Source organism: Lampetra planeri, chromosome 28, assembly GCF_965212315.1.
Source record: "Lampetra planeri chromosome 28, kcLamPlan1.2.h2, whole genome shotgun sequence".
NCBI classification, from domain to species: Eukaryota; Metazoa; Chordata; class Hyperoartia; order Petromyzontiformes; family Petromyzontidae; genus Lampetra; species Lampetra planeri.
Window position 1 is genome coordinate 6,823,163 of NC_136134.1, and position 225,596 is coordinate 7,048,758.

At 46.5% G+C, this 225,596-nt stretch overlaps 2 protein-coding genes across 5 annotated transcripts; one reads left to right on the plus strand and one right to left on the minus strand.

Annotated features, from left to right (window-relative positions):
- Positions 1 to 50,094: 50,094 nt before the first annotated feature.
- CLSTN1 (calsyntenin 1) lies at positions 50,095 to 191,123 on the plus strand. Its single transcript, XM_078607761.1, has 17 exons — positions 50,095 to 50,470; positions 94,709 to 94,831; positions 133,589 to 133,823; positions 147,360 to 147,571; positions 147,875 to 148,024; positions 149,114 to 149,299; positions 151,913 to 152,188; positions 157,617 to 157,738; positions 164,082 to 164,244; positions 177,139 to 177,305; positions 178,892 to 179,046; positions 179,826 to 180,025; positions 182,085 to 182,255; positions 183,414 to 183,559; positions 186,151 to 186,280; positions 186,825 to 187,009; positions 190,176 to 191,123. Exons 1-17 carry the CDS (start codon positions 50,398 to 50,400, stop codon positions 190,446 to 190,448), a joined length of 2,967 nt encoding a protein of 988 aa, XP_078463887.1. The 5' UTR covers positions 50,095 to 50,397; the 3' UTR covers positions 190,449 to 191,123.
- An 8,630-nt stretch (positions 191,124 to 199,753) lies between these two features.
- On the minus strand, positions 199,754 to 216,018 carry LOC144728374 (ceramide-1-phosphate transfer protein-like). 4 transcript variants are annotated; one of them, XM_078607763.1, is made up of 6 exons: positions 215,825 to 216,018; positions 214,773 to 214,888; positions 213,402 to 213,446; positions 212,501 to 212,694; positions 206,191 to 206,498; positions 199,754 to 203,821 (listed from the first exon to the last, which is right to left on the minus strand). In XM_078607763.1, the coding sequence occupies exons 2-6, from the start codon at positions 214,864 to 214,866 to the stop codon at positions 203,302 to 203,304; spliced, it is 1,161 nt and encodes a 386-aa protein (XP_078463889.1). In that variant the 5' UTR covers positions 214,867 to 214,888; positions 215,825 to 216,018; the 3' UTR covers positions 199,754 to 203,301. The 4 variants fall into 4 exon arrangements, with proteins under 4 accessions (XP_078463889.1, XP_078463890.1, XP_078463888.1 ...); XM_078607764.1 differs by lacking the exon at positions 215,825 to 216,018 and adding an exon at positions 215,084 to 215,584; XM_078607762.1 differs by lacking the exon at positions 215,825 to 216,018 and having other exon boundaries at positions 214,773 to 215,584.
- Between the last annotated feature and the right edge of the window lie 9,578 nt (positions 216,019 to 225,596).

Sequence of the window (225,596 nt, forward strand, 5' to 3'; positions counted from 1 at the left end):
TTATAACATTATTAAGGGCCTCTCCCCGATGCATGCTCGCGTGATTATGATGTCCTCGGTTGACCTGTTACGAATAAAGGATTACACAGCACGGTCTCAGTGATCACTTTGCAGTTGAGATCCAAAACAATGTAAGGGAAACCTTCTGGGAGTTTGTTAATTTATTTAGAAGCCACATCTAGGTGGGTGGTTTTTTGTGAAAATAGACGGGTTTTTTTTTTACTTTAACCCGCTATGCCCTTTTTTAAAACCAGAACCTTCGTAAACCCAGCCATGAACAACACCAATGTTTATCTGTAACAATAGTAGCTTACCCAGGAAATCATCACGGATTCTCAATATGCTTTTTTTATGCTTTAAATATTTCATGGATTGCTTATGCGGCGTATTTATTGCATGTGCAATGGAATCTGGGTGGTCAAGGAAAAAAACTACATATGCAGGGAATAACAAAGCTAAACACACATACATCAACAACCTATACTTTCTCTTACAGGCATCTCATTGTCCTGCAGAATGATTTCCTGCACAGTTTCTATATGATCCACTAACTCTGCCTCCAAAGAGGGCTGGCTGAATTACAAGTTTATTCTGCCATGCCCAGCAAAAATCCACAGCACCACAGAGTGTGGAAAACCTCAGCGAATCTCAAGAATCTGTTTTACAAAAGGGTCCTGCATTGGGATGTTTGGCCAATGACAGGAATGAGCTGAGGATGTGGGAGAAAACCAGGATACCAGGAGATAACCCACGCATTCAAGAGGATATCATTCAAAGCTTCGCAGTTGGATTTGTGTACATGCTTACGACACACATCTCACGGCCCGCAAAACCTTAGAAGCTACTACTTTTCCCAGACAATAAATCTCCCATCCAAATGCTAAGCAGCCTCAGCCGTTGCTTGAGCTGTGGCATCTGACGCGATCGGCGTGTTTCTGCTCGTAGCGAACACGTTGCTCGCCAGTCATCTTATTCGTATTTGAGTAAACATCCCCGAACGACTTTCATTCAAGGGCTATCACGTGCTGTCACTCATTGGGTGGGTACGTGAGTGAGTGGGTGTCTTTGTGTGCAAGTAAGTGGGTGTGCGAGTGAGTTGGTTCGAGGGCGAGTTGGGTGAGTAGGCGAGCGAGTGAGTGAGTAGGTAAGCGAGTGGGTGAGTAGGTGAGCGCGTGGGTGAGTAGGTGAGCATGTGGGTGAGTAGGTGTGCGAGTGGGTGAGCGCGTGGGTCAGTAGGTGAGCGAGTGGGTGAGTAGGTGAGCGCCTGGGTGAGTAGGTGAGCGCGTGGGTGAGTAGGTGAGCGAGTGGGTGAGTTGGTGAGCGAGTGGGTGAGTAGGTGAGCGAGTGGGTGAGAGGTGAGCGCGTGGGTGAGTAGGTGAGCGAGTGGGTGAGAGGTGAGCGCGTGGGTGAGTAGGTGAGCGAGTGGGTGAGTAGATGAGCGAGTGGGTGAGTAGGTGAGCGAGTGGGTGAGAGGTGAGCGCGTGGGTGAGTAGGTGAGCGAGTGGGTGAGAGGTGAGCGCGTGGGTGAGTAGGTGAGCGAGTGGGTGAGTTGGTGAGCGCGTGGGTTAGTAGGTGAGCGCGTGGGTGAGTTGGTGAGCGAGTGGGTGAGCAGGTGAGCGCGTGGGTGAGCAGGTGAGCGAGTGGGTGAGTAGGTGAGCGTGTGGATGAGTAGGTGTGCGAGTGGGTGAGCGCGTGGGTCAGTAGGTGAGCGAGTGGGTGAGTAGGTGAGCGCGTGGGTGAGTCGGTGAGCGAGTGTGTGAGTCGGTGAGCGAGCGGGTGAGCGCATGGGTGAGTAGGTGAGCGAGTGTGTGAGTAGGTGAGCGAATGGGTGAGTGGGTAAGCCTTGCTAATTACACGATGGCGGCATGTAAACGCAGGCTCGAACACGCGTTATTATTTCCTCATTTCCCACAATCTGTCTTGACACCCTTCCCAATTAGGTAATTAGCGTATGATTCATCGATTTCCCCCCACTCATTCTTTATTTATTTAAGCATTCCTACATACATACATCCATTAACTATATAATTAACGTGATGTATTTGGCAAAACGTAATTATTTCCAGCTATTGATTAATTCATTTATTCGCTCTCCACTATTAAATATGCATACATATGTGTCCATTTGTACTTTGCAGTGATTACATTAAGTATTCCTTTACCCTAGTCCAAAAAGAAAATATGAATGTTTAATATGTAATCCTATATGCACACGAAATAAGTATTGATATTAATAATGACATTTTTGGATACGTATAATAATGTCAGCAATCCAGGCTCAATTGGTGGATTAACACGACTCCAAACCATGAAACATGAGTTCAGTACCCAGCTCAATCCCTGATCGGAAATTCAGCAACTGTTGTCATCGGGATGGACTGAGCTCTGCCATAGGAACGTGGAATGTCTACCACTGGCTCAGGTCCACCAACAGAAAAAAAGAACAATGCCACGCGCTTATTTGAGCGGGGAGACTGAGTTTATTTTATTTTATTTTCATGCTCAATAAAGTGTTGGAACGTATGGGACATCACATTTCTTTATTTTAATTATAAAAAAAAATGGCGCAACCGCATCGTGGCAGCGTGGTGAAAGTAGTGAAACTAGTCCTGGAAATGTCACCAAATGTAAATATTTAAATAATCGTATGTTAACTCTGCCTTCAACAGAAGACACTTTTTTAATGAAATACAGCCAGCACTAAAACGTGTGACAAATCCACTACAGTACCTTAAATTAATCGCTGCAAATGAGAAATGTTGGTCTGATGTCCACGCACATGTACGGCTCATTTATCTATCCACTGCTGGATTGGTGCCCTTCCATGCCGTGTTTGCCGTGGGTGTCATTGAATCATACTTCACTACGTTGGTCACTTGTGGATTGTGTTTAAGGCACGGGGAGGGGCGGTGTAGACACGTGAGCAATGGGGTACGGCACAACAGTGGAATGTGCTGTACTGCCCTCTGCTGCCTACAATGCAGTAACCCCGAACAACCGATACCACCTGCTTCATGTGCACGAGGTTTTGTTCATAACGGAGGCGCCGTCCAGCTTCAACCCTGCCCATCATCAGATCGGGCGCGTCCCAGTCGTTCGTGCCGTCGACTCGTGCCGAAATATCCGCTCGGAGTCCACGTTTTGAACTCTCGAAAGCAGCGTGCACAAATTATCTAAAGTACGAAAGCAAGCGGTGCGAGATTGTGATGTCGGGGGTGCCAAGTGGCCGCGAGACTGGTGGCGCTATTGTCTAAGTTGGCTCCTTCCCCCCCCCCCGTCCTCCTCGTCGGGGTCACGCGACGATTGGACGTTGCGGCCGGCAGCTGCTCCCCGACAATACACCGCGACGAGACAAAGCCTCGCGTCGCGGGGAACAGAGGGGCCGTTTCAGTCGCCGTGGGGCTGCTCTCGATTTGCTGGAATGCGCGATTTTATTTGGGCGCGAGCGAAAGGGAAATGTGTGCTTGCGAATGCCGGCATAATGATGACACCCCAAGCGGTAATGTCCCCTGAACCCTGAACCAGGTCACGCGACGCGCACGCGCGGGCCTCTGCGTTCGTGTCGAGCCGATCGCCGGCCCCTGGAGACGCACGGTGAGATTGTTCATCGATAAAGGTGCGGCCCTGCGCTTGCTTGCTCACGACGGTTACTGGTGGAAGGGCCTCTCCGCTGTTACGTGTCCGTCGCTGGTGGCACTGACCAAACCCCCTCCAAAACCACCTGAACAATCGTGTGGCAAAGGTCACCCTTGATGTGTCCTTCTGTAGTAGCCCAGTGAGCTCTGACCCCCCACTCCGAGCGAGATATCTAGGGGTTATCATGATTAGAAGGCTGACCTTCAAGCCCCACGAAAAATAGATCTGTAAAAAAGACAAAATCAAGAATTTGTCCATGGTACAGACAATTGCAGGAACGACCCCCGGGTCGCCTCAGCTGATGTGCTGCGCTCTGCCACTGATCTCCTCAGGGGCAGAGTCGCTGTGCTCCAGCCTCATACTAAAACTAAACTAAAACTAAACTTTTTAAAAAATATATATTTTACCAGAAGCGCCCTCCCCGCAACTGGCAGCTCAACGTTAGTGGCTTATCCCGTGGGAATTGATAACAAACTACTCGAATCGCATGTTGATTTTCAATGTAGATATACACAACCGCTAGATCCGCAGTTAAATAACGCAATGCGCATCATAACCGGATCATTGAACCAGACACCAATCCCCTCGCTCCCTGTTCTAGTGAACAGTCTGCCTCCCAAGACACGCGATCCGCGAGGGAGTTTATACATGTCCGTGTCAGCGACAACCGACACATCAACCACGAGCCAAACAATGAACCTCGCCACCGACTCTCAAGTCCCGATCCATCCTGCTGGGATCGTCCCATCACCGTCGTAGAATCTCACTCAGATCCGGGGGCACGCTGGTGGACAGAAGTGGGGACAGCGTGGACGTCCAGGACGAACACCTCATCCGAAGTCCAAACATCGCAACCTCCTGCTTTGACATTTCCTCAAAAGGCACCGGTGGCGTTACCATCAACCGCATCAGGACTTCAACAGGCCACTGCGCACATCGCATTCGTGAATGGCCACGCAACTCAAACTATGGACCACATAAACTCTCTCCTGAAGATTCGTGACTGCAAGGATTCATACTCTTAGGTTTTTTCGGTAAAGTCACGTAGGTAAAAAAAAATTTAATTAATAAAAGTAAAATAAAACTAATTAAAACAGTCACGGCGTTTCGGAAGCAACACAAGCCTCCGTCTCTCGTGTCTGGCGACACCTCGGCGTTAACATTTAGCCCCCGGACATATTGCCGTATTGCCAGAATAGAAGAATCAGCCGTTCTTCTGTTCCGCGTATGCAGCGTGTAACTTGTCATCTGTTCAGAAGTGTAAGGCATGCTTGGCTGCTGATGAAACACTGTATGTTCAAAGCGGTCCAGAGTTTGCTTGTCTGAAATCAATGTTGCTGAAATTATGCACTTCCAGAAGGGCGTGAGTGCTGACGGGTTGTGTAAGAAGTGATTTTATTTTCACGCGCAGAGACGTGTATGCTGGAGACATATTGGTGCAAGGATTGCCACTTCCGAGGTACAAAAACCAGGGAAATATGCGAAGAAGATGAAGAATGTCTCACGACACCGGTGGCAAGAGGATATAATTACACGCAAGAGCCTTGGACAGTGTCTTTTCATTAGTAGTATGCAACTGACAATTACCGGGGCTTTTAATGATCCGGCAAGACGTAGATTTCCCGGGGCAGCAGCTACTTCAGCGAGATGACAATCCTGAGACAACCAGGACAGGTGGCGACCCCAGCTGACGCAGCCACGATGACTGCAGTTTGACCTGCCAGCGAGACACATACACACTGGCGGTGCCTCATGGCTCATGCACTCCATTCGACTGCGTGTTGAAAATCGAGCGACCGAATGGACAATGCAGAGGCGATACGGGCCGGTGGTGGCGCACGCCTAGGTGCAGTGCTGTGGAGGCGAGGGTTGGTGAATCACACAAACGACATGAAACGTCCTTCCAGTGGGCGTCAGGGTGCCACACCCTGGCTTGCCAGTAAAATGCGACAGAGTAGAGCAAATGCAGACTCCATCTGTTCTATGTGTATAGGATACAGTGGTTGGTTTTTCTCCAGGGTTTTCTCCTGGGTTTCCTTCCACATGTAAACGCTCATTAGTCGTCTGAAAACATCTTAATATGAAGAGGACCGTAGAGCTTGGGCAATTGTTGACGCTGCTTGATCGGTTGTCTGTGGTTCCTCCTCGCCCCTCTCTTTGAGAGCGATGAGTGAATACTCAGCGGCGCGTCACGAGTTGAAATTATTGTTAAAATATTAAATTGCGAGTAGAGTAAATGGCAGACATATCCCGCAGTGTAGCATTTTGTCTCCATAAATATATACGAATGCATCCTCTATGCGTGTCGTGCTTTATGCTGTACAGCATATATGAAATCATACGTCATGTAATTGAATTTTGGAGGCAAGCCAGCGTGATCTTTATAGAGCGCCATTAAAAAAATATATATATGCGAGTTGCTGAGTGGTTTTGGTGGTTTGTGAGCCTTGGTATCACGCAAGGCATCTCTTATCGTGTCTCCCTCACTTGGGACTTGCACAAGTCAAGCTGCACGCTGCCCTCCGTCAATAAAGTGGCTGTGGAGCCGGGTATTAACGCAGCCAATGCTTTGTAAACAAACCACTAAAAATACTCGCTAACGCAATTGTCCGTAACGCCGTGGCCTTAAAACGGGAAACTGTACAGCAGGTGACGTTTCGAGCAATGAGGCTTCTTCACAGAACATAGAGAGGTCAGAGAGGGAGAGTGGAAAAGAGTTGGAGACGATGGGGCCTGTCAATAAATATATAAAAATGTGATTGTACATCAAATGTCACGTGTGATATATATATATTTTAAAGTCGCAGTGTTGTTAACGATTGTGGTAAACAAACAAAAATGTTTGATTATTATTTGTGCTTTGTGTACCAATGCCAACGCAGTATCACCATATTTTGAGTATCTGTGTAATAAGTAAATCAGGGCATATATTTCGATTTAAAGCTTTCGTGACTGCAGGGATTCATCTTCTTGGTTCTTTCGGTAAAGTCAGGTAGAAGAGAAGTAATAAAATAATAAAAATGAGAACGGCTGATTGCGTTGTGGCCGAAGCGTCGTGAAAATTATTTTATTTTGTTTTATTTTTATTATTTTATTACTTCCCTTCTACGTGACTTTACCGAAAGAACCAAGAAGACGGCATATATTATCAAGTGAATGTCGGGTTTGCCTTGCATTGTTAAGTCTGTGCCGATAGATGGCAGCAGTGCCTAGTCGTGTCGTGCACCATTAAACATGATTACCCAATTGGACATCCCGTTTTAAAATGTTCGCTCGCCATAATTGGCTGCACAAGGTGAGATCGAACTCGTGCCAAGATTTTTAAAGATTTGTTTTCATTTTTTTTTACCAAAATGCAGGATAATCTTGGAGCAAAATTCTACGTGGTGAATTATTTTGCGTGGTAATTCTTTTTTTTAGTTTGTGGTTACAATAAAACAAATTATAGTATATCATGACCACTAGCCATGGTCATTCCACAGTTGGATGAAGGCCAGCCCATTTGCAATATTATATCACTCTGTATTGAGCGCATCTTAAAACAATATACACTGAAATGTGTTCTATGCAGTACAATATTGTATTGAGTGCAATTTACATCAAGTACATGAAAACTCCTCTTATCCGCTATGATACGTGTAACCAATATTGCGGATCCTATAACCTGTGGCGTTATCCACGATGGCTTTCCTCTTATCTGCGGGGTAAAAAGGTGAGATTATCCGCGGGTATTAGGCGTGTTTTGCCACGCAACTCCTCTTATCTGTGAAAAATCACAATTATTAGGAAATCGAGTTCAGTATGCACTCTGGGTAAAATTTCGGGTATTCGGAATGTATCGGGCTGCGGATAAGAGGAGTTCGTCTACATCGTGTCACACGCACACGGTGGCGAATTATTTAGTTCACTGATGATTGGGGTCGTCATTTATTCCTTTAGTATATTTCCAATATTATCGGTGGCATTTTATGAGACAAAACATGCGTGGGTCGACTAACCTGCGGCTCAGGAACCGCGTGCGACTCTTTAAGGACCGCTTCGTGACGTCATTTATTTAGGACCACCATCTCGTATTCACAACGTGCATTGCGGCTCTTCTGGTTATGTTGGTTTCCGACCCCTGTCCTAAGGGGCCGTCCATAAATGACGTCACGCGATTTTGGTCGATTTTTGACCCCCCCCCTCCCCCCCCCGTCGTCGGCACACGGCGTCACAAAATGTCAGACCCCCCCCCCCTCAAATATGACGTCACAAAGCTCTGCTCCCCCCCCCCCCCAAAAAAAAACATGCTTCAAATCGCTTTAAACTATTGTCATTGTAGTGCGTATTTAATGTGCCGATGCACTCTGATTTTGTAGGAAAAACATTTATTAAAAAGTTGAATTAAGTAGAACGTGTTGTCTATATTCATTTAAAGTAGCGCATTTTGATGTGACGTCACATTTCTCAAACCCCCCCCCTCGTCACACATCATCACAGATGTCTGACGCCCCCCCCCCCCTAGGTGCGTGACGTCATTTATGGACGGCCCCTTAGGTGACCTCTTGCCCTCACAGTATGGAGCATCACTATCCCACCCGCCCTTCCACCGAGAGTTCGTGTTCATCGCACGACGGCCCAACCGACAATCTTCCATTCTCAGAGCTGAGTGCGGAATCACATTTTTTGGGGGAAAATGCCATTTTCTTGCAGAACCGTCCTAAAAGAGTATTGAGGGTTTCTAATTTCTAATAACGAGAGATCTCTGTGCCACGTAGGCACAGCCTGGACACCAATTCCCACTGTCCATGGAGGAACGATTGCGTCTCATTCCGCCCTTCCCGTACTGAAGCGACGCAGGGTGGATGTGCCCATTTGCCCGTATACATCGGTGAGCATGCCTTAGAGCCGTTGCCCGAAGCGAGCTCACACTCAGTATCGGGGCCCTCCATTCCGAATGGCGTATTGGGCGTAGTGCCGGATTAAGCTAGTGTGGAGCCTGTAGCATATGTTATAAAGGGGCCCTAAATAAAAAAAAGCACACAAATATTAAAACACATACATTTTTGACTTGCATAGTAAAGTAATTGTATTTTTTAATTGCTACACAGCCAGATAATACGACAAATTGCTAACCTTAAACACCCAGTCGTTCATAAAAGTTGAAGGCAGTATAGTACTCTAGTAATAAAGCTAGTGCAGAATCACTGAGCCAGAATTGATAGCTTGAAAGCATTAAAGCGTGGGGCCCTTGAAATATGCGGGGCCCGTAGCATGTGTAGCTACTTTTGCTACTCGGATAATCCGGCACTGATTGGGCGTCGCGAACGGGAGACTGAGTGCAAATGAGTTGCTGGGTAGTTTTAGGGGGGGGGGGGTGGGGGATGGGGGGGGCAGCGAGAGGTCTTTGCAGAAAGCTGTGCATTGTCTTTTCGCACTTTGTTGTGTGGGGTAAAAAATATTTCGTTTGAATTAAACTTTGCTTTGCACTATAGTTTCTGATTTGTATTCTGTCTTGTCCACACAGTACAATGTTTTTTTACCCCATTAGCCCGAATGCATCGTTCGCATACCGTATGCCTCGTCATTTGCGTCTATACTCTATACGAATGCATACATTCTTGCAGGCAAATCGCCGCATGTATCGTGAGCTTTTACAAATCTAAACTAATCGATGGTTCCATGAGACACTTTTTACACATCTACTTGCCACCAATCCCCAAAGCCACACATTCAGCGAACAAGCCAATATTTCCTCCATTATGCCACTGCCAATTTCCACTTGGGATTTAAATGGAAGTTAACATGTGAAGCACGCGCAGCATGTGCATTGCAAATTTGTATGGGAAGTTCTATCAGTCTGATTGATGGAGTCAAGTCAACCACAGTCTAGAGGGTGGGGAACGTCCGGCCCGCGGGCCGTATAAGGCCCGCGAAATCATTTGGTCTGGCCCTGCCAAGGCAACCGCAGGCGGGACTCGAAATTCAATAAATCTCGGAGCAAACCTGGAAAAGCAGTTGCGAGTAGCAACATCATCAATACCAGCTAACATCACACGCCTCGCTAAAGAGAAGCAGTTCCAGCCCATCACATTAGGAGTGAGTTAATTAAATGTTTGACCAAATATAACGGGCACATTTTTAAGCTGATCATTTTGTATGGCCCGCGAATGATGTTATACATATCCAAATGGCCCTTGGCACTAAAAAGGTTCCCTACCCCCGGGCTCTAGACGATGGAAAGTTGCGTGGCTGGATGTACCGAGGCTGCCACCTACTGCCCGTATGTAGGGTTGTCACCTTGTCTGTGTGAGTGGGCTTCTACAATTCACTGTGGGGAGCGGTGGCGTAGCGGTTAGCGCGCTGCGCTTTGAACCTGGAGATCTGAGTTCGATTATCGCTCACGGCTAACACCAGTGACGATTATCTGAACCGATTATGTCCCAAGGTCGAATGAGTACCCGGTGCGGTGTGTAAACATCACCATTGGGGAGACAAAGGCGGCCGGGCGTGGTGCTGGCCACCCACCCCCTCGTGTGTCATGCCGACCTTCATTGCTGTTCGCTAACATCACTTGCCCCAACAATCTCTTAAGTCTATACGGGGGATCTTTGTCTTTGTACAATTAACCCCACAGAATTGAAATGAATCGTCACGGTTTTTTTGGTTTTAATTTAATCAAATAATATTTCCCCTCGTTTGTAAGCATTGCTATTGGTATCGTTTGCATTTTTGTATCTAACTGATGTGTTGGTTGCTATGTTAGCCTAAACCTATCATTACTATGTATATCTAACTTCCATACAGCAGATTCTCTAATGTACCATTTGATGCAAATATAAATTTAATAAAGTAATCGATGCATAGTTCCTAGGAATGAAACGATTAATGTCTCCGCCACTAGCACACAAACACGTGATGATGGGAGATCGACAAAATGTCAGCAATGCCCAAATTAAGCCATCGTGAGATGGTTTTACTTCCAGAACGTGATGCATTTTAAATTCAAAATGGCTAATTTGGGAATTACGTTTCTTATCTGTTAGCGGCAGGCTTTTGTGCACGTGTGAAATGAAGCTATTTCTAGAGATCTGCTAGGATATTTGTTTTTGTATCAGCTAATACAGTACCGTTTTTAGGTTCAACATTGCACATGCAGTAAGTATAATGGTGTCTAAACAAGATATTAAATGAAGCTAACGGAGCTTGGACACCCTGAGTTACCACTGGGTTATATATATCAAAGTCCATTAGGGGGTCCTGCTCATCTGCTGCCTACAGTCCTGAGCCACTATTGAAGATTTCACGTTGATATGCTGGGAGCAAGTCCTTCCATAGGGCAATAACTGTCAACTTCCCAACAAAGGGTTACGCGTTGTATTAAAACCGTAAACACATCTGTAGTGTGAGCTCGTTTGGAACGGTGAATACACAACATGACGTGGGGCCTGACACACTCAACGACTTGAGCCTTCAGCACGGGAGCTCAGCCACCTCCAGCCCCCCCCACCACCACTGATGCTGCTGGGATTTGAACCTCCGCCCTAAATTGGTGTTGCCACTTTCCAAACCAAGACATCATTCTCAGCCATCCTCAGTGCGTGATTATCCCAGTAGCAAAAGTAGCTACACATGTAGCTACGTGCCCCGCACTTGCTCCGTTACTATAGTACTATGCCGCCTTCAACTTTTATGAACGACTGGGTGTTTAATGTTAGCGATTTGTCATTATCTGGCTGTATAGCAAATGAAAAAATACAATAACTTTCCTATGCTAGTAAAACATTTATGTGTTTTTTTTTCACCTGAGGACGGCTGCTTGCGTTGTGGCCGAAACGTCGTGAGAATTATTTTATTATGTTTTATTTTTATTATTTTATTACTTCCCTTCTACGTGACTTTACCGAAAGAACCAAGAAGATGAATCCCTGCAGTCACGAAAGATTTAAATCGAAATGTTTTTTTTTATTTAGGGCCCCTTTATAACATATGCTCCAGGCCCGCACTAGCTTAATCCGGCACTGACCAGGCTAGATATATCAAAAGTGTGCAGCAACAACTCCTGCAATATATTTCAGCACAATACTCCATACCAGACCTCAATACATATCAGTACCTGACACCCGAACACAGATGGCAATCCCCCGACTATCAGGAGAGGTGGTGACCCTAATCACGGAGTGGTCCATGTGACTTGTGACCCGCATTTAATTCTCAAAAACTTAACATAATTTGTTTAAAGGAATTTTTATTTTTAAACAATATGCAAAGGAACATAAATGTTAATTTTGGGTCACAACACATCTGGACCTACCCTGTACAACTGGAAACCTTGTGCTCTGCCCGTGCATCACCCAGCCTGCGTAATCCATTGTTACGTCCCCAATACAGCTGTAGGCACCAGTGTTTCACGATGACAATGTATTACATTGTACTTATCTCCGCCAGTGTTCCTCCTTCTTCGTGTGTTGTTGTACACAATTGCCCAGCAATGCCGAATCACGTGTCTTTGTCGTGGAGAATAATGAACGCTACCGACCGAGCTGTTAGCGAGCAAGGGGCCGTCCATAAATGACGTCACGCACCTAGGGGGGGGGGGCGGTTAGACATTTGTGACGATGTGTGACGAGAGGGGGGGGGAGTGAGAAATGTGACGTCACATCAAAAGCGCAACTTGAAATAAATATAGAAAACACGTTCTACTTAATTAAATAGACTTTTTTCTATAAATGTTTTCTCCTACAACATCAGAGTGCAGCGCCACATTAAATGCGCACTACAATGACAATAGTTTAAAGCGATCTGAAGCATGTTTAAAAAAAAAAATTGGCGGGGGCAGAGCTTTGTGACGTCATATTTGAGGGGGGGTCTGACTTTTTGTGACGCCGTGTGACGAGGGGGGGGGTCCAAAATCGTCCTAAATCGCGTGACGTCATTTATGGACGGCCCCATACCCACTCACGTAGACACTTAACTGTTGAAGAACATGCTGTTAGTGAACGCCTGTTTGCTTTGTGGGAACGTATAGCACACGAGGCTATATGGTATGGTCAGCACCACACCCAATCACCTTTGTCTCCCAGTGCTGATGTTTGCACACCGTATCAGCTGCTTATCTAAGGGTGAGTCGACCTTGGGTATGTGTGTTGAACTTTTTTCGCACCGTACGTAGCCAACCGTGCTAATCGGGTAGGCGCAGGAGTGGTTCAGATAATCGCTGCCGATCTAAAGCCATGGTTGAGAATTGAACTTAGGGGTAGCCAAAGATAAGGGTTCAGGTATCACTCGCCACTGGTACGCGATTCATCGCCTGCAACTCAACCTAGGCCATCGTGATCGCTGTGCAGTGTGCTAACCAGTGGCGGCTCCTGCAAAATCTCTCAGGAGGGGCAAATGTCTGGATGATTGATAAGGATAAGGTCCACCCATGCAATGAATAAATTAACAGCTTAAGCATGTAAAGGCAACTTCACTTCTTTAATATTAATGAAAAATAAAGTGACTCTTACAATACATCTTGTTTGTTTATATACTTACTATTAAAACAAACCACTCAAGTTTATTTTATTAAAGATTCCACTAGGTGGCGATAAATTATATTGTTGGATGAAACGTGCTTACGTATAATGACGTAAGCACGTTAGGGCGAGCCCTCCCGGAAGCCATAGAGAATGCATTGCAGCGCCCCCGTTCGAAAAAAAACATCTTTGAATGTAAGTCTATGGGGCCACTCGGGGCGATTCTCAGCCGTAGTGAAATCGCCCAAAAAGAGGCGGTACTCCACAGAACGTGACATGACGCTGATTGGACTATATCCAGAGGCTGACAGTGACGGCTAGCGTGACTCTGTGGTTGAATGACATTGGTGGTGCGTCGCCCAATCGCCCTAATGAAGAAACCGCCCCTGGTGCTAACCACTGCACCACCGCGCCCTCTATTTTCCGCGAAATCCACAGCATCACACGATTTCAGCTCCCGCTGGCGACGTTAACGATCCCACGTGGGGAAGTGCACCTCTGAGTATTTGCTTACTTAAACCATGAGGTGTCACTTGTGCTACATGCAAACTTTCTCCCTAATACACAGTGCCACCACTGCTCTTGGCTGGCTATTAGATTACACACGCCACGGAGTTGGGAGAGCCAACATATGTAAAGCTCGATTTAAAGCTTTCGTGACTGCAGGGATTCATCTTCTTGGTTCTTTCGGTAAAGTCACGTAGAAGAGAAATAATAAAATAATATTTATTTTGTCAAGGCGCTCTTCCCCCACCAACCCAGCTTAAATATACGCTCCAAGCCTGGTGGTGTTTCATTCAGACACTGTCTTCCCGACAGACCTGTTCTTCACCTGAGGACGGCTGCTTGCGTTGTGGCCGAAACGTCGTGAGAATTATTTTATTATGTTTAATTTTTTATTATTTTATTATTTCCCTTCTACGTGACTTTACCGAAAGAACCAAGAAGATATGTAAAGCTTTTTTATTATTACGAATTTGCTTTTGTTTTACACCATTTAAGGTTAGTGAATTGCATTCATATGTTATTTAGTGTCTTCCCTACGTGGGAAGCGGTAGTGTGGTGGATAGCGTGCTTTGCCATGAGCCTGGCGACCCAAGTTCAATTCCAGAATTATCTGAAACAGTCCCGAGCCTACCTCGACAAAGCCTTAAACGACTCAGCATCAAATGAGTACCTGGCGCGGTGTGTAAACATCGCCACTAGGGAGACAAAGGCGGCCGGGCGTGGTCCTGGCCACCCACCCCCTCGTGTGCCGTGGCAGCCTTCGTATGTGCTCGCGAACAGCACTTGCCCCAACAGTCTGCTAAAGCCATATGGGGGATCTTTGTCCAATGGAAAGACTGTTCCTCCAGCACAAGAATGTGGAATTGTCGCTCCTGACTCAGGGGACACCAACAGAGTTTAACACGAGCCCATTGCTCGTTTGAAAACGCACGTGCCCTTGTGATCAGCCATATTCTCTCTACTGCTGGATGAAGGCATACGTTTGATGGTGACACTGCCTGCCAGCCTACACACGTTTTTTATATACAGTGTGGCCCAAAAATCAGGACTCGTGGTTATTTGATTTATTTTAACATTTGTATTAAAACATTGTCATTGTTAATTATTTAGTTAATATTTTATCTATTATTATTAATATATTTTCTTATTATTCTTCTTCTTTCTGTGGGTTGACCTCAAATCCGTTGTTTACAAAAATCGACCAAGAATGTTAAGATTACACCTCGAACATTTGTGTTTATGTCTTCAATACAATTAAAATGAGCATTCGTGTGAATGGAAGTGAGTTTAAACATTCGTTAAACGAATGTATCGGACCCGCACATTGCCTCAACAATATTTGTATACAAAATTCACATTCGTTGAAAGAAATTCAATAAACCTATTGATTTATTAAAATAATATCTCAATGTGCCCTGGCTTTTGGGCCACCCGGCACTGTATATCTCAATGCATTGCTTTAATATTTATTTTCATTAGAATCTAACAAATGAAGAAAAAACAATAAAAATACTAATCTAAATAAAATTATGATAGTATAGGATACAGCTTACTTATGACACGAATGTGGAGGTCGATAGCACAACTGTGAGTTTCCCTACGAAACTGGGTCAATTCACATCCGTGTGATATAATTAATGGCTGCTAAATTATAGAGTGCAAAATTAGTGAGGAGGTGATACATTCCACTTGAATTGAATGACATTCATTTGATGTTAACACACGAGGTTTGACTATTTAAAACGTTTCCAGTTAAAAGCAGCTTGCTGTATAGTGTTACATTTTGAATTAGAGTTATATTAATATTGGGGGTAATGACATGATTGGTAATGGTTATAGCACACTGGCCTTGCAATTGAGAGGTAGATGGTCTCCTTCTAACTGGTTGTTGTTGTTTGACTTGCATCCCACTGGGATTTTTGCACACAGTGTTGGTGTACGGTGCTTTTTCTGCAATATTTTGCTGCCTTTTCTTGGATTTTCTGTTTGCACATAGTCACTTTAAGATGTTTTCTTGTTCATGTTTTTGTTTTTTGTTTGTTGCGGTTGCACCCGATTCAAGAGCCGAATGGCTCACAGGGCAATACCTAATAAATTAACTTGAACTTGAACTCCTGGCTCGGCAGCCGCAACAAAGGACAATGTTCATAAATGCCCCCACCTATTACCACCCAGCTGTGTAAATAAATCGGTTACACCATAGTTGGTCGATCGACAGTTCGCGTGCGGCGAGGTGAACTGTCGGTACCTCCATTGCTTCCAAGACGTTTGGCCAGTGTGGGATGAGTGGGTGTGCCACAGTGGCGAGATGTTAACTACCTCGCCTGGTATGCAGGACATCGTGGGTTTTGATCCGAACCCTGACGCCTGCTGTATATTTGGAGTTTGCATGTTCTCCCCGCAGTCGCGTGGATTTTTATCCAGATCCTCCGGTTTTCCCTCCGCATTTATAACAAGCAAGCGTTTAGGAGTATTTGGCTGCTATAAATGTCCACGTGATAAGCCACTTCGTTGAGTCATCATTTGTGGGCAGGCCAGTTCTGAACAGAGCTGTATAGTTCAGTGGGCCTTGCCTGGTAAAATAAAACATGTTTTCGTAGTAAATAAAGTAGACTAAATGCCATCTAGAAGGGCAATCTAGAGCTCCCTGCAGTGGAGGCCCCTTCTTCCAGTAGGGGCGTGAGCAGGCCATTTCAGGGCTGAACCTTTACCGTTCAGATTAACGTCAGACATGTCTATAATATAATACGGTATGTTCCGGAGCAATATAATTTCCATATTATATATACACACACACACAAACAAAATACAACGGCATTAATGAGTATCATTAACTTAGCTGTCAATTATTTTGATGCATTAGAGTATTTTGGGCAAAAATAAGTGACAATTTGATACATTCACATAAACACTGAATTTTTTAGTACCTACTACATCTTCTTTGAAGCGTCCATGCCCACTTACATCATTGTATTGCTTTGTGTTGTAACCCCAAATACCAAAAAGCTCATAAAAAAATAGAGCATGTGTGTTTGTAGGTGTTGCTCAGATGTGTCAGGCTCTGAAGTCTTTCGAGACTTCTGTAGAATATCATTGTTGTCGTTGGATGAAAGCATTTCCTTGTAAAAATAGCTCAAATGTCAGCACCATGTTATAGATATGCCACCTGCAAAGGGTAGAATGTTTTCACAATTTTACCTTTGTAACGTCTTCATACGCAACTGAGTCATCATACGATAGGTTCACCTGACAGTGCTTCATCAGTCCTCCAGTCCTTGCGACCCAAACACAGGATGTCTATAAAGGTTCATCACCACCATCCACCGCTGGATGAAGGCCTCTGCAAGCCATTGTCATGTCTCACGATCGAGAAATCTCTCTGGCTGCAGTGCATGCGCTGAATTCATCGCTCCATCTCCATCAACAATTAAAGTTCTCTCCGATGCGTTGCCTTCTTCGGCTGTCACTGTCCAGGACGCTTCTGAGAGAAGGAGCTGATCGCTCAGTGGGCTTTACCTGGTGAGATAAAAAAAAAAGTTTACTTTTGTTTGAAGTGTTTTTTTTTAAGTGATTTGTTTAACCTTTCCTACACTTGTCGCTCCTATCGTGTTTTTATGTATTGTTTATTGTTGTAACGTTCCGACCCACCCCTACTGGACATCTGTGAAAAAGAGCTTTATAGCTCATCGGATTCCTCCAGTATTAATGAATGTTCTAATTATGTGTCCTAACCAAGCCGACTTTTCCGAACACTTTCACACTGTGTTGCAAAAATCGAAATTATTCCGGCAAATAAATGAGTGGCAACTTAAACTGTCGTTGGACGCAAGAAGACATTTGTGCGTTTCATGACATGTTTTATACGCAGATATACAATGATATTACACTTTCAAAGCGTTTTAGAAGCGAAAAGGTGAATTTAGCGATATGTGAGTTTGTTACTTAAGGCTGGTGAATCATTCTAATGCGACATCGATCAGACATGCTTGATTAAAAAAAAGCATTGTTTAACATCCTTGAGCAGTGCCACTGACCTTGGAAACTTAATGGCCGTATATTGTAATATATCTACTGCCACTCTTAGTAGCAGTGATGGGGCTGGCCCATTGGTAGCCCATGTTTTGGGGCCCACGTTTACATTTCTAGCATCCGAGTGAGGTGGCAAAAGAGATAGCATAGGTCGCAAGAGATAGCAGATGTAGCAATATTCAAAAATGTACGCAAAAATAGAGATGTAGTGAGGTTAAAGAAGAGAGATGCGAAAACATAGATAGATGAGATTCATTGGCTCAAGTGAAATATTTTATTTTGTCTACGAAGATTTGAAATTGAGCTGATATTTGATGCTCGCTTAGATATATTTAGATTATTTGGCTTCTGTACATTTCCAAATGATAAACCACATCGTTGAGCTATCATTTCTGGCCAGATCGCTTCTGAAAAAGAAACGATTGATTTGTGGACGGGCGTTCACATGTGCAGCCCCCATTGTCTGGAACACTCTCCCGCTACACATCCGACAAATCAAATCAATTAACGTATTCAAAGCTGAAACTAAGGGCCTATTTATTTATCCAGACATATGCTGGAAAATAGACATTTATGTTACGGTCCAACTGGCTGATAACTTTTTTGGCCACTCCACCACCACTCATGTGAAGGCTCTTCAAAATCCGGTGAAATGTTGGGATTGTGGCCTGGGGTATGGAGACTGAACTGTTTATTTATTTATTTGAATTGATTTCCTCTGTGATTTTTTTCTTGTTATGTGTATTTTTTGGTCGTTATTTATGCATCCGTTTATTTATTTATTTGCTAAGTAATTGCGACGTTTTTGGTATTTTCTGTGTACAGTACTCGATAATTGATGTGCAGCGTTGTGGGATGCAATTGCATGGATGACGCTATAAAAAATGAAATCATGAAAATAGCTCAGTGAGCTTTACCTAGTAAAATAAAATAGTTTAGTTTCATTTGTACATATATATTTTTGTTAGTGATTGTCTTACCTCTCATATACGTTGCACTCATATCCTGTTTTTCAATTGTTTGTTGTTGTACCGTTCCGACCCGCCCCTACAGGACATCTGTGAAAAAAATAGCTTCATAGCTCATCGGATTCCTCCAGTATAAAATACACATTCTGATTCTGATATTGAATTAATCTGGGGCCCCTTGAGCTGCATGGGCCCCTAAGCTTTTGCGTGGGTCACTTGTGCCTATCACCACCATTGCTTACTCGAACCGCGTAGGACAAGCGGTTCACTGAAGCTAAGAGCATGGCTTCAATGTCAATGGAAGTGTCATTTAATCCTCGCCGCGTTGCCCTGTTGCCCAAGAGAAATGTCTGACTCGGGCTGATGAATGTGGAAGGCGTTACCGCACAAATCGTGTTGTCAGTTGTTTTTTTTGATGGAGAACAATTTTTTTTAATAAAATATCGTCGAGCCAAGCAAGAGCCCCCTGCTATTCCGTTTCTTGACGCGCGTGCACGTTGTATGTCACGTCAGACGAGGCGGTGCCAATACAACCAGATACGTATCGAGCTTAGCCACAACAGCTCCGTGTCGAGACAATCTCTGCATGATCTAAAGCGGTTATACATTTCATTGAAGGGCAGGCCTTTGACTTGACTGAGCAAGTTATCTCTCTCGTATAAACATGTCTTAGAGTCTTCTGCTGTCGAATTAAAAAAAAAACACCTTTGTGCTGGCAGTAAAAGCGTCCGGGGTGAAATTGTCTGTGCAGGAATTACAACGCCAGGTGGCGATAAACGCTCAACTTTCAGGTACAGTGCTCCCAGGGAGAGGCTGCACTCAACTTGCGAAAAGGGCCCGTCCATAAATGACGTCACGCGATTTTGGACGATTTTTGACCCCCCCCACCCTTCGTCACACGGCGTCACAAAAAGTCCGACCTCCCCCTCTCAAATATGACGTTACAAAGATCTGCCACCCCAAAAAAAATATACAGTATATATAAAACATGCTTCAAATCGCTTTAAACTATTGTCATTGTAGTGCGTATTTAATGTGGCGCTGCACTGATGTTGCAGGAAAAAAAAACATGTATTAAAGAGTGTATTTAGTTAAGTAGAACGTGTTGTCTATATTTATTTAAAGTTGCGCATTTTGATATGACGTCACATTTCTCAAACCCCTCCCCCCCCTCGTCACACATCGTCACAAATGTCTGACTCCCCCCCCCCCCCCTGTGCGTGACGTCATTTATGGATGACCTATTAACAGATACGTTATAACTCCTCTTATCCGCAACCATATTTTACTCCCAACTTATATTATCTGTGAGACCTACAGTATTCGCGAAAACTGTTACCCGGGGGCCTATGTTTTTTATTGCCCCGTAGCTTTTTCGCGTAAATTTGCAGGCGCCATCGCGGATAATAGGATGCGCGATGTTTTTGTCCCACATCACCGCAGATAAGAGGATTTTGTTGCCCTTTCCCACACCTCTGATTAGCACGGTTGGTCTATGTACGGTGCGAACTACCTCCAACAAATACACACTTGGACTACATTAACGTATTTCGACGATGAAAAACTGGGGAGTGAAAATTTCGTTGGAATGTCAAAATCCCAAAAACTAAATTCCAAGATCATGAAAATAGCTCAGTGAGCTTTAATTGCGAGCGATGCTCACGGCTTTCAGTGGGAACGTGTCAGATTATTCTACGAATAAAAAATAATACAAATAAACAATACAATACAATTCTCACGACGTTTCGGCCACAACGCAAGCAGCCGTCCTCAGATGAAGAACAGGTCTGTTTTATTTATTATTATTTTATTATTTCCCGTCTACGTGACTTTACCGAAAGAACCAAGACGATCATTTAATTTAGTTAATCAACTCATCATCGCATTTCTACTTACGATGCAGACATAAAAAAGTCGATATTGTCTGAGTCGTAAGGACACAAGGTTGCAGAGCCCTCTGTCTTTTTGCAGCACCCATGGACGATATGGCACGCATCATCATTAAAACGCAACTTAATAATCCACCCAGCACCTGCATACAAACTTATTTCATCGCTCCATCTCCTCAGCAGTGGTCATCCTCGTGAAAGCTGTTGATTCCTTGGGGAGAGGAATACACTCTATATTAGAAAGCATATTACAGTAAGCCGCGTTACGTTCAAGGTCTACCCACTGTGTTGTGTGGTAGCCAAAAGTACCATTGTTGTTATAGCAGCAGACAGCGTTCACTGTGGTAATGCATGTTATATTGGCTGCAGTGCAGTGTGTCGAAGTAGGCTTTGCATACTAAGTAATGGTGGCACAAATTCGAAATTTGTATCGAAATAGAGCTTAAATGAGGCATTTCTCAGGAAGCAGCAAAAGGTTAAAAAATCCCAGTGGTAATTTAATCGCTATGTAAACTCACGGTTAGGTTTGCAATGCTTTGGTGCTTCCACTTTCGCTCTCCGAACAAAAGCAACACTTTTAAGCCCCAAAAAAACTATTAACTGACTTCTCTACTTTCAGGAGCCATGTAAAAAACGGAATCATAAAAAAGACGTTGTTTTATAACGTTTGTATACATAGGGGTGGTTTTTGAAAGCGCAAATATCATCACATTCAATGTGCATCAAAATGTTTTTTTGGAGTTTGTGAATGTTAATTTATAGCGCAAACAAATACGGGGAATGAAAATTGGATTCGGTAGAATTGAAGGCACTATCAAAACGAGTCAAATTGCCTGAACGGGGCGGGGGGGTGGGCGTGTGTGTAATTGGACACAGAAATTAACATTTCATCGGCACGCCATTATGTGCCGAAAACCGCGCGTGTAAGCCTGCCCGTAAAATGTGTTTCACATGCCACTGTAGAAAACGCTGTCACGTTCGACGAAGCCATTTTGCCCTGGAGCATACAGCTCACGCGTATATTTAAAAAAAATATAATCGTGTCTGAGATGTGAGAGCGGCAGGCACGGGAACCGTGCTCTCCACAGTTAATCAGAGACCAATGTGGCCCCACACCAAGAGGGGCTCTCTTCTTTTTTTCGTGTTCAACGCAGATGGGTCATTCGTCGTGAAACGCCTTTTCCCACGTGCGTTTCATTTCTGTGCCCACGACGGGCAGATGGAGCCCGCAGAAATGCCCTCTTTTTTTCTTTCTCAGGCCCGTGGGGCAGATTTAGCGCCCCTGAGGTTGCAGGTCGCTGCCACGGTAACACGTGACATCACGGGCATGTCCGTGCGTGCGTCTCTGTTTGTCCGTGCGTCAGTGCACCCGCGCGGTCAATTGATGGCTCGGTGTTCACGTTGAATGGATTCCCTCTGGTAGGTCAATGCATTTCTCAAAAAAAGATGTCCCAGAAATAATCTTGTGCACGGTTCCATATCCGTCATGATTTCCGTCGGTGCAAGTGGGAATCTTTCGATTGCGGTCCTTTTCTTTTCTTTTTCTGCTACATCATCTGCTCCGCATTGTCACGAAAAATAAATTTCCATCCAGGCATGAAAAGCATATTGGGTAAAGCCTGCGCACTGTCAGCCAGGCCCTCTGGGAGCAATGTGCAAGCTCCCCCAAGCATAACATTAATCGGGGTTCACTGTACGAACACGAATATATATCTACATCGTGTGTGTTTGCGAGTGTCAATGCGCTGTGTGCGCAGAAGGTGCGTTTATTTATTCATGCACACGCGTGCGTGCGTGTGTGTGCCATATGCTGTTGTACAATTATCAATATGGGTATTACAGTACAAATATAATATTCGGCCTCTCTACGAGGGCGCGTTGCCCCTTATTTGTACAGCGCCTTGAGATGCGTTCATATTTAGATGTCCAGTTGGATTTTCGTGAATGTGTCATTTGTGCTGTTGCAAACATTGGCAATATTGGAAAATGTAATAATGAAAGCAAAAATGTACTTTGAGGACAATCTAGTATCAATATCATGTATTGCATAATCAACGTTACTACTGTTATTCATAAGAGTGAATTGCCCCCAAAACAGGTCCTAACGAGTAACGGAGCTCTGTTATTTACATGCTTATTTATTTATGGAAAACTTGATACACTTCCCAATTACAGAGCATCACCGTCGACTCCTGTGGACGTCGATTGTACCCCAAGGGCAGATCAGTGATGAAACGACGTGATACCGAGCCTGAATACTAAGTCTGGGATGTTGCTGCTCCCTGACCATCAATCATTCTCTCTTTTAAAGCACTCAACCCGAAAGGACACGGCCACAGCTGTAGGCAGTGCCACTGCCCATCCAGTGGGAAGCGACGAGATGCAGGGAATTCATTATATTTCTGCAATCAGCCTTGTGGCTGCTTAAGTGAGCGTGACATTTACTCTGGTGTTTGAGTTTGAAAATCCACCACACAGATTAAAGTGCGCCGTCTTCCTGTGTATTGTGATACGTATGTGTGTGCGAGTGTGATTAATTTAATCGGATTAGTCCATCTCAATGTCTGTGCTCGTAATGATGCTGAACCCTAACCCTTATAACAAGATGGGTATCGATGGCATCTCGATGTACGTGTTTGTGAACACCAGTTCTAGATTTGAAGCTTTCGTGACTGCAAGGATTCATATTCTTAGGTTCTTTCGGTAAAGTCACGTAAGTAAAACATTAAAATTAATGAAAGTAAAATAAAATTAAAATAAAAATCACGACGTTTCGGAGGCAACACAAGCTTCCGTCCTCAGGTGGAACACCAGGTTTCCACTCGCTTTATGCGGGTTCGACTTGGGCGATTTCGTATATATATGTGGCCAACCTACTTCTACCCAAACTTCGCTCTACGCGGTTTGAATTCAATCATGGGCAGCTATGCGGTCGTACGTGGGACAACATTGTGTAGGGTGTACTGTGTTGTCCGCTACTCGGCAGGCAAGCTGTCTCGTGCGGTGCGTTGTAGGTTGGGTAACCGTGCGGTCCGTGCGATTCGATTTCGCTTCGTCGCCCATTTTTTTGAGAACGCATCTACCGCACGAAGCGAGGGAAGCATGTTTACTTTGTCTTCTTGGTTCTTTCGGTAAAGTCACAGCGTCAAGACGCTGTCTTTCCGACATACCTGGTCTTCACCTGAGGACGGCTGCTTGCGTTGTGGCCGAAACGTCGTGAGAATTGTATTTTATTATGTTTTATTTTTATTTTTTTATTATTTCCCTTCTACGTGACTTTACCGAAAGAACCAAGAAGATGAATCCTTGCAGTCACGAAAGCTTTAAATCGACAATTTTTACTTTGCTCAGCAATCGAGTTGAAGGTTTAGATGTTAGATTACAAGGGTAACTACTAATCATAATGATGGCAAATTCCTCTCCTTCAAATTATTTTGATGTGTATGTTACCCCCCCCCCCCACCCATTTTACCAGCACCTTGAGATGCGGTTGTATTCAAGATGCCATGCAAAACCGAATTGTATTGTAAATGTCATTGTGCAGTGTTTGTTCAACCGCCATTTTTCTTGTCTGTCATTGTCAATTGCACGTGGCTTTACTGATTTAGATATAAAAAAACACGTGTACCACACCTGCACGTTGTTAATGTGTAGATAATTATAACGGCTCATAAATGCCCACAATTGAAGCACTTCCCTAGACCTGCGATAATTGTATAATTAAGGCGATTAATCAAACACAATTAGGCTTCTACAAATAAGCTGTTGTCCCTTTGATAAAAAAATATAACATCGATTAATACAGAAACTTTTCTCGAGTTTTTTTTTAAAATAGCCACCGTGTGTGTCTGTTTGTACTGGAGAGCGGTGGCGCAGCAGTTAGCACACTGCGCTATAAACCCGGAGTCCCGAGTTAAATTCCTACTCACGGCCGACACCAGTGATGATTATCTGAACCAGGGCCTTTCCTAAGTGAACTCAGCCTCAGAATGAGTACCCGACGCCGCGTGTAAACATCGCCACTAGGGAGACAAAGGCGGCCGGGCGTGGTGCTGGCCACCCACGCCCTCGTGTGCCGTGCCGGCCTTCATAGGTGCTCGCTAACAGCACTTACCCTAAAAGTACGTTAAGGCTATACGGGGGATCTTTATCTTAGTTTTGTTTTTGTCTTCTCGACACGTAAATATTTTATGCGGCACTCAAATTGGCTTTCCTTTGCACAGACGAGAGCTGCTCAGTGCAAGGACCCCGAAGCCTGCTCATCTCAGACGAGCAAAAAGAAAAAGCGTTGCCTTCTGTTGATGATGCCTGACTCGGGAATATCAATCTCTTGGTGCCCAGATAATTGCAGCGAGCGCAGATCATCGTATTTGAGCCAGTGGCCGGTCAATAGGAGTGGCGAGCGCTATTGTCCTCCGCCCCACCTTGAAAAATCTGAAAATTGGTAATGTCATGGCCCTCCCGTTTGGGATGCGTCCAGATCTGCGTTCGATAGCAGCGCACCCAACGTACAAAGGAAAGCTCCACCTCGCTCACAGACTTGGAGCATCTGGGGATTTTCCACATAATCATCTACGGTATTTATCTCCGCTTAATTAAAGCATTTATTTGCTACTCGGAGGTGCGGGTGAGTCTCTCCTTCCAATCGTACATTTTTTTTTGTTTATCATCCGGGGATGCCTCCCTGAAAGGCGCAACGACGAATATCGAAACGACGGTAAATCGAAGCGGTAAATCGACAGCGTCGTGATGAGGTGAAGGCGGATAACGAGAGAGGACGGGTGAGGCCGTCAGCGACGCAAGTGCGGGGTTTAGGCGACGCAATTCGGGTAGCGGTTATTGACAATCAATCAAGTGACGACGTACCTGCGAAACGACGAAAACAGGGTAGGAGGAGAAGGGGGAGTGGGCAAGAGAAGTACAGCGCTACGCTATTTCAATTCCCTTTAATTTCCCACTTTTACCTTTTACCCCGCGTGATTTCAACGTTGTTGCGGGGGACATGGTGGGGGGGGGGGGTTGGCGATAGGCTGAGACTGAAACATCTCGGCACGCGGTGTGGGGGGACGCTCACGAGACCTCCTCTGGTGAGGCAGCCAAGGGCGGAGGGGGGGTGGAGGACGCGATGCCGACAGCTTGCGAGGACGACGGAGTTGATAATTCACGGTTGCTTTTTGCTCAGTGAGCCTCTCGCGAGCGGCAACAATGTCTCAGAGCCACGCATCTTAAAAAAATAAACAAACAACAACAAACACACGCGATGCGTGCATTCGCAAACACACATTTTCAAACTAAGCTTCACTTTCTTGGTTCTTTCGGTAAAGTCACGTAGAAGGGAAGTGATAAAATAATACAAATGAAACATAATAAAATAATTCTTTACGACGTTTCCATATTTTCGTCGTCACACCTTTCAGAAAGGCATCCCCCGGCGTAACAACGGGATGTTGCTGCACCCTCCCCCCTCCTGTTCCAGTACGACTCCCTCTTCATCTGCCGTCATCTGTGGAACGAACACCACCACAGAGATCCTGTTATCCGCAGGGTTGTCCGTGACTTTCTACCACCTATCCGCTGGGGGGGGGGGGGGGACATGTAAACAGTATATTCTTGGTTCTTTCGGTAAATTTCGATTTAAAGCTTTCGTGACTGCAGGGATTCATCTTCATGGTTCTTTCGGTAAAGTCACGTAAAAGGGAAGTAATAAAATAATAAAAATAAAACATAATAAAATAATTCTCACGACGTTTCGGCCACAACGCAAGCAGCCGTCCTCAGGTGAAGACCAGGTCTGTCGGGGAGACAGCGTCTGAATTCAGACGCTGTCTCCCCTGGCTGCTTGCGTTGTGGCTGAAACGTCGTGAGAATTATTTTATTATGTTTTCTTTCGGTAAAGTCACGTAGATAGAGAAAATTAAATACATTTTTAAAATAAATGTAAAATAAAAGCAAAAAACCACGACGTTTCGATCGCAACACAAGCGGCCTTCATCAGGCGGAGAGAACAGAGGGGGGCTGGGTGGTGTAAATAGCAAGCAATTGCCAAAAGCCATGGCTCGCGTTATTGTTGATGGACATGTAAACCCGTCCTGCACCCCCCCCCCCCGCGCCCAGCCCTTCACCAACCTAGAATGACCAGCGTGGTGCAGGTATTGTGGTCTATGCAAACATGACTCCTCGTAAAAAAGGTGTCAGTTTTGTTGCCAGATAAAAGGGTAAAAAACCAATTATCTTATTGTCAGTAATTTTTAATTATCCACGACTGACAAATGCCGCGGGAAGACTTTCTTCCAGCAGTGAATTGATAAAGGGCTGTGAATTATTATCTCAAACCCTTAGAGAGAGAGAGCGCAAGTGTTTGCTAGCATTGCGCAGTGGAGCACGGTGGCATGAAACACATAGCTGCCGAGGCTGTGAGAAGGACATTCATCTTAACAAATGGTTTGTTTGGCCGGCTACGGCTACAGTTTTAGTGTTGGCTCGTTAGGCCTTTTGACCATTCGTCAGAACTCCGTGGCACTCCGGAGTGGGTGCACGAGGTGCCGCTTGGAATTCCGCGCATCATAATGAGCTGACCTAGGTTGGATACCTGGTGAGGAATTTGTACACCCTCTAGCAGATCAATTTGACCGCCCCATTCCACCCCAATACCCTCTCCCTGACCCTGGGAGTCCCGCTAAGCCTATCCGCATCCTGACCTTAAAAGCTACCGTGAGCTCCGTAAACACACACACACTTGCAAATTGTATTGCATTTAGTTGGGGGTGGGGGGGGGGCGGGGGTTTAGCACCAGTGTGATTCTTCCAGCAGTGATGTAGCCCTGCGTCTGCCAGACATTCGCCACCTCGCTCGTGTTGGCCGAAGGACAAATGACAATTGGGATGGCGCAGCAAACGACCCATGGGATCAAAGTATCTACAGATATAAAATGTAAACAGAGTATACGCCAGCTTGAAAGCAAGGTTAGCGGGATCACCATGGTGATGATAATAATAACCATGGCCACCACTCTGCTCGCAATCCATTTTCTGCCTTGACTTCAGTGCCCATTATTTCCGCGAAGCTAAAGCAATGAATACAATTATTAGCTTGTTCGAGTCACGATAAGTAAGACAAATACGCCGAGATGCATGCATCCCATTTAAAAAGCTATCCGAGGCTGTGCAGGCGGTGCACAGTACAAATACTTCTATTAATATTCAATTACGGTGACGATTTCTGCTGGCCATGAGATCTGACTGATGTGAAAGGGCATTCAGGTTTGGACACTCGGCTTATCCCTGACTTTATCAGAGACTGATATGGGATAATTCATGTCTCTGCTTTCGACGGAACTTTTGTCAAACAAAGGTACTGTGGGTGCCGCTGTGGCGATAGGGGCCGTACATAAATGACGTCACGCACCTAGGGGGGGGGGTCAGACATTTGTGACGATGTGTGACGAGGGGGGGGGGGGGTTGAGAAATGTGACGTCACATCAAAATGCGTCACTTGAAATAAATATAGACAACACGTTATATTTAATTAAATAGGCTTTTTGATAAATATTTTCTCCTACAACATCAGAGTGCAGCGCCACATTAAATACGCACTTCAATGACAATAGTTTAAAGCGATTTGAAGCATGTTTTATTTTTTGGGGGGGGGAGGGGCAGAGCTTTGTGACGTCATATTTGAGGGGGGGTCTGACTTTTTGTGACGCCGTGTAACGAGGGGGGGGGGTCAAAAATCGTCCAAAATCGCGTGACGTCATTTATGGACGGCCCCATATGTTAAAAACCTCGCCTGGTATCCACGCGGTCGTGGGTTCGATCCCGACCCTGGCGCATGTTTATTTGGAGATTTCGTGTTCTCCCCGTGGTCGTGTGGATTTCTTTCCGATTTCTCCGGTTTTTCCTTCTACATTTGGAAAAACGCGTTTCGAGTATTTGGCTGCTATAAACGTTCACGTGCTAAACCACTTCCTAGAGCTGTCATTTGTGGTCAGGTCGCTTCTGAGAAAGAGCTATATAGCTCAGTTAGCCTGACCTTGTAAAATAAAAATAAAATCGTTTAGTTTTCACATCACCATCGAGATACGGTATACTGCCAGGATCATGGTATCGTATAGCATGCTGATGACAACTGAGCAGAAATCTGGACCATTAGGAAGGAGGAAACAAACATTCTAGAAAGAGGAGAAACGCTGGAGCAGAGGCAGACGTAGAAACTGGAGAAAATGGGGGTAACACTCAAAACTCCACACAGATAGACTCAATAAACAACGCTATAACAATGGTTACATTGTAGCCAAATCCTACAGTGTGTGGTGGCGCTCAGACGGTCTCCCAACCATCTCCGATGTGCACAGTATTTGTGTTGTGCCGCAAATGTTGATCGGCGCGTTGTCCGACGTTTCTCCCCAAGTGCTGGGAGCTTCTTCAGTCTTTGAGTTCAATTACTGAAAAAGCTCCCAGCACTTGAAGAGAAACGTCGGACACCGTGCCGAACGACACTCAGTGCAACCCCAAAACACATCGGAGAGACATGCGCGCAGCACATCGGCGAGAAACTGCGTGGCCGTGGTAGCAGGCTCCACCTTGCTCTGCTTCTACGATCTCTCTCTCTCTCTCACACGAGATGCGCACATTTCAGGGTGGATTTTGTCGGAGGCGACGTGGATAAGTCGCCCAGGCTTTTACATCGCCTTAGTCTATTCAAGCATTGTCCAGGCTTGGGCACGCACAGCAAAACTGATGGCTTTGGCTGCAGGCTGATATTTTTTTTCCTATTACATTTTATTTTTTGCTGTACAGTATTTCCATTTGCACCTCCCAGACGTATATCTTATCTGCGGGTGCTTTAACTATGCGGCCCTCGCCACGAGCACTTTGTTGAATTCGTTTCTGCATAAGGGCAAGTAAGGTGTAACCAATCCAATTAGGTGAATGGCCTATTGATTTGCACGCGATTTAAATTATATATGGGGTCTGCACAAATTATAAAACCCCAGGAACTGCTGGGATCTCCAACCATGTGGAGAGATGAGATATACGCGGGGCAGTATATTTACGGCGATGGTTTCTGATTTTTTATTTCGTAAACAATCTCAATGTCCCTGTTTGCTTTCTTGAACGTCATAAGAACGATGCATTTTTGCAGAAACAAAAACCAAACGGCAATTTATCTTCAACCCCCCTCCCCCTCTTATATTTAGGAAGGTGGGAGGGGGGGAATCCACAACATCACAGCTGCACACAACATCTTGTCCCTGCTATTTTGTGCGCGTCGCAAAGGCCGACGGCCGGAGCACGGTGAGCTTTCACATAATTGCTTCCATTTCCATATTCATTGCCTATACACCGAACGCCGCTGATTATCGCCGCAGCTGCCATTGCGAGAAGCGTACAGTGCTTCTGCAGGGTTTGGAGCGCATGCATTTTTAAACGTCTGCTGCTGTTAGGCATCCATTCCGGGTCGCTCAATGCTCGCGACATTAAAACAACACTCGTGCGTTTGTTTTTTTTGCATTTCAGAATTGATCTGCCAACGCTCGAGTGGGGGTAAAGCGCGTGCGTTTTTAAATCCTTTATTAAATCCTTTATATTAAGTTCACTTGCTTGCTTGCTTGCGCGCTTACGACCGTGCAAATCTTTCGGTCGTTTTTTAACCCACTTCCCGTGATCCAATCGAGCTGACATTTTGCACACAGACTCGTTGTGCGTGACAATTTATTTTCGTGAATTTTTTTTTCCAAAATTGTGCACTTTTTAGGAAAAAAAAATGTCATATTTAATTTAAAATACCAATGTGATAAAAATGAAACTCTTACTCAAGAAAAACAGAAATGAATAATAAAATCAAAGCGATGCCACGCATATAAAGGATTTATAGTGAAAAACGTAGTTTTTACGGGTAAATTTTTTTCCAGTGAAAACATTTTTTTGTCTCTCGTGGGGTTGCGCTAAATGCGGTCGGATAACTTTTTGAACGGACGGCACCACTTTAAATTGACGTCGTGATCGTCGACGTGCCGTTTTCCACCGCGCAAACGAAAAGAAAATGTACGAAATTATAATTTTTTATTGCTTCGCACGCTCATGAATATATAAACAATGAAATGTGTGGTGTTGGTGTGATTGTGATGTTGCGTTGTGAAATATGGACTCTGTAAAATAATCATTTATAATTTTTTTGATACGTTTTCAATGGGGATGTGATCTATATATTTTAGATTTCACTTCCCGAAATCTGCAATGTATTCCTGGTGGAATGTATTATTTTTGATCGCAGTCACTTGAGTGAACATGTGTCGTGGTGCTTTTTCATAAGATGGTGGCATTTGTCATTGAAACAATGGCAGCAATTTCTTCATGAAAACAGAAACGCGTGCTTTGTGCTCCTGACAAATGCATCCAGGATGCTCACAGCTAACGCGGGTTCCTATGGATCATGGCGATCAATAACGACATCCACGACCGCTATGGACAGTCGTTGAATATTGGTTACACATCATCATAATGAGAATTATCATGACACATCTCTGTATCGATTGTCCTTTCCTTTAGGATTTCTCTACCTCCCTTCCGCTAGCAAATTAACTACAAAGCTTCAACAACTGCTGGCGATCAATCATACTTGCCAAATAACTGCTCAGCCAGAAAAGGAACAAAAACTGCTTATTGAACACCGAAAAACACAATAAGTGCAACTAACTGCTGTGTGAGCATTATTGCACTACACGTATTAATTATATACTTCGGGTTTTTTTAAATTTAAATCATTATTTTCAATTTTGCATGCTGCTCTGGTGCAATGGTTAGCACGCTGGACTTGCAATTCTGATGTCCCCGGTTCGATAGCCAGCGCGACATTTGAAACACAACGTTGCAAGTTTCTTTAATTCCCCCACCTCTGTCGAAACGAGAGTACAAATTAATACAACGCAGTCGATCAGCAGGTCGGATGTGGTGGGGTAAAGTGTGGTGTACTCCCACCTCTACCAAGACCGTATGACCAGCCTGGAAGAGTAGGCCAAATACACCCTAGAGGGGGCTCTCTAGAGCTATCTCTAACGGAGATCTTCCACCAGTAGTGGCATGAGCGAGCCATTGCAGGGCTGCACCTTTACCTATATTACACGTTACATGGGTGCGCTCTTATCATTACGGAGTTCGAATATGCGCCTCATCGACTGCTTATTCAATCAGTTTTACTCACGTCCACCATTAGTGTGTATTCAAGATATACAAAATATTCTGCAGAAAACCAGAAAGGTTTCTAAGCAAGTGTGAATTTCCAGCTGTGACACGCAGATAAGAAATGCAGCCAACTGCCCAATAACGCGAAGCAGAAGCTGAAACCTGCAAAAAAAAGCATATGGGGGGAATCGCAAGTACCCAGGGAGACAGAAAGTAGAGCACATGTATCATGGATACAACTGTTGAGAAAAGCAATTAGGTCGCGGCAGGACACATCACTCACTGGAAGGGATGATGGCTGATGGACAAAACTGATGAAATGGTGACCAAAGGATAGAACGTGCCCCAAAGGGTGACCCCAGCAGTGATGGAGCATTGCGATCAGTTCAGGTGCTGGAGTGAGATGAATTCTAGCTCCGCAGGACGGTGAGGGGACGTACAGAGAGCGTGGGGGAAGCCTTCGACCAGCTGTGGATAGACAATGGCTTATTATGAAATAACTCGATAACAATTCGCCTTGTGAGAAAGTATTTCACGATAAACTTCTTCATACCTTCTTGCCTTTATCGAGTATATCAGACGCTATCTTTCCGACAGACCTGTTCTTCACCTGAGGACGGCTGCTTGCGTTGTGGCCGAAACGTGAGAATTATTTTATTATGCTTTATTTTTATTATTTTATGTTTTTCGCTTCTACGTGACTTTACCGAAAGAACCAAGAAGATATATGAGGCTTTCCTGACATGACTTTCTGAATCTCCCATATAGCTTGTTAGTTTCCATCCCATAAAAGTTATTAAACAATTACCTGTCATTTAATGGCGGGATGTGCTCCGTAAAATGTATGTTGGGGTGCAAGCCCCGCATTTTCCTGCTCATGCCACTGCTGATGGAAGGGCCACCATTCGAGGAAACTCTAGAGGGCATTTGGCCTACACTTCCAGACGTCTTGAAAGAAGTGGGTGTGCCCACACTTTAGTCCACCACACGTGACCTTCTCGGGGGACAGAGGCGTGGGGGATATAATAAACTTCTACCGTTGTTTCAACTCCTGTACCAGAAGATATTGCCGTGGTGTGATACATCTTTACGAGCATTTTCAATTTGGAAGACGTGGATCTGATATCAATGCAATGTTGGAACACAAACTACTACAACAAAACCAAACTTTCTATTTTTATTCTTTGGTTCTTTCGGTAAAGTCACGTAGATAGAAAAAATATTAAACAAAAAATTAAGTAAATAAAAATAATAAAACTAAAACTATTATACAATTCAAGTGTCCAATGTGGTGACATAGATGGGAATATAGCTAGAATCCAGTGCACACTCTGCTCGTGATCCACTTTATATCTGCCGAGACAGAGTAACATGACATTGTCACCTTATCTTTATTTTAGCAGGTATGGACCCACTGTGCTGTTTCGCTCTTTTTTTCAGAAGCGACCTGGGCACAAATCATAGCTCGACGAAGTGGCTTATCAGTGTGGAGCGAAAAACTGGAGGACCCGGAGAAAAATACACGCGACTTCGGGGGAGAGAGGGAACACGAAAACTCCAAAATATAGAGCAGGTGTCAGGGTTCGGATCGAAACCACTACCTCCCGCATACCAGGCGATGTAGTTAACATCCCGCCGAGAGAAGCTCAACTAAAAGGGAAAACACGATTTAAACTCTGTTATTGTCGCGTTGTCCGCGTGAATTGTTTGGAGAGGCTGAGCAGGGTGTGGACTGTGGTGAGTAAAGATGATTAGTGGCTGACAATCTCGATGGACAGAGGGGTGGGGGGGGGTGTCTCATCTCTCCCATGCCCTCCCACGAAATTGTGGCCAATTTTTAAGTGAACACCTACTGACCGTGCAGGCCAAACCTAGTGGAAAGTCTCTTGAGATGTATCATAAGTGTCGCACGGACCTGTGTTTTATGCATAATCACTGTGAGGTGGAATTTTCTCAACCTGACATCTTAAAGTGACATTGTCATGCCACTCTGTCTCGGCAGATATGAAGTGGATCACACGCAGAGTGTTCGCTCGATTCTAGCTATATTCTCATCTATGTCACCTTAATTGGACACTTGAATTATATCATAGTTTTACGGTCACGTCACAACTGTTCGAAAATGATGCTGATGCTGTGCAATGTTTTGTGGTAAACGTTTTTTTTCAATTGGGCCCCTGGCACCATGGCAAGCGAACAGTTGGCAAATTATAATTTGTTTTGACCACAGAACCTTGCCTCCATTTGTCAGAAAAATATTACTTCGGTCTACAGAACGTCCATATGTCAGTGTGTCTGCTCGTTATGCTCAAACAACAAACCCCATTAATTGAAACAAAGACTGCAAAATGTCGGTTCATTACTGTGGGAGATGTGCATCCGTATCGTTACGAAACAACTGGGCGAGAGAAATTCAAACTTGGCCAGAATATCTCACAGCCCACTCGAAGCACTAAGCGGAACGCGAGGAAGGGGCACGTGCATCACTGGTGCAGCGCCGTAAACATGTAAAGCAGATACACACATTAGCAACGTTTTAAAAGCATTTGAAGGAAGCTCTTGAGAAGGCAAGGCTCTTCTCGAACACATATGTGTGCTTATACTGTCCATACTCAAGCACATAACATGTATATCATTACGTGGGCGAATCTAAAAAAGCGATTATGAATAATGCCCAAGTACAGTCCTGAATATATATGAGTATAGCTCCCAGGGATGTGTGCAGAATGTTATGAAACGGATGTCAAAAAAATCTAATGACACAGAGGTGACCAGCTGGCAACACGGTCATGATGACTTTGACCTCTGTTGAGTGTTGATTGGGGGAGGCAGGAGGGGTGCTGTTGCGTAGCTATCGAGTGTGCAGAGGGGCGCAGGTGCCGGGCTATGCCGGGGGGAACGGGGGGGGGGGCAGAGAGCGGTGGTGAGATGTTAACTACTTCGCCCGGTATGCAGGAGGTCGTGGATTCGATCCCGACCCTGACGCCTGCTGTATATTTGGACTTTGTTTGTGTGTCTTCCCCCCCTCCCCCCCATTGGTTGCGTGGATTTTTCTCCGGGTCCATGGGTTTTTTTCCTTCCACATTATTTAGAAAAATGCGTTCCCACTATGTGGCTGCTATAAATGCCCACGTGATAAGCCACAGTGGGTCTTAGCTGGTAATATAAAAACAATTGTTTAGTTTTAGTTGAGAGGGAGGTGGGCAGGGGGGAGGAGGAGGGAAAGACCAGCAGGAGTTACCATTTCATTTCTTGCACCATGGCCCACGCTACGCTGCTGCTGCTACAGACGACACACTGATTGCCGACTTGTGCCAAAACCGTCCAGCCATTCCACACATGAAAGAAAATTAGACCGGCGTGAAGCTGCAAGCATGAACTCATGCGTGGACTATGGAAGAAAGATCTCCGCAGGAAAAAAGAAGGGGCCTTCTTCTTCTCCTTCTGGGTTTGCTAATGTAAAGTTTGTTGTGACCTGACTTGCTGTCATTCATCATTTAGCACGCTCTCTTGTTGCGTCTCCTAAAAACTCCGGGGCACCCATCCCTGAAGAATGGTCATTGTCATGGCCAGCTTATGCACTTACAATAGGTAGCAGTGTAGCCCCCCCCCGCCCATTCAAAAGCATGGTGCTGTGCTCTTACAATGAGTGCATTATCGAATTAAGCGCCCTGACATTCAAAGGGGCCATGAACAATGCGTTCGCATGGGAAGAGCGGGTAATAAGGCATTCGGTATTGTCCGTTTGCCTTACACGTATATAGCAATCATAATAATATTCAAATCATGTGCACTGTACAGCCCTTTGTTACTGCACTGTTGGATGAAGGCCTCCGCACGCTGTGTCGCTGGGGTTGCTTTAACCTTGCGAAATGTTATCCACCAGTGGAATATTAAACCTTGGTCCCAGAGTCTATAGTTAAAATGATAATTAGCAGTAATTTCATCTAATCAACTGCTGGATGATCTTCCCGCACAATGCCAGTCACGGGTGTGGTTTTGACCACACTTCACCTCCCTGGTTAGCGTGGGTCAGTTATGGGAGGAGATGTCCATCACGGATTCAGATATAATTTGCCACTGACGTTATACAGGAATTGAACGCAGGTACCCCTGCAAGGCTGGTAGTGCATGAGACATGTGTACGATACATTCGATCTTGTCTCACGTCAGTGACGAGTGATATTTGAAACAGCTCCTGGCCTCCCCCCCTTCACGAACCTGCGCTAACCAGAGAGGGCAAGTATGGTCAAACAACACCCCTGACTCACATGCTGTGGGGAGGCAATCATTCAATGGTGGATTGACACAGAGCTGAACAATATTGCAATTTCGAAAGTTACGTTCATTTTGTTAACTCAGGTAAAAAACTCAAGAGACCAAATAATCTACTTTTGATGAGTGACCTGGGGCATTAGTCTGCCAGGAGGGGGCAATGATTGCTATGTATAGTCCGAGTTTAGTAAATGTTGCGGATAATTTTCGAATTCAGCAAATTTGGACCCTGACGCCAGCACACAATGCCCACAACTCTTGCGAATTGATAACGGGGGGTCTTTAACTAGCGAAGCAGACGGAGCGTGGTTATAATGTCGGCGAGTTACACCCGAAGTGACAACCATCGACGGCCAATAGGATTTGAAGTCGTGAACCTCTGTAGCAAACGGCGGATACGCTACCGCTGGGCCAATTCTGTAACGGATTTCTTTTTTTTGCAAGTCCACTGTTTGCAATTGCTGTGGAAGCGAGTACGAGTACTGTCGAAATCCATTCATCAACTGCAGTTGATATAGATTACGACAAAAGTTTCAGCTCCAACTTTCTAAAAGCTCCAGCAATGCCACTGCAGGCTACAAGGATATCGATTGCTCTGCGGCCCTTTGTCGGGGTGTTAAACCGGCTGGGCTGGTTCTTGGAGACCGGAGGTAACAAAATGTGTTCGGGCGAGACGTGCCCTCGAACACAAAGCAGCGTGGGACATCGCACTCCACCCCCGCTGATTAAAATATAGAGCTTACGGTTGCGAGTTGTATATTGTACTCGTGAAAATGCACGTTGCACGTGTGCTTTGATACAAACTACGAATCATATTCTCGCGAGGCCTCCGTGCGGTTACGTAGACGTTGGCGTGAGCCAGGTCGCAGGCAATGAAATGGGACCCATCGCGCCAGTCCAATGTCCCTCTGCCCAGGCACCTGGTGTTGCCTCTTGAGGCACATGGGCCCGAGGGCAGTTGCACCACCTGCACGCTCATTAGCCGTGCCACTGATCTGGATGGCTCACTCGCTAATGCTGCTGAGCTCAACGCTTTGTCCAAATCAAGGCAGGGAGTGAACATTGCTGATGCGATGTTTTTTAGAATCCCGGGCTGCCACCTGCTCTAAAGGATCCCTTGAGTATTGGATTTGACGGTGTCAGGCTTGGTCATCAATAACTTCATACACACACAGAACAACTCCATTGTTAATATCGGCCAGGCCTAGCTGTTGGGGTTTATTCTAGGTGAGAAATGATGCGTCAATTCATGAATTAATGTCTACTCTGGAGCACATGATGCATGCGTTGAATTGCACGTGTAACCATCGGTTACATTTGATTCGTATGTATGTATGAATGGAGAAGGTGGCACAGCGGTTAACCCAGTGACCTGAGTTCGATTTCTGACCGTGGCTGATGTCAGTGGAGAATGATACCTGAACTGGTCTTGGATCTAGCCTTTCTCCACCAACCTATACTGACCAGTATTGTGATGTATGGTAAAAAAAAAACTCCATGACCAACAACACAACGTTGGGTGGCTTTCATCCAGCAGTAGATGGACAAAGAATGGTAAATGATTATTATTATTAAGTGGAAAATGTGTTAATCATTCACTAATAAGTTAAGAATTTACTCGTGAAAAGTGGCCCTCAATCGTGATCGTTCGCGAATTGCTGGGGGAGGGGGGGAGAGGGTGAGGGGCTGAATATTTCTACCACCCCCAGTCATCGTTGCCAACTTAGCCACAGCATTTTGTCAAAGCGACAAAATCTATAGACTTTCTGGGACCATGATATAATGCGATTACAAACTTATGTTTCAGAATACTGTATCAGGTAACTTTGTTTAAATGAGCCAAACGTGATTTCCTGCTCAAATGAGCACTGAGGCTGTTCTTAGCTCCTGTACACGGTGGTGGAAATTCCACATTCCAATGGCTGGTAGCGAGTCTCTCAACAGGACAACCGCTGTTGACTACACCCACAAAGTGGTATTCATTTTCATCGACCCCGCAGGGATGATGAGCTGAATCAATTCAACCCCCTCCCCAACTGAGATTTCAACTCGCAACCTTCCGATTGCGAGCCACTCGCTCGCCTGCTGGTATAATGTGCTCAATTTTCTGGTGACATTTTTTGAAACCTTCATGAGACCGCGGTGGCGAGATGTTAACTACCTCGCCTGGTATACAGGAGGACGTGGGTTCGATCCAGACCCCGACGCCTGTATATTTGTAGTCTTTGCATGTTCTCGCCGTGGATTTTTCTCGGGGTCCTCCGGTTTTTCCCTCCACGTTTACAAACCTGAGTTTAGAATATTTGGCTGCTATATATTTCCACACGACGATAAGCCATTTCGTTTAGCTATCATTTGTGGCCAGGTCGCTTCTGAAAAAGGACTATATAGCTCAATGGGCCTTACCTCGTGAAATAAAAAATAGTTAACAGTTTTTTTAATAGACCTGTCCAGCGATATTTTAAGGTCCATTTGGCGACCTTACAACGTTAACGATTTGGCAACACCAACCCAAGTTTATTTAATGGGCGTGCTCGAAGCGAACCCCTCCCTCCGTCCACACAGCTCAAGGGAGCTCTTTTGGAAGAAGAAGAAAAAACGATGATGTCACCGCTAAGTTCACAACTCAGAATGTGAGGATTTTCTTCATTTAAGGCATTCACAAGGAACACTTTGCTTGGTGCCCCAGACGCCGGCGGCACAATTGGGACTTGATTGGTAAAAATGCTAAATTGTGCCCCTTCTCCCTGCACAAGAAGCCAACATAATCACTAGCGCACCCGAGCTCGCACGATGCAGCATGAACTATTCAGTAAGTAACAGCCGGAATGTCATCTTGACTTTGATTTAAAAGACACGAGTTTCTCATTTTAAGATTGTGAAAAACAAAAAAGGGGCCAGCCTAGTATGATTGTTTATAAAGAGAAAGCAGCGATGATAAAACATATATGGAATAATTATTAAAAATGTAAACAACGATTTGTCATATTCTTGGTTCTTTCGGTAAAGTCACGTAGAAGGGAAATAATAAAATAATAAAAAATAAAACGTAAGAAAATTTAATTCTCACAACGTTTCGGCCACAACGCAAGCAGCCGTCCTCGGGTGAAGAACACAGCTGTCTGAAAGACAGCGTCCTAATGAACACTGCTAAGATTGGCAGCGTATTTTAAGCTGGGTGGGAGGAGGAGAGCGTCTTGCTTTAAATCGAAACGATTTGTCAATTTGTGTATTTTCCTCCCAAGTTTATTCTGAATGCGTTAATTGGCGTCACGATATGAAGCGTTCATTTAAAATTCTCTCGCAGCATGTGAGAGAACAGCCAGCTGAAGGAGATATCACAGAACTAGCTGAGAGATGCCCTAAAGTGACCCCTTATCAACACTATGATGCTGCATGTTCCCATACATTAGTCAAGGCCCATAGGGTGGAAGTTAGAACTCCACATATATGGTCCCCGGAGGCAGACTTTACAGCAGTCAACAGTGGTGACTGTACTGCACTGATGAGTCCTAATGAGGGCAACACCGGTAAACAATTGTCCATATCTGCATCACTGCTACAATTAATCAGTCAGCCACATTTGCTCAAATGTATTTTGATGGTCAACGCAGACCAGGGGACCACAATGCACTGCTTCAGGAACTGTTTATGGGTTTGTTTGCATTGCGCACAGAGGCTGAGTGCCTTTGACACGTGTGTGTGTGTGTTGTTTGAAACCTTACCAGGGACACTGCTGTAGAGATGTCCATACTGTGGCAATCAAAGCAAAGTATTTTTTTTAATTCACATTCGCAGAGAAGTACCGATGTTCTGCCTGCTCCGATCTAAGATCGACTGATAAAAAAATGTTTAAAATGTAAAAGTTTAAAGAGCCTGGTCCATCACAAATTCGTCGATGATACTGTCCAAGTGATGGCAGGTCATTTATTAGATGAGCAACCCTATACGTGCATTCACAAATTATTCGGTGATGCTGCGTTGACAATGGTGCATAAACAACATTGACAAACAGCGTGCGTTGAGTATTATGTTCTATAAACACACGGACAACTGCTTTGATTAAGAATTCATCTCCAAATAATGCACTTTCATGTGATCCCCCCCTCCCACCAACACGTCCAGCCTGCGTTGACCTGCGTCAACTGTGATCAAACAAACCACAATAATACTGGTGGAACCACCTGGTTCCACCAGCCCACAGGGGAGAAATGTGTCCGTCCGTCCGTCGTGCATCCAAAATTGGGAGGGGTGAGGCTGGGTGGAGAGGGGAGGGTGGGGAGGGGTGAGGAGGGTGGGGAGGGGCTGGGTGGGGCTTTGTGGGGAGGGGCTGGTCACCCCGTGGTGCCCTTATACAACTCAACGTATAACCTACTCACGCCGGCTTGTGCCCGCCCTCACAGTCGGGCATATTTGCGGAATACACCACGCCGCCGTTGACCCTGGCCATTGACCGAGCAACCCAACGTTCCTACCAGCTCCCTCCGCAGGAATGTGTTAATTCGCATGCCATGTGGAAGGCCGTCAGCCAGCGGTGGGTCGATGAAACCGGACGAAGATCACGATAGCTTGATGTATGTATGTTCAGCTTCTTTCGAACCATACGTAGCCTCTCGTGCTAAATCGGAGGAGCGGGGGAAGGACAACAAACTAAACACACACACACAAAAACAATTATTATAATGGTTGTTAATACACATTAAGGGATCATTATGCTCAGTTTATATTGCTTTAGATGGAAAAAAAATAACTGCTTATAATTGATTGGCCGCTGGATGGTCACAAGTCAGACCTGCTTATGTGCTATACATAGTAATGTGCATTGCTGTTAAGTTATTGATTGTATTGTTAGTTGGTACAGTACCATTCTTAAATGCACACTTGGAAGTAAAACTACGGATAAATTGTGGTTTTAAAATGCAAATAACTCACAGAGGTAAGATTTAAAAAATCACCCCCAATCAAATGGAATACAATTGCTGAATTGCGTACTCTAATAAAAACAATATGTATTTATATAATTAAATACAGGGTGGTCCACGTATAGATACCCCACTAAAATAATAGGAAGACACTACAGTCTAGAGAACACAGCATTTCATATCGAGGCCTCGACATGCCTCCCAAAAATCTCAATACACACTTGACATCTTTTAACAATATCCTGATAAAATGGTATCTTCATATAGCCGGTGTGATTTGCTTTGAGTATTAAATCATTAAGCTGCGGTGATAAGAATTATATCAGTGGTCAATGGGGTAGCTTTTCGTGGATCACCCTATATACATGTTCTTAATGTGCATGCATGTTAACATACTACCATGGTGTCGTGGTTAGTATATTGGACTTGCAATCCAGATGTCTCTGGTTCGATCTCCCGTCGTGGAAGTTGAAACCCCGGGGCGAGTTTCGTAAACGTCCCCTGTCGAACACCGCCTGTGTCCACCCCGCGGTCTTTAATTCGCGTCTGGTGGGGTGAAGTGTGGGTACCCCCCCCCCTCCACCATTTCAAAAACGTCTGAACTAGTGCGGAAGAGTAGGCCAAAATCACCTCCCCCCTCTCCATTCCGGGGAACTTCCCTTCAACGAAGGCACCCCCCCACCTCCGTCAGTAGTGGAGTGAAAAAGCGATCGCAGGGCTTTAATGAGAATTTTTTTTAAATATTTTCAATTTATGATTTTTATTTTATTTTATTTTCTATCTACGTGACTTTACCGAACGATACTCTTTGTTTTTTTCGGTTAAGTCACGTAGGTAAAACATATTTTTAAAAAATCGCAGCGCTGCGCCTTCATCCCTATTAATGAGCATTTTTTGGTATTCTTTTAAATTTCTTATTTTTTATTTTATCTACGTGGCTTTACCGAACGAACCAAGAATATTAACAGGGTGTGTGAGCGACGCAGGAAGAGCGTCGACTGAGCTGCTGCCACACTGAGGAGGACTCTGCGTTTGTGTATCAACAAGACCGCCACCGTATCAAGTGTCGGTGGTGGAGGGAGTGAAAGAGTCGAGCCGGGGTTGGTAATGAAGCACTTAGCCACGTACCACCCGCCAAAGTCACAGGTCACAAGAAGAGGGACGAGATATATTGACGTGGTTAAGAGGATCCAACTCGTGAGGAGTCCCTACCCCCTGCCCACACACGCCGCTCATGAGTGGCATTACGGGAGTCCAAGCCCAGGTCTCGCTGCGTATGTGTGTTGAGCTTCTTTCGCACCGTACGCTGTAAACCAACCATGATAATCGGAGGTGTTGTGAAGATTATGGGTGTAATAAAATAAAAGTATTGTTTCTCCGCATAACGAATTCCACGTGTGTTTTTTTTCTTTTTGACAGAACCCATCCTTCCCCAACGTCCTTCTGCGGGGAGTTCATCGTTTTCAGCGGCATTGGAGTCACCGCAAGCCAAAAATCTTTGGCCGGTCTCGCCGCACAGCGGTCTCATCGGCACAGTCGGTCTTGCTTGAATGAGCGCTGGCGAACTGCGAGCTAAATGATGTTCGCTGTATGGGCGAGGACCCTCTCTGATAGATGTGGACTCCTTCGAGGGCTCACTGTTCATTTTCACCTGTTGCAAGGGAAGGATGGAGGTGACGGGCGGGGGGGAGGGTTCCTTTGTCACTGCTCTGCGGGTGGTGTCGCGAGGTTTTCTCTCACATCGTCTTCGCTCTACTTAAGCAGCTGTTCGTACGTATGGCGACTGTTTGAGGACTTTGTCGTATGGGTGTGTGTGGGGTCGTTGGCGGTTTTAATTATAATGCATTTCCTCCACAGGTGTGCGCGTGTGTGTGCGCGAGAGAGAACGGGGGTTGTCTAATCTGCACGTGCGCTTTCTCTCGGCTCATCATCACCACCACAGCCAACCTCATTCTCCTCCTCCTCCCGTATCGTGTCTGTTCGTTTCCTTTCAAATTAGTTTAATCTGGGGTGAGTTTCACAACAAAGGAGAAGGGATCAATGCATTTAATTAGAGGCTTTTAAAAAAAAGGCGAGCAATAATTAATTACCTCTCTGCCTTAATGTACTTTAAAACGGGTCCACTGCCTCTAAAGGGCATGCACAGTAGATAATCGATTATTCAGGGGGGGGGGGGTCGCCGGATTTTCAAAAACGCCGGATAATTAATCAATAATCATGATTTAAAATAGTTTATTTTGCCACATTATTGTATTGCATAGTTTTTAGGTGTTACATTTTTTGAGTGGTTTAAAATTAGTTTACTACATTAAATTGGCATAAATAAACATTGGAATAGACAATAAATATCCTACTTTTAAAAAGTTACTCATATTTACTGCACCGTACTCACCACGCCCAGTCTCGAAGACTCTGCATGGGGTGATGTGTGTATATATATACGTACAGTATTTTCATTGTTGTATGTAGTGTATAATGTGCTGCATATAATATTTAACACTGAAATCAAGCGGAGCTACTTTTTTTGTAACACACGTGGTGCCAGCCTATCGCCGAACTGGAGCGGTTTCGTCGGATCGGCCCGGGACCACCGGATAACGTTAATAATCGCAAGCCGGATAATCGATTATGAACGGTATATATATAAGCAGAACACCGTTCTTTCTCCGCATTTTACCTATTAGCTTTATTTAGTTAAAGCAGACGAGAACTCAAGGGAACCGGATCGTCTCGTGTTCAAGATTGCCCTGGGGCATTCGTCTGGCAGTAGAGTGCAATGATTGATATTTCCATGAATCCCATTTTAATAATTTGCGGTAAATTTTCAAATGATCCAAATTTGGACCCCGACTGACCCTATTACGGTATTTTAGTCCATCAGCCGATTTCTTTGATTTCCAGTCCAATTTTATCAAGCAACATTTGTTCAAGCAAGCAAAACTAGACTGGCTTCGACCTTATGGGTTTCATCGGCAGAACCACACTTATTGAACTAATGCTTCTGGATTGCCGTATGTTCTTTGACAGGAGCACTAAGTATGAAAGATGGCACCCCGTTATTTCATTCTCGTTATGTATTCATGCAAAGCTGTGCGCGAACGCTAATTGAGTGTGCACGTGTAGATTGTCAATGCACTGCTGGATGAGAGCCTCCCCACGCTATTTGTCCGGAAGATTTTACCACTCTGGTCAGTGTGGTGAAGTTGAAGGCTGGGAGCATGGGTGTTGGAGAACAGTACAGGACAACTGGATTTTACTGCAATACCCTCAGCTGCCACGGGGTGCGTGATGCTTAGCAGTCTAATTATTCCATTCAGATGTCTCCGGTTCGATTTCCCAGCGCGGCAGTTAAACAATGGTGGGTGTTCCTTAATTATCCCCACCTCTGTCTGTCCCGCACTATAAATTGTACCACCAATTATTATAATTTTAATTTATAACACCAATTAATCGTTCAGATGAAGGTTGCGTATGCTGCGGTAAACCGTAGCTACTTCCACCACCTCCGACTAGCACGGTTGGTTACGTACGGTGCAATAGAAGTTAACCGATTTCAACTATTTTTTTTTATTTTACCAGGTAAATATCTCTTTTTCAGAAGCGACCCGTCCACAAATGATAGCGCAATGAAGTGGTTTATCACGTGGAAATGTATAGCAGCCAAATACTCCAAACACACGTTGTTGATTCGAAATGTGGAGGGGGACACCCTGGAGAGGAATCCACGCGACCGCGGGGGGAGAGACATACAAACTTCAAATATGCAAGCGTCAGGATCGGCATCGAACCCATGACCTCCTGTATACCAGGATAGGTAGTTAACATCTCGCCACAGTTCAACATAGCACATCCATCGTTCAATATGTTCTCTACAGGTCCCTCCACTGGAGGCCCTTGCGCTTTGAAGTGGCGTTAACGAGCACTTGCAGGGCTGCAACCTTTACCTTATTTATCCTCTGCTGGAAACGTAGCCCCCCCCCCTCCCCCACGCCCGCCGATTGCTGATTGATTGTCTGTGATGTCAATTAAACATTTATTTGTGAGCTCGAGCCAATCAGGCGTGCGACGTCATTCCCAATTCTGGCGAGTTGGCCGCTTGGTTTCCAGCACTTGTCGACAAATGGGGAGTGATGTGGACTGTGTAAGAGCATTGAGCAAGGTTTGCCCCGTGTCTGCCGAGTGAAAGGTAAGGCGCGCCGGTGTCGCAGCCGTATCAACTGTACTTCACAATTATTGGCAGTGGCTTAAGCCGCATTGAAGTGTCTCAGTTAATTAGCTGATCCATTACACAAAGTGAATGAAGCTGTGACCCCCCCCCCTCCGGTTGCGCAACTTGAATACAGAAGCGGTTGAGGTCACGTGGGTAAAATCCACGTGTGCACAGACTCGGATGTGCCGCGGGATGGATAGATGGGGGGGCCCTGGCTTATCTTATTTGTGTTCTTTTACTGCCGCTTCGTTCCACATTTGGCTTTCTACGAAACTGGTTTCTGCATAAAAATTTCCCAGCGTCGGAAATTTGGCTCGCTTCGTTGTTTTTTCCCCATTGTGAATGGCGTTTAGTGGGAATCAGAACACTTCATCAGAGGAACATACGTCGGTTAATGGCACCATTCAAAATTGTAAATACAAGTGTGGGATCTTGACAATACGTGGCTAGAAGGGATGACCCAGAATAATGACGGACTGACAGCCAAAAAATGTCACGCGTGTGTCAAGCACGTCAATGACCCGTTCTAATCTAAAATAGAAACAAAATATCAACATATCCACTTGCACTTGAAATTAATATCGTCTGCCAATGTCGGGTGTGTTAACTGGGAGCAACGCCACAGCGTTGACCAGAGGGGGGCATCGTCAGTGAAATGAATGGCCCAACATCATGCATCATGCAATAAGCAACGCAGGGCCTACATATAAGAGCAATATCTTGATTTGAGGCTTTCGTGACGGCAGTAATTCATACTCTGGTTCTTTCGGTGAATTCACGTAGATGGAAAATAAAAAATAAATAAAATTAAAATAATAGATCACGACGTTTCGATCGCAACAACAATTTTATTTATTTTTTTATTTTTCATCTACGTGACTTTACCGAAAGAACCAAAGAGTATAAAAGAGAACAATGCATGGAAAAAATATACAGTGCCGCAGTTCCACGTGGACCACGGCAGACACACGGGAGGCGGACAAAGATAGACACAACCCTCTCGAGAGGATATTGGGAACATTGCGCGCTTGCGATTACATTGAGAGAGAGAGACGAGGAACGCGTGGATGAGAGAACATACGCAGGTTAGTGGCCTCATCATTCAAGCCATGTTCAGAAAAGTTGGGCTTGGGCAGGACACGTCATGATGAGACGGGACGATGACCAGCGGTCAAGAATAATGACCGAGAGAATGGGGACGCGTCCCGGAGAGGACGTTCGCTGAAGATGTGGAGCGATGAGATTCACTCGTTTTCCCCGTTGCATGTGTGTTGAACTTCTTGCACTACCGCACACAGCCAACCGTGCTATATTGGAGGTGCGGGCGGAGCACAACAAACCAAAAAACAAAAAAGCACTTCCTAAACAAATGAGTTTTCAATCCAGATTTAAATGTGCATAGCTCCAGTGGCTTCCCACCTGATCGTTGCATTGCAGAACCGTGCGAGATGACCGTTTGTTGAGGCTTTCATTCAGCAGTGGATTTCTAATAGCTGATGATATGATTTTTTTTTTTCGTGGAGAGATATTGCAGTGATTAAGCGCACTGCATTATGAATCCTGCGACCTGAATTCAATTGCCGTCCACGGCTAACATCTGTGGTGTGTGATATCTCCTCTGGCCGTGGTGGTGAATTATGGTCATATCTACATGATTAACACAGCGTGAGGAAGTCTCCAGCAGTGGATTTATATAGGCTGTAAATGCTCAATTCCAATACACATTGTTATTGATACACAATATCATTATTGTGTGTGAGGGTCGTTCTAAATTAGTTCTTAGACTATATAGACCATTCAATTTATAATAAGGTTGTACATTTTTGAATACGTTTGTTTATTGCATTTCGTGTATTTTACCCTCAACTTTGTATTTCTTAAATCCTACGACATCTACTTTACATATTCTTAGGTTTTTTTCGGTAAAGTCACGTAGGTAAAATGTTTTAATTAAAATTAATAAAAGTAAAATAAAAAAATAAAAATCACGACGTTTCGGAGGCAACACAAGCTTCTGTCTTCAGGTGGAACCGTCACAGCACGATTGCTGTATCAAGTGACTTTACCAAAAAACCTAAGAATATGAATCCTTGCAGTCACGAAAGCTTCAAATCTAGAATCTACTTTACATAATCTAACATATAACTCCAGAGGCAAATTATAGTATAAATTTGACATATTTGTGTAGCATTAACTAATTAAAAACATAATTATAAATCACCCAGAAACCTTTGTCAATACACAGCTGGATGAAGACCTCCCCATGCGGATTCGGTTGTGAGAGGGATATTTGACCATACTTCCCCACGCCGGTCATTGCGGGTTTTCCGCACAATCCGGTAGGTCGCGCCCTCCCGAAAGAGTATCGCATTTCTCTGGTCATATTTGTTTTACTTATTTACGAAACTATATTTAGACCAAGTGGCTGTGACGTTTCCGCGTGTTTAAAATTGGACGCCGGTGTAATAAGGCAATCGTAAATTAATAATAGACTGCCAAAGCGAGGAGAGGACATATCGAAATGGATTGAGCAATGAAAAAAATCCCATTGACCTAAAAAAAGCCCTTTAAGCCTAAAGCTAACTACAGTTTTCACACGTACCGCTCTCTTGGTCAAGCTATATTTACATCTGTCTTGAAAACCAACCTCTTTAAAACTGGCCTTTAAGGCCCCCCTCCACATCGTACTGGCCGTTTCCCCTTTGCAGGTTCTATGTTTCGTTTCTGCTTTCCACACCACGAGGCGAAATTTGGGGGTCTACAGATGAAATGAGCCTCACGAATGTAAAATAGTATTACGAATCCACTTCTGGATGAGGGGCCTCCCTACACCATGCCGGTCGTGAGAGCGAGCTACTTGAGACTTCAAGCTAAGCCAGTACGGGGTTTGAAGGCGGATTTGACTTCACAGCGGCTTTTGCCAGGGTAACTACACCGCCGAACTACTTACGTACACAACAATTGCCCTATTTGCGCACTCGAATACGATTTGAGAGTGTAGGGTTACTACATTGTTATACGGATGAGCCTCTTGAATGTGCGGACACGAGTGATGCTCACGTGGACTTACTTGTACGCTGGATTATGACAAATACAATGCATTGCCTTTTTTTTTACTTAAGATCGGGAAGGGTCCTGAGGAAACACATGAATGAGATGGAGGGATTATAATATAAGATCCTCCGCATGAATAGCGACGGCTTAGGAAGACCTCGCATGGAAGTACATTGATCGTGGCTGATGATGACGACGACGACGAAGTCGAAGAGCTTATTGTGACTTGAGAAGCCTGTTTTTTCAGGATGGTCATGGCTAAACATAAACACGGAGACACAGCCAACAGGGTGGATACTTATACTCTTAGTTCTTTCGGTAAAGTCACGTAGGTAAAAAATGAAATTAAAATTAATTAAAATAAAACAATAAAATCACGACGTTTCGGAGGCAACACAGGTCTCCGTCATCAGGTGGGACCGTCACAGCCAGATTTGCTGCATCAAGCTGTGACGGTCCCACCTGATGATGGAGACTTGTGTTGCCTCCGAAACGTCGTGATTTTTATAATTTTATTTTTATTAATTTTAATTTCATTTTTTACCTACGTGACTTTACCGAAAGAACTAAGAGTATGAATCATTGCAGTCACGAAAGCTTCAAATCTAGGGTGGATACTCTCTTCCAGTTTCAATAAGGAAGGTGGCCATGGGACATTGAACGTTAATCTCTCTTGCTGCTTGCATTTTCTCAGCTTTAAAAAAAAGGTCTCTCCATCTGGGAGTGGGATTGACCACGACTAAAAGATGATGATGAAAATGTGCCTACTAATTACCAATTGGTTAGACATTGTAACGTAATACTGTAACGGTGATTGTAAACTCTGCATCAGGATTGCATTGTAGGCCTAATGTTTTATTTTTCCGCCGTAAATGTGTTTTGCTTAAAGGGTTTATACTTAAATACATGGTAAAAAAACACATTTATAGCTAGAATTTAAGTGGTTAATTAATTTCTGTTACCCCCCCCCCCCCACTATCCCCCCACTCTTTTACCCACAAATAATAAGTACCGTTCAGTAGTGAATAATACGCGCACATTTGCAAGCGGGTGGTCCTACCGATGCATTTGTATTTAATGTGAAGAAAAAAATCCATTTCTTATTTTCCCCGTACATGTGCAGTTTAATCATGACTAATTTGCGTTTCACTTCCTTATCGTCCAAAAAACGCTTTTCTCAAATTTAATTGCAGTTTCGTGCCAAACTGCAGTACTTTGAGCCCATTGGTCGCCTCGCATTTGCTCCCTGGAATTCGCTTTTTAAATCCTTTATATTAAGTTCACTTGCTTGCTTGCTTAGGGCCGTGCAAATCTTTCGGTCGTTTTTTAACCCACTTCCCGTGATACAATCGAGCTGACATTTTCCACACAGACTCGTTGTGCGTGACAATTAATGTTCGTGAACATTTTTTTTCCAAAATTTTACACTTTTTAGGACAAAAATATTATATTTAATTACCAATTGCTTAATGCTGCCATGCAATCATCTGACCCATAGGTGGCAGCTATGTCAAGCCAGAGGACGAGAGGACTAGCCGCCACGCATATAAAGGATTTATAGTGAAAAACTTTGTTTTTACGGGTTATACTTGTTTATCTTTCGACCCCTGTCTCTCCCCCTGGCCCTTCCCCGCAACAACAAAGGAAAAAAAAATCCCCCCAAAAACGTCCCATAAAAAAAATCTCTCCAAAAATCATGAAACGAAAGTCCCGTCAATGCACGAATGCATTGCATCACTTTCTCGAAATGCATGGGGGAGTTATAGTTGGGGTGGGGGGGTTGTGAGAACGGCCGCTCGCATTTGCCTCCTGACGCCACCGCACAGCCCACGCGCGCACACACAGGAGCCCGCTGTGTGACGTCGGCTCGCGTGTTGAGAGCTCCGTGAATAAAACCACCCACCCCCCAGCCACTGCTATTGGTTGGCAGGCAACACGACCGCGCTCTTCTACCTCCCCACCCCCACGACTCCTCTCTTACGCCTGAATCCCACGGCGTTAAGACGCCAGCCCACAGCTCTTCTCTCACGCCACCGCGACGCATCTCGACATTCTCCGCGGCTGGCGTTGCTTGCGACTGGAGCGCGTTCTTATTTTTTGTATTATTATATCGTCCAGTGATTTCTCCGGGAGAACGGTGCTTGCACCCCCCCCCCTCTATCTCCCCCTCCTCCAATCGTTTACATTTTTAAAAGAAGGTGATTCGTGACAAGACCCTTCTTGCTCCAGCATGAGTCCGTGCCGGCGAGCTGCGCTGGGCATCGTGCTGGCTTGCCTCTTCTGCGTAACCAGCGCCAGAAAGGGTAAGGGGAGCTTATCTGCAGTAGGGATGAGAGCGAGAGAGAGAGATCGTGTGTTGGTGCCTTGCGGGAGGATGATGATGATGAGGATGATGATGATGAAGGCGCTTTCTCGTTCGGCTTGTTGATTGCTGTACGCGGGTGTGATGTGCGGTCCGTGCGTCATCCCAGCGAGAGGGGATTTAACCACAGCCCTGTTTAATTCATTGGCAGACGATTCATAGCCGCGTTCCGGTCGCAACTGATCAAACGGGCACTAGAGTGCTGGTCATCGTCATGACCATCGGCTGCCATGGTCGTTCCACTGCTGGATGAAGGCCTCTCCAAGCCGTTGCAGCCTCGCACGACGCTGCGAGCTTATTGACAGTGTACAGTAAATCCATCAAAGCACTTGCGCATCGACTGATTTCATCGCTTCATCTCTTTGGTGATCTTGCTAGACTACTACGACTAATAATTACCGTAGTATGAGAAAAATATAATCAAAGCGATGGTCGTTTTATCAGCAATGGGAAGGAGCATTGGTAGTAAATGTTTGATTGATGCTACGAAATCTTTCGCTGTCCGAACTGAGAGGTGGGGAACCCGCTGTAATTCATATCTGCCCTTGATGTGCTTGAATGCGCTGGACAATTAAAGTCCCTGTGGAATTGAGGCGAGCACAATGTGACCCCCATCTCCCTCCTCCTAGCCCCATTCAAACGTGATGGGGGTACAACTGGGCTAAACATTGTGCGTGTTGATGTTTTTTTGTATATCCTTTCCAGCATCGCGACAATGCCGATTGCGTTCGCGTACAAACCACTAACGTGGAAATTCACCCCGACCCCCAATAACAAACAATTCACTGTTTCATAATTATCAACATCGCTGCGTGCAAATGTGCGATGCTTGCGCTCGCGAGATGTGAATCTGAGTGCCTGGTTGGCACTACGCGGCGTTGATTTAGTGACGCGTGTAAAACGGTCGTTTAGAATTTAAATTGCAGCGAATGTTTATTGTCGATTCCTTTCGCGTTGCATTTCGCCTTCAAAACCCCCAAGTACATGAGTGCGCATAACGAGACACACGCACTACATTTTGTGTATAGCGTTCGTGGTAACGTAACTGATTGCCGATTCTGCAATATTACAGAATAAATCGTGATTTTATTTTATTATAAGCCACTGTAAAAAAAATACGGAAAATTGATTTCTGGTTTCCCCATCCTTTTCAAGGACATTGAGCCGCATTAATAATCAATTTAATCCAACCTCAACCAGACGACGAATGTATATGCGTAAGAAGTGTACATACTTGCTGGGAATGCTGTAATGCATTCCTATATTTCCCCACGTTTCCAAAACATAAAAAAATGTTCGCTGTGTGCAACCAACGAGCTCCGCTTTTTTTTAAACGGTATAGCAACGAACCCAATGTGCAGATGGTGACGTTGGACAAAAAAGAGAGAGAAAGAGATGTGCTGGAATCCTTTGTTCACGGATTAGGATGTCCTCGAGACACAATAGCTCAATGGCTTTGCTTTGTGCCAGTGCGGGTTGGACCAATTCAGCCCGCCCACCACTCTCGATCCGTCTCTCTCCATCCCACCCACCCCCCCGAGTTGCCTGGCCAACCTCGACTCATTGCGTCCCTTGATCGTCCTTGCTCCGTGCATGCCTCTGCTGTACCAAACTGTGTGTGCCTGGCTCGCTTCACACACACGCACACTCTCTCGCTGCGATCACCTTTGCGCGATTGTCGTTATTACTACAGCACGTGTATGGTATTATTATCTCGTGCCAGAAAGCATCTTTCACAGGATGCGTGTCATCGTCACCATCGTCGTCATCAATGGCCACGATCAATCCACTGCTGGATGAAGGCCTGCCACACACCTTGTTGGCCATGTGGGTTGTATGACCTTGCTTCATTAGGCACGCAGGTCGGTATGGGTTAGTAATTGCGGGGGGAAGCGACCAGCACCAGTTAGGATATGACTCACCACTGATGTTGGCCGTGGCTTGGAATCAAGTTCAGGTAGCTGGCTGGCTTTATACCGCAGTGTGCTACCCACTGCGCCATCACTATCCCAATTAATGCTGTATCATCATCAGCTGTGGTATAAACCACTGCTGGATGAACGCCACCCTAAGCCGTCGTCATCTCGCACGAACCTGCGACGCATCGAACCCAGGCACCACAACTGCGCGTTCCGTTCCTTCGCTGTGACTCCGTCATGAATCTTTGACCATCATCCCTTCTTCCAGCGATGTCGTTTCTTAGCCGTTTGAATGATGCCATTAATCTGCATATTGCCGCGTCTCATCCATGTTGTTCGTCTTTTCTGCATCGCGATGTCATCGCGAGCGTGTAGGGATAAACCATTTGCGATGTTCCGCATATCCTCCAGAGAGGTTTGTCTATCTTTGTCACCCTGCCGTCGTGTGCTCGCGTGGTCCATATGCTCATGCGGTACTGTATTTATTTTCCATGCATGTGCCTCTCTTGTGTACGCCCTGTGGTTCGTGTCATGCTCCACGATGTTGTGCCATTCATTCACTGACAATGCCCCCCCACCGCCCCCTGTTGTTAGTGCCGTAGCTTTCTTTGGCCCCAGTTAAAACACCCAATGCTCGGGGTTTTCTCTTTTCACTGCAGGTGGAAATGGTGGTGTTGATATTTTGTTGATATTTTCTGCTACGCGCGTCCATTGTAGCCTCTGCGACACGGCCCAGTTGCAAGGGTGTGTTTGGTAATCCTTCCACGTGTTACGTGATCCATGGGAGGCCGTGTCATTGCATACGAGTAATAACACTCCGCACTCTGATGGCCAGTATACATGTGCCTGGAGGCTCAGCGGTAGAGCGAGTAGCACATTCGGAAGGTTTGCGAGTTCAAATGCCCGTCGGGGGAGTTCACTCGAACCATCATCCCTCCTGGTGCCAACACAATTAATGTCACTTGGGGGAGGGGGGGGGTCAACAGAAAATTAAACTACAACAATTTTTATATTCTTTGGTTCTTTCGGTGAAGTCACGTAGACAGAAACATTATAAATCAAGTGAATGAAAATAAAAATGATATTATTAATAACCAGGCTACAGTCTACATTATAGACTGACAGTACATTCACTCCGATTAAGAACCAGGCAACAGTATATATTTTATATTTTTTATTCACTTTATTTATTATTATTTTTCTATCTACGTGACTTTACCGAACGAACCAAAGAATATGAATTCCTGAAATCACGAAAGTTAAGTAAAAAAAACATTTTTTACCAGGCGAGACCCACTGAGCTAAACAGCTCTTTTTTGCAGAAGCGACCTGGCCACGAATGATAGCTCCACTAAGAGTGGCTCATCATCGCGTGGAAATGTATAGCAGCCAAATACTCTAAATGCACGTTTCTAAATGTGGCGAGGGAAAACCGGAGGACCCTGAGAAAGTCCACACTACGGCGAGATAGACACGCAAACTCCAAATATACAACAGACGTCGGGGTCGGAATCGAACCCACTGCCTCCTCCTGCTGCATACCAGGCGAGGTAGTTAACACCTCGCCACCTTTGTCCTGTTGAGAGACTCGCCCCCGCCATTGGAATGTGGAATTTCCACCGCCGTTTCAGGACTGTGAACCGGAGATGAGAACCGCCTCGATTCTCATTTGAACAGGAAATCCCGTAGACTTGAGACATGAGTAACTGTTAAACGCTTCTTTTTTTTGTTAAGTGCCCTCTACCTTGTAATGTCTCCGGTGTTACCGACACGGGAATTTTCGTAGCGTGCGTCGCGCGTGCGTGTGTGTACGCCCCTACAGAACAAGTGACGAGGATTATAACGTACGCGCCTTAGCCTTTAGCGATCCGCAAGTCCAGGCAATGGTGTGCGTTTGTAAAAAAAAAGAGATACATTTGCATTGCTGGTTGAGTGGCATTCATGTTGAGACATGGCTAACAGAACAGCCAAGCAGGCAGGCACTTGGAATGAGTATTATTCTTAGGTTTTTTCGGTAAAGTCACGTAGGTAAAAACATTAAAATTAATAAAAGTAAAATAAAATAAATGAATAAAAAGTGTGCTGTACTTGGCCCTTCCGCCCTCTCCAACCATTATATAAACGGAGTGGTAGCTCCTGCAATCTCTCATTTACTTGATACAGCTGTCGTGGCTGTGACGGTTCCACCTGAAGACGGAAGCTTGTGTTGCCTCCGAAACGTCGTGATTTTTATTTTATTTTACTTTTATTAATTTAAATGTTTTACCTACGTGACTTTACCGAAAAAACCTAAGAATATGAATCCTTGCAGTCACGAAAGCTTCAAATCTAGAACTTGGAATGAGGTTGTATAAAGCTTAAGCCAGTCATGAGGGGTCTGATGATTCACTCCCTTGGCGATTAGATCAACTGTCACGATTCGAATGATTTTATTATTGTGGTCTCATAATAATATTGTGGTCTCATTTGTATATTTCCCTGGATTTGTATTCTGACTTGTATAGTTGTTTTATTCCATAAGCTTAAGCGTAACATTTGAAGCCTTGGTCATCCCCAGAAGCTAAATGACGGAGGCCCATGCCCTGCCCATCATGAGTGTTTTTTAGGCCATACTTCCCCATGCTGGTCAGTGTGGGATCGTGGTCTTGGCTAACATAATTTCCCATTGATGTTAACCATGGCCAGGAATCGAACTTGGATCGCCGAGCTTTGTAGCGCGTTTCGCTAACCACTGCACCACCACGCCTCGCCACATAATTTCCATATACTTTGCATACCTTAAAAACACACGTAGATTCTTACACATGCGATTGAATGCATGTATCGTGAGCCTTGTATATTACTCAACTGATTACTGAATTGTTGTTACGCTCCTCATGGGCCATACGTTTTGGAAGCGACAAAATCCACATGCTCATGATCTGTGCCACGGGATGCCTTTGTGTGTTTAGTTTGTTGTCCTTCCCCCACACCTCCGATTTAGCACGGTTGGCTACGTATGGTGTGAAAGAAGTTCAACAAACATCCAAGATTGTGGAGGCCGTGCTACCTGTGCCACGTATTTATTCAGCTCGTATTACTTGCCAGGCGCGAGTAAGACGGCCCTTGTGGAAAACAACATTGGCTATGTTAAAAATATATATATTTAGCACACCTTTGGGAGGTCGGGGAGGAATGGAACATACTGAAAGGATGTTGATGTCCACCTGCACACGCGCAATGACGTTCCTTACAGCCCCATCACAGTTGTTAAATGTTAGGTTATAATTTTTAATTAAGTACTGGAACAACACAAAGCGCGGGTGTCAACATGAGGATTGATCATTATCAACGACGTGGGCATTGGTGGTGGTGATGATGATGAAATGCCGTATTTAAATTTTAATTATCGTAAGTGGATTTGCGAATAAATTAAGCAAAAAAAAATCGAATTCATAATTATGGATTTTGTGTGTGCGCAGTCCATTGCCCACGGGGCTGAGACTCTCTCAGTGTCTTACACACAACAGACTGGTTGAATCACAGGTGTCTGAAATCTGGATGAGAACTCCAGAGGATCTCAACGGCGCTGGCTTTGTCTCGGACCCCCCCCCAGCCACCTCCAGAACTGCCGATTTAAAAAAAAGTTTTTCCAACGGGGCTTAAGACAACTATTGCAAACCAGTGTTGCTTCATACTGATTGCTTTTAAGTAAACATTATACAGCACACGTGCAATAGGTATACAGTTCATTTTCGTAAACATATGATGAATAATCCTTGCAGGGCATGTAAAAATTAACCCGTAAAAACAAAGTTTTTCACTATAAATCCTCTATATGCGTGGCATCGGTTTTATTTTATTATTCATTTCTGTTTTTCTTGAGTAAGAGTTTCATTTTTATCACATTGGTATTTTAAATTAAATATGAATTTTTTTTTCTTCCTAAGAAGTGGAAAATGTTGGAAATTTGTTTTCACGAAAATAAATTGTCACGCACAACGAGTCTGTGTGCAAAATGTCAGCTCCATTGGATCACGGGAAGTGGGTTAAAAAACGACCGAAAGATTTGCACGGTCGTAAGCGCGCAAGCAAGTGAACTTAATATAAAGGATTTTAAAAGGTGTGCCCCTCTACTGTGTGGGTATCCGTCCAGGTGGCTCAGCGACGGAGCATGTGGCTCGCAATCGCAAGGTTTGCAAGTTCAAATCCTGGTCGATGGGTCATTTAAAACGAGTACCACTTGGTGAGGAATTCGACCTATAAATAGACCTACCCCCACCATAGGACTGTCGAATTTCCACCACTGGCTCATCAACATAAACAGGAGTTGAGCACCGCCCCCCAATGCTCATTTGAGCGTTGACTTCATAATAATATATAGATAGTTATTTCAGTTCGAGTGATATTTGACCAAAGCTCTTTGCAGGACGTAACAATAGGTGGTGTGCCTTCTAGTGTAGACAAGGAGGTCGATTGAAGTGACTTCAGACGTAATTCTATACCATCATCGACGGAGCTGTTGGCTGGCAGAGTTGGTGCACTTCTGGATGTGAGAGTTCTGAATGGATCGTTTCGTCTCGTAACGTGACACCAATGGCACACTTGGGATAGAATTTTAAAACCGTGTGCGTTAGAAATATTCAACAAGCTGTGAAAGATAAGTAAAAAATTGTAAAAGTTACGAAAAAACCACTGGCGATCACTGGACAGTTGCTAACTGAAGTTTAAGAAATGTTCATGTCATTGCAGATATATTGTATATTATACCACGAGATCACATCTCACTCAGGGCATCTAGCCTGCTTGGTAAAGTAATGGTTTTGCACAGGATTTCCATATTTGCCTGTCTGGATTCATGTATAAGAAAGAAGGGCCTGTCTAAAAAAAAAAGATCAAATGTAAAACATCTTATGCAACAGAAAGTGCAGGTTGCGTATAATTCGGCTTCTACGGAAGAAAGGTCATTTTTCGCGCGTTTGTTCGACGGGAAAACAAAGAAACTAAAAGTGTCTTGAAAATGAACACTTTTCAATACATTCATGATCGAGACGACTCTTTCGTATTTTGTGAAGTTATGAAAGGCCGGTGGACTTGGGTTGGGAAAACATGCACTGCTCAATTGTCTATGCATAACAAATAAGTTTGCATCCATCAAATAATGATTTTTTCAAACAAGTGCAATTTTGTAAAAAGTAATTACTATTACGTAAGATATTATTGTGGAAGTTATTAAAGAAAACGAATTGTGTTTTCCCCCCTTCATTTCTTCTCTGAAGTTGGCAAATCCCAATCGTTAAGTTCGCAGCTGAAAACAATAGCAAGCAAACTCCACTATCACAATAACCCCCTCCTTTAAACGTCTCTTATTCCAGCAGCTGTCATTCACTTGGGCCTGGTCAATGGGGAGAGCTCATTGGAAAGCCATTGGGCAAATCGGCCCATGTTGGCACGACCTTTACAAGTAAACAAAGGGCAGCTGTCACTCCTGTTTGCCCTGACCAGTGGAGCAAATACACAAACAGCATCATCATCATCATCATCAAGGGAGACACGTCTACCCGGTGTTCCCTATCTGCAATCACCTACCTGTGAGTGGCTTGCACATAGGCGTTTGCAGTGCACCGAATGCGCACACAGCACTGTTGAGCACTGAAAACAATGCAGGAATGTGCTATGATTTTCATATTTTCGACGTGGAGGGACAGATTTGTGAAGGATAAGTGAGGGAACGAGGAAGTGTATTGTCAGCTTATTTATTTAACTACTTATCTTCTCCGTATGGACGCTTTTAAACAGGCCTTTGCTCCCTAGTTGTGACCGTTCACCATGATGCTCTTTATTTACTGCTTTCCATATGTGGCGCATTGGGATCTACGCGTGAAATGCACCTTCCACGCGTATAATTATTATTGTTGTTATTATTATGATCAGCTCGAGTTGTAAAGCGTGTTGTATGGCGTAACGTCCGTCGTTTCGCACCACGCGCGTTGGGCAGCTTTGCCCGCCGCCCGACGAACGCAAACAAATTTAATTGTCGCGTGAACGAGCTTTGTTAAACGGTCGTCCTGCTATTGTCCCAGCTCGCCGGTAACGCGAGGAACAAAGTCTCCCAACGAAAGTTGTCAATTCGATACAAACCTACGCGTTGAGATAAAAAAAAAACTCAATATTTATCCGGTGAAATTGGTTTGTGTGAAATGCCATGTGCGTCATGAGTCAAAGGAGAAATTGCACAGCAATTTAATTTCCTTCTTTTGTGGGGTGTGGGATGCTGGGAGTTGCTCTGCTTGAGTTATTACAATGCAAACACGCGCATTGTGCACCGCTCAGCGCTGCTGCTAATTCGTCACAGGTGACCGGCAATAAATGCATCGTAAGCAAAGAGAGCACATGTACATATAACATGCACTGGGCCCAGAACATTACACTGCTCGCCCGGTGTTGGCTCTCCCATCTGCTAGGATATCGGCGTGATAAATCATCATTATGATGAGCATAAGCATTGCTTGTGAATGATGTAAACTGTGTGTTTAAATATATATATAGCGGGGAGCAATGTTGTAAGTTATTTTGGTACCGCAGAGCAATCCCAGTGACCTGGGTTCAGTTCTTGGCCACAGTGTCAAATGTTGGTGGCAGTTGGTATCTAAACTTGGCCTGAGCCTCCCCTAGGTCGACTTGGCCTGAATGAGTGTCTGGTGGAAGTGATTTAACTTCTGTATTGGAAAGATAAATGTTGCCGGACATGGTGCTGGCCATGTGACCTGTACGTGTGTCGTTCCGGCCTAATACGTGAATGAAGTTGTTCTGTTGCTTTTGGCTGCACATCACTGCCAAGGGGAAAGTATTATCAAATGATTGGCTAAAAATTGCTCGCTAATATAAGGTCTTCCTTGGGTGAATATTCTATGGATACACCATCGACTCTTTGTTTGCATTGGCAAGTGCATAGAAATTAAACATACCGTTGGAGCAAAGATGATAATGATGCGGCTGACACAATGCTGAGCATGGCCGTGTCTTTTGGGGCAGGGGCGCAAGGTTAGCAAATCAACGCAGAATAAGAATTTCAGCCCGTCCATTTGCAGCGTGAATACCATTCGGACATCAAATGAATGTGCATTCAGATGGATGCACATAGCCGAACATAATTAATGGGATGCAGTGGCACGGCAATTATTATTTGTTCTCAGAGTTGTTGGCTCGGTAGAAGATGATTTAGTGATTATTTTTGTACCTTGGAGCTGTCATCTTAAATAAGGGGGGGGGGGGTAAAAATGTCACCCATCGGTCTGAAGTCTATGATCTCATACTTTCCTGCAGATGAAAGATGGGTGGCATTTATTAATTTGGTGCTCTGCATTCACGGCATTATCGTGCCTTTTCAACGTGTCGCATGCTTAGCATGCTTATAGGTGAGAGTGTACAAGCCACGAGCCTGCTGCAAATGGAAGGAATCGGGAATAATGAAGCAGGGCTATTCATGAGAAGTAATTGCTGCCACATTCACTCGGTGCGACAATCTGTTTACTTCCTAAATCATAATCGTGACAAAGTGAGTGTTTTATCGTACCAAGTCATGACTTCTCAAGCTTTAATAACTTGAAGTCTACCTCAAGTCATATAGTGGCGTAATACATCAAGGGGTAAATCAACCGTAATCGATGTGGATTCGAAGGAGTACGCGCATTTGTGGCGTGTCACCAGACTCGAGCAAGCTCGGCTCCAATGGCAGTGCTGAGCCAGTGGTGGACATTCCACATTGCTATGGCAGAGTCTATTTTTTTTCAAGAATAAATTGGACAACTGTTAAATTCCTGCAAAGGTGCCACTGCTTTGCATCAACTATACAGGAATGATGATGATGATGAACTGAGACCATCTCAAACAAAGATTTAAACGCACGACCGAAAATGTATTATTCATTGCAGGCGATGTTATACCCTCGACTTGTTAGGCCTTGCGGAAAAACAAAAACAGTGGAGCATTTGGAATGTGGCCGTGCATGGTGTTTATTGGTTTATCTGAAGGCTGCTGTTGTTGAGGAGGGCTTGCCCATTCTGTCCCGCGAGTCGGCGGGGGCTCGCGGAGTGCCGTTCCGATGGCAGGTGTGATTAATCGCCCCCGAGAGCCACGGGAAGCTGGCGACCCCGACGCGTTAACTCCTCTGTGCATTCGTGTGAACACTGTGACGCAAGAGAGAAAAAGTGCCGGGCGATCGTGGCGGCGGCGGCGGCGGCGGCGGCAGCGGTGGTGTGCTGATGGATTGCACTGCATGCGATTTGCCGGCCCCATGCGACACAATGACCCTTACCGCTTTGCCCACGTGCTCACGTGCTCGAGGTCACAGCAATGCCCTTTTTGGGTTTTCCCACCGTGCGTTAGTGGTATTACGGGACAGCATTAATATGGCGATGCCGTGGTGGAATGGCCAGTGCACTGGACTTGTAGTCAACAGAGGCAGGAGCTGGTACGTTGTTCTGACACGGCAGTTGGAACAACGAGACGAGTTTCTTAAAGCCCTCGAACCTACGTCCACACAGCGGTAAGCTTGGGTGTTCTGCAGCTCGTCGAACAGCAGGTCATGTGCGGTAGGGTGAAGTGTATGGTCAGCGTGGAAGAGTAGGCCAAAGACCCTCTGAAGGGGCTCTCTAGAGAACTACCTCCAGTGAAGGCTCTTGGGTTAGTAGAAGTGTGACAATGTGTTTTCGCAGGATGTTAAATGTTTATTTTCAAATCATTTGGCGGCTCTTTTTCGAGCACCTTGTACCGTTCGTTAATATTTAATTTCAATGTGCAGTCTTGCATTCGCCATGTCTAATACAATATATTACTGTGGAGAGAAATATTTCTGTTTTGGGGTCTGCGGGTTTTGTCAGTATTATGTGGAGCTAATGCATCGCGGCCTTCTTACCAGGCTGCCTGTGTAAATGCGATGTCAATATGATGGGTTTATCTTGGTTAAATATGCGACGTATATACACACACACACTGTAGTCCCCCTTCTATAGCCTAAACAGACTGGGGAGGCAAGTGCTGTTAGTGAGTGCGTAATGAAGGCCGATTCAGCACACGGGGGGGGGAGGGTGAGTGTCAAGCATCACGCCCGCCCGCATTTGTCTCCCGCAGCGCTGACGTTAATACGCCACACAAAATATACACACAAAATATACACACAGAATAATACGTACAGAATAATGATAATGATGAATTGCCCTCCTGTGGAAAGAAATGGGCATGCGCCACTGGATCTGGTATTCATTATTGTCGTGCCAAAATAGCATTCGTGGCTTCAAACGCTTGTGCAGATATTCGTATCTGCATTCATGTAGCCACTTCATGTCGTATGTTCTGCCCAAGGGCAGGTCCAGGACTCGGGGTCCCTTCATCTCATCTGATCCGACTTCTCTCTCTCTCTTCACATGGACATGCCGCACTGCCGCAGTAGCTTCCAAAAGTCATAACCAGGGAAATGATTTGGCGACGAGCACGGATAATAAACAACTCGACATAGTCGTCAATGACACTGCTGCCTTGGAAGGAAAAGTATATAATAGGCGACGTTTTGGGCAATTACCCCCTTTCAGAGAGGCCAGAGAGATAGAGAATGCACACCATGGGTTTTGATGAAAATGACATTTTAAAAATGTTTCGTGATGAATGTTTTTTTTTTTAACTATTGTTTAGCATAATAATGCAGTCGCTGTCCAATAATAACTCTTCTTTAATCAAACATCTATTGCGCACTAAACCCATTTGTACGTAAAGCGACATTTTGTTAAATGTTTCTGGCACATTGCACTATGGGTAACACTGTTGCAGTGAGGTCAATGAAAACGTAATTAGCATAACGAGGGGATGTCATGGAGGTGACGCCACCACCTGATGTGGTCGAATGCCATAACGAAGACGACGTGAGTCTAGTTAGTAGGAGTGTAACAATTCGACATTTGGTGAATTATCACGATGAAGGTCGCAAATTGATTAAATTCTTTTTTTTACAGCGAGGTATATGTATCCGCAACTAATATGGTTGCCTCTCGGAGGGGGGGGGGGTCACGTGAACCCATTACGTGCGGTAAAAATAAAATGAAATAAATGTCACGCATTCTCTCTTTGTGCGCCAATGGACGAAGGCCTCGGTACGCACGCAATGCCAGTCGCGGGCTTTTATATTTCATTTTAAATTCCACCAATCGATGCATCATTACGCCCCGAGCACGCAGTACCCGCGCGGTCCTTTTCACGTGTTCGTGTACAACAACGTGGGCAGTGCTTTTTAAATGTCATGGCACATTTTTTTTGTATTTTTTGTCCTCCAATAGACGAATGAATCTGTCGCAGGGGACGGAAACCAAATGTACCCACCCGTACGGGACAGCTGGTTTCAGCAGGGCAGATTAAAAAGGGATAAATGGAAATGCTGCTGGGAGATAGAGGTTAGTTCGGAGTGCTAAATCCGCATTTCGAGATGAGCGGCTTTAGAAGGAGAGCGAGAGAGAGAGAAATCCCGTCCCCCCGTTGTTGTCCTTTGCTTTTCAATTGTTCAATTTACCCTTCCATCTTGCACAATCTCCGTTGGCTCTGCGTGGTGTTGTCTACGGCCAGGTAGTGCGGGCACAACCCGGATGGAATTTACATATTTTGTCATTCCGTAATGACATGGTTCTACTGAATTCGATGGTATTATTATGATTATTTTACCGGCTTGTGGTGGGATATTTTTGGTTATATCCACAGCCTCAGTGTGTGTTTTGATGTTAAATAAAGGGGAAAAAAAACTTGACGCTTGCTCACTCACTCGCACGCAAACAAAGACACACACCGGCACACATCTGTGTTGCGTTATTCGAAAATTCTAATTTTGTATTTGTCGCTGATTAATTATTTTTATTCCGTTTGATTGACCGCAACCATTAATCACGCCGTTCTCAATCGCTCAACAGGCCCCGTCACTAAACGTGCCCAACAAGGACACGTCGCGCACAACACCAATGACAAACCTGCGATCCATCAACATTCTCGTGGTGCCGTTAAATATATATACGTAAATTAGAAGCAAAGGCGGGCGGGCGGGGGGGACAAAAAAAATGTTGAAACTGCACGAACGTTGCTGAATATAATACGCGTGCTCCCGTGGATCCATTAACTCGTTCTTCCACGCAATTTGGAAGCTTCACCCGTCACCTCCAAGAGTGCTGCGCCATCGCCGTTCACAGCTTTTTCCCCAGCCCACTCGCTCCAAAAAAACACTTGCACGGGTCGCAAGCTCCAGCAATGAGTAGGGATTTTTTGATGAAGGAGTTGCATAACGCGGGTAGCCCCCGGAGGCTTAATTCCCCAAAAATCATGAAATGCGAGTCAACCCTCTGAGGGGGTCCTGGCTTAGAGCTACTTGAGCTGGACAGGTGAAACCTTTTTTTTTCCTCGCCAAGCTGGAAAGGGTCCTGGGTGCATAAAATTGATGGATTTAGCCCAGCGGTTGGCAACAGAAAAAAATAATGTATCGAGCAAAGAGTGGCGTTTTCACCGCAGCTCCGTTACGCTCGACTTGGGTGCCTGTAATGCATCAAGCTGGAGGTACAATCTTAACAGCTGCGTGGTGTGTGCGTGTGTTGAGGAAAAATGGTTCTTACCAATGTGAAGCATTTTAGTTTTCATATAATTAAAGTAGTATGTAAAACACTATCTAAGATTATACAGTTGCGTGGATTCGATAATCGGTTCAGATTCGTGAGCAATATTTTTTTGATTTGTCTCTTTTCTTTAAAATAGGCAGCTGCATATTTCCAAAACACACATTTTTTTTACAGTGTATGCAGTTCAGTCACAACGGCTATCCTCAAGAACCCTTGGCTCAAGCACTGAAGAAGCACTACAACAAACATCGTGCTTGTGCCAGCGTTTGGCCCGGTTGTTTTGGCTTGAAAGCCACATTTTTTCATTCATCGATCCTGCATTGTGCTGCATACCGTGGGCTCCTGGCTCCACATCACGCTTATTATTCAATAAAAGTGGACGCTCTGCAAAGGCGAAGGACGCCGTCAGAAAAAAAAAATCCGCTTGCAGCTTCTGAGCCACGGACAAATACCGCTACGGGCGGGCCCCCCTTCCCCCCCACCAGCATTTTGGAATTATAAAGCAAAGGATGAGGCTGTTAAAGTGGTGCCATGGCAACGTTCCTATTTCGGCCATGGCAGTGCTGCCCCTCGCAAGCCTTCCGTGGCTATATTCACGTTAATCTGCTGTGTGCAGTGAGCTCCTGCGAGTTGGACCGGCGTTGTGCGTCTGTGTGTGGCGAGCGGCAGTGTAGCGGCTGCGCTACGAACCCAGCGAGCCCTTGATTCCATTCCCGCTCATTGCCGACACCGGTGATTTGATTATCGCAACCGGTCCTGGGCCTCCCCTAGGTCGACTCGGCCTCGAATGAATACCTGGTGCAGATTGGAAGCGTCAATGACAAAGTCGGACGTGTGTACCGTGCCTGCCTTCATAGGCGCTCGCAAACAGTGCTCGCCCCAACAGCCTGTGTAGGCTAGACGGGGCAATCTTTCTTTGCCTGATTTATGTTCAGATTTGGCCGTTACGTGAGAAATGCTGTGAAGCGTAGATGTGACTTTGTGGAATACGTTAATTATAACCGCCATAATTGCTGTGTAATTTTAATGGTGTATTTTTTTCATGTAGTTGGAGCACAATGATGGTTTTTAGAACTAATTATAAATGGCTCGCGTTTACTCTGCACGGTGCCTCCATTCACCGGTATTAATTGCAGTCTTTGTTTTTGTTGGTTTTGCAGACTGCGTTCACGCATACATGCACCCTGTACTCTTGCCCGGTTTGTTTGTTTTGCTTGCAGAATAGTTTTATTTTCATCGCCTTCATCAGTGCGTTGCAGGGCAAAGAAAGCACAAACTACCGTTACTCAATGCAGTTCGAGGATCAACGCGGTCAGAAAATTGTACCTTTTAAAATTCCAGCTTTCCATTTGACGTCTGAAAAAACCCACCATATAATAACCTATAATTGCACACCCAGTATACAAGTCTGCATTTGTATATAATACCTTTATTAAAACGACAATGATCATGTAAACTCTATTGGTGCAAGGATTGTTTGTGTGTTGCCTTAACCTCAGTTGTTATACGATGCATGAAAACATCATGCAGAATATAATAGTTTTTATAATTTCAATCGTGCATTGTCAAACAATAATGAATTGATGTACAGAGAACCATTATTTTCAAAGTGTGAAAGAGTGTCATGCAGTGGTCATTTGAATAATGCTCATGATATGGCAGTCTTGTCAATCAGTTGCTGGGTGAAGGCCACCCCATACCACCCTAGCAATTTGGGGTGTGATGTGGGTTGGTGAAGGAAAGAGAAGAGGCCAGGATTTGTTCAAATATCACTCGCCACTGATGTCAGCAGTGGCTAGGAATCAAGCTCGGGTCAGCTGGGTTCATAGTGCAGTGCGCTGACCGTTGTGCAACCACTTACCTACACAATGCGGTCCCATGCCCTAGCAGTCGCCGCCTGTTGTTGCAGAGTCTCGCGGTTCGTATCCAAGCGGCAGCCCTGGTCAATACTGCGGGTGTAATCGCCATCGCACCATCTGCTTCACAGTGGACGTTAAAGATCCCCTTGCGTCGTACGCAACAGGAGGCAATTATGTGCTGGCATCAGGGTCCAAATTATATAACAACCTACGCATTACTCAAATAGGGTTATACACACAGCAGCATTCATTGCCCCCAACTGGCAGACGAATACCTTGTGTCACTTGCAAATACGACTTATTCTGGCTTCTCTTATTTGTCAACTACTTAAACAAAAAAAATACTTTTGAAAACATTTAATAGAGGTGAAATGAAGTGACATCGAAAGCAGCGGTGTGATGTCACCATATCTGGGCAGTTCTGTAAATATAATGCAATGCTGTGCTGCTTGAGAGAGTTTCACAAGGACATATCTACACCTCATGACGAGACTCCAAAAATGTAGTTTAGATAGAATTGATAAAAATCCATAAATACTTGAATTTAAAAAATCCGAATTCTACTGGGCAAGAGGCTTGCATGTTAATTGTAATGCGGTTGCTATTCTTGCATTCACACTCCTGTTGGGGATTGTAAACACATCCTTCAAATTAGATTTGTGTGGCCCGCGCAGCAGCATGAGCAATTTTGTACGTCACGCGTTGGCAATTTAGTCCATGACTAATGTATAAGGTGTGCAAATTTCAGAGGGGGGGGGCAGTCCATTGCACAGTGCAGAGATCATCAACACGTTCGCAGCTTGAGATGCAAGTGTTGGTCAAAGACAATTACAAGATGAATGCAAATGTAATAGCAGCTGTTCAAAGTTGTGAAATCGGAATCGAAAATTACTTTTATAAGTGCTGTGTCCATGGTGGGGGATAGTGTGTGTGTGTGCGCTTAGACGTTGCAATGCATTGCAAGTGAGGCATGGTGGAGAAGAACAGGGGGAGGCACAACAACATGGGAATTTTAATTTGCTCATCCTGTCTCTACATGGCAAAAGAAAAAAAAATTCGAATCTGATTTTGAGTCCACAGAAGTTGCTCGTTTTTGGCCGATGTTGATCCACATTCAGGGGGGAGAGGTCCTTGCCTGGTAAAGGTTGGCGGTTCACCAGCAATGATTCAAGAAAAACCGGACTGATAATAAGACGATGTCCTTGCCTCCAAACAACCTCCAGTTCACCGGCATAAATGCTTCAAGCAAACCTGACTGCTGATGAGATGCCGCATTTTGAAACAAACCGGTCCAGAGTTTGTTGAGAGGCAGGTATGTAATAAATACTTTGTCACATTAATCAGTGGTCGGCTCTTGACTTAAAGCTTTCGTGACTGCAGGAATTCATATTATTTTGATCTTTCGGTAAAGTCACGTAGATAGGTTCAAAGAAAATAACCAAAAACTGCGACATTTCGATCGCAGCATAAGCGGTCGTCGTCAGGAAAAGGGGGTTTGCTTCTAAAGGCAAACTGTTGATAAAGGTTTTAAATGTGGCGTAGCCCAAATGTCAGCAGCATGGGCGGCGCAGCTAATGTTCATGGGAGTGGTGGGCAGTGACTGTAACGGTGGTGGGTTTTCACCAATCACAGGGCTGCTCGGTAAAAATCAGTGTTAATGTAAGATCGGTGAGCGGCCTCCACTGCGAGCACACCGAGGTGGCTATGGCGAGCGCGCTCAGGTGTCTATGAACATTAACATAGCCACCTCAGCACACTCGCCGTGGAGGCCACTCACCGATCTTACATTAACATGCCGATGACGACCGCTTGTGTAGCGGTCGAAACGTCGTAGTTTTCTTTTTTCTTTGAACCCATCTACGTGACTTTACCGAAAGACCCAAAGAACATTGGTGGTTTAGCTGCTGCAGCTCCTTACTATTAAAATTCCTTCCCTCTATTACTGCTAACCCTACTCCCTCCCTTTGATGCTGCTAATCCTGCATACTGCATAATGCACGGGCATAATATGACTTTGAAACCCTCCCCCCATCTCCTACGCATTCCACAAGTAGTGACTAATCCCATATCTGCATTTCCCATAAATATGCTAAAATCCTCTTGATATGCAAATTCATTTGTCAAGGCGCCCCTTCCCCCCCTCCAACCCAGCTTAAATATACACTGCCAAGCCTGGTGGTGCCCATTCAGACGCTGTCTTTCCGACAGACCTGCTCTTCACCTGAGGACGGCTGCTTGCGTTGTGGCCAAAACGTTGTGAGAATGATTTTATTATGTTTTATTTTTATTATTTTATTATTTCCCTTCTACGTGACTTTACCAAAAGAACCAAGAACATTTGGTCAGCTGTTGTTTTTTTTATGTGATTGCCACATTTAGAAGAGCCAATTTGTTTTGCCCGCTCTCCGTTCTGCTGCGATCCGATGCGCGTGACCGCAGCGGCTGGCCAGTCGGCCGGCCTACCATAAATACAATTGTACTCGCTGCATCGCCGCAAGAACACATCGCAAACCGTGCTTGCGCGCAAGAACCGTCGTAAATCGTGCGAGCAACGCGTCAGCATCGTTTGAGACGGCGTGCTGCACTGCGTGCGGGGACCGCCTCCCTTCTGTATTCACCTGCCCATAATTCGCTGTGGAGCGTTCCAATATGTTGCTCGTCCCCCTGTGAGGGGGGGGGGTAAAAGAGCTTTTGCTTTATGTGCCCCCGCCGAGCGCGTCGGCACGCCGCCAGAGAACGACGTCGGCTCTTGCACAGCACCACGCGTGGCACGTCGCGTATTCAACATTTCCATCACGTCGCAATACGTCCTCCCCCCCTCCTCCCCAACCACTCGCACCACCGCCATTCTTCGCGACTGCTGTGCACCCCCCCCCCACCACCACAGCGGTGGGCTTCTCGACTGTTGTGCGTTTGCAACGCGATGGCAATAACACCGCTTGTGGAGGTGGCGCAGGCCCGCAGGCCGCACGTGGCTGGCGGGGGACGGGGGGTGCATGAACAACACCTTGCACCTGCGGAAATGAGTTCGCTGAGACGAGGTGGGGGGAGTGCATCGCTTCTCTCGCGCGCGCGTTCGCCTGCCTGCCTGCCAGCCGTTTCGGTTCAGTTCAGTTTATTTTGTTGAAGTAGCCTGTGAGCTCAGAAACTCTCAAGAGGAGGGTTTCGTCAATAAAAAAAACACAGTTTCCGTGAGAGACATGACACAGAGGGGGAAAAAAATGAATGATAAAAAAGTAAATAAATCGTATAATTTCAAATATTACATTTATCTTAAGATTTTTAGCCAATTAAGGAATAGAAACGACGAGAGCTTCGTGTAATGAAGCGGCACCGGTGTGACGGCTGCAGCACGTTTTTTATATATTAAAGAACTAACTTTGTTGTGGCTTTGTTCGACTGCCGGCTGTGCGCAGTGGTGCTTGAGCTGCCAATCTGTTGTCTCGTAAGAGAGGGACCTTGCGGCTTGCTCCACGGCAGTTTTTAATGGAGCAACTTGTGCGTAGAGTGGTAACTTGGTGATCACTTGCTTCACAGAAAGATGTGGGGACATAATTACAACCCAGCGGGTTGTTTGCAGCATGGTTTATACAGGGTCTTAGAACTAGTAATATAATAATGCCATTTATTTACCCTGGGAAAGCTTTACCGAGGCTTAAGACGCTTTTCATCATCATTATTTATTATTCATACCGTGCCTCCCATGTCGTGGATCCTCAATTGGGATGCCTGGCCACTATGATTAATACGTGGTTGGCTTTATGTGGGAGGAAGCCAGATTACCTAGAGAAAAGCCACACCTACGAGCAGGTAATACTCAAAGCTCCAACAAAAATAAAAATCAAGTCCAGAGACTCAAAATCGGTGTGTGAACCAAATCAATGATGTGGACTGCACATCCATTGCTGCATCGTCACCTACAGGCACCTTGCAGCCCTCTATCTGTGCTCTGTGGTCGGTCAACCATCCTAGCACCAACCAGGCTCAGACCTGCTCGCTCAAATTTCGGAGTTCCAATGATGTGGTCAGATGCATTTGTATTGCCTCGGCTTGCCTTGAGAATTCCGTGAGGTCTCCCTGGTGGTTTGCGCGAGCACGTCTGTATTCATTTGTGCGCATTAGTCATTTTATCCACGTGGGTAAAACGTAGATACATACAGGTGGAATTGCTCGGTCTCTTTTCGTATCCATCCAAAGGTTCGGATAATTGAAAGAATCGTCATGGGGATTATCGTATATTTAGTCATTGATGCCACCGGTCCACTGGCATCGAGTTAATCTTAACCATTGGCAATTCCCGTCAGGGCCACGGAATGCGATACAAAAAGACTGTTATGAGGATTTTTCATAACATCAGTTTGGAGGCACAGAAAATAGAATATAAGATAATTGGTAAGTGGATAACAGGATTCATACTCTTAGTTCTTTCGGTAAAGTCACGTAGGTAAAAAATGAAATTAAAATTAATAAAAAATAAAATAAAAATCACGATGTTTCGGAGGCAACACAAGTCTCCGTCATCAGGTGGGACCGTCACAGCCAGATTTGCTGTATCAAGTGAGGGTTTTTTTTATTAATTTTAATTTCATTTTTTACCTACGTGACTTTACCGAAAGAACTAAGCGTATGAATCCTTGCAGTCACGAAAGCTTCAAATCTAGAACGGTTAACAGGAGTTTCAATGCGCTGACCAATTCGTTTGTTATAGAGGGCTTTACGCGAACGTGTGTCACGCCTCGAAAGTGGGTGGCACTATATTTGGGGAATTTCAGTTCCAGATTGGTCCATCAACCACCCACCGACAAGGGGACTCGGTCTCTCGGAACGCTGCTGACAAGGTGCCGAAGGAGATGACGTGTCGCGCCGTTTTGAACAAGGGCACCACATTTCGCGAGCACGGACGGGCCCCATCGATCTCTCGCCGAGAGCGCAACCGTGGTTCCCGGTGCTAAAGGAGCGTTGGCCGGGTCTGCTTGTCAATTGCACCGGAATGCCTCGTGCCGCCCCAAGGTCGAGCTAGAGGAGGGGGGGAGTTAGAAAAGCCCAACCCAATAAATTATTTGTCCCTGATGTTGATTGCATGATGATGTGCGAATGATATATTTATGATGTGGCCGCTAGGCATGTAACTGTTCACCGCTACCCCCCCTCCGCCCAGTCCAGTCTAAGTGATTTCCTGCTCAAATGAGCGTTGACACGTCGGCGTTCAGTCACCTGTTTACAGCCCTGGGCCGGTGGTGAAAATTCCACATTGATATGGTGGGGGCGAGTCTATCTTTAGGACAACCACTGTAGGCTTCCCCACAAAGTAATATTCGATTTATCAACCCCAGAGGCGTAATTGGACGATTTAACCCACCAACCATGAATTTAACCTCTACCTTCTGATTGCGAGCAGTTCGCTCTGGCCGGTTCACTACCCCCCCCCCCTCGCCCCCCCCCCCTCTCCGCCACCACGATCCAATGCAAGAAAATGCTTTTCTTCTCATGTTGCTGTCATGTTTGCATTGTTTCTCATTGTGTTGATATGGCTCCGTTTGCCCTATTGGCCTAAACACTAGAATGAGCATACAGTTTGCTTAAAGGTCATAATTTGCATGAGTATATCAAACATGAAGCATTTTAATTAGTTTTTTTTTAGTATATAAAAATAGCAAATTGTATTTTGCATATGCAATGAGATTTATTGGCTGAAATTTCGTTGATGTTTTGAAATATAATGATAGCCTAATGGAATTGTCGTGTCCTGATTTTTTTTTTTGTATTTTTGGCACCTCGTGTTGCTGAGCAGTGGGGGCTTGCCCAAACCGCGACACGAATTCTGCACCTTTGTGATTTGAGGTCTGGGGGGGGGGGGGTGGACGGTGACAAATTAGCATTGTGCCCTCGACAGAAATGCATTTTCGCCAGGGCCTTAGCTATAGACCAAACCCACAGCGTGCATGGTGATCTGATGCAGGTTTTCCAATTTGCCTGCACCAGATTTGGCCGATAAAGGTAATTGAACACTGGCTGCTTGCCAAAGGAATTAGCATTTATTTCATTAGCTGCACCTGGCATGGGAAATTTAGAAAACTCTGGAGTTTGAGAATGGTGCCTTGTGGATTTCTCAATATTTACCGGTATTGGTATGTGTGCAATGAAAACAAATTATATATTTTTTTTCATCAGGAAAGTGTCTAATGGCTTTATCTTTATAACGAATATAAAATGCGTGGGGGGGCGGGGGATGCATCTTGTATCAGTATTGCTCATCTCCGACCGTTACAAAAGGCACTTGCTGGAGAGGATGATCGTTATTAACGGTCGACCAAATAAAGTGGTTCATTCGGTTCTGAGGGTAACACTACATTGATGGGTTAAAGTGAGATTTTTTTTTTAATCCGATAGTGATGCCACCCTGTAATCGATGCAAAGCGGTGCAATCGTTTGAAAAGCAAAAGGCGATGTGAGGAACTGTGATAGTTTTGATTTAATGTCTAAATATGACTGCCTTTTTTTGTCTTCATCGATATTTAAATAGCTCGCACATCAGTCAAGCCGTCTGGCTTTAATGCGATTCACAGATGGTATTTACGTCACCTTCCCTTCAAATGTGGTATTTGATGTGGCTCGTGATTAATGTTTAAAGAGAGCCCATATAAGGCAAAAGGACGATATTGCCGTGAATACAAAATCTGCGTGTGTTTGTTTTTTAATATTATGCATTAAATCGATTGCCAAAAAATGCTGCATCATTTTAATAAACGGATTGCAACATTAGAATTGAGTAATAATGAAAACAAGTAGTAAAAAAAAACGACAGTGTGATACAGCGTGTACGTGAAGTAGTAAGAATAAACACAATCAATATCGTTTTCCCGCCGAGTGCAGTTTATTTCCCTCTGAACAGCGCACCATTGTAAAATGTAATGTTATTTAAAGTGAATAAGTTGGCAATGAATGTTGCTGCCTTGAGTATTTTCGCTCCCACGATTTGTAGTTGTACTGCGTAAGCAAACCTTCGATTATTTTTTTAACTATTTTAATGTATTTCTTTCCCACAATTTTGAAAAAATACACAAAGTTCTTCTTTAAGTAAAAATAAATCTCCAAGCACCATTTATCTCGCGGTTTTATTTGTTCCCACTCACAAATAGTGGTCCTTTCAGCCATAACCGAGGGAATTTATTTGGAACCGTGCGGTTATTTCATTCTGAGGCTTCAAATAGTGAGTGTAAAAAAACTTAAACCTTCAAAAGAAGCGTACAAATGATGCATTGCAGTTTTCAAATACAGCTTTCAAATTCCGCCATCCCGGTCTTTCAAGTTAGACTGACTGCTCTTGATGGCCGATTGTAAAGGGAAAGAATTGTCCAACTTTTTTGCCTTTTAACGTGTCCTTTTTAAAGCACGTGGGCATTCTCGTGTACAAGTAACCCCCACCGGCTTGCTAAGCAGCAGTTGTGCAGAAAAACGTGCTACATGGCACATTTTTCACCAAGTGTGTTACTTTACAACTATGTTTCACTCATTCGCTGTCAAATTTTACCCCAAAGGGTTGCAACAAAATCATTGTAATTTGCGGTGTGTCTCGACTTAAAAAAAAAATGTTTTGATCTCGGAAACATTGATTGTCAGTTTAGAGTTCAAAGCGCCTCTAATTACACTGGTCAACCAAAAAAAAACATTTTTTTCTGGCCTGGACTTTTGCAACCGTTCTAGACTCATTTCAGGGTGCTGATTCCAAACCTGATCTTATATTTGCTCTCACATCTCATTTTATGCTATTGGCATACCCCATTTTAATTGATTTTACCCGAAATTAACTCCGTCACTTATGATTGCAAGTTGTTGCGAGTCAGTGACTGCTTTAGTGTTAAAATATGGTGCTGTATTTTTAGGATAGTGTGTTTATAATATAATTTTATGTAGATATCCACATTTATTTAATATTATTCTTCCGCAGTTTTTATTGAAAATGCAATATTTGATATCTCAAAAGCCTGATGTGATAGACAAAAACTGATGCCAGATTTGGAATCGGCACCCCAAAATTACCTTACAAACCGTTGGAATACCTTATGCCAGAGAAAGTGTGTTGACCAGTGTAATCTTTGGTTACTCTGGTCATGACCGGCTGCTTGGTCGTGCACACCTGTAACCCAGCAACTTGGAGGCAGGGATTGGCGGATCACGCTTCAGTAACGGTGATCGCGAGACACTTCACACATGCACCTAGACTGGCACAATCGCTCTGGTGATGTCAGCATCACTTGGTGGTGAACGGCGGCTGCTGCGGTCGAGACCCCCACAAAGTAGGGCAGCGAGGTTCCTGCAGTAAGTAGTACAGCAAGTAGGTTTGTGCCATGTTGGAACGGGTTTTGTTTTTTCCCCATGCACGCATGGTCTGCTTGCCTCTGGCTACCGCAACATGAAATAGGAATTGTGCATACTTTCATCAACGTGTTGTCACTGTCACCGGGGCATGAGAAGCCACCTTTTTTTTTCGTCCCCTGTAAGTTAATTAACTTTCTATTTTCTTCTCCACTAAGGTTTTGCTTCTCGAGATGTCCGTCTCGCATACTTTCTAAAGACGACGTAATATTTCCCACACGTAATAATCCGGTTGCCATCTGTAACATGTACGAAGTAAAATTAAATTCTAAAGAAACATTTCCGATATTTGCTTTTATGTTTCAATCGAAATGTCTGCAACACCCCCATTGACGTCAACTCCACAGGTCAATCTTGCAAATTCAACTATCCTGGTCTCTTGAGACGATGCTGAGTTTCTTCTCAACCTGGTTAAACAAAACGAGCGTGAGACTTGTCGCTCTTCGAGCTTCTTTAGGAATTGCTCTCGCGCATTCGGAGCGAAACGTCGGACATCGTGCCAAGTGACGCACGGCACAACTCGCACGCATCTGAGAGCTTGTACAGTACAACCGCAAAAAAAGTCTACGCAGAAGTAACGTGAGAATTTTTTCTTTTCAACTATAAAAAAAATAGGCCATAGATATAATTAGAGGTCAGATTTCATAATTGGGTTTACAAAAGATCCACATGTGTCGTGTTTTTATTCGCACTCTAAACCTGTACGCACACGCTCCTCAAGCTGCTGCTGTTGGGTTCTGGATTACAAAAAACTTTCACAGTCCGCCGAGACAACCTCACGATTTGCTTGATACAGAATACCGTTTTCGAGAGGCGAGGAGATGGAACGATGGAATCGTTTTGTGTGCAGGTGCTGGGTGGATTACCGTAGTGCAGGATTGTGGGAGGTGGCTGTGGCTTAAAGGAGGCCATCATCCAGCAGTGGACTGACCACGGCCGCTGATGATCATGACGATACCGTGACATATCGCTCTCCTATGAGTGCGAAAGGAGGCAATGAGCTTCGGTGACCTTGCGTCCCTGCAACAATCCCACCGCTTCATAATCCTGTGGCACGCCATATCCATCTAACGAAACGGAAACCAGTTGAACTTTCACGCGAGCTGTCATTGGACACCGTTGGGAATTCTGCGCGTCCCCAAAATCCACCGTCCGTATTTTTTGCTCCAGAGATGCGCGGCACCGGTGGAGTGTTTTTTTTTTTTAAAATGGCTCGTTTGAAAGGTCGTTCTTCAAAAGGCAAAAAAAAATGACATTTGCGTTTCACGTTCTAAGTTTGTTTTCACTCGCTATTCCAGTGATTTTATCGATTTGTGGGGGTGAGCTAAGTCGGAGTGTTGCGTTGGCCTAGAACACATTGCTGCGGAGGGAGCTGGGAGGAACGTTTGGGTTGCTTGGTCAATGGCCAGGGTCAACGGCGGCGTGGTGTATTCCGCAAATATGCCCGACTGTGAGGGCGGGCACAATCCGGCGTGAGTAGGTTATACGTTGAGTTTTATAAGGGCACCACGGGGCGACCAGCCCCTCCCCACCCAGCCCCTCCCCACCCAGCCCCTCCCTGCATGACGGACGAACACAATAATCCCCTGTGGGCTGGTGTAACCAGGAGGTTCCTACCAGTATTAGCCCTACATTTGTTTGTTTGTTATTTATTTGACATGGATCCTTGGCGACCCCCCCCCCCCTTTATCAACCAGCGTGGTGAACTCTGGTCAAACAAACTCCCGTGGCAGACAACGCAGGACTTCATCCAGCTGTTGGAGTCCCTCGACCCGTCGCGTTTCTTTTGCTCGTCACTCTTGGTCCAGCAGAGGGGCCGAGTGCCATCTCTCAGTGGCTGCCACTGCTCGTCGCAAGCAGACCAAGCAAAAGTATCGAGCCCCAAATAGCCCATGGTCTCCCTCGAACCTTGAGTGATATAGGGGAACATCAGTTATCGGCTCAAAGTCGTATCCTAATAAAAATAACACGCTTATTAACATAAAAAGGCAATGCCCATCTCATCTCGGTCGTGTCTGCATCTCTCTACTGTCACGTCACGTGCATGTGTCTCGATTGTGACGTGTCTCACGCTGAACCTGGATCTCTGCTGTCTTCTCGCGAGGAGTGTGTGGGGCTAGCAAGCGTAACTCCATGCGTTTGCGCTTGGTTTACGAGAAACGCATTGCTGGAGAGTGTGGCAAATGTCTCTCGTCTGTGACATCATACGAAACGTCTTAAGGGCTTTTTATTCTTCTTCTGTTATTTGCCTCTCCCAGGAAATGTGGTCAGTGAGTGGTTGTTGAACGACGTCACGCTTTTGATCCACGCGAAACTGCTGCTAGGCAGCCCCGGGTGTTGACTCGTACCAACAGAGAAGGGTGACGACTCTTTGCCTTGACCTCCGTTGATTTTTCATGCAGTTAACCGTATCGCCCTGCTGCCTTGGAACAACTTTGTTGTAACACGTCGCCAGCCTTTGTACTCTGTGTCAAGTTGGGGGGGGGGGGGGGAATTAAAACTTAAGTAAAGCTACAAAACAAACATGAAAGTTCAGTCCTCGTAAAGGTTTTTTTTGGTTAGATCGCGTAAATATAAATGTGTCGATAACCCACCGGCGCAGCGACTTGCTAAGGCTTGCCACGTGAACAAAAACGTGGCAATTCGCGACTACTTCAGCACATCCGTGTTATGGCGAGTAAATCCTTAAATAGTTACACTTCAATATGAGTTTTCGCTGGATGCAATCACCAGCGAAACGTCGTACTCGATTGTAAATGTTGTGGGTTTTACTCACCATCGCACCCGATGTGCTGAAGCAATTGCTAAATTGGCACGTTTTTGTTCACGTCACGCACTTTACTATTTGGCTGTGTCGGATGGCGGTGGGTTCAATGACACGGCTATACTTAAGCAATCTACACAAAAACACTTTTATTATTACGAATCATATTTGTCTCGAAAACCTACGTGTGTTTTGAAATGTATAAAGTGTGTTGGGCTTGATGTGGTGCTGCCCAGATTGTATCTCCACCTCGTCCTGAGTGCCTCCTGTGGTGTGGGTACCACGATCCAGTTTAGCCAACTCGGGTCTCGAACACTATCAAGATTGTTGACCACGTGCCTACAACACCTGGCAAGCCGTGATGGTGGTGGTGATGGTGGTGGTGGTGCGTCCAAATACGGGCCAGGCTCAGTCCTGCTTTGCTTCCGAGAGATTGAGTCCATTCGCTTTAGTTCACACGGTGTTGTGTTGCTTTTTTTTTTACAAATAATATCGCACGTTAACACAGTCGACGTTCATTGTCGCACAATGTCCAGGTACGTGTGCTGTATTTGTTTTACGTTTGTGGTGCTTTGGCAATCTCATTTCTCAAATGGACCCCTCCCTGCTTGCCTGGTTCCTAAGAAAAGTATATCAGCGTAAAATTGACCTTTCTGATCCATTTGAAATAGATGAATCATCTGACTCCTGACCGTACCGTGTAGTATTTCAACTGAAGGTTTATGAAGCTGTAAAAACAAAACAAAAAGATGATTTCAACGCTTAAAATTCAGTGCGCAAACACAGTTGCGGTAGGAAAGATATACAAACTGTGTGTATATATATATACACACAATCTATATTTACACAATCCCAAAAGCAAGAAAACAATAACATTAAGTTTAGAGTAGTTGATTGACAATGATTTGGTTCTCACTTTTCATATTTCTAGAGTTAGTATGGTCCGAGAGAGTTGGGCAGGGGGGGGTAGTGTGTGTGTGTGCACGTGTGTGTTTTAGGTGTGAAGCGATGGCGTAATTTGTGATAGCGTGATGAGTTATGAACCCCGGCCATCCGAGTTCAAATCCCTGGCACGGCTGATTATCTGAACCGGTTCTGGGCCTACCCTAGGTTAACTCGGCCTTAAACGAGAATCCGTTGTGGTGTGTAAAAATCAGCACTGGGGAGACAAAGGTGACTTGGTGTCCATGGTACTAACCACACCATTGCTTTGTGCGCAGTACTGGCCTTCATATGTCCTTAGCTAACAGCACTTGCCCCCTACAGCCCGTATGTCTATACGGGGGATCTTTGGCATTGTTTGTACGTATGTATATGCGTGTGAGAAAATGAGCCTCTGTGTGCGTATGGATGTGTGTGTTGCCCTCCGTGTGTATGGGAAGCCTTTGTAATGAGTACAAAGCGAGGAACACAGACGGATGGGTCTAAGAAAGCTCTCCATTCATTTATGGCTAACCCTGCCATTTATGCAGAGAGACGCTTTCTCGCCTATTTGCCTCGCCTTGTGTGCTGCCTCTTGATTTAATGCATCGGTTTAAAACAAATGTTTTGGATGGGTTTGGTGGTATATGTGAAAACTATTTTTTGTATACCGGCGGTATATGTGGGTACGTGCATGCGTCGTGGCCATTCGTGTATTGTGAATAATGCGTTTTGCGTTGTGTCGTTATTACTCGTGCAACTTGTTTTTCTAGGACACACTAACTTTTGAATTTATGAAGCTCATCGGACCGCGAATGGTGTTGCGCCCGCGTTTGTTATGCATTTCAGTATATGGGTTCATCCCGTTTATAGATGCTCCACTAAAATAAAACCGCGAGACGTTAAAGAGAAAGACATGTTTTGATGTGAAAGTCTCTGCACGTCGCCCATCAATGCCCATTGCACTTGTTAAATATTTTACGAATCCCTTCTGTAAGATACGGAGCCGTTGGTTTTTCACAATATTGAGAGGAAGGTTAAGACGGCCATTAGCAATAATTTATGCTCTGTATATAGGACTATAAATGGATCATCATGTCTAGTATTACAGGATCTGAAGCATACTCTTTGGTTATTTCGGTAAAGTCACGTAGGTAAAAAAGTAATAAAAGTTCAAAAATAAAATGTAAATAAATTAAATAAAATCACGACGTTTCGGACGCAACACAAAAGCTCGTCATCAGGTGGGACCACCACAGACAGAAGCAACTCATTCCAGCAGTTGCTTACATTCCAGCAGTAAAAATAATAAAAATAAAACATAATAAAATAATTCTCACGACGTTTCGGCCACAACGCAAGCAGCCGTCCTCAGGTGAAGAACAGGTCTGTCGGGAAGACAGCGTCTGAATGCTTGCGTTGTGGCCGAAACGTCGTGAGAATTGTAGTTTATTATGTTTTATTTTTATTATTTTATTATTTGCCTTCTACGTGACTTTACCGAAAGAACCAAGAAGATAAATCCCTGCAGTCACGAAAGCTTTAAATCGAAATTCCAGCAGTTGCTTCTGGCTGTGGTGGTCCCACCTGATGACGATCGCCTGTGTTGCGCCCGAAACGTCGTGATTTAATTATTTGTTATTTTAATTATTTTTTTACTTTTATTATTTTTTACCTACGTGACTTTACCGAAAGAACCAAAGAGTGTGGATCCTTGCAGTCACGAAAACTTCAAATCTAGAAGGATCTGAAGCAAACCTGTTGACAGCTCAACGACGAAGTGCCTTCTCAGGTGTAAATTTATAGCAGCCAAATACTCTAAATGCATGTTGATTCTAAACGTGGAGGTAAAAACCAGAGGACCCAGAGAAAAATCCACACAACCACGGGGAGTACATGCAAACTCTAAATATGCAGGCGTTAGGGTTGGTATCGAACCGACAATCTCCTGTATTCTAGATTTGAAGCTTTCGTGACTGCAAGGATTCATATTCTTAGGTTTTTCCCGGTAAAGTCACGTAGGTAAAAAATTAAAATTAAAATTAAAAAAAGTAAAATAATAATAAAATAAAAATAAAAATCACGACGTTTCGGAGGCAACACAAGCTTCCGTCTTCAAATGAGAGATTACAAGAGCTACCACTCCGTATATATAATGGTTGTATATATACGGAGTGGTATCTCTTGTAATCTCTCATTTACTTGATACAGCAATCGTGCTGTGACTGTTCCACCTGAAGACGGAAGCTTGTGTTGCCTCCGAAACGTCGTGATTTTAATTTTAATTTTATTTTAATTTTACTTTTATTAATTTTAATTTAATCTCCTGTATACCAGGCGAGGCAGATAACATCTCGCCACCTGGGAGCCCTGCCATGTTAAATGTGTCTTATACGTTTTGGTGTTGAATAAAGTGGCTTGCATTGTAATGATTGAATTAATGAAACCCTTGTAGCTGGAACAAGATAAACTAATTTAAGACACTATTTTTCTATCATTAGTTTCACTTGCTGTGGTGCATGCACAAGAATCGTGCTTTGCGGTAGGCACAAATTAATGAGACGAAATGGCAAAGCTGCACCGACACCCCCAGACCTGTGTTCGGTTTAAGTACAATCACAGAAGCATTGTCCGGTGACATTACAATTAACCTCATGATTGAAATGCATTGCGAAATGACTCGATGACAATTGTAATCTGCTCCAGGTCCTGATTGCACGTAAAAAAAACAAACCTCAATATTCATTGATGAAATGAACAAGAGTTGTTCGTCCGCTTTATTTATTTGCACGAGCCTTTAGCCAAATGGCCCTGGAATGCACCCACTCTCATGAGCACTCGGACGCAAAAGGGGTGGTCCTGGCGAGCACTTGGATGGGTGACCAACCACCATCACCTTGGTTTTGCCAGGTGTTGTAGGCGTGGAATTTCGAGGTGTGGCCAGGGGATGACATTGATGCATGTCACCCCTCCCCACTCACTTGCTGGCATGTGCATTTTTATCCAAACATCCCAGATTTCTTCCTGTTTTCCAGACACACGGATGACATTGGTCAAACGTCCCAATGCCGGGCCATGCTGAAATTTAAGTCTTTATGTCTCAAACGTGGCTTCCCTGGGTAAATACATGGAATCGTAATGATGCGCGAGTCTCGACTCCCGCGCGAACGTCGGCTCAGGAAGACTAGTTACCGCGTCACCCCAAACATCATCGCTCAATTCGCACAGGAGCTGCATCGCCGAGTGCGTCTCCCGCGTGACCGCATTAAGGGGGATTTGCTTCCTAGCTACGTGTCCTGGAAATATTGCGGATACTCTACACAAATGCGTGCACACGTAGTGGCGACTCCTGCCTCCCGAAATTAGATTAGCGATTTAGCACTGTGGACGTTTAACAATGCACACATCGTGCCTGAACTGTAATCTCATCACCCGGCCTCTGGTCAAACTTGCCGAAATTCTCCCAATCCCATCGGATCATGAAAGTCGAGTGGATCTGAGCCTTGGGCGGGTGACCGCCAGGGCTTGCCAAGTTATTGTAGGCTTGCCTGCGATTGGTCGGTTGGGTGACCCCGGACAAAAAAAAATATTCCATGAGAAACGAAGGCCTGTTTTTTTATTGTATTGACACACGCACGTCGCTGCATGTGCATAGAAAAATACGACCGCAAAATAAACCATCTTGGTTTCGTCCTCCCTTGGCTCTTTCGACGCAAATCATCAAGCTGCCGTTTCATCAGCGGCCTCGGAGTGTCCTCAGTTTTGTTCCTGTTAAGCACTGGGCAAAGGAGAGGACGTTGTCCCGCAAGTGATAACAAACCTTGGTCTCGGGGCAGGCAGATAAACGATGAGCACAGCCTCTCTCTCCTATCGCATTATCTGTATCTCAAAGCCCTTGTCTCTTGGCTGTATCTCCAAGCCGCGGCATTGAGATTAACACGTTTGGACAATCGTTAACCACAGCATTCTGTGTGGGGGAGCGGTAGTGTAGCGGTTAGTGCGCTGCGCTATGAACCCGGCGACCCGAGTTCGATTCCCGCTCACCGCCAACGCCAGCGACGATTATCTGAACTGTTCAATGGGCATCCCCTAGATTGACTCGGCCTCAAATTAATACCTGGTGCGGTGTGTACACATCGCTGCTGGGGTGCCAAAGGCGGCCGGGCGCGGTGTTGGCCACCCACCCCCTCATGCGCCGTGGCGGCCTTCATAGGTGCTCGCTAACGGCACTTGCCCCTACAGTCTGTTACAGGCTGCATGGGGAATCTTTGTCTTTATAAAACACTAAGAGCTTGACCATTGCATTCTCTGCCTTATATATTTCTGCGAGAGTGGGTTTTACAATTTTGGGAGTTTGAAGATAATATTCATCTGACGCCGCTCGCTTATTACTTCCCACAGCAGGTTTTTTTCTCTCCCTGATGTAGCCACAGAGAAAACGATTAAGGCCCGGGCTGCTCCTTTGCGTCTTGTATTAAATTTTAATACATTTTAAAGAATGTTTAGCGCCACTGTGAGGGCACTGTGGAGACCCGTCAAGCAGTGTGGCCAAATGAAAAACTGTTCGTTAGAAATTTGACGAGACGTGCACGAGCATGTGCGTGCGTGCGTGTGCCTGTCTGTCTGTTGTCATGTACATCTGTCAACATTCCCATCTCTCTCTCTCTCTCTGTCTCGCTCTCTCTTTCTTCACGTTGTCCTTATATAACCGTTTCACCATTTGGTTTTTGGAGATGCATTGACTTTATATAGGTAACTACTACTATACAACCACATTATATAGGCATTCTGAAGCATTTGCTTTGGGTGTCGTGGGGGTGTGGGTGCGGGTGGGGTGGGGGCGTGGGTGGGTGGGGTGGGAGGGCTAAATTATAAACCTTTTTTGCTGTACTGCTTTATATGAGTCACCTCATCGTGAAAGTCGGTGTCAGATGAACACAATTATCTCAATATAATGCTGAGGTTAGGAGTGCGTGGCGAAACACCTGGCATGAAAACTTAATCAAGTCCTGACTTTAACATGTGCGGAGTTTTTATCTCTCGGCATTTTAATGTCTCTGCCTCCTTCTGGCAAGAGACATTTACATGATCGGACATATGCCAGTAAATGCTGCTCCATCTTGGCGTCGAGAATGGCAAGGCGTGAATGGCCTGTCGATTTTGGCCTGTCCATCACCGGCATTTCCCCGCTTTCACAGAAAGCACGCTTGACTGAGCCTTAATTGTTGTATCATGCACTCTTATTTAACCCTCCATTTCTTCTACTCATCATCATACTACTCCACCCGTCAACAAATGACCTCCTTTGATCTCAAACTACTTCTAAAAAAGAGCTGTACATTTTTTGCAACAAAAAACCTCACCGGTTTGTACTCTTAAGCCATTGACGTGGTTCCCATGGGTTTTGGGAAAGTGTTGCAGTTAGCACACGGACAGACACCTTCCTCAGTATTCAGCCAGTGGTCTAATGCCACACGAATTACCGGACGGTTCAATGTGAAAGCGTGTGGCCCACGTGTGCGCACCGCATGTAGCTTGGCATAGGTGAAGGTGGTGAGGCCCTGCAAAATCTCTTGCTTGCTCGCACCACCGCTGGCAGAATGGCCTCCACTAGGCGAGTGTTGATACGTGTGGTTTACCCATTTACATTGCCCAGTGGACAAACTTGTTTTACCATCTCCACTGCTACGCTAGGAGATGGGATCTAAGCAGCGACCTCTGGATTGTAGCTCCTGTATGCTCGCCGTTACACCGCAGGCTGTTATGTCACACTGCAGTGGCATATAAATGTGCAGGGGTTAGCAGCCCGCCGGGGTCAGATTCACGTGCGCTTTGAGATTTTTGTTGTTGTTGTGACGCACAGCCGCCCCCGCCGCCCCGATCGCTCTACACGAGAATAAATTCCAGGTAATTATTTTTAATATACTGCATGCGCTGTAATCGGAGCAGATAATGGGGAAGGTAAATGTTGCTTTTCCAATTATTTTGTCTGACAAGAAGAAATAGGGCAGTGATCGCAGGCCCACGTTTGTTCTCCGGTTTGATTCAATTTTACAAAGAGGCGATGACTCACAATGGATTTGCGCATCTTGCAATTTTTTTTTGGTCCCTACAAAAAGCACTGCCCCACACTGAACAAGGACACAAAAATCAATGTTTATAATTGAAAATTCAGTGTTGATCTATGGTCTTAAGAAATAACACTTGTGAACATATTCCGCTATCTACCATAATGTATCTGTAAACCAGCAATATTCTGTCGTGGCACTTGCGATTTAGCAGATAATTCAAGTTGTTACGTGTGCCCGTGTCGGCACACACGATACAGCCGTTGGCTCTGAATTAATGGTTTTCAAGTTATACGATTTAGACTCCAGCTCTGTGATGATAGTGAACTATATTAAGCCCAAATAAACACCCACCGCTAAATTGTGGCCAAATTCATTTAACCGTTTGGTTATTCCTGTACCGCATTACTCTAAAGAGTTTCACTTTAATGGCATAGTATTTAACCACATTTACAATTGCACAAAATATGCCTTCTAACCATTTTTTTTATTGTATATGGGTTAATGGTATAGCCCTGCAATTCCTCATTTACACCATTTATGGCACAAAGCGCTTCCACTCGAGGGAGCTCTAGAGAGGCCCTCTAGAGCATATTTTGGCCTACTCTTCCAGGCTGGCCAGGCATATAGGAAGATGTGGGAGTGGCCACACTTGACCCCACCATGTGAGAACTGCCAATAAACTCACTGGGATGTACTCATTTCAGCTGCTGGGTATCTGTCTACTTATATGTCTGTCTATATGTTTCTGGTTCTGTGCTTTAGCTCTCTCTCAAATTTAGCATCCTCAGGAAGAATGTAATCAACCAGGTAGGGTGTTGACTGTTATGTTATCCGACTCTCTGTTGTGTTACATTCCATTTCTAAGTATACTAGATTTGTGTTTCTATTTCATTTATACCTGATGATGAATGCTTGTGTTGCGATCGAAACGTCGTATGCTAGTAATTAATTTATTATTTTATCTTTATACGTGACTTTACCGAAAGAACCAAAGAGTAGAGGCTGTGATATTTAAGAAACCTGCCCTTTGTTCCAACTGCCTCGCCAGGAGATTGATCCAGTGATGTTTGCATTGCAAGCCCAGTGCAATCACTGTCACACAACAGCAACAGCAGCAGCATCCGGTACCATGTGCATTATTATTAATCTGTACGGTTTTCGCTCGTTCACGAACTTGCTATCCGCGATTTTGGCTTTCCGTAAATCGCATCTGGAACGCTGTACGACTGCATCGAGAGAGAGAAAGTGATGCGAGAGAAAGTGATGTGCATCGTCATCATTATTTAAGGCAAGGCAATTTCCAAACTATTTCATAGTTTAATATGTATTAACTTTATTTTTATTGTAACCAATTTTTCTTTTGTGGTATGATCATTTTCATCTAATTAAGTGCTTACGTATTTATGTAAGGTGATTAATTAAAAAGGTTTTCGTAGGCCAATATAATTTTCCGTGAAATGTGGTATTCACAGGAATCTCCGGAACGCATACCCCTCGCGGACATCGAGGGAAAATTGTTGTATGCACCTTGTGTTTGTTTTTTTACTGCCTTGAGGGAATACGCTGAAAATACATGGGCGTCGAACACTAATGCAATTTTAACATGCATGTATGCATGTTGAACTTCCTTTCTCGCCGTGCTTGGCCAACCATCGCTGCCGTGTCCGCGAAAGTCTCATAGGTTTGCAGCGTAAGCCCGTTGATGTGCGTGTGTCCCAGTGCCCGTTGAATAGAAAGAGTGAACCGTGAGCATCAGCACTGTTTACACTCGCTGGCCTAACTTAGTATTGCTGTGAGTCACGGGGGGTAGGTGGCATGGCAGCTCTTGCGATTCTCAAACGGAGTAAGTGATAGGCACCTAATACGGTGGGTAGCTGTGTGGTAATAAGGAATGTTGACTTGGATATTTGTTCAAATACTCTATAACAATATTTGTAGAGTAATCAATCCACTGCCGAGTTGAAGATCTTCCGACACAGTTTCGCTTGTGGCGGAGGTGTTTGACCATACTTCACCACACCGGTCAGCCGGTTGGTGAATGGGGGGGGGGGGCGGCTGGGCACCGATTGAGATGTTACTCAGCGCTGAATTTAGCTGCGGTTGGGAAGCAAACCCAAGTCACTGGGTTCGCGGGGCACTGCGTTGACTGCTGAGCCATCATGCCTCTCACTTAGTTAATATAGTAGTTTTAGTTTCATTGTAACGATTTCACCAACCGATGTCTTGTGCAGGGACGCAACTAAGTGCACGGGGGGTGTGTGTGTATATATAGTTGTAAAGTAATATATGAAGTTTAAAAGTCGCCTGACTCTGGTTGGGCGAGACATTTTAAGCCTCGCTCTCGCAAAAAAAAACTAAATTTAGGGGCAAGTTTGGGATGCCCGGCGTTGGTAACAGATGCCGTGCACGTGCCTGGGCCACTATTTTGACTGTGGGGCTAAACATCGCTCTCCAAAAAACGTGCGTCATTGGACACGGAAACTCCCAGAGGGGGTTAACGGGATCCATAATAATGATAAAAAAAATTCATTATAATAAAAAAAATAGATCATGATGAATCCAGAAATGTCTGGTCTGTGTTTCTAATCCTGGTCTATTAACAGGCGCGGTCGGCCAAACATTTGAATGTGTGTGTGTATAATACGTGGCGTTTAAATTGCGTTTCGAAATTAAGCGCGGCGTTCCTGTAGTGCGTTTATTATTTTTAACGAAATCGCCATTCGCTGTGAGACTTGCAATAATGCATTCGGTTGTCGGCAGCGGTTGTCCAATGGATAGTCTCATCCCTGTCATAGGAATGAGAAATTTCCACCACTGGCTCAGGGCTGTAAGCAGGACATGAGCACTGTCTTGATTGATGCTCATTTGACCAATGCGTCACGTTAACTTTTTGGAGAGAATAAACACGTCTCCCCGGAAGAAAGTGAAATGCAGATTTCTAATCGACTTTCCCCAATTGTGAAATGACCTGCACACATTTAGATGCATGTACACAATATGTATTACTACAGTACCACGATAAAACACAAAAGACAAAGATCCCCGCTATAGCCTTAATAGACTGTTGGGGCAAGTGCTGTTAGTGAGCACCTAATGAAGCCCGTTACTGTGGCACATTCGGTGTGGCCAGCACCACGCCCGACCGCCTTTCTATCCCCAGTGGTGATGTTTTCACACCGCAACAGGTACTCATTTTAGGCTGAATCGACCCAGGGGAGGCCCATGATTGGTTCAGATAATGATCACCAGTGTTGGCTACGAGCGGGAATCGAACTCGGGTCGCCAGGTTCATAGCACAGCGTGCTAACCGCTACACTACCGCTCCACATGATCAAAAAAAAAACACGTACGCACAAATAGATAAAGAAGTGGAAATCATTCCTCACGCCACATGCATAACATACAGGCGGCTAAATACAGTTCCGTGTCTGCCTAGGATTATTTAGTACTGCGGGTCACAAGTTCAATCCTGCACAGACGAGAGCTTTTCCCAAGGCACTTTAAATAATCTGCTGCCCATTCTTGTTCAGCTAATGCCTGCTGTGCGTGTGTGGCAAGGCGGTGGAGGAACTTGTGTTGCCACTTCACCAGTGTTATTTGTCGTTTGCATGCGGATGTTAACGCCGCTGTTGTGCTTGCAGTCGGGCGATACAATTCCCACGATGCAACGGTCGCCCCCCCCTCCCCAACCTTTGATTCGGCTTGCGAGCAAGATACTTGTGTAAATGACAGTAGAGTCGGCCTGCAGTGCGAATGGACGAGTGGCCACGGGAAGTAATGACCGGGGAGTCAGCTTGCAGTACCAAATGGGGACTGGTGGTTACGGGAGGTAATGACAGGGGAGTCAGCTTGCAGTGTGAATGAACTAGTGGCCACGTGAGGTAATGACAAGGGAGTCTGCCTGCAGTGCGAATAGACTAGTGGCCTCAGGAGGTAATGACAGGGGAGTCTGCCTGCAGTGCGAATAGACTAGTGGCCTCAGGAGGTAATGGCAGGGGAGTCAGCTTGCAGTATGAAGGGACTGGTGGCCACGTGAGGTAATGACAGGGGAGTCAGCCTGCAGTAAGAAGGGATTGGTGGCTACGGGAGGTAATGACAGGGGAGTCAGCCTGCAGTACGAATGGACTAGTGGCCATGGGAGGTAATGACAGGGGAGTCAGCCTGCAGTAAGAAGGGACTGGTGGCCACGTGAGGTAATGACAGGGGAGTCATCCTGCAGTAAGAAGGGACTGGTGGCTACGGGAATGATCGAGAATAGGAGCGTGGCCAGGTGACGGAAGAGGACGGTGGAGTCTGCCGGTAGAGCGAGCGGTCTAGCGCAGGTGTGTAGAGTCGGGTATATTGCACGTACGTGTATACTCTGCATGCGCGCGCACACACGACATTTTAATTGTTTGGTGAAACAATCGATTTGTGATACTGCATTAGTATCTGTGCACACTCGCACGTAACAAAGTTGCACCCAAATTCGTCTGACACTGCCCTAAAGAGTATTATGCATAAACGGTTTTGGGCAAATAGCCCTTCATGGCAGAGAGAGAGAGGCCAATTGAAAAAGAGTTGAGAGACTGCACGAATTGCCTTTTAAGAACGTTTATTGGTTATTTTAAAACCCTTATGTCTATTGTGTTAAATTAAGGCCTACAGTATTCATAAAACATTTACTCTGTACAATAATACAACCTCTTATTTGATTGTCTCTAATAGAATATTTGCAAAGCAACCATTGTGTCCTCTGCTCCTCAACTCTGCCGTTTTATTGACCGGGCCCCCCTCATTGACTCTGCCGCCTCCGCTTGCCAAATTGCGTTCAAAGTCCAGGACACGTCGATAGCGCATGGCGTCCAATCGCTGGCACCGCCACGAGCATCCGTCTGGGCCGTGCTGTCTGCATCGATTAGGCAAGCAAACATCACCTGGTCACCGTCTGTGCATCTTGCGATCCCTCTGTGCCTACTCCACCTGCCTGCCCTTTGACCCACATGAACATGCCCCAATCAGGGCCGCATTAGTCTCTCTCTCGAGTCTCTCGTCAAACTGACCTGAGCTTTATGGCCCTTTTTCAGAAGCGACCCGGCCACAAATGATAGCTCAACGAAGTGGCTTCTCTGGTGGAAATTGATAGCAGACAGATACTCTAAACGGACGTTGATTCAAAGTGAGGAGGGAAAAACCAGAGGACCGGAGAAAATCCACACGACCACATGGAGAACCCTGCAATCTCTAAATATACAGGCGTCAGAGTCGGGATGGAACCTACGGCCTCCTGCATACCAAGCAGGGAGAGATAACGTCTCGCTTGCATGTCTTACTCCGTATAACCAGTTGTGAACCGAAATTAAAATAGTTGTTCGTTTTAACTTTGATCGAGCTTTGAAATTCGTCCGTCACGTTTACTAATGAGCTCTGGAATATCCGAGACCGATGACAATGTAGCGTTTTGTCGTGATCGAGCACGGGTGGAGGCAAAACAGTCGAGGGAAGGAATTGAATTTACAAAGAGAGGTACGTCCACTACCCCAACTGTGTCACAACTACAACAGCCCAAAGCGCTTCCATCAAACTTAATTCGGCCCTCGTTGCTGGCATCGATCGGACGAACACACATTACCTGGGTATATCCTCTGCGCCTCCTCCGTCAGCCTGTATTTTGATCGAGACGTGGGCCCCTGAAGGGAAGCTGTCCTTGGTGGCCATACCACTGCGTGTCCGTGTCCGCTCAAAAAAAAACCTATTTTTATTTTACCTGGCCGTCAAGCTATAAGTTGTGTACCTGGCCACAACTTATAGCTTGACGAAGTGGCCTATCATGTGGAAAATTATAGCCGCCAAATACTTGAAATGCAGAGGGAAAAACCGGAGGACCCAGAGAAAATATCACGCAACCTAACGGGGAGAGAGACATGCAGACTCCAAATATTCACGCGTTTGGGTCAGGCTCGAACTCACGACCCCCTGTATATCGGGCAAAGGTGTTAATATCGCGCCATTGGTAGTGACCAAAGATCCCAGCATCCCTGGTGCTTTACGTTTGTAAAGTTGCTGTCCAGCCCCCCCTTCAAGGGGAGGCCACTGACACCATGAACATCTGGCAGCAGTCCTCCTTTGTTGGTAATCGTCATCATCATCATCTCCCATCTATTGCTGATGTTACCAGGTCATTCATCGCCATCAAATGCTACCTCCTCGGCTCCGTCAGTCCATCTATTTATAAGGTGGCACTCATTACACACAAAGTTCTTGCCACACATGAACCGCAATACCTCGCTGATCTCGTCAAGGAACATCACGTGAACTCTGGTCATCCTCACAGTGGCTTTTTTGGCTGCTGGCCATCGAACAAAGATGGTCACTGCATCCCGCACTCTCAGACGCACTTTTGCAGTCGTCTGGAATATTTTTCCTTCCAATATGAGGAAGCCACTGGAGCTATGCACTTTTGAATCATCTCGATTGAAAACTAATTTCTTAAGAGCTGCCTTTTGTGTTTTAGTTTGTTGCCCTTCCACCGCACCTTCGATTTGCACGGTTGGCTCCGTACAGTGCGAAAGAGTTCTACATACACGCATACATCTCCTCCTTGCTCATACTCTGCATCTGTTACCTTTCACTTGCTTTGGCATTGCTCTTTATAGATTGCTCTTTGGTGGCATTCTTCTGATGGGTACGACGACATGCGCAGTGTTGCGTATCTGACTGGCTGGTGAACCGGAGCAGGGGCGGATATTTGAATTTACAGAACATCTACAGAAAATGACAGTTACACCGTACCACAAATACGGCGCTGGCTGTGGGCGATCAGATTTGTCAGCGCTGATAATGTGATGGTCAGATACGTGAAGTTGTGATTCGACTGGGCTTCACCCACCTGAGTTTTTCATGGTGCAGAGTGGCGGATTTTTGTGTTTGTTCTCCCATAGGTTTTAGATGGTCAGTTAAAACTGTCAGGTGACATCCTGTCGTGCCTACTGAAGGATTGAAGAGCGTTGACTTGATCGCCTCTAATTTGTAAACAGAAACAATTGAAATTGGTCTGTGGTGGAAAATTGATCTGTGCTAGCCAACTGTTCCAAATTACTTGTGGACACAAATTAATTGCTATTTGCACCTTAAAGGCTGTTTATCAAATGAAGTGAGAAACGTTGTTGTTGATTTTAATTAGTGGGGAGTTTTTATTTACAGAGTTGAACAGCAATTATGCATGGAATAATTACATCGTTACTGATATTTACTGATATTAATAATACATGGTATCAATAATACATGGTATCAATAATACATGGTATTATTACATGGTACTCTTCATATTATTAATATCAAGTCATATTAATAATAGTCAAAATAATAAATTTTAAGATTTTTCTACAGGAAATCCTCACTAAGTCTTGGAGTACTGCATTCAAATTTTCGGTCGATTCTCTTTTAAAACATATCCACCGTGTAGCCTTCAAGCACCTATTAAAGCCGGCACAGCACACAAGGGGGTGGGTGGCCAGCACCACCACCGGCGCACATTGTTTGCTCAATGCTGATGTTTATACACCTCACCAGGTCCCCATTCAAGGCTGAGTCGACATAGGGGATGCCCAGGACCAGTTAAGATAGTCGTCATTGATTTTGGCTCTGAGCGGAAATCAAACTCGGGTCACCGGGAACACAGTTCAGTGTGCTCAGCACTACACTCCCACTCCAAATTGTTATTTATACATGCATATATATACACACACACAAGGGATAATGCCATGGGGTGTTATGGTTAACACAGAGGTCGCCAGTTCAACTTCCCAGCACAGCAGTTGTAACAATGGGGATAGTTTGTTAATTCCTTCCACCTCTGTCCACCCCAGAGTATCAATGGATGCACCACTGTTCATGAATGGGCGGGTCGTGTGCGGTGGGGTAAAGCGTGGGTATTCTCACGTCTCTGAAGAGGAGCTGTCTTGACTTCCCTCTAGTGGAGGCCCTTCTGCCAGCAGTGATGCAGCCCAGCACTTGCAGGGCTGCGCCTTTCCCCACGCAAACAAGTCCACACCTCGCTTAATAAACGCGGTGGCGGTTAATAAAAAATAGTTGTTTAGAAAGCTGCCCCCCCCCCCGTAGAGAGCGTTCAGGTCCATTTAAAAAAAGGCCATAAATTTTACGTGACAGCCCATCGAGAATGCGACGCGAAATGATTTTGCGTACAGAGAGTTGATGGGAAAATAAACGGGCGAGAACGTACCGAGCGCGTTCCATGTGTGGCCCTCGCAGGAACGCCTTCACGGCCGCCTTGCGCGCTGTGCGCACAAGCTGTCTCCCAGAAATTGACAGGTGCTGGAAATTCGCCGAACACGTCCTGGCGCTGGCGTTACTGTGACTGGCACGAGAGCGACGGACGATCCATGCGTGTGTGAATCGCGATTGCACGCGATCGCGTGCGTGAGTGCGCGCCTTTCTAAATGAAAGCTCGAACGCGCAACCTGGATCGTGGACCGGGGCAACGCTATTAACGGCGGGTTCGCTTGCTTGCCCCCTTCATTTTTCGCCATTTTTGGTTGGACGAATATCAAGTGCCCTGATGTGTGCTCGTGGTGTAATTGTTGTTGTGGAAGCGGTTGTTGGTTAAGCTGCCGGTTAAAATATTCGTGTGTACAGAATATGCGATTTATGAATTGGGGCGTCAAGGTGGCCATCTTATCTCCCTCGCCTGGTATGTATAATGTCGTGGGTAGGATCCCAACCCTGACACGCGCATATTTGGAGCTTGCATAATCTCCCCGTGGTCGCGATAATATTTCTCCCTCCACATTTTGAATGGCCATTGCATTTGGTGTATTTGGCTGCTGTAAATTTCCACATGATAAGCCACTTGGTTGAAGCTATCATTTGTGATGGCCAGGTTCCTACCAGTAAAAGAGCTACATGGCCCAGTGGGCCTTACTTGGTAAATAATAATTTAAAAATGTGATTTTGACTTAACTTTCGTGACTGCGGGAATTCATATTCTATGGTTCTTTCGGTAAAGTCACGTAGATAGCAAAAATAATACCAATTAAATAATACAAAAAATAAAAACATTCTCCTGATGACGATTGCTTGTGTTGCGATCGAAACGTCGTGATATTTTTATTATTTTGTATTCACTTTATTTTTATTATTTAATTGCTATTATTTTTTCTATCTACGAGACTTTACCGAAAGAACCATTAGAATCGTTTTTTTAGGTTAAGCAGCCTTGGACGTGGCACAAATTGAATCGTTTTGAAAACGACAGGGGCCCTTATTGCAGTGACGCATCAGCTAGGTTCACCTTACACAAATCCCCCAACCAGTTTTGTGGATCGATTTAACTCAACGCCCCTTCTTCAGGACGTGTCGATTTATACATATGTGTAAAAACAAGCTAAGATATTATACAACTTGGTCACACATAGTTCATGGAAAGAACTGCAATGATTGTCTGGAATAAAGTGGCGCGGAAACTGCGTTTTTCATGGTTTTACTCTTGTTACGGATCATCACAATAATAGCCAGAGCCGTCCTTGCAATGCCACCAGCCGTTGCACTGTTACGCTGCTGTAAAGCGCACGGCAAGCATGGCAACGCGTGGGGGAGAGCAACCGCATCGGCCACGGTGACCTCTTGATCTTGAAGGGCCAACGAAATAAGCTGGCAATTTCTCAAGTCAGTGAGTGGAAACTGGAAAGAAAGTTGGGCGGTCTCAATCTATTTTCTGGTGGCACAGGTGATGGCGTCTCGAGCAGTTATCTGCCTTCATTGCCGATTTTCATGAAGCAGCAGCAGCAGCCCGCTGTTTCTGCCGCCACCAATGTGTTGCAAGACAAATTCTTTTTTCATTAACGGCTTCTATCATTTTGAGGGATGATGATGCTGCTGCTGCTGCTGCTGTGGTCTAACGGTCAGCGCACTGGACTTGCAATCCAGAGGTGTGGCCTGTTCGATTCAACCTCTAGACGCGTCGGTTGAAATAATGGTTGCAAGTTTTTTTTTTTAAATCCTCCATCCCCCCCCCCCCGACCCCACCACCTCGGTCCACCCAGCAGTGTCAATGGATACTCCCCAGCTCTTCCCGGTGTGGAAGAGGAAATCAAAATACCCTCCAGAGGGGGGGGCTTATCTAGAGGTCCCTCTCTAGTGGAGAGGCCCGTTCCGCCAACAGTGGCGCGAGCAGGCAATTGCGGGGCTGCGCCGTTACCACCTTCATCACGGTGGCATTGCAGCAGAGTTGCGGCTCGCCCGAGTAGCTCCATAATGTTGACTAATCGTAGTAATCAATACACTGTACAGGTTCCCCTCGCTTTGTGCGTGTCAGGCTTGTGCGAATTTCGCGCTGTATATGCATGTGGTTAACTTATATTTTTAACCCTAAATTCACTCTATGTGGATTTTAATTCACTCCGATGCGGCTATGCGAACAGACTTGGGACAACATTGTGTACTCTGTGTGTGTGGGTGTGCACTGTGTGTGCGCTGTGTGTGTATGTGTACTCAGCAGGCCGCCATCTCCTCGTGCAGTTTCGCCTTGTGCGCCATTTATTTATTTTTGCAACGCATCTACTACTGCTGCTACCACCGTGTAGAGTGAGAGAGGGGGGGGGACTGTAATTGCCTCGTTTGCCATCTAACGACGCTGTGTTTTGTCTTGCAGTGAACAAGCACCGGCCATGGCTGGAGGACGTCTACCATGGCGTGCTCAAGGAGACGGAGCAGATCGTCATGATGGAGCTGCCCCTCATCGCCCTCGACAAGGACGCTCCGCTGCCCTACGCCGGTGAGACCTCCAGCCCAGCACGAGATTGGGTGGGGGAGGGGGGGGGCTGTGGTGGGGCTAGGGTGGTAGGGGGAAGGCCGGGGGGGGGGATGAATAAATCACAGGGGGCAAACAACACTGGAGAATCGATGCACAACCGAAGCTCTGTAATATCTGCTTCTGCGGGCCGCTCTACGAGAGATCTGATTGGCTGCTCGTTCTCGTGACGTTCTCTGCCGATGGCAAGATCTGGGGTGTGCGGGGGGGGGGGGTGCGGCGGGAATAACCTACAAGCGTCATTGGCTACCATGGGCCCCGTTGAGTCGATGTTTGGTGACTTTCTCGTGGCACGCGAGCGATCTAATATTTCCCATGGCTTAAAGTATTTTCTGGCATCTGTTGTTGTAATAATAATTGCTACTCCCCCCCCCTCTTCTCTGGGAAAATTCACACAATGAGATGTTAATGCGGTGGCATTTGGGTGAGCTCATGTTTTGCATGAGGAAAAGTAAACAGTGAACAGATTAAGCCATATGGGGAGCGTCTCTCACACGTACAAGCCGTCGCTCGTTTAATTGCGATGTCTCGGTGGACGGCGTTCAAACCTTAACTCCCCTCACGACTCGATGCATCATCATAACTCACTTTCGCAAATCGATTTAAAGAGTCAATTGATTCATATGTTGCTCCCTTCACGGTGCTAAATTGGCATTCGTTGTCTGCTACATTTTTGTGCACACTGGAAATATTCACGTTCCTCGGAACATGAGAGCACACGCCGTCTTGCACACTTTCAGCCATCCGCGTGTTTTCTCGCTACGTGAATTGTCCAAATTCCAGATCGCGATTTGATTTGGGGAAAATCGGCCGTTGTTATTTGCTTCCTTTTACGGTACTTCCAGAATCTCCTAAGTGACCGCTCGGTTTATTTGAACCTGCTCGCAACGGCACAACCAATGTGCAGGAATTCAAAAGAATTCTCGCCCGTAGACCGCAAATCGGTGCAAGCATCGCGAGGTGCAAGAATCGGTTCTCGTCAATTAATTTATCGGCCGTCACACGCCCCCACACACACACACACTGGTCTTTGCTGTGCACCTAAATAAATCCATTCATTAGTCAACCACAGGCCTGGCTCAGGACCCTGTGCTCGATCAAAGCTTGCAAGCGATCGCTGCAATTCTCAGGATCCATAGGCATCACTTTCCGGCCTCTGTGTTTGTTCACGATTTGCCCTAACAATGTGAAGTGCAGAGGGCGGGGGGGGGGCAGTAACAACACAGTTAGAATCTTCTATTGCATGAGGAGTGGTTCCAGGACAAGTAAAGAAATGTGTTTTTCAATCTAGATTTAAGTGAAGTCACGTAGAAGGGAAGTAATAAAATAATAAAAATAAAAGTAATAAAATAATAAAAATAAAACATACGTTTTATTTTTATCATTTTATTACTTCCCTTCTACGTGACTTTACCGAAAGAACCAAGAAGATGAATCCCTGCAGTCACGAAAGCTTTAAATCGAAATTTAGATTTAAGTGGCTTCCTAATACTCGGAAGGAAGAGCGTTCCAGACGGCCGCAGAAGCGCATCTGAAAGCGCCACGATGCACTGACCGTCTTTGTTCGATGGCCAGCAGCCAAAAGCCGCTGCGAGGATGACCGGAGTTTGCCTGGTAGTTAATGTTCCTTGACGAGATCAGCAAAGCATTGTGGTTCTTTTGTGGCAAGCACTTTATACATACCACGTATGAAGCCACACGTTTTGCCAGCTGTGAACTAGGAGGATGGGGAAGAGAAAGAGGGGAAATAATATGAAAGGATACAACAAGAGGGAAAGGAAAATAGTAAAGGTGGATGTCAGGATGAGATCGCAGGATGGGGAGGGAGGTCGAATGTAGAGCGAATCATTGAAATGGGAACCAAGTCGCAAAGAATATATCTTTTTTTAATACATCAAATGTTGTTCCACTATGGCAAGCCCTTTCACAGCCGTATGTTTTACGAAGCAGTGCTCGGTTCTAAGGGGATTTGAGTGTCTTAGGATTAGTTGGAAATGCCCTCGGCTGTACAGTGTGTCCTGAAGATTAGGATTAGACCATGACAACACATATCTGGGTGGAGTATATTTCATTGTCGGTGAATACCCCGCTGTGCCGTAAGATTGATATTTATTAAAAAAAATAATCCGTTTTATAAGTAAGTCAAGTTAAAATATTGTTCGTAATTCTCACGAGATGCCCCCAATGATGGACATTTCTCTGATACGAGGGAGGTCTTGGTTTTTCAAGAAATTCGATGCGAATTTATCTCAGCATTCCCTGCCATGCCGATCTGTCTCATGATTTTATTTCTGTATTGTTACGCCTGTGGTCATCGTCATTTATTTCTTAAGTAGGCTAGCAATTAATGGAAAATATACGAAGCACACAGCATTTGCAGAGGAAATTCACATTGATTTGTGTCCGTATACAAGTGGCCAGAGATATACAATTTAATATTCAATATACGGTAGTTCTCTCCTTGAATCATTAACATTTCTAGCAATTGGAGTCTGAGGGGGCTGCAGGACATTCGGACACGACCCTGGCTGCACAATTTACAGCCAGAAGCATGTTTTCCTGCGTCATGTGTTACTGTTTATCTGGCTTCCAAACTGCAATCTCAATGTTCATTTTTACATTCACCTCATGCGGCACATAATCAAGCCTGTGTACATGTATATATGTCTGCGTGTTGAACTTCCTTCGCATCGTACCTAGCCAACCGTGCGAATCGGTGGTGCCCATCCGTGGTACGTATACATGTAGCCACAGGGACAGTTTTGTGTTCCGATTCCAAACCATTCTAAACGCATGGAGTGGCACTGAGGGGTGGGGGAGGGGGTGGCAGCACTTTCTTTAGCGCCAAGAGACAGGTAGAGACCTCGATATCTGAACTGGTCTTGTACCCCGACGCTTCAGCAACCCACGCTCACAGACGGCGTGATGAAGCATGGTCAAACAACTCCTGTAAACATCACAGCGTGGGGGAGGCCTTCATCCGGAAGCAGTTTGGCAAATGGCTGAATAATTTGCAAAGTGTTTACACCATTGGAACCTCATTTGCCAGTAAAAAATATGATAATTGTTTTTTTACCCTTCTATCTGGCAACAAAACTGACACCTTTTTTATTTTATAGTGCATCCATTATCAGAGTTATGTTTTTTGTTTGCATTATGACTGCAGGTATTGTGGTCTATGCAAACATGACTCCTTGTAAAAAAAGGTGTCCGTTTTGTTGCCAGATAGAAGGGTAAAAAAACCAATTATCAATTTGCAAAGTCATCTTCTTGGTTCTTTCGGTAAAGTCACGTAGAAGGGAAGTAATAAAATAATAAAAATAAAACATAATAAAACAATTCTCACGACGTTTCGGCCACAACGCAAGCAGCCATCCTCAGGCGAAGAATGAAACACCCCAAGCTTGGAGCGTATATTTAAGCTGGGTTAGAGGGGGGGGAGGTGGGAAGAAGAGCGGGGGGGGGAACCCCCCCCGCCCACCTCCTACGCATTTTCCATATGCTGAATTCCTCTTGATATGCAAATTATTTTGTTTAGGCGCTCTTCTTCCCACCTCCCCCCCCTCTAACCCAGCTTAAATATACGCTCCAAGCTTGGGGTGTTTCATTCTTCGCCTGAGGATGGCTGCTTGCGTTGTGGCCGAAACGTCGTGAGAATTGTTTTATTATGTTTTATTTTTATTATTTTATTACTTCCCTTCTACGTGACTTTACCGAAAGAACCAAGAAGATGAATCCCTGCAGTCACGAAAGCTTTAAATCGAAATTTGCAAAGTGTTTTTATTTTTAAGCAACTGTCTTCCATGGGTCCAGCCAATGCCACAGACGGGTGTTGCAGTCACCCACCAGGTGCACTTTCTGCCTTGTCTGTTGTTATTGTTGCTGCTGCTGGGTGCAGTGCATCGCATCACACTGCTTTTTACCTCCTCCCCATTGCATAATCGGAAAACACGCTCGTAGCTGCGCGTGATTTGCATCTTAATGAGTGGGCTATGTGCATCTTGAATGTCCTGAAGTCTTTCTTGAGCCAATTTCTTGCGATACATTTACAATCTGTGGGATAATGCTTCCCCCCCCACCCCATCTAAAACTAATGTTTGAAGTTAGTTTTGCTGCACGATGCGTATAATACGTAAGCAGGGGTCTGGGGAAATCACTACAAGACAGCACAGTTACAACGTATCGCTCGCTCCTGCCACACGAACGGGGTTTCCAGCGCAAATGTTCCGACTCCTGGGAGTGGCGTCTGAAAGTGTAGACTTCGGACTCGGGTTATGCTCTTGGGTCTGTGACTTGAAAGGCGTCTCTCCTAATCTTGAAATAATCAGGCACATGTAAGAAAAAAATACTTTAAAATATTGTTGTCCTTGAAATATAATGTTAAGCGAGCCATAAGCACCCATCAATTGTCAATTATTTGGCAATGATTTGCAAAACCACCAAAGATAAAAAATGTTATGCGATTTCAAAATATTCGTTTGGGTTGATGGGATTAAAAAAAAATGCCTGGCGAGGAATCTGTCTAGACACATCCTGTTAGGCTTACACTTTTCAAAGTGATATTAAATTACTGAATTATAAGCAATTCAACAGATGGGTATTGCAGCAGTCACAGACTTGCCTGTACTCTGTGGGCCCTTGATTGGACCCACTCCCCATGTCTCACGGGCAAAGAGGACATGCATACACTTGCACCAATAAATGAGCCCGACTGTTATTACTTCTGAAAAGCATTCCCATGTAACATTGTTTTGCCAACCGCAAGACGTGCGTGCGATTATCACGGTTGGCTACGTGAAAGAAGTTCAACGTGCATACATTCACCCATTCACTGACCCACTCGCTGACCCAATCACCTCGGTTGGCTCCATACGATGTGAAAGAAGTTCAACATACATATGTACCCACTCGCTGACCGACTCACGGTTGCATATGTACGGTGCGAAAAGTTCAACATGTACATACACGCACGCACTCACTGACCCAGCCATGACGGTTGGCTATGTATGGTGTGAAAGAAGTTCAACAAACATATATGCATACATACGTGCTGGACCTGCGGACGTGTAACGCAATAACGTACGCGATGCTTAGCCTCAGCCAGACGATAGTTGTTTATTTTTGCGAGCGCAGTCGTAATGATGTTGTTAGGTAAAGCGGCGATGCGCGTTGAGCACAGTTAACGGTTGTAAGGCAGTCGGAGAACACATTAGCGTTATCTGCTGCTGTCGAGCGAGAATTTTATACACGCGGAGTTCATACACTTTGCCAAAAGATGGGCAGGAAATGCATTGCTTTGAAGGCGAAACTGCCATTTGACAGTACACAGTTTGTAGAAAATATATTATCCTGTCAAATGGCAGCTTTTCTTTTTAGGATGTAAAAAAAAACATTACCGCTCTGCAATTGTGGCATCCATTCTCATTTTAAAATCTTCGTTAGGTAACCATTTGGTTCAGAATGTATATAATACAGTTAATAACCAGCAAGGTGCTATTATTAGGACTTTCAATTTTCCCAGCCATCAGAGTAATCTGTGCAGTGCAGGCCGTGTGAAGATGAAAAATGCATTGGGGCATTTAATCACCGTCGCGTCATCCTTCCTCCAGAGCTTGCTGAATCTGACAACGCAGTGGTTAACGTAATGGGATTTAGAATATATTTTCCAAGCGGTTTCATTACCGGTTCTACATTTCATTCTTAAATTGGGAAAATCTCTTATTTCTGGTCGGGGCATCGTTCTGGGAGTCGTCGTCGGGGCCAGGACGGTTTATATTTGTAACGCGGTTGTTCGTGTGTGGCTCCATAAAACGTGCTGCGAAACAGCTGATGATTCGGCTGTGTTGGCACAAGAGGAAAATAAAGGCCTAATTTTAGTGGGTACAAGTATGGAAGCGGGGTCAAGACAGGTCAAAGCTGTATTTGCCTACATGACGATGGGTTCGACAGTCCTGAGTCGTTTCATGCCTCCAACAAGAGGAGAGCAACCTCCACAGAAAGATAGTTTGACAAAAATGAGTTCAACAGTCCCAAGTGTATTGGCAAGACAGAGGAGCTGGTTGTTGTTTTTATTAAATATTTTCAAGCCCAAATATGTAATTCGGATCATGGCCGGTATATTTTTGTGTTTGAGCCACTCGAGATACATCCTTTTCTCGCCATGGAAGTTGTCAGGACGCAAGTGTTCTGTCGGCTTTGCACAGCGGAAATTATATACAACAACATACAATGAATGCAGCGTTTACGATCATCCACACGTGAAGGGAAAAAAGATTCGAGTATAGAGAGAGAAGAGATAATCACAACGGTCCCAATTCTGTGCTCTACTTACATCCCAATTGTCAGACATGTCATAACTTTTTTTCACGTTGCAGTATATTTATTTCTGAAACTGTCAGTGATGCAATTGCCAAACCGACTTCAACCCCCCCCCACCGCCCCCCTAAAATCACCGCCGCCGTTAAGCTTTCTCATTACTGCACGTGGACATTTATTATATAAAAAAAACTCTTAGGCATGAACACCGATTTTAAGTGGCCACTTATGTACGCTCATTTACCATGAGCATTTACGGTGTTCTCAATTACACGTTGCATGATTAAGTCACCTGATCGCCCTCGGCGCAAGATCATCAGCACCACAATTGGGCACGATAAATCCACTGCTGGATGAAGGGCCTCCCCCACGTTCTTTGCCATCTCTCACGATGTAACAATCCGCCGAGCCAGCACCCGTGCGGTGGCTGATTTTTTTTTTTTCATCGCTCCATCTCCTCGGTGGTTCTTCCTTTTGGGTGCGTTCCATCTCTTGGCGGTGCAGCTTACCTTCATTTATTTACTCCAGCGGCTCATCTGCCTCCGTGTTCACGAATGCCAACCTGAGAACGCATTCTTAACCGCCGGGTCACTTTCCCCATTTTTATTTTTCTGGTCGAGGGAATTTGCACAGAATGGAGTTAAATTAATTATGTCTCTCTTTTCTTTTCGAGCTATTCCGTGATCGCCACTGGACATTCTGGGTGGTCCGACGAGACGATATATTAGCAGCTGTCTCGTGTGGCGTTTGAAAGGGGCTGGGTCCTGTCTTCAAAGAGGGGAGAGCTTTTGATAGAGAGACGAACACTTATTGGCAAATCCACATTGACGAAACAAGCCACAACGGTGAAAATGGACACGTTCCTTTAACGCACGTCAACCGACTGCATAATCAGAAGGCAGGAGTGGATTTTCGGAGTAAGTCAATTTAGCTATGCAGCTCTTTTCAAGGGGTGACCCCAGCCAGCAGATTAAAACCAATAATGAAATTAAGTAACGTTTGAATAACAAAATGTCCTCGGCGGCAATTATTCCACTGCTGGATGAAAGTCTCCCCAGGCCCCGTCACCATCTCGTCGGCCTGCGATGTAACAACCCACCGCGATTGCCTTCGTAGACTGCAGAAGCCCCGGACGATGCTTCGATGTTAAATTGCATGATTATCAGGTTGTGTGTGCCGTGTACAGGGTTGCCAGCTCGGAGGCACTGCACAACATAAAACCGGGACGTATCATGGGAAGAAGTAGTACTGTAGAAGAATATCTCTGCAATACCAGAAGGGGGGACGGCTACCTATAATCATGCTCTTTGGTTCTTTCGGTAAAGTGACGTAGGTAGAAAATAAAATAAATCGCGACGTTTTGATCGCAACACAAGCGGCGGAAAAAATATAATCCAGCAGTGGAACTGCTGAACCAGCGAGAGAGCAGTTGCCTATAATCATGTCGTGTGTGCGATTGCCGTACACAACTGACCAAACTGAGACTTAATGTCCCGGGAAAAACGTACAGATTTCTAAGGACAGCTGCTGATCCAAGGGCAAAAAAAAACCCAGAACAGGTGGCTACTCTAGTCCCATGCCGTCAATCTTCTTGCCATGGCATGGTGGACCATACACCTTGGTGTCCCGCACAATAGCCACAACTGATAGCAGTGGCATCTGCTTCCAGTGGATGACCGAAGAGTAAAGATGATATCAAGGCCATACTCTTTGGTTCTTTCGGTAACGTCACGTAGGTATAAAATAAATCTCGACGTTTCGGGCGCAACACAAGCGTCCGTCATCAGGTGTGGGAGCCTTCTTGTCTCGCAGTCTGTTAAAAGCTCTAACAGATGTGTGGAAACCCTCCCCGTAGAGGCGGTTCAAGCTTGATTTGAAGCTTTCGTGACTGCAGGAATACATACTGTTTGGTTTTTTCGGTAAAGTCACGTAGGTATTCAAATCAAGAATGCTATCAAGGCTGAATGTGCAGACTCATTGATTCACTTCATGCATTTGACCAGTCGCCTCCTTTTCCCTCTTCTATTGCTACTACCATGGTTACTGTTCCGTGTGAACTTCGCTCATGGATTCTTAGCACCCAATTTTTATGACTGTCAACAAGATTGACCGTTTCGTCTCATCCACAGTGTTTAAACCAACTAACTGTGTTGAACCACCACAATTGTCTCCATGCATCTTCCCTCCCACTGCTAAATTTTGGAATTCCCTCTTCCTCGAATCGTCGAACTTCCCCCCCCCCAGCCCTCACCATAAGGAAATATTGCTCCATTCAAGAAACACGTGACACTTTTTTACTACAAAATGAACAGCGCTGTCCGTTGCTGGCCGCTGGACATTTTCACACTTTTTGGCCTCCTGCGCTCAGCAATTATTTAAAAAAAAAAAATGATGCCGGGTCAAAGGTTGAACGAAGGTGATGTGTTGTAATCAATGAGCATTTAATTGTGGCCGAGCTGCACTGGAGAAAAACTAAAACTACTCAACGTTTTTCTTTATTTCACCAGGTAAGGCCCACTGAGCTTCAAAGCTCTTTTTTAAAAACGCGACCTGGCCACAAATGATAGCGCATTCAAGTGGCCTATCACGTGGAAATTTATATCGGCCAAATACTCTAAACGCGTGTTGATTATAAACACGGGGAGAGAGAGACACGCGCAAAATTCCAAATATAAAGCGGGTATCAGGTTTGGGATCAAACCCACGACCTCGCGCATACCAGGCGAGGTCGTTACCGACTCGCAACCGTGGCGAGGGGGCGGTCTCAAAGTATTGACCCAGGAGAGGACTCCCCGTCACGCGATGTAACGAGTCTGCGAAAATTACATGAAATGAATGGATTTGGGCCCACGTTTAGTGGCTCTGAGCGACCATATTGCATGCCGCAGATTGCAGTGTCAGTTCTCTCGTTTCTGTCTGTTGCTCGACCTCTCTCTCTCTCTGCCACATGCATTATGCATTTGTACTGGGCCACACATAGCTGATGAGATTAACCCGCAATCATTAACCGTGCCGACAGTGCAGCAAAGTTTTTTTTTATTGCTCACAATGATTGCACAGACTCTGCTTAATTTGAACAGTCGTAAGTATCATTCGATATGCATCGCTCTGTATTTGTCGTATCTGTGTGCGGAAATTTCTGTTTATCAGTTTTGACGGCTTGGAAAACTGTCCAACTTCGTGATTCTCAATATTGTCTCTGTTATCACCACGGTTATTATTTTGAATAATATTTAATTCCCTTTTTTATCTCATTTGATGGAATATTTATATATATACACCTCGTGGGAGAAATAAAATGGTTGAAGTGTATATTAAAAAAAAGGTGAGCAGCGGTGAACTGAGTTCATATTCTCGGTCATGGATAACGTCCGTCGCGAGTCCTATCCCAACCAGTCCTGGGCCCGCATCGTTCACAAACTCGACTGACCAGTCTGGTGAAGTATGATCAAACAATCTTGCGTTGAAAATGTATGGCATGGGCAGGCTTTAATCCGGCAGTCGATAGCCAAATGGCTATATTGTTCCTTTTTATAATAATGACATTATATTCATGGTTCTTTATATTATTTTCCTTCTACGTGACTTTACCGAAAGAACCTTGAATATGAATCCCCTGCAGTCACGAAAGCTTTAAATCGAAAAATAAAGACATTGTTACAAAAGATGTTTTCCGATATTTACTGTAAATTTTCTCCATACATTTGCCTATCAATGGCGCTACACTCACCCTGCCGCGTTTTCGTGAGGGGTGTATAAATAAAAATGAATTGCCGAATCAGTTCGCATCTTTATGCACCGAACCGTCATTACGAAAGACAGAATTGCGAATGCGCGCGTGACTATGTCGCATATCCGACCGCGACCGAGCCGTGCGACCGAGCGAGTGATTCCTGGCGCGCGTCTTTCTGGCTTCTGGAGCCTCACGTTGGCGCGCTGGCCTAAGCGGGAGACCCCACGTTGCCCCCGCAGCTTGCGCTCGTAAGTAGCTTAGCAGCGGAGATTCGCGAGTCCGCAGCCCGTGGATTAATGGAAATATAAATGTATATATGCGCTAGCAGTCAAGTATGTCCAAAGGCGGCTTTGGCGTTTCATTAACGCGGTCCAGTGGCGAGATTTTGAGTCATCGGGGGTCGGTCTCTTCGGTGTGCGATAAAGGACGTGGAGAGAGAAGGAGCTCCACTCCGTGGGTTGAAATTTGTTTTGGCTGCGAAAATACGATCGGCACGAGAGGAAATACGCTCGGCTTTTTCTTTATTTTTATCACCCCCCGCCTTAAGAAATTGAGAAATTGGGAATATTTTTGGCGGCCAATGAGCAGGCACCCTACCCCCCTTAACTTGTATTTAAGAACTTGTATCTTGACTTTACCGAAAGAACTAAGAGTATGAATCCTTGCAGTCACGAAAGCTTCAAATCTAGAATTGATACAGTAAATCTAGCTGTGACGGTCCCACCTGATGACGGAGACTTGTGTTGCCTCCGAAAAGTCGTGATTTATTATTTTATTTTATTTCTATTATTACTTTTATTAATTTTATTTTTATTTTTTACCTACGTGACTTTACCAAAAAAAACCTAACAGTATGAATCCTTGCGGTCACGAAAGCTTCAAATCTAGAATCAGGCACCCAAAGTCACCTTCCGCGAGCGGGGCGCACTTTCTACACGCGTTTAACCGTCGCGTTCATCACGTCCACCGTGGTGGACCGTGATAATTATGCAGTTGGGGACCGCACGTGTGTGTCCCGTATGACATTATGGGAAACGTCTTCGGCACAGTTGAAGGCTTCTCAGACTCGTAAAGTCACCTTGCACCAACGATAAAAACTTTAAATGTTTTAACAATTTCTGCATGACCCACGTCAAGTTGCGTTTCCACTCATTTGAGTGTCGGGTGGTGCACGCATCCTGTTTGCAGCCCCGAGTCAATTGTGGACATTCCACATTCCTATGGCGGAGACGGCGGAGAGTTTTCTATGTAAGGACCACTCCCGATGGCCACACCAAGTGGGGTACATATTTTATTGACCCTCGTGGAATAAAGGGCCCACTTCATCACGTTCTGATTGCGAGCAGCAACACCCATGCTCTAACGTAATTGTTCTGAACAATTAATGTATCCATCATTTCGGCTAGGATATAGTCTTTTAATTTTTTGTTTTAACACACACTAAAAAAATGCGAAAATCAGCACAGAGAGATACATGCTTTTAGAATTGCAATGAGAGACAGACAGAGCAACGCAAGGTATCGGTAACAAACGCAGGCTACGTACATCATTCTTTCTAACTCTTCTGAAAAGTAATTGGCCTTGGATAGGACCCGTCTAGAGATGGAGTGGCAGCCGAGGAATGGAACGCATTGCAGAGGACATCCAGCAGAGAGATGGAGCGATGGCATCACCTCGTGTGTAGGTGCTAGGTGGATCATTGCATCGCAGGATCACGAGAGGTAGCTATAGCTTCATCCAGCAGCAGGATTAGATCATGATTGCTGGTGATGATGACGATGGTGGGAGCATCAGACTCCTATTTCATGAAATCGGGAGTTCAAATCTTGGTCAAAGTTGACCTGTGAGGCCAATAAAATGAGCACCATCTGGCGAGCACCATTTGTTAGGTGGCTAAAAGTGGTTGACCTCTTGACAAACTGGGCACTGCAGTAGAATCATGGGTTGAACAAGACATTGATTAATTGATTAATGTAAATGTTTTAGCTCACGGTAAATAGATTGAATTGGGTGTGTAATATGCATTTTTTATAATTATCTGTTGAATGTCATGGGTTTACATCACCCCTGCATTCTCCAGATGCTCTCCAATCGAATGAAATGTTTTTTTTTTAATTTAGCTTGCTCAAGCCGCTGTTGGCAGAAGATCCCTTCTCGATAGGAATCTCTAGACAGCCCTTCTTTCGAGGGCATTTGTCCTTCCTTCCATTGTGGCCAAATGTCTTTAAAAGGCATAGGAGTTACTCTTTAGTTCTTTCGGTAAAGTCTCGTAGGAAGAAATTAAATCAATTTAATTTACTTTTACTACGTGACTTTACCGAAAGAACCAATTTTAATTCCTGCAGTCACGAAATCTTTAAAACAGGCAAAGGAGTACCCATATTTTATCCCACCTCATGGGACCTGGCAATCGACCGGCTGTGGCATACCCAATTATGCTGCTGGGTGGACAGTGGTGGCGGTGGGATTTTATAAAAATTTCTCCGTAGCTTCAACTGCCATGCCAAGAGATGGAGTCGAACTGAGGGCCTCGAGATGGCGAGTCCAGTGTGATGACCATTCCACCCTGGGGAGCGGCTCTCCTCCTCCAAATGTAAAATTTCCACCAGCGGCCTAGGACCGCCAACGAATGAAAAGCGTGACCCCCACAGGTCATCAGGGCGCAGAGATAATTACACTTTGGTTCACACCACTTTTAAGTCAAATTATGTGTTTTTTATTGCGATCACGGAGCCCCCCTTGAGGCTTTTCAGTGAAGCGCGTTCAACCTTGCCACATCTCATCCCCGGTGAGGATAAGGGGGGGCATGGAGAGCTGCGGACGTCCCACCGAACAAATGGAACGACGGCAACACATCGGCTGTGTTGGTGAACGGCAGGCGAGATGATGACCGTCGATATGGTTTTCATTCCACGAATCATGTGCCCCCCCCCCCCCCCAAAAACAAAAGAAATTGGCGATGTGTCACAAACAGCTTGCGAGCGTTCGGCACACTTCATTGAACTCGCGTGGCTTCAGACCTCAGATGGTCTCCGGATTCTCCCTTTCGCTGGGCACCAATAAACGCGCGCCTCCCTTTTAGTGTGATATTTCAAGATGGCTTCTCGCGGCGCAGAAGCAGTTTCACGATATTGATTCGCCGTGATTTCGCGCGCACGTCTGAAATTATTACATCGAGAGAGGGTTTTTGTTCACCCCCACCACCCCTCCCCTCCCCCCAATTGCTTTTCTTTTCATTGCTTTGTCCGTACCTGCTGGGCAATTCAAATTTGACAGGGAAATCTCAATTTATGTCAGCGATCTCTCTCCCAGTACACACACACGTCCCGTTTTTTTTTTCTTCTCAGGCTCCGAAAGGTTAATGTGTTTTTTTTCTTCTTAAGGCGTTATTCCAAATGAGGTTTGTTGTCATTCCTCACTCTCGGAGGATTTCGCTTCCAGAGAATTGGAGACTTCACACATCTGTGCTCGGGTTGTATGCGTGGGCGATTGTGTGTGTGTGGAGCGGGAATGTGTGTATGTATGTTGATCTTTAACATCGTGCGTAGGCAACCGTGCTAATCGGAGGTGCGGGAAAAGGACAACAAAGTAAACACAAAAAGCAGTTCAAAAGAAATGCGTTTTCAATCGAGATTTTAAAAGTGCACAGCTCCCCAGTGGCTTCCTGATATCGGAAGGAAGAGCATTCCAGACGGCCCCAGAAGCGCATCTGAAAGCGCGCGATGCGATCTTTGTACGATGCCTATCCAAAAGTCACTCCGAGGATGACCCCAGTATGCGTGATAGTTTATGCTTCTTAACGAATTTAACGCTACGAACCCAGTGACTCACATTCGATTGTCTCTCAACAGCCAACACATGGGACGAATATCTGAACCGGTCCTGGGCCCTCTCCTAGGTCAACTCAGCCTTAAACTGGTACCTCGTACTCGGGAGATAAAGGCGGCTTGGTGTGGTACTGGCCACCCACCTCCTCGTGTGCAGTGCCAGCCTTCGTAGGAGGTCGCTAGCAGCATTTGTTCCAATTGTCTGTTGAGACTATATGTGAGATATTTGTCTCTTATAGATAATAGATATCACAAGTTGCCACAGAAGCTATTAAACGTCTGTCACATTTCTGACTTGAGCTGCGCCATTGTAAAATAAGGTACCAGAGATATGAGAGGGCTCTCATTCTTTCTGCATCTATTGTTCCGGATGGGTCAAAAAATGTCAGGAGAGAAAACACAATCCATAGTCCCGATTTGAACGAATTAAATATTTGCAGAACAGCTGCAGTGCTCAGCACTTGGCAGGGAAAGCAGTAATGAGTGGATTAAATTAGCGGTCATCTTGGCCCATCCATGTGGATTTTCCCGCTCGGGCGAGCGTCGCACCGGAGCTTGTCCTCCCGTTTACAGCCCTGGGCCACCGGTAGACATTCCACGTTGCTCTGGTGAGCGGGCGAAACTATTCCCATAGGACGGGGGGGGGGGGCTCAGCAACCCGCGGCTCCAGAGTCGCACGCGGCGCTCCTAAGGGCCCAAGGCTTTGCGTGACATTATTTATTAAGGTGCCACCGTGTCTCGCATGCATTGTGGCTCGTAGGACAACCTGCTGTTGGCTTCCCCAAACAAAATTGGTACTTAATTCTAGATTTGACGCTTTCGTGACTGCAAGGATTCATATTCTTAGGTTTTTTCGCTAAAGTCACGTAGGTAAAAAAAATTATAATTAATAAAAGTAAAATAAAAAAATAAAAATCACGACGTTTCGGAGGCAACACAAGCTTCTGTCTTCATGTGGAACCGTCACAGCACGATAGCTGTATCAAGTGAGAGAAATTCCAAGAAAACAGTCCTTGTATATATACTGGTTGAGGGTGGGAGGAGCCAAGGTAGGCCCTGAATATTATTTTTGTGAGGTTCGGTGCGGCTGAAGCACGCTGTTAGGAATGAGCCTTTGTTGTGTAAACTAGGCGCGGATGATGTAAAGGTGCGTGTAAAAGGGACTGAGCCTTTTTGTTATGTAGAGATGATGTGGCTGAAATCGCTGCCAGGAAATGAGTCTTTGTTGTGTAGAATGGTTGACTGAGCCTATTGTTATGTAGAGGTGGTGCGGCTGAAAGTGGTACTTATTTAATCGACCCCCACCCCCAGAGAGATGATGGCCTGGGTCGACGACCAATCGGGATTTGAGCTCCGCAGTCCTTGTGACTGCGAGCCGCTCGCTCGACCGCTGAACTACCTCGGTGCACGATGGTAAAAGTTAGGGCTTTGTGATGATCATAATAATACCTCATGGGACCTTCCTTGCCAGTCTCAGAGCATGTTTGTTTGCATGTTCACCACAAGCATACGTGAATAATGCAAACATGATTCCTTGCAAAAGGTTTCAGTTTTGTGTTATACCATCTTGACACCTGCTTTATTGCCAGAAAGGGTGAAACCTATTATATAATAATAATACCGTCAAGCCTGAACCGTTACGGCTCGTCACACATTCAGCACTTGGTTGTAGCAGAAATAATTATTCTTAGCCGGTGTGGAATTCAAACCAATGTGCATATAATGACAACGGTGATGTACTGTCTTGTCGAGGTGGATTCAATCGCACTACCTCCCCCCCTTACGACACTCGCCAGAATTTTAATGAATTATCACAATCCAGGCTTGTGAAATTGTACATTTTCAACATTGTGGCGAACATATCGGTCTCTAGTGGCTGTGGGGTTCATAAGAACCCATAGCGTAGAACCCATGCCAATGTAAGAGGATCTGTCTTCCTAGTGCAATTGTGGGTGCCTGTTTTGTGAGATTGGGAATCTATATTCGTAGATAAATCAATGTATCACGACCGCCCTGGTGCGGAGTGCACCGTGCCACAATCCTATATATCTGTGGCATCTGGTGGCTGCGTCCCGATGTGGTTCGTGTCCGTGGTGAGGCTTAACTTCAGCTCGGTCTGACCCGCAGAATATTTGCACATCATGCACACCGCATCCAGTATCCATCTCGCTACGACCGACTAACCATCGTGTGCCAAAAGTGACCCGGAAATATATTCAGTGGAAAATAAAGCCCTGTGACCCATGGTGGGTTTATTTAAAATAATGTTGATAAAAACAATGTTTATGCAGTGCTTTGTACTACATCTATACCATTGCTTTAATATAATTGGTTTTGCCTCATTAAACCGATTTACATGATATAATTTCAGTTGAATCACCAAAATAAACACGCCATTTTAACTTGTGTGTGGATTTAAACGGACATAATTGCAGTAATTTTTATTTGTGTCTACATTAATTACGAGCCTTGGAAAAAGAAATCTGCGGCCGGGAAATCGCGCATCCTGCTGCATTTAAGTGGCGGCGAGTGCTTCGGAATTTTAATCCGATTGGATTCCTTGCGAATCACTTATTCGGGTGCCCATGGTTTCCACCTTTTCAAAATGAGTGTGTGATGGGTGCTGTTTCTCCTACTCTGTCGACCAGAGGTCACTTAAAGGGATCTCGGAGGCTAGGGGTGAAACCTTTCCTGGTTTGCTCCAAGGACGCGCGCCCTAAATTTCGATTTAAAGCTTTCGTGACTGCAGGGATTCATCTTCTTGGTTCTTTCGGTAAAGTCACGTAGAAGGGACTTTACCGAAAGAACCAAGAAGACGCGCGCCCTCTTTTGGGGGTAGCAGCTATCCTGGGAAATCTGTACATTTAGACCCGGGACATCCACTCCTGGTTTTGCCAGTTGCATAATAACACACCACTTTAGAGGGATGCATTTCAGAATCAGAATCTTTACTCAGGCTGGAGGAATCCAATAAGCTATGAAGCTCTATTTCACAGATGTCCAGTAGGACATTTACACGCAGATCTCCCGACTTGTGCTATCGTTCCCACGATATGCTGTGGTTTACTTGCTGGCAGCCCTACTCCGATGTAGTTCTGTAATATCCAGATGTAGTTGTTCGGCAGGCCGTACTCTTAACACCAACCCTGCGGTGGATATCCAAATGGGTGCTTCGTCTCGTTACTGGACCGCAAGCAGATTACAGTCGGGATAAAAGTGGGTGGATATGACAATCGAAAATTGTATATATTTTTTTACCCTTTACCATTCCGAGACGTCTTACAAGTTGGTGGGTGGATCCTGTTAACTGCTGAATCTCGGAACACGCAAGCGGTTCAGCATACATTCTGCTCACCGCAGAGAACTGTAGCGACACGACCACACTCTACGATACCCTGCGTCAAACTGTGCCGCACGTCCTCCCGCATAACCTTGTGGGAGCCTCGGTACCCATACGGTTATTTAATTGAAATGTTCTTCCAGTTCCTGATGTACACGTATGTACACATACATCATCGGAACAGAATCCGAAGAAAAACTGACGACTTACACGCACGTCATCGGAATGGGAAAGTGTTAATAAATTTATAAATAAAAAAATTAAACGGCACGTGGCGTGCAAAAAAACAAGTACAGAAAAACGTGGAGAGTAGAGATGGAGAAAGTAGGTGTGTGCGATGGGGCGAGCGTAGAAGGGGAGTGAGTGTGGGGGCAGGGATGTGAAAGAGATACGAGCCAGAGAAGGGGGCAGTTTCGGTTTACTGAGAAAGCTAAAAGGGCTTTGGATGACATGCTAGAATGGCTACGCTGAATGCACACCAATGATCACAGCTCCACAAGTCTAATGCTTGGTGCTTTTTACCCCTGATGGCTTGCCTGACGAAAGCCCTGCCCAGCCAATAAAGGTTGTGTTGTATGACCGCCTGGCCCTCTCCTCTGCCTTGGCTCACCATCTCAACACTGCATGGCCCCCTTTCCCTCCTCCTGTTTGATTAATCTATTTTGAAGGAGTCTCGTACGAGACGACAGATAACAATAGTAATCGTCTCCTATATTTTGGTCCATCTACGAAAGCCTCATTGAGCATCAACGAGTCTTTTTTTTTGTGTGTGTGCGTGTTCACGAGAGTCATTGCTTGGGATGTTTGCCCGATTCCCCACGGAGTGTTTCACTCTGGTGAGAGGACACCCGAGTAAGTGGAGAAATGCCGTGGATGTGAAGGAATAATGCAAAGAATAATTGGTGTGTGGATAGGTTACCGAGGTATTTTGCCGCACTGCAATCTATTGACGTCCTCTCTTAGCCTTAGGAGGCTTTGGTGTCTCATGCGCATGATGACATCAGCGAGATTTACCAACCTTGCCTCCAAAGCTCAGGATCATAGGGTTTCATCTCACGTTTTTTTGCTTTGCAGTGGTGGGAATGTGCTAAGGTCAAACGTTAATGGCCATAACATCCACGGTTGTGGGCCACAAGCCTTGTAAAATGTGCCTCGCATGTGGCATCGTGAAACCCTGCCACTCTGATCAGGATGCACGGCAGCCGAGAGAGGCACGCTGTTGGCGCAGTTGTTACACGTAAATAACGCCCTTGCTCAGTGGAATTATTCATTAATTGCATTGAGATGCACGCGCACAACCTTACTTGCGCCCTCTGAAATTAAGGCGGCCATAATTGTGCGGCCATAATTGTGCGTTCCAGATCAGCGGTTATTGAAACTCCTGGTCTTTAGGCCACAACGCCATCAAGCTCTCCAGTTCCAGTAAATTTGCCATTCCCATGCAAATGAGATTATGTGCATTACGTGTGTCTGGCTGATTGGTGTACATGCGATGCTTGACCCGGTTCGTGATAACCAAAAAACTGGAATGGCCTCGGCCAGCCATTTGCGGCAGATAATATAAATCTCTCTCGCAGCTCGAATACCCTTTATCATAAGGTGAGCGTGCAGCCCTGAAAATACTTGGTCATGCCGTCATGACATGGGAGCTTCCCCTGTTTTTGGCCTAATATTTCACAACAATCTGGAACGTCTTGGAAGAGGTGGGAACACCCACACTTTACTCCACCGCACGCTCTCTGTCCATCGACTTAACTGCGGCACAGCCGTTTATCCCCCGCTGGACAATCATATCGTCGAGGCTTAATTTTGGGGCGGGTTTGTGTCTGGATCGGCGGCGCAGAAATTATTTCTGCATCCGGCACACCGCGTCCAGTATATACCTATCGCTCTGGTTGTATGGCTATTTAGTGACGGGGGGGGGCAGCTTACTCCATTCTACCAGCAAACCGGGAAAAAATGGTTTGCGAGATATTTAAGCCTTGCAGGTACGGTTGTTATAGGGGTGCTCAGATATAATAAGATATTTATTTTTTAAAGGCCATTTTAGGCAGCTTCACAATCACCAGGCGGAGGAGCCCGTTGTTCGCTTAAACCAGCGGTCGGGAACCTTTTTGACTGGGAGAGCCATAAAAGCCAAATATTTCTAAATATATTTCATTGAGAGCCATATAGTATTTTTAACGTATTATAAATTAAATATGTCTTACTTTTAATGCGACTTCTGGTCACGGGACCCGTGACCCGAGAAATGTTATCTTCAAAACTAATTTCTGTTTACTTTAAAATAACACAGTATTATTAAGCAATGTCACAAGTATTTCAAAATCAGTTCCAAACTGATTTTATTTTTATTTTTTTATTATAATTTTTTTCAACTCAAAATTGTCTGGAAAGCCATTTGCCGTCACCGGAAGAGCCATATATGGCTCGCGAGCCATAGGTTCCCGACCGCTGGCTTAAACGATGGGCGCATGCAATCTCACGTCTTCATCTTGGGAGCATCTGTTTGGAAGCGACCGGTGGCGTCGTTGCGTTTTAATTAAAAACGCAACGCTGCAGCCACAGTTGCTGGGGGCAATGTAAATAAGTGCTGGCTGTGAGAGCCACCGCCTGCATTTGTAAACCTAATTCTCAATTGATCCGTTTAAGCCATTTTATTATATATATAGTTCGTGTTTTTGGTGTCCTGTACAGTGCACGACGAAACCAAGCTGCAGACATCGGCATTTTTTTTATTTAAGAAGCTGTTAGAACCTGATGAGCCATGAATCTTCTTTTTTTTACAGCTGTCGAGCCCCAGATGCCTCGCAATAATGGAAACTCGCTAAGCTACTAGGATATCATGAGCAATTATGTGTACACTCAAACGAAACGACATAATCTCCAAGCTCTCTAAATATGATAGAGACCGAAATAACATTGTGACTTGGGCTGCCATTTTTCAATTTTTCAAAAGAACTCGACACACTCATCCAACAACGCGGTCTTAAAATAACAAGTGTATATTGATCATCGTCAACGTTTGGCCAAGCATCTTTTTCCCTCCGGTTTTCAATTAGCTCTGGGTTTTCGCTGACTTTGCGGACGAGAAAATATAAAGCACCCTGCGGAAATGAGATACTTTATGCCCTCATCAAGCTTTAATTGGTGCGTACGTCAAGCCGTGGAAGGTAGCGTCGATGATTCACGGTATCCTCGGTGTGTAACGGCGCAGTGGAACATCGATTTATCTCTGCCCACATTGCACCGTGGGGGTGGAGCGGTGGTGCAGCGGTTTGGCGCACCTCGCTGTGAATCCAGCGACGAGAGTTTGAATCCGAGCCGTGGCTAAACGACAGTGGCGAGTGATATTCTAACCAACGTTGCGCTAACTCGAGCGGCGAAGTATGGTCTAACAATTCTAGATTTGAAGCTTTCGTGACTGCAAGGCATTCATATTCTTAGGTTTTTTTCGGTAAAGTCACGTAGGTAAAAAAAATGAAATTAATGAAAGTAAATTTTTTATAAAAAAAAAAACATTTAATTAAAAAGAAAAAAATATATTTTATTTTTATTTTACTTTTATTAATTAAAAAAAATTTCCTACGTGACTTTACCTGAAAAAACCTAAAAATATATGGTCTAACAACCCCCGCAACTGACACCGGACGGGGAAAATTTTAACCAGCATTGGACTGACACAGACCTGACAATTAATTTATTAATATTATTATTGTAATGCTCTTAAGCAACAATTGCAATGTCAGGTGGCTTTTAGTTTTGTTTTTGTGTCTGTGCAATTAAAATATATTGAACAAAGTAATGAACGTGTGCACATTGTGAACGGCAGTACAAATGGGTGCAACCACAGACGGTCGATTGGCGGGTTGGGTTTGGTGGAGTCGAGCGTCGATATTTCCACCGGTCCCGAGACATTCAGCCAGTGTGGAAGACTTATGAGTCAAAATACCCTTGTTTTTTTGGAAGCGATTGTGTGTTTTTTTTTTATTGTTGTCGTGGTTCAAGATCCGAGGGTACAGATCAACAGACCTTCTTAAAGTGGGGGCTTCTCTAAAGCTCCATCCATCGGAGGCCTTTTTGCCAGCGGCAGCGCGCGTAAGTAATTGCAGGTCTTGCACATTTACCGGGGTTGAAGGTTGTCTATGGTGTGGACCAATCGGTTTCAAAGACAAGACAATGCATATGGTATCGATCGCAACACAAGCAACCGTCATCAGGTGAGAAACACAGTAGTTGTCTGCTGTGTTTCTCACCTGATGACGGTTGCTTGTGTTGCGATCGAAACATCGTGATCTATTACTTTTCTATCTACGTGACTTTACCGAAAGAACCAAAGAGTATGGGTTCCTGCAGTCACGAAAGCTTCAAATCAAGGTTATCACAGCATGTTTTTGTTTGCATATTCACAACAAGTCCTGTGTGTGGTTAATGCAGACATGAGTCCATGCAAAAGGTTTCTATTGGGTTTTTGAACATCTTAACACCTGTTTTTATTGCCAGTAAGGGTGCAGCCTATTCTTATTTTTTCATACTTTGATACTGGCAAAAAAAGGTCCCATTTTTTGTTTGAGTTTTTTTTAAAGGCGTGCTTCATTGTTTAAAACTAGGCCGGCCGACCAATCCACGAGCCCCTCCTCAATGTGTCGGGTGGGTTTTTGTGCAGAGCTAAACCTCTCGCACGTGTAACAGTTCACCTGTGCCAGTCATTGTCTTCCTATTGGATTTCAATCCGTACACCGGCACATTTATTCGGCAAACGAGAGAGAGGTTTGTGAGGTGGGGGTGGCGCGGGGGGGGGGGTGTTTCACAGCTCAACAGACGTTGGGTTTTTGTGCAAAAAAAAATCACTGCGTTCGGGGTCTATCGGCTGTGGTGACAGAAAAGCAGTGGGTGCAAAAAAGAGAGAGAGATCACATAAATAGAGAGTTTCCATGGCGACGCTTTCAAAGGGGGGGGGGGGGGGGTTAGCGTTTGGTGAAAAAGGCCAACAGGTCTCGCAATGGGACTAGTCCGGCACTAACCTTTCTCCCACAACAATTGCGCATTTTGGGAAGAATTTTATTTGTTTGCGTCTCTTTTAAAGAAAAAAAAAATTTGTGCAAATGCTTGGGGTTTCGTAGCTGCGCTGAAATGCCGCGGTGTGGGGTTCTTCTGGCTGCGGTCGCTGTTGCCGTTTTTTGCCCCCCCCCCCCCTTCTCCGAGGTGGCTCGCTGGCAATCCGCTCGCTCGCAGTGGGATGAATTTGCGTGGCGGCGCTACGGAAGCGTGATTGGGTTTATGCGTTCGTTGGGCGTCCTGCGGTTCTCCCAGAGCTCAGCCCCGGCGCGTAATGAGCAAATAGACACTCCAGATATTCTCGGCTGCCAGCAAATGGCATGCCTGTCGCTCCCCGATCGCCTGCGCGCGCCGTCTCTCCTCATTTTTTCCGGCCATTTTGAAGGCGTTCAACCTGCCCTGTGAACTGCCAGCTCCGAGGAGCACGCATCGCTGCCCGTCATCGCTGCCCGCATCGCCGGAGTGCCCTTGCAGTTAGTGTAATTGCCCTTTCGTTTCTCCCAGAGATCTTTTTCTTTAGGCGTTCTGCAATTCTTCCTACGTAACGTCGTCGCGCTCGCCTGGAAACGACAACAGAAAACACCAAACCCCCGTTTAGAAATGTCGCGTGTCCACCCCCCTCCCTCCCCCCCCCCATATGGATTAATTTGCTGGTCACTCAGTTTTGGTGCAAGTTCTAACGCTTTTAGAAAGGTTTGCAATACGTCGCCCCGTAACAGTAATGCATATGATTCGTTATTATGCAATTTAATACGCGTAATAAAGTAAAGATTATGAGGGTTGCTGTTGTGAATAATTAGAAGATGATTGTAACAAGCTTTGCTGTTTTGAAACAAATTAGATCATTAAGATAATTGAAGCTAGAGCAACCTAGGAAACGAGTAATTGCTCATTAGGAAAACGAAGTTCTATTAGATCTCATTTGCTTATTAAAACTCGGGCTATCGCAATTCAATTGCTTGAATTAAAACATTTCAAGCCTTTTGATCACACACAGGGTGGGAATTTGTTTTATTCCCCTCTCACAATGAATCACCAGACTCCTGCTCGACCACGGCATGGTCTGGTCCATTCATGCGAAGAGCTCAGCGCTGGAGTGAGCATAGTGTGTGCGTGCGTGCGCACTGCGTTTCGCATTAAAAACCCAGCGATGCATTGCCTCTCAGAGCTGCCAGAACCGTGGCGCTCGCACAAGACACCACTTGTACTTCATCACGGCGCGATCCCATCCGAGCTCCTTTCCACAGTTTTATATATATTTTTTTGGTTTGGATTGTATGCACGATCTATTCGGTTGCCCCCTTTCAGAAAGTATTTTAAATTTAAACTTTTTTTTATTTCACAAGGTAGGGCCCACTGAGCTATATAGCTGTTTTTTTTCAGAAACGACCTTGCCACAAATCATAGCTCGACGCCGTGGCTTATCGCGTGAACATGTATAGCAGCCAAATACGCTAAACGCTCGTAGATTCTTAATGTGAAGTGCGAAAACCTAAAGACCCGGAGAAAATCAACGTGACCACGGGGGGGGGGGAGAGACGCATGCAAAGTCCAAATCTACAGGCTTCAGGGTTTGGATCGAACCCACGACCTCCTGTATACCAGGCGATGTAGTTAACATCTCGCCACGGTGGCGCCCAGGGCTGCGGTGCGATATCGCGTAGAGAAAACAATGTGGACGTGTTCCAGTTCTTTGTGCATCTCGGAAATGTTTGGGACAGAGTGAATAACCTAACGCGTAGGATATCTCGGCCAGTATCGTGATTCATTATTGATTTTTGGATTAGGCCGCATTAATAATCTTGCCAAATCTGTGCCATCCACCACCCAGACCAGGCTGAGCCGGGCTTGGACCACATCAGTATCAACTCGTACTGATGTTAGCCATGGCCGGGAATCGAACTTTTGTTGATGGGTTCATAGTGCAGCACGCTTAACCATCGTACCACCCCATAAACATGTTGCCATGTTCCCAAACGTAGCCCTATTCTAAGGATTTCTGTTATGTCGGTAAATAATAACAACAGCACGCTTTCTGCCGACAGCACTTACTCATTATAATCAATGCACGCTCACCGGGGAAGTCTGTACATTTCCGGTTCACAAATTCAATTAAAAATGTTAAACAATGCCCACCAGCTGGGCTAACGTTCATGGGACCCTGTGACCTTCAACGTGTTTTCCACCACAACAAAAATCAGAAGGATATTTATATAAATCTGTACACGTGGGGGAGCGGTGGTGTAGCGGTTAGCGCGCTGCACGACGAACCCGTCGACCCGGGTTCGATTCCCGCTCACGGCAAGCGCCAGTGACGATTATCTGAACCGGACCCGGGCCTTCCCGAGATCGAGTACCTGGTGCGATGTGTAAACATCGCCACTGGGGAGACGAGGGTGGCCGGGCGTGGTGTTGGCTACCCACCGCCTCGTGTGCTGTGCTTGCCTTCATAGGTGCTCCTCGCTAACAGCACTTGCCCCAACAGTCTATTACAGATTTAAAGCTTTCGTGACTGCAGGGAATCATTTTCTTGGTTCTTTCGGTAAAGTCACGTAGAAGGGAAATAATAAAATAATAAAAATAAAACATAATGAAATAATTCTCACGACGTTTCGGCCACAACGCAAGCAGCCATCCTCAGGTGAAGAACAGGTCTGTCGAGAAGACAGCGTCTGAAATTTTATTTTATTGTTTTATTTTTTTTATTTTATTATTTTATTATGTTATTATGTATTATTTCCCTTCTACGTGACTTTACCGAAAGAACCAAGAAGATGAGTCTATTACAGGTTATACGTGTACAATCTAAACAGGCAATTGGGACAACTGCTGTTTGTGAGACCCTATGAAGGCCGGAACGGCACATGGATGGGGTGGTGTGGCCTACGCGCAACGCACCCGGCCGCCTTTGTTTCCCCGGTGCCAATGTTTACACATCGCACCAGGTATTTAATTTAAGGCTGAGCCGACCTCGTGAGTGGGAATCGAACTCTGGTCGCTGGCTTCATAGTGCAGTGTGCCACCCGCTCCTCTTCCACTCCCCACACTCTATCCTGCAACATCCACGCACGTCCAACTATCGTGTAGAAGGATGGGCGAGTGAATGAGTTGCTGTGGGTGAAAGTTGTTCCCATCACAGCTCCTTCGATCTTGTATCGTTCATGGGTTATTGTGTGTGCGAGAGTAGAAATTGCAGTTTATTCTTTTTTGCTCACAACTTATTTCCCCATTTTTAGTAGAGGCCACAATGCCCTTCCCGACGTGGTTTACTCCTCCAAAGGTAAACGCAACGTCACGCAGCAATGTATCGTCTCGGCGTGTTGCATTTAAAAAAAGAGAAAGACTGATCCGTAATCCTGCGACGTGGAAAAACGAACCTAATTTTTTGCGTCGCCTATCCCGGCTGCGAGCATCTCATTTACATTACGCTGGAGTTTCACCCGCCCCCCCCACCTAACCGCCTTTGCTGATGAATGCGACCTTGGGGAACTCCCCCTATCTGGCATTCTGGAGATATGAGCAGTGCGGCAAAGTCCCTCATTATGATTTATTACAGTAACCGCCGGCCGGTTGCTGATTGATTACCCACCTCGTGAATTTTGTACGTCTCAATGCAATTTGATCATTCGCTTACAGACTCGTCCGGCCATCCATTCGTTCATTCTAGCTTGCTAATTCAATTTGAAGCACAATGTTTCAAACAATTATTTGGTGCGTGTGGGTGGAGTGGCGTCCGCGCAGTGGTTAATGCACGGCACTGTGAGAACCGCCAATCGGAGTTCGACTCCTCGGCTTCGGCTACTATCGGTGTATATACGTACGTTTGACGCCTAGGCTTTCGCAACCAATGTCATCCAAAATACCGTTTTTTGGGGGTTAGAGCGTGTACATTTGAATGTGCTGTTAAACCCGCCACCACTCAACGCAGCCAATTAGTAAGGTTTTTCACGTAAACACAATGTGCCAATTTCAAATCTGGCTGCCGCCTGATGATGCCAGTTGTAATTACTGACAAAGCTTCGTACTCTGATTGTAAATGTTGTGGATTTGCTCTCCAACACACGGGTGTGCTGTACTAGTGACGAATTGGCCACGTTCTGTTTACGTGACAAACCTAACTAATTGGATGGCTACGTATTTTTATATTTACGCGATCTAACCCAAAAAAACCTGTTATGTACTATATCGAACTTCTTTCGCACCGTACGTAGCCATGCGGTGCTCATCGGAGGTGCGGGGGAAGGTCAACAAACTCGACGCACGGCAGCGTGTAAAATCGTAACCATTTCAGAAGCGTAACCTTTATTTAGACCCGAGGAATCTGATGAGCTCTGAGGCTCTTTTTCACAGATGTCCACCATGGGCTCGTCGGCGAGTTACATTTCTGGGTCCTCGCCCCCCGAACTTCCGCCCGCACTGAGTAGACTCATGAGGCTTTAAGCGATGGTCTGATTCGCGATGGAATCTTTGGCGAACGTTTTTGCTCATATTCAAATTTTTCCACGAATTTGCAAATTTCCGGACATTTGCGGAATACTGCACAACTGTGGGTAAAAAAAGAGCTTAATAGCTTACCGCATTCCTCCAGTATAAATAAATATTCTGATTCTGAAATGGATAAAAATCCACGAAGTGATTTTGTTCGTCCGAAAAGAATGACACCGGTGTGTTTCCCCACCATGTGGGTATACTGGACTATACGTGTGAATGTGTAAATTGTGCCACGCACATCTGCAGCTCGGACTGCGATTTGAGGGTGGGACCAGAGGAGCGATGAAATCGGCTCGCGTGCGGACACGAGGTGGATTATTACATCGGAGGATTGCTACAGATGGGTGGCCGCTGGGTGGGGGGGGGGGGGTGTGGGGGGGGTGTTGGGGGGGGGCGGATCATCCACCAGTGGATTGACCATGGAAAAGTATAGCAATGATGCAAGCACCAGAATTTGTATTTAACAAGAGAGCTTATTTGATGGGGGCAAAGGAGGTCATCGTAGTTAGGATGAAATGTACCAACAATTGCAGAAAGCTTTAGGCAGGGAACATTGAGGCAAGGATAGATGTTTGGGGGGGGGGGGGTGGACAGTCATGCGTTCGGCTCAATGTACAATCCCGAACCCTGCATTTCCCATACTTGTCGTGAGATGCCGCAGTGAATTTGAATGTTGGGACTCGTGCGGTAGGGAGGGGGGAGAGGGAGGGGGATTCTTTATGAGAGGAGTTGAGAGACAGGGATGTGGATTGTGGTGTGGATGCTGACCACACACCCCCTTGTGTACCTTGCCAGCCTTCTTACTCTATAAGAGGGGTCCCAGTGTTGTGTGTGTCTGGCCATCCACAGCCTCTTGTGCTGTGCCGGCCTTCAAAGGTGCTGCTTGCTAACAGCACTTGCCCCAACAGCCTCTTAAATATATATGGGGGATCTTTGTCTTTGTCAGGAGGTGGGTGCATGTACGTTTTGTTTGTATATGCCAGTACACGTGTTGGGTTCAGTGGTGGTCTAGTGGTTTAGTTGACTGCGCTATAAACCCGGTGAGCCGAGTTTGAATCCCTGGGCATCCCCTAGGTTGACTCGAACTTAAATGAATACTTGGCACACAGGGTTATAAACTTCTCTCCTTGAGGAGACAAAGGCAGCTGGGCGTGGTGGTGACCACACACCCCTCCTTCTTGAGCCATGCCAGCCTTAATAGGTGCTCACCAACAGCACTTGCCCCAACAGTCTACAAGGGCTGGTGGGGCAAGGTTCGGGTTCAGGTGGTGGTTGGTGGTAGGGGGGTAGTCAAAGGCGACTGTCTGTCTTTTTTTGAAGCAAAGGTCCTTGAGACGTGGATGTTGATTGAGGCTTGGAGTGTCTTTATGGGGGTGTACGTGTGAAGAGTAGGTGAGTGTATGTGCGTCAATGACAATAACCCCCGTATAGCCTTAACAGACTGTTGGGGCAAGTGCTGCTAGCGAGCGCCTAATGAAGGCCGCTACGGCAATGAGGGGGTGGGTGGGTTAGCACCACGCTCGGCCGCCTTTGTCTCCCCGGTGGCGGTGTTTACACACCGCACCAGGTACTCGTTTGTTGCCGAGTCGACCTAGGGGAGACCCAGGCCCAGTTCAGATAATCTTCACTGCATTTGGCCGTGAGCGGGAATTGAACTTGGGTCACGAGGTTCGTAGCACAGCTCCTGCGCTCCGAACCCAGTGGCCTGTGGTATGAGCTGGATTGCATTGTGGGTTGCCTTGGGTGCATGGGGGGGGGTCACTGTGCATGCACAATGTACACGTACGGCCCTTTTGTCAATCCACTGCTTGGGGGTCTCCCCACACCATACTTCACCACTCTGGTCATTGCGGGTTTGTGAATGTGGGGGAGCATAGTCCAGCCGTAGCAGCACACACGCACGATGCCCTCCACTGCCCACCGCAAGGCCCCTGCAGGTCTATTAACAGGACCCTGCGGGGTGGGCTGGTAGGAACGAATAACCAAAGAATATAAACATAATGTATTATTACACTTGGAAAGCCCCACTGAGTCAAAAGGTTTTTGTAGGGTCCTGCCAAGTGTTTTGCAGTAGGGGGCGATGTTGATACACGGACGGACGGACGGACGATATAATCTATTGGTGGTCTGGTCCACTTCGTTCCTACCAGTATAACCACCTCTTGTGCATCGCGGTTGCCTAGCCCCAAGCACTAAGCACGCGTGTTAGCGTCTGTGAGCCGATGAGATTGTGCGTATTGCGGCGGATGGGGGGGCGGGGGGCGAAACGCAGTCGCACGCGCGCGGCTCAGACTGCCTTGATTGAGATGCAGCTGTTGGTGAAGTGGGGGGCGGGGGGGGGTGCATCGTTATCCGTGCATCCTCGTCGTTGTCGTTGTTGTTGTTGCGCACCGGCAGGACTTGGCGTTGCACTCAGTGCGTAGGGCGCACAGAGAATTTGACGACGGTGGCGGCGGCAGTAATGGCGCTTGAGCAGCAGAATGACTGCGGCCATCCATAATAGAGGGTTTTTTTTTTCGGGGGGGTTAGATCGCGCAAATGTTTAAATGTGTCGTTAAACACGCCACCACCCGACACAGCCGCATATTAGCGAGGTTTCATCACGCAAACAGAACGTGGCCAATTCGTCACTAGTACAGCACACTGGTGTGTTGGAGAGCCAAGCCACAACGTTTGCAATCCGAGTACGACGTTTCGCCAGTAATTACAACTAGCTTCATCAGGCGACAGCCAGATTTGTGGAGAAGTCCTCCTGTTTCGTTCCTTAAATAGAAAGGATAGATGTGATGACGTCACTTGTGAGCTCTTGACGTGTGAAGAGGAGGGGGGGGGCGGGGATTAATGACTTGATCAGTTTCCTTGGGGGGGGGGGGGGGGTGGTTATTGGCCGCGCGACCCAAACGGCATCCGGTGTCGTTTTGTTCAATTGGCTCACAGCGCTCGCTCGCATTGGCGGCTTCCCTCGAAATCCGTGGACTTCTCACTCCGACGCGATCTCGCTGCTTCATTACGAGGCTCTCTCCTCCTGTGGCGTGGAGTTTGATGGGGGGGGGGGGGAGGATTCCATGTTTTTGGGATCATTGTAAAACCGGAATTTTACCGACGAGAACGCGGAGCGTAAAACGGAACGGAGGATAAGACTGGACACACTTTTTCCACGTGTAGCATTAAACGTATTTCACACTAATTGTTCTGTATCTATAAATATGCCTCTTTATTTTGGGGAAATAAGTATGAATGACAGATTGGGGATTTGAAGACCACCTTGTGTATATATATATTTGGGTGAGAGAAAAGAACATTTGAAATAAGAATAAAAAATAGATATGCTTGTTGATTTGCATATTGTTTAAGTCCTGAAGCTCTGCAAGACCATTGTTTTCCTTTAAGCTTTTCCTTGAATGTCCCCTAATTTTGCTCTTTTAATATGTTTTGGTTTTAGACGTAGGACTAACTTCGTTTAATTTATACTGTAGTATTGCAATGCCCTCTTTAGTGGGGGCGAGTTCTTAAACACGAAATAAATGGCACGAATGAATCGCTTGTACTTGTCAATGTTGTCTGACTGCTAGACAATTATATACGCTTAGAGGCTCGCGAAGATGTTTTTGTTTCCGCAGTGCGGTCCGCATTGAGAGATGAGAGCCGCGCATACTTTTAACAGTTAAATAAATTGATACAAACTCTAGAAACGAGTTCTGCTGAACAAGGAAGAACGGTTTTGGGCCACTAGCCCTTCGTCAGCACTTGCTGTAGCAGTTGCGTTTGCCGAGGTGTGCTTCATTCCACACCCTCCACCCTCCCTCCATCCAGCTCAAGTCCCCTGCTCGTACTGAGGGTAGTTGGGCAAATTTCTTAAACCCCCACCCAACTGCTGTCCACTCAGCAGCACAAATGGGTTCAGCATATTTTTCGATTTAAAGCTTTCGTGACTGCAGGGATTCATCGTCTTGGTTCTTTCGGTAAAGTCAGGAAGGTAAAAAATAATAATAGTTAAAAAATAAAAATAAAATAAATTAAATCACGACGTTTCGGGCACAACACAAGCGCTCGTCATCAGATGGGACCACCACAGCCAGAAGCAACTGCTGGAATTTCGATTTAAAGCTTTCGTGACTGCAGGGATTCATCTTCTTGGTTCTTTCGGTAAAGTCACGTAGAAGGGAAATAATAAAATAATAAAAATAAAACATAATAAAATAATTCTCACGACGTTTCGGCCACAACGCAAGCAGCCGTCATCAGGTGAAGAACAAGTCTGTTCTGTTTTTATTATTTTATTATTTCCCTTCTATGTGACTTTACCGAAAGAACCAAGAAGAGGGTTCAGCACAGTTACTTTATTTCTCACGATGCATGTGGGGGGGATGAAATGTTGGTACCCTCATCTATTTCAAGGTATCGTGGACGGCATGCAACTTACTTACTCCGCTTCGCTCCCTGTGGAGCATAAGGAAACGTCGGACAAGCCCACACCATGCCGGGACAGCATGAAAGAGTAGGCCAAATAACCTCTGGAGTGGGGCTCTATAAGATCGAGCCATTGGTAGCATGAGCAAGCATTTGCAGGCTTTATCTTTACCTTCATCAAACCTTCCATGCGTCTAAGTGTGCCTGTTTTGTGTGTGTGTATAATTAGGGGAGCGGTAGTGTAGTGGTTAGCACGCTGCACTACGAACCTGGCGACCCGGGTTCGATTCCCGCTCAAGGCAAACACCAGTGACGATTATCTGAACCGGTCCTGGGCCTCCCCAAGGTCGACTCAGCCTCATGAGTACCTGGTGCGATGTGTAAACATCGCCGCTAGGGAGACAAAGGCGGTCGGGCGTGGTGCTGGCCACCCACCCCCTCGTGTACCGTTCCGGCCTTTATAGGTGCTCGCTAACAGCACTTGCCCCCACAGTCTGTTAAGGCTGTACGGGGGATCTTTGTCTTGTATAATTAGATGTTGTGGGGAGCGGTAGCGTAGTGGTTAGCGCGTTGCAGCTACGAACTCGGCGATCTGGGTTTGATTCTGGCTCGCGGTAAACTCCAGTGGCGATTATCTGAACTGCTCCTGGTCCCTCCCCAAGGTCGACTGAGTGTGTAAACATTGTTACTAGGGAGACAAAGGCGGCCGGGCGTGATGTTCACCACCCACCCTCTCATGTGCCGTGCGAGCCTTCATAGGTGCTCGCTAACGACACTTGTCCCTACAGTCTGTAAAGGCTACACGGGGGATCTTTGTCTTCGTATTAATTATAACGTTTAAAACACTCTGTAGCTTTTGACATCGGCGACTTAATGCTGGGCATGAGGAGATGAGTATCGAAAGGGGCTCATTGTATGCACGTGCTGATTGAAAATTGCGTGTTTGGTTAGCGTGAATTGGTGGCATGCTGATAAGGAGAGGACGCTTGCGTTGGAGCGAGATATACGGTCATGAGCCACGAACATTTTGACTTCAAGTGCGCATTTTGCAGAGTGCGCTTAGCGGAATAACGAGGGATAGAAACGCCGCACGTGCGCTCGTTGGCTTCTGAAACGCTCTCAAAACGTGCGTTTGTCCCTGGAACTATTTCGGTGGTAATAATGTCACTCATCAAGCCTCGCAATGGCCAGATTTCTATCGGGTAAATATCGTAAAGCGACACAAGTTTATACAAACATTTCCTGAGCAGTAGGTCATTTGTTTAACGGCCGTTGTCGTGACCCCCGTGTTAACGTACAGACAGGTGGATTTTAACGCTTTAAACTTTAGTTTGAAAAGCGTAAAATAAGCTATTTGACCAAAAAAACTAAGCTTAATCTACTTTTATCTATCGTGGACAGTTGTGTTTTGTTTTTGTAAAGGTTCTCATAAATATATTCCGCCAGCCACTCGGCCCAGAAAGTCTGACAGTCCCTGCAACGTTGAAACGACAGATTACAAACGACGCTCGCCTGTAAGAACGTCTCGAAGACCAACAAAGAGCGAACTGCTCTCCGGATGAACGCTCGAAACAAATGGTTCCATTATCTCGGTGAGAATGGGGCATGAAAAAAAAACGGAACTCGAAAACGGCGTCGTAAAAAAGCACGCGGTCTCCAACCCTGCGGATGATGGCAAGTCCCCAATTTGAAATGTACGTCCGTGTGTTGAACTTCTGTCGCATCGTGCGTAGCCAACCATGATAATCGGAGGTGCAGGGAGGGGGGGAAGTACGACAAACTAAACGCAAAAATCAAACCTCGATGGAGTAAAACCAGCGTCCTTCACTAATTCTCAGAGGGACGGGGCTACTTTCGCTTATAAGACATCATCAGTGCGAGGGCTGCCACGCCGCCTTCAAGGTGTGGGGGGGAGGGGCGCACTAAAGGTCACCGGGGGGTCACCAGTGGTCTGTGGTCCTTGCACCGGAGAACAACTGTGGAGTAAACAATCTCGTGCTGGCTTAATGAGTCGAACTTGGCAATGCCGTTGCCTGATTTGAACGGCGTTAAGGGAATGACAACAACAACCGGTGGCGTGGGGTTTTTCGGGTTGATGCCGCGTTTTAGTCTGGCACGATGTCCGACCGTTGAGGGAAACGTGGGGCAGCATGTCGGACGACACTCGGGTACATCCCGACAATGCATCAGAAGGCTTTAAACGAGAACATCCCGACCGCACAGAGTAACACGGACACGGTGGGCCAGTGCAGCTCCCGCAATTGACACAGGCGACAAATACAGCGGGACTTTATTGTTAAGTCGTGTCGAATATTTCTGTCCGAATTTCTTTTTTTGAGCATTACTCATTTTACAAGACACAAAAAAAGATCCCCTGCAAAGGCCTAATAATATACTGCAGGGGCAAGTGCTGTTAGCGAGCACTTATAAGAGCCGGCATTGCACGCGAGGGGGTGGGTGCTCAACACCATGTCTTGTTAGTGGCGATGTTTACACGCCACACAAGGTACTCGTTTTAGGCCGAGTCGACCTAGGGCGGAGGCCCATGACCGTTTCAGATAATCGTCACTGGTGTTGGCAATGAGCGGGAATCGAACTCTTCGCCAGGTTCGTAACAAAACAAAGCTAAAGATCCCCCATATAGCCTTAACAGACTGTAGGGACAAGTGCTGTTAGCGAACACCTAATGAACGCCGGAATACACACACACACACACAAAAATAAATCGTACGTAAAATCCAAATGGGTGTGGGTGCTCTCAAACAACAATAATTATTACAAATAAGTTATCAGTTTTTTTTTGGCACATGTCCCATAGTTCTTGCTCAGTGTGCTGGGTGGCGGTGGGGGGGGCTCCTTGAGTTCAGTGGATTGAGGTCGGCGCACGAGCACGCGGAGCAAAACGTCGGACTTCCTGCTGAACAACGTGCGGAACAGCAACGTGCGGAACAGCCTGAAAAGATCTCGGGGGGGGGGGGGGAACTGTCGCGCTAAAATCGTGGAAACTTACGCAGTCGAAAAATTTATACATTTTTTGTTTAAATAGTAGGGGGGGGGGGGAATGGGTTTTGTTGTAGAATGGATGAGTCGTTGGTCATGGCGTGCCTCTGTGACGACTGAGAGATGATGGAGTGATTCGGAGATGGTTGCGCCTTGTTACACACGAGTCCACGTGTTCAGGACATGCTCTCTCTAATTAACTGACACCGCCGCGTCGGCGGTGGTAGCGTGGCAGCATCTCTGGCTTGTCGGTCGCATCTGTCCATGTGGCACACTTGCCTTCATTAGCGACGCGTCACGGTGCGCCAGGCCACCCCGGCTGCATTAACTGCGCTCTCCATCGATAACGATTGCCTCCAGTCAACTGCCAACAAACCCGCGGGTAAACAAAGTGTAAACAGCCAAACAGTGGCTCGTTATATAAGCAGAAGACCCATTCAAGATGTAGTCGACGTCGCTCATTCCAACAACAATGACGATGAGAGGGATGCTGCCATAGGTGTGACGGTCGGCTAGCTGCGGACTTTGCGGTGCCAGAGGTCGCCGGTTCGATTCGGTCTCCCGACCCGGCGGTTGAGACCACGGGGGGTGGCTAAGTTTCCTTGAATTCCCCACTTCTACAATTGGGGTACACCACAATTGGTCCATCGGCGGGTTCGCGTGTGGGGGGGGTGGGGAGCTCAAATGTGGGCTATTCCATGAAGCTTTTGCCCGTGTGAGAGAGTAGAGCAAATGCACCCTCGGCAGTTTGATCATGAACAATCCGCAACAATAATAATAATAACAGCGAACAACTCTACTGCTGCACCAATAATGTCGCTTTATATTTTTGGACATCCAATATACACAACGTCAACCTCTGATATATTGCACAGTGCTGCGTCCAGCACAACATTTGACATTTAAGGACGGGGGGGGGGGGTGGGGGAGGGGGAATTGATTCCATCAATCGTTGCCGTCCAGGGACCATTAGGCTCGCATTTTTCCGAGCTGGCGGTGGCACGTCTGTGGGCGTGGGCGTGCGGGCTCACGGCTGAGGGCGCAAGCGCGCCAGCTGGGGGCGCGGCGTTCATTGCATCGTCGTGTAGCAGGTAACCAGGTGGTGCGTTTAATCACATTTTGTGGGGGTATTTCATCTGTCATCTCCTTTCGGTGGGGACCAAGAATAGTGGCGATGTTTTATCGCCGTCGATCGCGTGCGTTCGTCCACTGACGGTGACGTTTGCTCCCAAGACCGATGGCCTCTTCTTGAGTGTGGTGGTTTTGGGGGGGGGGGGGTTTCTTCAACATTTAGCCAGGGTGTAGGGGTTTACCTACATTTTAGCCGGCCGCGGATAATATGGCAGTTCTTGCTGGCATATTGTTTCATAATCGCTGCCAGGGCTTAATTGCATCCCGAGGGAGCTGTTCATGGCTTTGCTCTGGAAATATGTTTTGCTGCCAGCACACCACAATCCCCCAGTATGCCTCTCGGTATGTATGTTGAACTTTTTTTCGGAACCATACACAGCCAACCGCGTTAGGGGGAAGGACAACGACCTCGATTCAAAAAGCAGTTCTAAAGAAATTAGTTTTCAATCTAGATGATGATTTAAAAGTGCATAGCTCCAGTGGCTTCCGAACATCGGAAGAAAAAGCGTTCCAGACGGCCGCAGAAGCGCATCTGAAACCGCCGGATGCGGTGACCGTCATTGTTCGGCGGTGAGACGGTCACTGCATGGCACACCTTCAGATGCTGTGGCTACTCATCCACTCATCACAGGCTGCCACCTCCCCAGTCTACGAGTGGTCATCGTCAGTTGCTTGCCCCCGGCCGCAGCTCCCACGAGACACTGCCAGGCCGCCCGGTAGTCGTGAGCACGCCACCACGCCGAGCACAGTCCAGGACCCCCCGCGGTTTTTGCCGTCGGCCTCACGGTCTGCGCCGAGGCCGGCTCCAGCACCGCTACCGGTGATGATGGCGGTGGCGAGATGTTAACTACCTCGCCTGGTATGCGGGAGGTTGTCGTGGGTTCGATCCCGACCCTAATGCCTGCTCTATATTTGGAGTTTGCGTGTCTCTTCCTCTGGTTTCGTGGATTTTTCTCCTGGTGCTCCGGTTTTTCCCACCACGGTTAGAAACGCGTGCGTTTAGGGTGCTTGGCTGCTGCCGTTATTTCCACGTGATAAGCAGAGTTATGTTTTTTGTTTGCATTATGACTGCAGGTATTGTGGTCTATGCAAGCATGACTCCTCGTAAAAAAGGTGTCAGTTTTGTTGCCAGATAGAAGGGTAAAAAACCAATTATCTTATTTTTTTATTGGCAAATGAGGTTCCAATGATATAAGCCACTTCGTTCAGCCATCATTTGTGGCCAGGTTGCTTCTGAAAAACATCTATATTGCTCAGTGGGCCTTACCTGGTAAAATAAAAATAAAAAATAGTATAGCTTAAATTTCGATTTAAAGCTTTCGTGACTGCAGGGATTCATCTTCTTGGTTTTTTCGGTAAAGTCACGTAGAAGGGAAGTAATAAAATAATAAAAATAAAACATAAAACATAATTATTTTATTATGTTTTAGAAGGGAAGTAATAAAATAATAAAAATAAAACATTAAACATAATTATTTTTTTATGTTTTATTTTTATTATTTTATTACTTCCCTTCTACGTGACTTTACCGAAAAAACCAAAAAGATAGTATAGCTTAGTTTACAAATAGTTTAGTTTCGTGGTGGTGGTGGTGGTGCGCAGGACTCTGATGCAATGAGGCCCGAGGTGTCCGCCCGGGCGACGTGGGTCCTGAGAGGTTGAAGTCTCCTGGCCCCTGACCATTCGGTCACCGCCGGGGAGACGCTCTTCGCCAGCGGAGCCTCGGTGTTGGCAATGGCGCGTCGATGAAATGGAGGCGGGAGGGGTCCGTCGCAGGTGCCACCGGTCGAACGCGTCCGCTTTCCCACGCAGAGGCGCTGTGAGAAACATCGCTTTCCCTGCGCCCTGGAACATTTTCAGTTCATGAACTAACTCCGTAGCTCTTAACTAAGCGATGTTATAACGGGCACTATGTCAGTGTGGATCTATACGCGTTTAAGTTCAACTTCTATCATCCTTGGCAATGGGGGAGGGTGGGAGTGCTGTTGGCAGATCCGATTACCCCCGAGTTTGTCCGTGGAAATTACTTCCCGTGTGGCTATTCAAGGATAGATGCAGATAGCGGGATTAATTTTAACGGCGATTTCTGAGTTTCTCCTCCTCTTATCGGTAAGAAACGTGGATGTTAGGATTAATGTCGCTTATCCGTGAAGCCACGGGGCAGCTTTTGTGGGTCCCCCAGGTCACTCTTGCAAATGAGACTCATCCTGGTCCCCTTGAGTTCTCTCACCTGTTTAAACAAAATAAGCGTGGAACTTGACATTTGACTCGGTTATGCATATGTGGATAATAGGATCAGTTGGCACTGGCAACTAGGTAACTTGCTGATATCTGTGGAAAAGCGTGGATAGCAAGAAGAATCCATTTTGCGGACTAATATTATTCTCTGACTTTCTATTTAGGACACGGAATGCATGCGCCCATTGGATAGGACGCTCTCCGATTAGAGCAGCTTCACTATAATCACCGCGACATGTGATGCGTATGCGCCATCGCCGAATGTGTGGGTCTATAAATTAGCAGCAACCCCATCTCATTTTACAGTCGGTTTGGATGTTAATGGGCATAGGGTTTTTTTTTTACTCGTAAGAAACATGTGGACCCCTCCAAATTGCACCGTGGCTTCCGAAGTGTGTGGTGAATCTGTGGGCATGGTGTTGCTTTCCCTGCCTGCCCTCCTCCCCCCACCTAGTGCCCCCTACCCATGCACCATCCTTTTTGTATTCTTTCCCACAGCCTGGCACGGGTTTGGCAAATTGTCCAAGACATTAGATTCCTTGTGGCAATAAATCTTTTCAGGGCCCGGGATGGCTTCCCACTGCCCCCCCCCTCCCAGCCGCTCCCCTACGTACTGACGCGGCGTGACAGAATTTCTCCCGCGAATTGCTAATGATAGCAATTGTTTACGTCGGTGAAATGGCCTCCATGTATTTACGGGTTGATTCGGTTGAATGCGCGATCTTTTAGTCAACCTTGAGGTGCTCGTGATTTTATCATTGTGAGTAATTTTTGTTGTTATTGTCCGAATCGTAATTTTGCTTGCAATGTGGTGCAAGGCAGGTTCTTGTGGGAGGGCGGAGTGGTGCCTCTATGTTGCTGCGCGCCAAAGGTTGTGACTCGAATTCAATTCCAGGGCAGCCCTGCAGTTTATTGTTCAAGCCACTGCTAGTGGAAGGGCCTACTCATCCACAAAGGCCAGATGGGTGTATGTATACTATATATATGAAGTGCACTGTAATGATTAATGGTGATGACAGAGGTGGTGGTATTGATGATGATGCTGGTGGTGGTGATGATGATGATGATCGTGATGATAGAGGTAACGGCATCGACGACCACAATGACAACGATGACAGCAGCAGCAGCGGTAATGAATCCCTCATCTCTGTGCCCGCATGCGTGTCCCGACCATTCAGGAGAGATATGCGGTTTCCGCGTAAGTGGAGCGGGCGACATCCCCTTCGAGGTGGTGCTGGTGGACGGGCAGAGCGGTGAGGGCCTTGTGAGGGCCACTCACCCGCTGGGTTGTCCATCGCGAGGGCCCGGCGACGCCGACACCACCAACAAGGCTCGCCGTGACTACACCTTCTCCGTGCAGGCCTACGACTGTGGTGAGGGCCCGGACGGAACCGGCCAGAAGAAGTCACGCAAGTGAGTCACCACACCCCCCCCCCCCCCCCCCCATTTCCGTATCTCGCGCCTCGGTCACGGTGCCACAGAAGCGAGCCGCGGTGGCGAGATCTTGACTCCCTCGCCCGGTATGCAGGAGGTCATGACTAAGGTTGTTTTGGGTTAGATAGTATAAATAAACATTCTGATTCCGTTATTTACACGGAGGGAATCTGGTGAGCTATGAAGCTCTTTTTCACAGGTGTCCAGTAGGGGCGGGTAAGAACGTTACAACAACAACCAGTACAAAAACATGAGAGTAGTGCAAAGTATATGAAAGGTAAACAAATACACAAACACATAAAACTAAACCATGTCGTTAACCCACCACCATCCGGTACAGCCAATTAGCGAGGTTTGCCACGTAAAACAGAACGTGCCAATTTGTTACTACTTCAGCAGGCCGATGTGGTTGTAAAGTGAAACCACAACATTTACAATTTGAATGACGTGACATTTCGCTGGTGATTACCACCAGCTTCATCAGGCGATTAGCCAGAATTGTGAAGATGTCTTTCCTGTGTCCGCTCTTAAATAGAGTGAAGGTGTGATGGCATCACTGTGAGCCTATTAGGTGCAAAGATCAGAGGTGTGTTAATGTAATCATGTAATGCATTATGTTCATGTGAGAATATGCAGTACCTATTTATACAGGAGGTCATAGGTTCGATCCCGACCCTGACGCCTGTATATTTTGAGTTTGCATGTTCTCCCTGTGGTCGCGTGGATTTTTCTCCAGGTCTTTCGGTTTTTCCTTTCACATTTAGAATCAATGTGCGTTTAGAGTATCGGGCTGTTGTAAATTTCCACATGACAAGCCACTTTGTTGGGATATAATTTTTCCCAGGTCCCTTCTGAAAAAGAGCCATATAGCTCAGTGGGCCTTACCTGGTCAAAAATAGTTTAGTTTTATCGTTTAGTTTATGTATATATTTGTAATGAAGCCCTGCAATTGCTTACACCAGTGATTCCCAACCTGTGACGGTATGGGGAGGTTTTCGTCCAGCAGTGGATAGACTGGCTGATTATGGGGAATGTCTGGAGCTTGACCGTGACGAGTAGCAGCAGGGGGGGCCCACATCACAGAGTGCTGGGGGAAGGGAAATTCCATACCTCGGGGGTAGCAATCGTACAAATGGTCACAATTTCGTTACACACGGGTGTTTTAAAGTAATGCTAATTATTACAATCGCTTTTAACTTAAACGGATAATGGCACGTTGTCGTGGATTCGTGCTTCATTTCTAACCTTGGCTAAATTGGCAGGGGGGCAAATCACGTGGGGGCTTGAACGGCTCACCTTTACTGGCGTGTCGGGAAGGCATCTGTAAGACCACCACCGCACCCTCCAAGCCAGGTGCCGGCTCGAGCCCTCGGCCCACAGCCACCACAGGGTTGACGGCACGTCGGGACGCACCTTTTTGCGGTCGATGTAAAATCGGGGACGACATGATTTTTCAGGCATTCGTTCTGCTTTCCCCTCCCCTCCCTCCCTCTCCCCCCCCCAAAGTTATTTAATTGCATTCGGGGGGGGGGGGGGCGCAAGCTGCAGCTCTACTGGAAAGGTGAAAGAAAAAGAAGTGTGAGCACACACACACACCCACCACCCCTTGATGTGTAGCAGCCATTCCGGCGGCAATCATCGGCTATATGGGGCTCCCAGCAGGAGCAACTGCCACCCTTCCCCACTGCATTCTCCCTACCCGTTCACCTTTGAACTGTGTTAATGCAGCACAGACCATCGCTCATGGGCCCCCTGAGGCTTCAAGACCCCCCCCCGCACCCACTACTCCGTAGCTGCAGGTTTCAATGATTGTAGCTGCTCTCCTTTGAGCCTGTATTGTTTCCATATTAATTGCCAAACACGCTTGTGTTTAAAACGCATTGTACAGCCATTGCTTCTTGGCCCTTTTTCACCGAGATCAAGCGTGCCGTATCTCTTCTAGTCGGTTGAATGTCTGACACGTACTGCAATGCCGGTACCTTACATTCTATTGGTTTTTGGGAGACGGCGAGGTTTGGAGGAGGGGGGGGTTGCTTGTCCCCTCTGCGCAGGAGTTGTGCACCTGTACGTACGTAAGTACGTTGAACTTCGTTCGCACCGTACGTAGCAAACTGTGCTAATTGAAGGTGCGGGGGAAGGACAGCAAACTAAACACAAAAAGCAGTTTAAAAAAATGAGATTTCAGTCTTGATTTTAAAGTGCATAGCTCCAGTGGCTTCTTAAAATCGGAAGGAAGAGTGTTCCAGACGGCCGCAGAAGGGAGGGAGGGTGGGACAAAATATGAATTGTAAAACTCCTTGCAGCGCTGCAATTTCTTACTCGACCCATTGATGTCGAGCAGAAGGGCCCCTGCTAAAGGGAGCTCTGGAGAGCCCTTCTTAAAGGGTATTTTGGCCTATTCTTCCACGCTGGCCAGATGTAGTTGGAAGCGATGGGAGTACCCAGACACATCATCCCACCCATGTGACCTGACCGATATCGGCTGGCTGTGCTGCACCCAAATGTTATGCCGTGTGGGCCGAGGGCGGCGCGTTGGAGGATAAAATTAAACGTGCGCCATTATTTCTACCGCCACGCGCTGGGAGTTCCGACCGGCGACCTCTGGTTCGGTCTGATAACTATTGCAACCATGAAATTCATTACGATTATTAATAGTTCACGTTTTTGAAAAGCGTTTTTTTTTAGGACTCTTAAATTTACATTCCGTTTGTGATTTACGCATCAATTAGCTAACTTTGTTATGAAACTTTGTCGATTAAAATTATAAAAGTAAATTATTTTTTGCAAACTAGATTCGAAGCTTTCGTTACTGCAGGAATTACTCTGGTTCTTTCGGTAAAGTCACGTAGAAAGAGATTAAATCAAATAATAATAGAATCCTCCGGACGCTATGGGCAGGAATTCCACACAACTTTCCCTGCCCCACCCCCTCTCTCTCTTTAAGGCCTCGACACAGAGACGTAGTCTTTCTCTGTGCCAATGTGTGTGTGTCTCTCTCTGTTTGTCTCTGTGTGAGTCTCTCTCTGCTTGTGTGTCTGTCTGTGTGTCTCCGTGATTATGTTTTGTCTCTTTCTCAAATCTAGCAATCTTTGGAAGAAGGTAATCAACCAGGTGGGGTGTTGACTCTTGTGTTGGGCGACTGTGTTGTATTGCATTATATTTCCAAGTCTCCTATGTTTGTTTTCTCATTCATTTGTACCTGATGATGGTTGCTTGTGTTGCAATCGAAACGTCGCATTCTATTACTATTTAATTTAATTTATTTCTACGTGACTTTACCGAAAGAACCAAATAGCTATTTTTGCAATTGACTTCTTTTTTACTTTGTCTCGCATTTTTAAACAGCTGAGTCCACGAACAGCTGCACAGCAGAAACTGACGTGAAGCACCGATGCTCGACGGTGCTTCTCTGGGTGACAAAACACGCCAGACTAAAAAAGGCTCTTCCGGGGGGGGCGGAGGGATACGGTGCGACACTGTAACACTGAGCAAATGCTGGTGGACGCTAGGTGAAAGCAAGTCGAATTTAAATATATATAATTTTATAAAGTGCCAAGAAATTACAGTCGCATTAGTGGAGCCGCCTGCCCCGTGAGGATCCGCATGGGCAGCCTTCCACTCGCGTTCAGGATATGAAAATATTAAATCGAACCCCCTGTGGAGGAAAAAAAGAATTACGCACATTTTCTCAGGACCACCTGAGCGCCTCAAGCAAGGTCAGCTGGCAGAGGACGCCTCAAACAATGAGACGTGATTGTGCAGCTTTTGCCGTTATTCTGATTAAACTAATTTGCATGCTTAATTATGTGCACTTTCAGAGGGCCATAATCATCATCACAGCCTATTTGCCACCTGTGACCAAAGCTTATTTATTTAATCAATGTCGGCAATATCAGCGTTATCTCGTGGGTGAGGTCTATTTAGTCTTCCGTCCGTTAGATGGGACGCCACCATGGTGTAATGGTTAGCCCACTGGACTTGCAAAACAGGGTCGCCGGTTTGACTCGATTTCTGGTACAGGCGGTTGACGTTTATTTTTTCCCTGCCCTCCGTGCACCCACAAGTATGAATTTGGTAATTCGGTCGGCAGAGATTTGATACTCCCACTTCTTGGAAGACTTTTGTCCAGCTTGGAAGAGTGGGCCACGTGCCCCTCTAGAGAGGGCACTCTAGACAGACAGCCCTCAGTGGGAGGCCCGTCCTCCAACAGGAGCATGTGCCACCAATAGCAGGACTGCACCTTTACCTGTGCACATCATTGTAATCTCTGGTGAAACTGGAAAAGGGAAGAGTTGTTATCGGAGGGCTTTCAATCATTCTTGTTTCCTGGACCGAAGTATTTTTTATTTTGTTGTATGGACCTTCAAAGGACCCCTCCACCTTTAATTCTCCGGGCTGTGCTTTTGTTGTATAAATAATTTATTTTGGAAGGAAATGTGAGTCGTTTGAAATGCTCAATCTCTTGGGCCAGGCAGAGACTAATCAGCATAGGTTTAACAATTCACCCCGCTGGTGATTTGATGAATGGTCGTGATTCAAGGTCGTGGTTCGATTCAAAGATCAATGGTTTTGTTTACATAGCGGTGAATGCAGCGGCCACTAGTGGCTTCAGGGGTCACATGAACCCATTATCATGAATTGCAAAAACATCCATTATCAAAACGCGATTTAGTGCACATATCGCGAGTTCAACAATTTATTTTAATCGACGAAACAATTAATATTGATTCGGTTTAACCACCTCTACTAATTGGTGTATGCTGTATTGAACATGGAATTCTCCTGCTTTTGTAACATTTCCACTTGAAATGATAAATTGGTACCTTTTTAAGATAGGGGGGAAAGCAGCCCGTTCATTGTTGATGACCCACGCTGCCAAGTGGGTTTCGTAATCTTCAACATTCGCTTTCTCAGCATTCACTTCCTTTTGGAACATCACCGGATAGAGCCCCTTGGACTGTGACCTGAATGTGTCCTTCCAGTGCAGGGGAAGGCTGCACAGGGACAATGGCAGCTGGCTATCTTCTGCTGATGAGCCCCAACGAGGATTAATCTGGCAGACCGATTCCCTTATTCTCTTTCTGCGGCTTAAATACAACGTAATGCCACCTTGTTCGAGCGAGTGGGCCCCATCACAATGGGGCTGTGTGTGAAATTTGTACAACAAAGGTGGTGCAATCTGAACATGCTTCGGATTCCCGGTGTTGTTTTGCTCTCGGAAGGCACTTTTTACCTTTGTTGTTGCATGTGTAGGCAACTGTATCACATACTTTTCTCACGGCTCTTGAGTGGCTAGTGCGCCAACTACACCACCAGGCTCTACCACCGCCCCAACCTGACTTCCTTGCCTGCGTGACCTAGAAAAATCTCCTGCTTGAGCTGAAGTCTTGGTCAGCCAAGCTCAGTAATTTATCTAATTACTTCATTAGGATAAGAGGTGTGCTTTGATCTGATAGGGGAGCTCGCCACTTGATGAACATTCCCGGCACTTCGCTTTGGACATCCTGCGAGCGTAAAAACCCTTTCAAAATCGGCAAAATCGATACCTTGGAAATTTGTCTCCTGGAGCGTGAACTCAAATTGTCTTCCATCATCATTAGCATCCACATCGGTATAAATAGCAAAAAAATGCATTCTAATAATAAAACCACCTTCATGGGGATTGACGCAAGAGGTATTACCCGACTCAGTCACTTACTTTACAGGGTTTTGCTTTGCTCACATCGTTCAAATTAATGCTACCGTTGGTGTAATCTATGACTTTTTTTTTAACAAGATGACAAATCAAGAGACGACCACGAGTCTCATTTACAAGACTGACCTGGAGCAATTAGTCTGCCAGTAGGGGGGGTGACGTTTTCCACGTCGAATCCCGATTTGAGTAATTCGTGGGAAAATATTCTAATTCTGTAAATTATTTCACGGCGATGCCAACCCACGACGACCCAGCAGGCCCGTCATGTTCACCGCGGTTGGTTGATCGGCAGCTCGTGTGCGGTGGGGTTAGGCGTGCCTACTGTCGTCTCTCCCCCAGACGTCAGGCGCGCGTGGGAAGAGTAAACCGCAAATACCCTCCGGACTGGCTCTCTGAAGCTCCTCCTCCTCTGCCAGCAGCGACTCGAGCAAGCAACAATTGCAGGGGCCCTGCACCTGCACCTTGTTTTCACTGCAATGCCAGCCGTTTGGCGACAGCAACGATGGGCGGCCAACTCCGGTCGTATTGCTCCGCACCGTGAGCCCCAGAGGCATCCATCCGTCGTCGCGGCTGAAATTGAGAAAATAACGCGAGCGGCCGTTCGCGATCGTACCGGCGTCGCGCGAGCGCCGCGTGCGCTGCGATCGCCAACGGGAGGAGGCGGGGGGGGCAATGCGTGACATTGGCTTCCCGTCAACGCCCCCCTCGAGGGACGGCCGCGACCTTGCTGTTCTCTCCCCCCCCACCCGTCCCGCTCACGCTCATGCGAGCGGGGCAGCTGCGCCTCGCGAGCGTTCCAGCTGCTTGCGTGCGCGGTCCCCGCTGGCTTCTCCCTGACGACGGTTGCCGTGTCGGGTACCTGTGGACGCGGTGTCGTTGGCGCCGCTTTCACACGTGGTGGTGGTTGGGGGGGGGGTCGTGGCGAGATGTTAACTACCGCGCCTGGTATGCAGGAGGTCGTGGATTCACTCCCGAGCCCTGACGCCGGTATATTTGGAGTTTGCGTGTCTCCTCTCCCCGTGGTTGTGTGGATTTTTCTCGAGGGCCTCCGCTTTTTCCCTCCACGTTTATAATCGCCGCGCGTTTTAGAGTATTTGGCTGCTATAAATTTCCGCGTGATAAGCCACTTCGTTGAGCTATCATCTGTGATGGCCGGGTTGCTTCTGAAAAAGAGCTACATAGCTCAGTGGACCTTACCTGGTAAAATACAAAAAAATAGTTTAATAGTAGTTTGGGTTGCACATGCATGGGCACGACAGTCTGCCAGTGGGTGACTCAGCGTTTTCGAGCGGCTCGTAGTCTGTGATGGTCGGTGGTGTTGTTCTTGGTTATTGTTGGTATTGTTTATTCTGCTCGCTTGGCCAGAAAAGACTCGCCGAAGTCTCATGACTCGTTCAGGAGGTTCTTGCCACGTTTTTGGCAGTTGGGGGGATGGGGGGGGGTGATGGTTATTGCTGTGTATATTCCAAATGGGTAATTCGCGGGTTAGTGGTGTTTTCACAGCTGACAGTTTGAATCTTGGTTGGTTGCTGTGGGTGGAGGGCGGTTGCTTCGGCCCATCATCCCTTCAGGGCAGATAAAAAGAGTACCACTTTGCGGGGAAGAAAGTCAACAGAGTTTCGTCCTATGAATAGCTTCGCCCCTAGAATACGAATGAGGAATTTGCACCACTGGCTCTGGGCTCTAAACCGGAGATGAGCCACCGCCTCAACGGTCATCTGAGCAGAAATCCACTTGGACCTTTGTGACTGTACATGCACAGCAAGCCCCATGGTGCCGTCGGCAGTGACAACACGAGAACAGCTTCGTGGGGCCGTGGGCAATGGGTGCTGTATTAAGTGACTCCTGTCTCTTGCGAGAAAGGGCATTTGTTCCATTGTTTACTCGGAGACGAACAATGGAGTTGGGCACTGAACCACGGCAAATGTTCTTGTGCATGGGAACATTTTAACAATATTTTAGTTTTATTATTAAAAATATCACAGGACGGTTGCAAGCACGGCCCTTTTTTGTCAATCCGCTGCTAGATGAGGGTCTCCCCCCCTCCCACCCACCCGGCCATACTTCACCGTGTAGGAGGGAGGAGAAGTACAGAACAACAATGCATTTGCTGCCATTGTTGAACAACGACATCCAGGCTCGATCCTGCTTGGCTTCCGAGATCCGACGAAATTGGACGATTTCCCTGGGTGATCTGGCCGAAAGTGGGGGGGGGGGGGGGGGTTTGCCTCTCGCAGTTGGGAATCCTCAAAGGACCTTGCTCGTTAATTTCGACACGTTTTATTACTTGCCGTTGTTTGCCGAGTTTACGGTCCCAGTTTGAGCAGTGTATAGGTTTCTGGTTTAAAGAAGAAAAGAACACTGGTCCTTTATTCATCCAGAAAAACGTCGATGAGTTTTTTTTTTTCATTAGGGGCAATTTGCAATTTATCCCGGTTGGCTACGTACGGTGCAAAAGCTCCAATTCTTTAACAGACCCGTTCCTTGATGGCCAATACTTCAATGGGCAGTTTTGCCAAACCGAGTCATCGGCCACCTCGGGAGCTTCGCGAGCAGCCGTCTCGTGCCCCCGGGGGTCATGGCGTTACCGTCACCACACCCGGAGGAGCGCGACATCATTGCGTTTCAGAATCAGAATATTCAAAATGTTTATTTATGCCGGATGAATCCGATAAGCTACGAAGTTATTTTTCACGGGTGTTTTTTTTCACCGATTTTTCAGTCTTGGTAGCAGGTTCTACATGGGCCACCCGGTTCACAAATGGCCATCCGGTTCACAAATGACCACCCATGCGATGCGACCAGGGGCCCCCCCGGTCGATGGACCGACCGCGGTTCCCCTAGACCCCTCATCAGGACGCGGCTCTGCGCGTCGATAATGCTTCCCCGACGTATCGCCCGCCCGAACGCCCGCTCCGTTATCGCCTCCCCTTTCAAAAAAGGGCTTCCGCGCGGCCTCTGGGAGATTGCAATAAATAACTAGTGGCTGCACGTACAAAAAGATTTGCTTCTCCTTTTCAAAGCGTCCACGGTGGGGATTGAGACGTCGCGTGCTTTTTGGCACGTGCGCGCGAGTGCCCCTGCGTTCTTCGGTGGATGCTCATTTGAGATTGGTCTTAGATTTTTGCTTGGCGGCGCTCGGACGTTAATTGCCAAAGTTAAGCAACTTAATTTCAGCTGATTACAAAACCAAGGGATGCGTGGACAGATGGACGAGTTGTGATTGCCGATCTGTGGAATTGGAATCGGTCATCGTCGTCGTACAGTAGCGGAGTAGTATTTGGCAAGAGAGGAAATTAACGGCCTTGCCGGAATCCAGATGAATGTTGCATTTGTTCCGCGTGAGACACCTTTTGTGGACAGGCACAGCTGGTGATGTAACGAGCGCTTCAGAGGGAATCGTGTGTTTTAGCTGTGATCGCATGAGGCTTCTGTCTGCACAGGGCCTCTTGGCACACGGCTTGATGTCCCAGTGGACAGATCCCTGAAGCGCACTGTCTACACCCAGTAATAAAAAAAAGAATAAATAACGGTGGAAAAAAAATTGTCCAGGGTATATTACGCGGGTGTGTGGTGGTATGGTGTTGCTGCATGAATAGATTTTTTCATTTACGGTGCTAGTGGTGGAAAAATTGCTGGGCGTGCCCGTGCAGTGAAGCCGTCCGGTAAATGGCCGCTTAGAATTTTATTGTGCTAACGTATTTTTTTTTCCTTCCAGTACTTGAAAAAGAAGCAATTATATTTAAACTTGCACTTGCAAAAATACAGCAGTGTTCTGTGTCGAGTGCACTATATACAGTGCTGTCCTGTGCATGGGGTCTTGACTTGCTTGCTGGCTTTACGCTCGGGCCCACAGAGACGCATTTGTATGCCTGAAAAAATCGTTCGCGCATTCATTACCCCCGTGAAGAAAATTTAATCGCTCCAAAAATTACACCAAACGTATTTTGCAGGATCCAATTGCATTACAGTATGCAACACTGAGAGATGCATAGCGGTTATATTTCATATTTGTGCTTTATTATCCTTTGCCAATAAATATTTTTCGGCAGTATTCATTAATATTCTTTTTAATGGAAGACATTATTTTTAGGGTTAGGGCCCGGCTAAATATACCGAGTGGGCTGCGCCTCGGTTTGAAACCATATACCAAGGGCATGTATTGAGTTTAAAATTAGTTTCTTAGATTGGCCTTCATCATTTAAAAAAAATGTTTACGTTCATTAATTCTAAATGTGGGTTTTTTTCCGGGCCGGGTTGCGCATTGAGCAAGCTTTTGCGACGCGCTGCTAATGCTACGGCCATCTTCACAGCGTTGAATTAGCTTGAGAGTTGAAAGTAAAAACTGCTCCTCTTTTTATGCTACCTAGTTAAGCCCACTGAGCTATGTAGCTCTTATTCAGAAGCGAACTGGCCACAAATTATAGCTCAACGGAGTGGCTTATTGTGTGAAAAGTTATGGCAGCAGCCAAATACTCTAAACGCACGTTTATAAATATGGAGGGAAAAACCGGAGGACCCGGAGAAAAATCCACGCGACCACGGGGACAGAACATGCACACTCCAGATTTGCAGCAGGCGTCAGGCTCGGGATCAAACTCACGACTTCCTGCATAACAGGCGAGGTAGTAAACATCCCTCCACTACTGCACCCAAAATGCTCAACATTAAAATGCTCAAAGCGTGGCACAACCCAATCGCGTTATATACGTTAAATCGTAGAATTTTTACCTAAAAAAAAATCTGTATAAAAAGTGAAGCAGAACATAGCGTTCTGCTCGCTACATTTGAATATGGCGTAAGCTTTTGTTTACGTGCGAGAAGGACGTCTCGGCCTCTCGAAAAAAATCTGCCGAGGAAAAACAACGATCCGGCGTTAAATCGCTCGCTTCTCAACATTAACCGCTCGCAGGCATCAAAAACCCGCGCAAGCACATTCCGTCCAAATTGCGTGCGCCGAGCCCAACGAACAAATATACACAAATAGATTTTATTTTTCTTCCCTCGTTAATTGTCTATGCTTGGATCCATGGGGGGGGGGGGAGATGTGCAAAAGAATGTAGCCCCAATTTAGTGTTTTTTTTCTTCCCACCACGGTTTGGGAACGTCGCTTTGTGTTTGCTTTTCAAACTGCCAAGTTAGCGCTGCGGTCGGTCGCGTCGTCCGCTCCGTTCTTTTTTCCTTATGTGCTCCTACCCCCCCCCTTCCCATGTGTTTTGTCTCAATTACGCTTTACAAAAAGAAAAATAATCTTACTCCGTCCCCAGAGAACCAGCCCCGAATTCTTAACCATCCTTCGAAGCCCTAAGCGAGGGGCCATGCTCCTTCAACTAAATTGTTTGATTTGCTTTTTTGGCTGTCGAAACATTCCCCCACTCCCCAACCACACACACCCCTACGCCCCCCAAAAAAAAAAAGAGGAGTGTGGGAAAACTCCAGGAGCATTTTCACGCCACTTAAACCATCTACCGACTTTCCTCGAATTGACTGTAAACTAGATAAAAATGTACACGTCAGAACTTAATGCGTTTTCATAATTCACTCTTTTTTTTATTGATCGCCTTTGTGTGTCTACCGAATGTTTCATAAGGTGGGTTTTCTCTTGATTAATTATGCACGTTTACTCAGGTCTTAGGTTATCCCACACTTTGTAATAAAAATTCGCCTTCATTTTAGATTATCAAGCAGTCGGATGTAATTTCTAAAGGTTATTTGTGTATTGTGAAAGTGGCAGGCATGCTTGTGTTGGCCAAAACCTAATTATATCTGTGTCTATGGGAAAGAGCACAGTTTGTTTAATTTAGTCCCGTCTATAGCAGACGGAGATGAATAGAAATACGGTGGCATTGGTTTCTTAAGACCCGAATCCATCAGATGAGCCTCATCATACGAGGCCCCATCACATGCCAGGCAACCGATTGGGAATAGGTGTTTAATGTGTGTCGGGAAGTAGCGACAGTCAAGATCTTTATTTTGACCCGCCAAGAGCCCATTGGCATTATGCACCCAATGCCATCAATCGTGGGAGCTAAACAGGCTTTTGAGGCTTTGGATAGTGTTTGAATGTGTGAGCGCGATGCATCACAGGGTGATTATAGGCGGTGCGGCTAGAAGCTACTTTGTTTGGCGGCAAAGGGCATGCGTATGTTTTCGTGCCTGTGGTGCATGGTTCTCGAATGCCATTGCTCCCAGCACTTGGAGATAAATGTCAGAGATCATGCGGAACAAGCCGCCATCATGTCGGAGAGCTAATGGTAAAAATCGATTGTTGTGTTGTACCCGTACGTCTCCTGCACCTTCAACGACCAGCACTGGCAAGTGCGGTGAAATATGGGTGAAATAACCTCCATGACCCAACAATGCACGGAGAGGCCCTCATGTAGCAGTGGCTTGACAACAGCGTTCTGCGTGTATGTGGGTAGGAACTCATTAAGACTCGAAGTCTCTTTTTCAAAGCAGACCTGTGTCGTCAAAGCCATATACTAGAATGGCAAAGCAATTTGCAAAACAGGAGAATTAAATGTAGATTGCTGTAATCACTCGCTGAAATTATAATCAACTCGAATACTGAATTAGCCGAGGCGGAATATTTACACGAAGCAATTAAAAACAACGCGTGGGACCGGACGAGGGAGAACAACAATGGGAAGCATTTACACTCTTAATTATTTACGCAATGACTATTGTTGTTTTTTATTATTGAAGATCAATTGAGAGGAAACGGCCATTAAATGGAAGTGAGAAGCTCATTTGCTCCAGGTTTGCGAGGCGTCGCGGATGGACTGGCCGACCTCCTCTGGGATTGGTATTATTGTGTGGTGCGTCCTGGCGAATGTTCGTAACGCACGACAAACGCAAAACAATAAGATGCTTTTTTAGCATTAAAAAAAAAAATTGCGTTCTGTTTATACTTCTCCCAAATTTTATCCCAGCTGTCAAAATCTGAATCTTTAGCCTACGACCATATACATCACCCTAAATCCGGCCGATCTCACCCGATCTCGGAAGCTAAGCAGTGTCGAGCCTAGTTAGTACTTGGATGGAAGAATCAGAATCTTTATTTATCCAGGAGGATGAGCTATGAAGCTCTTTCTTCACAGATGTCTGATTTTGCTGTTGGAGTCGCATCTCGGGACGGAGTGTTCATTTAGATCTCTCGCAGAGTAATGCCACCCTTCCTGTTAAGAGTACGGTCCACTGAAGTGAATATTCCAGAACTACCTCTGAAAACCCTTGAGGTGATCTCTAGTCCACACATTAGGGGGAGAGAAATGGCCCACAGGCCCCATATTTGCCACAAGCCACTCTCAGACGTGGAATTGTGCCAAACTCATTCCAGAATTGAATTTAACACGACCGGTTTGTTTTCGTGCAATCGAGAGTGTCGGCTCGCTACTCAGGTTAATGATGGGATGGGCTGCTCATTGCTCCGACCTCTGAGCCACCACATCACCTCTTTATACCATCTCATCAGCCAGCTCCTCCCCAAGCACTTGCGACACACACACACCTCCCATCATCATCATCGTCGTCGTCGTCATTGCACAGCGTTTATGAAGGCCAACACGGCACACGAGGGGGTGGGTGGCCAGCACCACGCCCAACCACTTTTGTCTCCCCAGTGGCGATGTTTACACATTGCACCAGGTACTCAATTGAGGCTGAGTCGACCTAGGGGAGGCCCAGGACCGGTTCAGATAATTGTCACTGGTGTCGGCCATGAGCGGGAATCGAACCCAGGTGGCCAGGTTCGTAGCGCAGCACGCTAACCGTTACACCCCCCCCCCCTCCGTGCACTCCCCCACCCCCCCTCCCCACAGGGCCATGGTGCACGTGCGGGTAAAGAGCGTGAACCGCCACGCGCCCGAGTTCCTGCAGGGCGAGTACAGCGCCAGCGTGGACGAGGCCGCGGAGCCCGGCGCCGCCCTCGTGCGCGTCGAGGCGAGCGACGGGGACTGCTCGCCGCTCTTCGGCCGCGTCTGCGACTACCAGATCCTCACCGCGGGCGCGCCCTTTTCCATCGACTCCGACGGTACGGCGGCGGCGGCGGCGGCGCCGGGCAGCGACGGCGGTGGCGGAAATCCCAATCGGAAGCTCGCCGGTTCTCAATTTTCGACGGTGGCTTTTAGCGACTGTGATAGCGGCCGTGAATTGCGCACTTCGTGATGACAGATTTTTGTTGTTGTTGTTGGGTTAGATCACGTCAATATAAACGTGTCGTTAACCCGCCACCGACACGTACGGAGCCAACCGTACTAATCGGAGGTGCTGGGGAAAGAAAACTGACTGACAGCGCTGCTCCCACTCCCCCCCCCCACCCCCCCGCCGCACCCAGGAGTGATCCGCGCCACGGAGCGCCTGTCATACGAGCTGCACGGCGAGCAGCAGCTGACCGTGGCGGCGTACGACTGTGGCAAGCGGCGCTCGGCCGAGGACGCCCTAGTCACCATCGGCGTGCGGCCCGTGTGCCGGCCTGGCTGGCAAGGTGAGGCCTCGCTGTGTGTCATGTTGAGATTCGTGGAGGATGGCATTTAACCCCCCCTCTGCCCTCCCCTGACCGTCTGTGAAGGCTTTCGGCGCATCCGTGTCGTTTTCTTGTGTTCGTGCTTACGCGTGAATCCGTGTGCGTCTACATACATGCACACGTGAGTTGTACAGTAATACCCCAGTACATGTCTACCCCCCCCCCCCCTTCTACGTCGTTTCAAAACACGTCGCCCCTTTATTAATACCGCTACCCGATTTGGGTCGCCTCGGCACACACTTATGTCGTTGACAGCATCGTCTGCCCTTTCTCGCATCGGTGACCTCTCTGCTTTCGCCTCCACCTACCCTCTAAATTGCTTTGACTCGAAGTTCGTCATCGCACCTTTCGGGAAAGCATGCCTAACGTACATCAGGGCGCCACAGTGGCAAGATAACTACCTCGCATGTATGTTTGGAGCTTGCGTGTCTCTCTCCTCATTGCTGTGTGGATTTTTCCTCTGGGTCCTTCGGTTTTCCCCTCCACATTTAGAAACATGGCTTTAGACTTTGGCTGCTGCCATAATTCTCCACGCAATAAGCCACTCGGTTGCGGTATCGTTTGCGATAACCAGGTCGCTTCTGAAAAAGAGCCAATTAGCTCGGTGGGCCTTGCCTGGTAAAATACATCTTCTTGGTTCTTTCGGTAAAGTCACGTAGAATGGAAATAATAAAATAATAATAATTAAACATAATAAAATAATTCTCATGACGTTTCGACCACAACGCAAGCAGCCGTCCTCAGGTGAAGAATAGGTCTGTCGAGAAGACAGACTGAATGAAACACCCCAGGCTTGGAGCATCTATTTAAGCTGGGTTGGAGGGGGAAGAGCGCCTTGACAAAAGAATTTGCATATGGTAAAATACATTTCGATTTAAAGCTTTCGTGACTGCAGGGATTCATCTTCTTGGTTCTTTCGGTAAAGTCACGTAGATTTTACCGAAAGAACCAAGAAGATGGTAAAATATTTTTATTTTTTTTAATTAATATTTGTGTGTGCGCGCGCGCGCGCGTTGCTGCGTGTGCTACGCGTGTTTCCATCCGGGCCAGGCTGGAACAAGCGTGTGGAGTATGATCCGGGCAGTGGCGGACGATCGCTCTTCCCTGGTGCCCGGCTGGAGACGTGCGGACGGCGCGTGGCGTCGGCACGCGCCACAGTCGAGCTCCAGACGACGCACATCGGCAAGGGCTGCGACCGAGAGACCTACGCGGAGAACTCGCGCCGCAAGCTCTGCGGTGAGAGACCCCACGTTCGCTTCAGCACCGTTACGAGGTCGCATTCATCACACACAAAGTACTTGCCCGCAAATGAACCGCCAATACCTGGCCGACCATCCACGCGAACTCCGGTCATCCTCGCAGCGGCGGCTTTGGTCTATTTTTGGAATTTGCATGTCTCTCTCGCACGCAGTCGTGTGGATTTTTCTCCGCATCCTCCGCACTATATTCTTGCAATACATTTCCACGTGATAAGCCACTTCGTTGAGCTATCGTTTGTGGCCAGGTCGCTCCTGAAAGAGAACGAGACGGCTCGGTGGGCCTTACCTGGAACAAAAAAAAAATTAGTTTCACTAATTTTGCCCATCGAACAGAGACGGTCACCGCATCGCGCGCTTTCAGATGCGCTTCTGTGGCCGTCTGGAACGCTCTTCCTTCCCATGTTCGGAAGCCATTGCAGCTATGCACTTTTAAATCATCTACATCGAAAACTCATTTCTTTAGAACTGCTTTTTTTGTGCGTTTAGTTTGTCCTTCCCCCTGCACCTCCGATTAGCATGGTTGACTTTGTACGGCGCAACAAAAGTTCGACACACATACCTCGCCCAGCACCCAGCCAGCACCTGCCGTCAGTCTGCGGGCAGCAGCAGCAAATCAAGTAGGACCACTTGGAGATGCTGCGCTGTATGGGAGCCGAATAGGACTTTCGAATAATAAGAAGAATATAAAAATACAATTAATAATGATGAGACTAATAACAGAAACTCAGTGTTATAAAGTGTCTTTAAAATTGGTAATATCAAAGCGTTTGTACATAAGAGGTAATAATATATAAATGAACATCAAACACTGAAAAACCCCAATCACAATACAATAAAATCAAAGATAAAACCAAAATTGAAACATAGGCAACTGACTATCGGTGGAACCCAGGGAAGCTACTGCGATACAAACTGGTAAAAAAAATGTCACAATCTCCATGAAATTGAATCAATCAAAAAGAAGAGCCTTTGAATAAAAATAGGTTTTAGCATTCCACAGACTTGGTGCATAACAACATTAAGCACGGTCCCCTTGGTGCATGCCACTTGAAGATTGGAATGGCAAGTAAATCCACTTTTTAACGACTTTGGCGGGCAACCACATTAACTCCGAGACGATTACAGGTTATAGGGTGGGGTCCCGTTCACCGCTGAATCTCGGAACGCACAAGCGGTTCAGCGTTAACTTTATTTTAAGAGGCGTAGCGCCGCTGTCTTTAAAGACATTTCTGCTCGCCGCAGACAACTAGCGTAAGAGGTCGGGGTTACCTACACTTTACCCCACAACACGAGAAAGCCAACAAAAAACGAAATCACATAAATCGTATGGCCAAAACGTGACAAAACACAATCAATTAATGGGCCCTAATCGTGACAAATCGTCGGATGGCCTGCGTGTTTAGATTGTGACAAGCCTACCGCAATGGCCATGTGGTGTAAGTTTCCTTTACGTTGATTTGTTCGCCTGGATTGGTAAGCGCACTGCCCGTCATTTGTATTTGCGAGTGGCCTGACTCGTCCACGGGGAGACGCGGCGATCCGATGCCGTCTTATTGATCCCAATGCGCCGGGGGGGGGGGGGGGGGGCGGTGGGTGGAGGGGGAGGTGGAACAATGCAATTTTGGTGCCGTACCTGCCTCAACGATTGGACATCAGCATTCAGGGGCGGTTTGCGCCGCCGCGTGGCTTTTCCCCCGAGTCGGGCGGGGAGGGGGAGAGTCGTAACCTCGCTTCTCCTTGGCCGTAATCGCTCGCAAACTCCGCCGGCGTGTTATCAAGCACGATCGGGGCCGTCTGGCGTCGGCAACAGAAGTACGCGCGCTCGAGTGTCGGGCCGTCGGTAGCAGCTCGCGGAGCCTGTCTGCCGTAGAAGCCGGCGGGGGATAATGGTCGGCAGGAATATCATGACACAATGAGGAGGTGGGGGGGGGTGACAGTGGGGGCTTCTTGGATGGATCCTGAGAGCGGAGATAAGCAGTGTTGACTCGGATTTCTTTTTAAATGAAGACTCTCTCTTTGACACAGCCCTTTTATTCTTTGCGCACACACCTGGGTTGGCAATAGTTTACAACTACATATGCACACATGTAAAACCTTCAACACTTTCGTCGATAACGGCGCCTTGCAATACAACGTGTATGGCGATAACATAATTTCTTTTTTACCTAGGGAAGCCACTTTTTTCATAAATGTCCAAATTCCACTGAGTATGTACCACTTCGAGGTAGCACTAGATGCACCCTCTGGCGAATATTTGGCCTCGTCTTTTACACTGGCCAGACTTCTTCAGGAGATGTTGAGAGTGGGCCACCCCACGCTTTCCCCCACCGCAAGCGACCTGCCGGCCGATCGACTGACCGCGAACCACCCCACGTACACTGCCGAGTGAACTCGGGCACCGTCGTTTCAACTGCCGTGCCGGGGCGATCGATTTCGAAGCGGCGGCCACCTCCGGATCGCGATTCCGGCGAGCGCCGACCCTTCGCCGCGCCGCGGCCGCAGCGTTCCTTCTCCACTCAACGGCCGCGGCTCCATCGCACGTTTTCTCTTAATTATTTTTTAAACTTCTTCTTATTTCCCCTCCCTGAAGGCGCTTCGACCGGCGGAGTCGACCTGCTGCCGTCGCCGGAGCTGCCGGGGTCCTGGACCCAGGGGCTGCCCACGGAGGTCCCCGAGGGGCCCGACTCGACCGGCGAGCGCGTCTTCCTCTTCGACGGCACTCGGGCCGCCCTGGTGCCCGACGCTGCCGTGCCGGCCAACCTGACGCACCGCTTCACGCTGTCCGCCTGGCTCCGCCACGGCCCGCTCTCGGGACCCGCGCAGCGCTCCGAGAAGGAGGCCATCCTCTGCAATTCTGACAAGGCTGGTGAGATAATCGGGGAGGGGACCTCTTGTTTTGTCTCGAGCTTGATTTTTAGTCAAGGCGCAGTTACTCAATATGGATATTAATTCATCGGAACTAAAAAACATTTATGGGGTTCATATATCTTTTTTATATATGTATACACATACATAACGGTCCACATTTCCTGAACGTCATGATCATTTGTGATCGTCAATCCACTGCTGGATGAGGGCCTCTCTACTAAGCCCCTGCCACCGCTGCCATCTCTTTGTCACCCTGCGGTCTGATAATCCACCGAACACTTGAAAACGAGCTCATTCCATCGCTCTGTCTCATCCGCCAGTCCTCTCGTCTGTTGGCCCTCTCGTTTGCGTTCCATTCCTTGGCTGTCAATCCATAATTACCATCGGCCATCTTTCTTTCCCAGTAACGTGTCCTGTCCAAGACCAATTACATTTCTTAAAATTTGTAATGCTGCCATCAGCCTGCGCGTGTTCTCTTATGTATGTGTGTTGGACTTCCTTCGCACCATACGTAGCCGACCGTGCTAATTGGAGGTGCCAGGGAAGTACAACAAACTAAAAACAAAATGCAGTTCTCGAAAAAAAAAATCTATTTGGATTTAAAACTCCGTAGCTCCCAGTCTATCGGTGTGATTCCAAGCACGTTCACCACCTCTGCATGCTTCTCTGTGCACTGCTCAGTTATTGTTTCCCATTGTTCTTAATGTCTGCATCTCTGAACAATCGTACGTCATAGCAGGACGCTCAAGTGCTGTGTGTTGCTCTTCATGGTCACGGTCGGCTCTACAATGGCACGCCAACTTTTCTGAATGTTGTACGCAAACATGCCCTGATAAGGTAATAACAATGTTTTGTTTAAAGAGTTGGGGGGAGGGGAATAATACTTTAAGTTTGGTCTTGCAAGAATAACAGCATCTCCACGGTCTCTGCACAGCCGTGCTCGCCGCAAGACTATTATAAAAATGGTATATGTGTGCCCGTGCGCGCCGGAGAAATTCATTGCGGATGCCAGGAGCACAGAAGCATAACCGCAACCTATTAAGTCCGTTTGAATTATGACTCGTTTAATATAAACAAGTGCGTGCCCCAGTTCTAAATCACCTGGCAGGGAAATGTAAGCACAAACCCCTTTCCACGTATCGGTGAGAATGAGAGTCCTGACAAAACAATTCGGGCAATAATTTTTTGGGACAGTTTGTCAGTTAAAGGAATCGCGCCGCCGCCTACGTTCCAGACAAACACGATGCCTTCACCCTTGAACGTCTAAGGGGGGGGGGGGCGCATTTCACAGGGGGAGTGCTAACAATGGGCGGTTCCCATGGAAAAGAAAAATTCTAATAACATCCTCACCAATTTCAAATATCCCGTGGCGCGTGGTCGTCCGGCGAAATGTTTGTAGGTTGAAAAAGGGGGAATCCACACACTCCAAAGGTTGGGAAACCCCCGCTGGTCTAGAGTTTCGATTTAAAGCTTTCGTGACTGCAGGGATTCATCTTCTTGGTTCTTTCGGTAAAGTCACGTAGAATGGAAATAATAAAATGATAAAAATAAAACATAATAAAATAATTCTCACGACGTTTTGGCCACAACGCAAGCAGCCGTCCTCAGGTGAAGAACAGGTCTGTCAGAAAGACAGCGTCTGACAGACCTGTTCTTCACCTGAGGACGGCTGCTTGCGTTGTGGCCAAAACGTCGTGAGAATTATTTTATTATGTTTTATTTTTATCATTTTATTATTTCCATTCTACGTGACTTTACCGAAAGAACCAAGAAGATGGTCTAGAGTTCTGCACGGATTTCCGACGGGTTCTTCGGGGTGCCCTCCCGTAATATTGGCCAGACATACCACTGCAATTTTCTTATTCTTTTTTTTTTACCCGCGTGAGCAAACGACGCAAGCAGCCGTCCTCAGGTGAAGAACAGGTCTGTCAGAAAGACAGCGTCTGACAGACCTGTTCTTCACCTGAGGACGGCTGCTTGCGTTGTGGCCGAAACGTCGTGAGAATTATTTGATTATGTTTTATTTTTATCATTTTATTATTTCCATTCTACGTGACTTTACCGAAAGAACCAAGAAGATGGTCTAGAGTTCTGCACGGATTTCCGACGGGTTCTTCGGGGTGCCCTCCCGTAATATTGGCCAGACATACCACTGCAATTTTCTTATTCTTTTTTTTTTACCCGCGTGAGCAAACGACTTGGGTGAATCGGTTGCACGCTGGGTCATCAATCAACCTGACTGCTTCGCTCTGAAAGCTCTCGCGTGCAGTGAGGTAGGAACTGAGTGCTCCAATCTAGGTAGCGCAACAGTCTTCTAACTTTGGCCAAATATATGCCAAGTTGCGTTGTGGTAATAGGTGATTCTCTTCCGATGTGACTTCCCCTCTCCCGTCACGGTTTCTTCTGCCCGTTACTCGATTCCTCCTTCTACTTTTCTCATTCTGTTTCTATCAATTCCCGTCCGTCTTTCTCTTCCTCTCTCCCGTTTCTCTCTCCGATCCCCCAAGATCACAACCGCTCAGATTACTCTCTCTGATGCGTTGGTTACTTGGGGAAAAAAAAACGTGTACCCTCTTGCTTTGTGTCTCTCTGAAGTGGTGTTGAAAAAAATCTACATTCAGAGGATGTAGAGGCAATGACGGGCACGATGGCGGTGCGGTTATACGTGAATGTTCCACTACGAGCCATGATGTGTCAGCTCAGACATAATGTCACAGGGAGGCTCCCAGACACATCGGAGTCATAATTCCTGCCTCTTGCAATGACAAAGCTCATGAGTCCAACTTAATCCGCCTCCGTTTTGGTTTACGTCAAGAAATTAAACTTTTATTTTATTTTTACCATTTCATTAACTATTTTTTATTTTACCAGGTAAGGCCCCCACTGATCCCTTGGCTCGTTTTCAGAAGCAGACTTGGCCACAAATGATAGCTCAACGAAGTGTGGACATTTATAGCGGCCAAGTACTGTAAACGCGCATTTCTGAATTTTGGAGGAAGAAAACTGAGAATTCGGATTTTAAAAAATCCACGCGACCACGATGAAAACACACAAACTCCAAATGCAGAGGCGTCGGGGTTGGGATCAAACCCACGACCTCCTGTATACCAGGCGAGAGAGGTAACATTTCGCCACCGCGGCGCACTCAGAGAGGAGCACGGGGAGTGTGAGAGTCTTGTTGATTGTTGGGAGCCATGATCGGTGGCGGATGTTCGGCCATGAATGTGCACGCTTTGTGTGGCCGCTGACCCACACAAATACTACTAATCCCCATCGCTAATAACTGGAATACAGTGTAGCATTTTTTGATCCGGGGATTTTCTGAGACTGAAGGGTTTTTTTTTTGCTTGCCACGTCCTAATAAATTAAATCTCGCAATAAATTTAGCAAATTGTGTTATTCCAAAGTATTCTTTTAAGATTCAATTCTTTTTCTCGTCAAACTGGCCTGTTAAACATTTCTCTACTCTCTCCGATGTATCTCTCGCTTCACCATCGCAAGTTACAGAGTTGTGGATTAACACTGTGACCTACTTGAATATATAAATACAGTAATTGCAAGATATTAATTAAATTTTGATCACATGCATGAAGCGAGAGGCCTTGTAAAATGACATTTAAATTTAAAATCTCTTTTTTTTTTTCCCCCCCACACATTAACAGCAGCTACTTGCCGCTACTTTTAGTTCTGATATCAGCGCCGGATTAACCATTTGCAAAAAACAGTATACATCTGTCACCTCTCAGTCCGGTTATTATGCGAGGACATTAAAGCCTCTGGGAGAGAGATGAACCATCTGCCTAGTTTCAATGATCTTTCGAAAACTGCATTTTCCTTTCTCAATGAAATCACTGCCTTGCAGTTAAACATTCTGAAAACTCAAATTGGGCTCACTGCAAATTAGCTCGGTAGTTTCAAGCAGCCGGCATGCCGTTAACGATGATTCCCTCCTCTTCCCCACGCACCCCTTGCACTATGGCAGTTAAAACAAAAATAAATAGAGACGTTATGACAATGCTGAGAGAGAGCGATACGAAAATATACGAGCATTAAATCCAAGCGTAATCATGTTTATAGCCCCGCAGCAAATTTGCTTGAAATTAGTTGTCTCTCCACCGTAGGTATATTCATATTCTTCACGAGTAAACCTTCACCGGTCATAGCTGAATAGTGCTGTCATAACTACGACGAGCGGCCGGGAATCATTCTCTCTCTTGTCTCCCATCGGTCACCAGCAGAGCATCGCGTTCATGGTCACATCCGTGGATTGCGAGCCGCACTGTGGACCTGGCAGCTCCAGAGTGCCACGGTTGGCGAGATGTTAACTTCCTCGCCTGGTATACAGGAGGACGTTGGTTCGATCCCGAACCCTGACGCCTGCTGTATATTTGGAGTTTGCATGTTCTCCCTGTGGTTGCGTGGATTTTTTTTATCCGGGTCCTCCGGTTTTTCCCTTCCACATTTTAGAATCGACGTGCGTTTAAAGTATTTGGCTGCTGTAAATGTCCACGTGGTGATTAGCCACTTCGTTGAGCTATCATTTGTGGGCAGGTCCCTTCTGAAAAAGAGCTATATAGCTCAGTGGGCCTTACCTGGTAAAATAACATGTTTTAAGGTTTCATTCCAGGCCACAGCTAACCTCATGGAGTGACGGGCGATATCTGAATCAGTCCTTGGCCTTTCCTCCCTAGGTTGCGACTCGGTCTTAAATGAGTGCCTGGAGCAGTGTGTAAAATATAAGCACTGCGGAGTCGAATTCGAATGGACGTGGTGTTGGGTAAACCGTGTGGGGTTTAACAGATACGCTGTCTCCTTGTACAGGGGAATTGAGTTTTCAGGTCCATCCGGCGTACAGCCGTTTAAATACGGGCAACAACAAAAATCTATTTGTCTGTTTCTCCCTTGCGATGGCACTTTGTAGGATGAACGTTGAGATTTACGAGGGCACGGGGTGACCAATACGGTCTGAATTGGTCTGTAATAAAGTGGGCACTGATAAAGGGGTTGGCCACGTACCCTGTAAACCCCAGTTGCCATTCCGGCCTTAATAGGTGTTCACTAACAGCACTTGCCCCAAGAGGTCTGTATGCATATGAGCGGTGGCACAGCGGTTAGCGCACTGCGCTACGGACCCTGCAACCCGAGTTCATTTCCCGCTCGCGACCAATAACAGTGACGATTATTGGAACCGGTCTTGTGCCTTTCCTAGGTTGACTCGGCCTGAAATGAATACCTGCCGTGATTTCTAAACATCACCACTAGTGTGCCGTGCCGGCCTTCATAGGTGCTCGCTTAACAGCATTTGCCCCAACAGTCTGTTATATGGGGGGATCTTTTATTTTAGATGCTTGCTAACAGCACTTGCCACCCTTTGACAGTCTACAAGGCTATAACGGCGGTGTGATGTTTGTCTTTGTGCTCCCCAGGCATGAACCGCCACCACTACTCGCTCTACATACACAACTGCCGCCTCGTCTTTCTCCTCCGGTCGGAGTTTTCCCAGACAGACACATTCCGCCCCGCCGAGTTCCACTGGAAGCTGGACCAGGTACGGGGGGGGGGGGGCGGGGGGGAGGGATTCCTTGCGCCCCAGGGATGGCTCGCCGGAGTGGCAAGATGTTAGCTACCTCGCCTGGTCGTGGGTTCGATCCCAACCCTGACGCCCTGCATATGATCATTATGGCGGTACCCCAGGGTACCAAATAATACAAAATGGTCGAGGCAATTAATATTTTATTTCTGGGACACTTTTTTTCTCCAGGGGTGTACTTAACTCCGCGACTGGGGTACCAATCAATCCGGAATCAGTGCTACTCCGCGATGTCGAAACGCAGCGAGGACGATTGTGCTGAAACCCCGAACGCTCGCGGTACGCACCGTAGTGGTGCATCGTGTACAGCTCGTCGAGATGAGTCGATCGCCACATCGCCAACCATCAACAGACTAAAAGTGACTGCATCATGGACATTATGCGAGAGCCGGGGTACTTTGGTACCCCGGGGTATCGCCATGAGGTTCATATATCGAGTTTGAGTGTCTATCTCCCGGTGGTCGTGTGGATTTTCTCCGGGTCCTCCGTTTTTTTTCCTCCACATTTAGAATCGATGTGCGTTCAGAGTTATTTGGCTGCTACACATTTCCACGTGATGATTAGCCACTTAGTCGAGCTATAGTTTGGGATAGCCAGGTCGCTTCTGAAAAAGAGCCATAGAGCTGAGTGGGCCTTACCTGGTAAAAAAAAATATTTTAAAATGTATACTTGAGTACTTGAGTGGCCAGACCCATTGTTGGGAATATAGAACAAGCATAGCAAACTCTTAACATTTCTCGCCTCCACTCACCTGCATTACTCACCCTCTACTCACCTGCATTACTCACCCTCTGCTCACCTGCGCATTGTATTGGGCATTTGCCGTGGGGGGCATAAATAATTAAAACTCGACACTGAGATTAAAACAAATATTTTAAAAAATGTCCCCGTCTTATCAGCTTTCCAGGCCAATATTATCAAGCAGCATTTGTACAAGCAAGCCAACTCTGGGGACTGGGTTTTGACATTCTGGATCTCATCAGCAGGGCCAGGCTTAATAAACTAATTCTGATGGATTACCATTTCGTATTGGTAAGAGCACTCCATTGAAATTAAGGGGCCCCTTTAAACCCCAACAAGTAAGGTATTTCCTTTGGTGCATATGTAATGGGGTCCGGAGACACTTGTAGATGTAACTTCTTTATTACAATCCAACACTCCAACAGTCCTGATACTCTGTTACGGCCTAGGTACACGGCCTAGGTACACGGCCTAGGCACACGGCCTAGGCACACGGCCTAGGCACACGGCCTAGGCACACGGCCTAGGCACACGGCCTAGGCACACGGCCTAGGCACACGGCCTAGGCACACGGCCTAGGCACACGGCCTAGGCACACGGCCTAGGCACACGGCCTAGGCACACGGCCTAGGCACACGGCCTAGGCACACGGCCTAGGCACACGGCCTAGGCACACGGCCTAGGCACACGGCCTAGGCACACGGCCTAGGCACACGGCCTAGGCACACGGCCTAGGCACACGGCCTAGGCACACGGCCTAGGCACACGGCCTAGGCACACGGCCTAGGCACACGGCCTAGGCACACGGCCTAGGCACACGGCCTAGGCACACGGCCTAGGCACACGGCCTAGGCACACGGCCTAGGCACACGGCCTAGGCACACGGCCTAGGCACACGGCCTAGGCACACGGCCTAGGCACACGGCCTAGATACACTACACGCTCTGGAACTCGCCCTCACAAGGACGTAGAGCGGGAGTTCCAGAGTCCACCACTGGCCCTCACAGCGTCCCAGGGTCCTGAGATGGCTGGTCTTGGGTCTTGGGTCTTGAGCTACAACTGGCCCTGATCGGCCAGGGAGCTGCCCTTTTATGCCTCGTCCCCAACGAGGGGTGGGGTTGTGTGCGCCCCCAGATATCCCACAGAGCACACACAGCACCGCCCCCCCGTTGGTGGCGCCAAGGGGCTTAACTGGCTGGGGTGCCTGGGATCCCAGCGCGTGGCGCCAAGGGGCTTAAGCATCTGGGTTGCAGCCCTTCCCCTCTTATGTCACTACACATATTAAGGGTTGGAATCCAGAAGCATGTTTTTGGCAAGCCTGACACTGCGGATGAGACCCAAGAAGGTAGAAACTAATCCGGAGATTCCTTGCTTGTTTCTACAAATCCCGCTTGGTATTTTCACTCTAAAAAGCCAACAGGCAGATAGAGTATTAAATGTTTTTTTTGCGTAGAGACAAAACAGTTATGATTTAATATTTTTATGTGTGCTCATTATGAAGATAATTAGCAGCATACGCCACTACCCTATCTCTCCGTGTCCCTCCAATATATTTACCCACAAGCCACCGCTGCTCCCGACTTCTTTTTGATTTGCGAGTAAGTCACTCCCGACGGTCCTCTCTGTTCCAAGCGCACTTTATGACTGGCCCGGTCTCCCCCCGTTAGCAAATCCCTTCATCAATTAACGTCTTCATGTTGAATCCGCTGATCATTGCTGGCAGAGATTGATAGCGGCCTCAACGCATAATCACCCATCCAGAAGAAGAATTATGTTCATATTTATGGCTTAATGAAGACCGCAGCTTTGTTTACTCCTGCGACCACGGTGGTATAGTAATCGTAGTGATTTTTGTTTCCCTCCTATTATACAGCTGTCTTATATTTTATCTTAATGCGAAACGTAGGGAATACAGACGGTGCATTGCATTTTATTTACGGATCTTTAATTACTGTCTCACACTACTGGGGGCGTAACTTTAATGGGGAACAATGATTCACCCCGTAGCGTTGCAAATTGAATGGAGTGTTGCGATTCGAGATCACGGATAGAAGTTATCTGTCCCTTTTGTATTTTCAGCGCAGTGGTGAATCGTAGCGTCTCTAGTCGCTGCAAAGAGCAGCATAGCCCCGCACGGACAACATATTGTCATCACCGGCATCACATTGGCATCATTGTCAGCATCGTCATCATTCTCACCAGCCGTGGTCAGTCTGCTGCTGGATGAAGGTCACTCCAAGGTGTCATTTCCCACAGTCCTGCGATGCAACGATAAATTGTAACGCCAGCACACGGAGCTGATTGCGATGCTCGCAGTCAATTTGTGGGAAGGTGTGTAACGCATGATTTACGAGGCTCAAGAATCGATGGTAATCGACGAGTCAGCGAGTCCCCCCACTGCACTCGGTGTGACACGCTATTCGTTGGGCTCGAGAATCGATGGTAATCGATTAATCTACGACGGTGACCGCATTCAACCGACGCAAGCCGCCGCTGTGAAATGAACGTGCGCAATTCAGCGGCTAGAAGTGTTTTGTTCTGGTTTCGCTACGTTGCGGGCTCGTAACAACAACAACAACAAAATATGGATGCTCCGGCTCATTAGGAGGCTCGCCCTGGTTTGTGTACATTTTCTCCAATCGCTGTTTATTAAAGGTGGCATCGCGGCGTCAGTGGGGGGAGAGGGGTGGTGAGGCGGGGGCGGTGTGGCCATTAATTGGGAGTGTGACGGGCAAGCGAGCGGAATTCAGACGGGAGGAGGAGGAGGGGGTGGAAATGTTGTCCCGACCGACTTGGCACACGGTGACCTCCGATGCAACACAATGGACTCCGAGGCACACGGGGAGTGTTTTTTTTACATTAATTTTTTTGCCGAGCGGCGCGTGGTCTCTGAGTCATCGTTGCAAGCGCGCCCGACCGATCGACGGACGGCGGTTACCGCTCCCAACCCCACACCAGGGCTCAACGATTTCGGGAAAATAGCCATACTCTTTTTGGTTCTTTCGGTAAAGTCACGTAGGTAGAAAAAAAAATGACGACGTTTCGATCGCAACACAAGCGGTCGTCTTCAGGCGGAAATAATTATCCAGCAGTGGAACTGCTGAACCAGCGGGAGAGCTGTTACAACAAGAGGTTATATATGTGGCGTTGGGCAAGCAGGCGGGGTCTGAGCTGGAAAGGAATTCGATCCCCGGACGCAAGCACGTCAGTTGTGTTAATGGGGGAGATTAGGGAGAGAGATTAGGGAGAGAGATTAGCATGAAAAAATCAGCTTCCGTCGCTGCATAAGAGTATCGTCCCCGCATATGCGCACAACAGCAGTGTTAATGAGAGATTATATCTAATTGCGATTTTTCTGACATTGCGATTTGATTTGCGATAATAAAAATGTAAGTCAGGCTTCAATTCAATATTCACTGTGTAATAGATTTAAAACATGTGATGGAGCATTATTACCACATGATACCATCAAAATATGAACTCTATATATTCTAATGCAAGGATGAGAACTTACAAAATATTAATTGCTTCCAACATGTATTTATTTAAAAAAAATGGAAATAGAACAATAAAACATAGAACAATTGTTAAGTTAAAAGTTATAATAAAAAATAAAAACAATTCCAATAAAATAATAGGACTTTTGAAGTCACAAACAATCGCAGCCTTTGCGATTTGCTCATCGCATTGTTTCAAATTTCGATTTGAAATCGATTAATCGTTCAGCCCTACCCCACACCACCCCTCGGCCTTACCGGGTGGCAGCATGGGGGGGGGGGCGGAGGGGAATGGGACCCCAGCTTGCTCCCAGATTTGCAACGGGGGCAGACCATCGCGTTCCCCATGGGCAGGGGTCGGCAACCTACGGCTCCGGAGCCGCATGCGGCTCTTTACGGGCTGCTTCTTGACGATATGTACGTATGTACATAGATGCATTGCGGCTCTTGAAATACTGAATTTTGTACCGAATTGGAAAGAAATGGCTCTTCTTGTTATTTTGGTTGCCGACCCCTGCCCATGGGTCTTGTCTGTACGGAGCTCCCCATCGTAAGTCGGAGTGTCATCCCGCCGCCGCCGCCAAGTGACGGGGCCAATAACGAGCAGTTTAATCGCGACGGTTGGAAATCGCCGGTCGGAAATTACTTGCCGAGGTCCTCAAAACTACTTGTTTCATTTACGTCGTGGTTTTAGATATCTGTGCAAGTGTCTTTTGACGTTTATATGTTTTGTACGTGTGGGAGAAAACTGCTAGGGATCCTGGAGAAAATCCATTCACAAGATGGGTTACGACATGAAAAGCAGTGGGTTATATGTTTAAATTGGCACTGAAAGTGTGTTCTGAATGCTCATGTATGGCTTTGTAACGACTGCTGCAAACACGGTTTCAAGGGCAGGCAGTGTATACATCGTACAGTAAATCGGTCTATAGATTCAAATATTCTTTATCTCAAAAGACTCAAATGAGTTAAATATATTTATTTCAGGAAGGTTATGCCTCTTGTCATTTAGCCAGTTTGTTTTGCATTAGCGAGTAATTGAGGGTTATATACAACCCATTGTGGTCTCATTTAGATAAATTAATAATTGACTTTTAATAGCTTTCATTGTATCAGTTTCCCGTAAATAAGATCACAATTGTAACAATTCACTTCCTTCGTCCACTTAATCCACCGACTGTCAAGTGCAAGCGTTCTTTCTGGACAGTGAGCTCTCTGTGGGTTAGTGCATTTGTCAGGATACTCGGTTATGAAAGCCTGGAGAAAATCCCACACGTTCGGAAGAAGTATCAGTCCACATTTCTCAAGGGCCTGCTTACCTTCACTGCCCCCTGCAGGCCATGCGCGTTATTGCTCACATTTATTTTGGGATATGACCGTGGCCTAATAGGTCGGCACACCGAACTTGCAATCCAGAGGTCGCCGGATCGATGGTTTCAATGCCCCGGTTTCAGTAGGCCAGTGCCTGTGCAGGTAGCTTATACAGTCTAGCGGTTCGCAGCCTGTGCTACGAACCCGGCGACCAGAGTTCAATTCTATCTCACGGCCACCAACACCAGTGACGATTTATCGGAACCGGTCCCTGGGCCTCGCCTAGGTCGACTCAACCTGAAATGAGCACTTTGTGCGGTGTGCGAACAGCGCCACTAGGGAGACTAAAGGCCAGTCAACCCCCTGGTATGCCGTGCCGGCCTGCATAGGTGCTACTCGATTACAGCAATAGCTCCCAAGAAGCAGTCTGTTTTTTTTCAGTTTCATGTATTAGGTGTAGCTCTGTGAGCCGTGCGGCTCTTGACTCGGGTGCAACCGCAACAAACAAAAACATGAACAAAGAAGGCGACACGATCTTCGTCTTGTGCCCGTGTGACGTCCCAACAGGTGTGCGGTGTCGGGACATCGCCACTAGGGAGACAAAAGTCGTGGTGTTGCTCACCCCCACTCCCTGGTGATGCTGTCAGGGGCCTTCATAGGGTGCTACTCGCTTAACAGCACTTTCCCCCAAAGGTCTGTTAAGGCTACACGCGGATGATCTTTGTCTTATGCCCCTGTGACGTCCCAAACAGGTGTGCGACAAGGAGTGGCATCACTACGTCATCACGGTGGACACGCCCACCGTCACGCTGTACGTCGACGGGGTTTCCTACCAGCCCTACCTCGTCACCGACGATTGGCCAATCCGGCCGGGAAAGAGCCAATCGCAGCTCGCCATCGGGGCCTGCTGGCATGGTCAGTGTGCTTCTGGTGCTGTTTTGTTTGCTGTGGCCTCTAGCTGCTGTTGTTTGTAAATAAATAAGAATTATTATCATTGTTGTGAACAATAACTTCAAATTGAATCGAGCCGCAGGGTATTCGTTCAACTCTTTGGGGAGAGAGAGCGAGAAATTCTGAGAGGTGCAAGCAACTACAAACAAGCGGAAAAGGCAGCCAGGTGGCAAGCCGGTGCTAACACTTGCCCAAGCTTTGTTATCCCCAATATATTAAGACGTTTACAGCCAATTAATGAGCATGAAATGTATAGCACGTGACCCGTGAACAGATGTAGATAACTTGACCGTGAAATACACTCAAATCTCTTCTTTGGGGTAAACTAACTGTGTGTTGATGCTGTTGCTGCATTGTGGTTATTGGTGCACAAGCACAAATAGCGAAAAAAATCAATTGGGTAAAGTCGGCACTAATGAAACACGACATATTTTTTGATCACCTTGCACTATAAAAGCGCGAATACTAATGTCTAATTTCAAACAAATGAAGGAGCTCAATTGGCAGGTGTGTACATGCACACGTCATTAACACAAAGGCATGCAACGGTGGAGGTGTTAATACGTGTGTATTCTTACGCTCGCATTTTATATGCACTGAATTATACGTGTGAGAGAACCTATTATTTCCAAATAATACAAAAGCTATGCTAATGTTTCAAACACACTGTGAACAAAACTGAAAGGGAATAACACACTACTGGGACTCAATAAAAGCAGGGTGGTAAACAATGGACGGAGCTAGTCATTGTTTAATCAAACTGTGATAATGAATCACGAGAATGCTGTGGTTTTGGAGCGCGAGTATTATTACTTCCACCATCTCAACACTTTGCAAAAACATATACTGGGATACTAACGTTTTTGGGCAATGGTCCTTATTCAAAACAGAGAGCGGGCAAAGATTGAATTCTCGTTATAAACCCACTCTGACATTGCCTAAAACCAAACTGTCTCTCATAGAGCAGTGTTAATGACGTATGACCTGTGCATGATTTATATATTCTTCAAGGGTGTGTTTTAAGTTTCTAATGGTTCGGCTGTCACTAATCCCTCGGAGGTAAGATCACGGTGACAACTGATGGCAGTAATAATATTTGATTTGTTTAAAGAGCGACCGTGGTGCTGGCAGGTGGGATAAATTTCACAGAAGTAAAAAAATTCATCCTTCGGGTGGGGAATTGCCCTCTGGTTTCGACGATTGCCAGGCAGTGAATGCGAAATGCTGGGAAATTTCCACGATCCCGTCGGACGGGCACAGCCAATCCGGCTGTGGTCGTTTGAGCATCCTGGCACCTGAGCATTGCCCGTCAATAACAAGGGTTGAGCACAGAGCGGTCACCCTCTACCGTCGCATACACACGATGTGGAAGGGTGGGGGCAGAGGCGATGCCACACGAAGTGAAACGTCGGACATCGTGCCCAACAGCACGTCCAAGAGCTACACAGAGAGCACCCTGTGCACTACCGCGGTGGTGAGGATGTCAACTACTTGGCCTGGTACGACCCTGACGCCTGGATATTTGGAGTTTGCGTGTCTTAACGTGGTCACGTGGATTTTTCTTCGGCTCCTCCGGTTTTTCCCTCCACATTTTAGAATCAACATGCGGTTCGAGTATTTGGCTGCTATACATGTCCACATTGTGATCAGCTACTTCGTTGAGCTGTCATTTGTGGCCAGGTCGCTTCTGAAAAAGAGCGATTCATAGCTCAGGTGGGCCTTACCTGGTAAAATAAAATTTAAAAAGTTTTGTTTCAGTTTACCAGCTCAAGTGGCTGACCACTGCGTGCTGGGGAAGTGTCAGGAGCAAGGGTGAGGAGGGGAGGAGGGGCAGTGGGGGTTTCGGGGCTAGGGGTGGGCAAGAGTGGAATTTAGCATGCTGTCTTCTCTGGAGTGAAATTGCCTTCCGTCATCATTCGCACACACCAATGTATAAGTAATAGTACAAGATATTCTGCTGTAACAATATAAAATATTAATGCCTCTTGACAAAATAACAAATGATCTCTCACTTCGGGCACATTCCCTTCATGGGGAGTGATGATGCGAAAGCGATTGAGCAAACGTTGAAACCGTTAATTTATTTTACTTGGGGTTATTCGCTCGCGTTTACAAGGATGCTGCTGTTCCATAATGCTTAGGCGCACTGGACTTGCAATCCAGAGGTGGCCGAATCGATTAATTTGCTCGCCACGACAGTTCAAAATATTTTTCAAGTTTCTTAAATGCCCTCTGGACCTCTTGTCCATCCTGCAGTAGAAATGGGTTCACCATACTTAAGTCGATGGGCAGGTTGCGTGTGGAGGGGTAAAGTGTGGGTATAACCCAACTTTTTTTTCCCCAAGATATCTGGCCAGCGTTAAAGCGTAGGCCAAACTACCGCCGAGAGGTGCTTTTGCCAGCGGTGTCATGAGCAATGCAGCTGCAGGGCTGCGACTTTAACCTGTACGTTTTTGGAACAAAGGAGAAATCTGAATTATGCGTTTGCCGTTAAATTTAGTTGCCGCATTAATCTGCGCTCTCGGTTGTAGTAAATCTGCAGGGATGTCGTGCTGTAAAAGAGTTAATTTGATACAGGGCCTCATTAGCGCGTTTGTGCCTGGGTTTTATGACAGCACTTGTGTGTGGATTAATGAGCAGATTTGGACTCAGCGTTTTTTTTTTCTCCTGCAATGAAACCAAACCGATAAATAGAGCACATTTTGCACAATTCTTGTTTGCTCATCTAACAAGTGTTGCTTGTGCGACATTTGAAAAGAAATACATATACAAAGGGTATTTAAATAGTTGGGAGAATGCAATCGTTAAAAGTGCATTGCAAACTTGCCGGCTTTGCATTAACCCTCAGTGCCCTCAATTATAACTCTCTCCAAAACGAGAAGATAGTGAAAAACTTAAGAGGCTTCATAATGAGCTTAACTTGAGGACGAAGCAAGAGATTGTTGAATATGGTTTCAAACAATCCTTGACACAACATCGCTGCATATGTACACATGCATTATAGAGTAATTCGTTAAGTGTAATCAGTGCAGTCGCAAAGCACAAAGACCAATGGAATGTTTTTTGATGTGAACACATTCACAGTGTCAAGTAATTCCCACAAGAAACATCGGAATAGGCCTGGCTGTTCATCATGGCAATTGCTGCTTGCGTCGTTAACAATAACGACACGGGCATTAAAGTAGTTAACCTTCTCCATCTCATATGCCACCACAGCGTGTCTACCAATCAAAGCCTCAAAGGGCATGCGATCGAATTATTAAGTGGTAATTATATTCAAGAAAGGATCCTTATTATTAAAATATATTATCTGCCACTTAAGTTAATTGATGTATCGTGGAGCAACGCTAGGTGAGGTGATTGGTGGCTGGAACAAGACGACCTGTTCAGTAGCCACTCATTTCCCAGTGTTTCTGGCGTCATCTGGTCCAACACCAATGGAGAACTAGGCTCTAAGAAAAGCTGTCTTGGGTGTGGACCAATCAACTTCAAGGACAGTGCATATCATTATCAGAGTTGTTTCTTTTGTTTGCATTTTGACTGCTTGTGTCGTGGCTATTGCAAACATGATCCTTTGTATAAAGGTGTCAGTTTTTCGATTTAAAGCTTTCGTGACTGCAGGAATTCATCTTCTTGGTTCTTTCGGTAAAGTCACGTAGAATGGAAATAACAAAATACTTATTTTATTATTTTTTATTTGTATTACTTTATTATTTACATTCTACGTGACTTTACCGAAAGAACCAAGAAGGTGTCAGTTTTTGTACCAGATAAAAGGGTAAAAACCTATTACGACATTGGCCTACTTTAGGCTCATCCGGCTTTCGCCATCAACAGATTATTTACCCAGGGCCTCACTGCCCTGGTTGTGAGGGCCACTGGCCTCTCTGAGAGGTTAAACCTTCAACCTCAAGGCACCAGGGTGGGTCCTGCAACCCCAAACTCAACCAGAGCCCTATTTTAGCTGTCCACTTTCAGAAAGAACGACTCGTGGTGTTGTCCTGCTCCCGTGATATAGGACTGCGTTGGGAATTTGAGAGGCTAGAGTCGCGCAGACGTAACTCGCACGCATCCCCGAAATCTTGCAGTTGCATCCCAAGGACAAGCGGGCGAAAGCATCTGACCCTGACATTCTTTTCGAGGTGGGGAGGCGGCGGCAGGGGAGGGTTTGGAATGTGGTCACAGCCACGCGTTCATTGCATGCAATGGCTGTGTCCCACTGGAAGTATTCTCGCAGGGTCCTTTATTTACATGTTTCAATTGCTAGCCCCGCGACGGCAAGATTTCTATACGGCCCCGTGTCCTGCTGTTTGACCGAGTACGCGCACTTGGCTTGGTGATGTTAGGACACGAGTCTCGTGGAAAACGCGTGGCTCGGAGGATGGCGCCAATTACTCGTTGATGCTGCATTTGGCGGGAGGAGAGAAAAAAACTGTTGAAATAATAATTTTCACTCCACTTTATGTACGCAGTTACTGATGTTTTCATGGCATACAGTATTCTTGTGTGCATGTGCATTGCATGGACGTCATTCCTGTACCCGTGCCAAGCTTGCGGTGTTATCCGCAGTTACTTAATTTTGTAGGCTGCATGAGGCATCTTTGTCTCTGTGGTTACGTGTGAGAAGTTGCGACAAAAGTTGTTTGTGCACTGCGCAATACAAACCTGGCAACTTGAGTTCGATTCCTAGATGAAGACTTCCACAAGCCGTGCGGGTCACGGAAGTTATTTGACCATACTTCACCACACTGGTAAGCGTGGGTTGGTGAATTCTGAGAGCATAAACATGGGAACATGGTACAGTACAATAATAGATATTGCCTCACTAACTTAACAACAAAAATATTCCTGAGTCTCAAGATACTTTTTCAAGAGCGTCCAAATTAGGATATTTGGGCAATTTTCCCATACCTCCAATTAGCGCGGTTGGCTACGTAAGATGCGAAAGAAGTTCAACAAACATACGTCGATTTCGATTTAAAGCTTTCGTGACTGCAGGGATTCATCTTCTTGGTTCTTTCGGTAAAGTCACGTAGAAGGGAAATAATAAAATAATAAGAATAAAACATAAAATAATATAATATTTATTACTTTATTATTTCCCTTCTACGTGACTTTACCGAAAGAACCAAGAAGATACACAGATTGTCAAGAGCTGTCGTGGTGTAATGGCTAGAACTCTGGATTTGCATTCTTAAGGTCACCACGTCGACCTGCCAGTGTGGAAGTTGAAATGATGGATAAGTTACTTAAATCCCCTCGCCTCCGTTCACCCAGCAGGATCGACGGGTAGACCACAGTTAATCGGTGGGTCGCGCGTGGTAGTGTGAAGTGTGGGTACTCGCACCACGGCAAGGATGTCTCACCAGCATGGAAGAGTAGGCCACATTCTCTCTACTGTGGCTCTTTAGGGTTTCCTGCTTGTGGAGGCCTTTCTGGCAGCAGTGACGTGAGCAGACAGTTGCAAGGCTGCAAGTTCCACCTTTTTTTTCCAAAATATTCATGTTTACCTCTTGGTGAATGCTTTTAGAGGGCAGCCACACCCCTCTGCTGAGCTCTGTAGGTTTTGGGCCAAAATTCCACCAATGTAGTGACATGTACGTGTATGTGTATATGTGCATGTGTGTGTGTGTGTACGTACACACACGCATGCACATAGCGGTCAGCGCACTGTGCTACAAACTCGTCAACCCGAGTTTGATTCGCGCTCATAACTATGACTGGTGACGATTACCTGAACCAGTTCTGGGCACTCCCCTTGCTCAACTCGCCCTCAAATTAGTACCTAATGCGGTGTGTAAACATGGCCACTGTGGGCACAAAGGCGGCCGGGCGTGGTGTTGGCCACTCGCCCCCTTAGTGTGTCGTGGCGGCCTTAATAGCCGCTACTCGCTAACAGCACTTGCCCCAACGGTCTGTGAAGGCTATACGGGGGATCTTTGGCTTTGCACAAACATGGGACCCTTCGTGTGACCTTCACCGCCTCAATGCTGCATTCGTATTGAGTGGGAAAGATTGAACATGTTTTTTTCGTGGTACATCATTCTCTGCCTCTGATGGCTTTGTGCTCACCCCCCCCCCCCTACTACTGCCCCCCCCCCCACTCGACGACGACTCATCAAACATTCTGAATCACTGCAGCCAATAGATTTATTGGATGGAGAGGTTATTGTTCATTGTGTTACTCCGTGAACCAAATTGTACTTGGGCTTTTCTTTCGTTGACTTCTCGACTTCCCTCCTCGTCCCTCGCTCTCCTGATGTGAGGGTAAAGCGCAGCGTTGTTGATATTTTGAAGGGTTTTGCAAAGTGGAATGGGCGGCCTGCGGCAGGTTAACAAAGCGACCTCGTGCCGGGCGTGATCTGCCTGAAGTAATGCGAGCACCTCGCAATCGGCGGCAGTGGTTGTGTTTTGCTTTTAAAATCGAGAGAGAAGGATTATGAAACTGATCCAAAGTTTTCTGGGTGCACATATCAGTCCGCTTATTTAAAAAAAGCGTGTCTTGATATGCGTTTTCACATTTCATACGTTTTGTTAGACACCAAAAAAGCAGTTCTCCAGAAATTTATTTTTAATCTGAGATGATGATTTAAAGGTGCAGAGCTGCCAGTGGCTTCCTAATATCGGAAGGAAGAGCGTTCCAGACGGCCGCGGAAGCGTATCTTGGAAGCGCTCGACGCGGTTGACCGCCTTTGTTGGATGGCCAGCCAAAAAAGCTGCCGCTGTGAGGACGCGACCAGCGTTTGCGCTGTGATGGTTTGCGCTCTTAAGATTGCTAAAGCTTCGCTTGGAAGGGCCCCTGAGACTCAACCGTCTGGACCAAAGCTTACGAATGTTAAGAAGAGCGGATGAAACGATCTGGGAGAGCAAAAGCATGGGGGGAGGGGGGTTAGGGGGGGGGGGGAGACGTCCCTCCTCGTGTTTTATTTCAGTGCGCGTCAATTGGTGCCTCATTAAGACTCCGCAATCCCACCCGTGGCCCATTGTGAGTGGGCACAAATGTTCAGATTAATTTAACAAATTCAATTTCCCAGACTCCACTTTGTGGGACTCGGGCTCTGTGCCGTGGATTGGATGCGATCAGGCAGGCGTCGTGTCATTTGAGGTAGCCAGCCCCCTAAGCCTTGCACGGGGAATTCCCCGAATTTATTTTGACGATTGCAGAAGTGTTTTCTTGGAAATGGCAATGCGGCTTACAAATCCCTGCCGTGTAATTGATGTATTGTTATTAAAGCCTCATATAAAGGCTAACTGGTCTTTCACGTCGCTGTTGGTTTTCCTACAGTACTTGAGATTTAAAAAAATAGTTTTTGTTACAATTATTTTCACAAGTTTTAACGCTAAAAACCCCGCAGCCTAAACACACTCGCAACGCCTTTAATTCATTATTTACATATTAACGCGTTATCGCATGCCGATTGTGGGAGGAAACCGGAGCACCCGGAGAAAACGCACACGTACGAGAGGGACAGCGCTCTCGCCCGCACAGGTGCAATCCACGTTTGCTTTACCGCGGTCCCCTTGCAGGCCAGTGGTGGTATGTGGCTTCTCCTCGACGCCCACAGGAAGGACGTTTCACAACATTTGCGTGATGATTACGCCAGCCCTCGCTTGCCTCCACAGTGCCAGATTAGAGGCGACGTGCGGCGTAGCCACAGCCGGGCCGATGACATTAGCTAAACATCCCGATGTAGCAAGACCATCCTGACATTTTTGAGACTCGGTGAGGATTATCATGGGTAAATTAATTGGCATTTAGAATAATTTTAATCACAATATTTTTCAGTATCATCTACAGTGCTGGATTACAGGCCACGAGCATGGCCACCACCACCACCACGGCCTGGCAAAAAGCACACTCACTGGTGCACGCAGTTCCCGACACCTTCCTCGGGGCAGATCCGAGGACCTTTTAGAAAAGGCCGACTCTGGTGAGCGACTTGCCATCACGAGCCCTGTCGCCCTATTGGCCGCTATAGCACGACCCTCGCAGTGTGCCCGCGCAAGCACGCACACAAGCACCCGCGCGTATCCGGCAGTAGTTGGGGCCTCCTTATTTACGACGTTAATGATGACAGCGGAGGAACGCGGGGGGGGGGGGCGGCACGCTCAGCATGCCGCCGCCACTCGTGTGGAAAGTGCGGCCTCACGGCCTAGTGACGGCTCGCGCGCCGTCACGGCCGCGAGGGTTCTCTTCCCGCGACGGTCAGCCATGGGGGGGGTGGTCGCCTTCTGTCCCGCGGGACGAGGCGATCGTCCATCTGTTGGGTTCGCGATCGTCACGGCCGCACCGCTTCATCATCATCCTCCTCGTGGTTTGGTCCATTGCCAAGCGGCGCTTGCTTTCCCTTGGATGAACCCGCCCGCCCCGCCCCCCCACCTTCTTTTACCGTGCAATTTACGTTCCGTCGCAAATCCGACGAGCGCCCGCCATCGCATGAATGAGAGCGGCGTGTGGGATTTGCGCGACATGTGGCGGTGGGTTTGTGCAGTGAGCAATTCGTGCCAAACGTTTAGGGCCCCGGGTCGCTGAAAGGACCCCCGGATTCGTGAATTTGCGGGACAACTGGGGTGCGCCAAATATCAGCTCGACGCTCGGATCCTTGAAAATGTAATTTTAAGTGTAATTTTCATTGCGGTTAGTTTATTAATTTTGTTACTTCATGCTTAATCACCTTACGTGGCTTGTCCCCGTCACATCGCGTTGGTCGTCGTGTCATCGTCCGGGTCACTGGTAGCATGGAGTAGGTGGCGGCACATCACGAAGCAGCTACAGCCGGAGCGAGAGGTATATACTGGATGTGGTGTGACGGGGGTGACATCGTGATCCGTCCCACTCGGGAGCGCCAGGTGTGTCGTTCGCTCACAGAAGAGCGGAGGGGGGGGGGAGGGGCATGAGGGGGCACCCCCTCTCCTCCGCGGAGGGACGGCAGAAGGTTTTTACGGCCCGCCGTTACATAAGCGTGCGATAATTAGCTATTGAGTCGGACATCCTTTCACATTTATGTCTCGGGGTAGTAAAGCGCACAAAGAGCCTCGCGCAGGAAATCACGCTGTTTTGTGTCGCCGCCGTGCGTTGGACGTGAATGCTCGGAGACTGTCGGCTAAACGCGACATTTCTGGCACCGGGCTTTTGGCAAGCGCCCGCGATGTGGAATGGTGCTTTGAAAAAGAAAAAAAAAATCTTCTGCGCTCATAAGGGTGATAAATGGATTCGATGGTGGTAACTCTCCGACGTGTTGTCCGGGGGTGTCCCGCGCGTTGCCTGGCATCGCGTCCGACGTCTCGCGCCGCGTCCTGGGAGTTTCTCATGTTCGGTTCTTGAAGCCGCCAGCGCGCGGAGGGAAACACCGTGCCGAACAACGTGCGCAGTACGACCTGACCAACACACATCGGACACTCTGTGACGGGGCATCTGCGAAAGCCTGCACGGTCAAATAATCGTGTCCATTTGCGGTTTTGGATGCGAGCTGACTCTGCAGCAACATTAATCGTCAACATCTCTGTAATTATTTACAAGGCAAAATGCAGTTTTTTTGTTAAGTTAATGGTGTTGAGCAGTTGTGCAGTGATTAAAGGCAGCACCGCTGGAATGGACTTGGTGACCCGAGTTTAATTCCAGACCGCGTGTAACACTTCGAACCAATCCTGGGTGCCCCCCTTGACCAGTCTACTTAGACTAGTCTGGTGAAGTATGGCCAAAAACACTCCCCTTGATGAAAGGGAATAAAGAGCCCTTCATCCAGCAGTGGATGGACAAATGACTGTACACTCCTCTTAATGTATTTCAGTTACAACCACCACATCACCAACATAAGAAATGTCATTGCAGATAAAAAAAAAGTTAATCTTCATAGAATACAGGGAAAAGGAAATGGCATCATAAATAAAAAATAATCAGTTGCTCCATAAATCTTAAATGAAAGGATCATAATGGAAACCGTGACACTGTATAATGTGTGTTTAAAATATATGCATATACATTTATCTGTCCAGTTATGCCTGTTGCGATATAGATATGTACACTGACATTTATAGCAAAACCAAAATTTTTACTATGAAACTATAAGAAACACTTTCTGAACTAATAAAACTAAAACTATTTTAAGTTTACTAGGTAAGGCCAACTGAGCTACATAGCTCTTTTTCATAAGCAAATGGCCACAAATGAAAGCTCAACGAAGTGGCCGATCATGTGGCAATTTAGCGCGGCCAAATACTCTAAACGCATGTTGCTAATGTGGAGGGGAAAACCACGTGACCTCGGGGAGAACATGCACACTTAAAACACGTTCTTTCGGAGTGGGCAGGTAGGAACTTGGTTGGACAGCGCATTCGTGCACGACGGACAAATATGCACGACAGACAGACAAATAATCCCTGGTGGGCAGTGTGGAACCTGTTGTTCCTACCTGTAATATACAGGCATCAACACTTAAAATATACAGGCATCAAGGTTGGGATTGAACCCACAGCCTCCTGTATACCGGGCGAGGTAGTCAACATCTCGCCACCATGGAGCCCTTGAATATAACATTGACTGGATTTCTAAAAACCTTGAATATAACATTCACGTTGATTTAAAAAAAAAAATCCCCCAATTACCCAGGATTACTTTAAATGTTTAAACGAAAATACTACGGCAAGTGAAATACGTACGTAGCATTCGGGCCGTGTGAATTTCGCGAGCATGTACTTCGCAAAACTCCGCAGCATCTGTTGCGCTTACCCACTCGTCTCACCCCAGCTTTTTGGGGGGGCCGACTCCGGGCATGGGTCATCACCCCATGCTTTTCCCATTATCGCGTCCAGCATTTAACCACGAGCATAAAGCCGTCGCCGCCGCCGCCGTTAATCCCAAGGGCCCGTTCCGAGGCGGCGGACGGGGAACGCGGGAGCGTGAATAGTTCCGCGTTAAAACTTTTTTTTCTGGTGCGGCCTTTAAAGAAATTTACGGCTGGCATTCTTTGAACTCCGTCAGATCGGATGGCAGCGAAATATTTCTGCGGCAGATGGAAATTCTGTTTCATTACTGCTTTGTGGCATCTGCTGTATAAAGAAGAGGGGGGGGGGTGCAGAGGTCACAATTGAGGCTCGAGCCACAACGGAGTCGTAACTTTAAGACGGGGGGGGGGGAGGACAGATTTAGTGGCCGCCGGCTCTAAAGAAGCGCAGGGGCAAACCAACACGCCGTTGCGAATCGCTTGGTGTGCTCGACTTGCATCGCGATAATGTAAACAAAACGAACCGAAAAAAAGAATGCGTGCGCAGTGTCCGGCGAACCGTCTCGCTCCGCAGATGTCCCTCACCTGGCAAGGGTCGTGGATTCTTTTCACGCACAATGGGGCTCGCCGCAGGTGCTCGGTCTCGCAGGGCGACGAAAGCCTCAAGTCACCTAAGCCAAAGTGGTACTTTGGTTTGCAGCTGTTTGTTGCTTCGGAGTGAAAGACAAGGATCCCCCGTTTAGTCACAACAGATTGTTGAAGCGAGTGCTGTTAGCGGGATAGTGCCCATGCAGGCAGGGCGGCGTCCACACACGAAAGGGCACGGTGGCTTACACCACGCACGGCCGCTGTTGTCTCCCCAGCGTTGATGGTTGATGTTTACACCCCGAAACCAGCTAATCATTTGAGACTGAGTCGACCAAGGGGAAGCCCAGGTCCGGTTCAAATATTCATCATTGATGTTGCCGGTGAGCAGGAATCCAACATCGGGGTAACCCAGCTGCATTTGTTTATCAAGCCCGGACGACACCTGATGAGAACGTTGAGATTTCGATTTCAAGCTTTTCGTGACTGCAGGGATTCATCTTCTTGGTTCTTTCGGTAAAGTCACGTAGAAGGAAAATAATAAAATAATCAAAATAAAACATAATAAAATTTCGATTTCAAGCTTTCGTGACTGCAGGGATTCATCTTCTTGGTTCTTTCGGTAAAGTCACGTAGAAGGAAAATAATAAAATAATAAAAATAAAACATAAGCAAGCAGCCGTCTTCAGGTGGAGAACAGGTCTGTCGAGTCTTCAGAGTTTTCAGACTCGACAGACCTGTTCTCCACCTGAAGACGGCTGCTTGCTTTGTGGCCAAAACGTCGTGAGAATTATTTTATTATGTTTTATTTTCATTATTTTATTATTTTCCTTCTACGTGACTTTACCGAAAGAACCAAGAAAAACGTTGAAATTTGTCGGAAGTTTACTTGCTGAAACGCATGCTGTTGATTAATGTTGCCAATAGGCTAATTGACTAAAATTAACATTGTTATTGATATGAGGAGGCACGGAACATATGTAATAGAGGTTTTTTGAGTTAGATCGTGTAAATATATAAATGTGGTGTTAAACCCACCACCACCCAACACAGCCAACTTGTAAGGGTTGTCACGTAAACAGAACATGCCAATTCGTCACTAGTACAGCACACCGTTGTGTTGGAGAGGCAAGCCACAACATTTACAAACTGAGTACGACGTTTCGCCAGTAATTACAACTAGCTTCATGGTGGCGGGTTTAACGACACATTTATATCTGGATGCGATCTAACCCAAAAAACCTCTCATGGATGATATTGGTCACGAAAGCCTACATGTTAAACAGAACGTATGATTTCTGCACATGGCAAGTTGACAACAGTGTGCGTCCCTAATAGCAACGCAACTTTATAATCTGCATTGGTTCCTCTCGGACCATCAACACGACAGTGATCGTGTCCGCCTTGCTCGGTACGGGCAGAGTTGTAGCTGACACAACGAACTCTTTTAACCCGAGTTGGAAAACATTGGAAACGCAAGAAGGAATGCGTTTTTTTTCCGTCATCCTAATTTGTACGTACGTATATTTGTCATCGTCGTCCGTCTCAGGCGGCGAGCAGCCATCTCCGCGCTTCGCTCAGTTCTTCCGCGGAGACATCGCGGGCTTCACGGTGCTGCCGGGGCACGTGGAGACGCAGGCCGTGGTGGCGTGCCTTCACGCCTGCAAGGAGAGCCTCGATCTGCCCGCCCTGCCCAACGCCTCCAGCGTCGTGAAGGTGAAGTGTGTGACCCTTCCTCCCCACACCCCGACCCCACCCAACGCCGGTTTAACGCAAGGGGCTTCGGGGGACTGCAGCCAGGCGTCTCGGGATTTGGACGACCCTCCCCACCCTCACAATAGAATATAGATGTGTAGTGGTGTTAACTACTTGCTGTTCGCAAACTGTGAGAGAGCGGATCGTGAACAAGGTTTTCCCGCTCAATCAAACGGTCAGGGTCAAATGGGGTGAGGTAGGATCCAAACGCCAGATTGGGAAGGACCAATCAGAGGGTTCCACAAGGTGGCCGGGGATTGGACAACCCGGCCACGAACAGGTATAAAAGCCAGAGCGCTGAGAGCTCTTGGCCAGTTCTGCTACACGAAGACCCAAGTCGGCCGAAGACGTCTAGGACCCTGGACCAAGCCTTCCAACCCTTTTCAGGGCTCGGGCTCAGAGTAACCAGTGGTCGGGGAGAGATCCCCTAGGTCCAGCCAGAGGACGCTGGGAGAGCAGGGAGATTAGATAGCCTGCAAGGTCCGGAGGCTGTACCTCCTCAGGGTAACGGGTGAGGGGACCATATACCCCTTTGTGTGATAGGGACTGTGTATTAAGACAATAAACAGTGTGTGCCATAAAGAAGTTTAGAAGTCCGTCCTTTACAACACTACAGATGTACGCCAAGTCCTCACTTAACGTGCGGTGTTCACGCAACGCGATTTCGCCTTGACGCGGTTCTTCCGTTAGGAAACACTTTTTGTACAGTTGCGAAACGCGCACGTTATCACGTGGTTTCTGAGCGGTCGGCGACGAACTACTTTCTTGAGCCGAGCGGAGTGGTGCAGTACGCGGAATGATACAAATGATACAGTCACGTGGCGAACATTGTATCTCGCCAAACTCTGTTGTTACATTATTTATGAGGAAATTGATTTCGCCAAACACCTTCATCGCTGAACGCGGCACTTTCCAGGAACGCATTTACCGTGTTAGATGAGAACTTGCTGTTTCGCTTTATAATGGGGGACCTTTTTGCCAGTATCAATAGTTTTTAAAACAGGTGTTTTATTGCCAGAAAGGGTAAAACCTATTCTTATTTTTTTTCACGCTTTTTAATGTTTGAAATTCAAATACAGCGGTCAGGACATCGATAAATCCTTGTACTGCCATGGTTTAGAGACCAGCACACTGGACTTGCAATACACGGGTCACAGGTTTGATCTGCTGGCGCAGCTGAAACAACGGTGCAAGTTTCTTAAATCTCCCCACCGCCTCTATCAGTGGAGCAGTGTGCATGGGTACGTACTCCACAGTTAGTTGATCGGTGGGTCACGTGTTTTGGGGAAAGTGTGGCTTTTGCCGCCTTTTCCAAGATGTCCAGCCAGTGTGGAAGAGTAGGCCAAAATTCCCCTCTTGACGAGCTCTCTATAGTATTCTCTAATGTGGAGGTCCTTGTATGGGCAGTGCGGTGAGAAAGCAGGTTCAGGGCTGTATATGTAGAGTATATTTTACGCTTGCCACAGGACCATAGCATTCTATACGTTCGGATTAACTTATCTTAACGGACGCCCCGCTCCCCCTCGGTTCGTTACATCTCCTCGCAGGTGCACTTCAACCCGACCAGGCTGACTCTCACGCTGGAGGTGGAAGGTCACGACCTGGAGCAGCTGACGGAGGCCGTCAAGCGCGTGGCCTACGTCAACACCCGCCAGTTCCCCACGCCGGGCCCCCGCGACCTCCACCTGGCCACGGTGCTCCAGTGAGTCCGTTCTCCGACTTCCTCCGCAGGGCCCACGCCGCCACATTTTTTGAGTGCCGGCGAAGAAGGAAGCAGGCCGGGGTGGGGAGGGGGGGGGGGACGCCTGTCCTGCAGCCCCTAAAAAAGCTACAAACCGGTCCACGGGAAGAAAAAAAAAAATGCGTTGCAATATTTTCAGTAAAGAAACTAGAACTGTTTGTTGATATTAGGCGCCACAGTGCTGAGATGTTAATTAAGTTAGAACGTTTGTTATTGCGCACTTGTATGATTCCAGTCCATCACGAATGGGCGTGACTCCCTCGCCTGGTATATACAGGGGGTCGTGGCTTTGATCTGCTGTATATTTATATTTGGAGTTTGCATGTCTCTCTCCCGGCGGTCACGTGGATTTTTATCCTGGTCGACCGGGTTTTCCCTCCACGTTAAGAGTCAACGTCATGCGATTCTTTGGCTGCTGTAAATTTCCATGTGATGAGCGACTTCGTTGAGCTATCATTTGTGGCAAAGTCGCTTCTGAAAGAGAACTATACAGCTCAGTGGGCCTTACCAGGTAAAGTAAAAATGACATACAATAACATTATCTTTTCAATGTGAGCAGTTCAAAGCAACGGTATCTGTTAATTACTTGCTGTGTCACGAAAAACGCGTGGCATATTGCCACTATTGACGATGGCGATTACGACGACGACGATCGTGACGGCGATGATTATAATCACGAAGACAATTACTTCATTGTTGATGATGACGATGATGACGACGGACGCACCTCCACCCGGCAGCTGCGTGGAGGAGGGCTGCCCGGACGTCCCGGAGGTGAGCGCGTACGTCATGGTGCTGCAGCCCGAGGACCCGCACATCATGCTCAGCGGCGCCGACTCGTTCGCGCGGCCCGCCGGGGAGTTTCCCGACGGCGTGGTGCTCTTCCCCGACCTGCGGGTCGTGAGCTCCGTCACCCGCGAGGTGCCCAGCGACGTGGGAGGTACGCGGGCAGGTCATTGGCGGGCGGGCGGACGCGGTCGCTAACTCTCCCGACGCAGTGTGTGTGTGTAAATGAGTACCTGGTGTGGTGTGTAAACATCGCCACTGGGGAGTCAAAGGCGGCCGGGCGTGGTGCTGACCACCCACCTCCTCGTGTGCCGTGCCGGCCTTCATAGGTACTCGCTAACAGCACTTGCCCCAACAGTCTCTGAAGGCTATACGGGGGATCTTTGTCTTTTTGTGTACGTGGGCTGGGTGGGCGCAAACCCGCGTGTGGTTTCGGCGCTAACGGCCGGTGTTTCGAAGCGCTTGCTACAAACAAACCACCAACAACTTCGTAGGTAAAAAAATGAAATTAAAATTAATGGCGCTACGCCTCTCTAATGAGCCCATGCTGCAACTTGCGGACATCTCGGAACGGCAAAGGCTTAAAGAAGGCCGGCACGTGCGGGTTTCCTGTAAGACATTGGCGGAGTCATTCTCCAGGATGGAACGAGGGCCATGGTAGTGGCTGGGATGGCCCATGAAGTTCGTTGAATGCAGTGTGACGGCGAGTCTCTTTCCGGCGCTAACCAATAACTTGATATCCTTAAATTTCGATTTAAAGCTTTCGTGACTGCAGGGATTCATCTTCTTGGTTCTTTCGGTAAAGTCACGTAGAATGGAAATGATAAATAATAAAAATAAAACATTATAAAATAATTCTCACGACAGTCTGAGACTGTCTTCTCGACAGACCTGTTCTTCACCTGAGGACGGCTGCTTGCGTTGTGGCCGAAACGTCGTGAGAATTATTTTATTAGGTTTTATTTTTATTATTTTATTATTTCCATTCTTACGTGACTTTACCGAAAGAACCAAGAAGATGAACTTGATATCTGTTCGAGTGACCTCATTGTGGTCTGTAATAGCCTGAGGCAATGCTTTCAGTGTGCGAAATTCAATTTTCTAGAGACCGATTTTGCTCGTATCTCCACTTTAAAGCCAGCAATCAGAATTGCTTGATAGCAGCAAGGAAAGAATAAAAACGTTATTGTTGTTTCTTCCCTGTGATCAATAAAGATTTAATGTGTATCCCTGTTTGTAGACAGTACTTATTTCACGTATGTTTTAAACTGGTAGTAGATCACAAATAAGCATTTTATAGTTTCATTTATTGTTGGATTATCATTTTTTTTACATCACCTGTCTGGCTCTGGAGCATTGCAGATAAAGGATTTTTTTTGAAGCAGAACTCCAATTTGTGCCTCCAACACAGAGATGGATGAATTAATGCAACAAATTAATTAACGTGTGGAAATGTGGCAGCATTTTCTGCTTAACGAGCCTCTCCGCTGATAAGATGAGATTGCAGAAGGTTGAAACCGGTCCAGAGTTTGCTTGATTAAAAAAATGTTGCTATGTCTGGTTTGGAAAGCCCAAAAGACTGATGGACTAATACAAATAATTTAATGTATTTATACGTTGATGACCCTAAGCCTCAATGGCCTCTCACCTGGTTATAAATAGAAAATTTAATTGACTGGTTGACTGACTGAATGATTGACCTTGCCCTGTGTTTCCCTTTTGTGAGTCATGTATTTGCTTCTATAAAAAAAATGACACTTTCAGTCTCATTGTGCTATCACCTGGTTTGAAATTAGAGTATTTTGGCTGCTGTAAATGTCCACGTGATAAGTCATTTCGTTGAGGTATCATTTGTGGCCACATCGCTTCTGAAAAAGAGCTATATAGCTCAGTGGGCCTTACCTGGTACAATGAAAATAGATTTTAGTTTACATACAAGTTTTTAAATACTAGAATAATTCACCAGTAATAGCTCAACGAAGTGGCTTATCATGTGGAAATGTATTGCAGCCAAATAATCTAAATGCATCTTGATTCTTAATGTGGACAAAAATTCCACGCGATCACGGGGAGAGAGAGAGAACACGCAAACTCGGAATATACGGGCGTTGTCAGGGTCGGGATGGAGCCCGCGACGACCTCCTGCATACCAGGCGAGGTAGTTAACATCTTGTGGCCCTGCCCTGGCGCGCCGTGTGTTCGTTCGTCCCCAGGCCAGGAGGCCGTGGTGTCCGAGGAGATCCTTCACAACCTGGACCGCTGTGAGGTCGCGGCCCTGGGCGACCCCCTGGAGGGCCCCCAGGAACGCTTCGAGGTGCCAGCCGATCAGCTGAGCCCCCAGGGCCTGGAGGTCACCAGCGGCCCCCAGGGAATCACCATCTCCGGTGAGGGCATCGCCAATCAAGCAAAATATGTAGATTTTGTGTATATATATATGCACGTAAAAAAAAACTAAACTGAAATTTTTTTCACTTAAAGCTTTCGTGACTGCAGGGATTCCTATTCTTGGGTCTTTCGGTGAAGTCACGTGACTTTTCCAAAAGACCCAAAAATATCTTTTTTTTTTACCAAGTAAGGCGCACTGAGCTGTATAGCTTTTTTTTCAGAAGCGACCTGGCCACAAATGATAGCTCGACGAAGTGGCTTATCGCGTGGAAATGTCCAGCAGACAAATACTCTTCACGCGTGTTTGAAAATATGGAGGGAATAACCGTAGGACTCGAGAAAAATCCACGCGACCATGGGGAGAAGATGCGAACTCCAAATATACGGGCCTCAGGGTCGGAATTGTACCCACGACTTCCTGTATACCAAGCGAGGTAGTTAACATCTCTCCACCGCGGATGGATGCCCCAACAAGTAAATCATAGTTATGATGATAATTTACAGTTCTTTGCCAATACACTGCTGGATGAAAGGCTGCCCTTTGCCATGTTGGGCATTGGGGTTTGTTTGACCATGTTTCACCATGCTGGTCAATACGGGTTTGAGAAAAGGAAGCTGAGAAACTGGTTCAGATATTACCTGTCATTCTCTCACTGATGTTATATTCATGGCGAGGAAGTAAAGTTGGATCACTGTAATCATAGTGCAGTGGGCGAATTCCACTGTGTGAGTGTTTTTAAAATGTTACGTATTCATTCACTCACCGATAGGGAGATAAATCTTATGGGGAAAGAAATCCAGATATCATTGGAACATATTTCCAAAAACCACAGAATTTGAAACATATCACGGGGAAAACATTTGAGAAATAAAATCATGGGAAAAAATGTCCAAATATCAGCCGGATAGGATTTTAAAATCCGCAAAGATAGAATTCCAAAAACATTGGAAAAAATAATTCCATAAATCAGAGAATTACAAAATGCATGGCACGAGAATAAAAAAAAAACACTGGAAGTTAATTCCCAACGGTCGAAGCGGCACTCTAGGAGTACAGACTGACAGGCCGAGGTAGACATTTACGTTCTAACCCTGACTCCTCTCCTCCCTCCTTCCCCCTCTGCTCTCCACTCCCCTCCTCCCCCCCCCCCTCACAGGAGTGGAGAGCCTAGCGAGCTACGAGCGTGTGCTGCGCACTGTGCGTTACCTGCACAGCAACCCGGACTCGCTGTTCGAGCGCCGCTTCCGGCTCACGTGCTCCGAGCTCAACGGCCGCTACGCCAGCAACAGTCTGCCACTCGACGTGAGACACGGACGCCAGGCCCCCCCCCCCCCCCCCCCCCCCCCCCCCCCCGGCGCTTGTCCACATGGGCGCCGCTGCCACTACTTGCCTCGTTCCCGCGCGCTCTCGTTTTTGAAGGAGCCACGGTGGTGGGAAAATGTTAACTACCTCGCCCTAGTATACAGGAGGTCGTGGGTTCGATCCAGACCCTGATGCTTGTGTATTTGGAGTTGATATGGTCTCTCTCCCCGTGGTTGTGTCGATTTTTCTCCGCATTCTTTTGGTTTTTTTTCTCTACACATTTAGAAACATGAGTTTAGACGATTTGGCTGCTACAAATTTATACGTGATATACCACTTTGTTGAGTTGTCGTTTGTGGCCAGGTCGCTTCTGAAAAAGAGCTTTATAGCGCAGGTGGGCCTTACCTGATAAAATCAAAATGGTTTATAGTTTCATTCTTGGAATTGTGTGCGCTATAGTTTCGGTAAACCGGGCTTCTCGCAACGGTCATGAGTTTCGAGCGAGCAATCCTAGCAATGTTTGTGGCGGTGTCCGGGATGGCTTCAGAGGACAAAGGACCAAACTGGGTTTAAACCGAAACCGCCAAATGTTTGCCACACTACTGTTGACGGGAGTCGGCCATCGTGCAACAATGTCGAAACTGATGTTGCCACCCTGTGGTTAAACTGGCTTCGCAGCGGTAGAAAGTTTTGATGGTCTCAGCCCGGTCACCAATGACCGCACAAGGGAAACAAAACATTACGGTAAATTTACTTCTGTGCTTAGTTTTGGTATATTCCAGCTCTGAGAATGAAAGTATCAGTGTGGCCATCAAGTGACAGACATTGTGCTCATAAGAATTATATACAAATGAGAAAATAAAAAAACGCTAAAATTAGATGGTAAATACGGGACACGAACATTTAATGATTCTTGAATCAAATCGCAAACCCTGAAATCGTGACAGCTAATTTGTTCATCAAATCGGAAGATGTGGGTAAAAGACAAATATAAAGATCACAGTTAGATGCCTTATAGGTAGTGGAGGCTCATGGGAAATTAAATTTTAATTCACACACAAATAAGTATTTTTATCAAATCAAATCTGTTACCCTGTACATTAAACCTCTCATTCCATTATTAAAGCCTCACCATCTCTTCTCCATCGCCCATTCCCTTCCCCCCCTCGCACCTCAACCTCTTCCCATCCCACCCCTGCACTTCCGTGACCCCCACACGTGCCCTCTGTAACGGTCACTCATTCCTCGGCCCTTTTGCGCGCACCCTTGCCGTCGAAATCACTCGTTGTGTTACCGCTTTTAAACTACCTAAAGCGTTTTGAGCTAAGGCACTCTCTAAATAAAATATAATATAAAATAAGATATTTTGACGCTTTTGCAGCTAATGTCCAATTCACTGGTACTACTCATCACCACCGTCGTAATGGAGCACTCACTCATGAATGAACCATCGCAGAGATCACATGACGGGCTGCACTTTGCGTTTCGTATTGGCAAGTCCCCCCCACGAGATCGAAACGAACTCTTAAAAAGAGCTGTTACGAGATGCGAAAGGTTAATTTGAGTCGATGTGGGTCAATGCACGTCGAAATGAACTGATGTTAAATATAACATTGACCTGAGAAGGATGAGTAGGGAGTCTTTTTTTTTTTTACCAGTGGAGAGCTACTGGAAGAAAATGTACACGTGATTTTTTTTTTCTTCTTCTTGAAAGCTGGAAAGGTTTTCATTGATATTCCTTTTATTGTCATCTTCAGCATCATAAGCAGCAGACATGATCAATCCACTGCTGGATGCAGGCCTCCCCCCCCAAACCATTGCTCTATCAATCAATCAGTCTATATTTATATCGTTCACATCACATTAATAAGAAATTCATATTTGCATAAAATTCCATTTACATGAATTATAAACACTTATAATATATAAAATACATGACTTTTGAGTTCAAAATAACAGAGGAATGTAACATAGGTAATAAGAGTCAAAATTATTATTTTTAATTTACAATAAAAGAAAAATTTACTAAACTCAAGAAATGACATGGTGAAAGGTGATGCCCAGCTCAGCTTACACGCATTCGTGCACGATCTGAGAGATGCATTGAAGAGGTAGGGCTTTTAATCGTCATTCAAATTCATCTCAACCGTCTCTCACAGTCCTGCCATGTGGCAGCATCGTGCTCGGTGGCTCGATTTTAGCCGGAACGGCCCGGAACGCCGCCACGGGATATTATTTCGGCCACGCCACATCCATCTCGCCTTTCTTTTGTTGCCCTCATTCTTCCCTGTGTTCCTTTCAACAATCTTCATAGGATTACAAGACAAAGAAAATAGGGGACAATAATTTAAGATTGTTATGAATGGACGTACCTTGTGCTCTAGTGGTAGTGTGCCGGAGGCAGATAATCCCAACTCCACAAGCAGCCAATCCCAACTCCACAAGCAAGCCTCGCAGCGTTTCGGGAAATATCGAGCGCGAAAATTAATCCTCGATTGTTGTTGATGATATTATTATGATCGTCATCATCATCGTCTCGGCTGGGCGATGCTCAACGCTGTGCTGCCCGCGTGTCCTTGCGTGTGCCGCAGGTGACGGTGCTGCATGTGGTGCGCGCTTCGGAGCACGTGAACCACGCACGCGTGCAACCCGAATTCGTTCACTCGGTGCACTACCCCGAGCTCTCGGGACACAGCCTCACGGCGACGGCTCACAGCAACGGTGACCGCGCGCGCGTGTGCGCGCGCACGCACACACGCACACACACACCGCAAGCAGCCACGCGCAGGCACACGTAATACACATGTCACCAGCCACGCCGCACATGTGGCACAAGCAATACACTCAGTCACCAGTCACGTGATACACGCGTGATACACACGTGATACACGCATCGCCAGACACGTGCGGCACACACGATAAACACATCACCCACACACACGATGCACATCTTTACCAATATGATGTATATAGGTATTTTAGATACGTGAACTTTTTATTTAGTTTCATCACTTTCACCGTTGTGGTGACCCAGGTGACTCTTGCGCAACCGAGACTCTATCCTTGACGTTCTCACCTGGTTCACCAAAGCGAACAGATCGGTCTCTCTGTCACCAAGGACACGACAGTCATCTGTTCGTTTAACGCATTAATTTGTCTTTCCTGTCGTTCGCAATTATCACGCAGTAGCGTGGACCGTTTAATTTCCAATCGCTCATTTATTTACGCGATTCCCTCTCTCGCCCCGGCTCCGCTTCGCCCGCAGCCATCCCCGGCACGGCCACGGTGGTCATCGTCCTGTGCGTGGGCTTCCTCGTCTTCGCCATCGTGCTGGGCGTCGTGCGCGCCCGCTCGGCCAACCAGCGCGGAGCGCGCGAGCAGGAGGGCTCCCGCGACAACGAGATGGACTGGGACGACTCGGCGCTCACCATCACCGTCAACCCCATGGAGGTAACCGCCACGCGCCCCCCCCCCCCGCGCCCCCACCCTCCCTCGCCACACAATGCCGCCCTACGGTGGCGAGATGTTTACTGCCTCGCCTGGTATACTGGAGGTCCTGGGTTCGAATCCAACCCCCTCCCCGTCGTCGCGTGGATTTTCTCCGGGTCTTCCGGTTTTATCCCTCCACATTTAGAATCAACGTGCGTTTAGAGTATTTGGCTGATATAAATGTCCACATGGTAAGTCACTTAGTCGGGCTATACTTTCTCATTGTCAACCTCCTAGGAGCGTGGTTCTCAACTTCTATAGGATGCCGCCCCTCCAACTGCAGCAGCTTTTGGCTGCCCATCGTACAAAGACGGTCACCGCCTCACGCCCTTTTGGATGAGCTTCTGCGGTCGTCTGGAATGCTCTTCTTTCCGATATGATGCACTTTTAAATCTTCTAGATAGAAAACTAATTTCTTTCATTTCTTTACATGCAATGTCTTGGCCAATCATCCCCACGCTGACAAATTACTTGAAAATGTTTCATTACGGGATTAAACCTAACGGCAAACATCGCCCCCCCCCCCTCCCGAACGTAGACATAAAAAAAAATTGGCAGGACCGTCCTGGAAACAGATGGTCTTTCCTGGGTAAATAAGCGAGAACGTGACCAAATTAAAACATTATCGAGAATATCACCGGCAACAACGTGAACGCCGAGAACAACGAATGGATATTACCGTTGACCATCGCGTGCCGCTGTGGAGTACAGCAACGCGCGTTGCCTTGCGCTGCCGGTTTCGACCGGCGAGCCTCGATTAGTTAGGCCCTGTGTCTCGCCATATCGCCTGTTGCGTTTAACACTCCGCAAGCGAAAAAGATCTTTGCCGGTTATTTTAATTATATCTTTTTTTGTTCCAAACACTTCAGCAGAGAGCCTCGATCTCACAGCTAAGCTTCGGGCAAGTTCCACCGAATACTAATAATCTTATTAAAGCAAATAGCTCTACAATGCCGCTTCTAAACGTTCAGGGTGCGTGGCCGTGATAAGCATTAATAAAGCCTCCAAAGGGTTTTTACAATAATAAGTAATATTTAAAAATACTTTTTTTTTTAAACACGCTTTAATGAAATGTACCGTACGAGTAATGGCAGAACTCCACGACTCCAGGAAGTGGTCCCGAAGCTTGCCATAACATAAGGGGCCGTGGTGAATTACAGCCAACGTTAGTTGAGCGTGGACAATTAGACCCAAGCCGAAGCATAACATATGAAAAAGATTGTTAAAAAAAAGTTTGATAGAATATTGTATTGTCATCAGTATGACTTAAGTATACCAAGTTTGCAGTAGATACCACATTGGGAAGTGGGTTAAAATTGAGTTACACGATTTGAGGATTCGACAACAAAAACAGAGTGAGTTAATAGAAAGCGTGTGAAAAAAAAAATCGTCTGGGGTATTTTTTGTGCGCATTAGTAGATGTGTACACGTTTGAATACCGATTATCCACGAGATGCTTCATCTCCGAGCTCGTAATTTATTTTATTTTCCCAGATAACCAATGTGGCAACCGTGCCGCAGAGGGTTACGATGTGTGCAGCAAATGTACAGAGGTTTGGAGCGGCGGCGCAGTGGTTAGCGCACTGTACTACGAACCTGGTCACCCAAGTTCGATTTCCAGCGACGGCTAGCATCGGTGCGGAGTGATATCTGCACTGTCATCGTCCCCCACCGCCATCCCCATTTCTTAACCTGCACTGACCATTGACCAGTGTGGTGAAGTATGGTCAATAAACACTCATAACCAAAAGGCCTGGGGAGGCCCCGATCTACCAGTGGATTGGCCAAGGGCTATAAATGAAATGTTAAGATGTTAGTGTGTGCCTTTGTGTGTGTGTGTGTGTGGAGCAGTAGTGTAGCGGTTAGCGCGCTGCGCTATGAACCCGGCGACCCGGGTTCGATTCCCGCTCACGGCCAACACCGGTGACGATTGTCTGAACCGGTCCTGGGGAACAGTGGCGCAGCAGTTAGCTCGCTATGAACCCGGTGACCTGACACGTACAGTATTCCCAGCTCCAGCTGACATCAGTGGCGAGTTATGGGCCTCCTGTAGCTCAATTTAGCCTGAAATGAGTATCTGATAATGTGTGTGTGTGCGTAAAAACATACGCACTGGGGGGAGCTTCTTCATTTGTGCTCGCTTCTCACAGCACTTGTCCCAACGGTCTGTTTAGGAGCTATATGGGCAACCTTTGCCTGTGTGCTGTGAATGACTTGTAGATTTAAGAGCACGTGAATAAACCTGCCTGAAAGAACACGTAATCTGAAGCTTTAGGACGCAGAACTGCATGTTCCAGGACAAAAAGAGGTTTAAAACTTTTTCCATTAGTATGATTATGAAATAGCAGCTGGTCATCAGGGGTTTGTCATTTGCCGTGTAAATATGCACGTTAATTCCGTGATATGTTTTGCAGACTTAAAATTCACAATTCCCTTATGAAGACCGTGTGCGATGGACTTTTTATTATTACGTGAATTGGTGCTGCATAACTTTAAACCTCCATTGTGAAGCAATCACACGTTAATTATCATACTTTAATTATTCATATATTAAGTGACTGTCTGCACGTTGTTGGTGGCAGGAAATAAAAAACACAATTAAATAAAACCACATTTTGGTTCTCTCTGCAGGTCAAGTCTAAACTAAAGTATAAAAATAAATATTTATTTTACCAGCTAAGGCCCACTGAACTGTATAGTTTTTTTTCAGAAGCAACTTGGCCACAAATGATAGCTCAACGAAGTGGCTTATCACGTGGAAATTCATAGCGGCCAAATACTCTGAACACATTTTGTTGATTCGAAATGTGGAGGTTAAAAACCGGAGGACTTGGAGAGAAATCCACGTGGCCACGGTGAGCGCGACACATGCAAACCGCAGATATACAGGCGTCAGGATCGGGATCAAACCCACGACCTCCTGTAAACCCGGCAAGGTAGTTAACGTCTCGAACACCGTGGCTCCCACATCGTTCTCCTCCCTTCGGTTTCTAGAGTTTCGAGCAGAATTGCCGAACGGGCCAATCGACGAACGTCGTCGCGACACGCCGGTCCGCACGAACTCACCACCGTGTGTGTCCCCCTCGCTTCCTCCCCCATCGCCCAACGCCGTCCGCTCGCCCCGCAGTCGTACGGCGGCGAGCAGGCGAGCGAGGCGGAGAGCGAGGTGGAGGCGGACGCGGAGGAGGAAGAGGAAGAAGAGGAGGAGGAGGAAGAGGAGGAGGAGGAAGAAGAGGAAGAGGAGGAGGAGGAGGACGACATCACGGCCGCCGAGTCGGAGGAGAGCGGTGCCGAGGAGGGAGAGGTGCAGGCCGGGGTGCGCGCCTCCGTGGAGCAGCAGCAGCCGCGGCACGCGCCGCGCGAGCAGCTCGAGTGGGACGACTCCACGCTGACCTTCTAGGGGTCGGGGGCACCCGCGGAGCGATCGGTACGACGATGACAATAACGACGATGACGACGACGACGATGACGACGATATTAATAAGGTGATGAAATGCACAAAGGTAGCAGCAAACTACGCGACGTATACGAAACGTCCCTCGGCGTAGAAGAAAAACACTGGCGATGGCATCCATCCTCCTCCTCCTCCAAATAAGTATTGTGTGGAGCTCGTATCCGCCCGGTGGTCTTCATCCAGTGGTGGGAATTCCACGTTCTTCAGACGGAGATCAGTCTGTCCGGAGGGACCCAACCACTGTTTGAATTCCACCAGGTGGTGCGTCCCAGCAAGGCAAAGGTGCAGCCCTGCAATTACCCCCTCATGCCACTGCTCCTGCCCCTTGCTAGCTGACTGCCCCTCACTGCCCCTAAATGCCCCCCCCCCAGCTCATTTTATCTACTCCTAAAGGACGGGTTGCAATGACACCGGCACGCCTGTGAGGAGTCGAACTCGCGAGTTGAATGATTCTCCCAGCTCTGTTACTCTATCGACTGAGCTGTGTACTGGCCATTGGATATTTACGACGACAAAGATCTTAACAGACGAATGGGGCAGGTGCTTTCTGCGAGCGCCTCGTGGTTATTCTTTGGGTCTTTCGGTAAAGTCACGTAGATCGGTTCAAAGAAAATAACGAAAGAATAACATGAATATGAATTCCTCCAGTCACCTTGTGATTGCTGGCACGTGAACATGAGGGGCGATGTGGCCAGCACCACGCCGGGCCTCCTTTGTCTCCCTAGTTATGACGTTTAACATCGTACCAGGTACTCGTTTAAGGCCGAGTCAACCTAGGGGAGGCCCAGGACTGGTTCACATAAATCGTCACCGGCGTTGCTATGTATGCACGTTGAACTTCTTTCGAACCGTGCGTGGATAACCGTGCTCATCGGTTGCTGGCCGTGAGCAGGAGTCTAATTCGGGTCGCCGGGTTCGTAGCGCAGCATATTTCTCCTGCACGCGCATACGCACGCACGCACGCGTCCGTTAGGAAGCACAACGAGGAACGATTCGTTTTTTCCTGCTATGCCGAGCGACGTCTGCGTACGAATAGTGAGTACACTGTCAGTGCTGACAATTAATGGGGGGGAGAAAGAAAATTCGGCCGCGGTCTCCCCTTCTCCCTCCCCACCCCCCCCCCCCCCCCCCCCGCTTGACGCAAACCCCCCCACCACCACCACCACCGCCGGTGTGGATGATGAGTGCGCTAAGTTTTGTTTTCGTGACACGGAGCGGAGACGCTCGCCTTGTGGGAAGCGTAATCTGGGACCGTTATTTATTTTGAGTCGTCGTGTATTCGTGGTGACGGGTGCCCCCGCCCCCCCCCCCCCCCCGCATAGTACAGGGTGTCCCTCCTCGATTTACGAATGTTCGTTTTTCACGAAATTTCACCCGAACGCAGTTGACAACTTACGGATACTTTTCGATGAACAAAATCGAATTTGCCCGTGAGGTCAAGCGAGAGCCGCCAACCCCCGCGGGGAGGCTCCCGTTGCAGTGCCACGGTGTCCCTGCAGTGCGACGGTGGAAACGCCACCGTGCAGCAGATCTTTGCGGCGAGTTCCCCCCGAAAATGTTAGTAATTTTTGCTTCAAATTCATTGGTATTCTCATGGTTTTAATATTGATGCTATTTTTTTTTGTATCGCGAAAGTGATATTGGTGTGTATTTTTCGGTTCGCAGCAGAGTTGGAATTACTGTCTGAAACACTATCCAAACTTTTGTTTTTAATTAATTGGAAAAGCCATTTCAATTTGCGAAATTTCGACAGACGTGTTTTTCTTTCGTAAATCGAGGGATATGCCTGTACTGCGGTTTTAACCCAAGTGTTCTGTCGCTGTTGATGTTTTAAAATTAATGCTTTTTCCTACCTGCGTATAAGGGTAGAAATCACATTAGTTTCTATGGTAAATCTTAGCCGAGAATTAAACAGAAACATAACATTTATGTTGTAATTTAATCGTTACAGTGGGTATTTTGCGCTCGCGATAGCAAACGGAGATTACAATCCCCACCCACCGCCCTCCGTTCGCCACCCACCAATAAAATCCCACACGAAACCACCCGAGTCAAAGTTTAGCATTTTGCCCAAAGGACGTAATTGCTCTTTCTGGAACTTTGGGCAGAAAACTGTTATCCTGTAACCCTCTGATCTCCCGCTGTCTATTGCATTCCCAGCAAAACAATTCGGTCTAGCGGATGGGCTTCCATTTTTTTTGCCCCCCCCCCCCCAACGGCGTGAAAATAAAACCATGGCGAGAGCTTCCTTCGCGAGCGCTCCTCTGTAATCACAGACCTTCAGTCGCAGCAGCACCACCTGGAATCAAATTTCCACGTCCGTTACATTGGGCGATGGTCCTACTTGGCATCAACCTCTCTCATGTCCACCCACGTTGAACCATCCCCCCCCCCCCCCCCACACTGTAGAAGCTACGATATATTATTTGTGTTGAATGTTAAGTACACTGCAGAAAGTGCTACCATTTGAAACCGTGAGCAGTATATGGGTATGTTCAAGAGTCCCGGTTATTCCGCCCCGCACCGTCGGCCCATCCCGCTCCGTGTTGTCCGTATGCAAACGGGCGTCATTCCACTCGGCACGAAAATCCAAGAAGAGAGCGCGGCGGACGTTAAATGTAGACGGTAGGCAGGCTGTAAAGCCGTTCGTGTGCGCTTGGCTCGCTTGACAAGCTCGTCGTGCTAAGCGTGGCGTGCGAGCGACGCGTTCCGATTTGCGGTCGTGGCTGTGGGGTGGGTGTGTGGTTGGTGGTGGCGGTGGTGGCGGCGGTGGTGGTGGTGTTTGCGGTGTAATTCGCTGCTCCATTCTTGCCGGCAGCGCCATCACAAAGGGCGACGCGGTGGTGCAGGTTTTTCGCATTGTCGTAGGGAATCGTGGTGTACGACGGAAACAGGCCAGTCTCGTGTCCTGACAACAAGCTTGGGCCTAAAACAGGAGGGGAGAGACAGATTATATACAGTTAGTAGCATTGCAAGAATTGCATTTAGAATCTAAATGTTATACACCCAGTGGCGGCTATAGTAGCACATTGTATTTGTTGTGATTTTTGAGCGCACCTTTAAAAAAATATATATATATAATACCGTGGTTTCGAATTAGTTTGTCTTAAATTTTATAGGAGGCAACAACATAGACCACTCTTCTGGACAGTGATTATTGCGCCATCTCTATTACTCCGTGGTGTAATTCACGCTGGTGCATAAGTTGGTGCGGTAATTTGGGGACACACCCCCCCCCCCCTTCCTTCCTCCCCTAACTGCTCTCTGGGAATTTTTCGGGATTAAAGTAAAACTTTCTGTAACTGCTTCTCGATAACACTTCCATGTCCGCTGATCATCGTTGTGGTCTATTTCACCGTTGGCTAGGGGCTGCACTATCCGGTATAATTGCATCTGTGTTTTTGGTTTCCAAGGCAAGCATCGGTGAACATATTTTTGGCAAAGTGTATTAAATTGTAACGTTACAAAGAAAAAGAAAAAAAGCCTCCGTAAGTGGATTTTTTTGCCGTGCGGTCAATGTTCTATATTGTGACCTTGATTTTATCTTCAGTCAAATGCAACCATTGATGTTATTTTCTCGTCCTTAAGCCTAGTGCTGTTATGACTGTTTGGTTGGCTTGTAAGATTTATCGCTCTGCAGAGCTGGGTTCTGCGACAGAGGTATCAGATGCTGGCCACACAACTGGAAACCTTTGGATTGTGTGAAGCCAAGCACGTGGCTTCCGTTACAATGCAGGCTGCAGAACTATCGATGGATGTGGTTTCATTCCAGCAAATGTTTGTCCTGTGATAATGCTATTAGCAAAGCGTGGTTGCCACAGTGTACATTTTTTCACGATATGATCCGATATAAAATTCATGGTACGATGATTCTCGCTTTTGTCGTATTCCAATAACCCAATTGTATTTCACAGTTTTACCGAAATCGTGCTTTGTGCTGTTGCTGTACTTCCAGTGCAATTAAATTTCGCTTAAGTTCTTCAACTGCTGTTCACTCCGAATAAAAGCCGACTGCGCGCATCTTTCTAAGCCTCGCGGCGTTACAGCCGATAAAGCAGATGCTGGCAGCCACACGATAAATAATAGTTAAAAAAACTACGAAAATTGTTACATCCTAGCAGTTCCATAAATAAAGCATTTGGCAAAGCATAAAATTTTTATTGGACAATAGCTATTTATTTAGAACTTTATTTACCGAACTTGATTTCACATGCACATATATATATTTAAAAAGAACACAATTCTGGCTAATTGCCTGATAAGGCTGGTTGTAATCAGCAGTACTAGAATCGTAAATGTTGTGGGTTTACTCTCCAACACACCGGTGTGCTGTACTAGTAACTAATTGACACAATTGGCTGTGTCGGGTGGTGGCGGGTTTAACGAAACATTTGCATTTACACGATCAAACCCCCACACCTTTATTATGGTCATATAATACAAGTTAGGAGTAATAAAACGATTATCACGATACTTTGCAAAACGCACAACGCGATTTATCGTGGGGGATTCTTGCATCGTACCGCGCCGTGCCGTGTGGCACCGCTCTTGACAGCCGCGTGACAATGTGGTGGCGGCGGCCGGTGGTGAGCCAAAGGTCGGCCGCACGACCACAACTGGGGCAGCCCGACATTGACGTGGTTGTGGTTGCGTGTGCCCAGTGTGTGTAACAAGAGCAGAGAAAGTGAACTTAGACCATGACCCCCCCCCACCCCCTGCATTTGTTCCGGCGCCACCACGTGCATCCGAGCTCCGTCGATGCGGTTAACGCTGCCGCCGCTGCTGCTGCTGTGTGTGCCCCATCAAGGTGGGAAGCAAGGAAGGCGGTGGGCGGAAGCGTAACCGGGCGTTGACTAAGCGGATTATTTTTGCCGAGTAAAGCCAGACAGAGTTGGTGGGGGACGGGTGGGGGGGCACGTTTGAGCCCTCTACCCCTCCCCCCCCCCTCTTCGTGAGTGACCGATCGATCTTGAGCCGTGAAATGTGCCACAAGATTCGAAGCATGCCTTTTTAAATTTTAATAATTAATGGATAGAGGTCGTTAACTATAATAATAATGATGAAACGCGGCTTGATTTACGGCCTTTGGTTATAAGCGAGCAAGCACATATTGAGATCAAGAAAATCTCTCTTTGTAAAGGAGATACGGGAGGCAACATACGATGAGAGAACCATCGAGAATGACACTTTTTCAGTTTTTGTGGTATGATAATGATGATTTTCTTCCAAACTTGAGCACACAATGGCCTCAGGAAAATGGCACCGCAGCATCTTCGTCATCCACTCCACAGTGAACCCCCACCACATGCGCTCTGCGGCAGCACGAATCAAGATGCAACGGGATGATTACCGTAATGGTCGACTGGCATCCCCCCCCGGGCTTATCGTGTCAGACCACAGAACTGATCGCCAGAATCTTTGCCCGCAATTTTCAGCGGACTTTTTGTGACGCTCGTTTGACGATCAATGATTCGTGAACCTGGCTCGCCGCGAGGGAACTTTAACGAGAGCTCGTGCCGAGATAAATTGCCGGCAAAACACGTTGCCCCCATCGACCTCCGAACGCGGAGATACGCGTGCGTACGTTGAACTCCTTTCGCACCGTACGTAGCCAACCGTGCTTGACCGGAGGTGCGGGGGAAGGACGACGGACTTAAACACCAAAAAAAGCAGTTCTGAAGAAATTCGTTTTCAATGACACCCATGGACGGGCTTAATGAATCGGTTACCTCCATTCGTGTTGTTTCCTGAGAGGGCACCCATTGGAGAAGAGACGGTTCGATGATGATTCATCACCGATTGGCACGGCGCAATCCGACTTGCACAAGCCACGGTGTAGAACTATCCTTCCCGTTATAGTGTTAGGTTGTTTAGAGATTGTTGCTGCTGTTCAGGCCACAGTGATGTGTGGACGTTTGTTTGGCAGACAGTTTTTGATGTGGGGGGGGGAGTCTCGGATCTTATTCCTGTTTTTCACACCCTCGGCATTCGAACTCTCTTTGTAAAGATGACCAGCCTTCCTGGGGGGAGGTGGGGGTGAAGGGCCCTGCCAAGGGGCTGGTAACGAAATTTGATTGGTTTCCAATAGCACAGACGTTTGATATTTCCGTTTTACCACCGTTGTAAATATTTCAGCACAGCTTCTCACACCCACCGGCCGAGTGCAAATGTCGACGCTGGCACCAAAAGAGGCATCACGCGAGATCCACGTGGTGGTGGTGGTGGTTAGTAGACCGACTCCCCCCGTGGCTTTTTTTCGATTTCGGGGACGCTTCGTTAGCTGATGCCGAAGCGGGAGGGGGGCGGCCAGGGGGCTTTGGGTGCTGCGAGTTCGAGGGCTCGATTTCACAAATTCGGAAGAATTGTTGTTTGCAGCAGCACCACCACACTCTCCCGTAAATGAATGCGTCCGTCGCCTTGTCTTGAGGTGCCGGTCGAAAAGCCGTCGTGTGACGCTTTCGTCGACTCGAGAGGGCGCGGGCTTGAGAAAAAAACCCCTCCACGTGGACCGCGTTCGCCCTGCAGTCTACTCAGGGGTGGTCTACGCTCGAATGACATTTCTCAAGTGTTTGATTATCACTTTAGCAGTTGTAAACGTCAACTTTATCGATCATCGTGAGCGCGCGCGAACCTTTGTTTCCTCCCACGCGTAAGCGCGCATTAATTGGCCGATAAACACTCTCCATATGCAGAGAGGACCGCAGAGCTTGGCAATCTTTTTTTTTTGCGCGTGGCTACTGACTGCCTTCCCCGCTCGCCTGTGGTTCCCTCCTCCTGCGGTTGTTCTCTACCTTCTCTCTCTCTGAGAGCCGAGCGACAACTGGTTATGCGTGTCGTGTCGTGTCACGAGTCGAGATTGTTATTCTACTAATAATTACTGTTCACCTTGAAGAGTTTCGGCTGGGCTCTGTTGACCCTCGGTCTCGTGAGTAGTCGAGACGCAACGCGGTACACGAGACGCGCACGTATACCGTCGGGCACGCACACGCACATTTATGATGGGTGCGTTCATCCTTCGATTAATTTCCATCGCGACGCGCGCGTTCGACATTGTGAGCGGTGAGTCTCGAATCTTTCCCCCCCCCTGCCCACGGTACTTTTGAGTCGTCGATTGTTAGCAATTGGCAGCGCGCGTGATCCCCTTGAAGCCACGAGAGGCGCTACCTTAGCCACGATGCTAATTACGAGTACACGGAAGTGACCCTTGAATCAATTCGCAATCACCCCCGGAAATGTTTGGTGACGGTTAACCGAATTGAGACTGTGGAGCAAATACAGCAGGTTTATATATCTGGTGTGTATTGTATGCAAGTGATTTGGGCGTATAGCCGATGTGAAAAGTAATGTTACTGTTCCAGTAATTGTGAAAAGTTGAGAGATTAAATTGGATTTTGGATGTATAAAGAATATAAGTGCATCTCAATTCGCTCTGCATACTTAGGGGGAACATGCACATTGAGAAGTTGGAGAGAGAGGGGGGTGTTAGACATTATTGAGGAATTATATCATGAATGTTTTCACTTTAAACAAATCACATCGCGACTCATTAAAATAGGCGAAAGTTTGCCTCATTTGTTTATCCATATAAATTTCATCTAATTCGACATCATGCAGTTTTGCTCATTTGGGTTGAGGTCTGATTCATTATCTGTAGCCGTGGATTACGAAAAAGGTGGTAATACCTGATAACATATGTGGAAATGGTAACCATGCAACTATGACGGCTCTTATAGGCACAATAAGAATCATTACCACCTTCTCTCCATTTATCAGAAAAGCCATGTGTTTTAATACCATGTATCTTCCTGGAATAATACGTTTTAAGTGTTTTTTAGAGTTTCCCATAAACAACAGATCTCTAACGTGTTAGTTGCCCAATTTTACTGCCACGGATTTTAGTTTTTCCTCGCTCCGTTCATAATGAAACACGTACATAATTTGTCACTAAAAGATCTGCAGTTCGTCTCTCTTTAGGAATGTATGCAAGCACTTTACACTGCAAATTACGTGTGGGTTCGGACAAAGAGTACAACGCACCTTTAAACAGAAGCAAATCTAGTCTCGCAGTTCGAGCATTCTAAGTTTGCAACAACAAATTCTTCGTTTGCCGAAATTACGGATTTCATCAAAAAGGAAACCAATATATTTTTTGTTGCCGTCAGCCTGTAAGTGGAATGTACTTTGTGTGTGCGTGGGGTTGCGTGATAGTGCTTGTATAATTGTGACGTCCCATCGTCCCCAGAGCTTCTCCATCCTGGTGTAAATACAAAGCAATGTGTGTGCCCAACATCATCCTCTGTGCAGCATCATTTAACTATAGCATAGCAAATGAAACATGGAATTGTATTTACCTTCTTAGATGTACTTTTCATTGTTCCTTTAGGCAAGTTTTATTTTGTTCATTTTTTTTATCGTTGTATTTAAGGTCAATAGAATGTTTTCGCTGTTTGTGTTTTAACGAGGGGTCTTGCTGCGTATTGCTTCAAATCAAGTCATTTTTGACGTGCGCTGGGATGTTTAAGGCTTGCCATCCCTCTGAAATGCGTGAGTGTAGTGGTAGCAATGTGAGTCCCATAAACTGTCGCGTGTAAACAATAGATTAGGCTGCATATCAGCTCTTGTCAAACCCAGCAAAATAAACATGACGTGGACCCAACACTTGTCTCGAATCGACTGGTTTTATTGAAGGATGTATCAGAGTAAGCTGCAGTATCAAATATCTATAGACACCTACAAGTGTCCAATGGTACCCACAGTGGCAGATGATTTTCCTACAATAGATATGTATTGCTATAATTGTATTCTTGGTTCTTTCGGTAAAGTCACGTAGAAGGCAAATAATAAAATACTAAAAATAACAATTGTGTTGATAGAATATTTTCAAAACTCAATGTGCATTGAAAGTGAAACGTTAATGACCAAACAATTTACTGCATTTCTATGTAGAATCTGACAATGTATTGAATTTTTAGCCTTTTAAGAGCAGTGCACATGTTCATCTTTCTCAAATGTCAATATGCATATACTTTGCATGACTTACTGTACAAACATAAAAAAAATAGAATACAAATTTAAATGTTCTTTTTCAAAATTAGACTGCAATGACTCTTCATAAACTCTGCAAATAATGCTAATCTATATAATTAGTTTAAAGTGAGACAAATCGTCTTATTGCATTCGCATCATTACGCCAACTCGCTGCTACTATATAAACAGCACATTTTATATCAGAAAAACCATCACCAGCAATATATATTTCCAGCCTTTATTAAACAACCAAATTACAATGCACCCAATAGTTTATTTTTATTTCAACGTCAAAAATATCGTCTCATGTACCATCCTGAAAAGGTGAAACAAGAGAAATAACAATTGCATAAAATATAGTTGTAGCAACTCACCACCAATGTAAACACCAAATACATGCTCGTACAATAATCGATTCTAAGTGCAATTTCCCATTCGTTTTGGTAATTTACGACGGATGCAGTATAGTCAACTCTCAATTATCTGCGGAAATGTGGAGAGAGGGATTGCCTCTATAAAACAATACAGATGATGCAAACATGAAAATGCATTTACTAAAAAAACATGTATTGCTAATTTTATATGGGGGTGAAGACAGACTGCCGTCTGTTTATAAAATAATCGGTTTGGTTAAACTAAACAAATTTTATTTTACCAGATAAGGCCCACTGAGCTATATAAGCGATTTTTTAGAAGCGACCTGGTGACATGATCGTGCAATGAAGTGGCTAATGTGGACATTCGTAAGAGCCTAAAGGCATGTTTCTAAATGTGGAGGAAAAAAAACAGAGGCCCTGGAGAAAAATCCACGTGACCACGGGGAGAGAATTCAAACTCCAAATATTACAGACATCAGAGTCGGGATCGAACCCACGGTCTTCTACATATCCGGCGAGGTAGTTAACGTCTCGCCACCATGGCGGCACCCCTTGGTTAGTCACGTGTTTGCAGTTACATGGGCACAAAGTTGCTGAACGAATGAAGGGCATACTCTTTGGTTCTTTCGGTAAAGTCACGTAGGTATAAAATATAAAATCACGTTTTGGGCGCAACACAAGCGTCCATCAGGTACATGGCTCCAATCAAGTGGATGCTTGTGTTGCGCCCGAAACGTGATTTATTTTATTATCTACCTACGTGACTTTACCGAAAGAACCAAAGAGTATGGATTCCTGCAGTCACGAAAGCCTCAAATCAAGATTGAGTGAAGAGCAGCTAATAGAATCTCCACTTGCATAAACATTGTGCAGGAGTACTGATACTCCGTACACGGATAACTGAGAGTTAACTGTAGCTCATGGTAAAGCAGAAGGTACCCATTATAACATGGCAAGTTCAACACATCACCCCTACGGGGTGGATAAAATAGGCACACCAAGGCCAGGAGATGCACTTCGGTGACAAGTCAAAGAGCGGTTCTCCTCGTTGTGGCTCAGGGCTCCACTTGGTGGAAGCTACAAAATCCCTCCTCGGGTTTTAGTGTCGGTTGATGTGCACATGTGGATTGAAGGGTAATTGCAATGCAAAGGCAATATTCAACAATGAACCGTCGCTGTGCTGAACTAAAAACCAGTTCTCCTGCGTGAAAATGCCTGAAATGTTCGTGGCCACGTGAAGAAAGCGCTGATGACGTTGCTGCCATTGTACACCGGTAACTGAATCCACCTGCATACTGAACCATGACTGCAACTTCGAAGCCGGTTTGTAGCCCCCTACGAACTGGAGCCATGTACCATCAATGGCTGTGTGTGTGTGTGTGGACTAACATTAAATCAATAAAAATGGCTCAGCACTGTATTCAGAGATATGCATCACCGATTATTCATTTCATAATTAAGACACTTATTGCGAATGCTTTCCACATGCATGCAAAATGGGGAAACAGCTGGTCATGTTTGACCTTGCGTAAATTTAAGTTGATCAGATATTTTTGTACAATCCACCACCACTAAGATGTGGTGTATCGCGACTTCCAATAATTGGAATTTGTAGAAGTGTTCATCCCTGATATTTCAGATGTGCAATTGATTGAGCATAAAGACGTATGCACACATTACAAACTCAATGGTACATTTGCATTGCATTCCAAAAGTAGATTTAAATCAGGAACCTCAATCAACATAAATCACATTTCACCTCGTCGTGAAAAAAAGTGCATACTTATAATTAGGCCCGTGATGATACACCCATGAAAATTACATGAATCGTTACCATTGTGAAATTAGTGCCTCCAGGGATCACGTTAACAAATTACATTCAACAAATATTAATAACAAAAATGATTGTCATGCAAGATTTGATGCAGGTCTTGAGCTTTTACAATGGATTTTTTTTAATCAACCACTGCATAATATCTCTCCTATAAATGAACCAAAAACATGGGTGTCTTTACATTTTCTATATGTCGCACAGCTGAGTGATTTAAAATTATGGACAAAGTTTGAGTAACACGTGACCACCAAAACATGCTAGCAAAGAGATTCGACATGTAAATGTTTAAACTTTCATGTAAGTGATCCCCCTACAGTCAAGCAACTAACATTTGTTTTAAGACTAAAGCACCTTCAACTCGACACCAGTACTAAGAACCTGCTCACACGCCCCCTCTAAATAATAAACCTGAAACCAAAAACCCATTACAAATTTAAATCTCAAAAAGGCAGGATATTTCCTTATGTCTTTTAATCATGGGATTTGTCCTAATGTGCTTTAATTATGGGAATGCGCACGAGGGGTGGATATGCTAGCAGACAACGGTTGAAGTCTAAAGTTGAATTCCAGACCACTAAGTATGAATGTGTCAACTTAATTCTTCCAGCTTCTTTGGAGCCAGGAACAGTGGCATCCGCAACCTAAACTGGGCCCAGAAGTAATTCATTTTTATGTTGTGCATGTTAGAGAAGAACAGCCAGTAGATTAATTGTTAAGATAGAATATTCATAATAATTTACAGCCCCCATGTAGATCCAACACTGGATGAAGCGCTCCCCTCCCAACCCACGTGTTTTGTTGATCATGGTGATTGTTTGACCAAACTTCACAATTCTGGTCAGTGCTGGTTCAGATATCACTCGTCGCTGATATGAGCAGTGGTGGGGAATTCAACTCGAATCGCTGGGTTCAGACAGCAGTGAATTAACCTTGGGCCAAAAATGTTCAGTTTTAAAACAAGGCATTTATAACAAGAAATTAACACACAAAGGTGTATTATATAGCCCGAATCCTAAACTAGCGTTAGTCTCTTGAACCATACATTTCAGGGACCCACTGCCTTACAATTTACAAATAGGGCCTTGAACTATGTCAAAATGGATTACCAAGTCCAAACATTTGCCACCATTCTGAACTAACCTGCCAGACTGGGTTTCATCCCAGATGTCATGAGGTGTGGCCAATATAATTAAATCCTTGACTGATAGCTTTGCAAGCGAATTACATTCATCATATTTGGCCACTCCTTGCATTGGTATTCTGCACCCAGTTTTACAAGGTTGCTACATTAAGGGAAAGCTGGTGTGACAGACATGAATGAGCAAGGGAACGGCTGCATCAACTCTGGCATGCAATTCAGTAGTTGGGAGCGGTCCAAATAATAAAGTGCTTGTGTGGCTTGGTTAAAAATGCTGAACTGTCCTCAACAAGCAGCCTACACCCTTACCTACAACATTTCACCCATTTAAGCATTCTGTTAACAATAACTATGGCACAATCTGGATCGCAGTTGGGCAAACACCGTCGCGCAGCAACAACGACAGCAGCCAGCGATCGGCGCTTATGGCAAGTCCAGCATATTGTGCTCGGTGTAGACGGCCTGGGAGACATCGTAAACCTTCTCGATGGCAGGCACGGCCTCTCCGAGCATGGCAACCACCTGCTCCTCGGCACCCACGTGCATCACCTCGAAGAAGGCGCTGCGCGTAGGCAGCAGGCGGAAGGCCACGGAGGAAGCCTGGCGCACGATCCACGGGTGATGTTCTGACAGGGAGCGGTCGTACGCCTCGGAGCACATCGTAGATGGACGGTCGTTCTCGCCGCTCGTGCGCAGCCGCTCCAAGAAGAGGCGCAGCCACAGCAGGGCGCGGTGGAGGCGCAGGAAGGTGCGGCAGCCGGAGGGTGGGTCGCGCTTGGAGGCGGCGACGAGGTCACCGGCATCCGACTCGAAGCGTGCCATGGTCTGCAGCGAGCGGTAGCTGTCGGCGTGCGGGCCAGTGCGGTAGGCCTCCAGGATGTTGAGCTTGCTGACTGCGTCGCTCGAGATGAAGGAGAACATCGTACCCAGGCTGTTCATGAACCTGGAGGTAGAAGTGTCACACTTGTGATTGGACCAGAACTCCTGCGGCTCACACATTTGGTATCTGGCAGTCCTAATTCTCGTGTGTGAACCGTACTCAAATTACTCATGAATTTAGAGTAACATGAAAATGATTAAACAATATTCGGTACTTTTTGTTATGGAGGTAATCATTACACCACTCACTCCCAAATCTGCTGCCCTCATGCCAACCGCAATTTGCACATTCCAACTCGATGAGTCTCTTATTGAAGCCGAACATTTCTAAAAATACAATTCTCCATTAGCCCGAGGCTGGTGGTAACACAGAATATCAAGTATTTCATACTGTTGTTTAGTAAAGAAGTAAAATTATTAATACCCCAGCGAATACAAATGCAGTACATATTAATGAATGCTTGGCAACAAAATGCAATGAATGTTTATTTCAATTGGACAAGCCAAAAATAACAAAATGTCCTTAATAGAAACATTTTTCGACTTACAAAACATATTGACCCTTGGTTTGTATAAACAATGTAACAATTGTTTTTTTTTAAGTTCAGTATGACCTTTACACAAATCCAACTACATAAAAAAATACAAATTCTGTGACCACACCGACACTATGTATCTTTGAAAGTTGTTATTATACTGTATATAAGCAGAACTCGATTATGTGTGTCTAGTCCATCGGCCTATTGGCTTCCAGATCAATAGTTTCAGGCAGCATTTTTATTAAGGAAGCAACCCACTGGACGGGTTTCGACCTTCATGTGCATAAGGGAAAGCACGATACAACACCAACTGAAGCATTAGTGCACTCCACAGCAGTATGTATAACACTGCAATGCTAAACACTTAAAACATATAGGGCTTTATCTAAAAAAAATTATATACCATCTTGTGCTTGAAAATGTAAAGTGGAACGATAAAGACCAAAGCGACACCATCATTTGGCAAAAGCATTGGCAAGTGCATTACCGTAATTAATTTATGTCAAACGTATGCTTGTAAAATTTAACAGCATTAATGATGAATTGCGATGGGTTTGTTAATATAAACATCGGTCAATAATGAATATTAATGGCTTGGTTAAATAAAGGACATCAATCACTCCATCAATGATGGATCTCAATAGTTTGGTTATATAAAGGTCAATCAATACTCATGAATCTCATAGGGCCGCTTAAAGAAACATTACCAATAAATCAATAACCATTAACCTTGCACATGCATGTTTTTTTTACCTTTCTGTACCGTATAGTTTGTGGTTTGGTTTTCCCCGTTTACTGCACGTATTGATTGTTATCAGAAACATAATTATGAGGGCGACAGTGATGATTGCTCAGACGTAACGTGCACATTGACGAAAGTACTTTAGGCAAGCAAACACCAGTCACAGACAGTTGCACAGACTCAATAATCACGGAAGTGCTTCGTGGCGTTACCACGGCGCTTTGTGCCAGGCTAGGTGCACGTTAAGGCCACATGAAGCGTTGATCTCCCGCTGGCAGGAGGGCACGGGACAGACCCAGGTGCCATGGGTTGACCGACTCGAGGTGACTGACCGATGCACTCAATAATCGCACACTTTTCACAGAAGCACCCACTCACGCACACTTACACAGGTGCTGTACACGCATGCAGTCACACTTCCCAACACACAAAGACATTGGTACACACAAAGACAAAGGCAACGCTCGTAAAGCCGTGAACATGTTGGGGCAAGGGCTGTTCGCGAGCACCTATTAAGGCTGATACACGGCACACGAGGAGGGTTGCCAGCACCACGCCCGGCCACCTTTGTTTTCCACAATTTTAGGCCGAGTCTACTTAGGAGAAGGCACAGGACCGGTTTCAGATATTCGCCACCCATGTTTGACTGTGAGCGTAGCAAAGTGCGCTCACCACTCTGCCACTGCTCCGCACTTCCAAACACACACACACACAGGTACACAAAGACAAAGATCCCCCGTACAGCCTTAACAGACTGTAGGGGCAAGTGCTGTTAGCGAGTATGAAAGCCGGCACGGTACACGTGCGGTAGGGGGGGTGGCAGCAACCACGCCCGACCGCCTTTGTCTCCCCAGGTGGCGATACTCACACACAGCGAACCAAGTTCTCATTTGAGTCCGAGTCGACCTAGGGGAGGACGACCCAGGACCGGTTCAGATCATTAATGGATGACCGTGACCCCACTGAACAACAACCACCAAGTGGCGGCGACGGCGACGTTGACCACGGCGCCTGTGCCAGGCTACGTGCACGCTGGCCCTCAACGCCGCCCCCCCACAACACCAAACCACACACGAACGCACGCAAAGTCGACAACCAACATGGCAACGACTGCCTGGTTGTGTGTGTGAGGGGGGGCAAGTCGCTACTCACTTGATCAGTCCTCGCCATCCCTGCGCGTACTCCTCCAGCAGCACCTCGCCGCGCTCGTCCAGGCAGAGGCGGAAGGCGTCCAGCACGTCCCGCAGACAGAACACCTCCTCGCCGCCCTTACACGTGGCGGCGGCGGTGGTGGTGGTGGTGGCCATGGCTTCTTCCTCGTCTCTTCCTCCTCCTACTCCTCTGTCTCCACCTAGTCCTGCTCCCTCACCTCCTACTCGTCCTCGTCTGCCGCCTTCCTCGTCCGGGTCCAGGTGAAGGCCGCTGCCAGGCGGAGCCTCGCTGGGCGCGGCCGCAGTCGCCTGCGTTGGCCCCAAACGAACGTGAACTTGATGTTAAAGTTAATTATTACTCGGGCTGCTATTAGTAAGCAGCAGCAGCGCCACTCCCTGTTGTTGTATGACGGCGTGTAGCGAGCGTAGACGAAGTTGGACTGTGCGCTTGTGACTGTCACGCGAGACGGCGGTGTGGTGGTGATTGTCGCGATCCAAATAACGACCACAACGCGGCGCTAGGCCGCCTCGCACCGCGCGCCGCAGATTCGCGGCATCGCCGCCGCGGTTGAAGAGAGCCCCCACCCCCCTACCCCCACCCAACCACCCCCCTACCCCCACCCAACCACCCCCCTACCCCCACCCAACCACCCCCCTACCCCCACCCAACCACCCCCCTACCCCCACCCAACCACCCCCCTACCCCCACCCAACCACCCCCCTACCCCCACCCAACCACCCCCCTACCCCCACCCAACCACCCCCCTACCCCCACCCAACCACCCCCCTACCCCCACCCAACCACCCCCCTACCCCCACCCAACCACCCCCCTACCCCCACCCAACCACTCCCCTACCCCCACCCAACCACCCCCCTACCCCCACCCAACCACCCCCCTACCCCCACCCAACCACCCCCCTACCCCCACCCAACCACCCCCCTACCCCCACCCAACCACCCCCCTACCCCCACCCAACCACCCCCCTACCCCCACCCAACCACCCCCCTACCCCCACCCAACCACCCCCCTACCCCCACCCAACCACTCCCCTACCCCCACCCAACCACCCCCTACCCCCACCCAACCACCCCCTACCCCCACCCAACCACCCCCCTACCCCCACCCAACCACCCCCTACCCCCACCCAACCACCCCCTACCCCCACCCAACCACTCCCCTACCCCCACCCAACCACCCCCCTACCCCCACCCAACCACCCCCCTACCCCCACCCAACCACCCCCCTACCCCCACCCAACCACCCCCCTACCCCCACCCAACCACCCCCTACCCCCACCCAACCACCCCCCTACCCCCACCCAACCACCCCCCTACCCCCACCCAACCACCCCCCTACCCCCACCCAACCACCCCCCTACCCCACCCCCATCCCCTCACCCAACCCCCCCACCCCCTCATCCTCCCAACCCCGTCCTCCCCCCCACCCCCTCCTCCCCCCGTCCCCCTCCCCACCCCCTCCTCCCCCCTGTCCCCCTCCTCCCCCCTGTCCCCCTCCTCCCCCCTCACCCCTCCCCCCTCACCCCCCTCATCCCCCCACCCCTACCCTCCCCCCCTCAACCCTCCCCTAAACCCCCCTTCTCCCCTCACCCCCTTCTCCCCTCACCCCCTCCTCCCCCCAGCCCCCTCCTCCCCCCACCCCCTCCACCCTGCTCCCCCCACCACCCTCCTCCCTCCATCACCCTCCTACCCCCACCCCCTCCCCTCCACCTCCTCCACCCCCACTTTATTCCCCCACCACCCTCCCCACCCCCTACCCCATCCCAGGGCAGGAAAAAAGCCATTTCCACATTCTGCGCGGCGAGATTCAAACGTGGGGGGGGGGGGGATTTAAACCTCTGTATTAATATCCCCTTAACTCAAATAGTGACATACTTATTCTTTGGGTCTTTCGGTAAAGTGACGTAGATAGAAAAAATAATAACAATAAAATAATAGAAATTAATTAAAAAATACACTTTGGGTCTTTCGGTAAAGTCATGTAGATAGAAAAATAACAAAATAAAATAATTTTAAAAAATCACGACGTTTCGATCACATCGCAACGTCGTGATTTATTTTATTTATTATTATATTATTTTTATATCTACGTGACTTTACCGAAAGACCCAAAGAGTATGAATTCCTGCAGTCACGAAAGCTTTAAGTCGAGAATAAAAAATAATAACAATATCACGACGTTTCGATCGCAACACAAGTAATCGTCATCAGGAGAAAAGGAGTGGGAAAGCTGCTGATGCAGGCTGTTTTAAAGGATTTAAATGGGTGTAGCCCAAGGGTTATAAGTGAAGTGGGCGGGGCTAGTTATGTTAATGTGAGAAATTTGCATGTCAATGTAAGATCGGAGAGCGACCTCCACGACGAGGGCACGGAGGTGGCCATTGTATTGTGAGAGATTAGCATGATTAAATTTCGATTTAAAGCTTTCGTGACTGCAGGGATTAATCTTCTTGGTTCTTTCGGTAAAGTCACGTAGAATGGAAATAATAAAATAATAAAAATAAAACACACAAACAGACTCTGTCTTCTCGACAGACCTGTTCTCCACCTGAGGACGGCTGCTTGCGTTGTGGCCGAAACGTCGTGAGAATTATTTTATTATGTTTTATTTTTATTATTTTATTATTTCCATTCTACGTGACTTTACCGAAAGGCGTCTACAAACTAAGCTGTATCTGGCAACAAAACTGACACCTTTTTTACAAGGAGTCATGTTTGCATAGACCACAATACCTGCAGTCATAATGCAAACAAAAAACATAACTCTTATAATGTATGCACTGTCCTTGAAGTTGATTGGTCCACACCCGAGACAGCTTTCCTTAGAGCCTAAGTCTCACATGACTTGGACCAGATGACGCCAGAAGGCGCACAACTCAAAGACAATGCACCATCAGAGTATGAGAGCTCGGGGTAAGCATTTTCACCATTGGAACCTCATTTGCCAGAAGAAAAAAAAGATAATTGGTGTCAGTTTTGTTGCCAGATAAAAGGGTAAAAAAACAATTCTCATATTTTTTCTTCTGGCAAATGAGGTTCCAATAGTGTAAAAGAGATAGCATGTCAATGTAAGATCGCGGAGCCACCGCCACATAGAGGACACGAGCAACGGCGGCTTTGTTAGTGTGAACCTGTTAATGTAAAATCAGAGAGTCGAAAATAACTGCTAACATCGGAAGGGAGGATGGAAACATCACAGCCAGTTATGATTTAAACTGATTAATAACGCCATTACAATGATTGTTCAGTTTGTACCCATCTTCTCGGTTGAAATTGTGTCTGTGTCTATATATCTGGATGGCTTCATGAACGCATCTTTGTTAATAGCCAGTGGGTTTGCAGAGTACTTTCGTCTTGGAGAAATCAATTTCGTGTGAGCCAACTGCATTAAAACAATGATCAGCCACGGCTGAGATATTGGTTCTACCGTGTTTCAGATCTGCCTTATGTTCACGAACACGGTCCGAGACATGTCGCGTAGTTTTCCCAATGTAACTACTGTCGCAGACACAGCTTAGTTTGTAGACGCCTGGGTATTGCATGTCAGGGATCACATCCTTCACAGACGGGATCAGATCACAAATTGTATGTACTGTGTTAAATCGAACCTGGATCTTGTGTTTGCTCATGATTTTGGAAATCTTTTTAGTGACCCCTGCTATGTATACCAATTCAGACCTTATTGGTCACACCGTTCCCCTTATACATCTCAACGTTCATCCTGCAAAGTCCCATCACAAGAAGAGAAACACAAACAAATAGACAAAAAAAAAGTTGTTGCCCGTATAGAAACGGCTGTACGCCGTATAGACCTGAAAACTCGATTTCCCTGTACAGGAATACGGGGCAAAACCGGCTAGAGAGCGTTGGCAATGCGGTGTTGGTGGCACCAACGATCTTTGACCTCGACGACATCTTGATATGGAAACATGTGGCAACATCCCAGGCTGATGTGTCTCACTGATTACAGCACTACGCTATACGTAGGGGGGATTCCTGATGGCTGTACATTCTTAAGCTACTATTACTGACATTATTTTCCGAGAAAGCTGCTTTTCGTCAAGCCTCCTTGTCACTTTGCTATCGCTACTGCCGTGGTTACTATCGCTCGTTGATTCCTCCACCCATGCTTGAGGACTCGGGTCGATCAGGCTGAATGTTCCATCTCATCCGTCCTGTGTTCAACCACCGTCGTGCCAGCAGCTCACAACAAAACAAGCACGAAGTGGCGGTAACGTCACCACGGAAGGTCACAACGCTTTCTCATCCTGCTCCCATAGTCTCTCTCACTTTCCCAAGTTCCCGTAAACTTTGCTCAGTACATGCAACGTTTTCACTCTTATTGTCGTTTACACATTTGACCCTGCTGTGTTGTTGATGGCCGTTTGAAGTTCCGGGCCTGTTACTGAACAACCGTGTTTAAAAAAAAACAACCCCCACAAGACCCTTCACGTACAAAATGCGCCGGCTCGCTTCTTAGGAACATGAATGTCGTTCAATTGATGCCTATCATCTGTAATCCAGCGCTTTGGAACCAGGGGCTGATGGATGATGTAAGAGCAGTGTTATTCACTCATTTTCAGAGGGAGAGGGGAGGGGGGGCACTTACCCTCTAAGACATCAGCGCGAGGGCCACCGCACATTTGAAACCATTGGGGTTGGACAACAGCACGATTGGGGGGTGTTTTCAAATGTGTGTATTGTCGGGGGCTGCACTAAAGGCTACGAGGGACCACCAGTGGCCTGCGGGCCTTGCAATCAAGAACACTGCCGTCGAGATTGATCAAACTCCCCAAACTCACTGGACCAGGAGGTGGCAGTAGAGGAGATGACAAAGCAAATGGCTTTGAGTCAGAGGTCGCAAACGGGTTTTGATTCCTTACCCTTACCCGGCCGCACCAGGGTCGCAAACGGATACCCGTACCCGGCCGTACCCGTACCCTACCGGCCGGGTACGGGTAGGGTACGGGAATCGGGTACCTGATTGCGACCTCTGGGATGAAGCCATGTTGCAGGCGCGGGTGGGTTGATTCTAGGAACTTGAATTGTGAGAAGAGACAAGACGTTGGGAAATGAGTGACAAACGGTTACTCACCAGTGACTCACGGCCTACCCGTACCCGGCCGCACCAGGGTCGGGTAGGGTACGGGTATCGGGTACCCGGTTGCGACCTCTGCTTTGAGTGGTATCCCCTTGGACATGGGAGGGCTGTGTCGCTCAACGAGAGCACGTGTGTCCCACGGCACGAAGGATCTGGGTTCAATTCCTGACTCGGGTGCCACTTTGTGCGGCGTTGCACGTTCTCCATCTGTTCTGCACGGATTATCCTGCAGGTGCTCTGGTTAATCATTAAAATCTTTCAACGGTGAAGAAACCCCATCACAACAGAAATAACATTCTCGTCATTTACAGATCTGAATTACTGCACTGTTTGTGGGCGGTTAATTGGTCAGGGCGGATACGTGACATTGTACTGTGTTGTTATTTCCATTTGAGTGATATTGATCTATCTTCGAATATGTTTTAAAAACTCAAGGTTATTTCGCCCCTGCCAAATGAATGGGTTGTTTCTCGATTGGTCAATCATTAAACTGGCCGTTAAATCCTCAGCAAACTGGACAGTGTTTGTATAGCGTGTTCTGAGTGCACTGCAGTTAACATGCAATCAATTGTCGATACCACCTTGTGTTCCATATCTATACGTTAAGTAAAATCTATTTCAGTCCATCAGCCTGTTGGCCTTGTGGATGTACGGTAAGCAGCACCATTTGTTCAAACACAAACATTCTGGGGCGGTTTTCAGTCTTTTGGAGCTCATCAGCAGTGTTAAGGCATTTATAATTGCACTGTAGTGGAGGTTCTTGCTTTTTAAAGGGGACCCATTCCTTTCACCAGCACCCATGCGACGTCACGATGGCATCCCATGGGTCCTGGGACTGCCGGGTGTACAGGAGGACGTGTGTTCGATGCACACCCTGATGCCTGTATATTTGGAGTTTGCATGTTCACCCCGTGGTCGCGTGTATTTTTCTCCAGGTCCTCCGGTTTTTCCCTCCACATTTATAATCAATAAATGTCCACATGATAACTTCGTTGAGCTATCATTTGTGCAAAGGTTGCTTCTGAAAAAGAGCTATATAACTCAGTGGGTCTTACCTGATGATATTATACATAGTTTAGTTTTGGTTTCAACACACACTATGGCACTAAATCTGCCTTCTGCTGGGTTCTGGTGACAGCACCACCGCACTTGACCAAATGCTGCACAGAGTCCAGGTTTTGGGGAGCCTACCTGTTGCGCATATGCCCCGGGCCACTGCAGACGGATGGGCTGGAAGCAGTGGACCCAAGATGATCCGGGGCCACACAGAGAGGGTGGCCTTACTTGAGACTCGGGCCTCTTGCGCCGGCGTGTCGCACGTGAAGGCCTCGCCAACTCAGGCCATACGGGTTCATCCAATGCCTCGTCCACCTGCACGGGCGTGTCTGCCGACGCAACAATTGCACAACACCGCCATCATCGGCTCTGCTGCGGTACCGCGTCTTGTCCGGCACGACGTCCGGCGTTTTTCTGCATGTCCTGTTTCAAGAACTCGAATCGAAATTAGTTCCTGAATCAGTTTTGCCGTACGGCACAGCCACAAAAACCTAAACAGCAGTGCACATCGTCGGGGTCTGCGTGAAGGTGTTGCTTGTCTCTTTGCAGTTTGGTCCATTGACCTTTGGCTATCATTGCCATGAATATCGTAAATACCAGGTGTGTGACCATTCACTTCCTGCGCCTCGAATATTTGATGGAGGTTCATGATTCGAAAAATAATGTAAATAAATATATATAAACTGCCAGGATTTTCATAACTTAACTATTAAATATAGTGGCCCCTTAACATCACATCCGCAATAGGCTCGCTGTGCTGGGACCACCGCTGTTTTACGCTTGTATGTTGAACTTCTTTTGCACCATACGTAGCCAACCGTGCAAATCGGAGGTGACATCCACATCACAAATCAGAACGCTCGCTTGAGTCGTCCGTTAGTCCTTAGAACAAAAAAATAACGGTGTCAGACAACGACTGGAATTTTACGTTGCAGTCCTTCCACACTGGTTCGCTGGCTCCATGGCCTCAACAATCTCCACATCAGCATTTTATTTACGATCCCAGCGCACACGCGGCAAGCCCTCTGGACTTTACCTTCCAAGTGTGATTCTTGGTCTTTGCTTATCGCGTATTCCGTGCCTGCGGACACAAACGAACAGATGACTGATTCCACTGCGACTGGTTGTAATATCCACACTCGCTTTTCTGATTAACTGCATTTTGCAAGATGCTTTACACATGTTTTAATGCGTGCCATTCGTCATCTGGACCATGGGAGATTGCTTTTGTGGGGGGGGGGGGGCGGGGGCGGGGCTGGCTTCATCCAGCAGTGGATTGATCATGGCTGATACAAGTAAAATGCAAAGGTACAGCTCTGGAATTATTTGCTCGCGCCACTGCTCCAGGAAGGATGTTACCTTGGCCTACTCGTCTACGCTTGCCCGATGTCTTGGAAGAGGTGGGATTAACCACACTTTAGCCCACCGCACGCGACTGTGTCTGACGCATCCATTTATACCGCCTGGGTGGACGCAGGTTGCAGTGCCGGATGAATATCCTAGAAGCAAAAGTAGCTACATATGCAGTAGCTACATATGGAACGTGTCTTTTACAGAAATGACCCGGCCACAAATTGACAGCTCAACAAAGTGGCGTATGTTATGGAAATGTACAGCGACCGAATTACTCCAAATGCATGTTTTTAAATGGGGAGGGAATAACCGAAGGACCCGAAGAAAAATCCACGCGACCACGGGGAGAGAGAGAGACACGCAAACTCCAAATATACAGCAGCAGGCGTCAGGGTCGGAATCGAACACACGACCTCCTGCATACCAGGCGAGTTCGTTAACATCTCGCCACCGTGGTGTCTGGCAGTATGTGCAGTGAGGAGACGAACAAATACATTCAATTTGCGTGCAGTTGGAAAGTGTTACATCACAGGATCGTAAGAGGTGGTTGGGCTGCCTTAATCCAGCAGTGGATTGACCATGGCTGAATGGTAATCGTGATGATAAACAGGCTGGGTTCAAACGTCGCTGACAGTTTATATGGCAACTGTACACTCCTTAGTCAAGGCACTAAAATCTCTGACTCACGAACACTACTGCACGTATATATACCGCACATGCACTGGGTGTCACGCCACTGGTTTAAACTGCATCTCAAGAGACGACAATCACAGAGATGATTATCAATCCACCTCTCACCTGCGTTATTATACAACTCCGCCAACATATTGTACGAGAGGCGAAGGTGGGTTATGCATAACTGCACTATGAACCTGACGACCCGAGTTCAATTTCCGGCCACGGTTATCCAGTATGGGCGGGCAGGCGGGTTACAACATCAAACAAAAAAAAATAACCAAATATTTTTTTAAAATGACAAGTCACCAAAATAAAAAATAAATACATTCATGACTCGTACGAGTCCCGATCGATCAAGAACAAAGTCACCACTCACCCCTGGGTCGCTGTGAGATGATGACGAGGATGAACACGGCTACAGCAGCGACGCCCAGGCGAAGACCCCAGCGCCTGGCAAACACCCCAGCCATGTGCCGGTGTGACCGCGTGCGGCTGTGGGGAGCGGTGGGACAGCGGTTAGGTGCGCTCTGCTAACAAAAACCCGGCGAACCGAGTTCGATTCCTGCTCACGGCCACCGACACCTGTGACCATTAATCTGAAGCAGTCCTGGGCCTCCCCTGTGGGTGATGTGTAAACATCGCCACTGGTGAGACAAAGGCGGCCGGGCGTGGTGCTGGCACACCCACCACCTCGTGTGCTGTGCCGGACTTCACAGGTGCTCGCTAACAGTGCTTGCCCCAAAAGTATGCTACGGCTAAAGGGGGGTTCTTAGTCGCTGTGTGTATGACTGTGTGTGACTATATGTGTGACTGTGTTACTGTGTGTGTGACTGTGTTACTGTGTGTGTGACTGTGTTACTGTGTGTGTGTGTGACTGTGTTACCGTGTCTGTGTGTGTGACTGTGTTACTGTGTCTGTGTGTGTAACTGTGTTACTGTGTGTGTGACTGTGTCTGTGTGTGTGCGACTCTGTGTGCGTGACTGTGTTACTGTGTGTCTGTGTGTGTGACTGTGTGTGTGACTGTTACTATCTGTGTGTGTGACTGTGTCTGTGTGTGTGTCTGTGTGTGTGTGACTATGTTACTGTGTCTGTGTGTGTGTTACTGTGTGTCTGTGTGTGGTACTCTGTCTCTCTCTCTCTGTGTGACTGCGTGCCAGTGTCTCTGTGTGTGTGGACTTCGTGTGCGTTGTGACGGAAGGTCAGCACTTTCCAGATAAACAGTTTACTCGTGCAAGGCTATCAACCATATCTCGCTTCTGTTCTCTACGTCAAACTCGCTGCGTTTGCATTGCGCCTTGCAGTGCACACGGTGACCTGTCAATGTAAAATATCTCTCCGATCCAAGTTAGCCGACTTTTAAACGCATCCATAAAACGTGTGCCGAGTAACCGCTCTCCTTTTGTTATGGTGTCAAGTAATGCTCTTTACCATACGTGTTCTTGAGTCTTGAGGCTCGTTGTTAGGAGTGCATTGCTCGGGATGTTTCACTGTTACGTGCGGCAGAATGTTCGAGCAAATCAACGACTGGAGCGATCTGCAAGCACGCCACGTAAATCCTTGACTAACCCTCAACGTTCGACTGATCGAGCTGAGCAGCTTACGTGCCGTCAATCTGCATGCGCGCGTTCCTTGACTTCCTTGCAAGGTGGGTGCCTAAACACGTCAGCGTTTTAACGGCAGTCCCAAGCCCCAGACGTAATCAACGCACCGCACATTATTCCACGATAGGGTGCGTTTCGTAATAAAATGTGAGAAGGCTTTATTATGAATGAAAAGATGAGATCTTTCAAATAGACGTCACATTTGAGATGCATCTCGTCCGGTTTGCAAGGTACTTTATTAAGCTTCTGCATTTCAACAACCGCAGTAGATCTTCCCCCCGTAGAGCCGCCCAGACTTGTTTAATAACAAATAAATCAACGACTGGGAGACAACATTGAAGATTAACCCACGCAGCATACCGGCTTGCTATTGCTTTCAATCCATACTGAACAGCATAACGAAAGAAGAACAGCCACTTTCACATCAATTTATTATTTACCATCATCTCTTAGTTACAGGGACTCCTCTACTTACGACCGAGTTCGGTTCCAGAGGTCTGTTCGTAAGTCGATTTGTTCCTAAGTCCAACTTTACTCCTGTTGATTCCAAACATGTTGTACGGCATGTATACTAAACACGGAGAATGGCTTTAAAAGTTGTATTATCTCCGGTAGATGTAGATGCCACTGGTTCTTCACGTTCTGCAGATGTAGATGCCACTGGTTCTTCACGTTCTGTAGATGTAGATGCCACTGGTTCTTCACGTCCTGCAGATGTAGATGTCACTGGTTCTTCACGTTCTGCAGATGTAGATGCCACTGGTTCTTCACGTTCTGCAGATGTAGATGCCACTGGTTCTTCACGTTCTGTAGATGTAGATGCTATTGGTTCCTCATGTTCTGCAGATCCAGATGCTATTGGTTCTTCATGTTCTGCAGATGAAAATGCCACTGGTTCTTCACGTTCTGCAGATGCCACTGGTTCTTAATGTTCTGCAGATGTAGATGCCACTGGTTGTTCATATTCTGCAGATGTAGATACCACTGGTTCTTCACGTTCTGCAGAAGAAAATTCCACTGGTTTTCACATTCTGCAGATGTAGATGCCACTGGTTCTTCACGTTCTGCAGATGTACATGTCACCACCGCCATCTATTTGCGTGGCGGTTGAACTTACGACTCTCGATCCGAACAGGCAACTGGACGTACGGACCAGGTTTGTTCGAATCTCTTGAATGTTCGTAAGTAGAGTAAGTCCCTGTACCTCTCGACCGTCGGTTAAGAACTTGAGTAGATGTTGTTACGAGCCAGGAACGATGTCGCACATTGTTGAAGACCGCTAATCATGCCGAGAGGCTGTCTGATGGACACCGCGTTTAACAAATGATGAAGCCGCCTGCCTCGGCGTTCAAACTCGCACGCTCAGCAAAAACAACGAATACTGTCAGTCCCACTGGCTACGTGCGGTGGGTAAGAAGTTCGACATACATGCATGCAAAGATGCGTTCAGGTGCGCGGTGTACAACGTGCTGCGGCTTGGCTATGAAATGCAAAGGAACGTTGCAAAATCCCTCGGGCTGATGCTCCCCTAACACTGCGGCTTCTCTCCATGTTGTGGAATGTGGTTGGACGTGCATTGTTAAATAAATAAAAAATGTCACCTTTCATGTCAGTTCACGTGTGCGTGCATACACGTGGGGGAGCGAAAGTAGCGTGGTTTTAGCGCTGCGCTACCAACAACGCGACACCCCAGTTCAATTCCCGCTCACGGCCAACATCACTGACGAATATATCTCAACATTGGCGCTGGGGGAGACAAAGGCGGCGGTTGGTGTGACCACACAAAAACAAAGATCCCCCGTATAGCCTGAACAGACTGTTAGCGCAAGTGCACCTATAAAGGCTGGAACGGCACACGAGGGTTTTGGGTGACCAACACCACGCCCGGCCGCCTTTATATCCCCAGTAGCGATGTTTACACACCGCAGCCAGGTACTTAATTGACGCGGAGTCGGTGGGGGGGAGGCATGACCGGTTCAGATAATCGTCACCGGTGTTAACCGTGAGTGGGAATCGAACTCGGGTCGCCGGGTTCGTAGCGCGGTGCGCTGACCACTACACGAGCCGCTCCCCACCCCGCGTGTGCCGTGCTCCCCCCCCTTGCCACGTCAAGAAGGCTACATTTAAGGGCACAATTATCCACGAAAATGTATCATCGGCCGTTGTTAATCCACTGCTGGACGAAGGCGTTCCAAAGCTGCCGTCAGCTCTTAGCATCCTGTGATGTAACACTCCAGAATCATCAAATGTATTTATATACTGGAGGAATCCGATGAGCTATAAAGCTCTTTTTCACCGACGCCCAGTAGGGGTGGGTTAGAACGTTGCAACAATACCAAAAAAAACAGGATAGGAGTGCAAAGTATATGAAAGCGAATCACTAAAAAAATAAAACGGAACTATTTTTTTTTTACCAGGTGAAGCCCACTGAGTTATGAGCTTCTTTTTCAGAAGCCACAAATGATAGCTCAACGAAGTGGCTTATCACGTTGAAATTTATAGCAGCCGAATAATGCAAATAATTATCTAAACGCACGTTTCTAAATGTGGAGGGAAAAGTAATATAATTTTTTTTAAACACGCTTTTATGAAATGTACCGTACGAGTAATGACAGAACTCCACGACTCTAGGAAGTGGCCCCGAAGCTTGCCACAACGTACGGGACCGTGGCCAATTAAAGGCAACGTCAGTTGAGCGTGGACAATTAGACCCAAGCCGAAACATAGCATAACAAAACAAGGTACAATTTTTTTATGATAGAATGTAGTATTGTCATCAGTATGACATAAGTATACCAAGTTTGCAGTCGATAGCACATTGGGAAGTGGGTAAAAATTGAGTTACAAGATTTGAGGATACGACAACAGTGAGTTAAATAATAAAAGCGTGTAATAATTAAAAAAAAGCGTGTGGTAAAAACGGGAGGACCCGGAGATTTAAAAAATATTAACCCGTAAAAACAAAGTTTTCACTATAAATCCTTTATATGCGTGGTATCGGTTTTATTTTATTATTCATTTCTGTTTTTCTTGAGTAAGAGTTTCATTTTTATCACATTGGTATTTTAAATAAAATATGAAAAAAAATGTTTCCTAAAAAGTGGAAAATTTTGGAAAAAATTTTTTCACGAAAATAAATTGTCACGCACAACGAGTCTGTGTGCAAAATGTCAGCACGATTGGATCACGGGAAGTGGGTTAAAAAACGACCGAAATATTTGCACGGTCGTAAGCGCGCAATAAAGCAATTGAACTTAATATAAAGGATTTTTAAAAAATGCACGCGACCACGGGGAGAACGCGCAAAGTCAGGCGTCAGGGTCGGGATCGAATCCCCGACCTCCTGCAAACCAGGCGAGGAAGATGACATCTCCTAGCCACCGTGGATCGACTGAGCACCTACACTGAAACTGATTTTCACCGCTCCAGCGCCCTCGGTGGACGTAATCTCGGACGCGTTCCGTTCCTTGGCAGCCACTCACGTCATTATTCTTGACCATCGCCCCATCAAAGCGACGGGTCCTGCCCAGGCCCACTCACTTACTCTGAACAGTTTGAAGGATGTAATAAACACATTCCTGCGGAGGGAGCTGGTAGGAACGTTGGGTTGCTCGGTCAATGGCCAGGGTCAACGGCGGCGTGGTGTATTCCGCAAATATGCCCGACTGTGAGGGCGGGCACAAGCCGGCGTGAGTAGGTTAAACGTTGAGTTTTATAAGGGCACCACGGGGTGACCAGGCCCTCCCCACCCAGCCCCACCCTCCCATTTTCAGATGCACGACGGATGGACACAATAATCCCCTGTGGGCTGGTGGAACCAGGAGGTTCCTACCAGTATAAACATATTCTGTACTTAACGAACGTAATACGAAGCACCCGCGCACAAGCTTACGTCATTTTACTAAATTGTTCCATCTCCTGGACGCATTTAAAATTTAACGGAACAACAAAAAACATCGGACAACTTTTGTTTGTATATTTTTATTGTACTGTAGCTGCACATTTGCTATTTACACGTGAATGCCATAACGTCTTTTTATTTCCAAACACCTGCAATGTACTGGGTATACTAGAATTTAACTTATTTTTAAAAAAAGCAAAGCAACATTCATATACAAACAATTTTCAATACAAAGGCAAATATTCCTTGGCAGGCTGTGCACACGGGCACGCGCCACGTGCAATGCGTGTAAGATATGTTACAGAGTTAGCACATCGAATTTCACATTTGTCTGCAGGCCTTATATTGATTCAACAGACAGAACAACCAAACAAAGCTCATATACATTCATATCCTTTCTCGCAACTGAAACGTATTTTTTCTGACGCACATTTTTCGTCGTCACGCTCTCGGTTGATTTTGTATTTTCAGGGCGTCTTCGTCTGGGCAACTTGAGGGCCCCAGTGCAAAAGTGACAGCCGTTTGAGACTGGAAGAAATTACTGTCATCGTCGTTAAGTTCCGTTCTACTCGACGTCACTCTCTCCACTTTCGCAGCTTTTTGCACTCAAGTACACCACTCGTGGATAATTCATTCTACTCACTAAGCATGCGAAATTATTACGAGCCTCTTGACAGCCAGATCAGTCTTGTGCTCATCGGGATTACTTTGAGTAGGCAGGCTAACAATACATCAATTCAAATCAATTCTTACGTTTGCAACGCGTGCATCCCGTCGCGCAAGAATCCGTTGTTGTTGTTCCGTACGTATATTTTACGAGACCGCTGCGTAGATTTTCGCGACTGCGCCGCGTTGCTCTCCAACTTATTTTTCTTTGGGTTGCACCTTCGTGCGTGTTGTTCGGCACGATGTCCGACGTTCCCCCCCCTCCCCTCGTGACGGGGAGCTTTCACAAGACACTCGTGCTGAACATTCAATACAACCCGAATACACATCGGAGAGCCTGGATGCGACTGGTTCGCTGACCCCCGCATACAACCCATTAAGAGGACTCCGCGCCGAGGAAAGATTAAAAAAACCTCAAATCTTAAATCCAATCGTAGACTTGCATCATGAAAATTTATTGAATGACTGAGTAGGGTACCGATTGAATTGGTACAAGGCTAACTTTGAGTTCCACAGGCTAGGAGCAGTCAAGATGTCTTTAGGTGTCACAATAGAGTACTGAAACCTAAATCGTTGCCTTTGCCCAAAGTAAAAAAAAAACCTCAAGGTGCCAATTTTTGGTCTCGGTGTGGAGATAAATTCATTATTTTCACGTTGGCAGCACAATGGGTTTAGTGGCCCGGCATTTACGAGTGTCACGCGCTGTCGAAACTAAAAAGATGAAAGAACGGATCACTTCAAGCCAAACTTTTAGCGACTTTGTGACAAAAAACATTTTAAGGTGCTGCCCTGTTTACCTGCCATCCCGATGGCAGAAATAATCCCCTAATCAATGAAATAAATGTATCAAGCTAATATGTAATTCACATGTTTTTGGAAACATTAACTGGACGTGAAATGCTACGGTTTAATTTTTTCTTACGATAAAAATTCAGTGGGTTAACATGGGGAGGGGGGGGGGCTTCCAATACGAAATGGTATTATCCACATTTATATTTACACGATCTAACCCAAAAAAACCTGTTTAATGGACGATCCATTTATCCCACGCACACAGACTTTTGAAAGGACGCGTAATTGAAAAAGAACACCACCCTCAAAGATGTACAACCTGTGCATGTCATTGATAATAATTAAGTTATCATTTCCATCCCTCCTGTCAATCCACTGCTGAATAAATGCCACCCAGAACAGTGTTGGTCATGGGGCATGTTTGACCAGGTTTCACCACACTGGTCAGTGCAGGTTCGTAAGGCAGGGTTGGTAGGGGGGGCCCGAAAGGGGGTCAGGGGTTAAGACTGGTTCAGAAGTCACTTGCTACCGATATTAGCCGGGGCCAGGAATCGAACTGTGTTCACAGGGTTAAAAGCAAAGTGGCTCACCACTGCACTGCTGCTGCACCAGATGAAATCTAGAAATGTTTTAACCACACACTGCAAATTTATGTATGTTCCATAGTGTGGATATTCCCCACAATTCAAGCAAATTTGTGCCAAAACTGAATTTAAGACATCTTGGAAACGAGAGCTTACAGTGTTATTCTGTCAACTACAGCCACATTTTACTACTTTATTTTACATTTCAATCTTAAGATAATTTCCTCATTGCATTAGACATGACAATCTATTTAGGCGGAATAATGCAAAACAATGCATCTACATTAAAACTACCAAATTTAGGCCGCGTAACATCTTGGTAAATAAACTACTGAAATGTCATCCAATTCCCACAGCATCACTCTCTGATATCAGTAGTCTTTAGATCCGAATGGCCAAAGAGCACCATACACATCCCAGAAAATTGCACACTTAATTCCAATTGGGGTATATTTTAACTGTATATCCTCTTCAAAAGCTATACAATCATATGTTTAAAAAGTGAAACGCTTTAGGTTTTCATGCCATACGTAACAATCACAAAGATCTCCCGTATAGCGTTAATAGACTTTTGGGGCTAGTGCTGGGTAGCGATCAGCTTATGAAGGCCGAGGCCGGGACGGTATACGTGCGAGTGGTTGGCCAGCACCACACCCGGCCACTTTCATCTCCCAAGTGGCGATGTTTGCACACTTCACCAGGAATTAATTTGAGGCTGAGTCAACCTAGGGGATGCCCAGGACCGGTTCAGATAATCGTCACTGGTGTTGGCCGTGAGCGGGAATCAAACTCGGGTCTCCAGGCTCGGAGCGCAGCGCACTAACCACTGCGCCAACCACTCCCCAACATGCTTAAACAACACACACCTGCACACATGCATTAAAAGCAACGGCGTTTTAGCACAGAAGCAGAAGTGAAGCAATGTAAACAAGCTACATATTATACGTACCACTCGCAAGGTAGACAGCAGTGGGCCTGAATATGCACTTGCACACTTAATACTATTTCTGGTACATTATATACAGAGCAAAACATTTTAAACTATATTCATACGTGATTGTACATTTATAAGTTAGTACCCAGCATGCTTATGTCTTCATCGAAGTTTCAGTATATTGCATGATAACATTTTCATCCCACTGTTCTCCACCTTGCAGATGGCAATAAACACAGAAGCACAGTTTTTTTGTTTTGCAAAAAAAGCCAATTGAAAGAACGGCAGTGAGTGTGCGATACAAGGGGGGTCAAAACATTGTGAAAACACCTTCTGAGAATGCATGACATTTCAAGGTAAACTTTAAATGAATAGCGATTTCGTGACAAAGTAAGGAAGCGCAGAAAAAAAAACTATTACAAAATTGGTCATTGTAACTCTGCGTCAAATGTCCCCGTGTTTATGCGTGTATGCATGCGAGATGTGTACAAAAAAGAATGCAAACGCATATTACACCATTTGCGGCTTAAAGCATCGAAAAAAATACCACAAAAATGTAAATCAAATGCCCTATATTGGAATGTAAGAAAAATGTTTGCATCTCAAAACTGTAATAAAGGCTTTTCGATCGTTCCGCCGTCGTCACTTGCAAGCACGTCAATATACCACAAGATGCAAATAAAACACCCCCTTTCGTGCCGCTGAATGTTGTTAATGTGCTGCTGACCATCCGTTTGTGTAAACTTCCCCCCCCGACCACCGGGCTCCCTTGGCAATAACCCCCACGTTAATATTCAGTGATGAGACAGTCTTCAACGTACATTTTTTTAAAAACATTCCCACATCGTGTGCAATCAATTCCAACGCGTATTGCACAGAATGACCGCCCGCCGGGTGTGACATGTCCCCTCCCACCCCTCCCCACCTCTGTCTGTGCCTCTCACGGCCACCACAACACGACCACATCTCACTCGTAACGATTCGTCTTTAAAAGCACAAGCTCCTCATGAGATGCGCACCCCCCCCCCCCCCGTAAAGCAGTCATTAAGGCCATAATATGTACAAAGCACGGGTCTTGGTGAGATAACTGGAGCAGATGGTGCAAAATAATTACGGAGAGGACACGAAATGTAGAAAAACCAATGGCTTGGACTACATTCTCAATAGATCCAGGAGACGCATAGTCTCTGTTACGCAACAATTAATTTAAAATATTTCTTTTTAAATCAACATGCAAGCCAGGACTGCACCTCCCACAGCAGGAAAAAAAAGCATTGACAACGTTTAAACGTTTGCCGTAATCTGCATAAATATCCAAACCAGGGTTTGGAGTGCAAGCTGCGAGGACAAGTGAATACGAGATGAAGCGATGAAACTGGAGCATGCTTCCGGGAAAAGAACGCAGATGAACATGATTGTACATTATCGTGCCATTGTGTGTAGAATGACGATGATGATGATGGTTTTGCTGTTGCTGCTGATACAAACATCATTTTATATTACTGCATATGCGTGCCTTTTGTCTAACAGCTAGACACTGCATGCTACTGAATAATGTACATGTGCTCCATTGGAACTGCATAGCTCGTTGTTCCTGCATAGCCGTCAACGGTTGACAACACCTACCGGCATCGTTGCACCCCAGCTGCGCCAAAGTGGAAGCATTGACTATGATACCACTGCAGTTCCAAAAACTTGGCTTGACTTAGACCTACACTGTCCCTTCCTGATGCTGAGAGGCTGTTGCATGCCTTCACATAATCGAGGTTAGATTACTGTAATACCTTGCTTGCTGGCGTTTCTAAAAAAGTCTTCTAAATTGACTACAATATATTAAAAACTCAGCTGCTTGCTTGGGTTTTAACCGGACTGAAATTGTGTGACCATATTACTCCGATTCGTTCCTCCTTGCACTGGGCTCCATGTAAAGTATCGACTTCAAGATTTTATTTTCGCGTTTAAGGCTCTGGATGAGTTCGCTCCTAAATATCTCACCGATCTGTTGAATTTTTACATTCCACTGCGAAAATTGAAATCTTTCGATTGTGGTTCACTACCCATTATTCCTAAGACCAGTCTTCATTCTACTGAGAGATGGAGGCTTTTTTTTGCAGCCAGGCTCGGCAATTGAGGAATTCCGTTCCTCGGTCCATTGGGGAATAAGAGTTTAAGACTTTTTAAACCGCGTGTTAAAAACTCAACTGTTTTTCCAGCGGGCTCTCTCTTAAGCTTAAACTTAAGCTGCGTGTGATGTGCTTTGAGTCCTGGTGCGAGTTACGCTATAGAAAACCTAGATTATCATTATTATTAAAATCCCAAAACCTGTGCAGCTGGGTTCGATTTTAAAACTGAGAATAAAGTGCAATAGAGAAGGCACTCGTGTTGTGGTCTTTTTCATGGCAACTCACCCGAAGTTGAATTTACCATTAAAACCGGCGATTTCGTTTTTTGTTGAGTGATGTGATGATGCCACATGGGCAAGGCTGTTTTTAATCTGCTTCAAATGAAAATGTGGCGATCTCAGTGTTTAACTTTTGTGGAAATGCATCACTAATTAAGGAACCCTATATGGACAATGTCAATATCGGCGCTAAAAATGTATGGCAGACATTATCATTTAAAAGTAAGATTTTTTTGTAATAACGTGGATGATTTTTTTTTTAAAGATGCCCTTGTCTTTGGTAGCCATGATACTTTGTTCAATAAAATTAAATTACCCTTT

Bases quoted from the DNA above. Each gene is read 5' to 3' on its own strand.
- CLSTN1 (XM_078607761.1), top strand. From the start codon at position 50,398: ATGAGTCCGTGCCGGCGAGCTGCGCTGGGCATCGTGCTGGCTTGCCTC. The intron at 177,306-178,891 runs GTGAAGTGTGTG...ATCTCCTCGCAG, and splicing joins ACGCCTCCAGCGTCGTGAAG to GTGCACTTCAACCCGACCAG. The intron at 182,256-183,413 runs GTGAGGGCATCG...CCCCCCTCACAG, and splicing joins CCAGGGAATCACCATCTCCG to GAGTGGAGAGCCTAGCGAGC.
- LOC144728374 (XM_078607763.1), bottom strand. From the start codon at position 214,866: ATGGCTGGGGTGTTTGCCAGGCGCTGGGGTCTTCGCCTGGGCGTCGCT. The intron at 213,447-214,772 runs GTGAGTGGTGAC...TTGTGTCCGCAG, and splicing joins CATCTCACAGCGACCCAGGG to GCACGGAATACGCGATAAGC. The intron at 212,695-213,401 runs GTAAAGTCCAGA...TTGCGTCGGCAG, and splicing joins CCAAGAATCACACTTGGAAG to ACACGCCCGTGCAGGTGGAC.